Genomic DNA, 288,358 nt, shown 5'->3' with positions numbered 1-288,358 from the left:
ATGTATTCCTCTTGTGATTGGATGGCATCTTGGCCAACTGGCATCTGATAACTCAGAATAAAGGCAATTAATGTCTTAAATGATAAGTTCCCATAATCCAAGTCTCATATGGATTTAAAAATTGAGGATAATAAATGATTGTAAAAAATGTGAATACATCTTGACTCAGAACACAATATATAATTATGCAAAAATTTCAAATAATACCCCTTTTTTGTACTTAGTATACAATTACTTTTGTGAAAAATCAGAACATATTTAAATACAAGTTAAAGCACAACAGAATCTCAAAGAAAACTTTTTTTAAAAAAAGAAAACTTTTACAAATGTTCCCCTCTTTTTTTTTTTTTTTTGGAATATGCTTATCAAAAATAATACTTCTAGAATCAATTTACACTTGCCATGGCAACCAATTTGCCAGGGAAATGCTTTGAAGAGTTTGATCAAATAATCAGTTGAGAAAAAATAACAAAAACAAACAACTCAGAACATGGGAGCACAATACTCCTAGAATTAACATTGTATTATGAAATCAAAACCATCTTGCAATTTTTTAAAATTAGATAAATGTATAGAAGAAAATACACATGGAACAATAAAAGACAGTGAAATTCAAACTAAGGAAATCTAAATGAGCATGAACTTAATATTAATGAGTATATGAAATATAAACTTGATCACATGACTATAAAAAACTTTTACAAATATTCTCCTTGTTTTAGAAACTAAGTATAAGACACAATCTCAAAAGCATTAAAATCTCTATGAAAATAAACCTATACCATTAATTCCAAAATGTATATGTAATAGCATAGAAATCCTATGTAACCTCTGAACTGACATTAATAATCTGAGTGAATTCAGAACACTCTTGATTCCGATATCTAAAATCCCCAATACTCATATCAATACCTTGCTGCTTACTTCTACATTTCTGTAAAATATATACCCTTCCATGGCAAAAGAAGCAGAGTCTTGAACTATGTTGACTGTCATTCTTATTCAGCTTAAGTTTTTCTTCTTTAACCCCTCTATATTGTCTGTCGGGCTTTTCACCATACAAATGCTTTATAAGATTACTAATTAAAGACAAAAGCAGGTTAGCAAAATTATGAACAAAATGAGCATATCTGGAATTTAAAGAGTTTTCTAAGATTGTCTCAAAAGCACAGCCAGGCCGGGGAAGGGCTGAGCCTGAAGCTGCAAATGCAGGTAGAAAAAGTTGAGCATGAGCACCAGATCTCTGGACTTCCCAGGCAGGGGAAGCTATGGGCTTGGCCATAGGAGGAGTAGAGGGTGGGGTCTGGAGAGGAGGGGAGGGACCAGAGCAATTTGAATCAGACTTGATTTTGAACTCAGGCCTGGATTCCTCTTCCCCCACTTTGCCTCCAGGTGCTAGGGGATTAAAAGCTTCTAGAGGGTGGGTCATTGCCTCCAGGCATGCAAAATTAAAGCAACAATTAGTGTTAGAACTGGGAAAAGCTGCGGGAATCTCTTCAGGTTTCTCTGAAAAAGCATGGTTGGGAGAGGGAGAGATATTTCCTTGTGTGAGTAAGTTGCTGGCTCTTTTAACAAAAATAAAAAGAAAAAAAGAAAATCCACAAAAACAAAGCATTAACATGATCTTATCTCCCATTTGTCTGGTTAAACAGACTAAAATCAAAAATAGGATAATTAGGGTGTTTAAAAGGTCCATTTGAAAAAATTTAAAGGGAAAACACAGCCAGTACACCAGTACTTAGCAATTTAAAGGGTAGGGGAAATTTCTTACCCAACCAGAAGATCAGAAGAAGACTGAGGTTTAGCTTTCCTCTTCGTGGTCAGCCATCTGTTAAGGGTTAAAATTCTAGCTAAACTGTCTAAAATATCTAATGAGTGGTCGCCAATAAATTATAAGCTTTAGCAAGAGTTAGACTTTTAAGCATTTATTAAGGAGAATAAGAATTTGGTAAAGAGAGAGAGAAAGGCCTAGATTTCTATCTATTAAAGGGAGAGCACATTTTTAGCTCCCTTCTCCGCCAGCGGTCCTCAGGAAAGAGCCCGAGACTGAGCGCCAGTCTCTTCCTTCCTCCTCCCACTAGTCCGCGTCACTTCCTGACTCCTGGTCTTGCCCTCAAAGACCTTCCCTTCATGGGCAGAACTCTTCTACAGTAAGTATCCAGCAGGTGGCGTCATTCCAATCGTTACAGGTCCTTTTCTCTTTTAAACAAAACTCTTTAGTGTAATAAGCATGAACATTTAAATTTAAAAAGATCAGAGAGAGAAAGGATGATTTTATATATATAACTCTGGAATCCTATCATATACAAGTTTTAAAAATATATACTAAAATTAACATGATAGTAATAAAACTACCCTGCTTATCTGGGTTTCCTCTTAAACTTCTGCTCCTTTCTATGTATTTTTGTGATATTTCATTGATAATCTGTTCTTTTAATTTTTTGAAAGTGGGGGGACATAGTTTACTATCATTTCTTCCACCCTCCTCCAGATTTCTTGGAATCCTTCCCAATTTATTGATCTATCTTTTTCCTCACTTTTGCTGATTAAAGTGTTTATAACCAGAAAATTTCCCCTAACAAGTGTGTTGGCTGAATTCCCAAAATTTTGGTATGCTCTCTCACTATTATTTTTTCTTTGATGAAATTATCTTATGTTTCTACTGTTTGTTCATTGACACAAATTCTTTAGGATTAAATTATTTATTTTCTAAGTTTGACTCTTTAAAAAATATGTTCTTATTGTTTTCTTAGAGTATAACCACCAAATATTCAGCTTTGTAAAATGTATATAGTGCTTTTAAATGTTATATTAAAAATACTTAAACACAAGTTTATGATCCTATAAAATAGCAATTAATCTAAATGACATGAATTGATCCATTTCCTTTGACCCTGTTATTTTCCCAAAATCAATATTTGGAATCATCAGTTCTATTAGCTGAATAATGGATCAAAATAAATGAGTCCTTGTTTCTCAGAGCTTTTCTGGCTTCTTCTATAATTGTGACCTGGCCTGGATTAAAAAGAAAACAAGAATTTCTTGAATGTTAGTGCTCTAAAATGCTAAGTAGGGTGAAGTCTTTTACAGGATTTATTTTCAGTTTATTTTTTTAGTTAGGATATATTTAGATAAATTTCCTCAATATGGAGTGCCAAACAAGCACGAAGATCCCACCTGTGTTGGTAAGAATATTGAAACAGGCACCCTTGAAGAAACCTTTTTCATCTTTGTATTTAACGATGTTTCTCTAGGAGTCAAATGTCCCAGTATACATGATATCAGCCCTTATGCACCCAGATTGTAACATCATTCAACACTTTCATCTGTCAAAAGTATCTAAGTACTTAATGGAGAACAAGACCTGGAATCAAGAAGACTTGAGTTCACATACAGGCTCAGACACTTGCTACCTAAGTGACCTTGGATAAGTCATTTCACTTCCTGTCTTCTTGAGTGTCCTCAACTGGAAAATAGGGATAATAATCTGCCAGGGTTATTGTGAGAATTAAATGATATAAAAATTTTAAAGCACCTAGTACAGTGCCTGGCAAATAGTTCAGTTTTCAGTCATGTCCAACTCTTTGTGACCGACCCCATTTGGAGTTTTCTCGGCAAAGATACTGGAATGATTTGCCATTTCCTTTTCTAGCTCATTTTATAGATGAGAAAACTCGAGGCAAATGAGGTTAAATTAACTTGTCCAGGATCACACAGCTAGTAAATGTCTGAGGCCAGACTTGAACTCAGAAATATGAATCTTACTCACTCCAGGACCAGAGTTCTATCCACTGTGCCACATAGCTGTCCCTGGCAAAGCATAGGTTCTTAATAAATACTTGTTTCTTTCCCACTGCCCTTTCAAAAGGATAAGCTACTGGGTGGTGCAGTGGATAGAGCACTAGCCCTGGAGTTAGGAGGATGTGAGTTAAAATCCATTCTCGGACACTTGACACTTACTTGCTATGTGACCCTGGGTAAGTCATTTAACCCCGATGCCTCAAATATCTGGGGCCAACTCCAGTCATTTTGATTTATATCTTGCTACTAGACTCGGATGGTTCTGGAGAAAAGAGTAAGGCTTGTGACTTTGCACAGACTCCCTCACTTAAATCCAATTCACTGCAAGTCATGACATCACCTCCCAATGCCATGGTCCTTTTCTTCTTCTTTTTTTTTTTTTTTTTGGCGGGGCAATGAGGGTTAAGTGACTTGCCCAGGGTCACCCAGCTAATAAGTGTCAAGTGTCTAAGGCCAGATTTGAACTCAGGTACTCCTGAATCGAGGACTAGTGCTCTATCTACTGTGCCACCTAGCTGCCCCCTGCCATGGTCCTTTTCAAGAATGAAGGACAAAGAACAACAAACTGCATCTGCTAAAACAATCATTGATTGTGCAATCATCCAACTTAATAAATATGTGTTCTTAGAATATGGGTGAGTAGCTATTGTTGTATCATAGATTCCCAATTAGGCTGCTTTATAGATAATAATATCCTGATCTCAAATATTGACACCTTGATAGAACCCATGAATTCTACCACTCGGTGATATTTGCAAGGAAGCTTCTCAGGCCTTTGAAGTCTCTCTCAGTGCCATACAGCATCGGCTGCCAAGCAAGTTCTCTCAAAATCCATGGGGTAGACAAAGCTGTGTCACCAGAGGCCAGATGATCAGCAAAATACCTCCAGTACCGAGTGATGGTCCACTTTTCCACAAAATATCTGCTTTCACTTATCCTTAAAGGTTAAGGAAGGGCCGGAGTGGGGAAATATCTGATAACACCCCACCAGAAGGAAAGAACCTCTTGTTCCTTTGGAATTCAGACTATATAATCTATTATGGTTTTTTACTGCTTCTCAGTTATAATTTATTTATGCAACCTACACTTGCAGCAGTAATTTGTCTCAATGGAGTTCATTCTCATTTTGGAGATCCCAACAATGATGTCTCTATCTAGGCAGAAGCTAAGCAAAAGAGATGTTCCATACTATAATGGTTAGAGAGGTTGAGTTGAAGGTAGAGAGCTGGAGTAGAAGATAAAACCTGGGAACATACCATGGGCTATATAACCCTTTGTTGCAGCTCTGACCAAAAGGCAAATGCCCTTTACTGATTATAATTTTATTTTGCAGTGGTCAGCAAAGGATGTGTTAGATATTTATGCTTTCTGTATTTGTTTATTAGGTTTTTTTATGCCCTAGTACCTGGTCTATTTTTGTTATTGTTATTGTTTGTCTTTCATTCTCGAAGAGGATCATGACATTGGGGTGATGTCATGACTTGCAGTGAGTTGGATTTAACTGAGGGAGGGCTGTGCAAGGTGTGCAAGGTCACCAACCTCACTCTCTCCTGCAGAGCCATCTGGGTCCAGTGGCAAAATATATATCAAAATGACTGCAGATGACCCTGGATGTTTAAGGCAATTGATGTTAAGTGACTTGCCCAGGACCATACAGCTAGTAAGCTAGTCTGAGGTGAGATTTGAACTCAGGTCCTCCCAATTTTAGGACCAGTGCTCTATCCACCGTGCCACCTAGCTGTCCTTCTATTTCTGTAAAGGTGTCAGGAACAGCTGTTAAAAATAACTATCCATCTCTATTTTCATCCAGTAGTCAATGGAGACTTATCATATACAACTTTGTTAAGTTTGACTAAGTCTGAAAGGGGACACATTGGAGTCTCAAACTATCATAGCTATGTTATCTCCTTCTCCCTAGAATTCAAATAATATTTCATTTGGGAACTTAGATGTTATTCCATTTGTTGTATATATGTTAATTATTAACATCATTTTATTATCTATGTCTTTAAGAATGATAGTTTCCGTTTCAACCATGTAGTTGTTTGTTTGTTTGTTTGTTTGTTTTGCAGGGCAATGAGGGTTAAGTGACTTGCCATGGGTCACAAAGCTAGTAAGTGTCAAGTGTCTGAGGATGGATTTGAACTGAGGTCCTCCTGAATCCAAGGCTAGTGCTTTATCCACTGCGCCACCTAGCTGCCCCTCAACCATGTAGTTTTAATACTGCCTTGCCTGAGATCATGATCACTACCCTTGCTTTTTTGAATTTGCCTAAATAATAATTTCTGTTTGGCCTTCTTATTTTAATTATGTAGAAATCTTTAAGTTTTAAGTGTTTTTCTTGTAAGGAATGTATTATTGGATTCTGCTTTATACTATCTGCAGAGATGGACATTTTCCTTTCATAACTGTATGCCACATGCTTTGGTATATTTTCTCAGCATTATGATTATCTTTAACATACTTATTGCTGCCATGACTTTTTCTCTGATTTATTCATTATTCAGGATATCATTATTGGTTTCCATTTATTTCTTCATCTTTTTGTTTTGTTTTCTTTATTTGTTGCTATTTTATTAAATTTTGGTCTTTAAAGACCAAATAATATGTGCTTTAAAGTACATATTAATGTCTCTGACCTTTTATGTCTAAAAAGATTTTTTTTGGGAGGCAGCTAGAGTGCTGAGCCTGAAGTCAGCAAGACCTGAGTTCAAATCAGACCTCAGACATTCACAATCCGTGTGCCCCTTGGCAAGTCGTTTAACTTTCTACCTCTCTTCCCTCAACTATAAAATGGGCATAATTAACAGAATTTCCCTCACAGGATTGTTGTGAGGAACAAATGTACAGTGCCCTGTAACGATTGGAATGACGCCACCTGCTGGATACTTACTGTAGAAGAGTTCTGCCCATGAAGCAAAGGTCTTTGAGGGCAAGACCAGGCTTCAGGAAGTGACGCGGACTAGTGGGAGGAGGAAGGAAGAGACTGGCGCTCGGTCTCACTTTTTTTTCCTCTGGACTCTGGCGGAGAAGGGAGCTAGAAATGTGCTCTCCCTTTAATAGATAGGAATCTAGGCCTTTTTCTCTCTCTTTACCAAATTCTTATTCTCCTTAATAAATGCTTAAAAGTCTAACTCTTGCTAAAGCTTATAAATTATTGGCGACCACTCATTAGATATTTTAGACAGTTTAGCTAGAATTTTAGCCTTAACAGATGGCGACCACGAAGGGAAAAGCTAAACCTCAGTCTTCTTCTGATCTTCTGGTTGGGTAAGAAATTTCCCCTCCCTCTCCCTTTAACTGCTAAGTACTGGTGTACTGGCTGTGTTTTCCTTTAAATTTTTTCAAATGGACCTTTTAAACTCCCTAATTATCCTATTTTTGATTTTAGTCTGTTTAACCAGACAAATGGGAGATAAGATCATGTTAATGCTTTGTTTTTGTGGATTTTCTATTTTTCTTTTTATTTTGTTAAAAGAGCCAGCAACTTACTCACACAAGGAAATATCTCTCCCTCTCCCAACCATGCTTTTTCAGAGAAACCTGAAGAGATTCCCGCAACTTTTCCCAGTTCTAACAGTAATTGTTGCTTTAATTTTGCATGCCTGGAGGCAATGACCCACCCTCTAGAAGCTTTTAATCCCCTAGCACCTGGAGGCAAAGTGGGGGAAGAGGAATCCAGGCCTGAGTTCAAAATCAAGTCTGATTCAAATTGTGCTGGTCCCTCCCCTCCTCTCCAGACCCCACCCTCTACTCCTCCTATGGCCAAGCCCATAGCTTCCCCTGCCTGGGAAGTCCAGAGATCTGATGCGCATGCTCAACTTTCTCTAACTACATTTGCAGCTTCAGGCTCAGCCCTTCCCCAGCCTGGCTGTGCTTCTGAGACAACCTTAGAAAACCCTTTAAATTCCAGATATGCTCGTTTTGTTGATAATTTTGCTAACCTGCTTTTGTCTTTCATTAGTAATCTTATAAAGCATTTGTATGGTGAAAAGACTGACAGACAATATAGAGGGGTTAAAGAAGAAAAATTTAAGCTGTATAAGAATGACAATCATCAACATAGTTCAAGACTCTGCTTCTTTTGCCATGGAAGGGTATATATTTTACAGAAATGTAGAAGTAAGCAGCAAGGTATTGATATGAGTGTTGGGGATTTTAGATATCAGAATCAAAAGTGTTCTGAATTCACTCAGAGTAATAGTATCAGTTCAGAGGTTACATAGGATTTCTATGCTATTATATATACATTTTGAAATTAATGGTATGGGTTTATTTTCATAGAGATTTTCATGCTTTTGAGATTGTGACTTATACTTAGTTTCTAAAACAAGGAGAATATTTGTAAAGCTTTTTATAGTCATATGATCAAGTTTATATTTTATAATACTCTTATTAATATTAAGTTCATATTCATTTAGATTTCCCTAGTTTGAATTTCATTGTCTTTTATTGTTCCGTGTGTATTTTTTTCTATTTATTCATCTCTCTAATTTTGAAACATTGCAAGATGGTTTTGATTTCATAATACAATGTTAATTCTAGGAGTATTGTGCTCCCATATTCTGAGTTGTTTGTTTTTGTTATTTTTTTCTCAACTGATTATTTGATCAAACTCTTTAAAGCATTTCCCTAGCAAATTGTTTGCCATGGCAAGTGTAAATTGATTCTAGAAGTATTATTTTTGATAAGCATATTCCAAAAAAAAAAAAAAAAAGAGGGGAACATTTGTAAAAGTTGTCTTTGAGATTGTGTTGTGCTTTAACTTGTATTTAAATATGTTCAGATTTTTCAAAAAAGTAATTGTATGCTAAGTAAAAAAAAGGTATTATTTGAAATTGTTGCATAATTATATATTATATTCTGAGTCAAGATGTATTCACATTTTTTGCAATCATTTATTATCCTCAATTTTTAAATCCATATGAGACTTGGATTATGGGAACTTATCATTTAAGACATTAATTGCCTTTATTCTGAGTTATCAGATGCCAGTTGGCCAAGATGCCATCCAATCACAAGAGGAATACATGCAAGAGCAGACACTGAACTGTCACATGAGGGGAGACATGCATGAAGTCAAGGTATGGCCAAGGGCACGGCTTTTGACAAATGTTGAGGTTGGATTCTCTTGGTTTAATATTTTATTTTATTTTTCCCCACAATATCGTACAGATGGCTGGAAGTATTCATCCCACCCATCTCACTTCTACACCTGGCTTCTATGCTCCCTCCTATATGCCTGATGCCATGGACATCTTAATCCCATGGATCTGATTAAGTCTGACTCAGTTTCCTCCAATATGTTCGGTGGCATGGACGTATATTCCATCCACCTATTTTAAGCCTGGCATACTGTATGGGCAGTACATATTGCTCAAGTGTGGGAATGCTCATATCCCATCATTTCTCTGTTCTTTTATGGTAACCCCCATAATTATCTCAGGTGTCATGATAAATAACAGTGTTGAATTTGGCCTTGACACCTGTTACCAATTATATTAGATTTTCTAATTTCTCATAATGGCATGAGGATAATTAGGCAGATGATGCAAAAAGTGATGAAACAAAGATAAAAATTATTTTTAAAAAATTAATATCGCAGCAATTGTCTTCTCAATTACTCCCCATAAGGGGGGGACTATAGTAATATTATAATTTTAAAGAATGTTTCAATTTTTGTTTTATTATATGTTTCATGTGTAACAACTAAGATTCTGTATTCCCTTAGACATGTTTTTGAGAACTTTCATTGTTTGATTTTATTATTGACAAAGCTATTTTAAAGTTGTGTTAAGCTCAATTTTGTAGGAAATTTCCTGGCTGATTACCAGCATCCACACATCAACCCCTGAAAAGACTTCCATTCTACGACTACACCTAGAGGACATCTGAGAAAAGACTTTCAGAGACTTTAAATGAACAGTTTTGTTTTGTTGTTGTTTTTTTTTCTCTTTTCTCTTTCTGTTATAATATACACCATCTGTAACGTGTATTCTCTGCAGAGGCCCTCCCTTTGCAAGACTAATGTCAAAGCGTCGGTTCATGAGGACAAAAAAAAAAAAATCGCCCTTCTGGACAAAACTTTCCTCTCTTCCTTTTCTATATTGTTGTTCACATATTATTAGTTAGCAATAGTTATTATATTGTTTTTACTGTTCCGTCAAGGAAACATTTTGTTTCTTGAGGAACAACAGGGGGGACTGTAACGATTGGAATGACGCCACCTGCTGGATACTTACTGTAGAAGAGTTCTGCCCATGAAGCAAAGGTCTTTGAGGGCAAGACCAGGCTTCAGGAAGTGACGCGGACTAGTGGGAGGAGGAAGGAAGAGACTGGCGCTCGGTCTCACTTTTTTTTCCTCTGGACTCTGGCGGAGAAGGGAGCTAGAAATGTGCTCTCCCTTTAATAGATAGGAATCTAGGCCTTTTTCTCTCTCTTTACCAAATTCTTATTCTCCTTAATAAATGCTTAAAAGTCTAACTCTTGCTAAAGCTTATAATTTATTGGCGACCACTCATTAGATATTTTAGACAGTTTAGCTAGAATTTTAGCCTTAACAGCCCAGAACATAAATGCTTAATAGATGCTTGCTGCTTTCCCCCTCATATTATTTTTATAAAAGAGAAGCAGTTTTAGTCCTTCAAAGCTCTCTTTGTTTTTTCATTATCTCTTGAACAGTGGGTAAATTTTATTTTTACATAATTCAAATAATAAACAAAAAGTCACTCCCTTGTCCTATTCTTGGCATTTTCTGACCCTAGCCACATGTAAACAGACATTTTATTTCATAGGATTTTTCATGTTATATGAAAATATTGAACTTTTTTTCTGTTTGGTTAATTTGTGTATTAAATACCCTCTGGGTATTTTATCTCTGTGTAAATTCTGAAGGATTAAGTAGTTTTTATTTGTTTATTTACTGGAGTCCAATATTTTCTTTGACACACTCAACTTCAATTATTTTAGGGACCACCTGATCTTTGCTTTTCAAAATATCATAGTTTGTTTTTCCTTTTATTTCTTGTACACAGAATATTCATATATTATATTAATTGGTTATCTTTGGAATGTGAAGGTTTTCCCTCCCTCCTTATCTGGCTAATTTGATCTTTGATGGTGAAGTTCTGAAGATTACTTATAATTTTGTTTGTTTGTTTGTTTTGTTTTGATAAATTGACTTGGGACTTTCTTCTTTGTTTGTTTTCAAATCAAAATGTTCCATTAATTTGTTTTTGCTTTTGCATCTTAATATTTGGATTCTATTTTTGCCTTTTATAAAGACTATAATTATGGAGAGAGTATCTTTTGTTTTAAATTCGTTAGCTGCTTGTCAGACTAGCTAATTTCTTCTTTAGGAACTCTAATTTGTCATTTAAAAATATTTTATATTAATTCTCAGATTACTTTTTCTAACCATTCTGGAAGTTTTTGGAGTTGCTTCACTGTCATTTTATGGAGCCTTGTAGAATTGTTATAATGCCTTTACCTTTCTCAGAAGATTTTGACTTAGTTTCCTTTGTTGAGAAGTATTTCTCGTGAGGATGGCTCTTTCCTTTGAGATTTTTAAAAAGTTTCTCATCTTTAGCATATATAATGTATATATATATATATGTATGTGTCTATATGTATATACATGTATATATATATATTTCCCTTTCTATAGTTACCTGGGATTAAAGCATGGTACATTTGGATAATACTCTTTCTCAATATTCCCCAATATGTCTCTGATTTCCAGCTTGTCTCCCTAAAGTCTTTGAGGAATTTCCTCTTGGGTGAGTTGAAACTCTCAATTAAGCTTAATTTGTTCCCAGTGGGAGAGTTCATTAACTCTTTCTATTGTCAGGTATATTCTAATACAAAATTTCTGGCATGTGTGTATCTATTTCAATAAGTAGATTTATCTGCTATTCAGCTAAGTGGTACAGTGGACAAGAGGGCTGGATCACAGCAAGAATATATAAATTATATCTCCTAGACAAGTAATATATGGGGGCCAGATAGGTACAATTCTATTCCTATATCCTCTATTTTAGAATAGCAGAATGTCAATCTAGTGTCCAGCTCTCTGTTAGGAAGGAATCTAAGTCTCCCTTGGAGAGAGGTGAAGAAAATTTCAGATATCTGCTCTCATTTCCCTTTAAGCAGTACTTACACAAAACCATGTGAATTATAACCTAGTTGGATAACATAAACCTTATACTATTTTTATCAATCACTCTGCTGATTTTTTTGTATTGTTCATTTCCTTATGAGGGCCCGTGACCCTTGTGTGTTTTTTTTTCAGCTAACCTGTACCATTTATTCCATTTTCTCAGACTACCAAAATAGGATGTAATCTCTATTCTTCAAAGATTTAGGGTGACCAGTTAGGATACTGCCCACTGTAGGGAGATTGAGAGACCAGTGTAATTGGGTTTCTTCTCTCCTTTTCTAGACCTATTATTTTGGCCTCCACTTTCTTCTCTGATACAGACTTTTTCTCAGTCCCTAAACTGTTTCCTGAAAGTTAGACATGAAAAGATTGGGTAGGATCTCCCAGGACATTGATAAGGCGGGCACTTCAAGAAGCTTTTGTAGTTTTATCACTTTTGCATTAAAAAAAAACACACACCAAATTCCTCAGGGATGCCTGTTTCCTTTCTTGCTGCATTAAATAGTTGTAACCAGTCCTATACTTCAGGGCACTTCTCTCCTTCAAAATCTTGTTCACTGGATTATAGACTACCTTCTTCCTTTATTAAGCCTCTGGTTTGATTTATATGCCTCAGTCGTCTCTGAGAATGGTGTTTTTCCCTGCTATATTACAAGATATTAACCTCTACCTCCTCCAACCCATCCATCTCCCCCTCTTCCCCCAATAGTGACTAAAACTGTCAGTCACTAGTAATGCATGGCTTTCATAGGCTATGCTGTTTAGAAAGGGGATAGTTTGAGAGATGGAACACTAGGAGAGATGGGGTCTTACCCTACCCAGGAAGCAGGATCTTCCATGGGATACTGCCAAGGGAATTAACAATGAGTTGCTAATTATAACCTTGAGTGACACAAGTGCCTTTAGATGGACTCAACTCTGGATTATCAGTTGTGTTTTCTGTTACTTTAGTATCAGTTTAGTATTGCTATGACATGTTTCAATTCCCCTAGTATTAGTTTAGTATTACTATGACAGGTCCCCCCCACATTTCAATCTTCTGGTCCTTGATTCAATATGTAGCTCTTTGTTCTCTATTTGAAGTGAGGACAGTTGCTTCTTAATTACCTCTTACTCTTCTATCTTCCTAAGGTTTTAAAGAACCTTTAAAAACAACAACAACACACTATATTTTGAGACAATTTGTTATGATAGATTTGGCTATTACCAAATAATACCCACTCCCTCCCTCAACCTAGCATCATTAGTTCTTCTATACATGTAATTATGTCTAATGATGTTATTATAACTTACATGGCATGTCATTTTAAAAATTTATTGATTGTTAACAGAAAAAAAGGATGTTTGGAGAGATCGCAAGCCTGTGAAGATAACCTCTGCAGGTAGGGGAATGAGGAAATTTCTCTTTCATCTCCTGAACATTGTCCATATAGCTTTGAAAGGGAACTTCTCTACTGGTTGGAGATGTCATATTGAGTTGGGGCAGGGATGTGCACCTTAAACAGACATGTATACAGAAAGACATCTATTAGATAGAGTAAAGACTGGGACTCCGAGAAAGACAAAATAGATCATGAAAAGTCACTTGAACAATCTAACTATGAAAGATGCTGTAACCAAGAGAACTTCTATGAGGAATCTACATAGAAGAAAGACTACTGGACTTTGCAATAACAGGAATTGTAAATTGTATTTGCCATAATATAGCCTACATATGTACCTCATTACCATTATACTCTACGTTAGAGCCTATATTTTCCATGGATGCCATATGCATTTGTGTGAAAGCTTAACCAAGGGTTATGGAGAAATGTTTTGTAGCTACTGCTCTTATAATTTCATCTTAGAAAATGCATTTTCTAAGAGCTAGTTGAGTCTCCTGGCTGATGGTTAATGGGAAGTACACTGGTCGAGACTTGTGAACTATAGTATTAGGCATACAATCACATAGTATTATCTTTAGAATATGAAGTAGCAGTTGTCCTCTGGGTACCAAAAACACAGGTGTTGGGGGAGTAGCTCAGAGGAAGCACTATATTTATACACAATATTATACTACCATTGGGAGAATACAGAAGATGGGCTTTTGTAACAGGGAGCTATTCAGGTCATTGAAAGCTTTGTGTAGTCTTCTAAATGTATTCCAATGTTCCCTCCTATGGGGACAACTTCTCTATCTGCAGTATCTTTCCAGTGTACATATAGTTATGGATTTATTCTTCATCATTGTATTTTATTCAGCTTGGGTTGGTTGGCTAATTTCTTTTGAGTGGCCATGGATTTCATCCAGGAGGGCCAATACTGTTCTGAGGCTTGATGTAATCTGTAAGATACCTTCTGAAAATAGGAGCATCTGAAGAATCTAATCACCTATTGGGGATTTTTTCCATTTCTGCCTTGACCAGGGCACCTTGCAGGAAAATTGATATACCCCTTTGACCAATATATGCTTCAGATTTATGTCATGATTTGTATTGGTACAGTTAATTGGAAGACTAAAGAGTACTGCACTATAGTTTCAGAAGGAGTTAATAGCAAATCTTGTAGAAAGTTATTGAATAAAAATTGTTGCAGACATTTTTGGTATCGGGTTCTGCTGATACATGCATTCCTTTCTCAGGTTTGGCTAGAGCTAGGAGAGAGATAGCCTCATTCACAGTACATATTTTATCACAGGAGGATGGAAACAACTTGCTCTTGAGGATTTTATGCTATAATATGTTTTGAACAAAGAGAGTAATTCAAAGAATATTCATTTTACCCACAATTTTATTTTTACCAAGAGACCTTTTAAAAAATCAAGCAAATAACCAAATAACCTCTACAATATTGCGCAATTCTTGCAAAAGCTCCACTTTGTACACAATGGGCTTTTTTTGACTGGTTTCTTTAGCTGATAGTGTTGCTGAAGGAGCTGGAAAGCTAGAGGGGAAAACTTATTAAACACCTGCTGAAGTACAGCTTTGTACAATTAGAGCACCTGCTGAGCCAGCTGTCTCTCTCCCTGTGTGCAAAGCAACAAAAACCAGGTATTATCAAGTTCCCTCTTTTGCTTTGGGTAAAAAAAAAAAAAAGTTATTTACTTGGCCTTGGAAGAGAATATTGAAGGAAAATTGTATAGTCTATTGCCTTTCTTTTTTTTTTTTTTTTGTTTTGGCAGGGCAATGGGGCTTAAGTGACTTGCCCAAGGTCACACAGCTAGTAAGTGTCAAGTGTCTGAGGCCGGATTTGAACTCAGGAACTCCTGAATCCAGGGCTGGTGCTTTATCCCCTGCGCCACCTAGCCACCCCGTCTATTGCCTTTCTTATGAGAATATCCTAATGGAATTTTCAAGAATTTTGTTCTTAATGGATTATACATATCACATCTACTTTATGGCCTTGAAAGGTAAGTTGGTGTCACTGAATATTACCAGAGACAATTTTTGGTTTTCTGCTTCACAGAAATTTTGTCCCCTGTTAGGTAGTCAGCATTTGCCAAGCAGTATGATATTGTGAAAAAATGATCTTGTAGGAAGATCTGGGTTTGAGTTCTTGGCTGTATTGTTTACTAGCTGTGTGTCAGTAATTTGGTCATTCAGCTTTTCTGAATTTCATTCTCTTATTTGTCAAATAGGCACAATAATTTTTGACATTTATTGATCACATTAGTGTTTGCAAAATATTTTATGTATGTAAAATGAAGATTTAGCTTTTTCACTTGTAAGAGATAGTAGGGTGTTGTATACTTCATGTGTATAGAACAAGAATGTCCCAAGGGTTACCCTAGTCCTCATATTTGATTATGGGCATTGATTGGGGATAGGTTTTATGTAAATGGCTGTTGCAATAGCTCCAGCTAGTTTACAAACAAGTATTAGAATAAAGATATAATTTTTCTCATTCAAGTTCACAGAAATTCTGAAATCTATGTGTGGACTCCTCTAAAATCCCTTGGTTTGGCGCTTAAAATGGGAAAATATTATTATGTTATATTTTATATAGTCAACGCAGTTTTGACTCATTACTTTGTCCCCACCCAGAAAAAGGAAAATCTTGAAAAACAGAGCTCTCATTCGTTTTCCATTTAGAATTTCATTTCCTTACATACTTTACACAATCTAAAAGGAAATACATTCCTATTAAAGTTTAAAATATCTTCACTGTAGGAAATCTCAATTTAAAAAGACACAGTAGTAAGACTCCAAGTGGTAGCTGCTCAGGGAAAGATTGTGTTCTCAACTTTGCTTTTGCCAAAGTAATTCCCAAAGTAGTCTTCTTGACCCCAATCCATGTTGTCAACAGCTGTAATGAGGCAACTCCTAATACTTTTATTAGAGACATACTCCTGTGCCCTACATTCAAAGTCTTTGGTAGAAAGGAAAGGGGATGTCTTATCAATATCCACTTTAGTTCCTGTACTCAGGATATTAGAAATTCTCACATCAGACTTACTATCCTTGTGTCTCAGACAAAGTTGGAAAAATTCAAGGGTTAGTTGGAGAGAGATGGAAAGAAAATGGCAGCTGTATTGTGAGCCCCAGCATTCCATTAAGTTCCTATGCGAGAAAGCTACATTCTTAAGATCTTACTGGGGTTTTAGTGATTATCTGATTCCCATATAGAGAAGGCCAGAATTCACTAGATGTCTGGCGTATTTCCCATATCTTTCAATAAGAGAATGATTTTACTCCACTCCAGCTGTTTTAGGAAGGCAGAGTGGTTAATTGACATCAGCGGGCTCCCTAGGGGCCACATTTGGAGGTATTAATCATTTAAGAATGGATGTAAAGATTGCATTAATGCATGTTTTAATTCCATGTTTTCACTGAGTTATTCTCCTTCATTAAATACCTTTCCCTTGAATTCATGACTTTTTGGCTTGATCTGGGAAAAGAAAAATCATTGGAGGCTTATGAATTATGTATTTGAATATAAGATTACTATGAACATAGCTATGGCCAGGAATAGCTATGGCCTTCACTTAGTGCTTCCAGGTGATACCTATATTATTGCATTTAAACTTCACAACATTATAAGTTAGGTACAATAGTTATGTTTATTTTTTACAGATGAGGAAACTAAGAGTGCAAGATGGAATTCATCTTTCTTCCAATGTCTTTTAGGTTGAATTTTTCCAGTGCAGGGGTGAAGTTATATGTTACTGGTTATATGAAAACCATCACGGTAGTGAATAGCAAATAAACCCATTTAGCTAAACTAATAGAGAACAGAATCATTGAAGTTATACAGATTAAGATATGCCAGATAATAAACAGAGTGAATGAGCTCTCCCAAGAGGAGTAAAATATCTCAGTTTAACTCAACCCAGAGAGTCCCCAGTTGCATCCAAGAAGAAAATTCTCCAAAGTCTCTATTGCAGCAAGCTAGAAGTTAAGATCATGTCGAGGCACCAGGTCCTCTACGTGTGACTTTTTTCCAAAGTCTTTCTTTCCCTCCAGAAGTATCTCCCTAAAGAGACTCTGGAACAATATCTACTCTCAAAAGAATATTCCTTTCCCAAGTTATTCATTTCTCCTCTCATAATGACATAGGACATTGGGTAAACTTTCTTTCCATCAATGAGGAGATAATTATGCAAATACCCAGGGCTGAACCCTAAGTTACAATAATGAAAAAGAAAGTCTTTTTTTTTTTTTTTTTTTTTGGTGAGGCAATTGGGGTTAATTGACTTGCCCAGAGTCACACAGCTAGTAAGTGTTAAGTGTCTGAGGCTGGATTTAAACTCAGGTCCTCCTGAATCCAGGGCCGGTGCTCTATCCACTGAGCCACCTAGCTGCCCCCAAGGAAAATCTTTAAAAGATAAAAAGAGAAGACTAATTATTGAGGCTTCATAAACCCAATTTGGATATTACTGATTGCAAACTAGTGGTGCAGGTTAGAACCACACATTTAATAGAGTTGACATTTCATTAATTTCTCTTTTTATTTTTTTTTTAATTTTTAATTTTAATTTTTTTTAGTGAGGCAATTGGGGTTAAGTGACTTGCCCAGGGTCACACAGCTAGTAAGTGTTAAGTGTCTGAGGCTGGATTTGAAGTCAGGTACTCCTGACTCCAGGGCCAGTGCTCTATCCACTGCGCCACCTAGCTGCCCATTAAGACATTCTTTTTTTTTTTTTTTTTTTCCGATTGGGCAATGAGGGTTAAGTGACTTGCCCAAGGTCACACAACTAGTAAGTGTCAAGTGTCTGAGGCCGGATTTGAACTCTGGTCCTCCTGAATCCAGGGCCGGTGCTCTATCCACTGTGCCACCTAGATGCTCCCAAGGAAAATCTTTAAAAGATAAAAAGAGAAGACTATTTAATTATTGAGGCTTCATAAACTCAATTTGGATATTACTGATTGCAAACTAGTGGTGCGGGTTAGAACCACACATTTAATAGAGTTGACATTTCATTAATTTCTCTTAATGGTTGCCCAGAAATAGGGAAAACAGTCCTCAAGAGGGCACCCCAGTAGATTTGATTTGGCATAGCCCCAGTGGCATATCAGTGAGTTAAAATGGTCAGGCTTCACCTTCCCCCGTGCCCCCTCCACTTCCACCTCAAAGTAGCTCACATTGGATTGGAAAGGAAAGTCATGGGCTAATGCCTGGGAAGCTGCCCATAAGAAGGGAGGATAGTGCACTCTTCAGGTAAGAGCAGATAAGGTCCCAAGCTTATGTGATTAACAGTGAAGCTTGACAGAGCTATCTGCTGTTTCTCTCTCTCTCTCTCTCTCTCTCTCACATACATATATACATGCACTTTTTCTTTCTATAATTCTATATTGATAGAGATATATAACTATACATAAGTATACTTTAGATTAAAATATAAATTATATATGTGTGTGTGTGTGTGTGTGTGTCTAATAGTCATCTATGGAGGGGAAGGGGGAGGGAGGGAAGAAAAAAAGGAAAAAAAATCACATGATAATTTTGTCGTATATTTGAAAGGAATAGCAAGTTGTACATAGTAGATTTGCAGTTTCATGTACAATCATCTTTTTTATTGTAGTGTTATAGAAATGCTTGCTTTATTCCATAAATTACAAATAAAATAAATTTAGAAAAGAAAGAGATCTCTGTATATTATATTATTTCCATATATATACAGATGTAATTTTCTTTTTTCTCTTTAGATTCTTTAAAGAACTTTCCAAACAGCAACAAACACACATTTCAATATACAGAGAACAGTAAAAGAGAATTGCATATGAAATCAAAAGCCTCTATTATTTTTATGTAACTCATTGAAATATTTATTAAATTTAACATGATACTGCCAACACTGCCCTGCTTATCTTTGTCCCCTTCTAAACTTGTTTGTGTGTAACATGTCATATGTCATATATGATCTATAATAATCACCATTATTGTCATTGTTATTGTCATCATTATCATTGCTGTAGGCTGGGCCTGACTCAGACTGGTTCCATGGTTCTGATTTCAAACTGGAATGAAGTGAAACCCCTAAGAGACCATCTATGGTTAACAACAAGCTGCTTACTTAGCCAGGCAATGGAAAGAATAATCTACAAGGATATCAAATTGACTCAGGTTGACACAGTTCCATTCAGCTCTATAAGGAAATGCCTTAGCTCCTTTGAACAACTGATGATAGTTTCTCTTCCTTCTAGGGAAACACACATGCATGCAGGTATGTGCATGCACACACACACATACACATACATATGCACACATGCACACACCCCCTAAAATATTTAAAAAGCTAGCTTAGCTATATGCAAAATATTGCTCCTACCATAATCATTATTATTTACATGAGCTGACACCATATTATGATTTCAAAATGTTTTGTTTATTCCTTCCCTGTCCCCAATCACGACACCCTTTGCCCCAATCATAGAACCTTTTTTATAACTAAGAAAAAAAACAGTTAAACTGATACAGGATCTGTATCTATAAGCAGGTTTAACATTTGGTATCTGTTATCTTCTCTACCTCCCATCAACATCACCACTAAAAAGAGGGAGTCATGTTTTGTTTTCTGTCATTTGGCTTTTTAGTAAAATTTTCAGTGACATTATTATACTCATTGTATACCTTGTTATTCCATTTTTTCTTTCTTTGCTCTACATTGATATATACTGTCCTCAAGTGTTTTGAATTCCTTATATTTGTACTTTCTTATGGTCCAATAATATTTTATTACATTCATCTGCCATAATTAAAAAAAGAAAGCTGTTTCTCAATTGATGGGCTCATGGTGTGGGTGTGTGAGACATGTACCCTTCTCCCTTGTGAATATACAGGGAAACTACAAATTCCTTTCCATTTCATCTTCTATACACATACTCCTCATCCCCTCATCTTGGATTTGAATCTCAGAACGTCTATTTTTTCAATCCTAAAACAAAGTGCACAAACTTTAAAATTTGCTTTGATCAGTTGAGCATTTTCAGGGAAATATAACTGGTATTTCTTGGACACAGCGAGCTATTTATTATCTATCTAATGCTTGTACCTAATGCAAAGTCTCAGTTTTTTTATTAAGCCTTTAACAAGCTGTGACAGCCTGTCATGCTGCAGTCCACTATACATTGGTTTATATTGGCAACTAACAAGCAATGGCATGAAGTAATTAGGAATAATTTTTAGACTGTAGATTGGGTGTTTAAGTAAAGCTGGTCTCCATGCTATATGTGCAGAGGAAACAGTTGACAGCAGAGGGAAAGTGAAAAGGTTTTTACAAAATTCCTTTTGTAATGGGAATGCCCCACCTCACCCCATCTATTGATACAGGACACTTCTCACATAGCTAAGGAGTTAGCCAATGTTCTGTCTTATTGCTAAATTACATGCATAAACAATGGTTTCTATTTTTGTTCATGTCCCCCTAAATTGGTGGTTGTGATGGAGATAATGAAAGAGTAAACTGTGAAGAGCTACCCCATCCTCCTACTCCTGACACCTTGGTAGGCAAAAAAAGTTATAGAAAAGCCCTATCTCCCTTTCTTTTTGAGTTCTGCCTCATTTAAACTACAGGTCTCCCTTAGATTCCCAATGAAGATTTTACATGTATCCAACATTGAGAACATATGCTTGCCTAGGTCAGAGGTGTCAAACATGAGGTCTACGAGAAACAAAATGAAAATGTATTTGGGAAACATTTGACAAAATAAATGAAAAAAATACAATAGAACAAAAATAATGTTAATACGTGGTTTTCTAAGTCAATAAATATGTGGCCCACAAGGGATACTTCTATACCATTAAGTGGCTCCCATTTCTATTTGAATTTGATACCCCTGGCTTAGAGGATCCTGAGACCGGACCTTAAGTTCCTTGCTCTTTTTTTTCCTTTCTTTTTCAACAAACATTTATTTTATTTTCCATTTACATGTAAGGGTAGTTTTCAACATTCATTTTCATAAGATTTAGAGTTCTAAATTTTTCTCCCTCCCTCCCTTTCCTCCCCCCTCCAGAAGATCACAATCAGGTTATATATGTACAATCCACAAGTGTTCTTTTTATCAGTTCTTTCTATAAGGGTGCATAGTAAACTTCCTCATTAGTTCCTTGGGATTGTTTTGGATCATTGCACTGCTGAGAGTAGTTAAGTCATTCACAATTACTCATACAATGTCCTTTCAGCTCTGCTCACTTCACTATACATCGATGTTCATTAGTCTTTCAAGGTTTTTCGGGGATCATCCTATTTGTCATTTCCTGTAGCACAAGTCCATTCCACTAACACAGCTTTTTTCCATCATTCCTCAATTGATAGACATTCCCTTGATTCTCAATTCTTAGCCTCCACCAAGAGTTGCTATAAATATTTTTTGTACAATTTTCCCCTCTTTTCTCTTTTTCATGATTACTATTGTTAATTGTTTCCCTTCCATCCTATTCCCTTCCCCATGATATTTATTCTATTATCCATCTTCTTTCATCCTATCCTTCTTCAAAAGGGATTTGCTTCTGTCTGTCCCCTCCCCCACTCTGCCCTTCCTTCTTTTGCCCCTCTCTCTTTATGCCTTTCCCCTCCTATTTTCCTGCAGGGTTAGAGAGATTACTCCACCCAATTGAGTGTGTACATTATTCCCTCCTGGAGCCAATTCTAATGAGATTGAGGTCGAGCCAATTTTGATGAGTGTTAGGCTCATTTACTGCCCAGATTAAATAGATTACTCCACCCAGTTGGGTGTGTTTATTAGTCCCTCCTTGAGGCAGCTCTGATGAGTTTAAGATCTTTGAGCCTTTTCTGATGAGTATAAAATTTATTTACTGCCCTGCTCCTCTCCCATCTCTTCCCCTACTTCATAAGCCTTTTCCTGTTACTTTCATGTAGGATTTCACTTCTGCCCTTCCCCCCTCCCCCAATGAATTCCCTTCACCCCTCAATTTAACCCTAAAGATGTTATCATCTAGCTAAGTGACACAGTGGACAAATCATCGCCCCTGGACCCAGGGGGATCCCAGCCAAAACCTGGCCTCAGACACAAGACAGTCGCCCCCTGTACAACCCCAGGTATGTCCCCCAGCTCCAATTTTTTTTTTTTTATGGTTCTCTAGGGTCTTGTATTTGAAAGTCAAATTTGCCATTCAGTTCAGGTCTTTTCATCACAAATATCTGAAAGTCTTCTTTTTCATCAAAGTCCCATTTTTTTCCACTGAAAGATAATGCTGAGTTTTGCTGGGTAGGTGATTCTTGGTTGTAATCCCATTTCCTTTGCCCTTTGGAATATCATATTCCATGCCTTCCAGTCCTTTAATGTAGAAGCTGCTAGATCTTGTGCTATCCTGACTGGGGCTCCACAGTACTTGAATTCTTTCTTTTTGGCAGCTTGCAATATTTTCTCCTTGACCTGAGAGCTTTGGAATTTGGCTATAATATTCCTAGGAGTTTTCTTTTTGGGATCTCTTTCTGGAGGTGATCGGTAGATTCTTTCAATTTCTATTTTAGCTTCTTCTTCTAGAATTTCAGGGCAATTTTCCCTGAGAATATCTTGGAAGATGGTGTCTAAGGTCTTTCCTTGATCATGGTTTTCAGGTAGACCAATAATTTTCAAATTATCTCTCCTGGACCTATTTTCTAGGTCAGCAGTTTTTCCCAGAAGATATTTCACATTGCCCTCTATTTTTTTATTCATTTGGATTTGCTTTATTGTGTCTTGGTTTCTCATAAAGTCACTGGCTTCCATTTGTTCAATCCTAATTCTTAGGCAATTATTTTCATCAGAGAGCTTTTGTACCTCCTTTTCCATTTGACTTTTTAAGCTGTTGACTTTTTTCTCATGTCTTTCCTGCATCACCCTCATTTCTCTTTCCATTTTTTCCTCTACCTCTCTAACTTTATCTTCAAAGTCCTTTTTGAGCACCTCTATGGCCTGAGACCAATTTGCATTTTTCTTGGAAGCTTTAGATATATGGGCCCTGATGTTGACATCTTCCTCTGAGGGTACCCCTTGGTCTTCCTTGTTACTGAAGAAACTTCCTATGGTCCTCACCTTTCTCTGTCGGCTCATCTTGCATTTCTTTTCTTTTTTTTTTTTTAGTGAGGCAATTGGGGTTAAGTGACTTGCCCAGGGTCACACAACTAGTAAGTGTTAAGTGTCTGAGGCCGTATTTGAACTCGGGTACTACTGACTCCAGGGCCAGTGCTCTATACACTGCGCCACCTAGCTGCCCCTTGCCTTTCTTTTACTAGACTTTTAGCTCCTTAAAGTGGGGCACTGTTTCCAGGCTTCAGTATCCCAAGCTTAAGAAAGAAGTCCAAGGTGGTATGATTTAAGGAGAATCAGATTCTTCCCTCGCCTGGCCTGTTTCCTGGTCCTAGATGACCCCAGACCAACTTGCCAATCAACCAGCTTTGTGTGTTGTGGTTGTTAGCTCCAACGAGCCTGTGCCCCTCCCCCACCTGGGCCACTTCTACTCGAGCCTACCACCTGGTTCTCAGTAGAGGTGTGAAATCCAAGTTCTGCCTTAGCACCAGCATAGTCCCCTGTAGTCTCTCCCCTGCTCAGGGCTCAGCCCACTCACCAGACTGTGAGCTAGTTCCAGTGACACTGATGCTTCAGCTGATTCAGAAGCTCTAGGGGTCTCCTCCTCTGGTGAGGACTTCCTGAGACTGGATCTGTGTCAGGGTGACTGTGGGGTTGGGCCTAACTCCTGTATTAGCACAGCAGCTCCCTCCTTTTGACCTTCCAAGCTGTTCTTGGTTAGAAGATGATTTCAGCACATTCTTCTGTGAGTTTTGCTGCTCCAGGCATTTTCCTATGACCTTATTTGGATGTTTTTTGAAGCGATTGTGTCATGAGTTTTGTATTTCTTTACCTGAACCTGGATCATCAGAGATCCTGAGAGATAAATGTTTCCAGCCCTGTAAGCAACCTCATCAATTTGAAAAGTCAAGGGTTTCTGAGCTAGGTGCTGGTTGCCTAGCAGGCGATTTCTGCCCCAACTTCCTAGAGAAGGAGAAGACCAATACCAGGAGGATGCTATAGGTGAAAACATCAAACTACATCCTGGCCTGCCAGAAGATTTGTTTGTAAATTATTCATTCCATAGTGGATGTGAGAAAACTGTTGAGCTATCCTACAAAGTTGTGTTCATTTCTCATCTATCTCTCAGGAGTGCTCTTTGGTGACCTGAGCTCATAGAAAAAGACACAGAACAGAAGGGGTATCTAGGGACTTGTGGCATGGTCTCAAGCTCACCTATGCAAGCACATATTCTTGTAATCATGTGTATAGCCTCATGGTGGGAGGGAGAAGGAAGGGACAGGGCACATAGGAGAAACCCTTTCACTGGAAATCTAAGGGGGAATTATACTCCAAACTAGGCAGTATATGAAGAGAGGGAGGCAGAGCTTTATGTCCCTTAGTTTCCTAAGACTCAGGGAGAGCTCCCTTTGTTTACCGACCACCCTGACTCCCACTGTCTAAAGGATAGGACTGTTCCATTTCACTTCTCCCCCAGGATTCTCTGGTACCCTTAAGGGAGCTTGAAGTTTCTAGGTACTGTGCCAGTAGATCCAGGTCCCATTGATTGTATTCCTTTAAGTGTAGGAGGTGGTCTCCTACACCCTCTTTCATTTAACCACTAATAGATTAGCTTTTACAAATATATGTATACCTACATATGCCTATATAATATGTATATACATATACACATGTGTGTACACACATATACATACATGTATATATAAAATAATAAATGTACAAACAATCCCCCCAACATGGGGCTTTAATCCCCTTCCTCCCTTGTGTCACCTCAGTTTCTAGGGGAGGCAGGGATAAAGTTCAGAGCTTAGCTCATTTCCTATGGAGCACAGTCTCAAATTCTAAGTTGAAAACCCACCTTAGACTCAAGTCCTAGGCACCTTGGTTTCTTCAGGTTTTCATGCCAGGCCAGCTGGCTGCAAGATGCTCTGGCTTCAAGGTCACAATGGCTTGAATTCTTGGTTCCAGTCAGTATTATTCCAGCATGTGAAAGGGACAAACATAGTAGAACAGAAGCAGAACCATCCCAAGCCAGAGGGTCTGAAATGAGAGAGGGGACATTATCACTCTATCCCTGTCAATTCATAGTACCCATGATATGGTTGAACTATGTATGATCTTCACCCTCTGGATACTTCAGGAAAGAATTCAGAGAGAGAAATTGTCCCATCTAACCATCCTACTCACCTGATAGGGGGATGAAGGGAAATATGGCCCCTCTATGTCAGTCAATCTGGGTATGCATAGGCCAGCCTCTTTCGCCTCTATTATGTTCTATGTAGTGAGTCTGTTTCCTCACATGTAGCATGGGGATGTCATTATGTGGCTCTCAAGGAGGCAGAATAGACATCGCCAGCCTCTTCTCTCTCCATCCTTCTTCAAAGGAGGATTTAATTTCCTACCAGGAGGGGAAGCAGGAGGTTGGGGCTTTTCAAAATCTTGCCCACTAGGCCCTGTTAAAAGAGGTGTTACTAGGCTAGAATTATATCTATCTTCTTCTTAAATGTTATTAGTCTAGGGGATGTGTCTTTTAGGTGCTGGCTAAACCTCTGATTGCTATTCATTAATAGGGGAAGGAGGACTCCAAGCTTTGTATTCTAGGATTAATTCCCTTCCTACCAAATATCTGTTCCACTGTGAACACACACAGTAGGGAAAAACATACCCATTTATCCAATTTCAGAAAAGGTATACAAAGGAGAATATATACTATACCTTACAGAATGAAGGAACCCTCACATTGGGAGATTTGGAGTGAAGCAATTCAGCTCAACCAAAAGAGACAGAGAGAGAGAGAGACAGAGAGAGAGAGACAGAGAGAGAGAGACAGAGAGAGAGAGACAGAGAGAGAGAGACAGAGAGAGAGAGACACAGAGAGAGAGACAGAGAGAGAGAGACAGAGAGAGAGAGAGACAGACCCAGATCTCACTCAAAGCTAAATTCCCATAAGTCTCTAGTATAGCAAACTAGGGACAGGGGCATAATGGAGATTGCCAACTCCTCTCTTGTTGACTTCTTCCCAGAGTCTTATTTTCCCTTCAGCAACTTGAAGTGGGGTTGGCATTGTCCGTCTTCTTTCTTGAAGCTGGAAGCCAGAAGTTCCTGAAGCCCAAAGAGACTGAAGAAATTTGAAGAGCCAGGTGCTCTCTTCCTTGCTTTCACCAACTTTGCTGTGCCTCTTATGCAAATGTGGGCGTTGATCTCCACCAGTGAGGAGAGAGTATCATACACATGGACTCTAGGACTGATACTGCATCTACTTTTTCAGAGCAAAAGAAGGGAAAAGACCTGTTTTCAAAATATTTTAATCCTGAGATCTCTGAATGAATTGACAACTTATTTCTATGCCAAAGTGTTTGACTGAAAAGGGAAGAACCAAAAGGGGGAACCTATGAAATCATTCTCTTTACAGGTTACATTATTCTTTAGCACATATTTTATTTACTTATTTATTGTGTGTGTGGTTTCTTGTTTATTTGTTTGTTTTTTTGTGGGGCAATGGGGGTTAAGTGACTTGCCCAGGGTCACACAGCTAGTAAGTGTCAAGTGTTTGAGGCTGGGTTTGAACTCAAGTACTCCTGAATCCAGGGCAGGTGCTTTATCCACTGCACCACCTAGCTGCCCCCTTCTTTAGCACATATTTTAAAACATATTAGTCACTGTATTCAATTACTCCCTGAAAAGGCATGGAGAAACAGTTGTCATTTGAAAACTTCTGTGAAATTTCTCAGAACTCTCTCCTTGGAGCACCCTTGCTCCATCTAGGTTCATTGTTGTTTAGTTATTTTATTCATGCCCAACTCTGTGTGATCCCATTTGGAGTTTTCTTGGCAAAGATACTGGGGTGGTTTACTATTTCCTTCTCCTGCTCATTTTACATATGAGAAAACTGAGGCAAACAGGATTAAGTGACTTGTTCAGGGTCACACAGCTAATAAGTATCTGAGGCAAGATTTTAACTCAGGTCTTCCTGACTCCAGGTCTGACAGTCTACCTACCAGGCTACCTAGATGCCTTTCTAGGTTTACTATACCTAAAACATGTAAATCACACCTGGAGCTCCCATCCAGTGCAACATATGGTCTTACTAGACCATAAAATAGACACATAAATCCAATAACAAAATTATTTCATTAAGTGTAAGCCATGTAAATTACAACATTAAAGTCATTCCCAGATCCACATATAAACTTGTCCAATCTAAGTACTTCTTAGATGGTTGATAGGATAGAAAACACCTGCTAGACTCTCCATGGGCAGGGCCAATCCTTAGGGATTAAATGCATATCCTCTTGGGAAATGTAGTTTGTGGTCTCCAGGGAATAATCAGGCAGAGCAAAGTGGACAGGGAGGGTAGAGATAAGCCAGTGACTAGAGGTTACAGCCATTACGTTGGGATATGGTGGCATGGAGCTGAAGGAGTATGGCAAGGACCAATTTTAAATAGCAGCAGTGTGGAGGGCTGTGACTAAGAGGCAGTTTTCCTCTTCAAGGTGCAGGGAGAAGGAGAGAAGACAATGGACACTGCTAGAGAAGTATAAAGACAGGTGGTTGGTTGGAGCTCTGGTTGGTTCAGATGCATCATAGGGAATATGAAGCAACTGAACTGTTTCTATTCAGTTTTTCCTACCCTCTCCTGCACCGACCCCCTCACTTGACTGTTTATTAACAAGTGTGGATTTGCACCTTATTTTCATGGTGTAAGCTGAGCCATTTCCTTTATATGGGTTTTTTCTCTTCCCCTTTGTAAAAGCGGGGTTGACCCAGATATGTATTGTGCATGAAAGTGTAATGGTACAGCTCTAGCAATTCAAGAAACTGATTAGGAAATTCTTTCCAGGATAGAATTGGGATTCCATTACCTAGCCTATTAGAGAACTTCTCTGCTAACTAATTTATAACTAATTTATGAGCTAGTTAGTCTAGAAGGTTAAGTCTTGTTTACTATTTGGCTCCAAGAGGCAAAGCACTAAATCTGTTTTTGTATGTCTGAATCTTTCTGTCTTTGTGTTTCTATTCCTGTTTGTCTCTCCTTCCCCCTACCCCATGTTTGTCTTTTTTCTCTTCCCCCTTTTACCCACCCTTCATCTCTGTCGCTTTCTGCCTCTGTCTTTTTCTTTCTCTATCTCTCTCTATCTCTGTGTCTTTGTGTCTGTGTCTCTCTGTCTGTCCGAATCTGTCTGTCTTTCTGTGTCTGTGTCTGTATCTGTGTCTTTTTCTATCTCTATCTCTGTCTCTCTGTTTCCCCGTCTCTTTCTGTCTCTGTCTGTCTCTCTGTCTTTCTCTCTTGTTCCTTTCTTGATGGAGGTGGAAATTAGGTTATCATACTATCATAGACTTTCTTATGCTCTGTGACAATATCTGGTGTTACATTTGGAAAACTTTTGAGGTCATGAGAAAAGTTTCACTTAGTTTCTTATATCTTCTTAGTTACTCTTTCTTACTTAGAGATCTATGTAATCTCATATGGGCTCCTGGGTCTTCAAGATTCTGATGGTGGTCTTGGGTTTAGTGCATATCATGTCCACACATACTCCCTCTTTGTTTCTCCATTATGATCACAGATTGTAGCTTCCCTCCCCCTCCAACTCACAGCACCTCTATAATACCCTAGGAATCCCCGTACCCTAAGCATAGTTGTGTCTACATACTGCTCTACCTGTATTTTCTTCCTTTCTTCCTTGTTTATCTATTGATTCTAGCCCTCATTCTGGTTTGTTTTCTGGGACTCTGATGTCCTAGATTTTCTCCAATGAACATCATGTCCACTGACTTTTTAGCTATGGATCTGAAGTTTCTCTGGAGATCTTCCAATAACAGTAGGGTAATCTCTGCCTACATACCATAGATGCATCACAATTTAAGTAAAAGTTATATATTAAAATACATATTCATTAAGTGGATTATTTAGGGGGTGACTGTTTTACTAAAGAATCCAACACAGGATACTTTTAAATATAAAAGCTCCCTTGGTACATTTGAAAGAATCTATCTACAGAAATTTGGCTTACATGAAAATTGCCTAGATTAATTGATTTGCAAACTCTTCTAAGTCAAGAATCTATAGAATTTTATTCTGGGTTGAAGATACAGTAGCTACTTTAAAGAGACTTTTTGGATTAAATATATTTATTCTATAGAGAGTAAGATTACAACTTCTAGGTCTAGTCCTATTGCTTCCTGATTTGTGACTGTGAGCAAGTCATTTCCATCTCGACTGTCCTCAGCTTTCTCCTCTGTAAAATAAGCAGGTTTCAAGGTTCTTTCTGATTTTTTTGGCTATCATAACTCAATTTCTCTTTGGCAACATTGTCATTGAATCTTAGGACTCAGGAAGGTGCTTATTAGCATCAGAACAGACCTTTTCACCTAGAGTTCCCAAATGGTTATGTCATTGAACTTGGCATTGAAAGAGGATACTGGAAAAGAGACAGGACTATGGGATGTGGGTGAGGGGCATTGTGGTTAGGAAGAAGGTGCAGCAGCTATTTAAGTAGTTTGGTTGGTACGCTAGGTTCTTTGAGCAGAGAGTTGGAAATGTTGGTTGGGTTAGCATCTCACCTATTAACCTGAGGGGGTCACTGCACCTGAGAAACATTGTGAATGGAACTAGGGATGGTGTGGACCAGAGTTGATCAAATGCCATTGGAAGCAGCAGATAATGGAGTGGACAGGTGAACCATCTACATTAGGTTTACTTTCCCTCTTCCACTCATAACCCTCTTCATTAACTCTCCAAATATCTATTTCCTGGTTCCCTTCCCAACCGTGGAGAGGTGAGGAATTAGAGGTCAAAGAGAGAAAACTATTCTATTCTAGATTGCCAGGGCTTCTTAAACATTTTCTACTCATGACCCCTTTTTTTGCCTGAGAAATTTTTACACAACTCAGGGTATATATATATATATATATATATATATATATATATATATATATATATATATATATATATATATATATATATATATATATATATATATATATATATACATGCATACACACACACACACACACATATATAACCTTTTACCATTGCCAAATTTTTCACAACTGCTGCATTCAGCTACATGACCCCATTTGGGGTTGTGACCCACAGTCTAAGAAGCTTTGGTGTGTGGGGCAGCTAGGTGGTACAGTGGATAGAGCACAGTCCCTGGATTCAGGAGGACCTGAGTTCAAATCCAGCCTCAGACACTTGACACTTACTAGCTGTGTGACCCTGGGCAAGTCACTTAAAACTCATTGCCCCACAAAAAAAAAAAAGAAGAAGCAGCAGCAGCTTTGGTGTAGTCAATGAGCATTCTTTATTTTTAAATTTTTTTTGGCAATCAGCATTATTGATGATTTGTTCTTCAATTAATTTGATCCCTTGTACATAAACTGATTCCAGTGGACATAAAAAGCTAATATCCAGCAACCTTGACTGGCGTGGTTAATGATAGCATAGGTAAAGAAATTAGAAGAGGAACAAGATTGTTTTTCCCTTAAAAATCAGGAAGATTTTTTTCCCCCTCTGGATTTTCAGTAGAAGCCAGGGTTGAAGGGGAGATGCTGGAACTAATGGGATACAGAGAGAAAGTGTATGGAGCTTCTTTATCTTCTAGACCTCTTGACATAATTAGAGAGATCCATAAGGAAAAGCAAGCTAAGGAAAAGTCTAAAGAGTGAAGGAACTGGCACTGAGGTTACTTGGCTTTGAGGTTATGCTTATCATTGCCTGTTTTTTTGTTTGTTTTTTGGTGAGGCAATTGGGGTTAAGTGACTTGCCCAGGGCCACACAGCTAGTAAGTGTTAAGTGTCTGAGGCTGGATTTGAACTCAGGTCCTCCTGAATCCAGGGCCAGTGCTCTATCCACTGTGCCACCTAACTGTCCCATTGCCTGTTTTTTGAGGGGAATTTTAGAATCAAACCCAGACTTCATGAAACCCCACAAATGAGACTAACACATGGGGTGCAGATAGCACATTCCCTGTGTGCTGTGTGAGACATGTGGCACCCTCATTACACATTGGAGTTCTATTATATAATGATTTTTGTTAGGTCAGAAGATTGTCAGTTTATTTCAAGAAAGATTAAAATATGATTTTTTCTATAAACACTGTACACTTCTGCCACAAAACTATCTTGCTAGTCCAAACACTGATTCATTCACACATTCCACAAATAATAATTATGTGATGACTATATATATATTTTATCTATTCTGGATATACCTTACATGTGGCTATGTCTGGTTGACCATAAGTTTAACCAGTTATTATTTGGGTACTTTGTAGATAACTACTTGGCTGCTTCCAACTTTCCATGTTACTTCTTGGTCACTTTGGGTACAATGAAATAATCCTTTTATTGGTCAATAAGCATGAAGGACTAAAGACTCCCATGGACCTTTAAAAAGGGAGTGACTATGTCCCTTCTCTCTTGTATTTCAAGCCTCCAGATGGAATTTGGAAAAACTAGGACTTCCTGTGAGTGGGTGGGGAAAGTACAGTTCACCTTTTTCCCCACCCTGGCTATCAAATGCATTTAAACACATGGTACTTAAGGATGGGAGCTGACTAAGTGACACAGAGACTGAACCACAGAAGTCCAACAGCCCGGTGTTACAGTGGATAGAGCACTTTTCTGATAATCAGGAAGACCCTGTTCACATTTGGCTTAAGATACTACCTGTGTGATCCTGGAGTCACTTAACTTCTTCTTGCCTCAGTTTCCTCAACTGCAAAATGGTGATAATAATAGTACCTATCTCCCAGGGTTGTTATGAGGGCCAAATGATGTAATATTTAAAAAATGCTGAGCATAAAGCCTGGCACATAGTAAGTACATAAACATGCTTATTCTAGTCCTTTGTTTCCTTGTCTGTTTTGTGTTTTCTGAGTACAGGTGACCAAATGTTGACATTGAGATGGACATGTCTAAGCTTAGAGACAACCCCGTGAGTCCATGAGATCTGGATGTCCTGAGTCATTTTGTTAAGAACTGACTGTTGGGGCAGCTAGGTGGCGCAGTGGATAGAGCACTGGCCTTGGATTCAGGAGGACCTGAGTTCAAATCCAGCCTCAGACATTTAACACTTACTAGCCATGTGACCCTGGGCAAGTTACTTAACCCCCAATTGCCTCACCAAAAAAAAAAAAAAAAACAACTGACTGTTGATGGGACAGAAGGAGTTTTTGAATGGGACATGATGGTCATCAGCAAGAGGAGGAGTCCAACTCTTGGCTTGGCCAGCCAGAAGACAGGGACTCTGAGGGGACAGTGCAGAGCTAAGGCTAAATATAACTATGCTGGTTCAGCAGTCCTACAAAATGTTGCATTTTCTGGGGAGATTTAAGTCTCAGACTCCTAGAAACATATAACAGTCAATATAAACTAAGTAATCATATCCTGCTTTAAGCCTTTCTTGTCAATACCTTCTCGTTAGCATTCTGCATTTAGCATGTCTTGTGTGTATAGGAAAAGAATACTTGGCTGCACTCTTTGGACTTCTCCATCATGCCATTATCCTATAAGATCACATCAGTCATGCTTGGTACTCATACCTTATCAGTACCCTCTGGCCTAGGACCTTTTTGATTGGAAGGCAGAGTAGAGAGCTCTTCCTCAAAGCTCCATTTAAAGAGGGCCTCCAGGCCAGCCATCCCCTTATTTCTCACCCAGCTACACCCCCTTTAGACTTTTCCATTATGCCCCCTTTCCCATACCTGCCCTTACTCCCCTTTTTTCTTTTTCATATTTGCATCCACTGGGCTTAACACAGTGCCTGATAATAGGTGCTTAATAGATGTTTATTTTTTATTTTTTTTGTGAGGCAATTGGAGTTAAGTGATTTGCCCAAGGTCACACAGCTAGTAAGTGTCAAGTGTCTGAAGCCATATTTGAACTCAGGTACTCCTGACTCCAGGGCTGGTGCTCTATCCACTGCACCACCTAGCTGCCCCTTAATAGATATTTATTGAATGACTGATTAATTTTTTATATTGAATACCTTTCCATTTCTCCCTTTGGGAGGATTTTAGACATGAGCCAAAGCCTAAACTTAAGCATTTCCCCCCCAGGACACTAAGTTTAATGAACTTGAGAAAAGGGAGCACAACTACTCCTTGTGAAAGCTGGGTTCCCCCTAGGAATGAAACCATGGGCCTACTTCTGTGGGTCCAAAAGAGATTGTCCCTTAATGGAGATGCAAAGTATGCCGTACCAATAGCCCCTAGGCCCAGCAGTGATTTTATTTTATTTTATTTTTTGTTTGTTTGTTTTGTTCATTTTTGCGGGGCAATGAGGGTTAAGTGACTTGCCCAGGGTCACACAGCTAGTAAATGTCAAGTGTCAGAGGCTGTATTTGAACTCAGGTCCTTCTGAATCCAGGGCCGGTGCTTTATCCATTGCACTACGTAGCCGCCCTCCCCCCCCAGCAGTGATTTTAATTGCTAGAAGAGTATTATAAAATATCAATTATCTAGAAACTAGACTTTTGGAACATCTTTGGCTTTGTAAATAGCCAGAAAAAGCAAAAGAAGCAAACATTCTCTCTCTCTCTCTCTCTCTCTCTCTCTCTCTCTCTCTCTCTCTCTCTCTCTCTCTCTCTCTCTCTCTCTCCCCCCCTTTGTTTCTTTCTATTTCTGTTTCTGTGTCTCTGTGTCTGTGTCTCAGTCTGTCTCTGTCTCTGTCTCTGTCTCTGTCTCTGTCTCTCTCACACACACACACACACACACACACACACACACACACACACTCCATCAACCTTTGGAAGCAAAATTGTATAATCCCATAGTCTCCAAGAGGAGACATTAGCATGGGGAGAAGAGTTGTAAATAAGAGCAATTACCATAACATGATTGAGATTTTGGAAAGTTAAGTAGAGCCAGAAAAATAACTCCAAGCCAATGTGGTCTGATTTTTTAGTTTATACTTTCTTTCTTTCTTTTTTTTTTAAGTGAGGCAATTGGGGTTAAGTGACTTGCCCAGGGTCACACAGCTAGTAAGTGTTAACTGTCTGAGGCTGGATTTGAACTCAGGTACTCCTGACTCCAGGGCCGGTGCTCTATCCACTGCGCCATCTAGCTGCCCCTAGTTCAATCTTCCTGATCAAAAACTTGCACCCTTTACTCCTAGAGAGGGATTGCCCTTCCTTACTCAGACATTTGCCTAATCACCCTCACATGACATCCTAGCCTCTAGTAGTTTAATGGGAAAAAAAAGGCAACCTATAAGTATACACACATATAGGCATGTATACATTCATAGATACATATTTATATACATATTCAAAATGAGTCAGACACTTGAAGATTACATTCATTGAGAAGTAATTGCTCAATTTCCCTCACAGAAGGAAAGCAGCTCTCTGATTAACTGGAACCATCCACAAAATAACTTTTCCTCAAAAAGTTCCAAAGTCCTCAAATGACAGGAGAATCAAGAAAGAAGAAAGTAGAGAGAAGACAGAGGTGATGAGCAGAGGAGGTGGCAGCTGTGGAAATTAGGAGCACAAAGGATGCTGGGCAGCAGGCATTGACAGTAGAACAAAAAGCCAACTATGAGAAGGCAGGAACTAGAACGGAGGTGTCAAAGCAAAACTCCCAAGTGTACCACGTACCAGATGAAAATATAATTGAGAAATATTTAATAAAATAAATAAAAATACAAAACAACATAAATAATGTTAATTTGCAGTTTATACATCAATATGCAGCTGGAGGAGCCCAAGTTTATTTGAGATTTAGAACACTGATCTATAATAATTCTATAGTAGTGGGTAAAGATGAAGGACAAAAAAGATGGTTGGGACAGTTGGGACAGTAGGAGTATTTTCTCTGTGCAATAATATAGTGTAGGGGCAGCTAGGTGGTGCAGTGGATAGAGCACCCCTGGATTCAGGACGACCTGAGTTCAAATCCAGTCTCAGACACTTAACACTTGCTAGCTGTGTGACCCTGGGGAAGTCACTTAACCCCAATTGCCTCCCTAAAAAAAAATAAATAAATAATATAGTAGGGGGTGGAGGTGGAAACACCCTACCTGAAGTAAAAAGGGAAATTAAAAATATAGTACAGTAATAAGATAATCCATAATTTAATATTTTAATGGATATGGAATTTCATCATTGTAGGATATTGCATTCTCCTTAAAGCTGAGTATGGGCTTGAATACTGGAGTGTTGCCTGACTTTGAGGTAATGGGAGTATCAAAAGGTGCACTTGGGACTGCTGTGCTAGTCCTTCCATACCAACCCCCCACTTGTGTCCTTGTTAATATTTTCTCCATTTCCAAAGCATTTTAGATTACATTCAGTAATTGCCACCCTATCCCACTCTACCAAACACCAAACTTTCTTTCACTGCCTTGAATATCTATTTCCCTTGATGTACCCTGTTCTCAATGTCAAACCCATGAATTCATAGGACCTTCTGTCCTATCAATGGCCATGCAATTTATTAGTAGTATCAAGTAACATAGAAATGCAAATAAATATTAAAACAATGCACAGCATGCATAAGTAGGAATTGCAATTAATGACAAATATCCCTTTCTTCCCTCCTCCCCATCCCCCCTTTCAGGCAGTCTGGGTAGGTACAGAAGAAAAATGATAGGGATTTAAACAATGGATGGAAATTTCCCCATGGCTGTGTTTGGGTGAAGAAAGGCTGAGGGTGGGGGTGGGGGGTAGGGGGTGGAGGGGATAGGGGGTATCAAAGAGCAGTAGACTGTGTTTTGTTCACTTGCACCAATTGCAGCTGGCTTGTCCTTAAATAGAGTTAGACTTGAGCAGATTTACTCTGTCCCTCTTTGGTTGAGCTCATCTCTGCTTTCCACCGCTTGTACCTACTAGGGGGCAGTGCTGCTCTTCCTCCATGCATTACCACTGAGCTAGAGAAGCAGAGTCCTGACTAACCTCTTTCTTTCTCTTTTCTGTTTCACTTTTACATTGCTATATGAATCCTCAGATCTTAGTGGCAGCCCATCTCAAGTCCCTTAATTCTAGTGCCTTCCTTCTCTTAATTATTTCCTTTTAAAAAATACTGTATATGGCTTGTTTGTACATATTTGTGTGTTGTCTTCCCCCTTTAAATTGTGAGATCCTTGGGGGCAGAGACTGGCTTTTGCCTCTTTTTGTTGGCCTGGTGCTTGGCACAGTGCCTGACAAATAGTAAGCACTTAGTAAATGCTTATTGACTGACTGAATGACACTGGAAATAGAAACCTGGGCACTCACTGCTGTATAACTTGCACATCTTAATCCTCTATCCGCTGTGGTCTTCCACTTTCTCTATGATGATCTTTCTCTGTGATTTCTTTGTGATGTGGCAAACAATCAAGTTCCCTCTTCAAAATAAAATTAAAATTTCACATCTCTAGAATTTTCAAAAGTGCCACATATTTGCCACCCCTTGCTTCCATTACATATTAAAATGAGGGTAAAAATAATTTTTACTAGTTTTATAATTTTTATCAAAAGATAAGTTCAGAGCTATAAGCTTTACTGAACATATTAAAAATTTTAAACTAGACATTTATAGACCTGATTCTGAGGAAGAAGAGACTGTTTGGGAGTGTTATTTTTCTGTTCCCAATATTTCCTCAATGATTTAACCTATGGATACAGATTTAAAATACAAAGTGTTATTATAGAAGCAATTTAATGATAAAGTTAACTGATTATTTAGTCTTTCATAGCTTTTGAGTTTAAATCCAACCTCAGATCTTTACTTAGCTATGTGACTCTGGGCAAGTCACTTAATGTTTGTTTGCCTTAATTTCCTCATCTGTAAAATAAGAGTGCTACCTTCACTGGTTTGTTGTGAGGATGAAATGAAATACTATTTGTAAGTGCTGAGCATAGTGGCTGGCGCATAATGGGCACTATATAAATGTTAGTTATTATTGTTATCATTCAGTGAATCAATGCAGAATATCAAATGTCAAAGGCGCTTTGATTTTTAGTTGAACCCACTTGTGATGTTGTATTGTAAGTTTGTGTTAGCATTCTAGTATTTAATCCAACAAGCTTGTACTAAGCAATTAACATGCAAGACCACTTAGGCACTATTACTGGACAATTTGAATCATGGTCCTTATGACTAACCCTTGACTCCATAGTCTTAAGGTAGAAGCCTAGAAAAATTACTATTCAAATAGTGGTTATTGAGCAATTAGAGCAAGTAGTAACTATATATTGATGGTTTAAAACATAACTGAAATCTAAAAAAAAAAAAAAAAGGTTTTTAAGAAGAATGTTGGGGCAGCTAGGTGGCGGAGTAGATAAAGCACTGGCCCTGGATTCTGGAGGACCTAAGTTCAAATACCGCTTCAGACACTTGACATTTACTAGCTGTGTGACCCTGGGCAAGTCACTTAACCCTCATTGCCCAGCACGCGCGCGCGCACACACACAAAGAACAATGTTAAGATAATTTGGCAGAAGGGAGAGCTAGAAAAAGATGTGGTTGGCTCCCTCCAAATCCATATAAGTTTCACACTATATAGAGTTCAAACAAGAGTACAACCTGAGTGAACAGTGACCCTAGGCAAATCACTTAACCTCTGTTTGTCTAAGTTTCATAAATATATATATATTTTTGGCAACAATTCTCAATTTATTTGAGCTACATAATTCAGTTACTAAACTCAGAAAAGGAAGTAGGCAGTTTCCAAAAAGGTTGGTTTAGACAGATTACTTGAGATGTACATCAGTAGATAAGCACAAGCATTCAATAAAATTTGGGCAGAGCCAAAACACAAGCTATTGGGCAAATCTAAAATGTGAACTTTGGGTGGGGTCCCAACCATTTTTTAGCATGGCAATCCTTGGCTCCCCTGGAGGGTTTCTGGGGTCAGAATGACCTATGTGCAAGCTGTGGGTTAAACAATATTCCACATACAAAGCTAGGTTCAAACAATGTGATAATAAGGTTTTTCAAATAACATAATAAAATTTTCCCCACAATATAAAAATATTTATACGTCCATTCAAGAATACTAGACACAATATATTGCCAAAAATGTGCAGAAAAAAATTCAGTGACTTGCTCAAAATTACACAGCTAATAAGTATTTGAAATCTGATTTGAATTTAGAGTTCTTCTGACTCCAGGTTTAACACTTTATCTCTTGTGCCACCTGGCTACCTCTTCTCTCCTATATAAGATGGGGGATAATAAAAATTTTACCCTGATTTCAATGGGTTATTGAGCAGAAAAAAGCTTTGGAAAACTCAAAATTGCACATATACGGCCTGACATCTGTTCTTATAGGTGTTACAGTCACAGTTACAGAAGACCCAAAAAAGAAAGTTCTTGCTAGCAAAATATATGGCGCTTTCAAATGTTTCAGCATCAGAAACTGACATTTTATCAGTGAAAAAGACATTATGGAAGAGGCATTACCATCTTTTTTTCCTGTCACATCCTATGAACTTTCCATCTGACTTAATAGCTGAACCTTCTTTGTGTGTTGTCTTTCTCTCCCTTTAGGAAGTGAACTCTTTGAGAGCAGGGACTACTTCATGTTTCCATTCACATCCCTACAACTTAGCACAATACTTTGCACATAGTAAACATTTAATATATACTTCATTATAATCATTAATGTTATTGCTATTATTATTATTAATATTAATATTAGGGAGGCAACTTGGAGAAAGATAGGAGGTGGAACCACTGAATTTAAAATCCACAATAAAATTTTACGTTTTTTTCTGTACTTTTAAAAAACTTAGGGGGCAGCTAGGTGGCACAGTGGATAAAGCACTGGCCCTGGATTCAGGAGGACCTGAGTTCAAATCTGGCCTCAGACACAAGACACTTACTGGCTGTGTGACCCTGGGCAAGTCACTTAACCCTCATTGCCCTGCAAAAAGCCCAAAAACAAAAACAAAAACAAACCTTATCTATCCATAAGAAAAACAAAACAGTTCCTCCTCCCACTCCTAGTAAAACTTTGCTCTTTAGGTCTGTGAGTTATTTGAAATGTGCATTTTGAATTCTTGTTTTTAGTTCACAATAAGATCTTTCCAATGACTAAAAAACTCTGAAGTCCCAGAAAAACGCCAGTTGAAAAACTGATCTAAATATCCCAGGACAACTGAAAGGAAGGTGAGTGACTTGGGGAATCAGTCCCTGAGACAGTTCAGACAGCCTACACAACTCAAACAACTATTGATCCTATGATAGTTCCATATTGTTAAAGTCACTAACCCAATAACAAAGCCATAAACTTGCTGGGATAAGGATACAGGTCAGTGATTCAGGAAATTAATTGTTCACTTAGCTTGATGCTTGACATTAGCTCCTGCTGTGTGGTGCAGGCATAGAACTGACCCTTCTCTTCTCATTCACTCCGTATAAATATACTCTCTCCAAACCCATCTATTTACCTACTTGAACGTACAACCATGACCCGCTACCCTAAAACATTAAAGGATTCTTACCAAACACGGCTAAATTTATCCAGTTCTGGCTTAAAAACTGGGTAGTATGTAATAATGTTAAAAATAAAAGAAAAATAAAGGAAAAGAAAAATTTGGCTCTTGAATTAAGATGATCTAGGATCTAGCACAGAGCATTGGTGATTGAAATGAATTTACAATCACACAATTGAATGAAACATGTAGACTATAAGATTCTACAATGCTTACTGTTTATTGATACTAATGAGATATATTGGAAAGGGTTCTGGTTGATTTGGGGCAATTAGTTAACCTCCCTGGGCCCCAGTTTTTCATCTATAAAATGAAGAATAGATGATATCTAAGCTTTAAATCTACCATTCTATTACCTATTCTCTTGTTAGTGACTGTGGGGAAGACAAAACAACACAAATACAAAAAACAAAACAAAAGCAGAGACTGAAATTATAGACCCAGTTTCCATAGAACATGGTGATCATTTTTTTTTCTTATTCCAAAGTCGATTACTTCTCTTCTTGTTTTAAGTTTTGAAAAACAGATGTTGCTCCAAAATGACCTGTGACATTGTATTTCAACACCATCATGGTTTAACTGAAGAGACAGCAAGAGACATTATTACAGGTATAAAATTCTGAAATGTCCAATGAAATCAAACCAGGGGATTGAAGTAGTTGCCAGGTGGGAGGCTGTCTCAAAAGATTTAGAAAATTATAGTAAATTGGTTAAGCCAATAATTTTGAAACATGTGCCCTCAAACTTTAAGGAAGATAAATTCTTTTTTGTAATCACTTTTATTCCAAGGAATTGTTTAAGACATTCTCCATATAGCTCTCATTCATCCTAATTCCACCTGTGAACTACAGGCCAGTGGCCAATATTATCATCACCGTTTTCTCCTTGGGGAAAGGAGAAATAGTATCCTCATTCTCATTCTGGCAGGTTTGTTTGTATTTGCTTTTAAACTAGTTATCAGCATACTTGCCTTGCTGAAAATGGTACAAGGATTGAGCAGGGACTTCCATATTTTTGTCTTTGTATCTCTACCACTCAGCACAATGCTTTGCATATAATAGTCACAGCCTTTTATGATTTGTATTCATCACTGACAAAATTCCATCTTTTCCTATTATTGTGATCAGAGCAAATCCTCAGTGTCTCCCCAGAAACAGATTAAGTGGCCTGCCTGGGATTACAAAGCATGATGTAGTAGAAAGAATCCTGACTTTGTTATTTTTATTTTAAATGAAAGTCACTTAACCTTTCATGGTTTGTTTTTTGTTTTTTTGCAGGGCAATGGGGGTTAAGTGACTTGCCCAGGGTCACACAGCTAGTAAGTGTCAAGTGTCTGAGGCTGGATTTGAACTCAGGTCCTCCTGAATCCAGGGCCGGTGCTTTATCCACTGCGTCACCTAGCTGTCCCCGTTTTTTTTTTTTTTTTTAATTAGCAAAATAAAGGGGTTGTGTTAGAACAACAGTTCTCAAAGTGTGGTGTAAGAGTCCTGAGACTCTGGCCAAGGAATCCATAAGGTTAAAACTATTTTTATAATAATACTAAACTATTAAAAATTAATACAGCAAATATTAGTAGATATAACCCACATAAACAAAGGCTCTTTGGGGGGTTTAAAAATGATTGTCACGAATATAAAGAAGTCCGGAAACCAAAAAGTTTGAGAACCATTGGACTAGATAAGCTCTTAGGTCCCTTTTAGCTCTAAATCTATGATTCTTATTAGCAAAGCTGAGATTTGAGCCCAAGTCCTCCCATTCTAAATCTAAAGCTCTTTTCGCCAGACTCTTTACAATTGTAACCTGGCTATGCTGATTCTAAGCCTGTCATTCTTTTCATTAGTCCACACTCTTTCTTTCATCCCAGCTCTGTCATTAACTAGCTATATGACTTTGAACAAGACATTTCAACTCTTTGAGTTCAAGGTGAACCTCAAAATCAGGTGATTGGATTAGATTTTCTTTAACATCCATTCTTGTTCCAAAATTGCATATTGAGAAGTGCATTAGCTAACTGCGTTCAATATCACTTACTAAAATAAGGCTTATTCCAATAAAGCTCATCCTATCAGAGTTCATTTTTGACAAAGACTGATTTGGAGAAAATATCCAATACTGTTAGTCCACTTAGATCTTGTTAAATTTTGATCTAGATGTAAATTCCATCAAAATGAACTCTATGGAACATCTATATTTCTTTCTTATAGTGTCATTTTGCTATGATTCTTACATTACTAGGCATATATTTCAAGTCTGTAGGAGCTAGTGATGAATTGGATGCTTTATAAGCTGGAAAGTTAAAAAAATGATGGGGACTAAGTAGAAAATACTGTACAACTAGTTGGCAAAGTGGTTTCCATTGTCCTGTCTAGGGTTAACATTCTTTCTCATGAGATTTCTCTGTAGTTAATTTATGTTAGCAATAGTTAGTCTACCCACAGACCCTCTCAATGAGGTCAGTATCTCTAGAGGAACAATGAATTAGACAGGCCTAAAGTCCTACTTCCACATTCTCCACCCTGTGTGAGAAAACAAAAGAAACCATTCTTCATATTAAGATCTTCTTTGTAGTACAGAAGCATGAGACAGCTAATATTGTCTTTTGGTGCTTTGGATGTGAGCATTCAGCAGACACAAGTAGAAGGCCATGGTAAGGCAGATATATCTCCAGGAATATGACAAGATTTCAGTGTGATATGTAAATTCAAGGTCTTGGGACTTCATTGTGTAATTGATGATGAGATGAATGTGGTATAGCCCCTTACAACAGGATTCTCCTAAAGACTTATGTTGATAAGCTTTCACTTGGACCCAATCACTGGATTAGATAGGTTGGCAGGGTCCTCTGACTCTTTGTGCTTGATATTATGGTAACTTCTGTCAGGTCTAGGTCTGAAAGTCAAAGACTGACCTTTCTTAGGCATATAATGACAAGAATTCTTCAAATCTGTTTGATCCAGAGTAAAGGTCAGAAATATTTTTTGGAGAATATTTGCTATGAATTGGTTAAGGGATGTGCCATTTAGTATTTACTAGGATTTTTATCCTTGCATGGTGAATTGATGATTTGGCAACACTCACCCTTTTACCAAGGTTAAAAGATATGTCAAGTTTGTGATCCAAGAGATTAAACTTGATCCATTAAGTTCTAGTGCTTATAATTAAAGCAAGAGGAAATTATTTTTTATGGCATATATATATATATTTGGTGAGGCAATTGGGGTTAAGTGACTTGGCCAGGGTCACACAGCTAGTAAGTGTCAAGGGTCTGAGGCCGAATTTGAACTCAGGTCCTCCTAAATCCAGGGCCAGTGTTCTATCCACTGTGCCACCTAGCTGCCCCAGTTAATATTAACATCAAAAGATACTGTGACTTGTTTCCAATTATACCCTGTGGTCTTCCAGAATCACTGTTGGTATTGAATTGATCAGAGTTCTTAAATCTCTAAAAGTTGTCCCTTTGTACAATATTTTTTTTACTATATAAATTGTTCTCTTGGTTCTGCTGAAATTATACTGTCAGTTCATACTAGTTTTCCCAGGTTTCCCAGAAATTGTCCTTTTTGTCATTTCTTATGTCACAATGTTATTCTATAACATATGCCATAATTTGTTAAGTCATACTCCAATTGATGGGTACCACTTTTGTCTCTAATTCTTTGCCATCACAAAATGTGCTGCTATAAATATTTTTTGTCTGCAAATGGGTGCTTTTCACCTTTTTTTGTTTTCTTTTGGGGTTATAGGCTTAGTAATGGCATCACTAAATCAAAGGGCATGTACATTGCAGTAACTTTTGGGGCAAAGTTCCAAATTGATTTCTAAAATGAACCAATTTACAACTCCACCCACAGTGTATTAATGTGTCTATTTTCTCTTAATGCTTCTCTCTTATCTTTCTTTTTTGTCAACTTTCCTAAATTTATGGAGTGTGAGATAGAGTCTTAGAGTTGCTTATTTGCATTTCTCCATGGTGTCAATGTTTGGAACATTTTTGTTATATAAATATAATTATCATCACCATCATCATCATAGCCAGAAATCTTCAAGCCACTTTTAGTAATAAATAAAATTATTTCAGTCCTTGAAGAAAATGTTGTATCATAATTTCTGAGAGAGGGAAAGTGAGAGACAGGCAGAGACAGACAGAGAGACAGAGACAGAGAGAACAAAAAGGAATAAGGCTAGTTGCAAATATTTAAATCTTTATTTCTCATTAAATAATTTCTATTAAATCCAGAGATAAACTCAATTTCTTCCCCATTATGATTTGTGTGTTCTGTCCCTGTTTGGTTGGATCAGTTGAAAAGAAGATCTTTGCTCAAATTGTGAAAATTCCTATTATCTAAAAAAAAAAAAGGAAATTCCTATTTTCTTTTAAAACTCACTTCAATTTTTTTTATATGCTCTCACTTGAGGGTTTATTATATTGGCCTGAAAGAGAAAACAAATAATAACTCCTGTTACCATTTTACAATGGGTGGCCAAACTTTTCCAGGATCCATTATAATTTTAGCTTTGATAGGCTCTCACCATTAATTGATTGAGTTCAACTTTTTTTTTTAACGGATATTTAACTTTTCTCTTATCCCTCTCTCTTGCCCAAGTTTCCAATAGATGAAACCTCTCTCCCTTATTTTCTGTTCCAGTTTTTATAGCTACCTACCTAGAAAAGGGAGTTGAGAGTCACACAACTACAAGCCTCTTGTTACAAATATGTCTGCTTCCCTAAGAACAGGCAAGCTGAGAAAACATCCTTCTGGAACTTAGTTCTCACAAACGGCAAGATTTGGGATGTGCCTTATGCATTACAGTATATACACACACACATATACACCACACATACACACAAAAGACTCAGCTAATTTTTCGAAAACAAAGGCGAAACGGTATTATATGTGATAAATAAAGAAACAGACATTTAGACAAATACCCTGAGTACTATGACCAGAAAGGAAAGGGAAAAGCAGTTCTCAGAAGAAATTACTAGAAACGAGAACCCTCCTGAATAGCTAAGTGTTGTTAGTGAACACTGCCCCCCCTTGACTAAATTTTTCCTATGTGATGCCACAAATGAGCTCAAACACCTGTATCCTGAAGTGTAGTGTATGCCATATATATATATATATATATATATATATATATATATATATATATATATATATATGAATATATATATATATATATGCATATATATATACACACACACACACACACACACACACACACACACACACACACACACACACACATTTTTTTTCCGGGGCAATGAGGGTTAAGTGACTTGCCCAGGGTCACACAGCTAGTAAGTGTTAAGTGTCTGAGTCCAGATTTTTACTCAGGTCCTCCTGAATTAGCTGCCCCCTATGCCATATATTTTTGATCTTCAAAGCAACACATGAGGAGAAGAACGAGAATTAACTCCATTTTAAAAGAAGAGATTGAACCCGGGCTCTATTACAAGCTAATTGAGTTACCTTGGGAAGAATCAAGTAGTTGATGTCAGAGTTGGATTTCAACCCAGTTTTCTCTTGACCCAAAGTCCAGCACTCTTTCTACTATTTCACCCTGTCTCTTACAGAAATCAGTGTGTGTGGGACTAATATTACATAATTCAATAAAACATGGTCTCTTTCCTTACAGAGAACACTGAAGATAAAACACAGAAACACCTGACCATAATATGCATCTGGGACTATCATTTTTTTCCTCTTTCATTCAAAGCACCTGAAACAATACCAGTAGTCACACAATAGGTTCTTTTTTTTTTTTTTAGTGAGGCAATGGGGGTTAAGCAACTTGCCCAGGGTCACACAGCTAGTAAGTGTTAAGTGTCTGAGGTCGGATTTGAATTCAGGTACTCCTGAATCCAGTGCCAACACAATAGGTTCTTAATAAATGTTTATTAAATTGTTTATTGATGTGTTTTATTTGGGAATGGTAACGAGTACTACAGAAAGTAATTCAGCAGAGAGAGAACATAATTTCCCTGGAAAAGAAAGGGACTCAGAACAAGTTGGAAGCAGGAGCTTGTTTTCCTGAGGTAGATGTGGAAAGCCTTCAATTCCCTTTGGTTTTCACTTCAGATGAGTTGGGGAATCATTCTGTGAAGCCACTTCCTAAGCAGATTTTATTGTTGATTATCTTTACAGCTTTGAATGGTTCTAAAATTGATTAAATGCAAAGTGAATTGAGAAGGCAGGGATAGAAAATCCTCTCTGCAGTTTCTATATTTAGAAACTGAATGCATTTCTCTAGTGAGAACATTGCCTAAACACCCTATAATGTCTTGTAGTGCTTTCAAATATGTCTTACTCCATGGTAGATGGACTGCTTCATGCTTTGGAAGAGTCAGTAAAGACCATTTCTTGTGTGCATTTTCTTATATGTTCATTTTCCTCATACCAATTTGCAGATTAGAAAAAAAAAAGTGATATAACCATTCTGAGCCTTAGCAGGAGCAAGAGAATAGTTACTCCTGCTTAACAAGGGATTTATTCTATTCATTTAAGGATCTTACATTTGTGCAGCAATTAGCCATTATCAAGCAAATTGACTAGTGAACAACAGCAGATTAGTGGTTTTCAGATACAGCTATCACTGCAAAGCTGCTTGTACATTTATATTTCTTAGGCCAGAGATTCTCAAACTTTTTGATCTTAGGACTCCTTTAAACTCTTAAAAATCATCAAAGATTACCCAAAGAGCTTTTGTTTGTATTGATGTTTACCATATCAGAAATTAAAGCATCTTAATGTTGTTATGAAAATAGTTTTGACTTCTTGAACCCCTTGGGGTTCCTGGACCACACTATGAGAACTGTTGCTTTAGGCATTCTAAAGTGAATGTCTTTCAGTTATATAGTTGCATAGTTGTATGCATGATAAAACTATAGTGGACTGGATCCCAGGCAAAAAATTTCTGGAGACTCTGGGTTGGGGGTAACTTTTATGAAATAGAATCATATGAAGAAGATCATAGATTTAGAATTAGAATGGAACTGTAAGGTCAGCTAGGCCAAAATTCTTCATTTTACAAAGGCAGAGAATGAAGTTTAGAGAGGGAAGAGACTTACCAAATATGTCATGGGTGAAATAGGTGGTGGGGGCCCTTAGATCTCTAGAGAATTACAACTCTTGCACACAATTCAATTAGAATAAAATAGGCTTTTATTTGGGTGCTAGAGGAAGTGACCAAGAGGTAAGTGAAATACTTCTGCTCAAGGGGAAAAAAATGGCTAAGAGACAACATGATTCTCTGAGGCACATTTCTCCTTGACTGGAAGATAGGCCAAAGCCTTTATAGAGGATGGATGGTGGGGGGATGGATGGGGTGACCACCTGACTATGGAAAGTTCCCTTTGGGGATGGGGTAGGGAAAAGATTCCTGAGAGTCAGGGAGATTTTTGTTTTGGAATCATAATCCTGACCTCTGGTGTTACCTCTGTCTCCTAGCTCGGGTAGTAGCCATGCCCCACTAGCTTTCCTGCTGTAGAATTTAATCTCTTCTGACTTCTTAGGTGTATCCACCCTGATAGCTAGTTGGCCAATTTAAACTTTAATAGTCTCAACTCCCATGTCAAAATGTAATTTAGGTAATATGTAATAGAGGCAGGATTCAAACTCAGATCTTTTAACTCCAAATCCAGTGCTTTCCCATCCCTGGCCATACAATGCAAATGAATAGAAAAGTAGCCAAAGATGAAGTAGAAGCAAGGAGGAGGGGGAAGGAAAAACAACAACAAAACAAGGACATGGACAATTTTACAAACTAAGTGAACAGGGATTTAAAAAATGCTTTGTGGTTGAAGATATTCTAACTCTGAAATTCCCTCTTTTAGCTCAGCATTCCTCTTTTTTTTCTTTTTCTTTTTCTTTTTCTTTTTTTGCGGGGCAATGAGGGTTAAGTGACTTGCCCAGGGTCACACAGCTAGTAAGTGTCAAGTGTCTGAGGTCGGATTTGAACTCAGGTCCTCCTGAATTCAGGGCTGATGCTTGATTCCTCTTTTTTTTCCTCCCTTGTTCAGTCATATCTCTACTCCTCACTCATTTTAAGTTCCTTTTTTTCCCTAAGGAACTAGTATGCTTAGCAATAGAAACTGTTATTACTATTATTATAGAAAAATCATTCTATTTATCAGTTTGATGGAATTTATATAGGAATCATCATGGGGTAAGTCATAATCCTTGACATTATTCTTTTATATTTAATATTCTGCAGAAAACTGCACAAGTCGATAAAATAACTGGTTTTTGCAGTTGAAGAAAAGTAAAAGGATATAAGTCCATCTTTTGTTATGCTCACTAAAAGCACCCTTGGTAGATAGATCTCCAGTATTAGTACAATGGGGATGATAATGTACCTCATCCTATTCCCACATTATTTTGATTTTTTCTGCTAGTACTCTCTCTAAATAAATACACATGTATATATGTGTGTGTTTCTATATACGTACATATATATATATATATACATAATTTCTAGACTATATTTTGAAAGAGCTCATTCTATGTAACTTGAAGATGAATAGCTTTTGGTATGGAAACATCTATTACAATGCTGCTCTTAAGTTTATATGGATCAGTATTATGTCTGTGTAATTGTTTAGTTTCTGTTAGTAACTTAGTTCCAGTATAGTTTATTGGTGGAACTACAAACTGCATTTTGAAATCTGTATTTTTAATGCTGGGATTTGTCATCTGTTATTTGAATAAAGATAGTGAGCTACTGATGAAAAATTTTAGCCACAAGGACATATCTTGCTATATATTGAGTAGGTGCTAAATTTTTGCCACTTCTAGTTATGTATTATACAGTTTTTACTGTTTCTGTGCATAATTTGCATAGACCACCAACTATAGGTTCCTTTAGGAAAACTCTTCTGTAATTTCTGGTGGTTCTGAATTGCCATCATAAATCCTTCCAATTCCATAAGCAAATCTACATGACTCAGCTGTAAAGAACTGATTGTTATTTGAGGTTTTTATGGCCCCATCTTTCGGCTGGAGTTTAAGGAGACCTCAGCTACAACCAGTGGGTGGAGCACTGTGCCGTTGGCAGAGCCCCTAGGCCAGTGTGCTCACAGAGGTCTCCTCAAACTCCAGCCAAAAGATGGGGCCATAAAATCCTCAAATAATAATCATTCTTTACACAGCTTTTTGTTCAATGTTCCTTTGTTGACATATTGTTGTATGAGTGAATATGGATGTCACCTATAGAGGGCCTTTTGATTCTAGTCTTGAATTTGAGACATTTCATAGGCTCCTTTAAAAGATAAACTATATTTGGTTACATTCAGAGATAAAAGTTTAACAACTGGCTCTCAAAAAGGTAAGGAACACTTTTAAGTTTAATCCATATTATAAAAATTTTCTCTATTACTTTGTGAAGTTTAGACAATTAACAAAACAATAAATCCATTCCTTATTTATAGCATTTGCTGATTTACTGAGGTATAAATTTTCATACTGAGAATTTAACAATGGGTTCATAAGAACTGGTTCAAGTTTGTTTCAGCACACCCCTGGTTTACATTTGACAAATCTAATGGCATGTACTCATTATCAGCCTTTACACTTGGTGAAGTGATGTCTGCATATTCAAAAAAAGTATTTCTGTAGATTTTTTACATGCGTATCATGTGCTCTGAGAATATCTAGCTTTCTTTTCCTCTTATTGAGGAATTATTAATCTTTCTACAGCTGCTTTGATATGATGAGACCTATGGTTTATTAATATTGTACAAATTTTCTCAGGATACATTTCAAGTTTGTTAGGGTCTTTTTTACACTTCTAAAGTATACCTTAAAACTGATACTACTGAGGTGTTAATTGTGCAGAAGGTGTTATTCTCATTGATCTTTGACTTCAAGATATTAGACTGTCTTTTAATATATTCAAGCACAGTTTTATCCTTGATAGTTTTATGTTCAATGAATATATCTTTCCTGAAGGAGACCAAGATAGTATTAACCTCAACATTCAAGATAAAAGTTTTTAGTCTCTATCTTTTCTTGGTATACATTAAAAATTTTACACTAATTGAGTCCAAATGACATTTTGAAATAATCAGCGAATGATTCCATGGAGCCACATAGCTTGATCTCCTCCATGTATATCAAGTGATTAATAAAATAGTTGGGTTCAAATTTTCTTTAAGTTTGGAATCCATACTTAATTCAATTTCAGAGCAGAAGATTAGAGACTTAAGTCTAGGAAGACCATAATGGGCTAAAATTTTCTACCTGAAAAAAAATTCAATGTTTTATATAAATTCTTCTTGACATTATTTGATTGGTGGCATGTTTCTTTTTTTTTTAAACTGTTTCCCTGTGGACATCAAATATTCTCCTTTAATAACTATAGAAGAGCACATGCTCTGAATAGCTCTGCATGGTTTTAGCTGATTGTGTATGGTGTCTCATTGTATGGGCGCTTTGGAGATGATGAAGCCACTGCTTCCAAGTCAGCCATGAATGATTCAGTACTATAAAGCACAGTGATGATCATCCCCTTATTGACCACTGAGCAGAAAGACCTGCTGACTCAGTGGAACTTTTAAAGGGAGTGACTTGCCCTCTTTGCTTCTTCATTTCCAGACCATCTAAGTCTCTCCCATGAGAAGTGGGAAGGAGAGAGAGTTTGTCTTACCCCTTTCACCACCCTCCTCCATTCTGGTCACTTGATAATTGAGCAAGTGCTCATCTAGGTGAGGTAAGCCTGAGCCCTCTGGTCCTCTGGGTATCTTGTTTACTGTGTTTCCTTTCTAGATCATAGGTGACCAAACAGCAGTCCTGAGAGGGTTATGTTTATCTTGAAGGCAGTCTTGTAAGTTAAAAGGGTTGGAAACCTTAGGTTCCTTGACCAGAGTTGACTGGTGGCATTAGAGAGGTTCTCACTGTCAAGGGAAGTTGCTCAGCCCCTTAGTCTGACTTACCAAAAGACATGGACCTGGAGGGAATTGTTTCGGCAGCACAGAGCTGAGGTGAAATATCGTAATTCCTACTTGGCAGTCCCCAAAACTGCTTCATGGTTTAATGTTTAAGTCTCATCTTTCTGGGAGAAAATAACAGTTTTTATTGTGCTTATTTAGGTTTCTGTCATCAATGCATGATGGTAGGAGCCTTTTGGGTTTAGCATTTCTTTTGTGTGGAAAAAATAAATACTTCTCATACTTGATTCATATCTACATTGAGTACATTTCTACTCTCTCCTTTGGGAAGAAAATAGACATAAGTTAAACCTAAACTTTAAGAAAATTTTCCCCATGAGTTGGGATGTAATGAGCCAACAAATGCAAAAAAAAAAGTCCAATCCTTTGCCCAGGTGCTCAAGCTCCCTCAGAGCTGAACCCAGCTATACCTACCTGTGTCCAGAACAGAGGGACCTCTTAGGGGAGTGGAAGAAGTCACAATGCCCCAACCCTTTGAGCTCTTCTACCATAAAGTTTTCTCTCATCATCCTAGTAGTAACAACCTTTGCCCTTCAGACATCAAATAGCAGTTTTTTGTACCTTTCTAATGCACTTATTATAGGTAGGTGATGTATCAGAGCGCCAGGCCTGGACTCAGGAGGACTCATCTTCCTGAATTCAAATCTGGCCTCAGACACTAGTTGTGTGACCCTGGGCAAGTTATTTAATCCTGTTTGCTTCAGTTTTCTTATATATAAAATAAGCTGGAGAAGAAAATGGCAAACCATTCCTGTATCATTGCCAGGAAAACACCAATGGGGTCATGAAAAACAACTGAACAACAATGCACTTATTATATATTATTTTGTGTTATAGTTATCTGTTTATACATTTTAACCTCCTACTAAACTGTAAACTTCAAGATGTCAGGGATTTTTCCTTATCTGAAATGTGAATTTTTTCCTATCTCCTAGAATTCCTTCTCTATGACCACCCCCTCCACAATACTCTCACCACTCATCAACCACCTTGTTGCCTACACTGGAGACCAGGTGCTTGAGGAATTTCAGCTCTGGTGTCTGGCTTTCCTGATTGGTTGCTGCCTCTTCTGGAGCACTGTTATAGGAAAACCCTGGCCTTCACAGTGCTCCCTTCTCTTTGACCACCTTTTCTACAACTTCCTTGCCAACTGCTTTGCCATAGAATGTGTACCTTGTCACTTTACTCCCTCTAGTTGTGGAAACATGGACCACAATCACATCAACCCCTATAATTGTTCTTGAATGGGGTTCATCAATAGAGGTATACTTCCCTCTGGCCTCATTCATTATCCCTCTAAATTTCTAGAACAAAATTCCTCTCCCTAGCCACCACTCTTTTCCTAGAGGACAGTTATTTGCTTTTGTATATGCCCATGCTTACCATACAATAAGTGCTTAAAACATTATTTTCATTCATTTGTTTGCTCGTTCATTCATTCATTTGTTCAGTCATAGTACTCTGAATACAGTAGTCACTTAATCAATGTATAATGAGCTGGATAAGTGGTGGCAAAAGACATGGGTCTGAGTCCAAGGTATGACATATCCATGCTGCATGGCCTTGGATAAGACATTTTACATTTCTGATTCTTAGTTTCTTTATCTGTCAAATAAGGGCAAAACTATTTGCTCTACGTCACTTGGAAAGCTATCTGTAAGTTGCTATCTAAAAGTTAGTAATATTGTTATTTTACAGTTTTAAGCTTTGCATTTTTTTGGGGGGTGTAAGGCCATTGAGGTTAAGTGACTTGCCCAGGGTCACACAGCTTATAAGTGTTAAGTGTCTGAGGCCGGATTTGAACTCAGGTCCCCCTGACTCCAGGACTGGTGCTCTATCCACTGTCCCACCTAGCTGCCCCAAGCTTTGCCTTTTGATCAGCTTAGAAATTTAGAGCTATATTCCTACCTGAATGTATAGTAGTGTCCTCTCGGTTGGAGTAAGTTGGTGACTTGTATGTTGTGATGTGTTGGTTTCTAGTAACCAGTCTGAGGAAAACATTTATCTTAGTAATTCTCAAAGGAGGATATAGCATGTGTTGACCTCGTTGTATCATAGATTCAGGATCTCCAAAGTGAGGGCTGTGAGTCCTAGGACCTGTGATGGAAGGAAGATGGACCACAACTCACCCTCCCTATTATAGCCAGGTGTGGGCTTGCTTCCAACATCTAAGCCACTCCCTTGTTCCATTAACTCTCATCACTCTCTACTTCCTTCCATCAATGACTTTCTATGGCTTTGCCCCTCAGTGTGGATATAGCCTAACCAAGATGCAGATAACCACAGCTCCCAGACAGACAAAATCACCGCTCTTACTCCTCCCCCATCACATGTCAACATTTCACAACCCTAAGATTAATTTTTGGCTGTAGTAGGCATGCCTTTTCAGAGTAGTGGCTAGTGAATAAGGGTCCCACCTCACTCTTTTAATTTTTGTTGAAACAAAATAATCACTTGGATGAGAAGGTATGAAAGGGTTGCAATATGCATCTGAGTCCATTATATTATCTTTTCCTCAAAACCCACCCCTGCTTCTGCACTATTAAGAAGACCATTTCCCTTTCTGTTAAACAAGTTTGAAACTGTGATCTCACAACATATGTCCTTTAAGATGTCAGATCTTATCATTTCTACCTCCATACCTCTCATTTGCCTTTCTATCTACTCAAAGTGAAGCCACCTGGGGTCAGTCCCTCGTCACCTATCCTCTGGATTATTGCAATAGTGTCCAAATTGATCCCTCTATCTCAAGGCTCTTCCCTCTCCGATGCATCCTTTACACAAATGCCAAACTGATGGTTGACTGCTACTCAATAAACTTCGATGGTTCCTTAATGACTCTAGGATCAAATATCATTTCATCTTTATCTCAGCCTTTTAAAATGTTCATTTGTATCTATTTTATAATCTACACAATTATTAATATAGCAGTACATATATTATATATCACTTATAAATAAGAAAGCATACACGTGGATTTGTTTAAATTTTTTTGTTGTAGTGGTAGAGGATCAAAAAAGTTTGCAGCTCACTGCTCTAGCTAAACTATAACTCAGATGGATTAAATGAGTTGGCCTTCATTCAAGCCAATTCAATAAATATTTATTAAGTGCCTGTAAAAGATGTCAAGATCTAGCCTTGGGACTCAGGCTTCACTAATCCGTCATTAGATTTCACTGGACCAGCTCGTCCTCTTGGAACTGGTCAATGGGATTTTTGCCTTCCAATACAATGTTCTTTCACCTTGCCCTTCTTATACAGATTTCCTAATCCTTAATTCTGGATGCACCATGTCTCCCGGAACTTTCTGGTTCTTTGAATCCTAGTTAATCTGCCAGTTTTCATTCCTCTGATACTGCTAAAGTCTCCAGCTATTCTTCTCTAGAAACCACTCCTTGCTTTCCTTTTAACCTGTCTCCATATACTCCAACAGTGAGTTTTTGCAGGTTTATTTATAAAGGAAAAGAACATTTTATTAATTTCAAAATATTCTCAATAAGTGTATATGAGTCAGCCTTGTGTCAGTGTCCTAGTGGACAGTGACCTAGGCTTGGAGTTAGAAAGATCTCTCGAGAAGTCCTGCTTCTGACATATTCAAATTGTGATCAAGGACAAGTAACAGCCTTTCAGTTCCCCAGACAACTCTTAAGGAATATAAATGACAAATGATTTGATGATCTGTTTGTGTGGAAGAAGTTTCCGCATGGGGAGTTCGTTATATGGATGAGTCATCAATCCAGTTTATTTTTTTTAACAGTGAATATCAGATATCTATGTAAATTAGCTGTTCCCAAACTTCCTAAATTTCATATAATAAACTTTACTCTGGTTTATGTTAGCCATCTGAATTGTCTCACAGCCAGGAGTGGAATGCTATGTCATCTACTTCCCCTTTGTGGTCCCAGTATAAAGAATTAATTGTTATTTGAGGTTTTTATGCCTCAGAGAGCACTAGCCTGGGGCTCCGCAAACCGCATGGTGCTCCACCCACGGGTTGTAGCCGTTGTCATGGCGCTGGCACCTCACTGTCATCACCACTCGCCGACACCTACATAGTAATGATTGGAAGCCTAGCGAGGGCAGTCATGTGACTGTTAGAGCAGCCAGTCAATTGGCTGGGGGCTGTGTGGGGCTTCTGGGAATGGGGAGGAGAATTCGCCAATCTGGCTGGAAGCTGGAAGGTGACAGGACTGGTGGCTGTGTATTCTCAGCTGATTCCTGGGCGGTGGTATTTTTCAGGTTGTATAATTTCCCTTTCCCTATTTTATTTCCTTTTCCTTGATCCTACTGATCCGATTTGTGTGTGTGTGTGTGTGTGTGTGTGTGTGTGTGTGTGTGTTTTAAGTTCATTCTTGTTAAAATAAATCCTGTTCTGTTTTGAGGGAGGCTGCTGGTCTCCTTCCTTGCCCCAATATTGAGGTGAGCCGCTTAGCTAGCACTCCCCAATTAAAAATTGGTCCCCACACCAGATAATGATGACATATTTTGATAATACCTGAAAAAAAATCAGGGGTTCACTGCCCATTCTTCCAATCCTAGCCTCAGTAGGAAAGTCCCCTACTGGATTTGTAGTACTCTATTGAAGTACTAAGTAATCATCCAATTAACTAGTTAACTTCACCAAGGGACAAATAAAGACCTATGAAGAAGTACATTATAACAGTTTTCATCGACTCAAAATCAGATTTAAGCTGAAACTCAGGTAAATCTCAAAGTTTGTAACTGAGTACCTCGTTCTTTAAGGCACCCAATGGGGAAAGGGTGGGAAGAACACTGTTCCAGGTGTTGGGAGAGATACAAAGTTTCTACATGATATGAGCCCTGTACCAGTGGAGCTTATGAATTATTGGTGCAATAACACATATAATAGTAAGGGCAATACAAAATAATACATGAGAGAGGAAGAAAAACAGTATGTGAGGTTTGAGGGGAAAGGAAAACTGATTGGTAACAAGTGTAATGATTGGAATGGTGCCACCTGCTGGAGACTTACTGTAGAAAAGCTCTTCCATGAGGAGAAGGCCTCTGAGGGCAAGCCATGCGGTCAAGGTCCTTGGTGTCAGGAAGTGACGTTTGCTCGTGGGTACTGTTTATCAAGGCTACCAGCCAATCAACTTGAGGAGCCTCCCATTTTCTGGGAGGGGGACACAAAGTAGGAAGCGGACGCGGGCAGAGGGGTTTACTCTCTTTTTGGTTCCTGACCTCGCTGTGGTGGGTTGGATGATGGGGTCTCTTAGAAATAGTTAGATTTTTACCTTTCTCTCTGATCCTAATGCTCTTTAATAAATACTTAAACACTTAAATACTCTTGCTAAAGCTTATAATTTATTGGTGACCACTCATTAGATTTTAGATAGTATAGCTAGAATTTTAGCCCCTTACACAAGGGAATAAAGGCAGATTTCATCTATTGTCATTATTATTATCATTATAATCATCACCACCACCATTAAATGGTCTTTAAGTGCCCACTTGTACAAGGAAATATGGAGTAGTGTAAAGATTGTTTATGCAGAGTAAGTGGTAGTGGTAGCTTAAATTATATATAGTATGTATGTGTGTGCATATATATATATATATATGTAAAGCATATATATGATAACTATATTATTATTGCTTTTTTTTAAATGTTTTTTTTTTTTTAGTGAGGCAATTGGGGTTAAGTGACTTGCCCAGGGTCACATAGCTAGTAAGTGTTAAGGGTCTGAGGCCGGATTTGAACTCAGGTACTCCTGATTCCAGGGCCAGTGCTCTATCCACTGTGCCACCTAGCTGCCCCTTATTATTGCTTTTAATTATCATTACGTTTTTATGAGAGGGAGATTATTTGCTTTTTTAAAAACAGTTTTATTAATAGGTTTGTTTTAATATTATAAACATTTATAGATTACTCCCATTTTATGAAAGGACACATATAAATAAAATTAATAGTACTATGACTTCAACTGAAAGTTCATGAAACATTTTACACTGGTAGTACCTTGCCCCTGCTTCACTATTAAAAAATTAACAGTAGGGGGCAGCTAGATGGCGCAGTGGTTAAAGTACCGGCCCTGGATTCAGGAGTACCTGAGTTCAAATCTGGCCTCAGACACTTGACACTTAGTAGCTGTGTGACCGTGGGCAAGTCACTTAACCTCCATTGCCTAAAAAAAAAAAAAAATTAAAAAATTAACAGTTATCTTTTTTTTTTTTTTGTAAGGCAATCAGGGTTAAGTGACTTATACAGGACAACATAGCTAGTAAGCATTAAGTGTCTGACACTGGATTTGAATTCAGCTCTCACTGAGTCCAAGGTAGGTGCTCTATCCAATAAGCCACCTAGCTGCACCCAGATATCTATTTTTTCTCCCTTTTATATGCCATTCCATTGGGAGAAAATGTAAAAAAAAGCAAATTTCTTATAACAAATAAATATAGACAAGCAAAACAAATTTCTCTAATTATTATATGCAAAAATTTATATGTCTCAGGGCAGCTAGGTGGCACAGTGGATAAAGCACAGGCCCTGGATTTAGGAAGACCTGAGTTCAAATCTGGACTCAAACACACTTGACATTTACTAGCTGTGTGACCCTAGGCAAGTCATTTAATCCTCATTGCCCTGCAAAAAAAAAAAAAAAAGTCTCATTCTGAACTTTATATCCATCTCCTCTTTGTAATAGAAATGTTTCATTGTCACTCCTCTGGAATCATGAATGATTGTTGTATTGAGCATAGTTCTCATAGCTTTTAAAGTTGCTTGTTTTGACAGTGCTGTCATATAACTTATTCTCTTATTCTGATAATTTTATTCTTAATTTTATAGGTCTTCCAATTTTTTCTAATATTGATGTTATAGTAGAAATTGTTCTTCTTTTGTTTACTTCATTCTTGCTTTTACATTACCTAGCCAAAAAATCTTTATGAGAATAATCTACACATGTATTAAGGGTATCCTTGATGAAGACATGAGAAGTAACTAACAAAGCAGTTGCAAGTGAAATTCTACAACAGAAAAAAATCTTCCTAGACACATAATTGAAAGGCTCAAAGAATACAAGATTCCATTGAGACTACTGTTTACTGACTATAAGAAGCATTTAATTTGATAGATAAAAATGTAGCCTCAATGGCTCTCCCATGCATATGTTACAATCATAAATGATTCCTTGAAAGATAATAACAACAGGGACAACTTTGATGAGTCTCTTCTTCCTAATATCAAGAGAAACTCAAATAGAAAGAAGCATACCTATCAAGGATATTTGTCATTAACCAGGGCAGGGCATTCATCAGCACCAATTAGGAGAGAGATTCATGTCAATGGGCTTTGGAAGAGGGGTACATTATAAGGAAACTAAGAAAAAAACCTCTTTATAACTGGATCTGTTCAAAAGGGAAATTGGTTGCATTGGGAGGTAGTGGGTTCCTCCTCTCTGATGTTTTCAAGCAGATACCAGGTGAACTTATGTCAGGGATGTTGTAAAAGGCCTATTTGTTAAGATGTGTATTCTATTCAAAGGACCCCAAGGTTCCTTCCAATTTTTAGATTCTGCTATTTCCAGTAGCCCTAGAGAGAATCGAGTGAATCCAATTTTAGAAGCCTCAAAAACTGAAAATTTGTGAAAAGAAGATCTGGGCAGCCAAGTCCTGCTATGGAACCAGAACCAAGTTAATAGGAAGGAAGAACAAGAAGAATTTCATGGAAAGAGAAAGATAAGAAGAAAGGAATATGCTTCTGCTAGAGACACATTTCTCTCGCTGCATATGCAGTATATGTCATGGAAGTGTCTTTTGGAGTACCAACAATATTACTGATAAAAAGTTTATAATAGCTTATTTGGTAGACATTATGGAGTACAAAATGGCAGCCATAGCTTAGGGGATTGAACTGGATGATGGAGGCATTTAGTAAATGTCTGTTGAATTCTGTGAAACTCTGGAATTCTGTGATCCAATGTGGATTCAGCCTGCTCCAACTTATAACTTGAAATTTAGAATATATTCATAACTTGTCTCTCTGACCAACATATATCATGCTCCCCCTCCCCCCACCCTTATTCTTTCACTTATTACCAACAAAAGCCATTCTGACATTTACTAGAGGTAGGGTACATTTGTTGGAGTTTTCATTATTCCTATTGCTAAACAGAAATGACAAATGCCAGGTGTAATGGGATGATTAATTTCTGAAATGTTTAGTACCCATTAGTAGGGGTTTCTTTCAATCATCATCTCCCCCTAGATTATTTTAAAGAGCATTTGATCTGAGTGTCATTTAAAGAAAGACATTTGGTTTTTACAGAGGGTTTATACTTTTATTTAATTTATCATCCTAGGTGATGAACTGCATTGTGACCAGCTTTAATTACCTTTTGTAATTAAAGCTGTCCCCTGGCAATGTTTGTCTGATGAAATCAAAGTTAATCTATTTAACTTTGGGAGGGACTTTTGATTCTTCCCTGGTAACACTGATCCAACATGCCTGGTTTTTCAGCTTGTAAGGAAGTATGTTTTCTGGAGGTTGGTTATAGAAGAAGCTCATGTTTTATCCTTTTCAATCAATTAGTTAATCAAAACAAAACAAAACAAAACATTTATTTAGTTCTTACCATGTGCTAGGCACTGGGGATACAGAGAGAAACATAAAACAGTCCCTGACCTCAAGTCACATATATTCTAAAAAGAGAGATAACATTCATATATTTTGCATAGCTTAGAAGGCTGTGGCACTATACTTTGTCTCTTTCCATTTAGGGGTCCCTTTAAGGAAAGAAGCCAGGCATGGAAGAAACAAGTTCAGTCCTGAAAGAGCCTGATCAACTACAAAAACCTTTTGTTTTTATTCCCTTTCTTTCTTTTTTCTTTTAATTAAAAAAAAATTGTGGGGCAATGAGGGTTAAGTGACTTGCCCAGGGTCACACAGCTAGTATGTGTCAAGTGTCTGAGGCTGGATTTGAACTCAGGTCCTTCTGAATCCAGGGCCCATGCTTTATCCACTATGCCACCTAGCTGCCCCTACACAAACCCTTTGGACTTTTATCCAATCTTCCCCGCCCCACCAACAGTCATTATTTAGATCTTAGATTTTGGTTCATGTTTAGTATTTCCCCAAGGCAAGAGTAGAAAAGTCTTCAGTATACACTAGATTAGGAAAAAGAATAGCTATTTATTTCCACTACATAAAGCAAATGTTAAACACAAAAGTCTCATAGGCATATATTAATAAAAACCTAAAATATATAGTAACATAACTGGTGTTTACTCTCCTAAGAAGTTGATACTTAACTTTCAAAACATAAGCTAAGCTTTTAGGATTACTGAACAGGCATTTTCTATTTGAACTCCATGCTGCATTATCCAAATAATTTTCTCTAATTAATCAGCAAGCATTTATTAGGCACTTACTACATGTTAAGGGTATGGAAAAGCATACATAGAAAAGCAAAAAATCCCTGAACTCAAGGAACTTACAGTCTAGTGGGCAACACAACACGTTAAATTGGTAATAGAATTATGTAGAAGACAGCAATAGAGAGAAAGGCAGTAGTAGCTGGCTTGGGGCAGGAGGGAACACTGGGAAGGAGGTGGCCCTTGAGCTATCTTAAAGGAAGCCAGAGATTCTGAGAAGCAAAGGGGAGGGGGGGTTGAGGGGGAAAGGAGAAGAAGAGTCTTCCATTCTAGGCATAGAGAATACTAATGCAAAGACAAAGAGAGAACAGATGGATTATTGGGTGTGAGGGACAGCTAGTAGACCGTACGGCCAGACTGTAGAGTTTGTGGGAGGGAATACTTTTTTTTTTTTTTAGTAAGGCAATTGGGGTTAAGTGACTTGCCCAGGGTCACACAGCTAATAAGTGTCAAGTGTCTGAGGCCGGATTTGAATTCAGGTCCTCCTGATTCCAGGGCTGGTGGGGAATAATTTTTGTTTGTTTGTTTTTGGTGAGGCAATTGGGGTTAAGTGACTTGCCCAGGGTCACACAGCTAATAAGTGTTAAGTGAGTGTCTGAGGCCGGATTTGAACTCAGGTCCTCCTGAATCCAGGGCCGGTGCTCTATCCACTGCGCCACCTAGCTGCCCCTGGGAATAATTTTTAATAATATTGGAAAGATAGGAAACCAGTATGTGAGAGTTTTAAGTGCCAAAGTGGTTTATATTTAGTCTTAGAGGTAATTGGGAGCCACTGGAGTTTGCTAGGTAGGGGTGTGATATGTTTAAATTTGTATTTTAGGCAAATGGAGTTGGCAGCTATGTGTTTGATGGATTAGACAGAGGAGATATTTGAGGTAAGGAGTCCAATTAGACAGCTATCTAAATTGTCTACATAAGACATGTGAGAAATGTTGAGCAAGAAATTATGAGATTTGGCAACCAACTGGGTGAGCTAGAGTGATGGATGAGCCAAGCTTGACAGTGAAATTGTGAACATGGGTGACTGGGGGGATATTGGTGCTCTAGGGCCTAGACAGCCATAAAGAACTGTGTGTGTGAGTGTGTGAGTGCGTGCGTGCACGTGTGCAGTTAGGGTAGGTGGGAAATATAACAAGTTTGGATTTGTTGAACTTAAGATACCTAAAGAACATCTAATTAGAAAAGTCCAGTAGTCAGTTGTAGAGAGAGTTGAGACTCAGGAGGAAGATAAGGGATGGATACAAACAGGGAGTGCTTTAAGTGTTTAACAACTGGCTATCCAAGGGGCAAAAAAGTAAGTATGACAGGGGCAGCTAGGTGGCACAGTGGATAGAGCACCGGCCCTGGAGTCAGGAGTACCTGGGTTCAAATCTGGCCTCAGACACTTAACACTTACTAGCTATATGACCCTAGGCAAGTCACTTAACCCCAATTACCTCACTAAAAAAAAAAAAAAGTAAGTATGACATACTTTAAAGTTTAATCTGAAGGGGTAGCTAGATGGCACAGTGGATAGAGCACCAGCCCTGGAGTCAGGAGTACCTGAGTTTAAATCTGGATGCTTGATACTTACTAGCTGTGTGACCCTGGGCAAGTCACTTAACCCCAATTGCCTCACACACACACAAAAATGTTTAATCTGAATTATTAATACTTTTCTATTACAAATCTAAATAATCAACAAAACAATAAATCAAGTCCTGATTTGTAGTGTTTGCTAATTTCTGTAGTATGAATTCTCATACTGAGAATTTAATAATCAGCTCTCATGAGTCATGTTTGAGCTGACTGCAGCACATCCTAGATACAGAGATTTGAGTCTACTCCATAGAGATGATAATTGAATCCACAGGAACTGATGACATTACCAAGGGAAAGGATAAAAAGGAGAGAAGACCTTGAAGAACACACAAAGTTAGTGGGTATGATATGAATGAAGATACAGCCAATAAGACTGAGAAGGAGCTATCAGAGAGGGAGGGGGATCACCAAGCTAGGGAGATGTTAGGAGAAAGTGATTAAGAGTGTCAAATGCTTTGGAGATGTCAAAAATAATGAAGATTAAGAATAGGCAAGGATTGAGAGGTAAGAGAAGTGGCCATAGAATATGTATGACTTTTACAAAGAATTTTGCTAAGAAGGTGAGGAGAGATTTAGAAAAGAGATAATAAGGCATAGTAACATCTAGTGAGGTTTTAAAATTTTTAGTTTTTATTTAATTTTTTAGTATGGAAGAAACTCATGTTCATTTGTAGGCAGTAGAGAAGGAACTAGTAGTTAGGGAAAGATGAAAAATTAGAGTGAATGGAAGCAATCAATTGGAGAAGTAAAGACAAATCAAGACAAATGATCATTTATTAAGTGTTTGCTGTGTGCCAGACACTATATTAAGCAATGGGAATATAAAAACAAGCAGAAAGAAAACTTCTGTGGTCAAGCAGCTTATATTCTAATGAGGAAGAAAACACAGAAATGGAAGCTGAAAAGAGGTTGGGGTGGGGAAAGTACCTGATAGGGTGATGGTAGAGATGGTAGAGATGGTAGAGAAAGTCCAGACAGTCAGAAGTAGAACCTAGAGAATGATAAAGACATGGCTGGCCTGGGTATTTTCTTTAGAATGGAGGGCCTGGGAAAAACCAGCCAATGAGAGGAAGGGGCTGCTGAGGCTGAGTATATTTACAGTGTGAGAAATCCAGAGATGAAATGAATTTCTGGGGTGGGAAGACACATATGGGGATGGGATCAAGAGAAGAGGGGTTGGCTTTGGTAAGGAGAAAAGCTACCTTTTCATGACAGATTTGAATACAGGGGGAGATAATGGGGGTGGTAGGACAATGTGAGATTAAAATTGGATATTAGATCATAAATCTCCCCTACTTAACCTTTCCCTTAATTTATCTCCCAGACTAGTAAATGGAAGAAGCTTCTGGTTTTCTAGATAGAGCCTTTATTGTATGGTAGTCACAAGGTGATGTTGATTAGAAGGATAGGAAAGTAGAAATACAATACAAATCATCTTAAGTCTAGGCTTAGTCTATATTCTGTATAAAACTCACCAAAACCCAGGGCCACTTTTGGGGAGAGAGACCGAGTCAAGCTCGTGCTGTTAACCGAGAGCCTGGCCGAGTCAAACTCCAGTCTGCATCTGTCTGTGCAGCGCAGCCAGGAGACCAGTGGAGCAGGAAAAAGCTTCCGCTTCCGTTCTCTCCTTGCCTTTTAAGCTTGCACCCCGGAAGTCAGAAGTTGAGTGCTCAGCAGGCAATGCTGTTGGTCTCCTCCCCAAAAGGGTAGTCCTAAAAAACCCCCAAAACTGACGTCTCTCCATTATCTAACCGGCTGTTAAAACTTTTTACCACAACAATATATCATAAGGATATGCTGGTGCAGTTGTAAACTGATCCAACAATTCTGGAGAACAATTTGAAACTATGCCCAAAGGGGTATAAAACTGTGCATACCCTTAGACCCAGCAATACTACTACTAGATCTGGATCCTAAAGAGATTAACAAAAGAGGAGAAGGACCTATACTCGTAAAAATGTTTAAAGCAGCTCTTTTTGTGGTAATAAAGAATTGGAAAGTAAGGGGATACCCATCAATTATGGAATGGCTAAATGAGTTATAGGAAGAAAAAAGGGTAAGGTATAAATAAATGCCTCTTTGTATTAAATGGTCAATAAGGAGAATGTTTCATCATCTCAAAGTATGTGGCTCTTCATCACTGAGTAACATGTTTCCTTGGAGTTTCTAGAAATTTCCAGAGGAGCTATGATGCATACTTCCTGGGATGCTGTCTAAAGATCTGTTCCCATGCAAGATCCATGAATTGAAGCCTAATCTATTTAGACATATACAAATCACATACCAAAAATTATGGTGTAATTTGCAGGGGATGAGAGCAAGGGAAATAGGTTCTAGGGGTGGGGGTTGGGGGTGAGTGACCTGGAACGGAATTATGCAGGAAGTGGTACTTTAGCTAAGTCTTGAAAGAAACCAGGGAATATAATACTGGAAGAAAGGAGGAAGTATATTCCAGTTACGGGGGAAAGCTGGTGCAAAGGCAAAGAGACAGAAGATGGAGTCCTGTGTATGAGGAACAGCAAGGGGACCAGTTTGGCCTGTAGGGTACTTGAAAGGGGATAATGAATTATAAAGCTGGAATATTAGACATAAAATTCAATTTAATTTGACAAACATTTATTAAGTGCTACTGTGCGTGGGATATTTTCTCAAGTGTTAGGGGATACAAAAGGCATAGACTCTCAAGAATCTTTCACTCTAGTAATGGGGGCAGAGTCACAGCGCTCTAGAAAAATGTGTGGAGGCAGCAGTTCTTTTCAGCTGGATGGACTAGGAAAGGTTACATGAATGGAACCTGAGTTAGGCCTTAAAGTATGAGAATTTCATTAAGTGGAAGTAAGGGACTATATCCTGGGCGTGAGAGATGTTTTTTGTAAACACATGGAGGAGGGAAGATGAATTCATTGTACTTTATTTCCTTTTTGAGATAAATGATTCCAGTCACAATGTGAAAATGACAAAAGGTTTAAAAATATTTCCCCAGTAGTTCAAGTGACTTATATATCACAAGTTGTGTTTTACCAAGTACTTTCATTTCTCTAAGTCAGTACTTTTATTTGCATATTTTGTACATATTTCCCCTTTTCTCATCATGGTGCCATTTTTCCAAAAGTTCTTTGATGTTCCATATGCTGCAGGAAGCTTTTTTGAGAAAAAAAATGTAATTGGAAACAGTAAACTTTAGAAGAGTAAATCACATTTTCCCAAAGATCAAAACTTCATCAGCTTTGAAATAGAAAATCCCTAAACCATGGAATCGCACCACAGCTCTACTGGGTATGGGAAAACAGACTTCACACAAATTTGCTCACATATAGATTTGCTTGCTTTTACCTAGGGCTCTTTACTTTCAAATACTCACCTGGATAGAGAAACAAAATACATCATGCCCTAAGCAGCCTGAGAGAGAAAGAGAGATGGTGCTGAAGAGATATTGTAATTGGACACTTGGCTCTAGGGAGAATGAATTCCCCTGCTGCTTTAGCTGCTGTAGGACCTATTGCTATTTGAATTGGCACCAATGGGCAACACTTCCACTGTGATCTGTGATCTGTAATCTGTGACTGTGTTAGCTACTTAATGGAGCCATATTCACACTATCACTCTTTTGTCATTGTCTTATATCCTAAAGAAAACCCATGGTTCAATTTATTTTATATATATATATATGTGTGTGTGTGTATGTGTGTGTGTGTGTAAAGGGGCATGGGCCAATGAGAGTCCAATCCTTAGAGCATATACAGATTTGCTCTTCCTGGTGGGTTATACAGAGAATATACCAGATTTTCTGCCTGCTGCCACTCCAACATGTGGAATTTGGAGGAGCCAGTTTCCAGTCATGAGAAACTGAAGTTCTGTCAGTATCTATGTAATGATGAAAAGTCTTCTACTTGGTTGAGGAGTCATAAGGACTAAAGGAGAGCCTTGATCTGGAACTCTTGCAAATGGTTCCAGGAAAAGATTTCTCAATCTCTTTCCTATCAGCCTTTGAATGAGGGAGGATTGTTTTGAGCTTCCAGGTAGGCAAGGTCTCCCCCACACAGATGACACATGTCTGTGGACACAGGGTGCTCCTATTTCGGGGTTTTGTGTTTATTATTTCTTTATTATAAGTAAAGAAATATCCTGAAATGGGAGTGGCCCAGCTATCAGTAAGGGGAGATGCATGTGTGTGTGGGGAATCCATTTAAGCCATCTGGGATCCTGCCAACAATTGAAGTCCTAGAAGGCAGCAATAACTTAGGATGGTAAAAACATTGCCCTGAAGAAAGACCTTATTCTGTAGAGAGCTAGTTCAGCTGAGTAAGGGAATGATTTACACATTAATTATACCACACCCACAAGAAAACTTGGGTGGGAGGATTCCTTGAAGGAAAGAAAAAGGACTCCCAGGGTCAGGAAGGTTGTGTATCAGGGAATATTTTGTACTAACCACTCTGTCCAGGGACTCAGGTGGGTGATGCAGGAATAGTGTATGTTCCAGGTTGGGGAAGGGAAGATGTTTTTGTAATTCTTGTCATTTGCTATGCTTCCTCAGTAAATATCCTTTTGTGAAAGATAATTGATTTAGTCGCTGGATTGTTATTGAGATGCTATGAACTGGGTAATCAAAATTGGAGCTTATAAACTAGAGTAAAGAATTGTTAACCCTTTAGGGTTACTCCAACCGTAAGGGGGAGAAATAGTAAAGCTATCCCCTGATGATCCAACCTTCCAGAGTGATAGGGGATTGGGAGAGTGAGACCAGAGAGTGTCAGGATACACACATCTATCGTGCTCTATCCTTAGTTCCAACCTTGCCTGCCTTTGAATATCTGAGTGCATAGGCTACATAGTCTTACTGTCTAGCCACTAGTACTTTTCTGTAATGGGACATACATAAATTGACCTTCCCTCAGTCTATTGACTAAGCAATAATCAAATCTACAATCAAATCTCCATCTCCTATCCCCCTGACTCTAATTAAAGCTCCTAATAGGTAGTCAGATAGATAGATAGATGAATAGAGATTTGTACTGGATCTCCAATTTCATCACTATAGGGAACTTCCTGTGAGGAAGCATCTTCTACTAATATAGATAAGTAGGTGCTTTGCAATTTATAATCTTAGAGAAATGCCAGGAGGGATTGAGATATTGAATGACAAGATGGCACAGTCAGTATGTTTTGGTAGTGGTACTTGACCCCAGGCCTTCCTAACTCTCTATCCACTATGCCAAACTTCCTCTCTTCCTAAAGAACATACCTTTTAAAATGCTTCACCCTGTTTTTGGTATATTTAAAAGATGTCTGTTAAATTTTTTTTGTCTGTTTTTATCACTTCTAAAGCTCATTTTTTTTCTATCACTATTTTCTGTGTTAAGTTGAAAGCTACCCAGGGACAAGGATTAGGTTTCTGTAGGCAATAATAATAATAATAGCTTTCATTTTAGTGGCAAGTATTAATGTCCTATTAGTTGCTGCTATGTTAGTATTCAATGGGAATTATAGGAAAGTCATCCTGGAATCAGATAATTTAGATCTAGAAAGGAGTTTAGAGGTCATGTAGCTTAAGCCCTTCTATTTGTTAAAAATACATTTTGACTACATCACAGTCATTTCTGAAAACATTTTACTGCCTCCAATGCAATTTAAGACTCCCTTTTAACAATGAGAAGCAGTTAAGCAAAAATACCCCATAATAGTTACTGCATCTGACAGTGTATATAGCATTTCCCTCTACTAATCTTTAGCTTCTCTGCTCAGAGGAGGAAGTTATTTTTATTGTCTTTTCTGTTACTGGTTTTTCAATTTCCCAGAGTTCTTTTCACTTACATTTTTGTAGTAATTATCTATATTGTCTTGTTTCTGCTTATTTCACTCTATAGCCTTCTATACATGTTCTCCAGTGTTTTCTATATTCTTCACCTTTGTGATTTCTTACTACATAATACTATATTCCATTGCATGAATGTATCACATTTTATTTAGTCAAGTCTTTAATTGATGGTCACTGACTTTGCTTGCAGTTCTTCATCTTAAAAAGGTTATCCTTTTCTTTTCACAAATGGGAAACCTGAGGCCCAGAGTGGTTTTCTCAACATCACCCAGTTATTTATTGTTACAACCCATTAAATAAAATTCAGGTCACCTGAGTCTCAGTCTGTTCTCTCTTTCTTTTAAAATGCTTTATCTTCTTTCCTTTCTTTTGAAACATTAGGGTTACTTCCCAGTGACTCCCACGTCTTCACACATTACAGCATTCCTTTAACAAAGATAAGCAGAGTGAAGGGAAAACAAATCAAGGCGCTGGACATATATGGAACTATACATCTATAGTTAGCTAATTCTCTGCCAAGAAGAAGACACACTTTACCAATAAGCCCTTTGAAGTGAAAATTGTTGATCAGATATTTAAATTTTTTCAATGTGTTTTTTTATGTTAATATGATAGTTATATAAATTGGTCTTGGCTCACTTCTTTCTGGATTCATTCATATGACTATTCCCAAGATTCTCTGTATTCTTGTCATTTTTTCAGGCATAATAATGTTCCATTATATTTTTAACCACCAGATGGCACTGATAACCACACACTGAGGAGTCTCACACTTATTCTGGTTGTTTTTATATGAGTAATGTACTATATACTCTATGGTTACTAGAGAGTCCTCCACTGTCTGTCTCTTCTCATGGGAAGGTAACACTTATGTGTATGAATTTGTGGATCAACTAAATTATAATTTAGTTCTGGGCCCATACCCACTTCCCAATTTTTCTTTCTTTTGACCATGCTACTTACATAGCCTTGGCATAAAGAAGTTTGTTCCCCATGAATGGAGACACACATTCAGGAATACTGTATAACATATAGCTTTAGGAAGATCTCTTTGGCGTCTGGGTGGAAGATGGACCATCATGGGTAGAGACCTGAAGCAGGGAATCCAATCAGAATGCTATTGACGTAGTCCAGTCACGTAAATAGGGGCAACTGGGTGGCATAGTGGATAGAGTACCAGTCCTGGAGTCAGGAATATCTGAGTTCAAATCCAGCCTCAGACACTTACTAGTTCTGTCACCTTGGGCAAGTCACTTAACCCTGTTTGCCTTAGTTCCTTATCTGGAAAATGAGTTGGAGAAGGAGATGACAAACCACTCCAGTATGTTTGCCAAGAAAACCTCAAATGGGTTCACAAAGAGTCAGACATGACTAATTGACTAAATAACAATACTCATGTATATATAGTATACAAGGTGATTTTACTCAGCATTGAATTAAAAAGCAAATGATAGTACTCAATAATGAGATAGTGCATAATAAGAAACAATAAATGGCAGGAAACACAACTCAGTACCATGGAAATAACACTGGTTTTGGAGTCAGAGGACCTATGTTCATATACTGCCTATCAGTTACTGCCCTTGCATGTTACCTGGATCTCAGTTTTCTCATAGGTAAAATAAAAGGTGGTGTTGGACTAAGTTCCTACTACTTCTAAATATATGGATCCTCTGATCTTATTGCCAGTCTGCAAACCCACTGATGTCCTAAATCCCCTAAATCTCCTCAGACATAGACCTCACTTTGGACCCAAGAGTTCTGGACGATTTGCATCCTCTCTTGAAAAGGCAAAGGAGGGTAACAACTCACAAGCTGTTCAACTCATACTTTTCTTAGATCTGGTCATGAACTGGAGATGCAGAAACTCTGAGTTAGAATTTCAGATCATTTATAAGATGAAAGCCACAAAATAGACTCCACTGAGAACTAATACTCATAGATTGTCTCCACTTCTGGTTTGGTGCCAGGATCCTCTTACCTTGTCTCAATGCTGTTAGCACATCACAGAGTGGAGTGAACCAAACTGACTGCCAGCCCCAGTAAGAAGCATGCCATGCCCCTGGCTCCCTTTCCCTTGGACCTTGACTATCATTGTCTGATGCCACTGGGTCACATCACTTACTCTGTCACTCCTTCAGGCCAAAGCCCTTGGTGCCCTTTGCAGCAGAGCAGAGTGGGCAGCTTCAGAGCAGTGAGCATTACAAATTCATATGCCATAATTTAACTATATCCCAATCAATGATTAGTCACTTCTTTTCCAATTTTTTGATACTACAAAAATATTACTATGAATATTATGCACAAATATATGCCTTATATAGTATGTATATATAAAATATATTTGTACAAATATAGATCTAAATATATATTTCCATATACCTCTCTCTCTCTAACTTTTCCTTAAATGCTTTTACCCCCTTGTGGTATATGACTAGTACTGATATGACTAGGTAAAAGGTTATATATAGTTTTTTTTTGCGGGGCAAAGGGGGTTAAGTGACTTGCCCAGGGTCACACAGCTAGTAAGTGTCAAGTGTCTGAGGCTGGATTTTAACTCAGGTACTCCTAAATCCAGGGCCAGTGCTTTATCCACTGCGCCACCTAGCTGACCCTATATATAGTTTTAATATAATTTCAAACTGTTTTTCAAAATGATTCTGGAACAGTAAATTAGTGTGCTTTGGCTTCCTGAAGTACCTTCAATATTTATGAATGTAACCCCAGTCCCCAAACTCATAGGTATGGGACTCTCTCCTCATTAGTGGAATTGAATGCCCTATCCTGCATGGGGAGCAGGGTGGAATTTGCAAGAGTGGGAGAAAAGAGAGCACTTCATTTTCTTCAGATTCTCTTCAAGCTGGAGAGTCTCTTACAGATATCATAGAGATTGCCAGTTCCTCTCATGTTGACTTCTTTCTGGAGTCTTTTCCTTCAGCAACTTGAAGTGGGTTGGCATCTTCCATTTCCTCTTTCAAAGTGGGAAGTCAAGTGCCTGAAACTACTGCAGAGTGCTAGGAGAGTTTCACTCCAATAGGACCTAAAACCCTCCTCAAAACCTGAAGAAATCTCCCTCTTGTTCTATCCAGCTCTGCCCCATCCCTCATGCAGAGTAGGGCATTCAAATCCATCAATGAGGAGGGAGAGTCATAGCAATGGGCTTTGGGACTGGGGTTACATCATTTTAATCATTTGTCATCTATGCTCATCGGATGGATATAAATTGAAACAACAGAGTTGTTTTCATTTGAATTTCTTTTATTATCAGTAAAGAAAGAAACTAGCAGTCACTGGGAAGCTATCACAGGAGCAGCAAGGTTCCAATTAGGTTGGTATAGAATTGGGTACACACTGGCAGAAGCCCTTTAGTTAGAAAATACAAATATGAATGAGTATATTGGATACATTTAGCAGGACAAAAGAAATATAAAAGTATGAAGACAAAGAAGGTAAAGCAGTGCTATTCTAGAGAATGCAAGGGGCTTCACATTGTAATGATCACCTGAGGGGCTAATGGGGATGGCAGGTGGTAAATTGTGATAAGTTCTAAAGAATCATACAGGGGTGTTGGACATTCATGGTAACACTGGGGCCAGCAGACAGATATGAGCAGACTAGCATGTAACATTTCAATAGAGTGCAGGATCAGGAAGAATGCCCTGGCTTTCAGGAAAAACTGAAGGTGGCAGGGTATTTGGAGATATAGGATATTGTTGTACAGGGTAAGGGTGCTATGGAATAATGACAACTTTTTTCCCCTCCTTTTGAGTTCTTGTTCCATTTTCTAGTGATTCAAGTTTGAGATGAGTCTGGAGTAGGATTATTGTTGTTGTTGTTGTTTTTAACAGTGGGGATATATATATACATATATGTTTTTTTTTGGGGGGGGGGTGTGAGGCAATTGGGGTTAAGTGACTTGCCCAGGGTCACATAGCTAGTAAGTGTCAAGTGTCTGAGGCTGGATTTGAAATCAGGTCCTTCTGAATCCAGGGCCAGTGCTCCATCCACTGCGCCACCTAGCTGCCCCAACAGTGGGGATATCTAACAGTCTCTTGGATAACCACATCAAAGTTCCCAATATTTAAAGGCAATATAGCTCTAATACTTTAGTAAATAGTTGAATTCAACTGTCACTCTGAAGCCTGAGCAGACCTAAACTTAAAATGGTTAATTTGGAGCAGATTGAAGAGTTTAGTGTTAGGAAGTTAACAATTAAGGCTCTTGATAAATGACTTACCATTCATCTTGAAACAAAGATAAGACCCTGAACAGAATTATGCTGTGCTTCTGATAATCACAAAATCACCAGATTTGAGTAATGGAAAGGTATTTAGTGGCCACACAACCTTACCCATGGTAGTAGTAATAATAATGATAATTGTAGCTAACATTTATATAGCACTTACTATATGCCAGGTACTGTGCTACATGCTTTACAATTATTATCTTGATCCTCGGAACAGTTCTGGGAGGTAGGTGCTATTCATTCCTATTTTAAGGATGAGGAAACTGAGGCAAATAGAGGTTAACTGATTTACAAAGGGTCATACAACTAGTAGGTGTCTGAGGATGGATTTGAACTTGAGTTTTCCTGACTTCAGGTCCCATGCTCTACTTAGTGGCCTATCTAATCCACACTGTAACACATTTTTTGGGGAGGGAAGGGGGGGGGCAATGAGTGTTAAATGGCTTGCCCACGGTCACACAGCTAGTAAGTGTCAAATGTCTGAGGCCGGATTTGAACTCAGGTCCTCCTGAATCCAGGTCCAGTGCTTTATCCACTGAGCCACCTAGCTGCCCCTTGTAATACATTTTATAAGTGATCATGCAACCCCTGCTTGAAGACATTAAGGAAAGGGAACCCACTACCTCTTGAGGTAGGCCATTCTATTTATTACATCTCTAATATAAAAATTACCTTTATATCAACCTAAATTGATCTCTTTTCCACTTGCATTCATTGGTCTTGGTTCTGGCATCTGGGGCCAAGTAGAACCAATCTAATCACTCTTTTATATCATTATTTCTAAATATCCAAATTCTTGTCTTCCCCGCCTCCCACTCTGCACCTTGCACCTTTGCTTTTCTAGCCTGAACATATTCAGTTGGTTCAACTAATTCTCATATGACAAAACCCCAAGAACCTTCACCATCCCCCTGTGAGAAAATAATTATTAATTATTTCTTGGGGGACCCAGGGACCCAGTTTTAGTCAGCTTTCTCTTTTCCCCCAACTTGAGAAAGCAGAGTTGTTAGAAACTTTAGCTAATCCCTTTTGGGATCAGCCCAGGAGCCCAAAGGTGGATCCATAGAAATGGATATTAAAGTCCCACCTAGTTGAATGCCCTTTGCCCTTAGAGGGTTTCTCCCACTAGACCTTGATATTATCACACTTGAACTCATTTTAATATGGCCCCCCTCAGGTCAACTAATGGAATTGAGTGAGTGACACTGACCAATTGGCTTTGATCAGTGGGTAGGGAGCTGTCTCTGTTGAAGGAGGAAGGGGACTGGACTGCAAGAGGCAGAAACTCTCTGGAGCTCACCACCACCCTCTCCTCTCCCTCTTGGCCAAATGTTCTGGGTATGTAATTGTTTTAGGCCTGTAATTCTGTGACTAGTGAAGAAGTTAGGGAAATGCTGCACTGTCAATACTTTATTGATATGTGATATTAATGAATAATAAATGCTTGCTTTCTAAATGGGTACAATAGCCATGAATTTATAAGTGGTAGTATTTTAAAAATCCCAGCCTAGTTCCCCAATACTTTAGCCAGAAACAATAATTTAATAAATATACCTCCTTTGTACACTTTCCAATTTGTTAATGTCCTTAAACTGTAGTATCCAGAACTGAGCACAATATTCCAGCTGAGGTCTGATGAGGTCCAAGTATGCTGGCTGGCCTTATATAGTCTCCCTCCTCCTGAGCTAGGCCCTCTCAATACAGCCCCTGCTTCCATTACCTTTTCTGCTACCATATCCCATTGCTGAGTCATACTGAGCTTGCTGTCCCCTAAAACCTCCTAGGTCTTTGTCAGAATAAATGCTGCTGAAACATGGCTCCTTAATTTTGGATTTATAAATCTGAGATTTGAATCCAAATACAGGCCTTTTCATATGTATCTCTATTAAACTTCAGCCAGATTCTCTAGTTCAGGTGTCACAGACCTCTTTGGCAGTCTGGTGAAGCCTATGGATACATTCTCAGAAAATGTTTTTAAATGCATAACATAAAATATGTAGGATTAGAAATGAAACTAATTATATTTAAATATAGTTATAAAAAATTCAGCACGAGGTACTTAGTGTGGTAGTAATTGCCTTTAGGCCTTGCTGCAGGTAAGGACAAGGCAGGTGGATTTATTGAACTCTGGACAGAGGTTGGGGTTGGGGTAGGGGTGTGGAAGAGGGAGCAAGGATGCCTAAGGAAGAGCAAACAGGCCCAGATTATAAATTTGGTAGGTTAAACTTCTTTACTGAATAGAAATGGAGTTGGCTATGAGTGCAGCCTCAGGGAGACAAGGAGATGCAGTTTCAAAACAAAGAAACCAACAAAAAACACATGAATGTGTTTTTATAAGTTAATAACTCTTACCTATCTTGTTAGGCAGCTAGGTGGCACATTGGATAGAGTGCCAGGCCTGAAGTCAGGAAGATTCATCTTCTTGAGTTCAAATATGACCTAAGACACTATCTGTGTGACCCTGGGCAAGTCACTTAACCCTATTTCCTTCAGTTTCCTCTATTGAAAAATGAGCTGGAGAAGAAAATGGTAAACCACCTCAGTATCTTTGTCAAGAAAATCCTGAATGGCATCACAAAAAGTGGGACACAACTGAGCAGGAAAATGCTAAATGGGGTCAGGAAGATTCAAACACAAGTCAACAACAACAACAACAACAACACCTTGCTTGTCATCATCCTTTTGGATCCTAATTGTAATTCATTATGTTAACTATCCCATTCACCTTTGTATCATTTGCAATTTTGATAAATATGTCATTTCTGTCTTTATCCAAGTTGTTGATAAAAACATTAAACAGAACAAAGCCAAATATAGGTCCCTGGAGTACTCTACTGGAAACCTCGTGCCATGATGATGTCAGGGTGAAATTTAGTATGGGGAGTTAAATTGTGTGGCTTTCCACAATATTGAGGTTCAGAAAATAATGGGGGGCCTCTAGGTCCAGAGTTTCCTCTTCTCCAAACTGCCTCTTTTCCAGTTAGGGCTCCCAGACTAATAAGAAAGGAGATTAACAGCCTCTTTTCCACAAACAAATCAGGTTATATATTTATTTTTAATTTTTTTTGGTGAGGCAATTGGGGTTAAGTGACTTGCCAAGGGTCACACAGCTAGTAAGTTTTAAGTGTCTGAGGTCAGATTTGAACTCAGGTCCTCCTGAATCCAGGGCTGGTGCTCTATCCACTGCGCCACCTAGCTGCCCCCAAATCAGGTTCTATTAATGGGAACAATACAACACAAGTAGAGTTAATAAAGTTAGGGACAATGAGAAAGGGGATAGAGAAAAGGAAAAATATGACCCACTTCACAGATAGTTAGAGTCTAAATCTCTAGGGTAAAAAGGCCTCCAGGTACCTTGAATAAGCTCTGTTTCCTCAGCTACTCAGAACAGCCTGGGTCTGGAAAAAACTAATTCAAACCCTAAACTTGTTTCCAGCTCAGCCATCTTAATGAGCCACCTTCCTGGAAGGAACACAAACTCAGTACCACCTGGAATCTGCAGTTCTAAGGAGAGTCAGCTTTGCAGTGTCTCCTGGTTAGGTCCGAAGATCAAAAACCACCAGCGTCTCTCTCTATCTCTCTCTCTCAGCCTTCCTTCTCTGTCCCTCTCTGAGAGTTCTCTTTTCCCCTTCCTGCCTCTCTCACAGGAAGGGTGGTTCTATATCAATGCTGAGTTTCCAATTGGTTTTAACATAGCCCCTGGACGGTCCCCATTATAATTTGGCCAGGCCCATGTGGGCATAGGGGAACTCCTAGGTGGGGGTTAGGTATGTTAGTTTGATACTTTGACTCAATAAATGTTATTTGTGTTGTTTGTTCCATAATCTCTTAAAGTACACACCCATCTTCTCTTAGGCTTTTAAAGCTTTCATCTTTTCAGTCTGACCATGATGAAGCAAAGATGGGGTGACGGAAACCCCAAATCACAATTAATTCCTTACATTGACACTGAGCCATCACCAACAACCAGGTCTGGTCATCCAAGTCACTGTCCTGTCTGAACCCGCTTAATTGTGTTAACAACCACCCATGTCTCTCCATCTTTGCCACAAGAATGGTATGAGAATCTTTATCAACTGCTTCATCAAAATCTAGGTGAACTATATCCACACCATTTCCCTCACCCAACAATTTAATCATCCTATCAAAAAGAGAAATGAGGCTAGTCTGGCATGATCTGTTTTTGATTAAGCTTTCCTGGCTATTTTTAAGAGCAGCTTTTTTTCCCCCATGGTGATCAGTAAAATCTCTCTAGCGATCTGTTCTAGAATTTCCCCAGGAATCAAATTCAAGCTTGCTGACTTATAATCCAATGGGGTTTTATTATTTCTATAAGTGGGTCTTATTTCAACTCTGATTTTGATGTTATCATTTTTAATTTGACTCTAAATTGTCTGAAAGAAGAGACTGTATTAGTGTGTTTGAGTTTTTCTCAACCCACAAAACTGCCTATTATGATCCATAGAAATCTTGAATTGTATTGATTAAATGACAAACAGTAGCATATTGCTATAGGCAATGCCCCCTCCTTCCCCTGCTACCCTTTTCCTTCTTGTCTTGCCCGAATGGGATGGGTGGGCCTGGGCAAGGGGTATGCATGGCAGGGCAAGGAGACATGTTGAATCTATTTCACTGGAGTTTTCCTTTAACAGAATTACAAATGACCTTTTAATATCCTGGAGCTGTTTATTGTGAGGGAAAAAAAAAGTGAGAGGGCCATGTTGTTCAGCACAAGTTCATGCAAATTCTTCAGAGATATGTCAGGGCTGGGATCGTACCAGGAATTAACAAGTTGGACCTTTTCCATCTCCCCTTGGAGATAGCATGGCTGGTCTCCCAAGGTCACTGATGCACTTTTAAATACATGATGAGCTGTATGGCTGGAATGAATTATACATGCCTTCTGGGCATTGGACTCTCAGCTCAATCGCTTTTGCCTTCCTGAGCTTTTAAGCAGACCTGTGAGACAGCACAGACAGTGATATGTGATGTTTTGGGTTTCTGGTCCTGGAGAACATATCTTTGCTTGTGAATCATTTTATTTCATTGAATAGGAAGTTTGTAGAGATAGTCCTATCTATATCATAATATTCTTTAATGGTTTATTCAATAGGGAAACATTCTGAAAAGTGCAAGGTTCTTATGGTTTGGTAGGTTTTTTTGTAAAAGAGTATTTTGACCAGGGTTTACACTTTTTTCTATCTTAATCCCAGACTTGGGATATCTTGTTAAAGGTTCCCATATTTACCTAGAGAAGCTAGGTAGTGTAGTGGATAGAGCACTTCTAGAGTCAGGAAGACCTGAGTTCAAATCTGATCTTAGATACCTATTAGCTGTGCGACAGTGGACACATCCTTAACCTTGTTTGCTTCAGTTTCCTCATCTGTAAAATGAACTGGAGTACAAAACAGCAATCTTGGTCCAGAAAACCTTAAATGTGGTCATGAAGATTTGTACACAGTTGAAACTACTGGACAAAAATAACAAATATTTATTTAATTCATATGACATTTTCTATTATTTCTCTATTTAAGTCCTCTTTTGATGCTTTATTATCCATTATAAAACATTTAGGCACCCACTATGTGCCAGGTCATGTTGGATGCAGATTTGATCAAAAGAAATTTATAGAAAATCTGGTGACAACTGATGTTTCTTACATAGGCATGAACGATAGCTACTGCTTTCACCACTGCTTATTAACATACTCAGGTCTCCACTATCCAGGATTGTGTTAGTAAATATTTAACAATAAGCTCTCCAGTAAAAAAAAAAAATACTCATGACAATTTTAAATGTAATCTACATTAACATTCTTTCCATCACTTTCTTAAGTCTAGACAATTGACAAAACAATAAAACAAGCTCCAATTTGTAGTATTTGCTCATTTTCAAGAGGTTAATGCCACATTGAAGATTTAATAATTGGCTCTCGTGATCCAGTAATAGCTTTTCCAGCACACCACTGCCCCTAGTAAGTGCTAAATAAATGTTTATTCCCTTTTCCTTTCCCCCATATCCTTATAAAACCTTTATCTGAACTTGATACCTCTTCAAACTATTAGCTTATAGTAGACCTTCTTTTAACTGCTAAATTCTTTTTTTTTTTTGGTGAGTCAATTTGGGTTAAGTGACTTGTTCAGGGTCACACAGCTAGTAAGTGTTAAGTCTCTGAGGCCAGACCTGAATTCAGGTCCTCCTGACTCCAGGGCCGATGCTCCATCCACTGTGCCACCTAATTGCCCCTTAGCTGTTAAATTCTAAGAAATAGTAGTCTATATTTGTTTTCTCTACTTCTCCACTAAACACTTATGTCTCAACGTCTTATAGTATGATTTCTGGCTTCATTGCTTTACTGAACTATCTTGAAGATTAGCAATGGCTTCTTAAATGTCAAATCCAATGGCCTTTTTCCTAGTCCTTATTGTCCTTGACTTTTGACTCAATTAAATTTAACAAACGCAGAGTAAAATACAGCTTTTGAAATTATCCCTACCCTGGATCCTCTGCTTTCTTGGCTTGCTAATTCCTGGTTCTTCTCTTATTTGTCTGACTGATTCTTCTTATTTTTTCCTGTGTGAGTTTCCTTTTTCCTTTCCTAAGAGTGAGTATTCCCTAAGACTCTGTTTTGGGCCTTCTCCTTTCTCTATCTTTCTCGACCTTGGTGACCCATCCCTATAAGTTCCAATATAGTCTCCACATAGATGACTTTTAATCCTACTTCAACCCTGGCCATGGCCAGTCACCTTGATTTTTATCTTGCCATTGGACTTTGATGACTCTGGAAGAGAAGAGTGAAGCTGAAAACTTTGTGCAACTCTTCCTTATTTAAATCCAATTTTTTTACAAGTCAAGACATCATCCAATGATGTCATTGGTCCTCTATGAAAATGAAGGATGAACAACAACTGACCATAGTCAAGCTCCTTACTCTTATTTTGTAGTGAGTCATTCATATTATCACTCTTAGACAATCATTGTTTATTTGCTAAATTATTACAAACTTAATTTGGAACATGAACAAAACCAAATAAACATAAGTATTTACACTTAAATATATGAATTTCAACAGGCAAAATTTCCATAACAATGTGTCAGTTACTTCCTTTATCTCACCTTTAATTTTCTTTTTTGTCCATTCATTGTTATGTTTACATATATTTTCCTATTATAGAATAATAGCTAATTAATATTCTTCTAATTTTGTTCACTTCACTTTGTGTTGTTTCATATATTTCTAACAATTGTCACTGTTTTGTAATGTTCCATTCTAGTGATATACTCTAATTTATTCCACGATTCCCCAATTGCAGCATATTTTGGTTTTTAGTTTGTTTGTTTGGGCTTTTTTGCAATAATAAATAATGGTGCTATAAGTATCTTTGAATAGTTAGCCTCTCCCCCTCATTTTGATAATACTCTCTGGATATATTTTTAATAATGGGATTATTGGGTCAAAAGGTACAATTATTTTTGTAACTTTTGCTATTTTTGACAGATTACTCTCAAAAACTATTCTCCCAGTTTTCAATTCTGTAAGCTATATGTAATTGAACATTTTCTCCATAACTCTGCAAATATTGAACTCAGTTATTTGAAGCTTCGTTTACAACAGTGTCAGGAATCTGTTCAGCAAATCATACAGTTTGGAAAATTAAAAGTGCCCAGTCTGGTTTTAGAGACAAAATTTACCCAGGTTATCATGTTTAGTTTCTCCCTGATTCATTCCTAGTGGAACTGATCCACCTTTATGAGCCCAATTTGTAAGGAAAATAAAGGCATTTCAGACAGGGTTCTAGATACAACCACCAGGTTAAGGTCAAGATTGTTCTTCCTGAAACCACCTACCACCTACCACCTAACATCTAATTGATTGCCCACTTCTTGTTTCCATGCACAGAATCTCTTGAATTGGCCTCCTTTTCTGAGTGCCTATAAAATAGCCTTATTTCTTCAGTCTATATTTAGTTATTTTCAGACATCCTCCCAACTTATTATTTTTAGATACTATTTTCAATTACTCATAAGGCCTATCAGGAGGCCCACTAGAAATACGGTGGTTTTACTTCTATCGAAGATGAGGCCAGATCATTATGCCTATTTTTTCTTTATCTTAAAATAGTCTCTGATGTCAATTCAACAAAGATTTATCACTGTCCTAGATGGTGGAGATGTAAAGACACAAAGGAAACAATACTTTCCCTGAAGGAGCTTATATTCTCTGGATGTTCTGGTTCGTCTCATGCCATATTGACTACATGTTCTACTGTTTTATAATAGTTTGTAAAGTGATATGTCAGATAGATTTCTTAGCCTTTATAATATTTTCCTTCCTTCCTTCCTTTCTTTTTTTTTTTTTTTTTTGCCGGGCAATGAGGGTTAAGTGTGTAACGATTGGAATGATGCCACCTGCTGGAGACTTACTGTAGAAGAGTTCCGCCCATGAAACGAAGGTCTTTGAGGGCAAGACCAGGAGTCTTTTCTTTGGCATCAGGAAGTGACGTGGACTAGTGGGAGGAGGAAGGAAGAGACTGGCGCTCACTCTCGCTCTCTTTCCTCTGGACTCTGGCGGAGAAGGGAGCTAGAAATGTGCTCTCCCTTTAATAGATAGGAATCTAGGCCTTTCTCTCTCTTTACCAAATTCTTATTCTCCTTAATAAATGCTTAAAAGTCTAACTCTTGCTAAAGCTTATAATTTATTGGCGACCACTCATTAGATATTTTAGACAGTTTAGCTAGAATTTTAGCCCTTAACAAGTGACTTGCTCAGGGTCACACAGCTAGTAAGTGTGTTAAGAGTCTGAGGCCGGATTTGAACTCAGGTCTTCCTGAATTCAGGGCTGGTACTTTAACCACTGTGCCACCTAGCTGCTCCCCTTTATAATATTTTTCAAAGTGAATTTACAATTCTGTGATATTGTAACAAGGAATAAGCAATCAGTTCAGGGTACTTTAGGGGGAATAATTTTGACTTGAAATTGAGTGTGTATCTTGGATCTAGGCTGCCATGTCTCTGCTTGGTAAAAAGGGGTAAGTGGAAAGAAATAAGTATTCATCTAGCCCTACTATATACCAGGCACTATACTAAGGGCTTTACAAATATCATTTAATTTCATTTTAAGGTAGTTTACAAGCTTTAAAAATATTAACTGAATTTTATCTAGCACATTAAGGTTTGTGAATCAATTTCATACATGTTATCTTTTGATTTCCATAATAAATATGGAAGATAGACATTATAGATATTATCATCCTCATTTTAATGCTGGGAAGAATATGGTTTTATTTATTTTTATCTTTCTTTCTTTCTTTTTTTCTTTTTTCTTTTTGCAGGGCAATGAGGGTTAAGTGACTTGTCCAGGGTCACATAACTAGTAAATGCCAAGTGTCTCAGGCTAGATTTGAACTCAGGTCCTCCTGAATCTAGGGCTAGTGCTTTATCTACTACGCCACCTAGCTGCCCCCGAGACTGTAGTTTTAAAGGCTGAAATGTGCTTTCTCATGGAGTAAGAGAATTCAAGCCCAGTGTACCTTCCTCTGCCTTTCTGGCTTCCTAATTTGAATTATTGCTTTGCATTGGTCAAACCTCTCAAAATAGCAATATTTATCCTCAATGACTTTATTTTTGTCCATTTCCCATTTTTCAGGGTCAAGAACTGATTTATGCAGGCTGTATTTGCGATGTTGTTTTTAAATATTTTATAGAAGGATGATTTTTATTTCAACTTAATGCAGTTATCATGAAGTTAAAGATTCTTTTAGAAACCACTAGCAAAGAATACTTAAAGTCATTGTAAATAATTAAATCTCCCATCATTTTATTTATTGGGCTTTTCAACTTTGCTGTAGAACCAAAAAATCTTTCCCCTAAAGACATTTAAAAATCCACTTCAGGCACAAAAGAATATAAATCACAGTGTCCAAAGCTTTTGATTCTTTTTTTTTTCATACCACATTCTCTCTCCTAGGTATGACAGGCATATTCCCTAAATAATTCAGTACAACATTTTTAGATTTTAACTAGGTATATAGAATCGTAGGATCATAGTTTCAGAATTGTAAAAGGTCTTAGATTTCAATGAGTCCAAGGTCTCTTAATCTGGGATTCAGAGTGGCCCATGGATCCCCAAGGGGCCTGCAGATAGATTTTTGGCCAGGATACTGGAGTGGTTTGCCCTTTCCTTCACCTTATTTTATTTATTTATTTATTTATACAAATGAGGAGACCAAGGCAAATGGGGTTAAGTGACTTGCCCAGGGTCACAGAGCTATTAAGTGTCTGAAGCTGGATTTGAACTCAGGTCTTTCTGACTCCAGGCCCAGCACTATATCCACTGCGCCGCTAGCTTTCCCATTATACCTTTATATCAATACAACTGATTTCCTTTGCAATCTAAGGCATTTTATTTTATGCATTTAACAACATTATTCTGAGACAGTTTAATCAGACTACCCAAGGTGTCCATGACAAAAAAAGGGTTTAAGAATACCTGAGCTAGTCTAATCTTCTTATTTTATAGCTCAGGAAAGTTCAGTGGCTTACCCAAGGTCACAACTGCAGTAGGGTGCTGCATACTCATGTCCTCTAACACCAAGCCCACTTTCCTTTCTACTACACCATGTAGCATTACAAATATATCATAAATGCTCTGTGGTTGCTGGATTTAGACTCAATGATCCCGAAGATGCCTTTCAGTCTTAAATTCATAATGCTAAGAACTCAACCTGTTCTACCCTTTATGCTTAACAAGTGACAGTGTTCTAGGTTTATAACCATCCACACTAGTAAACCCCATCTATACATAATAACTCTGCTGTTGAACTCCACACTAGATCTAACACTCAGGTCTTGCCTACCCATCAGTCTCCTCCACATTCATTCCAAATTCTTGCACTTTGTAGGAAGTAAATTTTATTACCTAACCTTTAATATCATCCAGAACTCAATGTCACATCCGGGTCAAGTCTTGCTTGGTCTTTAGTCAAACCCTGAACAACATCCAGTAGGTTAGAAGCCAAAGTTCTACAAAGAATGACATAATAATTTATGTAAAATCTTCTAGATTGTAGGGAGCTAAAGCCTTTTACAAGCAAGTCTTGACTCCTTCATTCAGCCAACTCTCATATATAACTTCACTCACAGAAGAATTAGCCAATATTGAAGATAAGCCCCAGAGAACTGCTTCATATCCCAAGATTATGATAGGAAGTTGTCAGATGAGCTAAGACCATATTTATTTAGTTCTCTTTAAGGAAGTAAAATCATTTTATAGACATAATTTAATGATGACTATGGTAGGGACCAAATTCGTATACAACTGAAGCCCTGAATGTGTGTAGTGTAGGATATAGTGTGGTGGGTTCATAATTAGGAAGAAATGGGTTCAAATCCTTACTCCAACCTCGTCACTTACTTGCTGGCATAATCATGGGCAAATAACCTCTCTATGCCTCAGTTTCCTCATTTGGAAAAGTAAGGAGTCAGAATACCTTTGTGTAATACCTAATCCACAAAGTTGTTGTAAAGATCAAATAAAATGATGATGATGAATTTAAGTAGCATTCTAAGGTTTGCAAAAAGCTTTACAAATATGATCTCATTTTTTTCTTATCATAACCCTGGGAGGTAGGTGTTATTATTATCTCCATTTTAAATGAGGAATTGAGGCAGAGAGAAGTTAGATGACTTGCCCAGGATCACATGGCTAGTAAGTGTCAGAGGTCATATTTGAACTTAGGACTTATGACTTCAAGTCTATCACCCTATGTATTGTACTATAAATTTTTGCCAGTTATCAGTCTTTCTAATACAGGATTCCATTGCCTTCAGCAATGTTTCCCTTGCATCTTTCAACATATCAAAATGCTCAGGGTTATTGGGGTCCCGGTCAGGGTCTTGAATAGGCCACCCAATATCAACCTTTCCCGTGGCTTCCAGGCTGTTTGCTGCAGCTACTATATCTGCTCTTTCTCCTGGTGACAATATTATTTCCATAAGGTCAGTAACATCATTCCAAGTGGGCTGATATGCTCTAAAAATTGCTCTAAACTGCCTGATAACTGCTGTGGGATCTTCATCAAATTTAGGAGTGCTTTGTCCCCATAAAGCCAAATCCTTGGGTGTAAAAGGTGTGTATTGTCTGAGCTTACGTATAGTACCTTTTTGACCATGGGCGAGGATCTCTTGAAGGGGAAAAATTTTTACTTTCTCTGTCTCCTCTACAGGGGAATCATTTCTTTCTTTCTTTATTTGTTTGTTTGGCATGGAGGAAGTAGAGGGTGAGGGAATAAGAGTTGGGTCATTTGGAATTTCAGTCTGAATGGCCTTGGATTTAGTTGTACTATTGGGCGTTTCGGTTTGGCAGGCCATGTCTGTCTGCCAGTCTATCGTTTTGGTTTGGGTGGCAGACTCAGATGTAAACTGGGGCCTGGATTTTCCTCGTTTTATATTTTTAGTATGATAATTTTCACTTGCTCTGGCCCAGATTTTCCAATAACGTAAATGTTCAGGTGGACATCTACTTAGGGTTCTTTGCAAATGCCTCAATGTTTGGGGATCAAATGACCCATATTTGGGCCATTCTTCCTGTAATTCCTCATGCCACATAAAACACAGTCTGATAAGCTCTCCTCTGGTCATGGTTGTATTTAGTCTAAGTTTTCCCTCATTCCAATCCATAAGTAGCTTTCCTAATGGGGAATCCCAGGGAATCATCTTTATTCTAACATTATCTAGGGCATGCCAAATTCTCCATACCACACCACAAAGCCCCACAAAACCACAAAGAGTAATAAAAATATATTCAAATTCAAGCTGGCCAACATCTTTGATTAGTGAAGGTAAAGCTAGAAAAGGGGTACTTAGGATGCTTAAAAGATCCATTTGAAATTTAAAATAGCCTATACTTGGTAGTTCTTTCCAATTTAAGGGGACAAGGGAGGGGAAATCTTACCCAATCAGAAGATGAACGTTCGGTTTTCCTCTTCGTGGTCAGCCAAACTGTGTAATTTAAGATTCTAAATGTGGATTCTAATGTGTTCCCCCAGTTTGGGGGAAACTGACTAAAAATCACTGATAAAACGAGTTTAGGTTTTTAAGGGTTTATTGGAAAATAGAAAGAAAAAGATTGAGAACAGAATTCTAACAGCCTGGCATTCCTATCTTTCCTCAAATTTCCTGTGAAGTCCTCTGCCACCACCACCATCAAGTCCGGAAGCCAAAAAGGCCAGCGCTCTCTGCGCAGGCTCCCTTTCCTCCTTCCTGTCTCCTCCCAGACCATAGGAGGCTCCTCCAGTTGATTGGCTGGTAGACTTGATAGACAGCACCCATGAGCAAACATCATTTCCTGAAGCCAAGGAAAAGCCACAATGCCTCTGAGGCATTTTCCTCATGGTGGAGCTCTCCACAGCAAGTCTCCAGCAGGTGGCGTCATTCCAATCATTACATGGCTCTGGAGGAGAGAGTGAGGTTGGTGACCTTGCTTAACCTTGCCTCACTTAAATCCAATTCACTGTAAGTCATGACATCACCTCCTGGAGTCATGGTCCTCTTTGGGAATGAAGGACAAACGACAACTTTAAAAGTGGTCACTTCTGTTATGCTAAGCATTTATTGTTAACCTTAGCTCCTTTTAAACCTTAACAATCCTGATAACTATTCTTAGAGGACTGTCCTACTTAGTGGTAGTCAGCTTGCCAAGACAGCTAGGTGGTGGAATGGAGATAGCACTAGGAATACCTAAGTTCACATCTGACCTTAGATTTGTTACCTATGTTATTCTGGGCAAGTCACTTACTCTCTTTGCTTCAGTTTTCTGATCTGTAAAATGGGGAAAGTAATAATATCTACCTCACAGGCTTGTAAGGATCAAATGAGATGAATTTGTAAAGTGCTTAGCACAAAACCTGGGACATTTTCATTTGTTGTTGTTCAGTTGTTTTAGTCATGTCTGACTCTTCTGATCCAATCTGGGGTTTTCTTGGCCAAGATACTAGAGTGGTTTGCCATTTCCTTCTCACGCTCATTTTACAGATGAAGAAACTGAGGCAAATAGCGTTAAGTGACTTGCTCAGGATACTGTAGCTAGTAAATGTCTGAGGCCAGATTTGAACTCAGGTCTGCCTGACTCCAGGCCTGGCACTCTATTTAATATACCACTTAGCCACCAAGCAGAGGCTAAGTGACCTGCCCGGGGTTACACAGCGAATAAGTATCTGAGGTGTTAAGGGCTAAAATTCTAGCTAAACTGTCTAAAATATCTAATGAGTGGTCGCCAATAAATTATAAGCTTTAGCAAGAGTTAGAGTTTTAAGCATTTATTAAGGAGAATAAGAATTTTGGTAAAGAGAGAGAAAGGCCTAGATTCCTATCTATTAAAGGGAGAGCACATTTCTAGCTCCACTCTCCACCAGAGTCCAAAGGAAAAAGTGCAAGACTGAGCGCCAGTCTCTTCCTTCCTCCTCCCACTAGTCCGCGTCACTTCCTTTTCCCAAAGAAAAGACTCCTGGTCTTGCCCTCAAAGACCTTCGCTTCATGGGTGGAACTCTTCTACAGTAAGTCTCCAGCAGGTGGCGTTATTCCAATCGTTACAGAGGCCAGATCTGAACTAAGGTATTCCTGACTCCAGGTGCAGTGCTCAATTCACTGTGTCACATAGCTACATCTGACATATGGTAGGTGCTTAATAAATGCTGTTTCTTCCTCAGCTACTTGCCCCTGCTTCCATATTTCATTAGTCTTTTCAAAATCTAATTTGATTGATATAGTCTCTATACCCCTTGGTGTTGTTAAGTCAGTTCAGACTCTTCTTGACTTCATTTGGGGTTTTCTTGGCAAAAGACTGAAATGGCTTGTCATTTCCTTCTCCAGCTCATTTTACATATGAGGAAACTGAGGCAAACAGAAGTAAGTAATTTGCCAGGATCTCACAGCTAGTAGGTGTCTGAGAACAAATTTTGACTCGGGTGTTTCCTGACTCCAGACCTGGTACTCTATCAACTGTACCACCTAGCTGCCCCTCCTCTATATTCATTTGTCCCCTTATACTTTCTTTTGAGGTGACATTTGTATTCATTTTCTATTAATGTAGTCAGTATAAGATTATATGTTATAGTTATTCTAATGTGTAATTTTAAAAATAATGAACATTTTTAATTAAAGTTTTGAATTCCAAATTTGATGCCTCCTTCCCTCCCTTCCCACCCCGTTCCTGAGGTGGTAAGCAATCAGATATGGATTATACATGTACAATTATATAAAACATTATCATATTAGTCATTTTATATAAAAAAACTTGAATAAAAGTGAAAAATAGCATGCTTCAGTCTATGTTCAATAAATATCAATACTTTCTTTGGAGGTGGATAGTAGGGGGCAGCTAGGTGGCACAGTGGATAAACACCGGCCTTGGATTCAGGAGGACCTGAATTCAAATTCAGCCTCAGACACTTGACACTTACTAGCTGTGTGATCCTGGGCAAGTCACTTAACCCTCATTGCCTGGCCCCAAAAAACAAAAAAAACAAAACTGGAGGTGGATAGTATCCTTCATCATTAGTCCTTTTGGATTGTCTTCCATCATTGCATTGCTGAGAATAGTTAAGTGGTTCAGAATTCTTCATCAAAGAATGTTGCTGTCACTGTGCACAACGTTCTCTTGGTTCTGCCCACTTTACTATACATCAGTTCATACAAGTCTTTCCAGGTCTTTTTGAAATTATCCTGATTGTTACTTTTATAGCACAATATTCCATTTCAATCATATTCCGTAGCTTGTTTAGCCATTTCCCAATTGATGGGCATTTCTTTGATTTCTAATTCTTAGCTACTACAGAGCTGCTAGAAATTTTTTTGTACAAATTCTAATGTGTAATTTTTAATTCCAAAGGGAGGAAGTGTCACAAAGCAGAAGTTTACAAATCAGTTTTGAGTCAGAAGACTTGGGTTTGAATTTCAGCTCTGTCACTTATGTCTGTTACTTTTGTTGCCTTTGAAAAGTAATTTAATCTCTCTGGGCTTCAATTTCTTCATCTGGAAAAAGGGGGTTGGACTCTGACGTCCCTTCCAGCTTGAAATCTCCAATCCTAAAGTATTTATGTGTTCTCTTTTGTTGTTTTGTCCACTAGAGACTGGGCACTCCTTTTGTAGGTTTGTTGTATTACTTTGTAAATCCTGGCTGTCCAATATGGATATATATATGAAAAATTACATCCGTATACAGCATAAGGTTTTTTTCCCCCATTCTGTTTTTTTTCTTTTTTAGAGATTTCTATTTTGTTACCAACCAGGTGACTTAAGAGATAAGTACACTAGTTTAATACAGTTCATATGCTACAATGGAAAATAGCAGCAAAGTACTCTTGCCTAAGATTAAACATATCCATAGGGAGCCTGAGCTCATATAAAATGCATGAAGTAGCAATAATGTTGCAATAAATAGACCATCAACATCTATTTTCTAGAGCTTTGAAGGAAATGCCCCTTTTATCTCTTGGTCACTTGGTTTTTTATTTCCATATTTTATTTACTTGGTTTTCTGCTATTAGAAAATAGCTAAGAGCATGGACTACGAGCAAATTTCTTCTCTCCCCCTTATCCCCTTCCTGTTTCTTCCATGTATTTAACAGACTTCAGAATTTAAATGCATTCTCTTTCCAGAAAAAAAGGTTGCACATCTGTATGAGAAATCTACAGACCCTCAGGTTTCATGTCCCCAGACTGTTGGCTTTATTATTTCCTCTGTGATAACACTCTCCTATAAAAGTCTTGTGTCTCACGCTGAGTTGAGTCATACAGGGTGGATATTTTTTTCATGCACATGTCCCTTCTCTAAGACCACAGATCATGTTATCAGCTTACAAATATAGCCTATTAGCGAAGCCGTAGGGCAAGTCATGCTGCCAAGTTCAAGCCTTTGGAGCTCACAAGGGGCCAGGGCTTGCTCCTGCAATTGTAAACAACCTCAGTGGCTCTAATTAAGCTGCTGGTGGTGTGCAACCTGCAGTGCTGGACAGAGGTGTTCTTTAGGTACCGGTAAGTGGCAGTTTTTGATATCTTGTTGAGATTTCAAGTGACCATTACAGGGAGGAATGAGAAGCAGACAATTCATAGTCACTCCTACGAAAATGTAAGGGAATCAAGAGGCATCATAGTGGCCTGATGGTATCTCATGAGCAGGGGCGGTGACTGCTCAGAAGCTATTGTATTTATCTCTGAAGGGAGCCTCCTATCACCTGAGTTATTTGTACTTTCCTAGTTTTTTTTTTTCTTTTTTGTAGCAACCCTAGAACCAAGTCTGATTTTTAGGCTTTTTCTTGGTGCAAAGGAAAAATAAGAGAAGAGTTTCACAGTTACCTTTATATTGGTCATGAGCTTATAACTGAGCTGGAAAGAATGATAGAATAAATACAGGATTCTGGAGACTGCATCTGACCTGCTGGTGCATCTTGTAAGAAATTAGGTGAATCTTTCTGCCTAATTGAATAGATAATGTAGAAACTTTATGCTTTGGGAAGCGAGAGTGATTTAAAAAAATCTGAGACTAAAGCTCTGCCCATTTGGAGATAAATCAACCCAGTTTGTGTCCCATATGATGCCCTGAAAATGACTGATGATTGTCAGTTGAGCCCTTTCATCCCAGAGAGTATTTTAGATCCACTAGCTTGGGTGAGAATTATATCCCCTAAAGTGAATTGGCAGTCCTACATAAAATATAGCTTTGTGAATTAATAATACTGCTGTGTGACACCCTCTTCTGTTCAACAAAAGACACATTGTAACTTAACATCTAAATGCATTTACTTGATCCCTCATACTGGTCCTTTGAATCGCTGCATCTGTTGTGTGGTGGGAGAAAAAAATCCCAAACTGATTTCCTCCAAGTTTCTTTTTAGTCTAACCACTTATTTCTGGCATTAGATCTGATTTTCTAGTTTCTAAATTAATAGTTATTCATGAAAATGACTTAGATGCACAGAACATATTGCTGGTAATATGGAAAGAGCAGATTGTATCTTTTTCACCTTATTGAGGTGACCGTTGTGCTTAAAGAGTACCAAAATCATGATTTCATTACATTGGGGGTCAAGGTACAGTGTGTCTGTTGCTGATCAGACCAATATGAGCTCAAAAGGCTCTACCTCAAGTTGGACACAAGTAGTCTATATCAATATTTGGAGTGGAGAGGTCTCTAAATCTGTGCATCTCAGATTTCTTTTGAGCTACTGCAAATATTGAGGTAATCTATAATTATGGAAGGGATAGAGGAGGAAAGCAATATGAATTTTAAATAAAGCAGCATAGTGTGGTGCAAGACAGAGCCAGGAAAAACTGGATTCAAATGCATTTTCTGTCACTTGCTAGCTGTATGTACACTGCTAGATTATTCGATCCCTCTAGATCTTATTTTCCTATTCTAAAAATTATGATAAAATGGCTGTAGCACTCATCACTGGGTGGTTGTGAGACTAAAAAGAGATAATCTATGTAAAGGGCTCTTTGTATTTTAAAAGGCTTTGCAAATGCTGGCCATTATCATTACTGACTAATGTTTCCTTTCTAAACTATAGTGAAACAATCTTCAACTTTTTTTTGTTTTGTTTTGTTTTTTGTGGGGCAATGGGTGTTAAGTGACTTGCCCATGGTCACACAGCTAGTAAGTGTCAAGTGTCTGAGGCCGGATTTGAACTCAGGTACTCCTGAATCCAGGGCGGGTGCTTTATCCACTGCGCCACCTAGCTGCCCCCATCTTCAACTTTTTGATGGGCTTTGTCATTAAAAAAAAATGCTTGCAAATTATTTGTTCAGAACTTGAGACTGCATTCTTTCTCTCTTCTTTTCCTCTTCTCTTCCCCTCCTTTCTTTTTTCCTCCCCTACTCTCTTCTCCTTTTTCCTTTTCCTTCTCTGTTTCTTCCTCTTCCTGCTCCCCTTCCTCCTCTCTTTTTCTGTCTAGTCCTCTCTTTTCCTTTCCCTCTTCTCTCTCCCTCCTGTTCACTTCTCTCTTCACTTTGCTCTCTCCCTTCTCCCTGTCCTTGCCTTACCTTCTCTTCCTTCCACTTCATCACTCATTCCCTTTTCTTCTCCACCTCTTTACTTTCCCTTCCATCTACTCCTCTCCCCTCCATTGCCCTCAATCAGTCAGTCATGTTTGTTAAGCACCTACTATGTGACAGGTACTGTGCTAAGATCTGGGCATAGAAGGATAGGCAAAAGACCCTGCTCTGAAGGAGCTTGCAGTCTAATGGGGGATGAAGCATGGAAACAACATTATACAAACAAGACCTATAGATGATAAATTGGAGATAATCAATGAAGGGAAGGTGATGTAGCATTAGGGAGGATCAGGAAAGTCTTCTCATAGAATATGAGATTTTATCTGGCACTTGAAGGAATCCAGGGAAGTCAGGAAATGGAGATGAGGAAAGAGCATTCTGGGCATGGGAGAGAGCCAGTGAAAATGCCCAGAGTCTGGAGGTACAGTGTCTGGTTTGAATAATAAAAAGGAAGCCACTGTCACTGGATCTCAGGGTATATTGGAAGGGGAAGGGACAAAAGAAAGTGTAAGAAGACAGAAAACATAGGAAAGGTCCATGTCGTGAAGATAACTGAATGCCAAAGACAGGATTTTATATTTGATTTTGGAATTGAATTTATATTTGATCCCGGAAGCCACTGGAGTTTATTGAATGGGGCTGGTGACATAGTCATATCTGCAATTTAGGAAAACTAATTTGTTAGTTGAGAGGAGGGTGGACTAGATTAGGGAGAGACTTGGGTCAGGGAGACCAACCAGAAAATTATTTTATAGTATAGACCTGACCAATACTGAAAACCTGCACTAGGGTAGTGGCAGTGTTGGAGGGGAGGTATCTGTGAGAAATATTATAAAGGTAAAAATAAATGACAGGACTTGGCAACAGATTGAGTATGAGGAGTCAGGAACAGTGAGGAGTCAAAGATGACAACTAGTTTGGGAGTCTGGATGACTGAGAAGATGGTGCTGCCCTTGACAGTAATGAGGAAATTCAGAAGAGGGGAGGTTTTTGGGGAAAGATAATGAGTCAGTTTTTGACATGTTTGGACATGTTGGATTTAAGTTATTTATTGAACATCCAGTTTGAGATGTCTAATAGGTAGATGGAGATCAAAGTCTGGAGCCTAGGGCTAGATAAATAGAACTGAGGATCATCAAAATAGAGATGATAATGGAGATGATGGGAACTCATGAGATCATCAAATAAAATAGAAGAGAGGGAGAAGACGGCCTAGGACAGAGCCTGGGGTGGGGGTGGGGGACACTCATCTTTAGCAGGTGTGATGTAGATGATGATCTGGCAAAGGAGACTAAGAAGGAACAGTTAAGATAAGTGGTAGGAAAGCAAGGACAGAATCCTATAGAGAAATGGGGTTCAAGGAGAAGAAGGTGATTGATAGTGTTGAAGCTCTGAGCAAGGTCAGGAAAGATGAGGATTGAAAAAAGTCAGGGCAGCTAGGTGGCACAGTGGATAAAGCCCTGGCCCTGTACTCAGGAGGACCTGAGTTCAATTCTGGCTTCAGACACTTGACACTAACTAGCTGTGTGACCCTGGGCAAGTCACTTAACCCTCATTGCCCCGAAAAAATAAAAGATTAGATAATTAAAAGATTGGTAGTCTTTGGTGATCTGGTAACTTTGGAGAAAGCCTTCCTTTTTCTCCTCCTCTCCCCTCCCCCCTTCCTCCTTCCCTCCCCTCTCCTTTCTCCTTTTCTCTCTTCTCTTCTCCTCTCCCCACTCCTCCTTTCCCCTCCCCAACTCTTCCCTCTTCTCCCCTCCCCTCCTTTCCCTTCTCTTCCTCTGCTCTTCTCTCTCCCTCTCCCTCTCCCTCTCCTCCCTCTCCCATCCCCTCTCCTCCTCTCCTCTCCTCTTGACTCATAACCTTGAATTATACATTTATTGATGTAAATTTTTTCATACTTCCTTTATCAGGTCTCAATAAGAGTGCGATTAAATGTTTCCCCACTCCCCACACCCCGAGTCCTTTACTTCTTTTTTTAATGACATTTTTCATTTTCTGCAACTTATCTGAAGAAATAATAAATCACTACCCCTCTCCATCCACTTGTTCCATTTTCTTCCTCCAGCTACCTACTTCTGACTGTTTCCTAGCTGTGGGATTGGTATCTCAAATTAAGCAACTGCTTATTTATTTCTATATGGGCTTGCTTACTTGGTTAGTCCCCCCCCCCTTTTTAATATTTTGCATCGCAATGGCTTTGCCTAGTTCTTTCTTTTTTAAAAAATATTTATTTTCAGGAGAAATTAAAATCTCTGATTATATTGAAGATCTAGCTTTACTAATAAAGTGGTATCATCTGCTTTGTAGGATATGCTATTTTGGGAGGCAAGATGATTTAATTTCCTTTTCAGTATACAACATCCCAGCATTTTCTTTTATTTCTCTTTGTCAATAAGTCATATTGTGGGATTCAAATTAACATCTTTTGATATGTAAATTTCTTTCTCTTACTGTTTATCTCTTTAATAATGAAGTTCTGGACTGTGGAGATTAAATTTCTGTATGAGTTTAACTTGTTGTTCCTTCCCGATGGTGTCATATGGATTAAATCAATTTATAGTCATTCCCCTCTCTTAACAATACTTTTGGAATTTTATTTATTTGTTGAAATGCATTATTCAGATTTCTTTTTATATTCATCATGTTTTTCTGACATGCCAATGATTCTTTCTTATTTTTTTGTATTTTTAATCAGGTGCTATCTTTAGGTTATGTGCTTTGGTTTGTAGAGACCTTGCTTGTTATAATTTTTCTGCCTTTTGTTTTGAATTATCTTATATTTATTCTTTAAATTTAGCATTTCTGTTGCCTTTCTGTTATTCTTTTTTTTCAGAGCCCACCAATTTAAGATTTTCCACTATCTCTTCTAAGCTATCAATTTAATATTTGTTGTTTTATTCTTCTTTGACAGATTTAATTTTTGCCCAATATATGTGTATATATGTGTGTTTATATATGTATATGTGTATATACATATACATACATACACACACACGCACACACACACACACACACACACACACACACTTTAATTCTTTTTATTGAGCTCCTAAGCCCCCTGGAGGTTTTTGTGGTTGTTCCATTTTTGCTTTTAGGGATCTGGTTGTAGTAGTAGAAGTATTATTTCCATATAGAGATTTCTATTATCTTTCTTTTATTTTGTAATATAGCATTATGTAATAGACATCTAGGTGGCACAATGTTTAGAGTTTTGGACTTGGAGTCAGGAAGATCTGGGTTCAAATCTTGCTACACTTATTAGCTATGTGACCCTAGACAAGTCACTTAATCTCTCAGTTTCCTCATCTGCAAAATGGGTAAAATAACACCTACCTCCCAGTGTTGTTTTAAGGATCAAATGTGATAATATATGTATAATGCTTTCAAACCTTAGAGAATTATTTAAGTGGTAACTATTAGTTATATGTTGACAATGCATTGAGATCTCTGTTTGAACTGCTAATTTCTTTTGTCTTTCTATAAGACAATTTTCTATATTTTTTTCTATAAAGTTTTCCTTGCTAGGATTTCTTTACTATTCCCTCTAGTTGTTATGGGCAGTTAGGTGATACAGTGGATAGAGTGGTGGGCTGGAGTCAGAGAGACTCATCTTCATGAGTTCAAACCTGGCCTTAGATACTTACTAGCTGTGTGACCCTGGGCAAGTTACTCAAACCTATTTGACTCAGTTTCCTCATCTGTCAAATGAGCTGGAGAAGGAAATAGAAAATCACTCCATTATCTTTACCAAGAAAATTCTAAATACTGTCACAAATAGTCTGAGATGACTGAACAACACCAATTTGTTATTCTTTTGCCTTATTTTGTGCATTTACTACTATTTTGAAATTATGAAGGAGACTTTGTCAGAAGTATTCTTCATTTAACCATAGCAATGTACTATGGTTACTGTATAATGCTGAAGTTCTCAGGTCAATTTATAAAAAATATATATATTTTTTAAAATGTAGCTTAATAATGCTTTATACAAAATGTAGCTTAACTGTCATATGTTATAATTTTTCTATGAAAAATAACCCAACCTCATTCTTAGTTTCAAATCTGGATTCTAAGCTGTGAGGGCTAGAGTATCACATTCTGAACCTAGTTTTTTCCCCACAAAAATTTAGGCAGGACAAACCATAGATCTCAGATGATGGGAAGAAATGTAAAGAGATCCTGGTGGCTGTGAAGAATTGAGTCATTGCTAATGGGCAATGGGAGGATGTTTGGGTCCCATCCCTAGGACTTGGGGCCTAGAGATGAGTCAGGTTTGATCCAGAAGGCCTGACACAGGATCACAGGACCACAGAAGTATGACTTATAGTAAGAAAAGAACTTAAGGGTCAGCTAGTAAAATATTGTCATCTAATAGCTGAGGAAAGTGATGATCAAGGCAAGAAAGATAATAAGTGATGCAGGCATATTTGTACTCAGGTCCTTTGCCTTTAAACTAGTTTAGCATAAGATAAGAAAGGATCATATGGCAAACAATGACAATGATAATGGAAAAGAAGGAACAAATCCAGGATCATTTCAAAGTTGCATGACAGTGGCAGACACGTTATTCTTAGTTTGGTATTATTGCTAGGCTGAGAAAAAAACACTTGCTAAGTCCACTTAACCTGTCTGGACCTCATTTTCTTCATCTATAAAGTGAAAGTGTTGAACTAGCTGATTTGGTCTACACAATCAAAGTGAAGTGGAAGGCTGAATACATAGCTTGTGAATTCTGGGTAATGTAGCTATCCAATCTAGATATTCCATACCCTGGGGAGGAATCTTTCTTTCACTTAGTCAGATTGCCTTTCTACATTGCCCCAACATACTTTTGGCCCCTTTTCATTTCTTTAGGTACAGTATATGAGTGCATAAACAAGTTGAAGGTATGAGGCAGTCTGACTTTTTTCCACTGGGATTATGTGTTCTGCTTTCCTTTGCTAGCTCTCCCTCCCTGCTGCATATTTAAAAGCTTTTATGCAGTTTTTAACATCAAAACAGAATTGGGAGACTTTTTGCAGCTTAGCTCTTCTTAAACTAAAGATAATAGTGTTAAGAATGTTTTACAAGTATTGCTAAATGAAGAAGTGAGGGAGGGAATGGGGCCCAGGGGAGTGCTAAATTGGTTGCAGTTAGTACTGAGAGAATATCATTAGATTTCTTATGTTAGGAAAGAGAAGATGACTTGACATTCCTCTTATTGAATCACTGCAATCCCCTTGATAACCCAGCAGAAGCCATGGAGTAGTGGACTGGCTATTGATAGATTGCCTTTCTAAATTGGGCTTCATATTGGACAGATTATTGCTTGACAGGGATGTTGTGAAAATTAAGTAACGGCTGCGAAAGTGTTTTAGGTATTTATAGAAAGATTCTTCATAAATGCAATTCCTTTTTTTTCTTAGCATTTACCAAAACATACCTTCACTGAGGTGGGTTGCCATATATCTGATCCAGCAATAGGCATGCCAAAGAACAAACCCTAGAAACAAGGGAACCTAAGAAAAATGAAATATATCCGTAGGATTTTATACTGAATACAGTTAATAAAATAACCAATAGTGTTTAATATCATTTGTAAAGTACATCATATATGCTACCTCATTTGTCTCGTTTACCCTTGAAGGTAGGGTTTTTATTTTTGTTAAAAATTTTTTTGGGGGGAGAACTGGAATTATAGTTTCACTTAAAACGTTTTTATAGGCATTTATTTTCTTTTCCTCTCACTCTTTCCCTCCTTAAACAGTAAAAAAAGAAGGAAGAAAAGGATAGAGAAAGAAAAAAGGAAGAAAGGAAGGAAAAAGACAGTAAATAAGGAAAGAAAAAATTAAAAATAGAAGGATAAAAAAGGAAGAAGAAATGAATGAACAATGCAGGAAGCATGGAAGGAAAGAAAGAAGAAAGGAAATAAGTTAGAAATAAAGAAAAGAAATAAGGATGGAAGGAAAGAAAAAAGGAGGGAAAACAAGAAGGAAGAAAGGAAGGAAGAGGGAGAAAAAGGAAGGGAGGGGAAGTAAGGGAGGAAGAAAGAAAAGGAGGAAAAGAGGAAGAGAGGAAGGGAAGGAGGTAGGGAGGAAGGAAGGAAGGAAGGAAGGGACAGAGGGGAAAGGAAGAGAGAGGAAGGAAAATATGAAGGAAGGAAGAAAACTCTCATAACAAATATGTATAGTACTGCAGAGCAAATCCTCACTGGCCATATAAAAGACATTGTATTCTCTCTCTGCATTGTAAGTCTGTCACCTCTCTGCCAGGAGGTGAAAAGCTTGCTTAATCTTTGTTGACCTAAATTTAAATGGTTTAGAGAATTCTAAGCATAGCAACTTCCTCCACAAGTGCAGATTGACAACCCCCTTGTGATTTTAAATCTCAGTGTTGTCTTGTGTTCTAAGAAATTAAATGACTTGAGCACAGTCAGTCAGTTAATTTGGAGAGGCAATGTGCTGCAGCACCAAGGGCACTGGGTTTGAAATCAGAAAACTTGGGTTTAAATCTTATCTGCCATTTACTACCTGTGTGACCTTGGACACGTCACTGAAACTTTCTGCATCTTATTTTCCTTATCTGTAAAATGAAGGAGTTGAGCTAAATGGCTTCTAAAGTACAGTTCAGGTCTAAATCTGTTAACTTTTGTGTCGGAGGTGGGTCTCTACCCCAGAATTTTCTGATTTCAACTCTAACATTGTATCAACAACACCATTTTGCCTTCCCCTAAGATAAAAGAAACTAATACTAATGGTATAAATAATATTTTCCTAACCTAGACATACCTGAAAGCATTGGTACTACCCAGTGTTTTTTCCAATAACAGTAAAAAGCAACTGATTTCCTAAAAGAGAGAACTCTAGTCAATCCTACCTTTGACTTAGACACTTTAAGCTGTTCTTAAAATGGATGGACTTATGAGAGGTAAAAGCAAAACAAGAAAAGTTAGAAGTCAATAGAGTTGAAGGCGTAAATTGGGATGAGTACTTTAAGCAATTCATGCTGAAGTGATGGAGATAAAATATTTAGCAACGTAAACACCAGCAAGTTTACCTATCCATATTGGCAAGCCATTTATGGCCAGCATATACAGGAGGAGGAAAATTTAGTATTTGATTTTCATCTCCCTACTATTTTTAGGTGTCAATTTATTGTTTGAAATGGAGAAAACACACACACACAATATTTATTGATCAATTATTCTTTCTGTTTAAATAGTAAAAGCTGAAGTTTTGTTTTGGCCAGATTTCCATACTGCAAATTGGAAAAAAATTAAAATGTTTATATTCCATGATATCCTGTTGATATGCTTAAAATTCTAATCTTCTTATAATAATAACAAGCATTTATATGATACATTAAAGTTTATAAAGAATTTTACAAATATTATCTCATTTTATTATGACTAAATCCTGGTGTATTATTATTTTCATTTTACAGATGGGAAAACTAAGTCAAGCAGAAATGACTTGGCTGAGGTCACACAGCTATTAAGTGTCTGAGGCCAGATTTAAACTCAGGTTTTCCTGACTCCAGGTCTAGAGCTCTATGCATTGCATCATCTGGCTGTCTCCTTCATTTCCTTTCTTTTTTACATGTCATGGAATTGACTCACAAAAATCTTGTGAACTTCAGTTCTCTATGGTGGGTTTATATATGCAATATGGATTTGGTGTGGCCTATTAGTGATATATTCTCAATGTGACAGGTGATGTGTTTTTTAATTGTAGTTACTATGCTAATTTCAGAGACAAGAACTGGTGACCACATAGGCAATCAACAGAAGCATTTGTGAGAGATCCAGGCCTTATCCTGACTTGAATCTAGATTAGCTTGAGGATTGTACAAAGGGAATATAGGATCATAGCTTTAGAGCTAGAGAAGACCTTAGAGACTCTTTCTTTTAAACCCCTAATTTCACAGAAGAGGAAACAAGTCCAGATCAGTGAAGTGTCTTTTCTGAGATTACACAGGTATCAAAAAGTAGGATCAGAATTTGAACCCAGGTCCTCTTACTTCAAAACCAGTGTTACTTTCACTATATCATGCTTTTTCCTTTTGGGACTGGCCATGGATTGTATTCCTATTGTCTATAGTCAAATCTAGCTAAATTTAGAGCTGGCTACCAGGTGATAAAGTTTTTGGCAGCATCAAGTCACAGATATATTAAGTATGCTATTGACTCTGGAACCCTTTGCTACCCGGGATTCAGTGTAGGGGCATTTTGGGTAATTATAATTATGCAAATGCAGATTTATCCCCAATCCATTTTTCCCCCTATTAACCAACAAAGCAGGAACCATAAATCAAACAGGAAGTTAGAATAGCAAAATACATAACAAAGGAAAATAAAGTAATAGATTAATTTTCAATTCTCCTTTCACAAAGGGGTACAATCTCTCACAGACTGACTAGTTGGTAAAGGATTGAAACATTTCCTGGAAAACTCATGATAGTAGGGGAGGAAGAGCGTTGATAGAACTGGAATGCCCTTCACATCTCCACCTTCTCACAACCAGCTAAGTCTCACTGCTTCTCAGTTATGCCTCTCATAGCTACTGTGATATGAACTGAGACTTTTCCTTGTCCTTGACACCTCTCTCCTCACCAAGTCCCCTCTACCAGTCTTATAAAACACATAGATTTGCTGTCCAAAGTCTACTGTTTTCCTTTTGAGTGACTACTTCCATCTACTGGAGCTCACAGTTCATATTGTGGCTTCCTCTTGGTGATGGTGGGAGTGGTGGTGATATTGGTACCACTCTTTTGTAATACTGTCCCAACACAATATACTTTAGGAACTCATCAAAACACTTTTTGGCTCTTTCGTGCATCAGATCCATAGCCTTATCTAGATGACCCCCTTCAAAAGAGTGCCTAATGGATAGCTGTTAAGAAGGTTTTTGTTTTAGGGGCAGCTAGGTGGTACAGTGGATAAAAGCATCAACCCTGGGTTCAGGAGGACCTGAGTTCAAATCCGGCATAAGACACTTGACGCTTACTAGCTGTGTGACCCTGGACAAGTCACTTAACCCTCATTGCCCTGCAAAAGAAAAGAAAAAGAAGTTTTCTGTTTAATTCCACAGGCACCCTCCATACCCAATTGAAAGTTCTCTTGCTCTCACTCTTTTTTAATTAATTAATTTTTTTTTGGTGAGGCAATTGGGGTTAAGCGACTTGCCCAGGGTCACACAGCTAGTAAGTGTTAAGTGTCTGAGGCCAGATTTGAACTCAGGTACTCCTGACTCCAGGGCCAGTGCTCTATCCACTGTGCAACCTAGCTGCCCCTTGCTCTCACTCTTAAATAGATTAGGGTGAGTAAATAAATTCCTTTAAATTTATGCCATCATACTCAATGTTCTCAAAGCTTCTGGCCTACACACTCGGTCTTATGTCTATATATGACACAAATGAGATGCTACCATCCCTAGTCCTTAATGAGTCAATCTCTGTAGGTAGTTTCCATTCCTTTGGGACATCCATAGATGAAGTATTAAGAAAGGTTGTGATTTAAATTGGTGGAGTTATTAACCCTACTGATGGATTCTTGAGGCATGAAAATAAATTATATTTTAGAAGGTGAGAGCCCATGGTATAGTAAATCTCAATAATGATCTAAAACCCAGCTTCCTAGAATCTTCAACCAAGCAGAATTTTAGACTTGTAGTTGGCTTTTAGAAGAAGGAACAAACAACGGAAAAAACTTAACAGGTATTTATTATTATTATTATTATTATTATTGTTACTAATATTTTTTGGCTGGGCAATGAAGGTTAAGTGACTTGCCCAAGGTCACACAGCTAGTAAGTGTCAAGTGTCTGAATCAGGATTTGAATTCAGGTCCTCCTGAATCCAGCGCTGGTGCTTTATCCACTGCACCACCTAGCTGCCCCCTACAGGTATTTATTTTAATGAATAACAAAAACTCCTATAAAATAATAATAATCATATTCTAAGACATATACTGTGTTCGTATAGTTCCATCCTAATTTCATAGAACTAATCGATAGCTCTTCAACATCTAAAGTCATTACTGTGGCATGATAATTGATGCTGAGAATAATGATATTGAGTGAGGGAGTCATAGCATGATCCTAGCCATTCGATCCCCACTTTTGGGCTTTCAGGTGTGCACTCAAGATGATGGGGTGTAGATTCAGAACATGTAAAATAGCAGAAACATTCAGAGATGTTTCTGTAAGGCTGAATCGTTGAAGTTCAAACACTGCCAGAAGACTTACCTCTGTCATTCAGGGATGGCATCAAGAAATGCTGAAAGGCACCAGACATCCAGGGCATAATAACAACTGCTATCCAAATGCACCATTCCCTCTGGGCTACTGCAATTAGAATTCACAATTGTGCCTTGGGTCCCTGGAGGGTGACCACTCTAAGGTTCTCTGGGTAACCTTTCACTGGGCTACTACTCCTACCATAGTTCATGACCTTCCATAGTTGTGCTTCTCATGAGCTTTTAGTCAGTAGACATAATTAACTCTATGTTGTTATTGTTGTTTAGTCATGTCCAACTCTTTTTGACCCTGTAGATCATAGGATGCCAATGCAGTCCATGAGGTTTTCTTGGCAAAGATTCTGGGATGGTTTGTCATGTCTTTCTCCAATGGATTAAGACAAACAAAGGTTAAGTGACTTACCCAGGGTCACACAGCTAGTGTGTGTCTGAGAATGGATTTGAATTCAGGTTTTCCTGACTCCAGGCCCAGCACTCTATCCACTGAACCATCTAGCTTCCTCCAATTAGCTCTTAGCCAAGGACAACATAGTAAGAAGAGTAGGTATAAAGTTTTTCCTGGACCCATAAATCTAGGGTGCATTCTCCCACACATACATACTGAACCCATGGCACAAGTGGACTCAAACTTAGACTATAATGGTAGAGACAGTTTAGGATCCATGTGTTAGAAAGGCAAGTCACAGTTCCTAATACTGCAGAGTTCTTGTGAAGTAAACCCTTGGGTGCAATATCTTTTCTGAGAAGGCAGCTAAGCTGGGCTTCCAGGGACTGCTCTTATAGAGTGACCCTCTGTAAACTGTGCTGCACCTTTGTTGTCTGCCTTTGATTACAAGGGGCTATATTCCTTAAAGCTGCTGCTTCCTTCAGGTGGCCATCTCTTTGTAATTGTACTTGTCTTGAGTATTTGTCTCTGCTCTTTTAATTGTACCTCAGACTCTTTCAAGCTAATGAACTCTAGAAGAACTGATTATATTGTTCACCTCTGGGCAAATTGCTGCTAGACTCCATTGCCAATGAAAGGTAGGTAAGGGGAGAGGAATTCCCCCTCACCCATTATATTTAAAGATTTAAATCAAAATGATGGGTTGAACTAAATGAATTTTTGTAGCTGCTGAACCTGTTCAAAAAAGAATGGTGTTTGGAAGCTAGCAGGCAATGCTCAGGAAGAGTGAAGAATTCTGAAGAGAACATGGATTCAGGATTTCCAATTCCTGTGAGTCTGAGCAATTACAGACAGAACAAAACAAACCAAACAAAAAGTACCCCCCCCCAAAAACAATCCCTTCCAAACCCAAAACCAAAGCACTGTGAAACAACTACAGTGGAAATAACTCTTACTTTCCCAAACTAATAGATACGAATCTCTGCCATTTTCTTTAAACACTGAGAATCATTCCAAAACTCTAGGATATCTCTGTGACTATCTTTGATTTGGTTTTGCCATTCAGTATAGCTTATAAAAAGCACATTTTACCTTTCTCTCATTTTTAATACACCACCACAATTGCTCCAAACTATGGAGGTTCTCAGGGCTTAGCTATTTAAAGACCCCAGAGACATGGCCAATTTATTTTCTCAGTTGTGCCCTTCTTGGCTCAACCAGAGAGGAGTTGGCACCTCATAAAGGAAGGTGGCAAGGCACATCTTTACAATTAGTTTAATACCTCATCATTCCATTCAATGACTGCGTTCAATGACTACTTCAACTAAGTTTAGTGTCAGGAATTATATCCCCCCTCCCCAAATACATAGGACTTTTACATCTGTAAAATGCTTTAAAGTTGAAGCCTCAGACCAACCCTATATGGTCTGTTCTACTGCTTTTTTTACCCTGCTTTACATCTGGAAAAATTGAGACTCAGAGAAGACTGTCACATAGCTCATAAGCCTTTAGAGGTGAGATTTTAACTTGTTTTTTTTGACTCCAGGTCTAGTAATCCATCTACCCTGTCATTCTACTTTATCTTGTACCTTGTATCCTTTAAGGACCTGGGGGAGGAGACTCAGAGACACACCCATGTTGGAGAAGTTCTTTTTTTGGGAACCCCAGACTGCAGAAACACCATTACCAAATTTCAGAAATTCAACTGAATCTCATCTAAATCACCCAGGTTTACAACCTTTGCAGAATCCTTGATTTTTTCTCTCACTCGTTCCACATTTCCAGTCACTTGCCAAATCTTGTCTTTCTATATCCACAACGTCTCTCACATATGTTTCCTTTTCTCTATTCATACAGACACTTCCATCAAGGCTCTTACCTGAATTATTATACGAGTTTTGTAACTTATCATTCTAAACTCATCTCAACTACTCCAATCCATTCGATATTGTCACCAAAGTGATTTTCCTAAAGTTAAGGGCCAATCATGTCATTCCTATTAATTCAAGGATCAAATATAAACTCTTCTGTTGGGCATGTAAAGCCTTTTCCAATCTGGGCATTATCTAGCTTTCCAGCATTATCATATACTATTGTCCGTATATGCTATGGTCCAGCCAAACTAGATGTCTTGATGTTTCTCACACATAAAGCTCCAACTCCTAATTTCATACAGTTTCACAGCATATCTTTCTATTCCTAAAATGCCATCCCCCACCCTCCATCCTGACCTCTTAATATCCCTAGTTTCCTTTAAGGCTGAGTTTGTGTTATCTTCTACATGAAACTTTTCCTCATCCCCTCAACTGCTAGTGTTCCCCAGTTAATATAACTGTGATCTGTATGTATGTGTGTGTGATAAACATATATACACATATGTCACACACAAATACATACACATATACATATATATACTTATGTAAGATCCAGTGGCATGAATGTGTGAAGATACTATCTCCCACTAAAAGAATCCAGCTCTGGAGTCATGTGGATGGGGTTCAGTCCTGGGGTACCCTGTCCCCAAAGAGGAGGGGGAAATCATGCTAATTTCACCCATCTCAGATAAAGTCTCCTAAAGCTTAATATGTCTCATTTCTGGAATCGCCTCAAAAATGTTTAACTGGGTCTGTTCTAGAGGGATATTCCATGTTCAAAGTAGATCAAATATGGGACAACTATTTATTATCTCCACCAGGCCTATGTTTAAACACAAAACACTCAAAAGTCCACAATGATAAGGATATAAAGCATGATTCAGTAATGTATAATTCCTATTATTCTATCCCAGCATGAAATATTTTTTGGGACTATTGAATGGGCATTTCACTTAACCTTAGTTGTGTATCAACTGAGCAGGTGTGCTGTCCTGGAGATGACCATCTTCTTCTCTGAGAAGTTGCTTCAGGGCTCATCATTACTCAGATCCAGGAGCTCTCAAGCCTTCATGAGATTACAGCGGGAGTAGGATTATCCATTTTAAAATTGTTGTTTGACCACCTGTACTCACTGAAAGAAGCACAAGTCCAGAGAATTGAATTGAAGTATGGTCTTCTGCTTACCTAGACAAGCACAAGTACTTGTTGCCAAGTACTCATAGCTGCCATAAATTCCAGGATGAAAGAAGACATCACTTGCTATTTAGTCTAGGAGAGAGCTATTGTAGTCCTAAGTCACATGTTCAGAAAAGGGGGATAAGAATGAGAGCAGAAGTTGTCTTCTCCTTTACATTTTACTAAGTGAACAGCTCTTTTTGCTCAGTGGCAAATCTGTTTTAATAGCCCCACCCAACCCCACCGAAGAGCAGAAGCTTCGGGTTATACGTATTCTTTATTTTATTTTATTTTTTTGCCGGGCAATGAAGGTTAAGTGACTTGCCCACTTAACCCCCAGGGTCACATAGCTAGCAAGTGTCAAGTGTCTGAATCTGGATTTGAACTCAGGTCCTCCGGAATCCAGGGTCAGTGCTTTATTCACTGCACCACCTAGCTGCCCCTCCATGTGTTTTTTAGCAAAGGACCTCACTCATTGAAAAAGATAAGAGCTGGGGCGACTAGGTGGCACAGTGGATAAAGCACCGGCCCTGGATTCAGGAGTTCCTGAGTTCAAATCCGGCCTCAGACACTTGACACTTACTGGCTGTGTGACCCTGGGCAAGTCACTTAACCCCATTGCCCCGTAAAAAAAAAAAGAAAAAGAAAAAGATAAGAGCTCATGCTTAGCTCTACATATGATCAGCAGGGCAGGTTCTAGTCCAAATCTTCTGCCAAACCTATACATTTATACCTCATTTCCTCTCTCTCTCTCTCTCTCTCTATATATATTTTTTTTGCGGGGCAATGAGGATTAAGTGACTTGCCCAGGGTCACATATCTAGTAAATGTCAAGTGTCTGAGGTAGGGTTTGAGCTCAGGTCCTCCTGAATCCAGGGCTGGTGCTTTATCCACTGTGCTACCTAGCTGTCCCCCTCTGGATAAATTTTACTTTTTTTTTTTAAAGATCAGGAATTGTTTAATTTTTGTCTTTGTATCTTCAGTGACTAATAAAGTGCTTAGAACATCTGCCTAGTGGCAAGTAACTGGCAAAATAAATAGAACACTGGGCTTAGAGTCAGGGAGATCAGAGTTCAAATCTGGGCTCATATATTTACTAGCTATGTTACCCTGGATGATTCACTTTAACTTCTGTCTGCCTCAGTGTCCTTAACTGTAAAATGGGGATCATAATAGAACCTGACACTCAAGGTTGTTGTGAAGATCAAATGAGATACCTATATTTAACATAGTGTGTGGCACATAGTAGGCACTTAATAAATGCTTGTTCCTGTCCTCCTTTCTTCTTTTCAATTTCCCCGGCCTAGAACAAAGATGCTAGTTGATTTATTGACTGTCAAATAATACAAATAGTATACAGGCACAAAGTCAGACCATCTCGTTAAATCTACCATCTCTTGAATAAAATATGGTATATTAATGTAATGGAATATTAGAATTCCATAAAAATGATAAATATGTACCACACATGGAAATATCTATGTGAGGTGATGCAGAATGAAATCAGGAGAATACATACTGTGCACATTTACAACTATATAAAAAAGAAAAAGGAAAAAAAAAGAAAGAAGGAAAGAAAACCACTGAAAGTGGTAGAATTTGAGGGTAGCTCTGGAAAGGAACATGGAACAAAAGCATTTTCTTCATTTGTTGACTGGTTCTTAATTCATTTAGTTCTACCTTGGTGAAGATAAGATTTTGCTTCTTTTTCTGTATACATTTATGTGATCATCTTTGTTGTTGTCTTTTAAGTTTATGCATTTAAATAAAAGTGACCAGCATTTTCTTTTCCATAATATCCCAGCCATGTCTACATGTTCCTTCCCTGGGGATCTGAGGTATTATGCTAGTGCTTGACACTGCTGAGAGTGTTCCAAAGCCAGTTTTTGGATAAAGACTGAAAAAATACTTCAGTAACAGATCTGACTTCATTTCTAATACACTGTACATTCCTTATCTACTTGAGCATACATTTGAGGTCCCGGATGTAGTGTGATAAACATGTATCGAGCACTTTCTGTCTGCAAGTATTGTAGATAATGTGATGATTAAAAAGACATAGTATGTTCCCAAGAAAGTTACTATTAGGTGAGATAAAAAGTTGTTGATACGTTGAGAAATTTCTGATTGTATAAATATGGGTATTCATTCCTCCATTGCAAATTGCAAGCCATTTATGCTTTCTCAACTTTAATGATTTTTTTCCACATCATTCTATAAATCTACCCATGGAGGACTAACTCAATGAACTGATGAGATTTTGAAAAATACTTTTAATATTTCATAGATAGCAGTCAAGAACTTCAGTGGTCCATCTCTTTTCCCTATACTCTGACTGTAACTATTCAGATCAATTATTCTTTGCTCTCACCACACAGTTGGCCCACCTCTTTTTCTGGTCATACAAGTACTTGATCTTCTATAACGCTTTTCATTCTCAAGTTGTTGTTAGCTCCTATTTACATATTTCCATCAAACGTTTTTACTTTGCCCTTTGCATCACCTGCAGTCTTTATTCTTTGAGAGTATGGGGCTCAATACAACCAAATAATATAAATTTGAGGATAATGTTAAAGGGATTTCTTTTTTGGGGGGGGCAGGGGGTTGTTGTTTAATCATGTCTGACTCTTTGTGATCCTATTTGGTATTTTCTTGGCAAAGATACTGGAATGGTTTGCCATTTCTCTTTCCAGCTCATTTTACAGATGAAAAAACTGAGGCAAAGAGGGTTAAGTGACTTGCCTGGGATCACATAGCTAGTTGGTATCTGAGGTCAGATTTGAACTCCATATTCAGCACTTTATCCATTCTGCCACCATTGGGAGAAGGGAGTATAATTTGCTAAATGTTTAATCTCTTCCTGTTCAACTCTGGGTGCAGATCATTGTTCATTTATTTTCCTTGTCTGTGACTTATGTTTTGATGGACTAACTCACTGTGTTGCCCACTCAACTTCATGTAAAAATCTGTGCAACTCCCGGCTTTTTCTGTGTAGACTGACTGAGGCAGCTAGGAAGCACATTGGACAGAACACTGGACTTAAGTCTGGAAAATATGAGTTGGAATCCTAGGGAAATCACTTAACCTCACTCAGTCTCAGTTTTCTCCTCTGTAAATGGGGATAAAAATAGCACACATACCATAGGTTTGTTGTGAGGATCAGATGAGATAACATGTAAAGAGCTTTGCAAACCTTAAAGCACTATAGAAATGCTTGCTATTATGATCGTATTGCTAGGAAGTCTTTCTAAGTGGCAGTGGATTTTATGGGGAGTCCTTATAAAGTTGATTATAGGGATTGGTAGAAATGGTAAAATACCAGCTAAAACCTGAAACATCTAGAAATTTTCATCATTAATAAGGAGTATTTCTTGTATCTAGACAGTGCAGGACATCTTCTGTGACTGTGCTAAATACTCTTAGTGAGTTTGTGTCTATTTTATGCCTCAATCAATGTGTGTGTGTGTGTGTGTGTGTGTGTGTGTGTTTTGTGGGGCAATTAGGGTTAAGTGACTTGCTCAGGGTCACACAGCTGGTATGTGTCAATTGTCTGAGGCCAGATTTGAACTCAGGTCCTCCTGAATCCAGGGCTGGTGCTTTATCCACTGCGCCACCTAGCTGCCCCCATGCCTTGATCAATGTTAAGCCTCCAAGGATCTTCTGCAGCTGAATATTCTTCTTTGTCTATGAATCCTTTTGTTTATCTGCCTGTGAACTATATTTTTCCCTGGACTTCCCCCGCCCCCTGGGCTTTTGACCTTGACCATTTGATCTTTCAGCCTTTCTTATATCCCTAGTCACTTAACTCTGGTTTCGCTAATCACATTTTGGCTTCTCTTCCTTTCTACTGCTGCACAGATTCCTGAGGTGTGGCATCATATCCAGAGAACACTGTGGGGAGAGGATTGCACTCAGCTAGTTTTTCATTTCCCTTTTTCCTTTGTCAGAAGCTCCTTTCCTTTTGGCTTCCAGTTCTTTCCTTCATTTTCTCTTTTCTCACCTCCTTTGATTGTTCCCCTTTTCCTTCTGTTACCTATTAGGGATAAGTGGTATGGGGTGGTGAGAGAGATTCAGGCTGAGTCATTGAAATAGTGAGGGAATAATCAGATTCCCACAGCCAGACACATTTGCACTCACTACTCCCCCAGAGCAAAGTATGGTGGTGGACTGAGAATTCTGAGAAGCACAAAGTATTAATGAAGTTAAAATTTTTTTTTTACCTAATATCATGTTTCTGTCACCTCATATTGTGGATTCAGCTTTAGTTACTTTATTTTTAGGACATTTATAAAAAGTTTTAGGTTTGGAAAAGTTTTCACCAAATAAATAATTCATAATCTTGCCAATCATGTGATCTTCTGTCTCTAGACCTTTCAGTCAATTTTGTGATTGCAAAGATCTAGTCTCTTGGAGAACATGGTTTTGAAAAGCCTGACTTGTCTTTTCTCATACTTAAAAAAATAGTATGTGAATTGTTCAGTCTCATGAAGATTTTATAGAGGTGAAAAAATAAGCAGGTGTTGTTGATATCTCCTCAGTTGCTTTTATTGATAATATGTGTGTTTGTCCATATTTTTATAACTTTATCTTCTTTGAGAGAGATAAACTGAAAATTGATCTCTGAGCACCTTTAAAATTGTCATCTCCAGCACAGAAGTCTTCTGTTCGGATTTGGTCAGGACTTGCTGCTCTTTTTTATTTCTTGAGAGGCAGCAGGACACAGTAGATAGAAGATTGGACATGGACTTAGGTAAACCTGGGTTCAAACATTTTCTCAGGTACTTACTAACTGTGCAGCAAGTTGTTTTACCAGCTGTAAGAAGCACATAATGTCTCATAGACTCATTTCCTAATCTTAAAAATGGAGAGCTGATAGTCCTCTCTACTACCTACTTCAGAGGGTTGTTATAAGGAATGTACCTTGAAAACTTGACAATATTTTATAGATATGAGAGTTAGGCTTATCCTCTTATTTGTCATTACCATTTCTTTACATAGCAAATAAGATACTAGTGTGGTGGTTTTACTCTCATTGATAAAACTGGATTGCTCTAGTAATGCATTTCACACCATTTTATTGTCCTTCATCTAATTTCATCCTAATGTTTCTCATACCAAGCACTCTGAAGAAATTTTGTCACCTGCTCTTTTCACTATTTGGGAGAAGTGCTCCTAGTCTGTCTCCCTTCTCAATAATGTTTTTCAGATGATCTTGGATCCTGAACTCGTGTTGACCTTTGTTGTCATCTCTCTCTACTTTTATTAGGAGATCAAATATTTGCTGTCTGAGGTGTTTCCCTGTGCTCTTTGGGTGTTCTCTTTTTGTAGACCACTTTAAATTGTATAAATTCTCTGAAAAAATAGTAATCAGAGCCAATGTCTTAACTTTTATTCATTTACCATTTTTCAGAGTTAATATTTTATGTAAATAGTTTGGTTTGAAACTATTGTAATTTCAAGTGGTGTCCTCTTATTTTTAATTGTTTTTATAATTTGATGTTGATTTGACCTTTGATTTAACCAGTGGATGATTTGAGTATAGAGACTGATCCTTCTGAAATGACTTCCAGTTCAGTAAGCAGTCATCCATAACTAATTTTATTTTTTATGTTCAGTGCTCACCTATTTTTGACTCTTTTTTTTGGTGGTGTGACTTTTTAAGTGACTTGCCCAAGGTCACACAGCTAGTAAGTGTCAAGTGTCTGAGCCTGGATGTGAACTCAGGTCCTCCTGAATCCAGTGCCAGTGCTTTATCCGTTGTGCCACCTAGCTGCCCCAGGCTCTCTTCTTCTTGAAGAAGGTATTCATGATATAGAGGTTTAAGCCTTCTGAGTAACCTTTTGCTTACAATTCCTCTTGTTCTCTTTCATTCTTAACCATGAATGACATTTTCCAATATTTTTCTCCAACCTTCCTAGTGCCCTCTTTCACAATTATGATGTCACCAAGTATCAGTGTATATGTTGACTTGGTTTTGAGGTTCCATTAAGTTTGTAGAATTTCTATAAGTCTTCAATAGCTTCAACAATTGTTCATGTATAAGTTATAATTATCTTTATGGTGTGCTATTTGCTTATACTTATTGTTATGAATCCAAAGGGAGATGACTAAAAATCTAATAAAATTATGTTTTTTTTTTATCTTGGACAAATGATGAAACCAATGTTATGCTTCCCCCCTTTTCCTTTCCTGCCATGTGATTTCTGAGAAACTTTGAGCTGTTTCTCCTTTGTGTCTGCTGAGATCATTTATAAGCAAGAATGTCCATATATATATATATATTATATATATATATATATATGGTTCATTTATTTCAAAGATATACCAACGTTTTGGTGGATCTGGATCTTTTATTAAGAGCAACAGGCAAATTAATGCTTGTAGATGCCTTTGGTCTTTCACTTTGAATTGTGAATAACATTCCAACATGTTTGGATACCCTCTGCCCCATATCCTCATGCTGTGAATGCTACCATAGAAGCAAAAAAGATCTACACAGAAAAAAATGGTACTTTTTTTAACCTGTGTAACCAGAAGGAAGAGTAGGGGCCTAGTACTGGGAGCATACCAAAGGGGCTCTAGAGGTCTACTATTGACCTAAGTTCTGGAAGTTCATAATGATGTAGAATGGAGGCATCCAGCTCTCTACTTTATATCATTCATAGGTAGTCTTTGACTGTTTCTTGTCTACTTAGTGACTGATGAAGAAAAGCCTATTAACTGGAAGCTGAGTCAGGACCCAAGTGGGGAGGGGCCTCAGACCTTGGATTCATTGGAAATCTACATTATTTCTTGCCTTGTTCACCTTCAGGAAAGATGGCCTGATTTGGATGGTTGGAGTCTCTTGTATACACATTCCTGGAATTGGAGAGCCAAGCTCCTCCATTCCACCATCAAGTGCTTCTAGAAATAGGAACACTAAGCATCTATGGGATTCCTTTTTCCTTCTCTCAGGACTATGCTCACAATGGCCAGTGTCTCATTACACTTATTTGATAGATTCCCATGTCCAAAGAATTAATTACCTAATAGTCAACTCTCTAGTAATGAGATTCTCCATTAATATTTAGCCCATATTTTAGAGGTTCTCACATGACAAGAAGGACCCAACTTAATCTTTGTGGATTTACCACTTCTTTGGTTCACTGACAATCCAGGGGACCCTCCCATTTTTTTTATTTTTGCAGGGCAATGGGGGTTAAGTGACTTGCCCAGGGTCACACAGCTGGTGTCAAGTGTCTAAGGCCAGATTTGAACTCTGGTCCTCCTGACTCCAGGGCCAGTGCTTTATCCACTGTGCCACCTAGCTGCCCCAGACCCTCCCATTTTTTATCAACTCCCCATATACATATATGCTTCACAAATTTAAATAAACTAAAATATTTGTTTTAGATCAAAGAAAACAAGTGAGGCTTACCACAGAGTTTATAGAACATAGAGAATATAGAAAGTAGTGAAATTTACCTATGAACAACCCTAGAGTTGCTAGAGGCTTGAGTTACTTATAGTCATTTCTTGGGAAGAGTAACCTTTAATGTGACTTCTCACCTCAGGGCAGTTCTAGCAGGCATTCCTGTGATCTCCATGGGCAATCCCCTTCATTTTTTTCATTAAATTTTTTTTTTCAAATGAATAAGCATTTATTTTTCTCCCTCTCACCTCTGTGTGACCATTTGAAAAACAAAAACAAAGCTCTTGTAACAAATACACATAAGGCAAGTAAAACAAATGGCCACATTGGGTATCTCTAAAACATAAGGCTCAATATGCACTCTGTGTTAACCTCTTCTGTGTTAGTAGGTGGGTAACATTCTTTATCATGAGTCCTTTGGAATTATGGTTGGTTATTGTATTGATTAGGGTTTTTAAGTCTTTGCCTTCACAATACTGCTGTTATTGAATAAACTATTTTCCTGATTCTGCTCAGTGTACTCTATCAGTTCATATAAGTCTTCCTAGGTTTCTCTGAAACCATCCCTTTCATCATTTATTAACATGTTATGAGTTAGGGGCAGCTAGATGGCACAGTGGATAGAGCACCGGCCCTGGAGTCAGGAGTACCTGAGTTCAAATCCGGCCTCAGACACTTAACACTTACTAGCTGTGTGACCCTGGGCAAGTCACTTAACCCCAATTGCCTTACTAAAAAAAAAAAAAAAAAAAACCAAAAAAAAAAAAAAAAAAAAAAAAAAACATGTTATGAGTCAAATTCCATGATTTGTTCAGATATCCTTCAACTGATATTACACAAAGAATACTACCAATATTTTTATACATGTGGGTGTTTTGATCTCTTTGGGGTGTAGGCTGAATCCTAATAGACCTGGATCAAAGGACATGGGAAGTTTGCTGAGTTTGAGGGCATAGTTCCAAGTTGCTTTCCAGAATTGTTAGACCACTTCACAGTTCCACAAAATAGGCATTTAAGGTCCTGTTTTCCCACAACCCCTCTGGTACTTGTTATTCTCTTTTTTTGCTCAACTTTGCCAATCTGATGGGGGTGAGTTATTTTGATTTGCATTTCTTTAATTACTAGTGATATGGAACATTAAAATATGGTTATTGATAATTTGGATTTCCTCCCTTCTGTTCCCTTTCCTCTCTCTATATAGGGAATTATACTCATACCTGTGGGTGTTCTGCCCAAAGGAATATAAGTTAAGGATCACTCCTTGAATCCAAGTAAAATTTAAAAAAAAGAAAAAGTATAGAGGGGGAAGAGAAGAGGGCCTAGGACAGAGCCCTGGGGTATACCCACTTTTAGTAGGAATGACCTAACTGGGCTGGAAATGTAGATTATGGAAGTTTTTGAGGATAAACTAAGGAGTAAAGATTATTTGTTGGGTATTAAGGGGACATGGTAAGCTTTTGAACAGAGGAAGGACTACCAAAATTATGCTTTAGAAAGATCAATATGATAGTGCTGTGTCAATCACTATAGGAGAGTTATATGTTGGCTATATATAGGCCACAGCATACTATTAAATAGTTTGTGCACAGAATGTGACTCAAAACATCATCCAAGAGAAGGATGATCAGAATAGATATGACAGTCATATAGCGGGAGGAAGGGATTGCTCTTTGTATAGAGGAATGCTCTTTGTATGGAGTGGACCCCACTTTAAAGAACTTGTGAGGAACTTGTGAGGAAATGGGCAAAATTCAAGTTGTTTTTTTTAAAAAGAGACATGCACATTGATGAAATATGAGTAAATTTAAATCTGTATCATATGAGAAAGTAACTCTATGGTAGGAGAACAATCTTAATGCTTTGCCCCATTGCTAGGTAGGCTAATTTTTCTTTGAAAGATGTTGAGAACATCTTCAAGGCTTGATTGGCTCAGGGGACTTGCCCAGGGTCACACAGCTAGTTAAGTGTCAGATTTGAACTCAGGAAGAGGAGTCTTCCTGATTCTAGGCCCGACACTTTTTCCACTTCACCATATAGCTGCTCAGTATCTATAAATAGAACAGAGATAAGAATGTTAGGAGATAAAGCAAATTTTAGGAGAGAGAAGATAATGAATAATTAATGAAGGATTCCTTTATGTTTACAATATTATTTTACTAAGGACAAAAAGTAGATGTGTTTTAGAAAGATTTTAAACAAGGGTTACCTCCTCCTCCCTATTTTAGCTTTAGTTAATCAACAATTTAAAATAATCAGAAAGCCTCATTTTCTTAATATTTTTGGTTATTTGAGATTTTGATAGGTCTCTGAAACTATGTAAGAACCTATACATTCATAATTCTTACCTTTAGAATTCTTTTTTGTTTGTTTGTTTTGGATAACTACTTTTGTGCTAGAAGACATTATATTAGTAAACTTTAGTATTTTAAGCAGGGGCATCTTGGACTAAAGATAGTCAGGAAAATGTGAGAACTTAGGCCCAAGAACTATTTCTAATTATCACACATTAGCTATATGATTCTGGAGAAGTAACAATCTCTATGTGTCTTGTGCAACTTCATAAAACTGACTTAAGTCATAGATGAAGTGCATCTGTGTTGGTAGTGGATGGTTCTACTGCAGGTCCTGTACATATTATTGTAAGCAGTTAACATTCAATTATTTTTATAGATCCTTGAATCATTAACTTTCTGTTTCCATTTAAAATCTCATATTAAAAATTGACCCTTTATTGTGAAAGTTAACTTTTATTTATTTATTCTTACAGAGAAGCTTCATGCTACCAATATGGGGCATAAAGTGATTGTATTTGACATTTCTGTCATAAGAGGATTGTGGGAAACACGTGTCAGGAAGCATCAAGAACGGCAGAAGAAGGAAGCCGAAAGATTAGAGCAAAGTGCTTTGGAAAAGTAAGCTCAGTTTCTATAATTATATTCCTTGCAATAAGGTACAAAGTAGGACAAAGGTAGGGCTCACAGGTTACTGCTTTTTAGCTGAGAATGCTCTATTTTTTCTGAACTATCATACTGTCTTCTATAGTGCCTACTGGAAGCTTTAGGATAATCCGATTACCATGTTGCTCATTATGCTCTGATAAGTGTGAATAAGCAGGTTGTATGTTAAAGTCAATTCCAATTTAGTGGAAGCACAAAAAACTGATTGTGACTCCAGATAGTTGAATGGCTTTCAGTTTGCTAAAGAACAAACAAACAAAAACCAAAACATACCTTTCTAGGTCTCAGTTTCCTTATCTGTAAAATGATGGCTTTGAACAAGACTGGGTGATCTCAGAAGTCCCTTCCACTCCTAATATTTTGCACTTCTCTGATTATATGGCATCTGAGATTGTTCCAGGATGAATTGATTTTGATTTTTAACCTTTCTGACTGGGAAGTTTTAGGGAGATTTACTCCCATTGACAATGGCTATGGCTACTATCCATTCATATAAATATTCATATAAATAATATCTATTCAGCCTTGGTGTACTAACAATATCCCTTCTGACTATGCCTATTTATAACCACTTAAAATATATTCATTCATTCATTTATTCATTCTTTTTTTTTTGCATGGGGCAATGAGGGTTAAGTGACTTGCCCAGGGTCACACAGCTAGTGACAAGTGTCGGTGGCCGGAATCGAACTCAGGTCCTCCTGAATCCAGGGCCGGTGCTTTATCCACTGAGCCACCCAGCTGCCCCCATTTATTCATTCTTATGATCAGTAGATGGAAGGGACCTTAGAAATCCAGGAGTCCAACTCCCTATCTTACAGATGAAGAGAATGAGGCCAAAGATAGTTAAATGAACTATCTAAAATCACACAGGGAGTACATAGCAGATTTGAGACTAAGTCAAGTATTCTAATACCAAGTGAAATGCTCGTCACATCAGTCTTCCACACAACTACCAAAATGATTGTCTCAAAGCCTGGTTCTGATCATGCTACTCTTCTACTCAGTAGACTAGTGGTTACCTCTTGACTCTAGGATTCAATATGGCTTCAACTTTAGGTCATATTCCTAAATGTTTATTTTAATGTTTTTAACATATGATTATTATTAATGAAATATACATATATACTATATGTAATTTTACGTAAGTCAATATACATTTATGTTGGGGTGTTCATTTTTTTTAAACTTATAGGCATGTGTAATAAAAAAAATTGAAGTCATTTGCTTCAAAAGGAAGGACCAGGATTAGTGGGTGGAAATTACAGAAAAATCAATAATAGACAGCATCGGGAAACAATTCACAACAATTAGAGTGATTCAACGTTGAATGGACTGCCTTGTGAGGAGACTGGTTCTCCTTCCCGCTTTTCCCCTCCCTTGCCCTCCCATTCCCTAACTGAAATCCTGGGCAAGTTCACCCTTGCTTAGGTAGCCCACTGCTCCCACTCTGGGAGGTTCAGCATATTGATGCCAAATTGAATTCAGAATCCCACTCAGCTTTAGCCCTCCTTCAGCTTTGAACTAGGAGTTGAAGCAATTCATTAACCTCAGCCTCCCCAAGAAGCCGGGTTACGCGCAACCATATCTGGTTCTCTGGAGGCTTTCAATTAAAGGCTCTATACCAGGTGTGTGTGTGTGTATGTGTTTGTATACACACACAACACATATATGTATACACAATATAATACATATATACACATACATCTATATGTACACACATACACACACACATATATATATAAACAAACCCACATATAAACATATATGTAAGATCATATTATTCATATTTCTTTCTCTGGAGGAGGATAGCATCTTCTTTCAGAGGTCTAGGTATTTTCATGTTTTTCTAAATCAACCAGCTCATCATGTCTTATATCACAGCAGTATTTCAATACAATCATATCCTATCTGAGATATTGTTTATGAAAGTATCCCCCTAATTTTCTGCTTTCCTTCTATTCTTGGCTATATTGGTTTTATTTATATAAGAAAATTTTAATTTAATATAATCAAAATTATCTATTTTATACTTCAACAATGCTCTCACCTTATAATATAGTTTAAAGTCTGGCACTGCTGAATCTCCATCCTTTACATTTTTTTCCTTAGTCTCTGAAATTCTTGATTTTTTGTTCTTCCAAACAATTTTGTTATTATTTTTTCTAACTCAGTAAAATGATTTTTAGTAGTCCATACAACCAGTTGTGCATTTGATTCAGGGGGTATTCTTTTTTTTTTTTTTAAGGGACTATTTTTTTTGGGTGGGGCAATGAGGGTTAAGTGACTTGCCCAGGGTCACACAGCTAGTTAAGGGTCAAGTGTCTGAAGCCAGATTTGAACTCGGGTGCTCCTGAATCCAGGGCTGGTACTTTATCCACTGTGCCACCTAGCTGCCCTGCAGTGGGTATTCTTTTTATGGTATAGTTTAGAATAAAGAGTCCCAGACAGGTCTGAAAATCTGGAATTTTCTGATACTCTTGTTGACGTGCCAGGTGATTTCTGCTGAAGATGAAGCACATCTACGGAAAGGGCTGGGCCCTTCTCTGCCCCCCCCGCCCCAACACTTCACACACAGGCTGACCTTGGTTGGCCCCTCTGTGCCTCCATAAGATCAGCATATTAACTTTTTCCTTCTTCCCCAAGGTATTTTGAGACTCCATAATTAATGTTTATAAATCATTAATGAGATTCCTGAATAAACTCACAGTTACTAGTATTATTTGAAGGCTAGCCCCCAGGTTGACAGCATCTGTTTGCATTGTTGAGATTCATGTATTAAAAGAAGAAAAAACCCATGAATGAACTCACGAATAGATGAACACAAGAAGAAATACAACTCATTGACTTGGATTTGTTAAAACAAATCAAAACCTTCAGCTTGTGCTGTTAGCCTTGATTATGAAAGAAACATAATATTTCAGATTTTACCTTATGTATTATGAATGCATTTACTTATCATATTTGTTGCCTGAGATATATATCAGTATTCAAAAGCTGTAACTAGATATAAAAGAAAAAATATCCTTTTGTCAGCATTAAAAAAAGTATTTATGGGAGAACTTTTAAGTTAGAGAAATTGAAACATCATTATGCCTTGGCTAAAAATGAATTTCTTACCTTAATAAAAAGTGGGGGTTATTTATTTTCATTGGGAACTATAAGTTGCTTACCTAAATGGACTTTTTCTTTTCATATTGAAGAGTTTTAGTTATAAAATAAGTGCTTATCTTGATAATTATGATTCTATTATTACAGGTTGGGGAAGAAATTCATATTTAATTACCATACTGATGATGAAGTGTAAATTGAAGGGAAGTTAATTTGGCCTAAATCTTTCCAAAGGTAGTGAATGAATATTATTATTGTTGTTGTTATTATTAATTCTGAGTTTCCTAAAGTTTCATTTTCCTAAATTAAATCTAAAGATTATGACTTTAGATGAAAATACCTAAGACCTAGTTGGATTCTATGTCATGATTTATTTTCATTTCATGAGATTTCCCTTTTTCTTCCTTCATTTTTTTAAAAGGGGGAGCACTCCAAATCATTTTGATGTTTACTGGATAAAACAGACATATGATACACAGTGATGGGAAACATTTTTCTAATGGTACAATAATTTTTCATTACATTCATATACCACAATTTATTTTAACTCTGAGAAACTACATTATTCCTGATTTTTTATTACAAAAAATACTGCTAAAATATTTTAATATACGTGAGAATTTTCTACTTATCAATGACCTCCTAAGAATATATATCTAATAGTGAAATCTCTTGGGTCAAAAGGGATTAATATTTTAGTGATTTTGCCTAATTCTAAGTTACTTTCCAAAATGATTATTTTAAATCACAATTCTACCAACAATGCACTAGAGTGCCTATTTTCTCACAACCCCTCCAACACTGAGTATTCTCATTTTTTGTATGTTTGCCAATTTGCTGGATGTGAGGCACAACTTCAGTGATGTTTTGATTTACATTTCTTTTATTAGCTTGTTTATATCCCTTGACCTCTTTTCTATTAGGGAATGGCTTTTGCTCTCCTCCCCTCTTTCCCTCTTCCTCCTCTCCCTCTCTTTATGTCTCATCTCTGTTGAGTCCTTTTCAGCCATGTGTGACTCTTTGTGACCCCATTTGGGGTTTTCTTGGTAAAGATACTGGAGTGGTTTGCCATTTCTTTGTCCAGCTCATTTTATAGATGAGGAGACTAAGGTAAACAGTGTCTAGTGACTTGAACAGGTTCACATACCAAGGAAGTATCTAGGGCCAAATTTGAAGTCAGGATGATGAATCTTCTTGACTCCAGGCCTGGAGCTCTATCCACTGTGCCATCTAGTTGCCCATCTTATCTCTCACACAGTTGTGCTTGTGTGTGTATAATTACAGATAACAGACACTTATTTAGGAAATTTTATATAATGATTTTCCCCATTTGAGCACTTTATTGTTCTAGATGAATTGATTTTATGTGTGCAGAAGTTTGTTGGTTTCATGGAATCAAAATGATAGATCTTATCTTTTGAAATAACTTCTATCCCTGGTTTGGTTAAGTGTATATTTCCTACCCATAGTCACAAAAGGGATATGATCTGCTTTTCACTTTTTATATGCTATTTAATATTCAAGTCACATGTCAATTTTAATTGATTACAGAAAAGAATTATGGGCCTATTACATTGGATAAGATGGTTGTCTAAGCTTAAATTCTACTAGTCAGCTTTTCAACTTTCTCAGCAGTACTAATAAAATAAGAAATTCTTTTTTTTCCTGATAATTTCCTTTATTTCCTTTTAGATTGTTGTGAATTCTCATTTTTGATATCTATAAATTGTTTTTCCTTTTTCTGTCTTTTTTTTTTTAACATTTGGGTTTTTTTTTTGTGGGGCAATGAGGGTTAAGTGACTCATACAGCTAGTAAGTGTCAAGTGTCTGAGATCGGATTTGAACTCAGGTCCTCCTGAATCCAGGGCCAGTGCTTTATCTACTGTGCCACCTGGCTGCTTCCTAACATTTAATTAAAAAAAATTTTTTTTTGAGCTCCAAATTATTTCTTTCCTCTCTCCCTTCCCTCCCACCTCCCTGGCACTTAACCAAAAAGGTATTTTAAGGGCCTAAAATTCTAGTTATGATGTCTAAAATATAATGAGTGGTCACCTTAAATTAGAAGCTTTTGAAAGAGTTTAGACTTTTAAGTATTTATTAAAGTGCATCAGAAGTTGGTGAGGAGAGAGAGAAATGTAAAAATCAAACTTCATCTAACTATCTAAGTGACCCCAGCATCCACCCTGCTAAGCCGAGGTCAGGAACTGAAAAGGCCTCGCCTCAGTAGCTTCTCCCAGAATGTCTTGTGAAACAGGAAACAGGGCTGTCCACACACATACACACACACAGCTCCAAGCTAATTGGCTGGTAACTTTGATTGACACAACTAACAGGTGGTAACTTCTGGATGGTAAAGTCACATGGTTTCCAAGTCACATGCTTTCTCCTCATGATGGAGCTTCCCTGCAATATCTTTCTCAACAGGTTGGTAGCTCTCTAATTACCACAGTATAGAGGTCATTTCACACACAAGCACAACTATATGAGAGATAAGATAGGCATGTGCAATCATATAAAACATTTCCATGTTAGTCATTTTGTGCATGAAGATTCAAACAAAAATAAAATAAAGAAAAGAAGAAAGAAAAAGGAAGGAAGGGGAAAATTATGTTTTATTCTGTATTCAGACAATATCAGTACTTTCTCTGGAGGCAGACAGCATTTTTCATCATGAGTCTTTTGGGATTGCCCTGGATCATTGTATTGCTGAGAATAACTAAGTTGTTCACAGTTCTTCATCATACAGTATTGCTGTAACCGTGGACAATGTTCTTCTGGTTCTGTTCACTTCACTATACATCAGTTCATATAAGTCTTTCCAGGTTTTTCTAAAATCATCCAGCTTATCATTTCTTATAGCACAATAATATTCCATTACAATCATATCCTACAACTTGCTCAGCCATTCCCCAATTGATGGACATCCCTTCCATTTCTAATTCTTTGCCACCTCAGAAAGAGCTGCTATAAATATTACTTTTGCAAATGGGTCCCTCCCCCTCCATCCTTTTACCTCTTTGAGATACAGACTTGGCAGTAGTATTGCTGGGTAAAATGGTATATACTGTCTTATAACCCTTTGGGCATTAATTCCAAATTCCTTTCAAGAATGGTTGGATCAAGTTCACAACTCTACCAACAGTGCATTAGTGTCCCAGTTTTCCTACATCCCCTCTAGCAGTTAACATTTTCCTTTTTTGCCATATTAGCCAATAAGATAGGTGTGAGGTGGTATCTCAGAGTTATTTTAATGTGTATTTCTCTAATCAATAGCAATTTAGAACATTTTTACATGACTATAGATAGCTTTGACTTCTGAAAACTGCCTGTTCCTATTCTTTTCCCATTTATCAATTGGGGAATGACATGTATTCTTATAAATTTGACTCAAATCTCTCTATATTTGAGAAATGAAGACCAGAGATACTTGCTGTGAACATTTTTAGGGAATTCTTTTCTAAGTAATTTATGTTTTCAAGTTTATTGAAGACTATATTACTGGCTTCCATTATTTCTGAATCTCCCTTATGTTTTGTTGATCTCTTTTCTTTTAACTAATACTAAATAGTTTTGAGTGCAGTTGCTTTATAATATAATTGGACGTCTGGAAGTGCTACTACCTTTTCATGTAAACAATATATTGTAGGATTCTGTTTTTCAATCCACTTTGCTATCCACTTCCATTTTATGGGAGAGTTCATCCCATTCATATTTACAGTTAAGATTACTAACTGTGTATTCCCTGTATTCTATTTTCCCCCTTGTTTATACTTTTTACTTTCCCCATGTCCCTTCTCACCAGTGTTTTGCTTCTGATCACCACCTCCCTCAATCTACCCTCCCTTCTATGATGCCCACATCCCTTTTGCCATTTCCCCTTCTGTCTCCTAGTTTTGCCTTTCTATCAGCACCACCTATCTTTTTCTTTTCCCTTTTGCCTCCTAGTTTTTCTCCTCCCTTATATCAGCACCCCACCATTTTCTTTCTCCTTTCCCTTCTTACTTTCCTATAGGGCAAGATAAAATTCTATACCCAGGTGGGTGTGTATGTTATTCCTTCTTTGAGCCAAATCAGATGAGAGTTAAGGTTGAAATAATGCTCACCCCTCCCTTCTTTCCCTCTATTGTAATAGGTCTTTTGTGCCTCTTGTGATGTGATTAACCCCATTCTACCTTCCCTTTCCTCTTTTTTCAGTATAATCCTTTTTGTCACCCCTTAAGTTTATTTCTTTTTTAATATTGGCACATCAGAATCAACTTATATCCCACATCCTCTGTCTATGTGTACTCCTCTTATCTGTCCCAATAAAGATACAGTTCTCAAGGGTTACAGGTATCTTCTTCTCATGTAGGGGTGTAAACATTTAAACCTTATTAAATAACATGTTCCTCCCCGCCCCCCCCCCACTGCCCATTTTACCTTTTTATACTTCTCTTGTGTCTTATATTTGTAGATTGAATTTTCTGTTCAGTTCTGGGCTTTTCATTAGGAAAATTTTAAAGTCTCCTATTTCATTGGATGCCCATCTTTTTCCTGAAAGATTATGATACTGGGTAGTACATTCTTGGTTGTAATCCAAGTTCCTTTGCCCTCCAGAATATCATATTCCTAGCTCGCCTATCCTTTATTGTTGAAGCTGCCAGGTCCTGTGTAATACTGATTATTGCTCCTTGATATTTAAATAGTTTCTTTCTGGCTGCTTGCAGTATTTTCTTCTTTATGTGATAATTCCTTGGAGTTTTTGCTACTACCTTTTCAGCCCTACTTTTTGGAAATTATTTCCTTAGTTCTTCTATATATTGTATTTCTACAAATAAACTTTGTTATTTTATAAAGTTCTATGGAAGCATTTTTGATAGTTTAATTGCTATAATATTAAAACTGCAAATTAAATTTGGTACTATTGTAATTCTTATTATATTGGCCTTTGTAAATGAATTTATACAAGCATTTCATATGCTTTGGTAGCAACCCCCAAATATTATACTTGCATTTTTTCTTATTTCCCTTTCTATGATTATCTTTTGAAATTTGTTATTATTATACAGAAATGTTGTTGATTTTTGCCAGTTTATTTTTAGTCCACAATTCTGTTGGAGCCATTGTTTCAATTAATATTCTTGCTTACTCCTTTGGAATTTCTAAGTAAAAAATCAATACGTAAACAAATAAAGATGATTTTATCTCTTTTTCTTTATACCTTTAATTTCTGTATTTTCCCTTCTTGCATATTATTAGCATTTCTTGAATGAGAACTAAATCAAATAATAGTGGGAAGAGTAAGCATCATTGTTTTACTTCTATATTTACTGTGAAAGCTTCTAGGGTTCCCAATTGCTTATGAGACTTGCTTTTGGCTTTTAGACAAATAATGTTAAAAAAATATTAAATTTTGTTTTTGTTTAATTGTGTATTATGATTTATGAAAGACTTTTTTGGGCATCTATTAAAATTGTGATTGGGGATGTTTTTGTTTTTAATGATTGATTATGTTAATTTTTCCCCTAATGTTCCATCCTCCCATCCCCAACATGACTCCAATTTTGTCATAATGAGTAATTTCTTGGATCAATTACTATAGTCTATTTTCTGAGATTTTATTTAAAAAATTTGGATCTATATTCTTCCCACTTCTTTTTAAATCAGGTTGTCTAATGATTATCAATTTTATTGGTCTTTTCAAAGGACCAGATTTTAGTTTTCTCTGTTATTTCTATGGTCTTTTACATTTCCAATTTGTCATTTTTCTTCTCTAATTTTCAGTATCTTCTCTTTGGGCTTATTCTGGGTTTGTTTGTTGGATTTCTAGTTTTTAAAAATATACATTCAGTTTATTAATCCTCTCCCTTTCTACTTTCTTAATATATGCTTTAATGGATATAATTTTCCCTCTAAAGATTATTTTAATGCCATTTCAGAAATTTTTGAATATTGTTTTGTCATTATCATTTTTTTCATATAATTATTTTTTCTATGATTTATTCTTTGAACAACTCACTATTTAGGATGTCATTCCTACATCGTCATTTCAATATTGTTTTTTTCCTTAATGTTTCCTGAATTGATTATTGTTATTATTATTGCGTTATTGTCCATAAAGGATGTATTTACCATTTCTGTACTTTAAAAATTTATTTAAAACTTCTATTTGATTTACTGTATTAAAGAAATTTCCTCATGGTACAGAAAATACTTAAATTCTTTAGAAATTTCATTTAGAAGATACAATAATTCTCTTAGTTCTAGTTTCTCCAGCAATTTATTCAATTCCATATTTTTCTTCTTTATGAATTTAGATGCAATGGCATTTGGAGGATATACATTTAATATTTCTTTTGACTTATTGCCTATGGTTCCATTCCTTACAATGTAATTTCCTTATCACTATTTATATTGTGACTTTTCTATGTCTGAGAGCATAAATGAAGTATCTACTTTTTTGGATTCACCTGATATACATTAAATTTTTTTCCATCCTCTATTGTCTTTTCCTGTGTATGTCTTTGCTTTTGTTTCTGGTAAGCAAAAGATTATGGGATTTTGTTTTCTTACCAGATTTGTCACTTGCTCTCATTTTATTAGATTGTTTAATCCATTAAATTTTTTTTTTTAAGTGAGGCAATTGGTTTTAAGTGACTTGCCCAGGGTCACACAGCTAGTAAGTGTCAAGTGTCTGAGGCCGGATTTGAACTCAGGTATTCCTGAATCCAGGGCCAGTGCTCTATCTACTGCGCCACCTAGCTGCCCTGATTAATCCATTTAAATTTAAGTTGAAAGTATTAGCTTTACATTTTCTTTTGTTTGTGTCTCTAACATTGATTTTTTTCTTGAAGTAGAACTTTTTTGTTCCTTTCCACATTTAAAGATAATACTTTGTCTTCAGTTATTTTTGCTTAATCTATTTTTAAGGCAGTCCATTTTCTCAAGCTCTCTCCTCACATTCAAGCCTCTCCCCTTCCCATTTATAACCCATTTTCCTAGTTTTGAAGTTTTACTTAACATATTGATTCCTTTTTCATTAATTTATTTAGTTATCTTATTCTTTCCCTTTTTTCTTAGTTAAATTAAAATACCTACTCCCCTTCATCTTTCATCATTAAATTTTTTTCTCTGCCATTTCTAAAGAAGTATATCATTACCTGGTTCTAGTCATTATTTCTCCTTTCTTTCTACTTTAAGCATTTACTTTTTGATTCATTATATTTGTACTTATTTATTCTTTAGCTTCTATGTTCCTTATGGAATTAAGGCTTCTAAAGCAGTAATTTTGAATTCCCTTTTCTAAACAATTTCTTTGTTATTGACTTGTAGATCACTCCCCACCACCCCCTTTTTCCCTGTTGTGCCTCACTCTTTAAAGTATCAATTCCTATAGAAGGTAGGGGGGATAAAAGTATTGCCCCATGGTAAAAATTTCCTTGTGTTCCTGATAGTGTATTCCAATTTTACCCTCTGCCCTTCTCATGATAATTTTCTTTCCCATTTACATGGGATTGCTTCTCTGGGTCCATTATCTTTCAAGCTCCCTGATGCCAGTTGATTCCAGGACTTTTAATTTTTCCTTTTCTGAGGCAAAATGTTGTTCATGGAGATATAACATTCTTGAGCAACATACCCCTGAAGATTATACTGACTGTAACATCCTCATCTGTTTTGTAGAATATATCTCTCCCCATAAGGGAGTGTTCTTCAGTGGACCTCCTTCCACAACAGAATCAAGATTTTTTCCTTTATTTCTTCCTGTTTCATTCCTTCCCTTCACCATGTCACCCATAATACTGCAGCCCTTCTTCTTCTACCACTTACCATTGACTCGATTAGAGTACATCATACAATTCCTCTCTTCTACTTCCCTTCCCCCTTTTAATTCACACTCTAATTTAGCAGTTTAATTCCACAAAATATACTGATTCATTTATGAGGTGGGTGGTTGTGTCAAGGAGATTTAGGTATTTCCAACCTATTTCTCTACCATCAATTCTTCTTTATCTTTAAGTTCTACATTCCCCCCTCCTCTCTTCTCTCTTCTCTCTCTCTCTCTTTCTCTCCCTGTCCCTGTCCCTCTCCTTCTCCCTGTCCCTCTCCTCCCTCTCCCTCTCCTCTCTCTCTCTCCTCCTCCTTCTCTCTCTTCTCCTCTCTCTCCTTCTCTGTCTCTGTCTGTCTTTGTTTCTCTTTGTCTCTTTCCCTTGCATCCTCTCTCCCTCCCTCTTTCTCTCCCCCTTCCTTTTGTGTACTTTTAGAAAAAAAAATCTTTGCATGGTCTCTTTGTTGTTATTCTTTTTGTTTTAATGCCATAGGTGTCTTTCTCTTTCTTTTTCCTTTTAATGATTTCTAGAATTGAGGTAATTCATTTTGTTATTGTTCATATTTCGTTTTTTTTGTTCTTTGCAGGTCAAATAATTTGCTCACATCCTTGTGTCTTACTTTTCTTTCCTTTCCCTTCCCTGGAGAAAGGGGTTCATCTTCAGTGAGCTTTCTCCTCCCTCCTCTCTATTTAAGGAATATATTATTCCATTCCCTTTTGTGGTTTCTATCATGTGTCAAATAAAGCTGTTATTCAAATTTCCCTTTTTTATATTTTCCTGCTCACTGGCAGAATTTTTTGTTTGTCATTGGAACTATTACATTTGACCACAATATATTTTGGAGTTTGCAGTATAGGTTACACTCCACCCCCCACCCCATCTCCAGTTCATTGGTGTTTTGTTTTCTGTATTCAGTTCTGGTAATTTTCTCATATTATCTTGCATTATGGTGTTCAGTTTTTTTGACTTGTCATGTTTTTTTCAGGAGGTCTTTGATCCTTAAGTTGTCTCTATTAACCAATCTTTGTTTGTGTAGAGATCAAGTGTTCTTTCAGTGTTATTGCTTTTATCCTTACTCTTCTTGCTAGTTGTCCTTCACTTCAGGACATTTGTATTTCCAGTCAGCTGGTCTCATATGTTCCCTTTTCATTTCTGTCAAGATTATGTTTTTTCTCTTGAAACATTTGGGAACATCATCCTTGCAGTTTCATGCTGTCTTGGGAATCCACAGTGCTCTCTGTTTCCTCAGGTGTTGGTTCAATTATTTTTTAACCTTCCAATATTTATTTAGAGATATTTTCAGCCATTTAGATGTCTTAGTAGCCTTCTTCCCTTCTATTATAATGTCTTTCCTTTTTATTTATCTATTTTTCTTTTGGGATTTAAAGTTAATTTTCTTCCCTCTGAGATCTTTGGTGGTTTTATTATTTTATTTTTCTTGTATTCCCTTATCATTTATTTTCTTCCTCTTTCTCCTTAAATAGAAGGTCCCCTGTGGGCTGGACCTCAAAGGTGCCTCAGCCTCCTCCCTTGCTGAGAAATTCACTTTTTACCAGCCTCAGTATGTTTCGTAAGAAACGTCTTCAAGCCTCCTCTAGCCTTATCCAGATACACACTGCTGCCCTCCCCAGTTCTTTTTAATTTTTGGTTTTGTGTCTGAGTGCTGTTGTGTGCCAACTCCTGTCTTCCTATATTTCCCCATCTTCTAAGAGTATATGGTCAGAGTTGGAGTCTGCTGTTGTTGCCACAGAACAATGGGGTGAGGGCAGAGCAGAGTTTGTCAGCATACTGAACCAGAAGCAAGGGAATCTCCAAGTGTTTCCTAGAGAACAAACTGGTAGGTTAGTTCGTATGCCATGTTAAAGCGTGGGGATTAGCTGAGGGAGGGGAGGTGGAGAAGAGAGAGAGCTGAGTGAAGGAATTAAGAATGAGCATTTTCTACTGTTAATCCATAAGGCTATTATATTGTTTGGCTTCTTAGTGTCTTGGCATCAGAGACAAGGTGTGATTGCTTTTCTTCTGGCACATAACTCTTTTTTGGGAGGTGGGGAGGTGACAGTGAGAGTTTGAGAAAATGTCTAGTCCCTTTTCTTTATGGTCAATGATCACTTAATTGCTAAATCTAATGACCTTTTTTTCCCCAGTCTTCATTCTTTTTGACTTCTCTGCTGTTTTTGACACTGGCGATCACCTTCTTCTTGATACTCTCTCTTCTCTGGATTGACATGACACTACTTAGTCTTGGTTCTCCTCTTACCCATATGAATTCTTCAGTGTCCTTTGAAGCTAGCTCTTCATGTCTTGCCAACTAATTGTGTGTATACCCCAAGACTCAATGATGGGTGCTCCTTTTTTTATACTATATTATGTCTTTGGTGATCTCATTGACTCGTGAGTTCAATTATCATATTATGCAGATGATTATCAGATCTATATGTCCCAACCTACTCTTTCTCTCTTGATCTCTAGTCCCACATCACCAACTACCTTTTGAACATCCAGAATGCATGTAAAACTCAAGATGTCCCAAACAGAACTCATTATCTTTCTTCCCAAACCCTCCCTTTTTGCACTTTCCTCTTACTATCCAAAGCATCAATGTCCTTAAGCTCACAATGGTTTTCAACATTGAGGTCATCCTAATCTCCTGACTTTCATTGACCCTATGTATCCAAGCCAATTAACAAATATTGCCATTTCTACCTTCATTTCTTAGATATCCCTTTCTCTCCACTTACAAAGTCACCCAATTTTAGGACATTATCACCTCTCCCCTAGGTTATTTCAGTGGCTTTCCAATTAGTTTCCCTAACTCAAATCTTGCCCATTCTTGTCTATATTCTTCTCAGTTGTCAAAGTCATCTCCCTAGAGTACAATGCTGATCATGTTATTCCCCTACCCAATAAACTCCAGTGCTTCTCTATTATCTTCAGGATCAAATATGTAATCCTCTTTTTGGCATTTAAAGCTTTTCACAATCTGGATCCTTCCTACTTTTCCAGTCTTCTTACACTTCCAGTTTTTCCAAGCATTCTACAATCCAGCTGCAGTGGCCCAAGTTTCCTTCACATAATACTCCATCTTTCATAGCTATCTCTCCATGACTGGAAAGCTCTCCCTTCTCACATACACTTTTTTTTTTTGGTGAGGCAATTGGGGTTAAGTGACTTGCCTAGGGTCACACAGCTAGTAAGTGTTAAGTGTCTGAGGCTGGATTTGAACTCAGGTCCTTCTGAATCCAGGGCCAATGCTCTATCCACTGCACCACCTAGGTGCTCCCTCACATACACTTTTAATTTCTCTTACTTCCTTTAAGTCTCAGCTAAAACCCCACCAATTCATTTTTCTGGAATGCCAACTGAGAATGCTCTAAGGTGGAAGGTTCTATGCATATACACATTATGTATATATCTCCATAATATATAAATTATGGAGACATACATATACATATGTGGATTTTGCTTATAGTTTTTCCTGTTTGTTAGAAATCTGTTCTTTCCTGGAGAAATTTTATTGTGGGACTTTAGATGGTTGATATTCATCAAATGGCTGCATTCTGGGATAGCCCCTATTTGGGTTTCTTGTCTGTATAATAGCACTATGCAGGTGGTGAGTCTAGGTTCCCAGGGTTACACTTGTCTCATTGTAATTGTGAAGTGTTTCATCTTCTGTGGCACCCGCTGTGCCCCTACTACTACTCCTTCTTTCAATGAGTCTTCCCCCCAACTAATATCAGATGCAGAGTGTTGTTTTTCTTGCCCATTGAGGCCCCTCTTTTCTAATTGCTGAAATCCAACTGGAATAGATATGCTGATTACCTCAAAGTTTCCACAGTATGACAACAAATGGTTTCTCTATAAGCTTTGTAAAATATTAGGAACATTAAATCTCATTTTTAGGTGTAACATTTCTCTAAATTATAAAACTTTACTGAATTTCCTATTCATTCCTTTTGCCCCTAATATTATTTGTGACGTCTTAAAGTTTTAGCTTAAGTTATTGCAGAAGGGATTTTTGATTCCATTGTTTTTGACATACTTTTTGTTTTTTTGACATTCCCTCTGACAAATGATTCATGCTTTCTAAACTTGAAGATCCTAATGTATTTCGAAGAATTGATCATGTCATCCCTTTAGCACTCCTAAAATGTTTTTTTTAACCCCCTGAAGAATATCACTTTGTCACTTTCCATTTCAAAAAGCAGACTATGAATGAAATATTTGGAAGGTAACATGGCTGGAAGGCATTGTCCAACTCTTATCAAATGAGAAAGAGCTGATTTTCTTGCTATCATGCAGTCACTACCCTGTGTCAACACATAATTCAGAAATAGCCTGGCAGGCAGATATTTTTAGCTTCTTCCCTTTTCACCTGTGGCAAAGACCCTAGTGAAGAACATTACTATGAGTCATGTTTTCCTCATGAAAAAAAGATATATAACCCTGTCCTAGCAATTGTCCTCTATACTTACATTTATGTCTAGAGCTTTCCAGTGAATTAAAGGATCTAAATGGAATCTTGACTCAGTTTACCATTGCTACCTTAACAGGTAACAGGTAATCTAACACTAGTGATAGATATTTAGGCTGGTTTTATGATGAAGAGATCTAGGACAGAGAAAAAGGATGCTTTGTACTAATATGACATTCTAAAAAGAAATACACTTTCTTAATTTCTAAAATAATTGCTTCAATGGCACAGAGTGATAAATTTCAGAGATTATTTTTAGGTCTACACTTGAAAAGGTCCCAGAGAAAATGGCAACTGATTCTCTCATTGGCACATGGGGAACATATCTCAAAATCCCAGGATTCTTTGAAGACAGCTCATCTGCTATCTTCTGCATAAAGTTTTTGCTGAGGCTCCCAGATGCTAATATCTTCCCCTCAAAATTACCTTGGATTTATTTTGAATATAGTTACATATGTACATGTTGTGTTCCCTGTAGAGTGTAAGCTTCTTGAGGATAGAAACTATTTTCATTTTTGTCTTTTTAGTCCCCCAAACTAGCCCTATGTTTGGTACATAGTAGGAACATAATAAAATCTTGTTGATTGATTGGTATCAGTATATTGACAAGCATCTAGCATTTTGGTAATTATGATCAAATTACCCGATATTCATATAAGGGATTCATGCCTGTCTTAGACTTTTTGGATTATATCCACTCAAGGTTTTGGGGTACAGAACTCTATTCATCAAAAGAAAGTTCTGAATGGCACTTGTTAAGAGGACTATTCATGAGTTATGTCATATTGGGATAATTCTCTGATCATAGTGGGGAAGGGAATGTGTTGAAATGAGAGCAGAGGAGAAACCAGAAAAAAAATGAAGATGAGACCACTGAGTTTAAACTTTGTTGAAATTATGATACTTAAAAAATAGATTGGTACTATAGTAATTTGCTAAATATATTGGCATAGGAACTGTCATCTAACAGGCTATGCCATAAGGGTAGGGGCAGCACATCTATCATGTATTAAAAAAAGATATATCTATCTATCCATCCATCCATCCATCCATCCATCCATCCATCCATCCATCCATCCATCCATCCATCCATCCATCCATCCATCCATCCATCCATCTATCTATCTATCTATCTATCTATCTATCTATCTATCTATCTATCTATCTATCTATCTATCTATCTATCTATCTATCCTGAGATTTAGCCCACTTTAATCTCCTTAGAGACTGAAATTTCCATCTTTGTGGAGAATAGATGGATAGATGTTCCTTTCTTTGCTCCCCTATCTTCAAGAGGGTTACTGGATGCTTTTTTCAAGTTACAGAATAAAAGCCATTTTCCCTGGTCACTCTAAAGTAGATAGTATCAGATAGCTAACTTTTGCCCAACTTAATTTTCCCACCCCCAAATTCTTATTACACAAAAGACAATCACAGACAGCTAACAAATATGTTTATCCAAGCAAGCTATAAAACAAATATTGGGGAATTTACATAGATTAGAGCAAGAGTAAACAGACTTTGACTCAAGTAATATGTCAACCAAGGAAAGAATGATCTCACTGGAGAAGCTTAGTGTCTAGGAACACTGGTGCTGGAAATTAGTACACATGTTATGGGACCATGTTGTCCTACATACCTGGGGTTCCTGAGAGATCTCCTGACCATCATTAACATTTTATACCTTGTCTCTCATCTCCATTTCTTCTACAATATTGGCACTCCTGATTCTCTCTCCCTCATATATATCATATACTATATCACAGGCTTAGGGTATCTTGGCCAGATAGGAGTAGGGTCTCCTGGTTCATATGTAGCATCACAGGGCTGTCCATCTAGGAATAGCTAGACTTGCCTGGAATGTAGATAGTTATGAATATAAGCCTGTATGACTGTTAAACACACACATACATACATACATATACATAATATATATGTATATGTGGAATTATGTTATAGAATAATATTACTCCATAATGCAATAATATATTTATATAATATACATATAATTTGTATTATATACAATATCAAAATTATATAGATTACAACACAATGGTATAAGATTATATTATAAATTATAATATAATGCATATACTATAATATATGTTACTCTACAAAACAACCAAACAGGGTCTATCTATATATCTATATCTATGAGAGAAAAAATAACACTTTAAGATTTTATTAGTACAGCCTCACAAAAACCCAGAGAAATTGGTGTTATTGATAATGAAAAATGGCCAATAGACAGTAAAAATTACATTGATGGTAATTTTAACTTTATGCAGAAATTGAGTGCATGTAAATTAGTAGCTATAACAAGGAGACAAAAAGCAGGTGACTATAAAGTACTATAAAGCAAATCCTTGACTTACTTGCCAAATGAAGAGAGACGGTAGCTAGAGACATCATCATTTTAGAACAAACTTGTTTGCAGTCTTATGGATGGTAGAAGACTATGCGCAGAATTGCTTTGTAAAGTAGAGAAAAAAGAAAGAATAAAACTAGTGACCCAAGGAAGCAGTCAACCCAAATGGAGGGAGAATATTATACAGAATATTAATGGAAAAGAACTGCAAAGATTTTAAGTACAAACTATTTTCATCAACAAGAGCACTAGAGCCGCCATACTTGAAATCAAGTCAGTTATCCAAGAAGAATTTATAAAGTATTTATACACTGTGCTAAGTTCTGGGAATACAAAGAAAGGTGAAAACATGGTCCCTTTTCTCAAGGAATTCATATTCTAATAGACAAGATAAATTCTAAACAATTATGTGCATATAAAATAACATAGTCCTCAATGTGCTTGAAGAAATGTTGCCAAAGACAAAAAAGACTGGATTTTTAAGAAAAAAAGAGCTAAATTAGACCAGATGTACATAGAGGATAACCATGTATGAGGAACCCTAACTGTGAGAATGTGGAAGGTCAAATTCACAAAGTATATAAAGGAGGAGGGGAAGAGACTAAAGACAAAACAAAATACAAAACAAAAACCTTGGACCAAATTGATACCAAAAGAGATGACTAAAAGACTTCAACAAATACTAGTCTATATGCCTATTTTCCCATCTATTCTTTTTCTCTCCCTTTCTGTCCTTAACTTTGCTCTGTCTTCTCCCAGCCTCTCTTTCTCTACGTAGATATAGATATCTATACTATGTATGTCTATACACAGACATATATAACATCTACACCTTCAGAGAAGGCATCTTTTCTGAAGGTACTGAGAAGGATTCAGTAGATATTCAAAAGTGATATTTCTTTTTTTGGTAAATTTTTAATTCATTTTTAACTTAAATACAAAACAAGAAAAGAAAAAAAAAGAATATTTCCATGTACACAGCAGACCATGAAAGGATTCAATATAAATAATACTTTTTTTTTTTTTGGTGAGGCATTTGTGGTTAAGTGACTTGCCTAGGGTCATACAGCTAGTAAGTGTTAAGTGTCTGAGGGCAGATTTGAACTCAGGTCCTCCTGACTCCAGGGCCGGTGCTCTATCTACTGCGCTACCTAGCTGCCCCCAATAATACATTTCTATGTCAAGAAAACCTATATAATAAATACTACACATTGTTTTCAAAGGTATCCAGCTTTACTTTTTAGGTTTTCTTTTGTTCTCTTCTGGATATTTTTTACTTTATTTTCCCTCCTCCCTTCACCTCCCCACCCTAAAGAAGGCTACTATTAAACACAGATATATACATATATATGTACACATATATATACTCATATACATACATGTAAGACCATACTATGCACATTTTCACTGGTCATCTTTTTCTTTGGAGGTGGATAGTATCTTCTTTCATAGAAAAGTTGATCTTTCATAGTAGGTCAACTATGTCTTGACTATATAATATTACTGTGCATTTTGTCAGTTACGAGAAACCACTTGATTTAGGAGAACAAAATAGAGGCCGAAAACCCCCTTTCTCACATAGTTACAGCAAAATTATTTGAGATTCCTTAAAAGATATATCAACAAAGAATACCATGTTCTATGACTCTGCCTATAAATAAATGAGACATAAAAGAGAAAGGCATGGGGGCAGCTAGGTGGCACAGTGGATAGAGCACCAGCCCTGGATTCAGGAGTACCTGAGTTCAAATCCGGCCTCAGACACTCAACACTTACTAGCTGTGTGACCCTTCGCAAGTCATTTAACCCCAATTGCCCCGCAAAAAAAAAAAAAAAATAGAGAGAGAAAGGCACATGCTTACCACAGCCTTTTTTTTTTTTTTTTTTTTTTTTTTTTGCGACTGTGATGTAAAAGATTCCATATGGAGTCTAACTTGAAGACAGATTTCCTGTAGATAGCGAGGTTCTCCACATGTTTGCCAATGACATTATCTTGGTTATGTCTAGTCTTGGAACATAATAGAGTCTCCAGGAAGAGAGACCATTTAAAATATGTTGTTCTGATAATCCATACAAGAAAAAGAAAATAGTAGATGAGAATGTCTGTTGGCCAGATAATGACATGCAGTTGAATGGATAAGCTACAGACCTTACCTATCAGTATGCTTTTTAAGATAGACAGTACAAATGGACAACAGATTGGGCACAGAATTACTCAGGAGTAGAGTAGGCTAAATTGCCTTCAGAAAATTGCAGTGCTCCTGTAATGATTTTAAATTTCTCTCCTAAATAAAGGGCTATATTTTAATAGCACTATGTGTCACCATATGACTGTGAGACATGGAACATAACAATGTTTGAGGAAATGAAAATGTGTATACCCAGAAGGCAATGGAAAGAGTTCAGTTAGGTGTGATCAGGCTGCATATAATCCAGTGTTCTTTCAAAGAAGACCAGGTGCAAAAGATATCATTTGGGAAATTGTTAGAAAAAGAAAGGGTGGATGGTGAGGGATTGACAGGTAGATAATTTCAGAGTTTCACTGGTATCCTAGATATAAAAAAAGTGAGGAAAGCCAGTGGCAATAAGACCCCAATATGAATCTATATTTATATAGATAGGATGACATGGACATGTATTAATTTCAAAGAATGGGAAGCCATGAATGTCTTGTTTTATGAAATACGTGAGGCAAACTCCAAATCAATAGGATTATAGACCAATTTGAATATTTTAGAATAATTAAAAAGTCAGTGAAAAGTAAACTATTGTCTCCACATATATGGTTTTAATTTTTCCAGGTCCACACAGTAGCTAAATATTCTTTTAGCGCTGTGGCCAAAGCATCTCTTTTTTGTGGGATTATCTTTAGTTTTAGTAAAACTATAGGTTTCTTTCCAAACCCTACCTCCACCCCCCATTAATAAAACTCCTGTTCCTGATTTACAGAAATCACTGATCAGTGCTACAAAGTTTTTTTTTTTTAACTCCACTTTTCCTGATAATTCAATTTAATCTAACAGGAATTAATAAAATGACTACTATATGCAAGGCACGGTGGTAGGCATGGGGGATGCCTAAAACAAAGTAATCCTTGATCTTAAAGAATTTATATTATACTATGGAATTATGCTCACATATACAGGTATTGTACAAGTAAAGTTTGTGACATTTAAAAATATGAGACATGGTATCTGGATAATTTAATCATTTTATTAATATGCCCAGTAGGTTATTAATAAAATGAAGTCTATGACCATTTCTCTCAAAGACCCCTTCCTCGAGGTTGGGTCTGGTTCATATACTTTTCCCCCTGTAGAAGGTTCATCACACAGCAATCAAATCTAATTGGTTAGCATTATTCAAATATAATTGGTTGGCATGATTTGGAGGTAGGTTATATTAAAATGATGTCCAGGGATGACATCAGAGAAAGGAATCCAAGACCCCCACTCAAGCTGGTCAGGGCAAAATCCTTTCATTTAGGTGAAGTTTAATCTCATCAGTAAAGTCCTTGGGCTATCTAGACAACAGGATCTGTCTCCACCAGACTCCTTTTTTGTGCTTAGGGTCTGAGTGGGTTTGACCTAGATAAGATTTGATAGAATCTCTCCAGGAGAACTTGCCTTTGAGTAGAGGGGGAGGAAGAACTAAGAAAACAAGATTTCTGGGTCCCCTAAGATATTGATTATTAATAATTATTTCTCACAAGTTGAAGAAAGAAAGATCACTAACAACTGAAAGAATATCTATTGTGAGACATGGGAGATGCTGGCATAGAATGGCCCAGCATGGCATGCCTACATCAAAGAAGGCACTGTGCTCTGAGCAAAGAAGAATCAAAGAAGCAGAAAGAAAATGTGAGATGAACAAATCCAGAGACTTCTTCATCCCCAATTTTCAAACAGACTATTTGTGCTGGACTTGTTGTAGAGCCTTCTGAGCTTATATTGGACTGAGTGGCCATGGTCAATTGGTCCTCTTCAAGTACAAAGGACAAACCACAACAGCAACAACCTATAATAAATCTTAAAGAAACACAGATTCTGAGAGGCTCAGATGAAGTAGGAGTACATTCTGGGCATGGGCAATGGTATGTGCAAATGAATTGAGGCTGGAAATAAAATGCTAAATTTGGGAAACAGCTGGTAGTCTACTTTATCTGGAATGCAGAGTTTAGGAACAGATGTGCCATGAAGTCAGGCTACAAAGGTAGGTAAGGACCAATTTATTGGTATCTTAAGTATTATGATGAAGAGAATTTGATTTTTATCTTATAGGAAGTGGGGAGCTATGGATAGTTTAGAAACATAGGAATGGCATAGTAAGACTTGTCCATAATTTTGGTAGCTTTGTTCCTGATGAATTATATTAGAGCGTGCCAAAAAGGAAAGAGGAGATTACAAAATAGTCCAAGCAAAAGGTGATGAGAGTTTGATCTAAGATATGAATGGAGAGATGACAGATTCAAGATTATATGGAAACAGCTGATTAGATTTGAAATGTAAAGGAGAAGAGTCAAGGAAGATGCCAAGGTTTTCAAAGTAAGTAATTAGAAGAATGGTAGAGCTCTCTATAGAAACAGAAAAGTTTGAAGAAGGAGAAAGTTTATGGGGTAATAGTCTAATTTTGGACATAGTGAGCTTGAGGTACCTATTGACCATTCATGGGAAAATGGGGGAGTTGGCAAGGTGGGAATGGAGTTCATAAAAAATAGGAAGGCCTGATATGGTGATTGAGGAGACATCATCATGGGCATAATAATGAAGCAGATGACAGAACCAAAGGGGACATCCAACTTATGGGAGAAGAACAATGATGATCTGGAAAAGTTGATTAAGAAAGACTGATTAAGGGGGCAGCTAGGTGGGCAGTGGATAAAACACTGGCCCTGGATTCAGGAGGACCTGAGTTCAAATCTGGCCTTAGACACTTGACACTTACTAGCTATGTGACCCCGGGCAAGTCACTTAACCCTCATTGCCCTGCACCAAAAAAAAAAAAGAAAAAGAAAAAAAAAGACTGATCAAATAGGAGAACTAGGAAAAGACAAGAGTCCCTAAAGACAAGGCAGGAAGATGAGGGTGTTTTAGGAGTACTTTCCCAAAGCTGTAGAGGGTCATAGAAGATGAACACCAAAAAAACCCTCTATAATTTGGTTACCTTTTCTTGGTATTTTAATTGGCTCCTCCCCTTCCCCATAAAGCTCAGGTTGCTGAGTCATGGCTAAAGCTTCTGGGGTGTGATTTATAGGAATGGGATTGTTTTTTAAACTCTAGGTTTTGCAAGGAAAAAGCAAAACCTAGCAAATACAAAATATAATAGCAACTAAATTTTTCCCACCATATTTACATTTTATCAGGGTAGAATTATATACCATATTCCCACTTACTCCTTTCTCATCCAATAAGTCAAATCTTGTTTCATTCTTCATAGTGTTTCTTCTGTGTGCCCCTTCCTCTCCATTTTTATTGATGCAATTCTTTTTAAGGCCTTTATCACTTCATGTCTGTGCTACTACAATAACTTTTTAAATATCCTCATAAAATGAGCTTTATTGAAAGCAAAACCATTTACATCTATCATCTATTTTTGATACTTCCTTCTTAGGGGTCACACTGAAATGTCATTAACCAAAAGATATTGTGGGAAAACTTTTCTGAGGAGAATAATTTCTTCATCTGGCCTCACCAGTGAATTATGCTTTGAAAGAGACTTTTTTCTTTCTAATAAAAGATGATTTATTATCCATTGAAGGGAAAGCAATAGGAATATTAGAAGTGGTCAATTAAAAATCCTTTTGTTTTGATTCAAGTACTGGTTTCTTTCTCTCTAAATGTGTTACAAACCTATTAACTAAAAATATATTTTATTATTATTATTTTTTTACTAATCTGTGGTTTGTTCTTGTCCATCTTTCTCACCACCACCAGATTTATCTTCTTAATGTGATGGTTAAAAAATCTAACTGCGATGTCTAAAAATGTAAATTAGAAGCTCATAGCACCAGTCTTTGGGCGTTAAGTGTTTATTAAAGTATATTAGGGGTTAGTAAAGAGAACATGTGGAGAAAGAAAATCTGTCTACTCTGCCTACTCTGCCTGCCCCTGCCGCCAACAGCGGGTTCCCGAACGAAAAGACTGATCCTCCCTCTGTTCCAATGGAAGTTTCCTGCAGGACTGGAAGAGGGGCGGTCCCGACACACAGTTCCAAGCTAATTGGCTGGTCCATTGATTGACATGACTTACAGGTGGTCCATGAATAGACATAGCAGGGGACACCAGGCAATCACATGCTTTCTCCTCAGGGTGGAGCTGCCCTGGTTCTCACACTGTCTTTCTCAGCAGGGTGGTGGCACTCTGATTCTCACATTAGAGAAGATCAGTCATTTAATTACATCATTCTCATGCCCCAAAATACTTCAGTAGCTTCTTTCTTCACTATAAGGTACAGTTAAAATTCCTTAGTTTGGCATTCAGAGCCCTCCACAATCTAACCCCACTCATATTCTCAACTTTATCTCTCATTACCAATTAGCTTTCCCCCTCCTCAAATGAATCCTGCACTTCAGGCAGGCGTCTATTCACTGTTTCTAAAACATATATTGAATGTTCTTACCTTTGTGCTTTTGCACACATTGTTTCTCTTCTTTCCCATCTGAATTCTTCCCATGTTTCAAATCCCATCCAAGGTGTCAGCTCCTCTATAAAGTCTATCTTCACAGCTAGGTGGCCCAGTGGATAAAGCACTGGCCCTGGATTCAGGAGTACCTGAGTTCAAATCCAGCCTCAGACACTTAACACTTACTAGCTATGTGACCCTAGGCAAGTCACTTAACCCTCATCACCCCACCAATAAACAAACAAACAAAACCAAACAATGTCTATCTTTGCTCTAGGTCTCAGGTATCTACTTCTCCAGAAAGGTAGGAATTTAGATCACTTATAACCTATGATGCTCAGATAACCACTTTTCAATGTACTGCCTTGTTATTGTTTGATTCAATTCACCAAATATTTATTATACATTTACTGTGTGCAGAACTCTGTGTAAACAACATGCTCTCTAGAAAAGGGATATGACACACACAGAGAACTTATATTTTCATATTTTAGTGAATCCATCTGTGTGTATACTCCTTCAAGCAGTGCAGAATGCATTAACATCATCATCATCACTAGCTCTAATATAGCACTTTAAGATTTTCAAAGTGTTTTCTTTTTTCTTCTTTTTTTTTTTTTTTTGCAGGGCAATGGGGGTTAAGTGACTTGCCCAGGGTCACACAGCTAGTAAGTGTCAAGTGTCTGAGGCCGGATTTGAACTCAGGTACTCCTGAATCCAGGGCCGGTGCTTTATCCACTGTGCCACCTAGCCGCCCCCCAAAGTGTTTTTCAAACAGTATCTAATTTGATCTTCATAATAACCCTGGTAGGTAGATGCGATTATTACCCTCAATTTACAGATCAGGAAATTGAGGCAGATGGCAATTGTGTGTTTCCCAAGGTCACATCTCTAGTAAGTATCTGAGACCAGATTTTAACTTTGGGCTTCTTGACTCTGGGTCCAAGGTTCCATCCAATATACTACCTAGCTGCCTCATGTCAACATGACCTGTAACTTCTTTTGTGCACCACTTGTCCATGTGATCCACAATGGATCTACGCAGTTTCCCGGGCTTTTACTTTTGCTTTCTTGAAATTATTTGGCTACCTGTGGAGCATGAGGACCGAACACCTATTATTCCTCACATGATTAACTTGCCTGCCTCCTTCTTTCTTTTCTGTTATTTTCCATGTCATTTTTCTGTTATTTCCCTTACCTCCTTTTCTAGTCACACATTTCTTTGCTAAATTTTATGCCCCTTTTGTGTCAATTCATCTTTCCTAATATGCGGCAATATATTTGTGCCAAACATATGTCTCTCCATTGCCCTCTCAGTGACTTGCAATTTTTATTCCTAGTTGAACATATTCAACCATATCGTATCAGTAGAAGAACATTGATGTTAAAAAATGGGATTTCTCTTTAGGAAGGAGGTGAGGTCATTGAAAGTGCTACACAATTTCCCAAATGCAATTTAAACCATATTTATTTTATTCTAAAGTTATTCATTAATTTCAGGACCAATTTTTTCCCTTAACTTTAATGTCTTTCCAAGAAACATATATCGATGAACCAGCTTTATAGGGTGTTCATCCAATTGCATATCACGGCCTGTACAATTTTTCATTAGTTTATTTTTTCCCCTATTCAAATAAACATGGATCAGAAAGAACATTAGGGTAGGACCTTGTAGAACTTTAAAATAATTTAAATATAAAAAGTCTTATGATTTAAATAAATCATAACATTGACAAGGATATTTGCAGAAATGAAGTGTTCTATATATTCTTCCCCAACTACATTTAAACAGCTGAGTTACATGTAGCAGTGCAATTGTGAGAAGGATTATTCAGTTATTCATTTGCTCCTACCTTACTGTTGAGTCATTGCTTATAAGGGTTTCTCTCTCAACTCTGGCTATCTGAAACAAAATAATCTATAATTCACTCTATTTTTTTTTTTTTTTGCTCTAAGCCCCAGCCAGAGAGCTCTCTGCCAAAACACCTCAATTTTAAATCTCTCTGTGTCTCTTCTGTCTCTGTCTTTTCTATCTCTCTGGGTCTCTCTTCTCCTCCTTGTCCTTATCCTCCTGATCTTCCTTTGCTCCTTGTCCCCCCCCCCCACCTTCTCCTCTTTTCTGGAATATTTCCCACTCAACACTACCCTCCCAACTTCAATTCCTATGAGTACATTCAGACTAGCAAATGCCTGTGATTAATAGCATATAGAGACAAAGGAATGTTTAAAACAAAGGTAAACAGATTTTCTTTGTGCTCAGAGGAAAAAAAGGCTTTCAAATTGGAGCTCAAGAATAGAAAGAAAATGCAGAATTACTGCCTTAGGATCTATAGTCCATCGAGAATTATTTCATCAATACAACATTTATCCTGACACTACTCATGCCTCATAGTCCCACACAACCTTGTTTCCAGAATTTGGTTCTTTTTGACTTTGCTTCTCTTCTTCCAGCTCCATGTAACCTTTTAACCTTCCCTTTCTTTGGGAACTAGGTTCTTCTTTTCATTCAACTACTTCAGGGTCTCACTTAAATTGCTCTCTTCTTGAATTGTTCCACCATCTTTTTTTTTTTTTTTTTTTGGTGAGGCAGTTGGGGTTAAGTGACTTGCCCAGGGTCACACAGCTAGTAAGTGTCAAGAGTCTGAGGCCGGATTTGAACTCAGGTCCTCCTGAATCCAGGGCCAGTGCTTTATCCACTGAGCCACCTTGCTGCCCCTCCACTATCTTTTTAAAGGGCCTACTGTATTCATGGTCAGCATCATGGACCTTCCTTTTTAATTCAATAATGGAACTTGTTTGCTCTTCATAAAGGCATCATTAGATGTAATCATATATATATATATATATATGTAATTACAATGAAACATCTTTTTATTGACTACTTATTTTATGTGATTACATCCTAGGCTTTCAGAGACTAACTCCACAAAATCTCAGATCTGGAAGGGGCATTAGGGGTTATCTAATCCAACCAATGCTTCCATAGGATTACCTTTATTAGAGAATTCTGCTTAGTGAAGGAGGACCCACTACCTCCTGAAGCAACCACTTTGAAATATTTCTCAGTGTTACCCTTGACTTCAAGGGTCACTTGTATGGGACTTCCTACTCATCCACAGAGACAGGTTACTCAGTCCCTCTCATCTGTGTGAGGGATGGACAGAATTGGTGAGAACTGGAGAGAAGAGAGGTCAGGTCTCTTCCAGCTCTCTTAGATTCCAGTGGTGAAAGAGAAGATGCAGCATTTTAATCCCTCACTGAAAGGAGAGAGAAAGCCTTTGAGAAAAAGCCCAGATGTAGAACTTTAATCATGTCCTTATGCCCAGCTTGTTACACTAGAGATTTTGGAGAATTTCCTATTGAGATCTGGGACTCTTTCTTTTGGTTGAACTGGGTTATCTTGCTCCCAAGGGGGGAGCTCATCCAATCTGTATACTCTGGTATACATTCACATATGTATATATTTTTTCTAATTTCTATTTTACTATAAATGTGTATAAATGGGTCCTTTGGTATTTGCTATATATGTTCATTGTGGAACTAGCATTTTGTGAGAAGGGAGGCTTAGATATAGAAATTAAAACTTTCCTTTCTCTGGTAATGAACAGTGGACTGCAATTTAACTTATACCTAAAATTATGTCCCCTTGATTAATAATATTTAAAAGAGTAGATAGATATTATTCGAGCCCAGTACATTCTCTGAGCATAGTGGCCAGCCTTTGACCCCAACCCCCGACTTTTCTTCCTGGCAGGAATACTTGAAGATAGCCGTCTTGGTTTCTTTTATAGGCTAAATATTACTAAATACTTCACTATTTCAGGTATGGTCTGACTAGTTAAGAAAATAACACCAACCCTTTTATCCTGGATACTGGATACCAGTTAGTCTTCCTAAGGCACATATCTGTATTGCTCTCATGCTCAGAAAGATTGCCTACAGGATAAAATACAAATTCCTTATTTAATGCCTCCCACAACATATCTCTAATATATTTTGCCATAATTATTTTATATCATTCTTTTTCACAGATTCTGTGAATTCTCTTCTTCTAGCTCCATGTATCTTTTCAGTCTTCCCTTTCTCCATCTCTATATATCTTCTATCCATCTTGATGGGAACTAGGTTCTATCTTGAGTCCAACTACTACATAGACTCACTTGAACTGCCCCCTCTTGAATTATTCCACTCTATTTTTTTTTTTTTTAGTGAGGCAATTGGGGTTAAGTGACTTGCCCAGGGTCACACAGCTAGTTAAGTGTTAAGTGTCTGAGGCCGGATTTGAACTCAGGTACTCCTGATTCCAGGGCCAGTGCTCTATCCACTGCGCCATCTAGCTGCCCTTCCACTCTATTTTTAAAAGACTACCTGGATTCATGGTTATTATCATTGCTTCCTTTTTAATTCAATAATGGGACTTGTTGGGGCAGCTAGGTGGCTCAGTGGATAGAGCACCGGCCCTGGAGTCAGGAGTACCTGAGTTCAAATCTGGCCTCAGACACTTAACACTTACTAGCTGTGTGACCCTGGGCAAGTCACTTAACCCCAATTGCCTCACTAAAAAATAAAAAAAAATAATGGGACTTGTTTGTACTTCATAAATGCATCACTTCGTGCAGCAATGCTTTTTATAATGGCCTATATTTTATATATCTATAGTGCAGTTAACCTGGACTACTGGATTCCCCCTGAAGTTGACGTTCTATCTCTTCCCTTTCTGCCTTTATAGTCTTCCCCCAGTGCCTAAAACACTTCTACCCTTGTCTTTTCTATAGCTTCTTTGAAGACTGAGTACAGATGCCATGTGTATGCAAAACCTTAATTGGTGACCCATATCCTGTCACTTTGCATTTATTTATGTGTATACATGTTCTTGTTGAATTATTTTTCAGTTGTATCTGACTCTTCAAGACTCCATTTAGGGTTTTCTTGCAGAGATACTGTAGTGGCTTGCCATTACTTTCTCCAGTTCATTTTACACATGAGGAACTGAGCTAAACAGGATTAAGTGACTCATCTAAGGTTACACAATTCATAAGTGTGTGCAGCTAGATTGGAACTCACTAAGAGTTCAGGCATGGAACTCTATTCGCTAGCCACTGCACCAGCCCATGAGTGTACATGTGTTATTCCCCAAAAAGAATGTAAACTCCTCAAATGCAGAGACTATTTTATTTTTGTCTTAGTACCTCTCATACCTATAGTGTTTTGCAAGTAGTGGTTTCATTGTATGGGTTGAATTGGAGTGGAATTGAATTGAATTGGAAGCAGGCTAAGATCATGGTGGACCTTTTGGTTTCTATTCCATACCATTAATTCATATTGAATTCTTAAGTTCAGTAAATCCCCCATATCTGTTTCATATGAGCTTTTGCCTAGGCACATTTCCCCTGGATTGAAAGGACTACAACTAGCATAAGCAAATGAATAAGTAGGTATGAGCTCCTTGGGAGCAAGGACCATTTTTCCCCCTTTAATTCGTAAATTTCTACCATAGTTCCTAACACAGAACCATCTACATTGTATGTGTGTATGTATGCATACATACATATATAACATATGTATACACATAGGGAGTACCAAAAATCTCAGTGTCTTTGGAGTTTTAACAGATCAAATCAGCACTAAGACTTTTAGAACATCCTGCATATATAATATAGTCTTGGCTCTCCAAAGAAATAAATGTACTTAGGAAACAGTTCATCTGAAGCAGATATAGAGACTTTAGCGAGTCAACAGTATGAAATAGTCAAAACAGCTAACACAATCTTAGGCTGCATCCAATTGGACCTATTCCATTCAAACAAATTCAACATGTATGCACATATGCACGGGCTTTATTCCCTGCTCTTCAGAAAAAACAAAAGTGTGGTTAGTCATCAGTTCATATGAACTACAAACTCAGTATACACCAGCAATGTCACCTAGAAAACCAAAAAAGCCACCATGATTTTAGGCTGTAATAGTCCATATATTTTAAAAAATAACTTTTATTAGCAACTTTAGTTTTTTAAAATTTTATTTTATTCGGAACCTAAGAAATAAAGCAAGCATTTTCATCATAAAGTAGAATAGGGAAAAAAAGATGATTATTCATGAAACTGCAAATCTGTCATGTACAACTTGCTATCTTTTAAAATATATAATAAAGTTCTCATGTAACTTTCTTTTTTCCCCCCTTTTTTTCTCTCCTTTATAAAATGTTTATATCGTAATATATGGTCAATCTTTGTAAAGGCACTATGAACTGCTGAGAAAAAGGTGGATTCCTTTCTATTCCCATTCAGTTCTCTCCAGAGATCTATCATATCCAGCTTATTTAAAATTTTATTAACTTATTTGATTTCTTATTTATTTTGGGGGTAGATTTATTTTTTTTCTGAGAGGGAAAGATTATAGCCCCTATTATTATAGTACTACTATCTATTTGTACCTGTAATTCATAAAACGTTTGTTCAAAAACTTTAGATGCTATGGTATTTGGTACATATAGGTTCAGTATTGAAATTATTTCACTGTCTATGGTACCTTTTATCAAAATATAGTTACCCTTGTCTCTTTTCATTTAATCTATTTTAGCCTTAACTTTGTCTGAGATCATGATTGCTACCCCTGCCTTTTTTGTATCGACAGAAGCATAATAAATTCTACTCTAACCCTCTATTTTAACTGTGTATCTCTAATTTTTAAATGTGTTTCTGGTAAACAGCATTGTTGGATTCTGATTTTTAATCCATCCTGCTGTTTCCATTTTATAGTTGAGTTCATCCTATTCACATTCAAAGTTATAATTACTATTCGTGAATTTCCCTCCATCTCTTTTTACCCTATCTCAATTATCTTATCTTTTTCCCTTGTCCTCCTATTCCTTATTCTACCACCCTTTTAAAACTCCCTCCCTTAACTTTTTCCCCACCTTCCTAAATTATAACCCATACCCCCTTCTACAAATCCCTCCCTTATCTTGTTTCTTAGTCCTCTTATTTCTTTTATACCCTTTTATATGTATATACCATTTCCTCTTTAACCCAGATCTGAGTAGAATAAGGTTCCAGCACTACTAGTCCCCTACCCCCACCTATTTCTTTTATCTTAGTTCTTCCTTTCATACTCCATTTTTATGAGATAATTGATCTCATTTATCTTTTTGTAGCCAATTTTGTGTTTTAGAACCACACCATCATACACAACACCTTTAGTTTTTATATTAAGGTTGTTTCTGGAAATCATCTCCACCTATCTTGAGGAGGGATAAGATAAAGTGTTAAGCAAAACAACTTGAGACAATGACCTTGTCTGACAATGTATGTGACATCTTTCCCAGTAGTATATTTCATGATCATATGGGTATTTTTGTATACCTCATTGTGCTTTACACACAAGAGAGACTCAATAAATATTTTCAATTGATTAACTTTAACAGGTGTGTATACGTTATAAAAAGCATACTACAACTAGTGAATTGCTTTAACTAATTTGCTGCTGTGCTAGATCGGTATAGCGAACCTGGGAATAATGTTTTCTTTCTTAGAACAAATAATAGCAATCCTGTTCTGCAATACCAAACTGTGATTAAATGAAAGTAATGATCTCCAAAACCCAACACACTCTCTTTCCTTAGGTAGAGATATATTGATTTGATCTTGCCTACAGCTCAGAATTTACAATTTAACTGAACGGGCTTTAGATTTAAAGGCACAAGGCAATTTGACTGCTGAAAGTGCCCCACTTTCCCCACCTCCCCACTACTTGCTGGGAGTAGGAGCAGATGCACGGATTGAATACAAGAGCCACTTTCTGATTTATACTTCTTTTCTGGGCTAGGGAATCTGTATTGATTCACTGGGTGAGTGAATCAGTCCCCTCGGTGCAAGAAATGGTTGCAAATGATTAGAGTGCCTGCCCTTGGAATATATCATGACTTTACTCTGACTTAGAGGATAAAATCCAGTATTTTGGGGGGGAGTTTTCACCCTAATATTAATGTGTTCTCCATCCTTATGAAATATACTTGTCAATGGAACTTAACCTCATGACTTTAAGATATGGCTCCCTAAAAGCTCTGAGGAATGTGTTTCCTTGCTCGGATATCAAAATGCTTGTCAGATTTGTTCTTCATACTTTTACATTAGAACATGATGCATTCGCACTGAATTTGTCACCAAGGTTGTAGCTGTCATACTTTGATTCGTTTGATTCCAATTTCTTCTTCATTAATCTTTTCTATTATTCCATATTTGATAATTGTTTAAATGAATGACTTTGGGGGTAAGTTCGCTTTTATAAATTTTAATGTGTCCATTGAGAACCACACTGTGATTTCTAGACATGAATACAATATTTATTCTTAATGTGTTTTCATTAAAGTGCTCAAGAAAAAGATATTTAGGATTCTGTTGTATCACCCCCCCCACACACATGTTTTTTATGCCTCTATTTTAAAACAAAATACACTTGCAAAATTCTCTTAATCTGGTGTCCACTGGCAAGGCAAAGTAATGTCAGTCGGTAAGCATTTGTTCAGGACTTAGTATGTTCCAGGAACTGTGCTAAGCACCGAGGATAAACATATATTCCAAAAGAAATATTGTCCCGCTTCTCAAGGAGTTTACATTGCAATGAGGGAAGATAATATTCAAGAATGGAGGAGAGTTAGCTGGAGAAGTCACCCATGTGAGGCCATAGTGTTAAATTTTTGAGAGTCAGAAGTACAGCTGGAATGAGAATTAAGATTAGTCAGAGGGGGGCAGCTAGGTGGCACAGTAGATAAAGCACTGGCCCTAGATTCAAGAGGACCTGAGTTCAAATCTGGCCTCAGACCCTTGACACTTACTAGCTGTGTGACCCTGGGCAAGTCATTTAACCCTCATTGCCCTGGGGGGGGGGAAGATTGTCCAGAGTAGGACTCCCCAAAATGGAGGCACTAGGAAGAATTCACCAATGATGGATGGGGACTGGCATGGCAGAGGTATGCTCCCGGGTAAAGAGGCCTCTGGTTCTGAGGGAGGTTCCAGAGTGAAACAAGATTTGGGCAAAGTTTGGAAATTAAGAAAGTCAGAATGTTGGACAACCTTGACCCTTCCCCAAAATGGAAGCATAGAAAGAAACTCACTAATGGGTGAAGAGGAACTCATGCATGGGGCCCTGAATCATCTCTTGGTAGATTTCAGAGGGGTCTATGGACTTAGGCATGGGAAAAAAACTTCATCTTTATTTCTATAAAGGGTTCACCAGATTGCCAAAGGGGTATACCCTTTATGTTAACCTTTTAACACAAAAAGGTTAAAATCCCCTGTTGTAAAGTTTCAAATGTGCTTTCATATTCACAATCTCATTTCCTCCTAACAAGCCTGTGAAGGATGTAGGTTAGATATGATTACTCCTACTTTATAGATTTGGGAACAAATTGCTTGCTTAAAGTGAGTAAATAAAGGAAAAAAAAATATTTGAAACCTAGCCTTCTGGCTCTCTGTTCACCAACATGCTTTTTAGAAAATATTAACTTTTGGTTGGAGAAAATGAGGCTTCTAATTCAATTTGACCAGTTGTATTTATTTTTTGTCTGTTTTCCAAGGACTTGATTAAAATTGATAAAATTTGGTTAACTGCTAAATACATATAATCTAGACACCATAAATTCTGTTTACTATCTAGTCAACTATTTTGAAATAAAAGAACAACTGATAGAATTTTTAAATGAGTGCATCTTCTTTAACATGAGTGCATTTGAATTAAATTTCTCATGTCTGTAGTCTAGCTAAATTCATAGAGGCTAAACAATAGGAGATTGGCCAACAGATGATGATTTGGTGAGGACCATGGCAACCCATGAAATAGACATAATTAATTATGAAGTATATCAGTTCTCAAACTTTATAGTTTTGGGATCTCTTTCCATCTTTTTAAAACCTTAAAGCACTCTATAACTGTAAGCTGTTATAGTTATGATATTATAAAATGGCCTTCTGTCCTGGGTGCCGTCTTAAGAATTTCACATTTATTGGACTACCCATATAGAGTTTAACTGTTGGTATTACCGATGTGTAATTCTAGTCCAGTGACTAAAAAGGTAAAGAAAAGTAGAAGAACTGAACTATGCCAACTATATTGTGATAAATGAATATAGAAGATGTAATGAAGTTTCAGTTAAATGAAAGAATGGGCCTCAGATTCTCCTGAGAGAGGTAGAAAGAGGAGTTTTTAGAATTTAGTTTCATTCATGTGTCCAAAGGCAGCTATAAACTTCATTGTTATGTCATGCTTAGTCATTTCAGACTAACAAATATATTTGTTGTTTTGGGGTAAATTGGTATTGGGGTCCTTAGGCATTCCTCTAAAGAATTACACCCTCTCACACACAAATCCAATTAGAATAAAATAATCTTTTATTTGGGCTCTAGAGAAAGGAACTGAGAGAGAAGTCAAACTTCTCTCAAGGGGAGATAGCACAGAGACATGATTCTCTGAGATACCTATCTCCTTGAACAGGAGATAGGCAAAAGCTTTTATAGAGGACAGATGGTGGAGGGACAGATGAGGTGATGATCTGACTGTGGGAAGTTCCCTTTGGGGGTGGGGGAAGCTGTAAGGAGGGGAGGTGGTCCTGACTTCTGGAGTTATCTGTCCCTTGGTGCCACTTAGGCAGCAGCCACACCTAAATGATCTTATCTCTCTTGCTTCTCAAGGTGTGTCTGTCCTTCAGTTTAACTGGCCAGTTTAAACTTTAATCCTAACCCCATAACATTTATTAAGTGCTTACTTTGTGAAAAGTTTTATGCTAGACTCTAGAAATACTACTTTATGTTCATTAAATTGACATGGCTAATTAAAAATGATAAAATTCTATATTGCATGAACTATGAAGAAAGAAGTATAATATCACCTTGTGTAATGGTACATTGATGGATTATTTTTGAAAAGCAATATGGTAATCAATCAAATGTTCTTTGCAAAACTTAATGTGCTATTTAAATGTTACTAGCTCTGTTTTCTTGGTTGCAACAGCTGTTCTCCCCAGAACTCCTTTTTCTGCATTCTCCAATGAACACTAGCTCTAGGAATGTGACTTCTGTGCAATATCCTTAAATCTAGGAAGTCTTACCTGTAATTTATAGTCTGCTTACATCAGTCCATGGGAGAGTTAACCTCTTGCAGGTTAAGGAGAGAAACACCATGAGAATTTTCATTCTGACCCATTTAGATCTCCTTGGTAGCCAAAAGGGTTCTACATTCACTTGTGGAGGTAATTTACATGGAAATGATAATGGAACCCATTGGAAGTTGAGGGAATCCTTAACAAAGAGAGCTTAAATAGAGAATATGACCCATGACAGAGGCTTAGAGCAATGGTGGTAAACTCAAATAGAAATGGGGACCACTAAACCATATATAAGGATCCCAGAGGGAGGCATATTTACTTTGAAAACCACATATTAACAGTATCTATTTTCTATTATATGTTTATTTATTTTGTTAAATATTTTCCAATATATTTTAATCTTGTTCCCCAGTGTGGCCTACAGACAGATACATTGGATGGCAGAACCAAGATTCAAAACAATCCCACCACACTATAATTCTGAGTTCAAACCAAAAGAGAAGATTTAATTGGGATAAATATAAAGGCCATGTCTATACCTTCTTTATTTTTTTCCTTACATATTTGAAGGGAACCATCCTGGTCTGTTGATCTTCTCTTCTACTTAAACAAACACAATTCTTTCATTGAAATTCATATGAAATGATTATCAGATATCTCAAAAATTATGGTTCTGCTTTTGAAGATGAACTCTAATTTGTCAATATTCTCTGTATATGTATGTGTGTATCTATTTATCTCTATCATCTCTCTCTACATACATATATATATGATATCTCTTTTTCTCTCTGTCTGTCTCTTTCTCTGTCTCTGTCTCTGTCTCTGTCTCTGCCTCTGTCTCTCTCTCTGAGTCGAAACCAGTACTTTAGATGTGGTCATTTCTAGTTTTGATCCCTTGGTTAATATTTTCATACATTGTTATTTACAACAAAGGCATAGAATTAGAGTTAAGGTTAGCTCTTCCAAGTGTAGCAGTGATGGTTACTATATGCTAGACTTGTTAGTAGGTAGATAGAGCTATCAATAATTTTTACTCTCCCACCTACCCTTTTTGGGGTTGGTCTACTCTCTTAGGGTTTGAATTTCTCTTTAGCCACTTCTTTGTTCTCTCTCCTCTATGGAAGTGGTTTCTTTTCGAGACAGATTATATCAAAGGATTAATGACTAGTTCTTACCTCACCATCTAGTTAGTATCCCAACCTGTTTCTGACTTGTAATGCACAGAAAAACTCCACTGAATGTATGACTTGAGAAGTTGTAAAAATGAATAAATAATTCACTTCTTAGATTCTTACCCCCTAGCAAGAAATCTTACTCTGGCATATGCAGAAGTTTTTAAATATGGTTGATTTGTTGCTGTTTGATTGTCGTATTTTATTTTATTTTATTTTAGCTTTAGTTTAGTTTTTGTTTCTGAAACTGGGCTTTCTATCTCATCCAAGATAGCAAATCAGCAGTCACTCATAGGCCCAATCTGACTGCTGATTAGAATAGGGTGTTTTGGCCTGCTCTGTCTCCAAATCAGACCGGTTCATTTCTTGTTGGTTCTCCCCTTTTTCCTTCCTGGTGGCTCACCATACTGATTGCTAGGTTTAGTGTGGACACCTGATTTGTTTTAGCTGTACTGCCTCTCAGCTTTCAAAAGCGAGTGATGCACTAGTCTCAGCCTCCCCAGTAGCTGGGATTATCGGTAAATGTCACCAATCCTGGCCCTGGCTGTATCACTGCCCTCATCACTTCATTTAAGCAGTAGGACGCACTGTTTAGATATGTGGTTGAACAGCAGCTTTCCATATCTGTTGGCTTTCTAAACCTAAGTAAACTTTTAGACACACAAGAGTAAACACATTTTAAAAATGAAGCCCCAACTTGTTCCATCATTGAGAGAGTTTAATATGGGCTATTATTATATTATTAATATGGGCCAATATGTTTAAGGCAATCATTCTCAAGTTCCCTTTTGACCTCTCCATTTTATATGAAACACTCAGACTGCAACAAAAATCTAGTCTAGGTATAAAATAATTGTAACCTCCCCCAGGTAAAGATCCAGTCTATGAAATTTTTGTTGCAATTTAAAAGTTGTATTTAATATATATATATATATATATATGTATATGTATAAATATGCACTATAACTGTGCATAAATCTATTTCTTTAAACACTTCAAAAACATCTACCTATCTACATGGGCTAGAAAAAAAAAGATGGGTCTTATGCTCCTAGAGCTCTATTTTCTTCCTTGGGAACCTTATTTTCCTACTTTCCTTACTCACTCTCCTTCCTGTACTATAAGCATCACATTTAGTTAGTAGTTGGCAGTTGTGATGAATATGAAGCAAGCACAAATCCAGAGGACTCAGCAGGTAAAAAAGAAAGAAAGAAAGCATGATGCCAGTGAGGCATCATGCAGTGAACAGGTGTAGATGTCTCCCTTTTCAGTGAAAATTAGCAGATTGGGAATGAATGAGATAAAAACCAGCTGACGACTACCATATTTGTTCCCATGCCAATCACATCAACACCCACAGTTGGTTCGCCTGTCATAGTCTCAGGATTTGGGACAAGCTTTCCCACTTGCTTCACAGCCTCAAAGAATGTTCCTCTTCTAGTTGTTCTGGTGCTAACTCCCAAATTATCTTTATCGCCCTAAAACATATCCATGATTATCCCATAACATCCAAACTTATTTCTTCCTACTATAAACACTACACTAGTATCCTGACAATAAACCTTGCCCAACACTGGCTCTCTCACTCTGCTTCCACTCTAACCAAATATCCCTACAGATTGTCCTAGCTGACCCCCCCCAAACTTCCCATCCCAAGCCTATCAGGGCAAGTGCTATTGCTACTTCTATGTATTTAGCCACTCCTGGACTGCCGATCCGCACCTGAATTATGGGAGAATATTGACTTCCTAATTCATAGCAGGTGACCTAGACAAGAGTTTGTTTAATTGCCTTTTAAAGACTGCAATGACCCATCCTAAGGGAGGAGTGGAGTTTGTGATTTGGTACCCTAAAGTGTATGTACCTTTGTTATAGTATATTGAAAGCATTGAGGAAATAACTGAGGAGGTTAGACTTTATCATGTAAAACTTGAATTGGTCAGAGTATTCAGAATGAGATCAAATCAAGTAAAATCAATAAACATTTATTGAGTGCCTACTCTTTGTAGAACTATGCTAAGCATTGGAGAAACAAATATACAGACACAGTTTTTATCCTTAGTTCTCAGAGATTTACCTAGGATGACAGTTCCCCTCTAAATAGAGATTCTTTATCTGGCTCTTTAGAACACAAAGAAGACCAAAAATAATTAGTGCCCAAGGTTTAGTTCTTTTATTTTTAAATAATAATCATAAATCTACTCATTAAGGACAGGGTATCTGTAAGAGACCTCACTGACTTAGGGTTAGATAGTCCTCATAACTCCCTGATTGCTATCATCTTGGGAATCTTATGTCCCCAAACCATAGGGGACAGGGGAGTCTGACAAAGAGTTGAATGGGAATGATCCATTATAAGTATTTTTTTTTTGGAGTCCCCAAAAACTTGGAGTTTGCCAAAGAAATGCATTTGAGCAAACATAAGAACTAAGTCCAGAAGACAAGATCATTGTTTTTCTCCTGCCTAATCATTTTCCTTCATATTCCTGCCTTTAATATGTCTATCTATCTGGTCAGCAATAAGTTACCTTATATCTTTCTCCCAGGGAAGAATTTGAAATCCCTGCAAATCATGCAGGCTTATAAAGATAGCTATGAGCATAAACAATAAAATTCTGAACCAGGAACTCCCACTGCTCCCTCAGGATGGGGCGCAGACTCATTCCAGCACACTGAGTATAGCATATTGAATACTTACAGAAATTACCATATGATATGCTCACTTACATGACCCAACTAATACAGTTAATATAGATTTCTTACAGGTAACCATAATAAAAATACATGTGGGTATCTTTGCTTTAAAATTGGATGAAGTTTTTTATAGTACCTGTAACATATGCAGTACATTGCCCATAATTGTTGTTTGTATTTTTTTTTTCAAAGAGACATTGGGGTGATGTTATGACTTGCAGTGAGGGAGGCCTATACAAGGTAACCAACCTCATTCTCCAGAGCCATCTAGGTCCAGTGGCAAGATATGCATCAGGATAACTGGAGATGACCCTGGATGTTTAAGGCAATAGGGCTTAAGTGACTTGCCCAGGGTCACACAGCTAGTAAGTGTCTGAGGTGACATTTGAACTCAGGTCCTCCTAACTTCAGAGTCAGTGCTGTAACCACTATACCACCTTGCTGCCCTACATAGCCCATAATGGCAGCACAAAAAGTAGTATTATATAGTTGATAGAGAACTAGTCTCAGAATTAGAAAACTATCTGTTCAGATACTGCCTCTGTTGCATACTGGCTGGATGACCTTGGGTATGTCATTTAACTTTTCAGCGCCCCATGTCAATTCTCCAAGCTGATAAGAAACAGAATAGTTGTCAAATTGTGTCTCTTCAAGAAGTTCCCTATACTAATGGATTTAAAACTCCGTGCTGACCACCCCCCTCAACAAACAAATAAAGAAACAAACAAACCAGAATCTGTGACAACCTTTTTTACAAAATGTAAAGAACACGATTCAAGCAACAAATGACATTTAGCACAGATAAGTGTTGCATAAACAACTTTATAGTAATAGTGCATACCTAATACTATAGACTAGAACACAAAATAAAGTATAGAGAAAAAAAGAACAAGCTATAATATAATAGCAGTGGCACACAGGTAACAAAATAATCATCATATATAATAACATAACAACATGCGTTGCAATTAAACTCAGAACTCACAGTTTATGCATTCAATCAGTGGGTTTCATTTGGGTATACGAGGACCCACTTTTCCTGTTTTTCTTGAAACATAATGAGCCAGCTCAGCCATTTCCTGAAGAAGCCTGGTAATTATTTTGTGATGCCCATGTCTCTCTGGATATACGAGTGATCTAGATCATCAACATCACAGACTCAAGAACCTTCACTGTCAAAACTGAGGTTGTGGTTGACATCCTGATAATCACAGTCTCTGCTATTCCCTTGAAGCCTCCACGTTTGGAATGTTAGGCTGGAAAGTAGTTGTTTTTAGGGTTAGTTGTTCTCCTCTTCTGAGTATAGGTTTCCTTGTGGATAGCAAAAAATTGGGGTGAGTTCTTTTAATCTCAGGAATGTACCAATATTTAGTTTCTTTGTCATCTGAATTATTATTTTCAGAGCCATTATCTACTTCTGGCAAACTCTCAGAAATGGCAACAGTCTCTTTTATTCTTATTTAGTATCTTAGCTGATTGTCTATTGCACTTTCTTCCTGTTCAGCAAGGAGCTTGACTAAATACCTGTTAAGCTAGTACCATCATTGTATGGCAGGGCCATGCTCTGGTTTTTTTTTTCCCACTAAGTTGTACTATCTTTCCAATTTTCAGTATGAAATAGATTCCCACCAGCCCCCCATCTTCAGTATTTCTTGCACATCAAAATTTCTTATTGGAAGCCTCTCAGTTTGGTAAAAATTTGAGAAAGAACTAATGCAACAGGAATTTTCCTTGCTTTGGAGTTTTTTGAGCTGAGCCCATAGATGGGCCATGGTCTTCTTTTAACTGATCTCTCAGGCAAAAAATATATTGGCGGGGGGGGGGGGGGCAGCTCGGTGGTGCAGTAGATAAAGCACCCACCCTGGGGTCAGGAATACCTGAGTTCAAATCTGGCCTCAGACACTTGATACTTACTAGCTGTGTGACCCTGGGTAAGTCACTTAACCCTAATTGTCCCACAAAAAAAGAATAAAAATTAAAAAAATATATTTAGGTAAGTCAGTTTCATTCAACAAACATTTATTTAAGCCTCCATTAAGAGTGACAGTAACAACCTTAATAACAGTAGCAACAACAATCACTATACCAGTTTCTGTCTCCAAGGTGCTTACATGTTAGTAGGGAGAAAAAACATGCACACAGAAGAATAAAAAAAAATACACACAAAACAAATACAAAGCAATTGGGGCAATTGTGTGTGCTAATACATGGGGAGGGGATTAATTCTAGTCCTACCTCCTTCAACAAGATTCTTGATTTCCTGATTCTCCACTTAAGTGTCTCCATTCTCCCTCGAAACCTCTTAACTTTTATTTTGTATATAATTTTATTGATTTATCTCTGATCATATTGACTACCTCCGCACTTCTTACAGAAGAATATAAGCTTATTGAGTTCTGGGACTGACTTACTTTTGTATCTGTTGTCCTTAATGCTTAGCACAGAATCCGACACATAGTAAGTGCTTAATTAATGTGTGTTGGTTGATCAAGAAAGGCATGTTATAGGATGTGGCTTGTGAGCTGAGTCTTGAAGAGATTTCAGGAGGTGATAAGGGAGAACATTCTATCAATGATGGAAAGAATTTTGGAAATGGAGTATAGTCTCTGCAAAGCCAATGAGGCAGGAGATGGAACACTGTGTATGAGGAACAGCAGGTAAGCCAGGTTAGCTGGCAAGAAGAGCATTTAAAGTAGAGTAATGGGAAATACCAATTCAAACCAGATTGGGAACACTTGTGAATGCTAAACAGAGCAGTCTTATGTTGTCCTGGAGGCAACGGAGAACTCTTGAAGCTCCTTAAGAAGGGGAACTTCATGATCATACCTGTGCTTTAGGAATATTGATTTATCAAATATGTTCAAGATAAATTGAACTTTGGGGAAACTGGACTGGGGAAGACAACTAGGAGGTTACTGAACAGTTCAGGTGTGTCCTAAATAAAGACCTGAACCAGAGTGGTAACCTTGTGAATGTAAGGAAGGAAAGGGAACAAAAAGAGCCTTTGGTGACTCAATCAGTAAACAAACATTTATTAAGTAATAATTATGTGGCAGTCACTGTGCTAACCATTGTTGATATACAAAAAAGCAAGACTATATATATATTTATATGCATGTGTGTAAATATACATATTAAATTGACCTAAATCAGTATGTATCTTGGTTGAGATATCAGTTATATCAGATATGTAATATATATATCACTTTATCAGATATATAATAAAATTTAAGTAAAACACATTGTATTGTGTATTTATATATGAGTGATAAACTGTATTCTATATTCTATATTTATATATAATAAATAAAATATATTATGTATTATATATATTAGCTCTTTTAATTGATCTCTCAATCAAAAAACAGATGGACTTAAGTCAATTTAATTCAAGAAGCTTTTCTTAAACCCCCATGATATACCATGAATTGTAAGAGGCTCTTGAGATAAAATTATTACATATATTCCAGTATATGTGTTTACACGCATACATGCCCTCACACACATGAAGATAGGGAAACTAAGTGGCAGAGGTGGGGAAGGAGATCATTCCAGGAATGAGTGCAGTGCAGGACAGTCAGTATAAAGGAATAGTGGCAGGAGAAGTATTGTTATATGTCAGGAACAAGCAAATAGGTTGCTTTGGTAAGCATTTGGAGGGAGGTAAAGTATAAGACTAGAAAAATATCAATAGACTGGGCTGTGAAGAGTTTTAAAATCCAAAGAGAAAACTTTATGTTTGATCTTATAGGTAAAATGAAGTCGTTGGAATTTGATGCATAGGGTGCAGGACATATTCATACCTATACTTCAAGAAAATCATTTTGGCTGAATGGAGGATGGATTGGAATGGGGAGAGACTTGAGACATAGAAGCCACTTGGAATGACTTTGCCATAGTTCAGGAGAAATAAGATGAGTGCCTCATGAAGGTGAGATGGGGATGAAGGGAGGGAGAAGTGGAAGAAGTGTCTGTAACTGCATGAGTAGAGAGAATCTGCAATGATTTGAATATGTGGGTAAAGGAGGGTGAGAAGACAAAGATTAAAATGAGATTGTGAGCCTAAAGTGATGACTGGGAGGATTATAGTGTCCTTAGCAGTAAAAGAAAAGGTCAGAAGACAGAAGGGTTTGGAGGAAAGATATTGAGTTCTGTTTTGGACAAGTTAAGTTTGAGATGCCTATGATAAGACAGTTTTCTCATTTTCAGAGAGTTAGGTCAAAATTACTCTTGTCCAAATATCAACAATATTATAATTGTTGGTTTTCAAAGCACTCACTAGAAATGCTACATGTCTTCACTGGGCCTTCTGTTCAGGCCTCTGAATGATTAGCAGTGGTTATAAAGCTCAGGCTCTTGCTCTTCTTGAGGGTTGCAAGGTATGTTTCTAGATTTTCTTATTGCTACCAAAACTAACTTTCAAAGACTCTATATCCTCAGAAAGGATCCTTTCAGGAAAACCACATATAGAGAAATATTATTCTGAATACTTTAGCAACTGTAGAAGCTAAAAGGTGAACCCAGATGGCAAGGTCTTTATCCTCCTCTTGTCCATCCATCTTCCTACCTTGAGTATATAGGTGTGGTCAGCTAAAAGCTGCCATATATCTAATAGGGGAGATTAAATACACATAGTACTGTGTCTGTCAGGGTAGCTTGTACAAGGTAAAAAAAGATTGTGCTAGACTAGCATAGGAGGTAAAGGCTTATGACCTTTACTCTGGCTCCCACCCTTGGAATGCTAGCATCACCAATCCTACTATCATTAGAATATTAACATCACAAGTCTTGTCCAAACATTCCCCATACCTCATCAGGTATGACAGATTCTTTAGTTACTGTCCTTGGAGCCACCTTTTTCGAGTCTTTTCTCTGTGTCCATAGGAGGAGAATAAAACCTTAGAGGGTTACTTAACTTCCATAGCTACCTAGACATCCAAAATGCTATTTTAAGATCTTTTTATAGCCTCAGAGAAAAAGGACCAGACACATGTAGTCTTTACTCTGCTTTGTGAAGGGTATAAAATATGAAAATCATTAAAATTCTCTTACATAGCTCAGGGGCTCCCAGGCAGGGAAAGCTAACTCTCTCCATCTCTCCCCACACCATATAATTCAGAGAATTTGTGCTCTCTGTTTCTTTGTCTCACATTAGTATACCTTGCCCAGCCACTACCCCCTTTCTCTCTGGATTTTCTTTCTCAGTAACAAAGCACACAAATCAAAAGCAACTACAGTTGATCATACTTTAAGCTGGCACTAGTGCCAATTAAATGGCAGAGTAAGCAAACTAAAACAACAACAGTGACAAAAAGATAAGCTGTGGACTTTACATGAACTTTCCAAAATGGGGCTAGGGAGGGAAGAAGAAACAGGCAAAATCACTATCCATTATCAGTTCTATCAAAGAAACAGTCATACGAGGATCAGTCAACTTCAGGTTTGCCTCTACTAAGCTTCAAGCTGCATCATTGTTGATGATGCTGCTACCTCAGTTGCTTCGCTTCAGATCTTCTCCATCTATTTATTGCTTTAATACCTGACCAAAAGCTAGATGGAATGCCCATTCATCTTCAGAGGCATTCAGATTAAATCTATGTACCCTTCCTCACTTCTTAAAGTCCTTGAGTTTTCTCCATCTAAAAGAAAAAAAAAACCCAACCTATCTTACAGCACCTCTCTGTAAAGACTTATGTGAACTGATGCAGAACACAGTGAGCAGAACCAGGAGAACAATGTATGCAATTATAAAAGCTTTGTAAAGAGAAATGACTAAAAAAGACTTCAGAACTCTTACCAATGCAATGGTAAATCATGATTACAGAGGATGAAGATGAACTGTTATCCACCTTCTGAAAGAAAGCATTCTTGCATGTGGACCATGTGGAAATTTGTTTTGCTTGACCATATGTATTTGTTACCAGGGTTCCTTTTCCCTTTCCCCTTCCCCTTCCCCTTCCCCTTCCCCTTCCCCTTCCCTTTCTCTTCTTCTTCCCTTTCCCCTTCCTTTTCCTCTCTCTCCTCCCCATCACTTCCATATTTCCCCCTACCCTTCCCTCTCTTCCCTACCCTCTTGTGTCCTTTCCTCTCTTCTCTTCTTTTCTCTTTACTTTTAAATTGGTGGGGGGGGGATGGAGGGTAAAGGGTGAAAATTAAATTAAAATTTTTTACAAAAGACAGCCCCTCTGCCATCTGTGGATTGTGACAAACCAAGCAACTCCATTTTAGCACAGCAAAACTTAATCCACAATATGCATTTCTCTTTGGTAGAAAGTGGTACCAAGAGTAACATATCAGAACATGAAAAGTATCAGAAAGAATAGCAAGAAAAATATATTGAATAGTGATATGTCAGGTGTAATGCGATGCATCTCAGAGTTTGATTTAACTTCAAATCAGTTTGTTCACAGAAGTAAAACTTCACAATAGACGAGTTGAATGACAGGATTTTGTTGATGTTTTTACAATTGCCAACTTTCTCAGTATACTTTTATGAATGGGTGTGTTAGGAGCACATTTCCTTTAGCTACAACGTTATTTATTAGGTTCTTGCTAATATACAGAAATCTATTTAACCCACAGTATGCCTTAAGTGTACTAAATAAAACTGAATTTTCTGTTGTTTTTATGGCAATCTCATCTCATCACAGTCCTAAGACATTGGTATCTAGAGGAGTATCTATAAAATATCTAGAAGAGTTTTCTCTTTCCTCATCCATTTGTCATGAAGAGATTGTTTCCTCTTCCTTCCCATTTTATTTACTCTGTTTAAATAGAGAGATGGGTTTTCTTATTCCTTTTTTTTTTAGCAATAAGAATGTTTCTTCTTTGCCTTTCTATCCATTTCCATAGAAATGCAAAAATGTATCCAGGCAAGGGATATGTGGGGAAGTTGAGGCTTGGTGGGAGACTCTCAATAAGGATTGGTTGGAGGAGAGGGCATAGAATAGGATAGGATGGGACACTCAGAATAAGTTCTGCTTATAGGCTTGAGAATTTTAATTAGGATGAGGTCAGTTCTAATGCCAGAATTTGTTGTTGTTTTTGTTGGTCCTTCATTTTCTTTTTGTTTTTCTTTCTTTTTTGGGGGGGGGCAGGGCAATGAGGGTTAAGTGACTTGCCCAGGGTCACACAGCTAGTAAGTGTCAAGTGTCTTATGCCAGATTTGAACTCAGGTCCTCCTGAATCCAGGGCTGGTGCTTTATCCACTGCTCCACCTAGCTGCCCCTGGTCCTTCATTTTCAAAGAGGACCAGTGCCAGTGGGGAAAAGGTGAAGAGAAACAAACAAACAAAAATAAATAAACAAACAAAACCCAGACCTAGCAAGGGAGGATTGTAGGAGGGAAATGAAGGAGAATTATTGTAACTGTGACTACTAGGGAAGGCTTACATAATGGTTTGGTTTTTTTGTTTTTTGCTTTTTTGTTTTTTTGTGTGTGACAGGGTTTCTAAGTCAGGAGTACTCTATCCTAATTTATTTATTTTTCCTCCTACACCCTGTTACAGTGGAAAGAATGTTGGGCTGGATGTCAGCCTGCCTACATCCTAGTTGTGCTCTGCCACTAAACTGCTATACAACCTTGAGAATATTATGTCAACTCTCTGTGCCCTTTCCCATAACAGCTGTGTAACCTTGAGTCTGTATTCGATGTCTCAGCCTCAATTTCCACATTTGTAAACGAAGATAGTAATAGCACCTAACTTACAGGGTTATTTTGAGGACTGAATGAGCTAATAGATGTAAAGGGCTTTGAAAATCTTGAAGTGCTTTTATAAATATTAGTTATTATTATAGCCACTTTTTTCTGTTATATTATTCTAGGATAAAAGAAGAATGGAATTTTGTTCAAGAGTGCAGGAACAAAGGCATTCCCCAATCTGTATACTGCAAGAATGGTTTTGTGGACACCAATGCGAGGCTTTTGGAGAGGATAGAAAAGAACTCATCACTGACAAAGGCATCACTTTCCAAGGACAGAGGAAAAAGAAAAAATAAATTCATTTTTGAACTTTCAGGGACAGAGTGGAAGGTAAATTGGATTTCGTCCTCTGCTTGTAGCATCTGAGTGGTTCATGTGGGGCTTTTACTAATATCCACCACTAACACTGAAATAAGCTTCTAGGAGAGACAATAGCTTTTGCTTCTCTTTTCACTCTCCTGCATTCCAAAGAGTTTGAGGAGTATGAAAGACTTAATTTTCATTTCTCTAATTGTCTATGAACTATTGGTTTATAAAATGCTATTATCCACTACCACATTGCATTAGAAGCCTTCTGTGAAAATATCTGAGGGGGAAAAGAAAATAGCCACCAGCTTCTATTAGTTGATCACTGTTTTCTAATATTCACAATTCAATTGTTCTGTCTTGATATTTAAGATTCTTCTATATCTATCAGCATTATAAAGTAAGGCTTTCTTCTAAAGATGCACAGAATGGTAGAAATTGAGTTTTACTAGATGATATCTTAATCCCTTCTAATTTTTGTCTATGACCATAAACCAGGGAACAATTGATGTGGTTTTATTGAATTATTATATAATTACCACTTTGGAAGACAGCTTAAGGGGTCATTCAGTCTATCTTCCTACTTGAGGAATGCATTGAACTTAATCTATGCAAGAGATAAATGATCCTTATGTTTTTTTTTTCCTTAAGTCCAGAGAAGGAAACTCAAGAACTTTGCTTGGGTGTCTTACCAAAGCCCGTTATAAATGCTATGTTTGAGTACTTCCAGACAAAATATATAAACAATTACGGGAAGAAAATAGTGATTTCTTCAGTCAGATTTAGGAAAGTCAGAGTTTCTAAAAAGAGAAAAAAGCTTTTTTTAAAAAATCTGTTGACTACTGAAAGAGGGCAAAAGACCTTGTGGCCTAATTTTTCCTCTTGTCACTGTAACAGTATACTTTCACATCATATTTCCTTGTACTACCAAAATTTATGAGAACAGCAAAGATTTTGTTGAGATAATATTTTAAAAATTCAACAACATATATCAGTTTTACATTGATGCTCTTATAGCTATTGATATTGTGTCCTTTGAATTAGATGGAGGTACCTCTCTCTGTTCTAGGCTTTAGGGAAACTTAGCTAGGGTTTATAATATATTGCTACTTATAAATTAGAGACTATTGCACCAGTTTTGGGCATTAAGCATTTATTAAAGTATATTAAATGTTAGTAAAGAGAGACCATATGGCTCCGAAAGTTCAGAAGTCCTACATACCTAGCATAGAGAGCGAGAGCCAAAGGGCATAATGGGAGAGAGAAGAAAGTGCTGAGAGAGAGACCCCCCCTCTCCAAGGGTTTTTATCCTCTTGCAGGTAGAGGTGGTCACTGCACATTGATCCAAGCTAATTGGCCAGTAACATTCAAGTCCATTGATTAGCATGAGTTGAGGGTGGTCTAGGTGAATTAACTTCCTTTAGATAGTCAGGAAGATCAATCTATATTTCTTTTGCAATTCTATTGACTCTGGGCTGGCCCTGCAAAACCAGCCAGAGTTCCTGTGTGTGTGTGTGTGTGTGTGTGTGTGTGTGTGTGTGTTTGTGTGTGTGTGTGTGTGTTGGGGTGGGTCTCTGAGTCCCCAAAATATCCCATTGTTAATAATTTTCTCACAATATATAATAGTTCTCTTCTTTTGAAATCTATGCTTTGATTTTCATTACCATTAGCTGGTGCAGGTCAGTCACTCTTCTGTGATTAATAGTTTTAGAGAGTTGCCTTGGGTACAGAGATATCAAGTGACTTGCCTTTGGTCATGCATCATGAATATATTAGAGGCTGGATTTGAACCCATGTCTTTCTGAATCCAAAGCCATCCTTCTGGCCATTGTCTCAATAACTTACTCAATTCAACAAGTATTTAGGTGTTTACTATTTGTGAGACAGGCACTATACAAGGTACCCAGGATGAAATAAAAATTAATGAGACTGACCTCAAAGAGATTACATTCTATTGGGGGGAAGTGATGAGGGGACAAAAACCCATAGAAAATTAAATACCAAATCATAGAAAGAAGAGGACACTAGCAACCAGGGCTATCAGAATAAGTTCCCTACAGGTGGTGTCATGGGAGCTGAGCTTTGAAGGAAGTTAGCTGTTATTATTTATAACAATAATAGCTAACATGTATATGGCACTTTAAAATTTGTGAAATCCTCACACTAACTCTGGAAGGTAGGGTCTGTTATTATTTCTATTTTACAGATGATAAAACTGAGGCATACAGAGGTTAAGGCATTTGTCCAGGGTCATGTAGCCAGTAAGTTTCAGAGGCTAGATTTGAACTCACCCCTTCCTCACTCCAGAGTCAGTAGTCTATCCACTGAGGCACTTAGTTGCTTCTATGAAGAAGACGTGTGGAAGTAGAACTTTTCATGGACAATAATAAACAGGTGTGTTTGGTTAGAACACAGAGTGATTAAAGGAGGGTCATTCATAATAAGTCTGGAAGGGGCAAGGGTTTTAAAGTGAGTATATCAGATCTTAGAGGCGGGATCTGGACCCCCTGCAATTTCTTGAGCAGGAGAGCGACATGATCAGACTTACATTTTAGAAATTTTGCTATCAATTGGAAATCAGAAAATTAGCCTCACTTCCTTCCCTAATAGTCCACAGGCTAGTTTATGAGAACCACACATTCATTCAACACATTTTCTGAGTGCAAACTATGTGCTAGACTCTACCCAAGATGCAGTAAATACAGTGATGTATAAAGATGGTATAAGACTGGCCTGAAGCTAGGTAAGAAATACGTGTCTTTGGCCTTCTCATTCCCTTTCTGTTATCCCAACAGCACGGTGTAAACTAACTCAACCCAGTAAATCTGGAACAGTAATTCGGTAGCTGGATATCTCACAAAAACTGAACTGAGAACCATTGCTGGAAGTAGCAGAAAAACAGATTTCAGTACACTTAAGGGAAAAAAAATAACCTGGCAATTAGAGCTTTTGGAAAGGGAAATGATTTACCCCATTAGAAAGTAAGTTCTCCATCACTGGATGACTTCAAGAAGAAGCTAAAGGAATTTTTGTTTAAGAATGAGTGGCATTAGAAGATCTCTCATGGGGTCAGCTAGGTGGTGCAGTGGATAAATTACCAGCCCTGGATTCAGGAAGACCAGAGTTCAAATCTGGACACTTACTAGTTGTGTGACACTGGGCAAGTCACTTAACTCTCATCGTCCTGCAAAAACAAAACAAAAAACAAAACAAAACAACAACAACAAAAAGATCTCATGCTCCTTACAACTTGGGATTTTGCTGTAGGAATCCTCTTACCTTGAAGATAATTGGGGATCATTCTAACCAGTACATATGTAAGCCCCAACTCTGATGTGGGGGGAGTACCCCCCCCCATATGAATAGCAGATTCAATCCCTCCTCCTATTCACTTTTTTTTCTGGGGGGTGGGATGGGACAATGAGGCTTGAGTGACTTACCCAGGGTCACACAGCTAATAAGTGTCAAGTGTCTGAAGTTGGATTCGAACTCAGGTCCTCCTGAATCCAGGGCTGGTGCTTTATCCGCTGCACCACCTAATTGCTCCCCTCCTATTCCCTTTAATATGCTATTATAAACCAACTAGTCACAATCTCTTTTGACATCTCTGTCACTTTATAATTATGTAATGTAACAATTCAATGACATTTATCCAGGACCAATTGTCTGCAATAAGTGTTCTATGTCCTTAGGGAGATATAAAAGTAACAAAATATAGACAGAATAATGGATTAGGAATTAAGAGATCTAGGTTCAAGTCTCAGCTTCCCTACTTCTTAAATGTGTGAACTTGGACAAGTAAATTGGTTTGGCCATATTCCTACTGTTATCTAATTGGGTCATTAAGTTAACATTAAATATTTGTTAAGCAAATAAGAGTAAAATCTCTAGGAGGTTACAGTGCAGTGGAGAAGAAAGGAGGTAAACACACACACACACACAGAGGAAACTATGGTTCTCTCAGGTTCATTTATCTCTATACAGACAATATCCTGAGCTTTATATTTATCCCACAACTCGCTTGATCTCCATGTCCACATCAACAATTGCTTTTTGGACATTTCAAACTGGATGTCACTGTTCCAGAAGATCTAGCGGCTCCCTCTTTGTGATTCAATACAAACTCCTCTGGCATTTTTAGCCCTACTCAATATTGAGTCCAGTCTTTCTTTCTGCGTTTCTTGCACCTCATTCCCCTTCAAGCACCCTATGTTCTTGCTGCTCCTAAATCATGGCAATCTGTCTTCCATACCTCTCTCTATGTTTGCACAGGCTGCCTGTCTAGAAAATACTTCCATCTTCATCTCTACCTTTGGGAATTCCCTTCCTACAAAGATCAGTTCCAGAGCTACATAAAGCCTTTCTTCATCCTTCCATCTGCTGGTCTCTCCAACTCCACTCTAATTACCTTGAATTAACTCTGTGTATACTTTATACTTATATGTATATACACGTACATATGTACATGTATGTATGAGACAGAGACACAGAGACAGAGACATTCAGAAACACAGAGACTGAGAGAAAGAAAGATAAGAAACAGAGAGAATGAGGAAAAGGCAAGCCAGAAAAAACTACAGTGGAAATCCCTGCACAAAGTGCAGTTAAGAAGTTGACATTAAGCTTCATTTGTGGATAAAAGACATTTTGAAAGAGTCTACTACTTTTTGGACTATCACCTAAGATATCATTCCCACACATGGATTACATGAATGGTATCAAAATGCTGCCTTAAAGAAAGGTGAGGGGGAATATAATGAAGAGAATAGGATTAAGTATTGATGTTTTTTCTTTTAGGAGTGCCTTTTTGAACTGGTAGAGAAAAAAAAAGGTATTTAGGGAAGTGGCAATGGGGATGGGGTTGTTCCTTTTTAACTGGAAGGTTGGTAGGTAGGATGGAACATTAACTATATTTATTCCCAGGGAAAGATAATGGGGTAATCTGAAGGTGACATAAATTTAGGTGGGAGTAGCTACTATATTGGAAGATGGTGTAATAATTGCCAAAGATCTGGCAGGCTAGAGTATTGCGTTGAATAGAATAAAATTCCCAGTGGATAGAACATTGAAATTGGAGTTAGGGGGCAGCTAGGTGGTTCAGTGGATAGAGCACCAGCCCTGGATTCAGGAGGTCCTGAATTCAAATCTGGCTTCAGACACTTCACACTTACTAGCTGTGTGACTCTAGGCAAGTCACTTAACCCCAATTGCCTCACCAAAAAAAAAAAAAGAATGGAATTGGAGTTAGAAAGAGCCTAATTCTAGTTCTCTCTCAGCCCCTGAGCTGTATGACATTGGGCAAGTCTCATGCAGTGAACTATCTCAAAATCAGTTTCCTTATCTGTAAAATAAAGATAAAATTGTACCTAATTCATAGGGTTGGAGCAAATGTCAAATGAGAAAACATGTAAAAAGCCCTTCTTAAAGTTCTATATAAATTCTAGCTATTAATAAGGATATATGCAAAGTTTCATTGGAGTTTTTAAAAAAAATCAACTTCATGAGTACAAGATGAAGGTACCATGGTTAGCCATGGGTTGTCTGAAAGAGGATATGGGGATTTAAGTGGATTCCAAACTCACTATGTGTCATCACATGTGTTATGTGTCAGCCAAAAAAAAATCTAATTTGATCTTGGGCATCATTAAGAGAAATATAGCTTCCTGGAATAAGAAGGTGATAATCTACTTGTACTCTTCACTGATCAGACAACTTCTGGAGTACTGTGCTGAGTTCTGGCTCTGACATTTGAATAACACTGATAAGCAAGAGAATGTTCTGTGTAGAGCAACTAATTGAGTTTCCATCATGTGAGGGCAGGTTGAAAGAGGTAGGATTATTTTCCCTGTTGCTTTTTTCCTAATTTTTTTTCCATTCCATTCCAAATTCTTTCCCTCTTCCTCCCTCTTCCCCATATTTATAGCTGCTCTTTACGTGGTGGCAAGGAATTGGAAGTTGAGGGGGTGCCAGTCAATTGGGGAATGGCTGGACAAGTTGTGGTATATGAATACAATGGAATACTATTGTGCTGTAAGAAATGATGAGCAGGAGGAGTTCAGAGAAACCTGGAGGGTCTTGCGTGAGCTGATGATGAGTGAGATGAGCAGAACCAGAAGAACATTGTACACAGTATCATCAACATTGAGTGTTGATTTGCTGTGATGGACTATATTCTTCTCACCAATGCAATGGTACAGAAGAGTTCCAGGGAACTCATGATGGAAGAGGATCTCCAAATCCAAGAAAAAAAAAAAGAACTGTGGAGTATAGATGCTGAATGAACCATACTATTTCTTTTGTTTTTGGTGCTGTTGTTTTTTTCTATTTTGAGGTTTTTCATCAGTGCTCTGATTTTTTCTCTTATAACATGACTAATGCAGAAATAGGATTAATGGTATTATGTGTATATGTATATACACGTATATATACATACACACACATTATGTGTATATGTATACACATACACACACACACATATATAACCTATATCAGATTACCTGCTGTCTGGGGAGGGGGAAGGGAGGGGAGGGAGGGAGAAAAATCTGAAATTGTAAAGCTTGTATAAACAAAAGATGAGAACTATCTTTACATGTAACGGAAAAAATACTTTATTAATTAAAACAAAAAAACAACAAACAAACAAACAAACAAAAAACCCAAACCTATTGCAAATAAGTATAGACTTTTGAAACAAATTTTCACATTAGCCATGTTAAAACAAAACAAAACAAAAACAAGAAAAAGAAAAAGAAAAAAAAATGTGCTTCGATCCATACTCAGTCCATCCGTTCTGTCTGGAGGTAGATAGCATGTTTCATCATGAGTTCTCTTGAACTTTGGTGGGTCATTGTGTTGATCAGAGTTACTATGTCTTTCACAGTTGATTATCTTTATGATACTGCTGATACTGTGTACAATGTTCTCCTGGTTCTTCTGCTTACTTCACTTTGCCTCAGTTCATATGTCTTTCCAGATTTCTCTGAAACCATCCTTGTCATTTCTTATAGCACAATAGTATTCCATCACAATCATATACCACAACTTGTTCAGCCATTCCCTAATAGATGGGGCATCTCCTCAGTATCTAATTCTTTGTCACTAAAAAAAGAAGTGCTATAAATATTTTTGCACATTTGAATCTTTCCCTTTTTAATTTAATCTCTTTGAGGTATAGACCCAATAGTGATATCCCTGGGTCAAAGAGTATATATAGTTTAATAGTTTTTTGGTCATAGTTCCAAATTGCTTTCCAGAATGGGTGGATTAGTTCATAGTTCCACCAATAGTGCCTTAGTGTACTGGGTTCTCCAATTCCTCTCCAACATTTTAAATTTTCCTTTTTTTTTTTTTTGTCATCTTATCCAATCTAATAAGTTTGAGGTGGTATATCAGAGTTGTTTCAGTTTGCATTTCTCTAATTGTTAGTGATTTAGAGTGATTTCTTTCCCTGAAAACTTCCTACTCATATCCTTTGACCATATATCATTTGGGGAATAGGAATAGGATACTTAGAGAACAAATTAAAAATCCCCAATTAAATACTAAATTATAAATTCTGAAAATCAAAGGAGAAATTAATAAAATTGAAAGCAAGAAAAATATATAATGAATAAAACAAAGAGCTCGTTTTATGAAAAAAAATAGATAAACCTTTGGTTAATTTGATTAAAAAGAAGAAAGAAGAAAACCAAATTACCAATATAAAAAATGAAAGGGGTGAATTATTCACTACCAATGAAGTGGAAATAAAAGCAATAATTAGTAACTATTTTGCCTAACTTTATGCAAATAAATTTGACAATCTAAATGAAATGGATAAATATTTACAAAAATGTAAATTGCCTAGTTTAACTGAAGACAAAATAAAATCCTTAAATAAGCCCATATTAGAAAAAGAAATTGAACAAGCCATTAATGAACTCCCTAAGAAAAAATCTCCAGGGCCAGATGGGTTTACAAGTGAATTCTACCAAATATTTAAAGAACAATTCATTCCAATACTATACAAATTATTTGGGAAAATAGGTGAAGGAGGAGTTCTACCAGATTCCTTTTATGACACAAATATGGTGTTGATGCCAAAACTAGGCAGAGCCAAAACAGAGAAAGAAAATTATAGACCAATTTCCCTAATGAATATTGATGCAAAAATCTTAAATAAAATACTAGCAAGGAGATTATAGCAAGTGATCACCAGGATAATACACTATGAACAGGTAGGATTTATACCAGGAATGCAGGGCTGGTTCAACATTAGGAAAACCATCAAAAAGTCAACCACAGCAATAGGAAAACTAATCAAAATCATATGATTATCTTAATAGATGCAGAGAAAGCTTTTGACAAAATACAGCACTCATTCCTAGTAAAAACACTAGAAAGATTAGGAATAGTTGGAGTTTTCCTTAAAATAATAAACAATATCTACCTAAAACCATTAGCAAACATTATATGTAATGGGGATAAGTTAAAGGCATTCACAAGAAGATCAGAGGTGAAGGGGGCAGCTAGATGGCGCAGTTGGTAAGGCACTGACCCTGGATTCAGAAGGACCTGAGTTCAAATGTGGCGTCAGATACTTGACACTTACTAGCTATGTGACCCTGGGCAAGTCACTTAACCCTCATTCCTCCTCCCCCCCCTCAAAAAAAAGATCAGACTTGAAACAGGGATGTCCGTTATCACCTCTATTATTTAATATTGTACTAGAAATGCTAGCTTTAGCAATAAGAGAAGATAAAGGAATTAAAGGAATTAGAATAGGCAAGGAGGAAACAAAACTATTACTCTTTGCAGATGATTTAACAGTATACTTAGAGACTCTTAGAGAATCAACTGAAAAACTACTTGGAACAATTAACAACTTTAGCAAAGTTTCAGATTATAAAATAAATCCACATAAATCATCAGCATTTCTATACATGACCAACAAAGTTCAGCAGCAAGAGATAGAAAGAGAAATTCCATTTAAAGTAATGGTAGACAATATAAAATACTTGGGAGTCTACCTGCCAAGGCAAATCTGGGAACTGTATGAACACAATTACAAAACACTTTTCACACAAAGTCAGATCTAAATAATTGTAAAAATATCAATTGCTCATGGATAGGCTGAGCTAATATAATAAAAATGACAATTCTACCTAAACTAATTTACTTATTCAGTGCCATACCAATCAGACTACCTAAAAATTATTTTATAGAGCTAGAAAAAAATAACAAAATTCATCTGGAAGAACAAAAGGTCAAGAATATCAAGGGAACTAGTGAAAAAAAAATGCACAGGAAGATGGGCTAGCTGTACCAGATCTGAAGCTTTACTATAAAGTGGCAGTCATTAAAAGTATTTGGTACTGGCTACAAAATAGAGTGGTAGATCAATGGAATTGGTTAGGCACAGGAGACACAATAGTAAATGACTTTAGTAATGTACTGTTTGATAAACCCAAAGACTTCAGCTTCTGGAATAGGAACTAGTATTTGACAAAAACTGCTGGGAAAACTGGAAGATAAGTAAGTATGTCAAAAACTAGGCATAGACAAACATCTTACACCTTATACTAAAATAAAGTCAAAATGGGTACATGATCGAATATCCACTGCTCCATCTAGCTGCCTCCTAGGTTTATTATTATTATTATTATTATTATTTTTGGGGGTGAAGCAATTGGGGTTAAATGACTTGCCTAGGGTCACACAGCTAGTAAGTATAAAGTGCCTGAGGCCAGATTTGAACTCAGGTTCTCCTGACTCCAGGGCTGGTGCTCTATCCACTGCACCATCTAGCTGCCCCTCCTAGGTTTATTCTTAACCAAAGAAAATAATTTCTAGCTGTCTGGGATGAGTTTTCGAAAGACCTAAGTCAAATCAACAAACTAGAGACTGTGTTAATAAGCATTAGGCATAGAAAAGCAAAGAGACAGTCCATGACCTCCAGGAATTCAGTCTAATGGGGAAGACAACATTCAAACAACTATATAGAAACAAAATTTATGCAGATTGGAGATAACCTCAGAGGGAAGTTTACTGGAAAAGGCAGGATCAGGAAAGGCTTTTTGCAGAATGTAAGACATTATTTAGCTGAGAATTAAAGAAAGTCAGGGAAGCTACCTGGTGAAGAAGAGGAAGTAGAGGTATTGTGGATAGTGAGTGAAAATTTCTAGTCAAATGATGCATTGTTTTTTGAGAGCAAGGAGGCCAGTGTCATTGGATCTAGATGAATAAAGTGAGTTGAAGAGGATGGTAAAAGAGGGAGCTCTTTGAGAATGGCCTTATTTTTTTCCAGGCAAGTATAAGGAAAGTTTTTTAGCTGAGAGGGGGAAAGGGAGAGGGAGCAAAGGGAAGTTTAAGGAAGGATGATGAAAAGATTTGTAAAAACCATTATAGTGAGTAGGATAGAGAATGTATTAGGGAGGTGTAAAAGGATTACTTTGCAGCAAATCTGTATTAGACTCAGTCTTCAGGGTTTTATAATTTGCTCCTCCATTGTTCCATAGCACTGTGAACAGTCAGTCAGTCCACAAGCATTTACTTAACACCTACTATGTGTCAGGCATGATGGTAAGTATTGGAGATAAAAAAGAAAGGCAAAAGACAATTCCTACTCTCAAGGAATTCACAATATAATGGGGGAGACAACAAGCAAATAGATACAAACAAACTATATGTGGGATAAATGAGTAGATAGACACAAGACAGAGACAGACATACAGTTCTTCAGAACACACAGACACATAGCAAGTACTTCACAAACAAATACAACAAGACAAACATTTGTTCTACAAAATGCACAAACCCAGCAGTGAAGGCAGCAGTTCACGGGAGTAGTCTAAAGCTGAGATTTGACAGGGCTGGATCATCCCTCTGTTAAGGGAGCAAGAGCACAAGAGCTCTAGAGAAGAAGACAGTGTAGAATTTAACTGGTTCACCAAGGAGTCAAGACAGTGAAGTGAGGAGAGGGTAGCTAGGGTAGAGGTGATAGCCTGAGAAAGAACTGATGGGCAGAAGGATTGGAGATCATAATAAGGATGAAGAATAGGGTTAGGTGATACAAAGCAGAGGTAGAGAATGACAAGAAATTATGATGAGATACAGGAATTTCAGAGTTAATAAGTGGTCCATGCATAGTTTTATTAATCATAATTAAAATACAGATAAAACTGGAATCTAAGCAAAGTAGGATTACAAGCATACAATAATTAGTTTTGAACGGGAAAGGACTTGAAAGGTCATTCAGCCTGATCTCCTTATTCTATAGAAACTGAGACCCAAAGAGGTAGAGCAACTTGTCTAACATCACAAAGGTAGCAATATAGTTTCAGTTTTGAACCCATATCCTCTCTATCCAGTCTTTTTTAGGATTATAAATTATCATCATTGAGAATTGTTTTAACATTACTCATAACATGTTAAAGAAGGTGTCTTAAATATTATATTTATATACACACACACACAAACACACACACACACACACACACACACATATATATATATATATATATATATATATATGCACACTCAAGGAATGTAGACTAATGTGCACAGTAGAGAAAAACAATTAGCTCCTTACTAGAGTATGTTTCAGTTTAACCCTTATTCCCAAGGTAATTCTTGAGCATGAAAGATTGTGCCTTCATTATAGATCAATAGCAAATGAAATTTACAAAATTTACATTTCTCAATGGGAAACTCATCAAATATCTTCATTTTACTAATGCCTTTGATTAAGACAAAAGACCTTACCTGAACAAACAATAAGTGTTTAGGAATATAATTTATTAAGAAACTTAATAAATCAATGTTCTGATTTTTCTTCTCTTTTATGGACAAAGTCATTGAAAAATGAGGATGAATTAAGATAATTTTTGAGATGGTGGCTTGCTGGGAAACTAGCCTCTTCTCCTTCCTAAAATGGCTTCTATTTTTCCTCAAGTTCTTCTATTGGCTCTAAAGGACTTCTGATTCAATAAAAAGAAAAATACCACTTCAAGAAGTACTTATTCCCTTGTTGAGTATAGAGCTGCAAGAGTTGTTGATAATTTAAATCTTCAATCTTTTCTCTGTTGTCATCTATTATTCTGGTAGTCTCTGGTTAATCATGGATGAAAGAACAAGTTGAATGATAAAAGGAACAAAACTTTTGAAGTATTTTCTTTCTCTTCCTTTATTCTATTACCTTACTGAACTCCCCATTTTCTTTCCTTAATTCCATTTTGGGTCAATATCATTGTTCAGTTAGAATTAAGTATTCCTTGATGTCCTATCATATGGTCAATTCTGATTTGGTTTAACATTCAAACCTTCCTTTTCAGAAATTCCTCTTTTTAATTATTTCCTTCCTTCCTCCCTTCCCCCCTCTCTCCCTTCCTTCTCTCCTTCCTCTTCTTTCCCTCTTTCCTCTTCCTTCCTTCTTTTCTTTCTTCCTTCCTCTTCTTTCCCTCTTTCCTCTTCCTTCCTTCCTTCCTTCCTTCCTTCCTTCCTTCCTTCCTTCCTTCCTTCCTTCCTTCCTTCCTTCCTTCCTTCCTTCTTTCCTTTTCCTCTCCCTCCCTCCCTTTTTTCCTTCTTCCATTTACCTTTTTCAACCTGCTTTTTTCCAATTCTAAAGCTTTTTCTATGTAGCACATAGTAAAATGGACATTTAGCAAATGTCATTAATTTAATTACAAAAAATTACACTGAGTAATCCATAACCCAAGCAATTTCTTTCTGGGATCTAATAATTTGGTATGAAAATTTATAATGATTAGATTATAAATCCACTTCCAAAATAACATCAACGGGGTATCACCCTTGTAGTACTCAAACTCACCTTACATTTAGGAATGGGCAAATTACCAATAAAATATGGTTTAGATATGCTAAAAATATGTTTCTTTTCATCACATTGTTCTTTATTTTTCATGGGAAATAGCCATAAATCTTTATTCGTGCTCTTGTTTTAAGACTTTTTAATCTTGAAAAGTCCTCTATTAAAACTAAAATTCCCTTTGGAGGAAAATAGTGAGCTCCCACATAAAAGTCCAAACTCATCAGCCTTGTTTCTGGATGATGTCAAGTGAAAATATTCCCCATATTCCCACCCCTTGTGAAATTACTTGCCTTAATCCTGTGATACCATTTACTCTGTGACATGACATGGGGACTTTCCTAGGCTTTCATACTCCCTTGCAACATTTTATGGTAAACTGTCCCATTCTCTCCCTACTCCCTACCTCCCTTTTGATATCAAGTGGGAATTTTCCCCACATTGACCCCTCTGACATCAGAATGTGTTCTTGTCCACTGATTCAATCGTCCTATTTGGTCCCATGATTCTACTGAGTATATAAATCTGTCCCAACAGCTGGGCTACCCCATTCACTCCTGTTTTGGGAACATTTCCTCTTCTCTCAAATTTTTAAAAGTCAATAGTGGCTCCTCTCTGTTCTTCTGGATTTTACAGAGGTGATCTGCCTGGATTTTTAACAATTTGATTTCCTTTTAGCAGGATATTATAGAGTTGGCCTCCTTTCCCTGTGATTTTCACACAGCCCTCCATTCTTATCCACAAACCCCAAGATAGCCATTTTCAGTAGCTCACCCAGGCATAGATCCTCCTGATTATAGACTGGGATGCCTCTTGGGAGGTTCAGCTTTTTCTTTCCCACACATTTCATATAAGACTTGGAGTTGGAGGTAAATGAAGCATTGATTTGGCCTAGATGAACACTGTGTGGACCACCTGGACTCTCTTGACAGTGAGATGCTTAAAGGATGCGTGCTTCGACTTAGATTCCTTCTGCAGTCATCACACAGAAAGCATCCTTACGTTTCCCCAGCTTGATTTTGACATCTACACTGTTGAGCAACAGTTTTTCTTGGGGGAAAAAAGGAAAAAAAAACAAATCTCTGTACAGATGGTGCAGAAGTACCAATTTTCTGCTTCTGGCTGTCAATTGCATTCAGTTCACAAAGCCATCATTATCTCCCTCTGGGTCCACATCTTCATTGTGACCTGCTGTGTCTTTATAACCCCCCCCCCCAAACCAAAAACCGTGTCACCAGCATGTTGCTACTGTAATTGACCACTGACTCAATGAAAGCCCTGTAGGGGGTGAAGTTGTTGCTCTGTCTGACAAGCCCGTCAACCCCCCCCCCCATTCACATAGAGTTGGGTAAAAATAAAGGTGATGGGGGTAATTATTCAAAGATATTCTTACCTTCCTTTATGATTTCGCTAGCCACAAAGAGCAGGTTATTATTTAGATATGAACAATACTTATCATAGCTATCTATGTAAAATTCCAAAGGGATAAATTGTGACAAAGTGGCCTTTGGGGGCATTTCAACATAAATACTTCTTTCGAAGCATATCTGTGTGGGTGAAAGTTGAAATATGTCCAACTAGAAATTGGTGAATTCTTCTTATCCCCAGTGTACAAACACCATCATTGATGTGCTTTTTCTTTAAAAGATGTTCCTTTTAGTAGATTTGGGGCTATGCTTTCTAACCTATTGTGTCTTGTTTTGATGAGTGACCCTTCTCTTCTGAATCTTCTTTTTAAAAGGCTTAGATTGCCTGGAGTGCCTGACCTGGCCTGCTTTGTACTTTTCTGCTTTTGGGAGATACTGTATCTCTTGTATTTTCTCTGTCTTCTCTTAATATACATGGATCCTGCTCTTCTCTGCTCTGATTACTTATTGAAAATGGTGTTGACCATATGACCTAGCATGTCTCAGTAATGTTTTTTAATGGCTGTTTTCATGTGAAGCTTTGCCATTACCAAACTGCTTCTGAAAAGTGGCACAACCTTTCTTAAGAGACTTCAAAATAGCCCTTCTGTATCCTCCATATACATCCTTAGGGTGCCATAAAAACCTATTAAACTGCTTCCTGCCTCTTCCCTGTAGTAATCCTAGCACACATGAAGGCCTTCAAAGTTGTAGGAATATCTATTATTTTCTTCTAATAATTTCTACTTTTCTAAGGGCACAGAGAAACCTTCACCAAAGTAGAAAGGAAGAGGTTCATCTAGGGCTGTCTTTTTTTCCCCACAGATGCTAGTGCTGAGATCTTATTTACTCAGAGACATAGAGTAAGACTTGCCGCAAGTGACACCAGCTGGTGGCAACTTCTATGGCTGGAGATATACTTCTGGAAAGGAATGTTAATGGTCCCCCAACATGTTGTGTATATACAATGTCCATTTACATACAGAAAGAATTTAATCCACTCATTAAATCAGCAGGGTATGGAGCGTTGCTCTTTGTTACATCTACTGGCATTTCCAGAAATAGCAAAAGCACCTTAACTTATAGTGAAATGGAAAGGCTTCCTCAGAGGCTTGGCATGTATTTCTCAGAGCATGACTTGGTTTGGAGTTTCTTGCTCAGAGTAATGCAGTTGTTCAGAGCCTACATCATCTTGCTCATGGAGTTTTTTTCCCCTCTTCTCCAGGGTAAAGAAATTAGAATTGGTATAATTTCCTGTTTCAAAAGTAGCATTACTGGGGAGGGTATACTATATTCTGGGAGGCATTGTATCTTTAAGAGACCTTTGTCCCCCAAGAACCAGAGGTCCCAGCAACATAATAATTGTACAATGAAGCTGGATGTCAATGATCTCTTGGTAAACTTCTCCTACCTTCCAATCCTAGAGATTCTTTAGATGTCTTCCTGAACCAACTGTTAAACTATATAGGCCATCCTTCTCATTTGACCAGAACAATCTTTGTGCCTCTGCTCGTGATTTTGAAAGATGTTTTTCTATTCTGTAAACAGGATCCTGACTGAGCTTTATCTTTTATAGCTCTTTTGGGTAAAAAGTCTCTGTAAACTCTGCTCTGTCAGAATCTTTCAGTTTATGAGCAATCTACTGAATACCAGTCATAACCTGTCACAATAAATATTCTATCTGTCAAAAAGTCTGTTCATGTCCCTTTTAAAGTTTTCTTTTGATCTTAGCTGCACATGGTCACCTCCAGCATAGACATTACTAACATTTTTTGGTTTATTTTCTTTAAAGACTGTTGTCATAAATATTTTCATTACCACTAAAGAATTTATAGGAGTGACACCCATCTGTTGATTATGGATGATACATATAGTAATAGCAATTACTGTAGCTATCTAAAATGTCCCAAAGCACATTGGTGTAGCAAAACATGTTTTGACCCATAAATGCCACATCTTTGATTTTATGAGTTAATATGACCATTTAATAATACTTGCCTTCCCCTGAATATTGATAGCAAAATGGTAGACACTGTTTTGGCTTAAAAGCTTATTGTTGGGGCAGCTAGGTGGCGCAGTGGATAAAACACCTGCCCTGGATACAGGAAGACCTGAGTTAAAATCCGGCCTCAGACACTTGACACTTACTAGCTGTGTGACCTTGGGCAAGTCACTTAACCCTCATTGCCCTGCAAAAAAGCTTATTGTTGGGATTCTTTTAAAATTCTTTCCCTTGGTGGTGCCTCTGGATTTTTTCAGGCACCCTACCTATGTCAAACACTGATTTGAGAGCACAGGTCAGGACTGAACTGTTTAGTTTTCAGATTGCCTAGAATGCATTGAAAAAATTTAAGATAAATTCAAAATAAATTTGTCCTCATATAACTGGCTAATATCAAGGTTGGCCTGACGCTGGACTTCCACATCTAGAAGCACATCTGGTGTGCTGTTCTTTGGAAAGTTTTCCTTTGCAAATTTATGCAATATGCAAACATCTCCATTTAAGAATATGACTTATACTCTTCATCTATCTATGTCTCTCTTTTTTTTTTTTTGCAGGGCAATGAGGGTTAAGCAACTTGCCCAGGGTCACACAGCTAGTAAGTGTCAAGTGTCTGAGGCTGGATTTGAACTCAGGTCCTCCTGAATCCAGGGCCAGTGCTTTATCCATTGCACCACCTAGCTGCCTCTCTACGCCTCTTTAAGACCTCTTGAAAAATAAGTAACCTAGGGGCGGCCAGGTGGTGCAGTGGATAGAGCACCGGCCCTGGAGTCAGGAGTACCTGAGTTCAAATCCGGCCTCAGACACTTAACACTTACTAGCTGTGTGACCTTGGGAAAGTCACTTAACCCCATTTGCCTCACTAAAAAAAAAAAAAAGAAAAAAAAAGAAAAATAAGTAACCTGCTTTTACAGACTATAATGTATTTGTTTTTGTCTTTCATTCTTGAAGAGGACCATGATGTCTGGGTGATGTCATGGCTTGCACTGAACTGGATTTAAATGAGGGAGGGTTCTGCAAAGTCACTAACCTCATTCTCTCCTCTAGAGCCATCTAAATCCTAACTGGAAGATACATATCAAAACAACTAGAGATGGCCTCAGATGTTTAAGACAATCAGGGTTAAGTGATTTGCCCAGGATCAAACAGCTAGCAAGTGTTCGAGGTGAGATTTGAACTCAGGTCCTCTTGACTCCAGACCTAGTGCTTTATTCACTGCACCACCTAGCTGCCCCTACAGACCATAATAGATTACCTTTAATGAAGTCTACATCCTTTACATATTGGAACCCCCAATGGTTTAGAGAACCACACAAAATATAATGAGGTGTAGAGAGTCATATGTCTCATATTTTATGGTATGGAGCGAGACATGCATCTTTGATTGGTTTTGTATGTTTATAGCTTGCTGCTGATCATTCACAACATCCCTGTGGTCTATTGAAAGTATAGCTTTCTTTAGAACCTCCCTCAGTTTAGGGTTTGAAATGATTAATTGATTGTGGGTAACCATCTGGCATGTTTCAGAATTATTAATCTTATTCAGGGTGGTTATTAAAATACATGTCTGTCATATCCATCATTTCCATTTTATAAGCCACATATGTTATAAGGTTCAGCACTTAGGGGATTTTTATTTCTGCATGGATATCACAGACTTAAACTTCCACAGCCTTGTTGTATTATTTATTACAAGACAGCACCACCTGCCCAGGTGCATTTACCATACAACTCTCACAACAATCTTTATGGACCCATTTAACATTTCAAAAACCACCCAGCAAGAACACACCTTTCCTCAGTGGTGGTGCTATAGATAAAGCATTGGACTTAAAATGGGGAAGTCTTGAGTTCAAATCAAGTCTCACCTACTACCTGTATGCCCCTGGGCAATCTATTTAACCTTTGCCTCAATTTCCTCATATATAAAATGGGAATAACGGCATCTACTTCACAGGGTTGCTGTGAATCTCAAATGAGATAATATTTGCAAAAACAGAACCAAAAGCTTGTAGTATAGCTTTTAGTATAGAGTTGGTGTTATATAAATATTTGCTCTTCCTTTCCACAAGACATCACAGCTCTAATGGAAGAGTTTCTTCCCCTTTTCTAGCACCTGAATGGACTAATTTCTAGTTGCAGCCATTTCCCACCTTCAGATCCACCAGAATGTCATATTTCTAATCTAATCTAACCTAATTTGAAGAACCTCATTGAATTATTTGTAAAATTTTTCTACCCATGCGTCCTTAGCAATAGATGTTGATACATAAGCTGCAATGATTTTCATGAGAGATTTTTTGGAAAATACTTATCATTAATGAAAAGTTTCCTCTTGCCTTTGACCACAGGATAAAAGCAACTCCTTTCTTTGCCTCTCTAAGGGGAACCTATAATTAATTTCTGTGAAGTTGATAACAAGAATAGCAAGTCTTATTCATTCCTTCTACTTATAGGTATGCTTGGTCACTGAAAAAGAGGCTCACATGTAGAGTGCCAACAACTAAAGTTCAGAGATGATCTAAAAATCTGTGTGATTCTTAATACCCGCTTCTTTCCTTTCTTGCTACTCTGTCAGCATCACTGGAGGACCTTCATTTTGTATTTGCCTTTTTTCCATTGATTGCCAAAGGCAGAGATTTCATCAGGAATTGGCCAGCCTCCTATTGATGATATTTTTTTGATTCAGTGCAGAAAGAATTCAGACTCTTTCCCTGATTGTACTCAGGACCATGGGAGAAACCATCAGAGCCTTTGCTCTATTCGAATAACCCTTGAGAATGCAGGGTCATTTCAGGCTATATGAAGAATCAGAAAAAGGTTTGGTGGAAGATTATTATCATGATGACTATTGTGATTGTTGTTATTGTTGAGGTTAAAGACAGCCACATTCTGTAAAATCACACCACATCTAATTTTGGCAAATTCTAAAGCTATTTGTCATGACAAATAACTTAATAGTTGGTTTTCTTGAGTTGCAAAATGTTGACTTTCTTTTTTCCAGAAGAAGCAGCAGTCAGTCAGTCAACAAATATTTATTAAGTATTTACTATGTAACAGACACAGTGTTACGTGCTGAGGATACAAAGAAAATAAAACTCTAATCCCTGCCCTCACATAGCTCCCATTCTAATGGTGGAGACAATATGCAAACAGTTTAAGACACATGAATACAAACATATACATGCACATGTGTGCATCATATACACACATATGGTATAAATTGGTGATATTATCAGATTCAGCTTGCTAGCAGTGGGATAGTCCAGGAAAGACTTCTTGAAGGTTAGATTTGAATTCACTTCTTAAAGAAAGCCAGAGAATAGAAGAGACAGAAGCGAGGAAGAAGAACATTGCAAGCATGAGGAAGAGCTGCTACAAATGGACTAAGCTGGGAGATGGAATGTTATTATGTGAGGAACAGCAAGGAGACCAATGTCTCTAGATTATAGAATACATAGAGGGGAGTCAAGTGTGAGAACATTGGAAAGGTAGTGTGAGAACCAGGTGCCACCTCCTGCTGAGAAAGACATTGTGAGAACCAGGGTGCAGACCCCTGATGGGAAGCATGTGACTAGCATCCCGGGAGTTGCCTGGCATTGGGAAGTTGCCTCTATTTATAGAACTGCCTGTAAGTCATGTCAGTCAATGCTGCCAGTCTATTAGCTTGGAGCTGTGTGTGTGGACCACCCCTCTTCTGTCCCGCCGGAAGCTTCCACTCAAAGGGACTGAGAAACTGTCTCTTTGGTTGCTGGGGCAAGCTCATGGTGGCAAAAGAAGCAGGCCAGGGGAGATAGGCTTTTTCTTAAACTTTCTGAACTCCATGTGTTCTCTTTACTAACCCCTGATGTACTTTAATAAATACTTAATGCCCAAAGACTGGTGCTAAAAGCTTTTAATTTAAGACAACTCCACATTAGATTTTAAACATCATAGTAGGAAGGAGTCAGATTGTGAATTGGTTTAAAAGCCAAACAGAAAATGTTCTACTTGATCTTGAGATAATAAAGAAGAAAGAAACATTAAATGTGGGAATATGTGACCTGATAAGACTTGCACTTTAGGAAGATCACTTTGGAAGTGAAGTTTAGGACAGAACAGAATAGGGAGAGAATCAAGGCAGGAAAACACACTAGAAACCTGCTGCAATAGTCCATGCTTGAGATGATAAGCACCTGTACCAGGGTAATAGCTCTGTCAGTGGAAAAAGGGGGAATCGTATGAAAGAGGCTGGAAAATTAGAAATGACAACACTTGGTAAAAGATGTGTGGGGTAAGTGTGAGTGGGTAGTTGAGAATGACACCAGTGTTGTGATACTGTGTGACTTTGAGGGTAGTGGTGCCCTTGAAACCAATATAGGAGTTTGGAACAATTAATATAGGAGTTTGGGATAAAGATAATGGGTTCTTTTTCAAACATATTAAATTTGAGATGTTTTATGGGCTATCCAGATCAATTTGTCCAATAGGCAGCTGAATAGATGGGACTGGAGATGAAGACAGAAGTTAAGGCTGAATGGATAGATTTGAGAATCATCTGCATAGAGAGGATTATTGGACTCAGTGCAACTGACAAGATCAACTAATATAGAGCACGAGTTTTAAATATGTGATCTGTTAACTTTTTTTGTTTGTTTGTTTTTGTTTGTTTGTGGGGAAATGAGGGCTAAGTGACTTGCACAGGGTCACACAGCTAGTAAGTGTCAAGTGTCTGAGGCCAAATTTGAACTCAGGTCCTCCTGAATTCAGGGCCAGTGCTTTATCCACTGCACCACCTAGCTGTGACCAGGTCTTTTAACTTAAAAAAAATATTTGATAATCATATCTCAGTGTGATTGGTTTCCTTTATAATCCTAAGAATTATATTTTATGCATTGAAAAACATTATTATTAAGGATCCATAGGTATTAGTAGACAGGCCAGACATGACCCATCAAAAGGTTAAGAACCTTTTGTATAGATGAAGAAGAGAAAAGAACCCAAAACAAATTTTGGGGGGAACATTCATGATTAGTGGGCATGACCTGGAGAAAGATCCTGCAAAGGAGACTGAAAAAGAACAAGAAGAGAACTAGGAGACAAGAGTGTCACAATCCATCCCCCCAAAAAACTTATAAAGAAGAGATTCAGAAGGTGATTGACAGTATCAGTGGCTGAAGAGAGGACTAGGAGGATAGTGTTCAAGAAGAGGCCATTTGATCTGTCAATAAGCAATCATTGGTAATTTTGGAGTGAAGCATTTTAGTTGCATGATCAAATTGGAAGCCAGACAATGCATATGGTTCAAAATCTAGGGAGAGAAGAGGAAGTGGCTGCGTTGATTGTAGAGAGCTTTTCCAAGGAGTTTATTCACAAGAGGGAGAAGAGATATAGAATGATAACTAGTGGGGATAGGAGGATCAGATAAGAGGTTTGTAAAAATGAGGGAGACATGAATGTGTTTGTAGGCATTGGGGAAGGAGTTATTATGGAGGGGGATGCAAATCAGTAAAATAATGAGGATGAAAGTGGGATGTGCCATAGCACAGGGATTAAAATAATCAAGGTAAATGTAGAGGGTTTGACTTGACAAGGACAATAGTTAGTTCCTTGTATGAAAGAGAGGTGTACGAGGAGATAGTAGGGAAGTTATCCGAGTGATGTGATTCGTCTTGTATTTTGATACTAAAAATTGCCACATAGTGTTTTCATTGTCCATTATTTAACCATCTGATTGGGGTGTTCATGAGAAGTAACACCTCTGGTGTGAAGACTTATGGAACCTTTTTCAGGGCTTCTCATATACCTTTAGTTTCTACCTGATTCACCCAACTATTACCTGTGGCTCCAAAAAGCTGTACATGGGCAGCAGACCCATCCTGGTAAAACTGTCCATCTACCCCAAGCATGTGAAGACTTCTTCTGGTAGAATGGATGGATGAGAATAATGTGTTTCAATGGCCAGGGAGTCAGCTAAAGCAGGTTCAGTGGAGCACTTAGAGCTTGGTCAGACATTGAAGATTCAAAGGTCATCCACTACCTCCCAGGCCATCACCGGTTGTCTTGACTTTTGTCCTGCCACTGGACTGCAGTGACTCAGGAAGAGAGTGAGACTGATGATGTTGTGCAACTTGACTCAAATAAATCCAATTTACTCTAGAGTCAGGACCTCACCCCATGATGTCATGGGCCATATTTGAAAACAAAGGACAAACGACAGTCACAACATTGTAATCTGACAATGAATGAATTATGAGGATTTTTTAAAGTCCAGTTTCCCTTATCAGGATTCCAGCCACGTGGATGAACTGAATTAATTATATAATCACATTATATATAATATTCATTATTTCAATTAAAGGCATAAACATATAATTTTTATATGTAAAACTTTCTCCAAAGTAACTAGCTCTCTTTATTAATCATCATGCAAAAGAAAATAGTCACATTTTTGGAGAAAAGTGAGGGAGAAAGTAAATAGAAACAAGAAGAACGTCAAGGAGATTTGCCACAAATATTCAGCTATTTCTGTGAACCGTTCTCAGCTTTTCTGGTTACTTAATGTTGCTGGTTTGCTATTGTTTTCTTTACCTCTTTAAGATCTGGCAAAATGGCTTGAGAAGGTAGCATGATTTATGCGGAAGGCCACTAACTGTGGAGTTAAAGGATGTATCTTCAAATCTTCCTTTCTGTATATATGTGACTTGGGAAAAGCAATTATACTTCTTCAGGCTTCAGTTTCCTCTTTATTTTATTTTTTATTTTTTTCAGTTTCCTCTTTATAAAGGGAGGGGCTCTGAAGCCCTCAGGTAAGCTCTGAAGCCTAGTCTGAAATTTGATCCTTTGATTTTTTCCATAACCAGGGATCTCATAGAGGAATATTTTTGTTTTTTTGCTAATGAGATTCATAGTAATTTGTCCAGAAGTCCCCAAATGGGATAGTGCTAATTACTATTTTTCTCTTTCAATTTTCCTTATATTCTGCTTTTAACTATATATGTTGTATCTATCACCTCCCACTTCACATAATCCTCTTAGGGGCAGATCCTATGTTGTTCTTGTCTTTGTATAGTACCTTGAATATAATGGGTGCTTTAAAAAGTTTTATGGAATTAAATTGATCGAACAAATTAAGAGTTTTCGAGGGGCAGCTAGGTGGAGCAGTGGAAAGAACACTGGCCCTGGATTCAGGAGGACCTGAGTTCAAATCCGGCCTCAGACACTTAACACTTACTAGCTGTGTGACCCTGGGCAAGTCACTTAACTTCAATTGCCTTGCCCCCCCAAAAGAGTTTTTGAAAGAAAGTTAAGAATGCGATTTATTCAAAAAACAGCTGTCATAAAATAATTTATTACTGTGGCAAAAAAGGTTTTTCAAATATCAACCACCACTTCCAAATTGTGCTTTGAGTGTGGAAATAATACATATTAGTATATCGCCTAAGCAAAGGTCATGGCATACTCTGGGGAGAAGAAAATAAGGGTAGGCTTGGTGAAGGGGAACATCAGGATTATCTGGGTCATTAGAAATGAGTTCTTAATAATAGCATAAATAAGATGGGCAAACACGTTGTCATGGCCAGATGATATCAATGAGATGAAGTAACCACCAGCCCCACAATACTAAAAGTTTAAACTTTGATCTTATGACCAGGTAGTATCTCCTCTTTCTTCTTTTCCCTTCTTGCACCACCATTTTTTTTAAAAGCTGAAATGTCATTCTTTAATGGTTATTTTTCTCCTGAGACAAGGTTTTACAGCATTTCATGATACTAACACAATCGCCATAGGGATCACAGGCAGGCAAATCATACTCTCTCTCTGAGCTTGAGATTCCTCATCAGTAAAATGGATTTAATAATGTCATTAGTATTTTCCTCAGAGGGTTTTTTTGAGACTCAGATGAAATGATGTATATAAAATAAAATCATATTAATTTCCTTTTTATATTTATATGTATATATACACACACAGATACACACTATACTATATCTGGGAATCATTCTAAATACCTGCTAGTATCCTGGTATCTTGAATTAATGGATGGCATAGATAAGCCTTTCCCATTTATGGGTAAGATATTGATTTTTATGTCTTGTCAATCATGGATCAAGGATATTGTAATAAACATGATAAAGCAAAAGTGCGATAAATGTAATAAATATAAGTGAAAGAGGAGGGAAGGGGCCAAAAAAAGGACAGCTTTGAACAGCAAAGGATTTTTTTTTTTTGGGTGCAGAAAACTGTGAAGCCCATAAAAAAATTCTATGGGAAGTTGGAGAGATTTCTCATTACCAGCCTTGAGGCAATCCAAGCATTTTATTTTTTTAAGCTGTCATAAACTGACAAAGATATGAGATGGATTACATTGTAATGTACACCTAGTGGGAAAATGAAGCAAAGAATGAAATGGTCCATATCAGAAGGGGAAAAAAGCCCTGCAGAGTTATACATGGGCTAAATGTCTGTAGGATTTCGGTAAAGCTTTAGACCTGATGTGAAATTAGTGCCAACTTTACAGTGGTTTTCCTTTTAAGGACTATATAATCTTTCAGTATTCTATCATTTGCATTAACTAATTCATTCACCCAACAAATATTAAATAAATAAATTGGGGCACTTAGGTGGCAGAGTGATTAGAGCTCTGGGCCTGGAATCAGGAAGGTATTATTCTTGTTGAGTCATTCCAGTTGTGTCTGACTCTTTATGACCCTATTTGGGGTTTTCTTGGCAAAGATGCTGGAGTAGTTTGCCATTTCGTTCTCCAGCTCATTTTACAGATGAAGAAATTGAAACAAATGGGGTTAAGCTACTTGCCTAGTGTCACAGAGCTGGCAAGTGTCAAGACTGGATTTGACCTCAAGGACTGACTCCAAGCCTGGTGCTCTATCCACTGTGCCACCTAGTTGCCCTAGGAGTCCAGAAGACCTGAATTCCAATCTTACCTTAAATATTTACTAGATATGTGACCCTGTGCAAGTCACTTAAACTCTGCCTCAGTTTCCTCATGTAAAATGGAAATAGTAGCACCCACCTTGCAAGGTTTTTATGAGGATAAATTGAAATAATAATTGTAAAGTGCTTAGCACAATGCCTGGCAAATAATAAACACTATGTAAATGTTAGCTGATATTGTTATTATTGTTGCTATTGTTATTATTACTATTAAATATATAGTATATGTCAAGCATTGTGCTATATACCAGGAATGCAAAGATAAAAAAGAATAAGTAGCCACCCCCAAGAACCTTACATTTTTTTGAGGAAGGTGGTTCACAGAAAAGTTAATACAAATGTTATATCTCTCGAAAACTTGCATATCAGGTTGGGTCCTCTGGTGGGGTGACTAATCCAAGTTCAAGGTACTTAGCGGGTTTGTTTGTATTCTTACAACCATAAATCTCAAACCTCTACCAGTGCATCCATTACCTTTACTCTAGTTATTCAGAGAACATAATTAGCTCAAAGAAAAGGTATTTAGTGAAATAACTTAGCATGGACAGGAGTAACAAAACATCCTCCCCATAAGCCTGTGGTACACTATCCCTAACTGTGCACAGCACCACTGGAAAGAATACACATATTGAAAGTCATGAGTGTCAATGACAACTTGCACCTCTAGCGCTGCAGGGCTCTAACTCTCTTCCTAATCTCCTGGGGGTTCTCTCCCCCGAGGCTCTGAATCTCCTTTTGGCAGACTGCTCAGCCATGCTCCCTGGGTTCATTTTTCTAGAGTTCAGTTTGTCTGCACAGCTAGAGTCTCTGGGTATGTGCCCCATCTCCTTCTGGGCAAGATACTCTGTGCAAGATGACTTTGGCAATGAAGAGGGAGGAGTTTCTTCAGAAGCACCATTTTTTCCATACCTGGCTTTCTTTTCAACTACAAAGGATTAATATCTCTCACATTATGATGCTCCTTCTGTCTTGAGAGTATTTCTTATCTGTAGACCTGGCTGCCTTTTAAATGTCCCCAGGGGTGTGGCTGATCCTTCAGCCATTTGGGACAAGGTGTTTCATAATTCCGTCAAATTGAGGGAGCAACTTTTTACATATAACCTAAAATAGCAACTAAATAGAAACATCTTTATAGAAAAATAGAAACATCCTTCCTTTATAAGCACTGAATGGGTCCTTTCAGCTTTCTCATCTTTACAATCTACAAATAAACCCCTCAGGGTGTGGGTTATTCAAGATCTCACCCACTGTATAAGAGGGAAAGTGTTCATTCAAAATTTAAAGGTGTTATATCCTTTTATAAGGTACAAATGCAACTACATTAACAGCTCACACATGATGTTACTTGCTGATTACATCCTGTGATTTCATCAAGCGGCCTGATGAAACTCAGTTGGTTAGAGGACCCTTATCAACTCTTTTCCCTCTGCACAAAATATATACAAAGTAATTTGGAGGCAAAGGTACCAACAATGAGGAGCAGGATCAGAATAGATTTCCAGTAGGAGTTAGATTTTGATATGAGAACTACATAGTCAAAATGAAAGATAGTGACCCTCTCTTTGTTACTTACTCAACAATAATAAAATGAATGCCCAATGAAATTAATGTTTATAGATTAAAATTATTGATCCAAATTTTTCCTGTGCACAAACTATTTCTTGGAGTCTGCATTAACCCTTTCAATCCATTAGAGTTGATACTGGGGGTGATATAAAGTATTCATAATTTATTAAGTAATAGAGTAACAGGGTCAGACTTACACTTTAGGAAGAGTACTTTGGCAGGTATCTGCAGAATGTAGAGATTTAATTTAGAGAAAATAATTAGAAGCCTATTTCAGTAGCCCAGGCAGGAGTTGATGAGGGCCTGAACTAGGAGTGTGGTCATAGGAGTAGAGAAATGATGTCAGATGCAAAAGATATTGTGGAAGTATAAAATAGAAGATTTGGCAACTGGTGAGATATATGGAATGAATGAGAGGGTAATATCAGACCTTCGCACTTGGGTGACTAGGAAGATGGTGGTGTCTTCAACAGAAATAGAGAAGTTTGAAAGAGGAATGTGTTTGGAGGAGTAAAAAACTGGAGTGTACCTGAGTCAGTTCAAATCAGCTAAAAGGAGCCCATTATTAAATTTTTATGTGAACATTTACACTTCAGAAATTGATAGATACTACAAATCAGTGCTTAGTCTTGTGGGGAATGAAAGGAGATGGTGTGTTATTCTCAGAAACCCACTTCTCAGGAGTCCCTTTCATATCAGAAATTCTATGAGTCTACCACCTGATGATCCCTAATGTAGAGAATGGAAGAAGACCGTGTATTATTCTCAGAAACTCACTTCTTAGAATAACCATATATTACATTCTGTTATTGGGCTTACATAGCCCTGCTATGTCCTCACTCTTCTTGGGTGTGTTTGTGATCAGGTCATGCTATGTATTGTGCTCTATGTCCTCACTCTTCCTGGGTGTGCTCAAGATCAGCTCATGCTGCCTTTTGATTGGGTTAGACTTTTGTGCATAGATTGTAAGTCCTGACAACCAGCCAATGGGGGTCAGACAGGGGTGGGAGAGGTTATTGCATTAGGAACATATATATGTTGCTTACTTTTGAACTTCCGTGCACACTTACGGTAACCAGGTATGGGCCCTTTCTTGAGAAAGAAAATAATTTTTTCTTTTGTGCTTTTGCTCTCTGACTCCAAGTGTTTATTTTGAGTGGGTAGTCATTTTTGTCCCACACGGTGTGTTTTGTTGATTTTCTAGATCAAAGAGAGTTATGGTCAAAATATTATTTATGTAGATTAAATTTAAGAGTATATCACAGGACAGCTAGGTGGTACAGTGGATAGAGCACTGGCCTTGGAGTCAGAAGGACCCAAGTTCAAATCTAGCCTCAGACACTTAACACTTACTAGCTGTGTGGACTGCGTATGAGTCACTTAACTCTGACCACCTTGCCAAAAAATAAAAACAAAAAACATATCACATGTAAATATTTTTTCTTTTTGGAGATCTAGTTGCTAATCATTTGCCAGTATAGACATTTATGTCAATTTTGAGTATGTTGAGTTTAAGATGCCAGTGGGATTTCCAATGTGAAATGTGTAAAAAGCAATTATAAATGTATGGTTAGAGATCAATAAAGAGATATGTGGGCCAGAAATATAGATATTGGAGTCATTTGTCTAGAGAAGATAATTAAGCTTATGGAACTGATTTGTTTTACCATAAGAAAAAATGTATACACACACACACACACACAAACACACACACACACACGTGTGTGTGTGAAAGACATGGAGGGAGACAGACAGATAAAGAGACAGACATCCAGAGAGTCAGAGAGCCAGAAAACCAAAGAGCCAGAAAGACAGAAGAGAGAAAGACAGAGACAGACAGACAGAGATGGAGAGAATAAAAGAAGGCACAGGAGAGTCTTAAAGTACACTAACAGTTAGGGTGAATGCAATGGAAGATGAATCAGCAGAGGAGAATGAGGAGCAGATAGACAAGTAGGAGGAAAAACAAGAGCAATCATTATGTCAAAAATATCTGAGAGGAGAGAATATCCAGGAGGAGAGTATCATCAAAAATGTTAAAGGCTGCAGAGAGTTTGAGAAGGATCAAGGACTGAGTAAAAACCCATTATATTTGTCATTTAAGGGATCATTTGTAACGTTGGAGAAAGCAGTTTCAGTTTTGGGGTAAGGTCAGAAGCCATATTATAAATGGAGGAATGAGAAAAGAGTAAGTGAAGATTAGGATGGAAGAGAAAGAATAGGTTTCAGGAAAGAAAGCTATAGAGAGAGATGAGAAGATAGAAGGTCACAGTCAGATGGAAGAATATCAGAGTTTTGGAACATTGAATGGGATGAGAGCAAGTAGAGACACTAAGTATGGAAACATTTTTCAAGGAATTTGGGTGAAAAGGGGGAAGAGATACAGGACATACAACTTCATATGGGGTCTAGTGAGCCTCTTTTTTTCAGGATAGATGAGTTTCTAGACAAAATAGAGTTAGTAGATAGGAAGAGATTGAAAATTGGTGAGAAGGAATGATTGGGGAGGAAATGAGGTCCTTGGCTAACAAAGAAAGGGAAGAGGATGGCATGAGAGAATTTAGAAGGGAAAAGAAGGTTTGAAAGAGACTTCATGGGAAGTGGGGAAAATTAGAGAAGAGGAAAAGAATGATCTTTTGTTAATTTTTCCTTTTTATTATTATGAACTTGAGAAAGATCAACAATGATGAACATTTTCCAGTATGAGGGAGAATAAAAGGGAATGAATATGAAATATGAATCTTCATTTGCATAGATTTTTGTTTAATATATTTCAGATTTAACATGGCAGTTCCAATGCTGTCCCACTTGGTTTTGTTCCCTTTTGAATTCTGTCTTCCTTTTACTTGCATTTGTTTATTTTTAATGTTTCAGTGACACTCAATTTTCCTTTCTTCATTTTTTACATATCATTATCTCAAACTCAATTTCTTCTTCCCTAAATAAAAACCCTGCCTTATAAAAATATAGCCATACAAAACAAATGTATACATTAGCTGTGTCTCAAAATTGATGTCTGAACTATACTACTTTGCTAAGAAATGGGAAACATCATCAGTTTTCTATGTGTATGATTGATCTTTGCATTGATGGTAGTTCTTAAATATTTGATAATTGTTTTTCCTTGTTGTTCAGTGATTTTCAGATGTGTCTGACTTTTCATGACCCCATTTGGGGTTTTCTTGGCAGAGATATTGGAGTGGCTTTCCATTTCCTTCTCCAGCTCATTTTACAGATGAGGAAATTGAGGCAAACAAAGTTAAATGAATTGCCCAGGGTCACACAACAACAGACTTCAAGCCTGGTGCTCTATCCACTGCACCACAAAACCGTTATCCTTTATAATGTTATAAACACTGCATAAATTGTTCCTCTGGCTCTGCTTGCTTTACTCTGCCACAGTCCATAAAAGTCCTCCTAGATTTTTATCATTTCTTATTGAAGATATTCCATTTCATTTATACCATAATTTGTTTAACCATTCCCTAGTTGATAGGCACTTGCTTTGCTTCCAGTTCTTTATTACAACAAAAAATGATGCTATCATGCATGAGTCCTTTCCCTCCAAAAGGATTATGTAATTTAGGTGAGGGCTCATTTGAGATTAGATACTATAAATTTGTAATGGATTCAGTTTGGTTTTGTGATTTCTTCCATTTAGCAACACATGTGTAGGAACAGAGGGAGAGGACAGTTGAAATAATCCAAGGTTGGAGTATGACAAAGTATCAGCTTAGAGGAGTTGAGGGTTTAGAGGGAACAAGAGATTCCAGAGTATAGAGCGGTGCACAGTTGAACTGGTTAACTATGGAGTTTAGATTCTGAAGGAAGAGAAATGAGGTTAGAACAGGGATGATAGATTGAGAGAGTACTGAGGGGAATAGAGATTGCAGGTTCTTTTGAGAACACATAATAGTTTTAAGGGGAATAAAACTTAGGGAGAGATAAAATGATTGGAGATTATGGTTTGATAAAAGTACTTAAAAATTTTTGCCCATCAAAGCAGTTATACTTTGCAAATGATGATGGGAGCAATCCTTGTCTGTAACTGAGGTGGAGTAGAGGGCTTAGAATGTTAGAATGTTTGAGGAGGTATCAACATGGCATCCCTAGTAAAAGGACAGGGGTTAAAGCACAGAAGAAGACTATAAGTGAGGTAGTAAATTCCTTGTGAAAGCTGGGAAAATGCCCTAGGGGCCAATAAAAAATTGCTACTAGGATCTTGATTGGGTAGGAAGTTTGAATGGAATGAAATATAGAAGATGTGAAGTCATAGCAGTAAAGAGGTATTCTGGGAATGGCACTGGGGAGAAACAAGTATAATAACTCACCCTCCAGGATCTGTATGTTGGGGAGCATGATTCAAAGGACAGTCAGTGGTAGAGAGGCAGCTAGGGCTGTAGTTACAACTGGGTGGAGACAAGTCTCTATAAGCATAGTAAATGGAAGAAATCTTACAGGAAGAGGACTAAAATGAAGGTTAATTATGGAGCAGAATTCCAGTGGGCACAGTAGAAGAGGCTGAAGTGAGAGATGGAATGGGTACAATTGAGCTGAATCAGGAAAAGAGAATGGGAAGTAGGGGCTGGGGAAGGAAGGATGTGGCTTATATTTAGTCAGTTGGTGTGATTCATCAACATAGGAAGTAGGAGAAGGGGTAGTATTAGTTATTTTGGTTGATTCCCAGGAGCTAACACTAGTGACCCTACTAGCGACTCAGTGGTCTCCACAATAAAATGACTTATTCTAGGTTACCTAGTTAATTAGCCATCTAGGATTAGAACAGATCACTTAATTCTCTATAGTTCTTTCTCTTATAAGTACCTTATAAAGTCAACCTCCTGCCGTTTGGAGCTGTTTTTGTAGAGACCAATAGGAACATTTATCAAGTGAATAGCATTGAGAAAAATGTAGGGAAATTACAGAAACTTCATTAGTAATTTATGAATATAATTAAGGGGAAAAGTATAAAAATCATTAAAAGTATTAAATTGCTATACTGTAAGTTCAGGATTTTAAAATGTCTCCCTCTCCTTCCCCCTCCCCAAATTATTTCTTAGTTTTACCAAGCATCTGATTTTTAAAAAAAAATTGTCTCTTCAGTGCATTTTTTTTTTTTTACGGGGCAATGGGGGTTAAGTGACTTGCCCAGGGTCACACAGCTAGTAAGTGTCAAGTGTTTGAGGCCAGATTTGAACTCAGGTACTCTTGAATCCAGGGCCGGTGCTTTATCCACTGTGCCACCTAGCTGTCCCCTCTTCAGTGCATTTTTAAAGTGGACACATCTTCAAAACTTTAATCAATGGCACCTATTATTTTCTCATGCTATATTTGGCAAATGGCAATGTAGATAAAACAATAGCTAACTTTTTTGGCCCTTGTATATATGTATGTATGTATGCATATGTATCATTACCAATGAGCACCAAATTATCCACTGGATAGTTCTGATTTATATAATTTTGTTCCATTTTAGGAACTCCCAGATTTCCTCCGGGAACAGACCCATCTGAAAGAATGGCACATCGAAAATACCCTGATTCAGACTATTCCTACTTATATTCAGCTCTTTCAGGCGATGAGAATTCTGGATTTGCCAAAAAACCAGATCACACATCTTCCCGCTGAAATTGGTATGTGGGTGAACTACTGCAATTTGATCTTTCTGTAGGGCTGAAGAGGCAATTATACCATTATATATTATTTTGGTGGAGGCTATGCGACTTCTTTCTTTAGATTACTGTTTTCAAAAAGTAACCAGGCTACTTTTATAGAATTATGTAAACCACTTACTTATATCATTATCCCTTATTCTGTTATCCTTAGTTTATAAGAAATGGATACATAGGGGGCAGCTAGGTGGTGCAGTGAATAAAGCACTGGCCCTAGATTCAGGAGCACCTGAGTTCAAATCCAGCCTCAGACACTTGATGCTTACTAGCTGTGTGACCCTGGGCAAGTCACTTAACCCTCATTGCCCAACCAAAAGAAAAAAAGAAATGGATACATACCTGTGGTTCAGAGATTTGGTGGTCACACAAATCCTTTCCTTAAGCATATCTTTTCTCTGTGTTATAAGCAGATTTCTGGACTTGGAATCAGGTAGACCTGGAAACAAATCCTATCTTCAACATTTACTAGCCATGTGGCAAGTGGTTTAACCTCTCTGACCCTCAGTTGCCTCATCTGTAAAATAGGGTTAATAATACTGGTAGCATGTAACTCACTGGGTTGTTGTGAAGCTCAAATAATAGAATGCACATAGTCAATAGTAAAAAAAAAATTGGTGAGCACTGTGCCAAGTGATGGGAATACAAATTTAAAAACAGAAGTTCCTGTTCTTGAGGAGTTTACAATCTAATGGGGGAAGACCACATAAAAGGAAGCTGAAAAGTGAGGGGGACTCAGGAAGCAGATTCCCATTATGAGGAATGGTAGAGAAGTTAAAGAAGTCCAAAATGAGTGCTGCTAGAGAATTCAAAGGTCCAAAGTGAATGGAAAAGGGGAGGAAATGAGATGTCTGAATCAGAAATCACATTGTACATTTTTAAATGACATTAAATGTCAGCTACTACCGTTATCTCCATACAAATTTTTAGACTATAAAGCTTCCCCCCACTACAATCTTGTGCAGTAGATTGTATAAACATGAGGTGTTTTAAAAAATTTATAAATTAGGAAACAGGCTAAGATAAGTTTATCCAAGTGCAAGTTCTGACAGTTAGTAAGTAAAAGAACTGGGAATAGATCCTGGGCTTTCTAACTCCATTGCTGATTCAATTATAATAAAGTAACAGTATTACCTATTGTTGTCATAGTAATAATATCCATTATAGGGTGTAAGTTGTAATCAATAAAAGTCACATCTGAGTGTACCTATTTTATTTATCAAGACATAGACAGTTTATCAGACTGGATTCTTGGTGAGGCCAGTGTTGCATTGCTCATCCTCATTGTCCCTATTAACCAAGGACTCTCTTATGGTCTTATACAAAGATCTCTCTTAGTCTACAGTATAAGATGCAACAAAAAGGAAGAGTCAGAACCTCATCCACCCTGGTGTGATTTTTAGAGACTGCAATTTTTAACAAGCAAAGGGAATGAAAAGTCTTACTGCAGGAGAATTTGGTCAACATGATAAAGTTTAAAGAATACAACTTTTGTTTATGGCTTTGATTTTGTTTGAGGAACTATCATTCTGCCTCTTAAATGGGCACAAACATGCCCAGAGGATAATTGTTTCTTATATCCCTGTGCATTGATTTTTTTCAGTAACAGGGACTTTAATACCAAGGGACTCCCTGGCAGGTACAAACAACCCCCTGGAGTGGGTCTTACTATTAGGGATGATTTGATTAGCTTATGCTTGCATGAACAAAAACTATCCTTTGGCGGGGTGTATAAAAGAGCACAAATATATCTATTATAGTCATTGTGTGTGATGTGAATTCCTGAACTTTGCTCTTCTGTAGGAACAGAAAGAGTTCCTAGACTAAGGATTAAGTGCATGATTCTGGAGCTGGAGAGTGAAAGTACCAAACCATGATGCAAAGGTGGAAAACTTGGACTTTGCCCTCTGATCCTAATATGTTATTTGGATTGTACTTGTCCAGTGCAGAAGGCCTTGTCTTTATAGTTTCCTTTCTGGGGCATGACAAAGCCGCAGCATAGTATTATCATTTTAAAAATGAAAAAAATTTTATTTGTTTTAATCAGCCAGAATCTTCTTTCATATTTTCCCATCTCATGCTTCCCCCAATTGAAAAAGAAAACCAAAAGCCATCATAAAGATACATAGGCTATCAAAATAGATTTCCAAGAAAACTTTGTCTCATTTTACTTTCTTGGTCTTTCACTTTCTATCATGAGGTAAGAAATGTTTTATTATTAGTCATCTGGAATCATGGTTGGTCATTATGCTGATAAGAGATCAGTAGAACAGTATTCCATCACATTTATATACAATAACTTCTTTATCCATTCCCGGGTTGGTGGCTACCCCCTTAGATTTCCATTCTTTCTTAGGAAAATTTTATAAAGCTAGAGGCTTTAAAGGTCTGTGGGTAGAAGGTAGAAAGGAGAAGAGAAATATACAGGCCTACTTGTAGACTATCTCCTTTTTAAGTATAGAAACACTAAACATCTGAAGGTTTGCATGTGGTGACAAATTATTTGGCTATGACCAAAAATCAGATAAATTCAATTTAATTCAATTCAACATTTCTTTTAAGTGCCTACCACATACAAGGCAGTGTACTAGGTTCATTCTACAGAAAGGGGGGGAAAGTCCTTATTCTCAAGAAATTTATATTCTACATAAAATCAACACACATTGCCTACCATTTCTATAGTGGCAATGGCAGAAAGTAGAGAGTTAGAAAGTACCCAGAACAACCTAGTTCTTAAAATGTTTACAAAGATTAATTTGATTGTCAATATTTATAATATTATTTTTTTTTCTGGAATGGCCAATGAATTCATAGCTTGTTGGAGGAATCACATATACATTGCTATTCTCCCTATAAGTGAAAATGGAAGACCTAAAGAAAGTGATGCTAAATATAAGGATGTCTCATTTGAAAGGCAGGAAGATTTGGTTTCATTATGAAAATTAGAAAAATGCAATTTTGTGGTATCTCATCTTGAAGATCTTTTGATGAGTCTGGCTAAAGAGGCTACCATAAATATAGTTGGAGTTATAAAGTATGTCATAGCAGATAGAGTGCTGGTTTTAGAATTAGGAAGACTTGTATTCAAATCTTGCCCCAGACACTCATAAGCTGTGTGACTCTGGACAAGTTGCTTCACTACCCTCTCAAACTCAATTTCTTCATCTCCAAAATGAGGATAATAATAGTACCAAATTCACAGGCTATTGATGAGGATCAAATGAGATGACATATATAAAGCTCTTTGCAAACCATAAAGTTCTATATAAATGATAGATATATTAAAATAATTGCACCTCATTCAACACGACTATTGTAGATGATGAAGTAAAGAAATTTGATGGAAAGCTTAAGATCCTGCAAATTAAGCTATGCATTCCTTAATATTTGATGACTTCATTGAGAAGGTGAGCATAAGGAAGATGAGGAAAACTACATTGAAAAACATCATATGGGGGGCAGCTAGGTGGTGCAGTGGATAAGGCACCGGCCGTGGATTCAGGAGGACCTGAGTTCAAATGTGGCCTCAGACACTTGACACTTAACTAGCTGTGTGACCCTGGGCAAGTCACTTAACCCTTATTGCCCTGCAAAACCAAAACAAACCAAAACCAAAACCAACAAAACATCATATGGGATCAATAAATGAAAGATGTCAAAACCTACCCAGAAGTTTCACATCTGTATATCATGAATGCCTTCTTCTATAAGAGAATTGGCATCTTTTGTATGTAGCAAGTCTTGAGCAACATCCATTATAATAAAATGAGTTGCTTCTTAACAGAAAGGAAAATCATGAGTTATAGAAATCAGGGTTAGTCAGAAAATCTTGATGTATTACCACCAAGTGAGAAATGAGGAGATGTCTGAGCTGAACTCTCTCCTTAAATAGACATTTGGAGTTCATGGCCCTACCCTCTAATCAGAGACACAGAGAATATTGATGAAGTGGAATTGCAGTATCAATAAAACCTTACAGGATGGTGAGGTTATCTCAAACAACAAAATTGTACATGGCTAACAGATAGCTATAGCTGTTATACATTCAAGACACTAGCAATAATTAGCATGTAATTTATGGCATATACCATCATAGGTAATTCCATGCAAGGCATACATACATACAATGCTTGTGCAAACAATATCATTTTCTTGCTACATGTGGGTATACATCCCTCTTCTACTATGTCATAAGTTAGTCTTGTTACTAGTTGTTCAATTCTAGCTCTTTGAGGCTATAACACTAGGTATAGATCCAACCTTTTTAAAAAAAAAATCAGAACTGATTGATAAGTAGATCATCATTTTCATCAGAGCTATAGTGTTCAATTCCTAAATCGGAATTTATTGAGGAACCAAATTGGTTTTCAGCATTTCTAAGGGTCTCTAGAGCTGAGGCTCTGGTTAGAGATTTGCTTCCTTGGGATTCAACTTCCTGATCTCCCAACTGGGATCCCATTCAGTCCTAGGAAAGATTTAAAAATTATTTTCACTTGACAAACACCTTCTTCTGAGCTATTATCTGGCTCTGACAGACCTTTTACAATTGGTAGGTAGTCTCTTTTCTTTAGAGTTTGCTAGATAATTGGCCATTCTTTCTTTCCTTCTGTTTATCAAGGAATCTGAAGTCTACAGGTAATAGATAGTTCCAGTCAATGGTCTTCATAGGTCCTCAGCACTTTCTGGGACCATTTTATAAACTGGCAAGTTGAATAGTCTCTTAAGAACTTGATATAAAGAAAATTTCACTAGATCTATTAATTCCTGTGTCATCTTAAAGTAGCAGCAAAACTCTGCTACTTTGTTTTTTAAAAACTCTGCTACTTTGAAACAGTTCTTGACTATGTTTCAGACTCCTATAATGCAAAATTGATGACCGATGCAACATCTTCTAGGGACCTGAGCTGTACTTAAGGGGGTCTGTGAATTTATTAATATATTTTTATTTAGTAGTGTCTGATTCTTCATGATCTCATTTGGGGCTTTCTTGGCAATGATACTGGAGTGGTTTGGCATTTCCTTCTCCAATTCATTTTTTTTTTTGTGGGGCAATGAGGGTTAAGTGACTTGCCCAGGGTCACACAGCTAGTAAGTGTCAAGTGTCTGAGGTTGGATTTGAACTCAGGTCCTCCTGAATCCGGGGCCAGTGCTTTATCCACTGTACCACCTAGCTGCCCCTCCAATTCATTTTACAGATGAGGAAATTAAGGCAAACAGGGTTAAGTGACCTGCCCAGGGTCAAATAGCTAGTAAGTGTTTGAGGACATATTTGAACTCAGGAAGATGAGTCTTCTTGACTCCAGGCCAAAAGTGGATATATTGTACAATCTAGTTGTGCTCTGTGTGTGTGTGTGTACACATTTATATATTTATACTTATATATATGCATATATATATACACATATCATATGTACATCATGAGATAAGTCTTATAATTTTATGTATTTATTTTATCCATTTAAAAACATTATTCTGAAAAGGACTTCACCCAGACTGCTAAGAAATGTAGGATGCAAAAAAGGTCAAGAAATCCTGGTTTAGGCTTATGTTGGGGTACGTCTTTGAATGTACTGACAGATAGGAATTTACCTCTTTGGATTCCCTACAATTCTTTCCCTGATCATTTTGGAAAGGAAATGAAAATAACTATTTTGAGGAATCAAAGCTTCAAATGAAATTTGACTTTTACAGAGAAATCATTCTTCTATTGAACTCATGTACCCAGTGGTTTCCTCTCCCCCACCCTGATAATACAGAACAAAGCAAACAAATGAGCAGCCACAGCAGTGGGATACATTATTTCCCCTACAATCCTTCAGGCACATGTATTACAAGTAAGGCATTCTTTAATGAGCTAACCCCTCTTGCTGTCCAAACTAATGTTCAAATTGAGGTTTGGAAAATAAACTCCATTTCCTACAGGAAATCAACCTGAAGGGAATGTTTACCAGATCATCTTATCTGTGTGTCTGTATACCCTCATATGTGTACAGTATATTCCTCTTTAATAGCTTTGGATCAAGCAAAGATGACCAGTGGGGCCCAACGCCCCTGGTTTCAAAAAGCTGCATTAATTTTCAAATAGTTGCAGAGATAATAGGGTCCCATTGTGCCTGTTGTTCAATGTGAGTCTGTGGCTTATAAAAAAGGCCTAAAGCCTGGAATGTGTTACAACTGGCAGTCTGCTGGAGTGCCTCTAGACTGGCTGGGAAGTGGGTATGCACTGTCCAAATTGAGAGATGGGCAGACAGAGCTGAAAGTGGGGAACCTGACTTTATTGTGCTTGGTCCCCAGCAGGAGTATTAGTCCTTTCCATTTTAAAGTTCTGAAACCAAATGCTTTTTCTTCTGTTTCCTTGCAAAAGATATTTAAATTTGAGTATTTCTTACTCTCTTGCCATCTGACTCTCTTCTCACTTTGCATAAAGGGGAATGTGGGGGGCAGCTAGGTGGTGCAGTAGATAAAGTACTGGCCCCAGAGTCAGAAGGACCTGAGTTCACATGTTACCTCAGACACTTGCTAGCCATGTGACCTTGGGCAAGTCACTTAACCCCAATTGCCTTAAACCATCCAGGGCCATCTCCAGGCATCATGATCTATATCTTGCCACTGGATCCAGATGGCTCTGGAGTACAGCCCTCCCTCACTTAAATCCAATTCACTGCAAGTCATGAGATTACCCTGATGTCATGGTCCCCTTTGAGAATGAAGGACAAACAACAAGAGGAGAATGTATTTCTATAGCTATATAGTTAGTAGAATTTAATAAAAAAATAATTAGTGAAATGGATTTTTTCAGCATTGAAAAATATCCCAGTTCTGTTATTCACTATTTCTGTGACCTTAGACAATTTACTTAAGCTCTTTTGGTTTCATTTTCCTGTCTATCAAATGAGTGGGTTAGATCATGTCCAAGGACTCTAGCCAGCTTCAGATACTACAATCCTACATGTGCCTTACATTATTTATACAAAAGCAACTTTGACAGTGTGGCTGTATCACTGAAGGACTTGATTCATAAGAAATTTGATGAGTCAAGCATCTTCAACCTATAAGATATGAGCAGAGTTTAATAAAATAAACAGCCTGACCAAAAAAAAAAATTATTGACATCTTCAGAATGATTATTTGTATTTTTTCTAATTGTCAACTTCCCCTTTTGCTTTTTTTTTACATTGAAAATAATATATGGAGCTGTTAAGGATTGGAGTAGTGATAGTGGTACAATTCACATTATCTACACTTTGCTCATCTTGTGCATTGATTCTTTCCTCTAGGGGTATTTCATTCAGCAAAAATAAACTACTCTTTGATATTCCTCTTTGTCTGAAAACATATCTTCCCTGATTGGGTAGACACTGGGCTATTCTGACATAATCAACATTGTAGCATGGCAGCCATATTCGTCTGATAAAACTTTAATTTAAGGTCATGGGTTTAAGCCAAGGAAGAATTCTATACCTACTTATCAGTTGATTAAGACTACTTATTGACAGTGTTTTTAGCAGGACCTGGTTTTCTTTGTCTATAGATACACCTGGCCCTTAAATATCCAGTGATGTTGTAAGGCTCAAATGAGATAATGAATGTAAAGCGTTTTGCAAACCTAAAATTAATTCGTAAATGTCATTTTTATCATTGTTGTTGTTATTGTTGTTAACCTCTACTTACTAGGCCTACAGTCAAGTGATGATTTCATTACCTTGGTTCCTACTACACTCTTGCTGAACTCAAACAATGTTTATAGAGCAAAACAGAATTCTGCTGGTAAATGTTTAACAACTGGGCTCCCAAAAAGAAAGAAAAAAAAAGGACACACACACACACACACACACTTTTAAGTTTAATCTTCATTATTAATCCTTTCAGTTTAGATAATCAATAAAACAATAAATCAATCTCTGATTTATAGAAATTTCTGATTTTTGAGGTGTAAATGTTCACATTGAAAATTAGCTCCTGCAAGTTAGGGCTGTTTCTGGCACACCCTTGGCTATATATCACAGCTAAAAATTTGCTTTAGACCAAAAGTGGCAGAGCATTTAGTTAGGTGACAGGAGAACATATTGTTTAGTATTATAGTTTACTTTAAAATCTGGATTATCAAGGATCATTATAAGGTCTTGTTAAATTAGTTTAGAAACACGCTATCTAAGGCAAAGTAACAGAGTAAGAAGCTACCCGAATGTACAGGGTTTTATACAGTTTTTGTTAGCATGAGTCAGTCAGTGTTATGACCCTAGAATAATCAGTCTTTGTCATCATAGAGAAAAGCTGTGTAGTTTCACAAAGTAAAAGCACTATGGGATATTCCAATCATATTACTTTAATGGGAGATCTCTCAAATAAACTCACATCTTGAATTTATTTATCTTTTTAAAAGCCAGAGTATAAAGTTATATATCAATCAGATTATAGGTATAAAGATTGTAGGTAATCTTACCTAACCACCATTTGTCTTGGAATGGGAATCTTAACTGGACCAGAGTGAGGTTGCAAGCACCCAAAGGTAGCAGTTTCAAAGAAGGAAAAGGGTAGATGTCCATGAATGATGGTATCTTAAGTCATGAAACAAAGATAGTGTGACAAAAGAATACTTCTGATTACAGAAGCTTGTAATGGTCAGATCCTCAAGACTACTACAAAGCAGCAAGACAAAAACTCTAGATCTTTTGCTAACCAAGAATGTAGTAGTAGCCAGGACTTTTTTGAAGGTGCTTCTTGGATAGAATCCCGTTTTCACTTTTTTTCCCTGGGGCAATGAGGTTTAAGTGACTTGCCCGGGGTCACATAGCTAGTCCCTGTCAAGTGTCTGAGGCCAGATTTGAACTCAGGTCCTCCTGAATCCAGGACCAGTGATCTATCCATTGTGCCACCTAGCTGCTCCCCCTCCTTTTCACTTTTTTAAAAAATAGTCTTTATTGTCATCTTCTGTTTTACATCATCATAATTTTACCCAGAATTTCTACCCTGCTTCTCCTGGAAAGTCATCTCATATAACAAATAGAATTTTTTTTAAAGACAAAGAGAGAAAAGGAAAAAAAATTAGTACCACTAATAAATACATTGAAAAAGCTAAAAACAGACTTGAGGCTATCCCTGAAAAGGACGGAGCTTGATGCTCTGAGGAGGAAGCAGCTTCTTGACCTCGAGGGAATGACATAATAGAGTCACAGGAACTGTCAGTGGAGGGAAAGATCATTTAATAAGAGTCAGAGGAAGGTCAAAGTGTCTTAGGATTTGGGGATTTGCTGCTTATGGTTACTGAAGCAATTATCTGTCAACATCTTGTCAACAGTAGAGAGATCTCTTGTACAGATGCCCTTTTCCTTTCCTTCTTTGTAGATCACTCTCCCACTCTCTACCTCCTGGTAAGGACTGTTTTCCTTCTTCATATCATAAATTTTTGTTTGTGTTGTGTTTTTTTTCTCATTGAAACTTTGCTTCCATTTCCTTATGGAACACATGGTTGTCCTTAATAGCTGGAGTATAGAGAAGTATTCCTTGGATCCAATAGTATTGTACAATGACTTGCATGCGATTATCAAAGAGTTCCAATTGCTTCACCCCCATTATCCAGGCAACTTAAATGCAAAGATGAAAAACAAATAAAATGTAAACACAGTTAATAATCAAAGGCCAATATATGTTGCTGCAGCATCAATCTGTTTTTTTTAGGTCTACCTGATGTCTGTGTTATGTCATTTTAGATTTTAATTTATGAAATGGTTACTGGCTGGAGTTATAGGATTTAGAGTTGAAAAGGACTTAAAGATCATCAAACTGAGACCCAAAGTTGTGAAGTGACACGTGTTCACAAAATCCGTATAAAAACCTACATTCTCTGACTCCAAATCCAGAGTTCTTTACACTATACTATACTTCCTAAATAGAGAATAAAACTTGCTTAGTACACTCAGTAAACATTTCCAGGTTTCTTCTTTCTTTTATGGAGATGCATTTAAAATCATTTTACAAAGTTTGAGTGAAAAAAAAAATTAAAAACATTTTCTATAGTCAAGGAGATGAAAACATGGTAACATTTTCCTCTTCTAAAGTGTAAAAGAGGCAGTTAAGTGGTATGTAGATGGAGCCGTGGACCTGGAACCAGGAAACCCTGAATTTAAATCCTGCCTCAAAAATTTCCTGGCCAAGTCACTTACACCTCAGTTTCCTCATCTGTGAAATAGGAATAACAATACAATCTATTTTCCAGGGATGTTGTATCAAATGAGATACTATTTTTAAAGTGTTTCACAACTTTTAGCATTATACAAATAGTAATTGTTTCATCATCAGTATTATTATTATTTATTATGTGATAGATGCTAAAAGTATCTGAGACAATGCCATAGAAAACAAGAAACCTTTGGTTTCCTTCTGAAGATTCCAGCAATGGGAGGCCTATTAGCTTAGCAAGGCAAAGTTTTGGAATAAATCAGAAACAATATTAGGTTGTTTTTTATGACATGCAAAGTAAATTTCATCAGTGAACAAGAGGTGACTGCTCACATTAAGGGACTAACATTTCCAGAACACTATAATTTAAACATTACTCCAACAACCAGGTAAAATAAGCAGCATTACCATCCTATTTAGGAGTGATGATATTTGCTCAGTGATATCCATAATAATTATTACTATAATGATGTGACCCTAGACATGTCACTCAACCTCCCTCGTCTTCAGTTTCTTCAACTGTAAAATGAAGGGGATCAACTGGATGGCTTCTAAATTCCCAAAGCATAGTGGAGTTATGCTTTGAACCCAGGTTCTTTGACTTCCGGTCTAGTAGTCATTCTACTACACAACACTATCCCTCATATAGGATCATAGATTTAGATTTGAATGGGACTAGGAACCTCACTGAAATTGTGTCTGTCTTATTTTCTTCATTTGCAAAATAAGGATAATAGTAGCACCTACCTTCCAGGGTGATAATAAAATGAGGTCATATTTATGAAGTGCTTTGTAAACCATAAAGTGCTAAATAAATGCTACCTACTGTTATTACCACTACTAACAATAATCTAATTAAGCCAATTTCATTTTTGAAGATAGGCTAAGGTCCAAATAGGAAAGCGATTTACCCAAGGTCATGTTTATATAGCAGAACTGAAACCGTCATTTAAGTTCTCTGACTGTAGATTCAATTCCCTTTCATATATCCCTTTCCCTTAGTCTCCTGAGTTCAGCTTGATTCATCATCTACTTCAAAAGATTATTCTTAAGTATTAATTTGTTCTAAACAATTCTTATTAGCTTAAAATAACACTTAAGATTTACCTTTTATATTAGCTTCATTGAAGTAGGTTAGAAATAATATCCTCACTTTGGAAGAAATGGAACAGAGAGAAAATTTATTCAGGAAAATTTAGTCATAGTCATATGACAAGTGAGTTATAAAAATATTTCACATTTATATAATAGTCTCTTAATTTTTAATGAACTTTTACATCTACTATTTTATTTTGTGTCCTGGAATAAGTAGGGTGAATATAATTATCCTCATTTTTTGACTAAGGAAATTGAGGCATCAAGAGAATAATTCACTTTACCAAAATCAGATAGTTACTTAACAGTTGAGCCAATACCAGACTTCAGGTCCCATAATTCTCAGTCCAATGATCTTTCTGCCAGGTCATACTACCAGGTCTCAGAATGGCAGACCTTTTCTTCTGTGTGTGACTTGGTCATTACTTAGTCACTCAAGTCACACTACATATAATTCAAAGTACTTGAAAGGAAAGTGTTTTAGGATAATCATTCCAAGGAGTTTGTTGGTTACAAAGGAGCTGCTCATGATAGTTTTTGAGCACTCACCCCAAAGATGAATTCCATCTTCTTGCCATCCTCTTTGCTGGCCCCTCATGTGCATTTTCTTATCACCAATCCTTCTTGGCTGTCCTGCTGCTGAATCCTCCTGCAAGGTCTTGACCCTCTCAGCTTTGGAGTCTATGCTATTCTGTTGGGAGAGTGTGTCGAATACGCCTCTATATCTGGCCATCCTAATTCATGCTCCACCCAATTCCATCCAGGTAAGCTTTGTGCTACCCACCTAGGTGCTAAACAAACACCATTGTCACATCTGTCCACACAATGTATTTAATGGGGAAACATCCTTTGAATTTAGATATTAAGAGAATGTGGAACTGGAGAGAAAAATTTCAGTTTAGTGTGGACAGAAGTATGACATTAAGGAGTTGCAACATGCAGAAGAGATAAGGAAGTGAAATTAGCAATCATAGACTTTCCTAGGAATTTGCTTATAAAGGGTGAAGAGATATGAGCCTCTAAGTTGAGGGATAGAAGGATCAGGAGATGACTTTTTTTTAGGATGATGGATATCCAAACATATTTCTATATAACAAGTCAAGTTAAAACAACAAGCATTTGTTAAGCACATTGTGTGCAGTTACCGTGCTAAACACTGGGCATAGAAAGAAAGGTAAAGAAAGAGTCCCTGCTCTCAGGGAAGAAACAAGCATTTGTTAAGCATATACTATGCTCCAGACACTGTGCTAATAGGGGGAGATAACATACAGACAAATATGTGTAGACAGGATAAACTGAGGGTGGTCTCAGAGACACTACTAGAGTTAAGGGGGATCAGAAAAGATTTGTATACAGTGGGTTTTTAGCTGGGTCCTAAAGAAAGCCAGGGAGGCCAAGGATGGATATGAGAAGGGAGAGAATTCCAGGAATAGGGGACAATGAAAATTCCAAATTTAGGAGATGGAATGTCTTGTATAAGAAACAGAAAGGTGGCCGGTGTCACTAAGTCAAAAAATGTGGGTAAAGGAATAAGGTATAAGAAAACCAGAAAAGTAGAAAAGGGTCAGATTATGTGAAGGCTTTTAAAGGCCAGACAGACAATTCTACATTTAATCCTCAGAGATAATAGGTAGTATTTGGAGTTTATAGAATGGAGTGGGGAGTGGAATGATATGGCCAGATGTGTACTTCAGGAAGATCAGGAAAAGGCTGATAAACCAGAAAATAAAAATCAGAGGAGAGGGGCAGCTAGGTGGTACAGTGGATGAAGTGCTGGCCCTGGATTCAGTATGACCTGAGTTCAAATCCAGTCTTGGACACTTGACACTTACTAGCTGTGTGACCCTGGGCAAGTCACTTAACCCTCATTGCCCTGAAAAAAAAAATCAAAATCAGAGGAGAAACTTGTAATTGAAATAGCAAGCTACCTGAATAGATAGGAAGTAATGGGTTCAAAGGCCTAAGTCAAGCTTTTGACATTGAGATATTCGATATTCAAAAGATATTGGGATATTGATACAACTTGATGGTACAGTACATCAATATTAAACCTGGAGTCAGGAAGACCTTTAGTTAATCCTGCCTCAAACAGTTAGTTAATAGCTATGTGACTTTGGAGAGGTCTTACAACTTCTAATTGCCTCAATTTTCTCATCTGTAAAATTGGGGTAATGATAGCACTTATTACAATGAGTTGTGAGGATCACCTGAAATAACATACTTAAACACTTTGCAAAGTTCTACATTTGCATTTGCTGGGTTTGGGTCAACTATTTCAGAAAATGGAAGCAGAGATGGGGATTGTCAGAGTTCTGAATCCTGAAGTTCCTCATGGAATTTGAGGAGTTTGTGATGATTGAGGGAATATAAATGTGACTATTGATGCTTCCAAGTATTAGAGCAGAGATTGGGTTGGGGAGATAGACTGTGTGTCAGATATTGAGCCACTTGAAAAAGGAAGGGGAATGCTTTCGGGCCTGGAAGATTATATTAAGAAAGATTTGGAGAAGAGTTGAGTAGCCCTCCAAGGAAAAGAATTCCAAGGTCATAATTAAAGAAAAAACATTAAGTTCCCTCCAAATAATAAAACTCATCTCCTATAAAGATTGTGAGAAAGGGAAAAAAATCGTGCCTGTATAATGATATTTAATTGCAACAGTTGTGGAAAGAGCAGGAATGAGTAAAAAAAAAAAAAAACGTTCCTGAGAAGAGCGCATAAAATGGCTCGTGTGTAAACAATTCAAAAGGGAATTGGTTTTGTAGGATTCCTAGAATAAATACTTTCTATTCCCATCACTGAGTGGGTAGAAGTTAAAAAATACTTTATCTTCAGCCCATCCTATTATAACATGTATTTATACCAAAGCATAAATGTGACATAAGCTCCTGATTAGAGCAAATGCCTCTCTAGATTGTGCCACATTACTCTTGTAATAGATACAATTATCTTGATGTTTTGGAAAACCTGAAAATAGAAAGAAATATTCACACAATCTGAGCTAAACCTTTACTTCTCTTGTATAAGCTAAATAAAACGTTCCATAGAACATAGATTTACAGCATTTGGGCCTGGAGAACTCAGTTAATCTTATCCTAACCAATGACATTCACAATCCAGCATTGCCAAGTTCCATTGCCTTCTGTCAAAAGGCCAGCATATTTCCCTCATTTTACACAAACCTCTTTCTATCCATTTCTACTAAATACCTAACAGATGACAGAAGGGAGTCAGTATGGGTCAGCTGAATATAGCTGGGGATTAAAAAGGGAGAGAGATGGATTTGATTTATAGCCTTCTCACTAATGGTCCACATGTCATTAATAATCTTTTAATAGTGGGAACCAATAAAAGGTTCTTTTTAGAAGCTGCCTGGGGGGCGGCTAGGTGGCGCAGTGGATAAAGCACTGGCCCTGGATTCAGGAGTACCTGAGTTCAAATCTGGCCTCAGACACTTGACACTTACTAGCTGTGTGACCCTGGGCAAGTCACTTAACCCCCATTGCCCCCCCCAAAAAAGCAAAACAAAAAAACAAACAAAAAAAACAAAGAAGCTGCCTGGTTTCCTACATATACACATTTAGAATAATAGTTCACATTTCCCATATTGTTCTGAATGTTAGCCACCCTTGCCCCCAAATCTAGTTATTGTGGTCTAAAATCCTGTTTTTGTTGTGTTTTGTTTTTGAAATGGTGCTGAAGAACAAATACACACACACACACACACACACACACATATATATATACATACATACATACATACATACATACATACATACATACACATGTTGACACTAGGTGGTGAAGACGATAGAGCCCTGGTCTTTGAATCAAGAAGACTCATCATCATGATTTAAAATTCCCCCTCAGACACTTACTAGCTTTGTGACCCTGGACAAGTCATTTAGCCCTGTTTGCCTCAATTTCCTCATCTATAAAATGAGCTGGAGAAGGAAAAGGCAAACCACTCTAGGATCTTTGACAAGAAACCCTCAAATGGTAGGGCAGCTAGGTGGCACAGTGGATAGAGCACTGGCCCTGGAGTCAGGAGAACCTGAGTTCAAATCCAGCCTCAGCCACTTGACACTTACTAGCTGTATGACCCAAGATAAGTCACTTTATCCTGAATGACTCACCAAAACAAACAAACAAACAAAAAATTAGAACAAGAAAACCCCAAATGGAGACATGACTGAACAATAATATATATTCATAAAATGCTGTGTATTTTAGGTACAAGTTTGCCAGACACGATTTTTATTTAACATTATTCAATATCTAAGTCATGTGTAGATTAGAGAGATGTCCAAACTGGCATACTTTCCCTATGTCCTGAGAGATTTCCCTCTAACTTTAAATGATTTGAGGTAATATCATAATATGTTAAAATGCATTTTTGGCTTAACTTTACAAAATAATAGTTAATCTACTAAAATTAAGTACTGGATTCTTTTCTTGAACAGATGAAATTTTTGTTGTGTTTTTATTCAGTTCATTTGTCATGCTTTTATTTCTGTGGTTTTTAAGAATGAATAATATTCCAATGAGAGCTAGGTGGTGTAGTGGATAGAGTGCCAGGCATGGAGTCAGGAAGATGTTTCTTCCTGAGTTCAAATCTGGTTTCATATACTTACTAGCTGTGTGACCTTGGGCAAGTCACTCAACCCTTTTTTCCTCAGTTTACTAATCTGTCAAATGAGCTGGAGGAGGAAATGGCAAACCATTCCAGTACCTTTGCCAAGAAAACTCCAAATGGGGTCATGAAGAGTAGGGCATCACTAAAAAACAACTGAACAACAAAATTATTGCAAGGAATTGGGCAAAAGTTGTAGTATTTAAAGAGTACACTTCAATTACTGTTAGGGATATTATAGTAGATAAAGGTGTGATGGAGTCAAACATTTCAAAGATCATTCAGACTCAAGGAGTAAGGAAATGGCATCCCTTGCCCTACCTTAATTTGATGGGCTGAATTGTAAAGCCTGGATAACACAGGACCAACAAGTAACAGGAAACTGAAAAAAAGAGTTGAACAGTGTCAGAGGAGGGAGAGAATGAAGTGGGTCTTTGGGTCCGTGCAGGCATCTCACAACTGAGAATTTGGACTTCAAGGACGGAAAGGAAGTTCCTAAGGGTCTACTCTCTTGTCAATTCCACTTTCTCATGCCTATTTAATAACAAACACTGAGGTATACCCTGTTTGCTTCTTTCCCCTAAACCCTTCTTGCATCCTGCCTTCCCCATTACTGGAGAAGGCAACAAAATCCTTCCAGTCTCTCAGGCTCACAAGCTGGGCATCATTCTGGATTCCTCACTATCCTTCACTGCCCATGTTCACACAGTTGTCAAGGGCTGTTGAGTTCAGTTCTGCAGCATCACTCATATACTCTCCCTTCTCTCCTTTTGACATTGCCACTATCTTCACACTGCAAGTCCTCATCACCTCATGCCTGGATTATTTCAGTAGCCTGTGGATGGGTCTGCCTGCCCTAAGTCTGTCCCCACTCCATTATTCAGGTACCAAAGTGATTTTCCTAAAGCTCAGGTCCGACTATACCACTCTCTTATTTAACAAACTCCAGTGGTTTACTATTGCCCCTGGGATCAAATACAAAATGCTCTGGCATTCAAAGCACTTTATAACCTAACTCCCTCCTACCTTTCCAGTCTTTTTATGTATTACTCCTCCTTAAGTACTCTAAGATCCAAGGACACTAGCTTCTTGGATGTTCCATTAATAAGGCATTCCATCTTTCTGCTCCAGGAATTTTTTAAAACTATCCCCTATGGCTGGAATGATCTCTCTCCTCAACTCCACCTGCTGTCTTCCTTGACATCCTTTTGTTTGTTTTTAGTGCCTTCCATTTATTATTTCCTATTTATCCTGCATATCTATATCTATCTTGCTTTGAATATATTTGTTTGTTTGTTGTCTCAAGCTCCTTAAGGGTAGAGATGGTCTTTTCCCTTTTTTGTATCCCTAGCACACAGTACAGGAGGCTGCTAGGTGGCTCAGCAGCTAGAGCACTGGGCCTAGAGTCAGGAAGACCTGAGTTCAAATCCAGAACCAGACCCTTATTAGCTATATGACTCTGGGCAAGTCACTTCACCCTGTTTGCCTTTGCTCCCCATCTATAAAATGATCTAGAGAAGGACAGGGCAAGCCACTCCACGATCTTTGCCCAAAATAGGGTCATGGAGAGTAAGACATGATTGAAATGATTCAAGAAAAACAAAAATTTATACAGATGAACCTTAGTTTTTTATTCAAGGTTAGATTGTCTCTCAAAAGTTTATAACAAAAATGTGTTAACAATGTGGTTTCATGATGAAGAATAAAAGAATATATCAAAATATTATGACTCCCTTTTCATTACCAAATCATATTAAAAATTGACAATACTAAAAGGAAGATATATAGGAAGAACAGAAGGGAGCAAGAATTTATTAAGTGTTGACTATGTACCATTCAATGTGCAAAAGTGCTTTACAAATATTTTCTCATTTAATCTACACAACAATCCTGTGAGGCAGGTGGTATTATAATTCTCATATTACAGGTGAAGAAATTTAAACATTCAGCCATCAAATGACTTAGCCAGGCTTTGTTTGAACTCAGGTTATGTTGCTGTGGATAGAGTACCAGGCCTGGAGTCAGGAAGACTCTTCTTCCTGAATTCAAATCCAGCCCCACTTATTAGCTGTGTCACCCTGGGCAAGTCACTTAACCCTCATTGTCCGAATTTACCCATTTGTACAATGAGCTGGAAAAGAAATGGCAAACTATTCCTGTATCTTTGCCAAGAAGACCCCAAAAGGGGTCACAAAGTGTACTAGTCATAAACGAAAAATGCCTAAACAATAAGTTTTTTTTTTTTTTTTTTTTTTTTTTTTTTTTTTTTTTTTTTTTTTTAGTGAGGCAATTGGGGTTAAGTGACTTGCCCAGGGTCACACAGCTAGTAAGTGTTAAGTGTCTGAGGCCAGTTTTGAACTCAGGTACTCCTGACTCCAGGGCCGGTGCTCTATCCACTGCGCCACCTAGCTGCCCCTAACAATAAGTTCTTAACTTCAGCCTCAGCACTCTATCTGCTGTGCCACCTATCTATAATATTGCACATTAAATGTTCTTTTAAAATATAAAAATTTGTAAGCCTCATTGTATAAGAATTTAATTATTATACATTGTCCCAGTTACTTTATACACTACTGTAGTTTTTGTAGAGCTAGGTACCTCTGCTGCTTACAGATGTATTTTGAACTAGGGATATGAATCTGAAAATAGACCCATGAATATTTATCTAAAATGTTGAATTAGAATACATATTTCCTTATAAAATTTCTTTATAAATTCTTCTAAATATATATAATTACTTGATAAGGGAGGGTTTTCTTTGTTTTTTCTTTCATAGTAACACTAACATTTGTAAAGTTCTAAAAGTTCAACTGAAGTAGAAATTAAATTCCACATGTCCCTGGAAAATCCATAAATATTTCAGGAAGATGAAATTAACTCACTATAAATTATAACTTCCATCATCTTCCATGGAGTTCTGAAAAGTGAATTAGACAAAGAAGTTAGATTTCTTCTTATTACCTCTTGTGATTGTGGTTTTTATCCCCTCAGTCACTGCATAGACCTTAAAAAAGACCCTCCTAAATATATTTATAATGCATTACAGTGTAATTTTAGTTAATAATATATGTGATATCTCTCTACTATAAGCTCCATGAGGGTAGGGACACTTTGAATTTTCCTCAGCACCTACATCATAAAGCTTCTGATTATTTCTAAATAATAATTGCTGAATTTTGAAGTATATATTACTCTTTTATAGAGAATGATTTGATCCCTAGCCAGGTTGTTCCAAAAGCTTATAACTGCACTAATACTTTTGGGACACAGTATGTCTAGAGATATTCTCTCTGTCTCTATCTCTGTCTCTGTCTCACCGTCTCTCTCTATGTCTCTGTTTGGTTTTGTCTCTCAGAAATACATAGTAATTTAAAAAAATAAGTCTCAACCAATGGTGATAGGAACCTACTTTGTGGTTGGATTGTCTCAGATTCTTGTATGACGGGTTGAGAGATCAAGTGACTTGCCTAGTGTCCTATAGGCAATCTGTGCCTGAGATAGGATTTGAAAATGGGAATTCCTGAATCTGAAGCCAATACATCAAGCTGCTTCTCATTAAATTTTGCAAAGTAAGCACTTACTGTTTACGGAATGTAAACAAAATTAATTGAATGAATTGAGTGCAGTTGCTTATTGTTCTTTATAAATTCAGCTTAATTCAAAAGACATTTTCTGAATGTTTACCACTTCTGGTAGCTGGAACAAATAGCATCCCTCAAAGAAGTAACATAAGACATTCTCTCAAATCAATTTTGCAATATATGAGGTGAAAATAATTCAAGAAGTAATTAAGGCAAATTCATGTGTTCTGGAGAGGGAATTAGTTATGATGGGCCTATACATGGATCTTATTAACAATATGACTGGTTGCTTCATATTTTACCTAATTTTTCTTACTAACTAGGTTCTAAATTCAGCTGTTTCTGTGCTTTTAAAAAGAGATACGTGTGCTGTCAATTTTTAAATGTAGCACATTGTAAAATTACTGAATCTTTTCAAATACTTATTTATGATTTTTATCCTCTCTAAATTTTGGTGCTTTGAAGCAATGACTCAGCTGGCCCAATGTAGTTACAACTTCAGGGCTTATTGTGTGGCTAGCACTGTGCTTGATGCTGAGGTAGGGTTATAGAATAATAAGACAGTATGTCCCCTACTTTTAAGGTTCATATAATCTCATTGGGAAGATAAAACAAGGAATAGAACATGAAACAATGACAAATTATTTGACAATTTATGATCAAGAGGCAAAATATATGGGAAGTCACGTATTTATCTGCTCACAGACTATTCAATTTTTAACTCTTTCTACAATGGTTATTTATGCAAATGTTTTACAAATGACTTTGTTTCTTTCAAATGACACCTGTTCAACTGATGGAAACATTCTATGGTAACAGGTTATTTGAAGAGCCTGAAAGAACTCAATGTGAGATTCAACCATCTGAAGAGTGTTCCTCCAGAATTAGGAGACTGTGAAAATTTGGAGAAACTGGATTTGTCTGGAAATCTAGAATTAACAGAGCTCCCATTTGAAGTAAGATATATCCTTTTCTATGTGGAGGTTTATTTTTATCTGACTTATGGGACTAGTTTATTTTATTTGACATAAAGTACAGGGAGGGATTTTTATAAAGTAAACTCCATTTTATTACATCAAATCATTCATATATTTTAACCAGGTGTAGCAAAGTGTCACAGCTTGCTTCTAGCCAGACTGATAGGCTGAAAAATAAGAATAAATCCAAGTTTGGTCAATCATAGGGGGGTAACTGCAGAGAGCAGAGACATAAAGGTTGAGATATCTGGGAAGAGCACATGTCAGGGAGAGATTCAGCACCATGGAGATTTTGTTGTTTAGTTGTTTTTCAGTTGTCTGACCCTTTGTGACCCCATATGAAGTTTTCTTGGCAAAAATACTAGGATAGTTTTCCATTTCCTTCTCCAGCTCATTTTACAGATGAAGAAACTGAAGCAAACAGGGTTAAAGTGACTTGTCCAGGCAAACAAGGTTAAGTGACTTACCCATGGTCACACAGCTAGGAGTTGTCTAAGGCCAGATGTGAACTCAGAAAGATGAGTTTTCCTGATACCAGGCCCAGCATTCTATCCACTGTGCCACCTAGATGCCCTATCAGGGAAATTAGGAAGACAGAATGGGAGGGGGGGGATTGCCAGGGACTTGGCAATTTGTCAGACATGATTCGCAAAGTTTCTGTAATATGTGTGTTTTTGTATGTATGTGTATGTGCGTGTGTGCGTGTGTGCGTGTGTGCGTGTGTGTGTGTGTGTGTGTGTGTTTGGATGTGGTTGAGTGTATGTGAATATTGTTTCTAGGGTCAGAAAATGGGTTCGAATTATATCACTGACATTTGTTTACTATGTGATCTTGGGCAAGTCCCTTAAGATCCCTGGAAGTCAGTTTCCTCATCTGTATAATGAAGAACTTAGACTGGATGGCTTTTGCTTTATGATGAGATGGTTGCCTTCTTTTGCCTTTAATAAAAGAACTACTTAGCAGGAAATTGACCCTCAATCTGCTAGTTTGATGCCATTGTAATTTTTTCCTTAACCTGTCTTATATAAAAATCCTAAATGATTTCCTTTACATGTCCTCAATAAATTGTTTTATAGTCTCAAAAACATGCATTTTCTACATGTGATAAAAACAGAAATGGAGAAAGAAGAGAGACTGATTACTGAAGATATAATTCCATTCTAAGAGTTCTGATGATCTCATAAACCTTTGTAATACAGTTAGAAACTTTAGACTGAATTATAGTCACCCAATTAATCTCTCTGAACCTATTATCTACTACCTTATCACTGTCTCTACATCCATTTTTCTAAGTACAAAACCACAGTAAAATTAGAACATAACCCTTTCAAGCAGGGTGAAATTCGCCTGCATCTTAATAAAGCAGGTTTGACAAGGGAATTGGACCTTAATGCAGAACTAAATAGAATGATAAGTCTTACAGTTCCTTATTATTTAACACTTCCATAGCACTTTATGCTTGTCATATATAACATATTTTTCATCACTATTTACTCACTAATTCTTATAATGGTCTGGCTCTCCTGGGGAGGAGGAGGAGAAAAGCATTGCTCCTATGTGCCAAGCACTGTTCTAAGTGCTTTGCAAAAACTATTTCATTTCAGCTTCACAAAAACTTTCAATTTTCCCCAATTTGGTGAAAATGAAGAGAAATAGGTTTTGTGTTTTTGTTGGCTTGTTTGTTTGTTATTGAAGGAAGTTGTCCAGGGTCACACAGCTAGTAAATGTCTGAGAGCATATTTAAATTTTGGTCTTCCTGACTGCTTCCCAATGCTTTTCAGTGTATTGTATTTGTTTGTTTTAAATAAATTTTTATTGCTATTTTCTATTTCTTACATAACCATAGAATCCTATATATCCCTCCCCTAATCCCATATGATAAAGAGATAAAGAAGAGTCAGCACAACTGATCAATACTTTGAGTAAGTCCAATAAAGTATTCAGTGTGTAATACTTGTGGATCTTCCATCCTCACAATGGGGATAGGTTAGAGGTGTCTTCTCATATCTCTTCATTTGAATTCCCTTTTGAGCTTTATCATTCTTACATTTACTTTTGTGTTTTTTAATGTTGTTTCCATTATCATTATTGTATTTACTGTTTATTTTCTTTTCTTGGCTTTGCATACTTTACTCTGCAACAATTCATATAGAGCTTTCTGTGCTTTTATGTATTCATCACACACATTATTTCTTATAGCACAACAATATCCCATTATTTGTTTAGCCATTACCCAACTTGATTGATATCTATTTTGTTTCCAATTTTTAGCCATCACAAAAAGTGCTCCTATAAATAATTTGTATTTTGTGGGTACTTTTTTTCTTATTAATAGCTTCCTTGGGGTACAAACTTAGTAATGGAATCTCTGGTCAAAAGAGCATAAACATTTTAGTCACTTTATTTGTATATTCCAAATTACTTTCTGAAATGTTCTTTACGATTTCATAGTTCCACCAACAATGTATTAGTGTGCCTATCTTTTCACCACCTCTCCAACACTGACTATTACCATTTTGGGGTCATTTATGCCAGTTTTCCAGTTGAGAAGGTATAAGGTAAAACCACTGGCTTTTCTTGATTTGTATGTCTTATTATTTGTGATTTGGAGCATTTTTTCAGGTTGTTGGGAATACTTTGCAATTCTTTTGAAAACTGTTTGTTTATATCCTTTAAGCATTTATCTATTGTGGAATGGATATTAGTTTTTTTAATATAGAGAGATATGTATATATTTGTATATATATCTATATCTAACATATATACATAATTGTTTACATATCTTGGAAACCAAAACCTTATCAGAGAAATTTGATACAAAGATTCCCCCTCCCCCCATTTTATCAGTTCCCTTATTATCCTAGGTACATTAATATTGTCTCTGAAGAAGTTTTTCAGATTCAAGTTCCCTCTTCTGCTATAAACATAGCATTATATTCTTTCAATTACTTTACTTTAATCGTTTTAAAAAGTGTCTCTGTTCCTACTGGCTTTCTTCCCCTCACCTCTGATGTCCTTTTCTTATTTGATATTCTACCTTTTACTCCTCCCCTTCAGCTAATCCTATTCCTTAGGGTTTTTGTTTGTTTGTTTGTTTTTAGTGAGGCAATTGGGGTTAAGTGACTTGCCCATGGTCACACAGCTAGTAAGTGTTAAGTGTCTGAGTGAGGCCGGATTTGAACTCAGATATTCCTAAATCCAGGGCTGGCGCTCTATCCACTGCGCTACCTAGCTGCCCCATGTTCCTTAGTTTTTAAATTTAATTTTTGTACCCATTTCCAAAAAGCATTTCTTTCTCTCTTCATTATCCCAAACTTCTTTATGTTTATACCCTCATTTTCTGAATCATGACACCTATAATTATCTGGTCTCTTTCTTTTCTCTGTGTTCTTCATGCTAGCAAACCTTCCAAGGCATTCATTCCAGGCTCTCCCCTCCAGGAACTTTCTAGCACTGACTAGTAAGGCTTGCTCCAAGGATTGCCCTTTTCCATTGTGCCAGATTTAGAAAATACTAACAAATATTTCAAGTGTCAGAGAGGATACTGCATCTGATAGGGTCCTGCCCACCCCCCCCCCGACTTGATTATATGCAGCCCATCACTGAGCTATATCTTTTCATGTTGCTTTTTTATTTTACATTTGACTAGAAATTTCCTCTAGGTTCCAGTTGTCCTCTGAGGTTTCAACTCCCTGTCTCCCACCTCCCAGGACAAGTAGACTTTTCAAGCACTATATCTCCTAAGCCTCATCCAATGTAAGGTCCTTATTTTCTTTCACAGATCATCTCTTTCTTCAAAGGAGCAATCTATAGTGGAATCCTCTTCTACCTTGAAAGTAAGGCCTCCTCCCTTTTCCCCTCCTTTAAAATTTTCCCCCTTTTCTTCACCCATTTCTCTGTAGGCTCTTCTCTTTCTAAGACTAGGTTACCTTCCCCTCATTGCTAGCCTTTGACTAACCCCAGTGCATCACTCATTCTTCTCCTTCCCCCTCTTACCTCCCCCCTTTTATGTACCCTCTCATGTTGTAATGTTGTCTCATAATAGAAGCATTCACCTATAGGTAAGGTGTTGTCCAGTTTCGTCCATAATACGACATGTGCCTAGCTGCCTGTCTTCTTGTGTACATTTAGAAAAAAAATCCCCTGACCAGTCTCCCTATTGTCAATTTGTTGCTGTTACTGTCCTTGTCTGCTGCATTTATTCACTCCTCCCGCATTGCTGTTGTTTGGGAGTAAAATAATCTCATCAGTTCTGGTTTTCTTTCTAAAAATGTGTCAGACTTTATTATTGAATGTCCATCTTTTGTCCTACATGGTTAAACTCAGATTTCAGGGTAGGTCACCCTGGTCTGTATCCTGAGCTCCACTGATCTTTGGAACATATTATTCCATTTCTTCCTCTTTTTTCTAGTCGGTGCGGAATAGTCTTGTATTTGAATGTCCTTTCTTTTGTATTTGAAGGTCTTTCTCCTGATGGTTTGCAGAACTTGTTTCTGAATTGAATTGATAAATTTAACTACTTGAAGTTTGCAGAATTTTCTTTTTCTGGAGATGATCTATGAATTTTTTCAATCTGAATTAGTAGAAAGGAATTAATAAAAATGGTGATTAGGAAAGGGCAATGGAATTTTTTTCCTTTTTTAAAGATTCTTTTCCTGATTTTGCCTCAGTCAAGATAATTAAAATCTAATCATTCAATACCCAGTTTCTTAAAAGTATAAAAAATTTAGTTTTTAAAGAAGAATTAGGAAACGTGACTTTAAAAATTATTTGAAATGAACAAAAAATTAAAAATGAACCATTCAAAAAGGGATATTTGAAATATTAATTTTATTTCATTTCTCTAACATTAAAATCTCAGAATTTTTAGATCCGAAAGAAAACTCTGTGGTTATCTAATACAATCCCCTATCAAAAAACTATAATAATGTTCAGTAAGGGGTCATCTGGTTCCTACTTGAAGATACTTGATTAAGGATAACCTAATATTGATCAAAGCAGTTCATTCTAGTCTTAGATAGCTCTATTTGTTAAAAGGATTTTCCTGCAGTCAATCCAAAATTTGTTTCTGCTATTTTGCTCCTGGTTTACTATTTTGGTATCAAACAGAACAAATGTAATTATTTCACATGACTGCCTTTCAATTGTATTCATACAGAAACATGCCATTTCCCCATCCTCAACCTTCTCTTCTCTGGGTTAACCAACTCCACTTGCTTCAATTGATTTTTAAATGGCATGAACTCAAATCCCATCTCTTCATAAAATGGTGAGAAACCTTGTTGCTCAATAGTTTTTCTATGACACATAACTTAGGGTAAAAGAGAAAAGTCTAAAAACCAGGGGGATAGAGTTGGTGGTAGTGCCATGAAAAGGAAGAATGGTGTCAGAATGAGGAGAAAAGAAAGTTTGGAACTGATTGCTAATGTGGAAGTTATGAGACCATTGTAGGAAATTGATCACTTCCATTAGAACCATTAGATTTTGTGATAGAGGAAAGGAAAGCTATACATAGTCTTATATGCACTCTAGATTTAGGGAAACAGATTTCAAAGGTTCAAAGAAAGGATAAGATTGATATTAAGGATTAAAAGTCTTTAAAGAAGATTAGGAGAGGACATAAGGAAAACCTGTTGAGAATGTAATTTTGAAGATAGAGGAGCAATTTTGATGAGAAGGAAAAGAAGTAGTTCGAAGAACCTGATTTGGTGCTACAAGGAAGGTACAAACCAAGTTAGATTTTAAAATATATGTAGAGAAGATGGAATCAAGAAAGAAAACGAGGTTGAATACATCTTCACTATCTTGTAGGAATATTATTGGTAACACCAAATTTCAAAACAAGCTGAGGTTATTGAGGAAAGTCAAGAACAATAAAAAAGGTCCTTTCATTATGTTTCATCGAACAGGAAAAACAAAGAACAGGAATGCTGCTAGGGATAGAAAGGACAATGGTAATATACAACAAAAACAAGGCAAAACTACTCAGCTCTTAATTTCTTTCTGTTTTCTCTGTCAAGAAGAATGATCTTTAGGAAGGAAAGGAGAGAATAGAAATAGCTAATAGATAATTAATGACCAAGGTAAACAAGAAGACAGTAAAAGTACAACAGGCTGTCTTTAAATCAAGTCAGTATATTCAGAGGACCTATACCCAGGAGGATTAAAATAATTGATAGGTGTTATTGATGAGTCATTGTCAATGATCTCAGAAAGATTTGGGAGGATAGGAAAAGTATTGGAAATGGGCAAACAACTCAATATTCTAAATAGGAAAATGAATCGGAGACATACTACAGAGCTATATCAGGGAAAATGTCCTGATTTTTTCCCCCAAAAGGGATGAGAATGGGTTCTGTGAACTATATACTATGTATATGTGTGTATATGCTATACTATATTCTGGCATCTTCATCTGAACTCCTCTGACACTAATGTATTGTGTGCCTAGAACAAGGCTAGATAATTTACCCCTCAAAAATTTAGAAGAATATAGGGGTAATCATGAAGTTTAGGAGTATCCCTGTAATACTCATGAGGGGCTCATGAAATCCCAATAGTGTGCTTCCTCCCCCTTTATGAGTTGATATAAATTCATCAGACTTAATTAGCTTTTCAAAAGGGGTATTTACTAAAGTGTTATAAAGAAAATTTGTGGCATGAAACATCACCCCTCCCCCAAGTCTAAGTCACATCCTTTCATGAATTTATACAGAGTCTGGGGAAAGTGGTCTCCAGCTTAGAAGGCACATTTGTCCACAGGGTCAATCAAAGATCCTGGAAGTCCTTTTGTTGGAGTTCTCAACATGTTTCCCTTAGTTATAGTGTAGCTTTTTTCCTTCTAGATTTTTGTAGAATCTTGACTCAATCTGTACTTATCTCCTGATAGAGATTGTGCCTTTGGCTATTCCAGAGATGCTACTAGGATACCAATGGGAAGATGGGAAATTAAAAATCCAAGGCACATATCTCCCAACTCTCTGCCAAGCAGTTCCTCCTTGAGTATTTTCTTAGAACACTTTCTTAGTTAACTACTTACTTGGATTTTTAATTCCAACTACCCCAGTGATTTTATATAAGCCCCAGAAAGTATGATCAAGTCCCTCAGCTAAACCAAAGACATTTCTTGTAGCACTTAAGAAAGGTATCCAGGACTTGTTTACTCCAAGGAATCATCAAGATGTGTTCTTATGTGACAAATGTATCAAGATTAAGTGGAGTAGAGGTAAATTTAACCCCAAACTGACAAACTATAGGCCAATGAGCTTGAATTCAATTCCTGGCAAAATTCAAGCTTAATATTAAAGTGATTATTAGTGAACATATAGAAAACATGGTGTTCACATGTCTTCATCAAGAACATTTTCATTTGGGGGCAGTTAGATGGCACAGTGGATAAAGAAAGCACCAGCCCTATATTCAGGAGGACCTAAGTTCAAATCAGTCCTCAGACACTTGACAGTTGCTAACTGTGTGACCCTGGGCAAGTCACTTAACCCTCATTGCCCCGCCCTGACCCCAAAATAGATTCAGTTGCACAAACCTTATCCATTGTAGCCAGAATGATTAGACAAGTAGATTTAGATAAAGTAAAATATATAATTTACTTAGATTTTAACAAAGCATTTGACAAAGTTTTTCATACTATTATTTTGGAATCATTGGAAAGCTCTGGGATAGATATTAGTGCAACTACCTTGAAATTTGTCATTAAAAGTTCCACTTACTCTTTTCTTTTTTATATTTTCTTTTTCTTTTTAATTTTTCTCAATTACATGTAAAGATCTTTTTTGAGTTCCAGATTTTTCTCCCACCCTCTCTGCTTCCCCCCATCCCAAGGCAAGCAAGCAATTTGATATAGATTATACATTACAATCATGCTAAACATATTTCCACATTAATCAGAACAAAAGGAAAAACAAAACTCAAGAAAGAATAAAAAAGAACAATAACAAAAAAGAACAATAACAAAAAAGCAACAACAAAAGTGAAAAGAGTATGTTTCAGTCTGCATTCAGACTCCATAGTTCTTTTTCGGAATGTGGAGAGCATTTTCCACCATAAGTCTTGTGGCGTTGTCTTAGATCATTGTATTGCTGAGAAGAGTTATGTCTATCATAGTTGATCATCACAAAATGTTTATACTGTGTATAATATTCTCTAGGTTCTACTCATTTCACTCACCACCAATTCATGTAGGTCTTTCCAGGTTTTTCTGAAATCCATCTGCTTATCATTTTTTACACAACAATAGTATTCCATTACATTCATTTACCACAACTTGTTTAGCCACTCCCTAATTAATGGGCATCCCGTCACTTTCCAATTCTTTGCCACCATAAAGAGAACTGCTATAAATACTTTTGTACATGTGGGTCCTTTTCCTTTTTTTATGACCTCTTTGGGATATAAACCTAGTAGTGGTATTTCTCGGGCGAAAGGTATGCACAGTTTTAAAGTCTTTTTGGAATGGTTCCAAAATGCTCTCCAGAATGGTTGAATCAGTTCACAGCTCCACCAGCACTACATTAGTGTTCCAGTTTTCCCACATCTTCTCCAACATTTATCATTTTCCTTTTTGTCATATTAGCCAATTGGATATGTGTGAGGTACTTTTAATTTGCATTTCTCTAATAAGTAGTGACTGAGAACATTTTTTCATATGGCTGTAGATAGCTTTAATGCCATCATCTGAAAATGGCCTATTCATATCCTTTGTCCATTTTTCAATTGGGGAATAACTTGTATTCTTGTATATTTGATTCAGCTTTCTATATATTTTGAATATGAAGCCTTTATCAGAAACACTGTCTGTTAAAATTGTTTTGCAGCTTGCTGCTTTCCTTCTAATCTTGTTTGAATTGGTTTTGTTTGTGCAGAACCTTTTTAATTTAATGTGGTTAAAATGCTCAACTCTGCATTTCATAATATTCTCTATCTCATCTTTGGTCATAAATTCTTTCCCTCTCCCCCTTACTCTTTAAAAAAACTTTTTATAATTTCCATTGATATTCTGGTTTTTCTTTAATATATATTTTATTATCAACATATTTATCATGTTTTTCTGTGGCTCTACAAAGTTACCCACTGTTTTTAATTAATATTTAATTAAATCGGGGGCAGCTAGGTGGTACAGTGGATAGAGCACCAGCCCTGGATTCAGGAGGACCTGAGTTCAAATCCGGCCTCAGACACTTAACAATTACTAGGTGTGTGACCCTTGGCAAGTCACTTAACCCCAATTGCCTCACCAAAAAAATAATTTGATTAAATAATAAATTAATCTGGGTAGTAGTGCCATGTTTAGTATATTGACTTGACCTAGTCATTTTTTATTGGATAGTTTTCCAATGATTTATTTCTTCCTTTTTTCCCCTTCTGTTAAAATTTTTTCAGAGTTTGTTGAAACTAATTGAAAGACTGTTCCAAAAGAGCAAACTAGGAAGAAATAACTAATGGACTGTCCCACAGCTTGAGTCTGTGGTGTTCAAAATTTTCATATGGCATGCTTATCAAATTCGAATATAACACAAAACTGCCAAGGATACTGAACATGTTAAGTGATAGATTCAGAGTTCAAAAGGATGTTGCTAGGAGAAAGCACTGGGTTAAATTTGATAAGGTTACTAATGAACTCAAATGCTTAAATCCCACGGTATTTATTCAGTTCTCATCTTGCCTGACCTCTCTGTAGCTTTCAATGGTATTTTCTACCCCCTCCTTTTGGATACTTTCTCCTTTCTTTTCATTTCTTGACTGTCTTCTTGAGTCTTTGATTCAATTTCACTTGTTAGATAATCATCTATCACTTGCTTTTAAAATATTTGGTATTGTGCAATGCTCTGACCTAGACCGTCTTCTTGATCCCTTTACATTTTTTCCTTTAGTAATTCTGTCAATTCCCATTAACTCATTTATCATATCTAATGGGATGGTCCCCAAATTTATATTAACCTTATTTGTACCTATATGTATACAAGAACATATACCTATGTACAAACATATACATATACACATACATACACACACATACATCTACCCACACAAACATTACTAATGCCTTTTATGAACTCCAGTTTCTCATTGCCAGATGACTGTAAAACTCTAGCTGGATGTTTCTGTCATTTTAAATTTATCCAAAACAGAATTCACTATATTTCTCTTTAAACCTCTTTTTAATAATTTTCTTCCTCTCCACAATTGTGATAGGCATGTCATTTCATTTTCTCCTAATTTCTTATGTTACGTTTTATAATTAGGTCATTGATCCACTAGAAATTTATTGCAGTCTATGGTTTGATACGGGGATCTAATCCCATTTTTTTGCTATATTGCAACCCAATTTTCCTAAGAGTTTCTAATGAATAATGATTCCCTTCCTTAGTGTTATGTGATTTTGGATTTATCAAACTGTCTGTTGCATACCTTTAGCTCTCAGTCTGGACTATTTATTCTTTTCAAATGATTTCTTTTTCAAATATTAAGCCAGGGGACAGCTAGGTAGCACAGTGGATAGAGCACTGGCCCTGAAGTCAGGAGGACCTGAATTTAAATCTGGCCTCAGACAGTTGACACTTACTAGCTGTGTGACCCTAGGCAAGTCACTTAACTCCAATTGCCAAAACAAACAAACAAAAAATATTAAGCCAGTACAGTTGTATATGATAATGCTAATCATGATCTTGAGATTTGTCATTAAAAGTCCCCCCTTGTTTTTTTTAAATCTTTTTAAAATTCCCTTTGATATTCTGGTTATTCTTTCATATACATTATATTATCAACATATTTATCACGATATTTATATGACTTTACAAAGCCACCCACTGTTTATAAATTAACATTGAATTCTATTATAATTAATTTGGGTTGTATTGCTATCTTTAGTATATTGGCTTGACCTAGTCATTTTCACTGCAAATTTTTCCAATCATGTATTTCTTCCTTTTTCCACTCCTCTGTTAAAATTATTTCAGAGTTTGTTTTAATCTACCTCTCGTATACATCTTGGTAGGTTATTGCCCAAATATCTGAAACTTTTATTCATTACCATAACTATTTTTCTTTCTAGCAATTTCTTCCGATTGTTGTTATAGACATAGATAAATGCTGATTGCTGAAGATTTTCCTTATATCCCATTATCTTGCTGAAACCATGTATTTTTTCATTATTTTCTTGTCTCATGTTTTCTTATATAACATTTATCATTTGTCAATAAATCTTTTAAGCTCATTTTTTGCTTGTGCTATTTCCTTAATTTTTTTTTCTTTCCAGAGTGTTTTACCTAGTATTAAAAAATGTCAAATATTAACATTAAAAGTGGAAAGTTTTTCTTTACTAACCCCCATTGTTACTAGGAAAGCCTAATGCTTCTCTATTAAAATAACAGTAACTTGGTTTCAAAGAAACCCTTTTTTCATCATATACAGAAAAAATAATCCTTCCATATCTGTGGTTTTTATGCCTTTAGAAATCATAAATGGGTGTTGCATTTTATCAATGACCTTTTCTGAATCTATTGAAATAATTGTATTTTTATGGGGTTTCTGATCTGCTTAATTTAAACGAAAATAGCATGAACAAAAATGAACATGACTCTTCATTTAATAATGGGAATGAAGTCTAGGTCTGTTCCTGACCTTGCCACTTCTTCAGGAAGTCACTTAATTTCTCTGAAAGTCTGTTTTTTATGGATGTAAAATGAGAGAAAACACTGCTTTCTGTGCCTTAGCTCATACAGCTCTTCTGATGATTAACAAGAATGCTGCAGCAAAGCTTAAAATGTTTCCTCCTTAGAGGAAATGTAACCTATGTTGTTCCTAACTTCCCGTATTTTAAAACCTTGAATTACCCTTCAAATGTTTTAGCTTGTCTTCGACAGAATGATTTAGAAAACATTTCTAGCAAAAGGCACAGACTGACATTTAAATGTGGAAGAAAAGGAATCTAAAACTTTAAATCATACGCTATTCTTCAATTTTTTATATATACCTTGGACAATACAGTAAATGGATATGATGTTTAAGATAATTTCTTTTCAAAAACCTAAACTTCCTGCTTGCATATTTCTAGTGTTTTGTATGGATATTTAGAAAATTCTGGCTATATTTAACATCAAATATTTCTTTGGATCAGTGTGTATGGCTTGTTCTTTTCTGTTTGTTACATTAGAGAAGAAGAGGTGGTAATCGTTCTAATTAAAATGGCATAGTAGAGTTTAAGAAAATTGGATGAGATTAGACACACAGTTACGAATGTGTAAAGGCCCAGTTTTTGAGTCATAAAATATAAGTTTAGATCTAAAAGGAAAGAGCTTAATGTATAATGACAAGCAGTTAGCCATTAGAGAGAGCAGATTTTGAGGAGCACAAAGGAAAAAATGGGTGGGCTGAAATTCTATAGGAAAAGATAACCCAGGATGAATTGGAAGATGACAGTGAAATTCTGAACAAAGGAAGAGAAAGAAATCTCTCGAACAAAGGTTAGGTGCAGCTCATGTGTAGATTCTCCCCAAATTTGAGGAACAAAATCCCCTCTAGAAATGATACTCGTAAAATACAGTATCAGTTCTAGACAGTGATTTATTTCCTCCAACACAAAAACTGCATAAAATGCAAAGGGCTCAGTGCTAAACAGTTACAGAAAGCATAAAGCATATCAAATGGCCTATTGTATACCCCTGAAAGGTAAAGACAACTTTGTAAGACTGCTGAATAAATAAATATTTCATATTCACCTTGGATATGCTTTCTCTGAGCACCTCAGAAGGTCCTGATTTAGCTACCTAGGGCAGGGCTTCAGCTACAGGATGATGTTGCTTGGTAGTGGAGTCACCTTTTCTTTGAAAAATGAGATGATTAGGACAACAGATCTGGTCAGGTGGAGCTTGATCCTAGAATTCAGGAATTTTCTATTCATGACCTCAGAGCCAAGGCTAGACATTTGCTAATTTTTTTTTGGGGGGGGGGAGGCAATGAGGGTTAAGTGACTTGCCCAGGGTCATACAGCTAGTAAGTGTCAAATGCCTGAGGCCAGATTTGAACTCAGGTTCTCCTGAATCCAGGGCCTGTACTTTATGCCACCTAGCTGCCCCAACATTTGCTAATCTTTGACCTTTGTTTAAGGAAGGAAAGAAAAAGGCAGAAAAAAAATAGATGGGGCTCAAGATGGAGCCTTAGGCCTATCTAGGCAAGCATATATCTCTTCTCCCATGTGCTTATGCTATAAACCACCATTGTCAGTGAGGCTTGAGGAGGAAAAAATGCCTTTCTCATTCTGCTGGTAAAGAATCTCCAAAGATAAGGGGTAGGAATTTCAAAGAGATCATTCTTTTTGCTCAACAAAGAGATATTTTCCCATTTAACACATAGCACAATGTCTTTTTGTACAGAATAACTGCTTAAAATATATTTGTTGAATTGAATTGGATTAGGAATATCCAAAAGTGTGATAGGATACTCCTGAAGGTAGTAGATTTGCCTTTAGCACTGGTCTTTTGACTATATCATGGAAATGGGTTAGAGATAATTCTTGGTCTGGTAAGAGTTAGGCTATATGTCCTCTGAATACCCTTCCTATTCTAACATTCTGTGTTTTTCTGAGGGAGAATAAGGACTTTTAACAAAAATTTAAAAATATGATGAGAGCCAATAGTCCTTCTGTATTATGTCCTATATTATATATACAGAATATTGTTTCTGGGTACCAAAATTTAGGAAGAACTTAATTTTTCTCTGCTTTCTCACTTGGTGATCTTTTCACTCCCATAGGATTAAATACAGCCAATACTTAACATTTGTACATTTAAGTTTTGCAACTTCAAGCATTTATATAATTTTATTAGTAATCTCATTTTCAATTTTCCATTATCAACAGTGTACATTTGCAGCTATGCGCAGGAGAGAAAAAAAAATTATCGTACCACTCAGTTTCCAAGCCTTAAGGGTGGTTTGGAATAATTGACCAGTTTGCTAGAGACATAGAGGCTGTGAGCTTATCATTGATTACAGTTTCAAGGTTAAACATCAAAATGCCTGTGCTGTGCTACTCCAAGACCCTTAAGGATCTCAAATGGGCCAGGAAGCAGATGTCCCTGATGGATTATTTCAAGCTGGTGTGACTTTCAGGATCTCCAACACCATCTACCAGCCATGAAGGACAGAGTGTTAGAGGCGATGTTGAGGCCTCACTTGTCTTGGCATTTTCTGACAGTAGCCACTGAAGTCCCAGTGACATCTTTGGGGTTTGTGGAATATTCAGGGAGTACTAGTACCTTTGGTATAAGGGTTGTTGAGCCCTTTTCAGGGCTGCTCATCCATCTTTGGTATCCACTTTCATCCAACTCTCAACTGTGTCTCCAAGAAGTGGTAGCATGGGCAGTGGCCACACATCAGTGCAACTGTCTCAGCAGACAGGCTAAACCAGGTTGAGAATAACTGATAGACCTCAGAGCCATTGGTGAGTTAGGGGGATATCTGTCCCCAGCATGTGAAGACTTCCCTTGGCATAGTGGGTGGATGAAAATAAATTGTTCCAATGGGTGTGAAGGCAGCTGAAACAGGCACTCTGGAGCACTTAGACATTGGCCAGACATCAAAGGTGCCAAGGTCATCTACTGCATCCTGAGCCATCACCAGTATTCCTGACTTTTGCCTTGCCACTGAACTTTGATGACTCTGGAAGAGTAAGACTGACTACTTTGTGCAACTCTGCCTCACTGAAATCCATCACCCCATGATGTCATTGGTCCTCTTCCAAATGAAGGACAAACAATAACAGAGTGCAATGCCCTCACACCACCATCTGACACAGTGGAAAATTCAGGTTAAAATGTTTTAGTTTTAAGAATTCTATATGCTATACAGTATTTATGATACTGTAAATTTCATGTGTTATAAAAAGTGAATGTCTGAAAGTTTTTTTTAATTGAGATGTTAGCACAAAAGATCACATAATTCTAGGAAATTGCTAGTGTGTACTGCATTTGATGGGTTATTTTGTAGTTACTGTGTTAAAAGTACATTTTATCAGAATTAATGTTTTATTATGAAGAATTATATGTAGAAAAGTTGTATTTTCATCAGTCTCTGGTGAAAGATGACTGTTTTTGGTGGTTTCAGGAACCTAACCCCCTATTTCCCATAGGTTCAACGTATCAACTGTGATGTTTAAAATCTAAATTGTGTGGTTGCCTTAAATTAGAAGCTTTAGCACCAGTCTTTGGGCATTAAACATTTATTAAAGCATTCACATGGAGTTCAGAAAATTAAGAAAAGGCCTATCTAGCCTAGAGTTCCAGCTTGGCCGGGTTCTTCCTCAAGTCCTCCACCAAGCAAGCCTGCTTCAACCATGAACTCCCCAGCAAACTAAGTGTGGAAGCTCGTGCTTACAATCTAGTTAACTTAAAGTAGGCTAATCAGCAGTCAATCACTCTCACTTAATTCAGTCAGTTTTCATTAATCTCCAGGTGAGCCTTTGACAACATACATTGTTTCTGACTCTTGTGCCATTTTCTAGGAATGTTATCACATGAAAGTTGAGGATTCACTGTATTAGCTCTATGTAGATGATTCCCAGAACTCACTGACTCTGTGTTTCTGGGTCTATCTGTCTCTGTCTCCAGCTGTCTCTGTCTTTCTGTCTATCTCTGTTTCTCTGTCTCTCTTTGTGTATCTCTCTCACATATCGTTTTCCAGAGCTCCAGTACCTCATTACTAGCTGTTTATTATGATTTTTGAACAGCATATATCACAGGCACCTCAAATTCATGGAATCCACAGAGCTTATGATTTTTTTTTTTGGCCAAACTGACTCCACTATTGAGTATATTGTATGCTTTTCAGGTAACTGGGACCACAATCTTGGTGTAATTCATGATTCTTCACTCTTATTCATACCAAATATCTAAGCAGTTACCATATCTAGTCATTTGTATTTCCACAACATTTTGTGCATTCATCCTTTTCTCTCTACCCACACAGCCTTAAGTCTAGTTCAAGACTTGATCACCTCTCCCTTGAATGACTGTAGGAGTGCCCCAATTGTTCTCCTTGCCTCAGATCCCACTCCACTCTGATCTACCTTCCACATAGTTGCTAAAATTTAAGTATGATCTAATCACTACTCCCCTAATAAATTCCAATGGCTCTCTCTAGAATCAGATAGAAATTCCTGTTTGACATTTAAACTTCTTTTCAACCTGGCCATAACCTACCTTTCTAACCTTATTATACACTCTACTTCCCAGACAAACGCTATCCTTTTTGTTTCTTGTACACAGTACTCCATTTCTCATCTTGGTGTCTTGGTGTCAGTTATTCCTCATGCCTAGAATATACACCCTCTTCACCTCTTAATCCTTACTATCCTTGAAGACCCAACTCATGTACCACCTTAGGCTTTTCCTAATCTATCCTCCCCCTAATTTTCTTTTCTTTTTTTTTTTTAAGTTTTTTTTTTTTTTTTTTTTAGTGAGGCAATTGGGGTTAAGTGACTTGCCCAGGGTCACACAGCTAGTAAGTGTTAAGTGTCTGAGGCCGGATTTGAACTCAGGTACTCCTGACTCCAGGGCTGGTGCTCTATCCACTGCGCCACCTAGCTGCCCCCCGCCAATTTTCTTATATCTATATGTACATATCATTTCCTCTGCCAGTAAGCTCCTTGAGGACAGAATCAGTTTCACTTTTGTTTTTGTATCCCCAACATCTAGCATAATGACTGGCACATAATATATCTTCTTAAGTGCAGGTCGACTGATTAATTCAACCTTGATAGTCTGGAGAGCATTGAAAAGAGGGCAACTAAGATGGTGAAGGGCCTGGAGTCTATTCAATTTGAAAATTAATTGAAGACACTGGGAGTTTTTGGCCTAGAGAAACAGATACTCATAGACTTCATTGTAGCTGTCTTAAAGTATTTCAAGTGCTATCCTTAGGAGGAGGGATTAGACTTGTTCCTTTGGGTTTCAGAAAGAAGAATGAGAAGAAGTGTTGTAAAAAAAAAAAAAAAGCAAATTTAAGCTTCATAGACAAATTTTCTAAAATTTAGAGCTATTCAAAAGCGGAATGGGGTTCCCCCAGGAAGGAATAATAAACTTCCCTGGAAATTTTCATGTAAAGCCTATTTGAAGGTATATTGTAGAAAGGACTCTTGTTTATGCAGAGATTGGTCTAGATGTCCTTTGATCTGGTTTAGGGACTTAGATTATACTTTCCCATCAGCTGTTCCTAACTGGAACAATGTTCAGTTGGTTGAGGCAACAGAGAATCCAGGATCACTTTTCTCTGTTTACCTTTTTGCCTTTGCCCTTTAACTTCTCACTCTTCCCTCTATCAATTTCTGTTGTGACTAGATTATCTACTAGGTTGCATACAGGGATATGTTGGAGCCTGCTCCAATAGACCCTCGAGAGCGGATTATTAATGGAAATCAACAAATTCTATAAACCAGGGCTTGTTTTATTGGTTATCTAGACTTAAGAAAATTTTAGAGAAAAAATGTTAATAAAATATATTAAATTTAAAAGTATGTCCTACATTGTGGGAAGCTGATCGTTAAACATTTACCAATACAACCCTGCTGGTATAGGACCCTGATTGCTTCCTGAAACTTGTTCATCATTAGTGGAGTAGAGTTACAGAGTAGCATCAAAGGCAAGTCCAGGAAGGGAGAAAGATGTCTCCCAGACCTGAAATTACCCCCTAGAGCCCTCTTTTCAGCTGCTCTCCTCTATCACCTTTGCTTTTCTGGTACTCATCAGCCACCAAAGCTTAGTCTTCTTTTCCTCCTTTTTCTGCCTTCTCATCCTTTTTGCTCCTTCAATCTTCATCTCCTTCCAACCTCATTATTTATTGTAAAAGGGGATGGTTTTGGAATAATGGTATGGTCTTCAAGTTACAGCCCCTAACTTGTAGTTATACCCTGCTGAGGATGGCATGTGATTGGGGGCCTTTAACCTCTTTTGATGTGAAAAACTCTTCAGTCACTGTCTTCATCAATCAGTAGCTTCTTTCCATCATGCTTACAAATGGTGCATTTGTCCTACTTAACTTATTAGAATTAACAAGAAGGATGGCCTTATTTGGATTTTAATCAGCTAGCCTGTTCTTTCCACAATACCCTGACATTTCCTTGCATCTTCCTTCACTTTTGGTCAAAGAGAAAGTAAGAGGGGAAAAAAGCCCCAATTATATAAGTGCTGTGATTACACCATTATGTGAGGACCTTATTGATGACTTTTCTCCAATGATTCATTTCCCTGACAGCTAAATTTAAAGTCTTTTGAAGATAGAGCTTCTAGTACAGTTCATTTAACAGCAATGAAAAGATTTGTGCATTAAACTCTTTTCTTTTTGGTTCCTTTAGGGATGATTACCACATACCAAGGATAAGATACAGAAATGTTTTCTGCTAGTTCTTGGAAACAGATGCAAAGTGGAGTAAGCATTAATAAATGCTCATTGTATGACTACTAGTCCTTTAATTTTACTGATAAGGAAACTGAGGCCAAGAAAGATTAAGAGTGACTTGCCTATGTTCACACATCTTTGAATGGAGTAATTGGGAGTGGGTGGATGAAAACACAAAAGTGAACTATTCTTTGATTTACTTAAGCATAGCTCATAAGGGGGAGAGGAGAATATATTCATGATGCTAGGGTTATATGGGGGCTATACGAATCTATATAGACACTTATAATTTTATTATTGGACAAAGAGGGAGAGACTGTCTTGAAGGTCTGAACAAACATTTGAAAACGGTATTATGAGGGTTGGGGGTGGAAAGGAGAGATTAATTTTGTGCATGATTTAGAATATAAGGCCACTGAGGTTTCTTCCAGATTTTATGTTCTGTGATTCTGACTTGGTTTTAGGGATAAAATAAGAAAGCAAGGAGATAATTAATACTTCCAGAACATATGAAAAATTATATGTATATGAATCTTCCCAGTGAGTTCAGGAGGACCATCAAGAGACTGGCATTGAGTTATTCTCTCAAGTGAAAATCAAAATTCTTAGAGAGGTGCTCTATCCTCCCCTCCTTCCCCTAGGATTCTGCATATGAAGTGCTAAATCAGATTCCAGAATGGATGTTGGAATAAACTTCTTATACAAAGTCCCTAACATTACTTCACTTATTAATATACCCAAGTATGAATGGGCATATGTTCTTTATAAAGTAATGTCAATTCATTTATATTTCCTTGGTAGAGTAAGGATAGCCATTACAAAATTCTAAGAAATAAGACCATATCCTTACCCATGTAGCATTACAAGACTCTGAGAATCTCTATCCCACCTCCCACTCAAACTCCTCATATTTCTAGGGGGACTTCTGAGGGTTTGAGTTGTCTTTATAATGTAATCTTCTTAAGTTCATATTCTAGTGTGTTCTTCCTGAATATCATTGATCCAGTGATTAGGGCCCCAAATCACCAGTGGGTTGTTATCTTTTTGAAAAAAAAGGGCACACCCTCACTAACCCTCTGGAATTCAGAAATTCATCCTTATACCTCAAGGTCAACAGAAATGTATAAATCCTTTACTGAGTTCTTTTGGATGAATTTACTTCCAGATTAGCAGCCAACCTAAAAGACCATTTCTTTACCCCACAGTAAGTGGATAGGAAACAAATCAACAGATGCCTGAGTGTAGTCTGAAGGGGAGAGGCAGGTCATCCTATTGCATGTCATCATGAAAGTCTAGAAACAAGATTAGCAAATATTATGTGAGTACCTCATAACGCTCCAGGACTAGACTCATTGGCCAGACCCTCTTTTATATACACATAATTGAGAAGGATATAGAATTTCTGTATTAAGAAGTATTTATTAAGCCCGTACTATGGGCCAGTACCAAACTGTGGGGATACAAAGGAAGATAAAAATATGGTCTCTGCTCACACTCCAATAGGGAAGATAAAATGTAAATAATGAAGTGCATATATTATATATACAGCAGAAATATAAAATAATTTGGGGATAGTAAAGGGAGAGAGTTCTAGGAAAGATCTCTAGCAGAAGGTAGGATCTGAACTGTGTCCTGAAGGAATTCAGGGAACCAAGAAGGCAGAAGCAAGTAGGGTGAACATACCAGGTATGGGAGATAGTATGAAGCCTCAGAGGAGGGGAGATGGAGAGTCCTATGTGAGCAATGGCAAGTAGACCAGTGCTGCTGGATTGTCGAGACCATGAAGGGGAATAAAGCACAAGAAGTGTGAAAAGTGGGAAGGGGTCCATATATAAACAGATTTAAATACCCAATGTAGGACCTTATTCTAGGTGTCCTACACTAAGTTTTTTGTGATACCCTGCATATAATTCTGTAGATAATAGTGAGCCACTGGAGTTTATTGAATGGGGGAGAAAAGACAAGGTAGTCAAATCTCTGCCTTAGGAAAATGATTTTGGTAGGGGATAAAGATGCATCAGAGTAGGGAGAGATGGGGCAGGAAGACCAACTACTGTAGGCAAGAGCTGTGGGGCCAGTGTAACTGGAAAGGCAGGGACAGATACAGAGGACTTTTGAAAGTAGAAATGGCATGATTTGTCAATGTTTTATATATATTGGGAAATGAGATTGAAGAGTTGAAGATAGCATGGGTGATTGGGAGGATGATAATGCCTACAGTAATAATAGGGAAGGTACTCTACAGGGGAAATCACTGATGTAGTTTTGTTGGCCCTGCCATGTAATTGTAGTACCTAATTCATGGGACTGCTATGAAGGACATGCTTTGTTTCTCTTAAAGTCCTACATTGTAAGGTGCACCATTATTAATGATGCAATGACAATTATACAAAGAGAAAATATGTAGGTGAGCCCATCACCTTAAACCAAGGCTATAGAATTCCATTCTTTTTTATGTAGTTAGAAAGCTAGATGCCCTCTCAGTTTTCTTCTAATGCTAAGATTCTACAATTCTATAATATGTAATACCAGCCCTCAAAAGCTAATGCATCACTTTCAAAGAAGGAAAATGATAGAAAATACACAAATAATGGAATTCAGCCAAAAGTCTGTCTTTCCAACTGACATTTTAAGAAATCAATAGGTGTATAATTTTATTTTCTTAAGGTGGTTGTTCTGTTTTTATTTCAAAACTTTGTTTACCCAATAATTGCATTCTCTAACCAAGATTAAAAGTGCCCTGCAAGTAAACCAATGAATGGTGGTGCCACATTGCTGCTCCCAGCTACTTCTGTCAAAGTACTGCCAACCCAAGGGCTAAGAACAGCTGTTTGCCAAGATGGCTATAAGTCACAGTGCCAGCTGTTTGTCAGAAGGTGTGGAAACACTATGCACGTTTTTAAAAAAGACAAGAAAACAAAAGGCACGATAATGTAATCAAGACAGGATTGCAGTCAGAGGAAAATGAGCAATTAATTCTTTCTCCTGGACCTTATGCCATTAATATTTTAATATGGTTAATGGTTTAAGAAAAAAAGGACATTATCTTAAGATAATACCAGTACCATTAGTATCTAATATCAGTAACATTCTTCTAGAACATATTCTAATTTCTGCAAATTGTTTTTTAAAAAGTATGAATAAATGAATGGAGGAATGAAGAAGCATTTTCTTATAACATGCCAAGCACTATGCTAAGTGATATGACTACAGATAGGAAATCAAGAAAATTTCTGTTCTCAAGGAACTCACATTCTAAATGAGGTAGGCTGGATATAAAGGATAGTTCAGCGACTGTTCATATGACAAGGTCCAGCTATTGGTCCTTAGGGACTTAGCAATCATTGGACCAACTACCTTATGAAACCCAGGAGAAAATACATTGAAGTAGAAATGCAAGGTAAGTTCAAGAAAAAAAATCCAGACAATCATACATCCCAACAAATATGGCAATATTTTGCAAGTTTTATTCTACCTAAACTGATTCTGACATTTATTTGTCATATGGGTCATTTAATCTCTCTGAGTCTCAGTTTCTTTATTTGTAAAAGGGGGATAATAATGCAGGTACTACAGGACAATGCTGTTGTACAGTTCAAATAAAATAATGTATGTAAGGTACTCTGCAAATTTTAAAATCCTCTATATACATGTTAGTTATTAATAACTTGGCAAGTATGGTATACCAAGGGACATGTTGTAGAAGGTCTCAGTGACTCTCCCCCTCCAGCGTCTCATGGAATTATACCTTTCCTGAGCCTTGAAGGCTTACATAAATTTGAATCACTCTCTGTAAACAATGAATCTGCATTAAGATTCTTTAAAGGCAACCAAACTATTGACTACCAATAGTAGGCTCCTCTCTTTTACAAATTTAAGACTTTACAGTGTGCACTGCTGCTCAGTAGGGAGCTCCACCTAAGGGAAATTCACAAAGACCCCAGTAAGGCAGTAAAGGACTTCAATGCCTAGGATTTGGGAGACACTCCTTTGTCACATGTTCTCTACCCATGTCTCACTGCCTTTATCCTTTAAGTTTGAGCCAGCTCTTCATAAAGATTTTGTGTATTCAAGGGAAGAGTACATGCTGGTGTACAAGGAAGGGGAGTAGTTATATAATTATCCATTCTTACTGTGCCACTTTGGTAAATCCTTTTCTAAACAAAACAAAACAAAACAAAACAAAACAACAAAAGGTGTGTTTTATCGGTTGATTGATGATGGGGAGGATAACTAATGGGGGCTTAGACGCCAAAGTGTTAAAAACCATAGTGACCCTCAGGGTTACTTCTAGAACCCCGAGAGATAGTCATAGTTGGTTGTCATCTGGGGATCCAACTTGTCAATGTGAGGGGGAGTTAGAAGAGTGATCCTAGAGAGGACACTAATGATGTTAATTTGTATTTATGAGGGTTATGTATTTGAGTGGGTAAATTATTTCTTTTATTGTGAAATAAATAAATGACAGCCCTAAGCCTTATATCTAGCTTTGCACAGTGAATAAATTTCTATTAGATCCATTAATCCTTTTGGTAGAGGCCTTAGATATAATACATATCTAAAATTTGTTTAAATGATCTCCTTTTTCTCCCACCTCCCTCCTCTGAACTTTTAGATTTGAGCAAAACAAGTGTGTGAATAATGTCTAATTTCTTCTCTTTAGCATCAGGCTCTGCCAAGAGTTCTGCAAGCAGCACGAATGAGAGGTTCCTAGAAGAAATAATAATAAGAATAAGAACAACAACAATAATAATAATAAAAATTAAGATAGCTTCACTGGACAGGGAGGTTGAGGAACTAAGTGTTGTGCTGGATATTTTTTCAGTTTAAAGCAGTGGCCTTTTTAAGTCTTTGTTATTTACTCTCCTGGGGTACCTAGGTGGTGCAGTGGATAGAACACTGGCCGTAGAGTCAGGAGGACCTGAGTTCAAATTTCACCTCAGACACTTACTAGCTGTGTGACCCAGGCCAAGTCACTTAACCCTAATTGCCTTAAAAGCATCCAGGGCCATCTCCAGTCATCCTGAAGTATATCTTGTCACTGGACCCAGATGGCTCTGGAGGAGAGAGTGAGATTGGTGACATTGCACAGCCCTCCCTCACTTAAATCAAATTCAGTGCATGACATTGGGGTGATGTCAAGGTCCTTTTCAAGAATTAAGGACAAACAACAATTTCCTTTCCTTGTCTGGGGCTTATCCTATTTTCCGTAGGGATTTTATTGTTTAGGATATTAAAGTTTAGAGTTTATGTTGCTATATCAGGGGACTGGCTAATGAAAGAATAGTTCTTATGAACACATAAAGCATGATGCCTGATGCAATCCCCCATATGTAATTCAGAGAATGTGCAGATTATAATCATTTCCTGTTCACTTACTGTGTGGTGAAGAGGAAAATGTAGCCCATTATATACTCTGAAAGTGCTTATCTCAACTTCCACTAGTGCTCTTATCAGGTTCCCAGAGAACAGCTATATTTTCCCCTTAGGGTTCCTGGGTAACCCTAAGGACTTATGGGATTTTCTTTAATTCTACCTATTTGAGCACCTTTAGCATAATCAATAGAGCCAGTGATTAGCACATCAATATCATTTAACCAACTAATATGATTGTTTTTGTTTTTGTTTTGGCAGGGCAATGAGGGTTAAGTGACTTGCCCAGGCAAGTAAGTGTCAAGTGTCTGAGGCCAGATTTGAACTCAGGTCCTCCTGAATCCAGGACTGGTGTTTTATCCACTGTGCCACCTAGCTGCCCCTCAATTATTTTTTTTACAAAGGGATATTTATTAAGAAGATACAGCAAGAAGAGAAGTACCCCTAAAACAGGGACACATTCCCTCCTTAGTTATTGGAGAGATTTAGCCAAGACACTACCAAGAATTTGCTCCACTAAGTTGCTTTCTAAATGTGGTACTTCCAGTAGATGAGTTGCTCTCTTTCTTATAGCCAATGGACAAGTGACTCTCCTGCTTTCAGGTGTGTCTTGCTGCTCTGTCCATTCAGTTCTGAGCCAGATACCACAGATCATTCCTTCTGCCTACACTGATCTTGGACTTGTCTGTTAATATATTACTTCCTCTTTATTTAAATGTAGCTAGGAAACAGAAATATGGTAATTTGGCCTATTGGTGTCTTTTACGTATATGTTCATTACTAGCTAAGTAACTATGAACAAGGATCCCCCCCCCCCCATACAGTAAATGGACCAATGGACCAAAAAAGAAAAATAGTTTGAGACTACCTGCATATACTTTGAAGCCCACAGAAGAGATTGCATTTGGCTGAGCATGCTTCATATGCTCATAAGGATAGTTCTCCATTACTCTCCTCCACATGGATTAATCTTCCCATGTCATCCTTCACACAAGAAGCTCCATTTCTAGACTCTGGGCATTTTCACTAGGTGTTGCCCATTCCTTGAGTTCTCTCTCTCCTTATCTTCATCTACTGGGTTCTCTAACTAAAAGCCTCAGCAAAAATACCACTTTATGCAAACTTTTTCTGATTCCCCCTTAATACTAGTATCTTTCCTCTGAAATGATTTCCAATTTATCCTGGATATTTGTTGTCTGTACCTAGCCCCCACTGCACCTCTCTTCTGAAGAAACTCAAATGAGGCTTCTTCCTTCTCTCTCCTCCACAAGTCAATTCTCCCTGAGAAGAAATATTATCTTTGTCTCTTAAAGGATAAAAGAAAAAACATTCCCTCTCCCAATATTTGTACCTCTGCTGTAATTATACAAATAAGGATTTCTTGTTGGGCACCTGCTCCCCCCCCCATTTTATGTAAAGGAGATTAGACTCTTATCTTAAGCAATTGAGAAAAAAAATGTTTGTAAGGAAACAGCTTCATGAGCTGCTTACCTTGTGAATAGAATTGTGACTTCTTTTTATTTCCAGTGTCTTCAAGATGATGTTGATAGTTTAGACAGTTAATGTAGTGCTGCTTCCTCCTTCTCCCCATTTTCCTCCCCATATAGGGAAAGAAATGGATGAAAGTTGTCAGACTGGAATTATTCTCTTATTTGGGAGGCTTACCAGTTCATTGCACAATTTGTTGCTTCCACTGGCACCACCTGTACCTCATACTCTATAATTTCCATGATGGCAAACTGTCATGGTACCATCACAGTGGCCACAAGATTGATAGGAATGGTGCCCCATGCCAAGGTATACCCGTCTAACACCTGAACCTAGCCTTGATGTATCTCAAAATGAAATCTGTCCATCCTCTTTCTTTCTTTTTCTTTTCTCTTTTCTTTCTTTTTTTTTTGGGGGGGGCGGCAGAGCAATGAGGGTTAAGTGACTTGCCCAGGGTCACACAGCTGGTTAGTGTCAAGTGTCTGAGATCAGATTTGAACTCAGGTCCTCCTGAATTCAAGGCTAGTGCTTTATCCACTGCACCACCTAGCTGCCCCATGTCCATTCTCTTTCACAAAACTCCACATACTAAGTTTAAGATGTTACTTGTTTGTGACTTCTGGCTAATAAATATTTATCACCTGCATTTCCCTGGCAATGTTCATAGGCCAATGATCTAGAAGTGAAGGGTTATATTATGCAGCATTCTGTCTTAAATTTTTGCTGTAGGGCCTATCTGACTGTGTGGCTTGCCAACTGTCAGAAATAATTTTTTGAAAATGATGTTCTAAAATGAATGATACACCAATCCTTTAAGAAAAATCAAACATTAAAACAGAAACATAGGAAACATTATGCTAATATATGTGTGTATCTATATCTGGATCATCTCTATCATCTATCTACTTATCATCCATCTATCTATCTATCTACCATCTATCTGTCTATCTATCTATCTACCTATCTATCTATCTGATCTATAGTTTGAGGAAGCTGGGGCACAGTAGATAGAGTGCTGGGCCTGAAGCCAAAAATACCTGAATTCAAATGTGACCTCACACCCAAATGTGTTGGTAATTCACTTAAATGCTGGGCAAATTGCTTAGCCTTTCTTTGCCCAGTTTCTTCATGTGTAAAATGGGGGTAATAATAGCATATACCCCTTAATGTAGTTGTGAGGATAAAATGAGAAAACTGTAAAGCACTTAGCACAGTGCCTGGTACATAGTAAGTGCTATATAGATATTAGTTATTATTAGCTATTATTCTTTAGGAAGCAACAAGGCAGCCTTCTCTCTTGAGTACCAGAATTGTAGTCTAGAAGAACTGAGTTCTAATCCTACTTTAGATATTAAATAAGTGTGTAACTCAGGACAAGTCACTTAACCTCTTTGGGTCTAAATTTCTTCATCTGTCAAATGAGGATATCTACCTTTCTGAGATGTAAAGATCAAAGAAAATAAATTATAAAAGTGCTTTGCAAACCTCAATCAAATGCTACTTAAGTGTTTAAAATTGTTACTTTATTTAATAAAACTTATGTTTTCCTAACCATTTTAATTATTTCCCAAGGATAGAAAATAGTTCTTATAGTATTAATGTGTGGTGGAAAGAGTTCTGGGGTAGGATTCAGAAGATTTAGACTCTAGTTCTGACTCTTCTTTTAACTAGGGGTAAAACTAGATTATCTATAATTTTTTCAGCTCTGGAAGTCTATCATTCTAATTCTGAAGGATATGGTGTCTAGGTTATATTTTGCACCCAAAGTGGAGTAAAGAATTGAAGAAATTATCTTGATGACATAAACCAAGTATCACCTTAGGACACATTATGCATAGGATGGTTTAGAGAGAAGTAAAACTAGTGCCACAAAGAGTTAGTGCTAAGCTATTCCAATATTCCAGGTAATGAGCAAGTTCTAAAGACACCTTTTACCTTTAAAAGCTTTTTGATTCCCTACTTTTCAGAACTTTTCTCTACTTTGATGTTGCATTGAAGTGGCACCCAAGATAGAGACAGCCGATTTTAAAGTGACATGTCCAAAATGACTTCTGTATTTTTAAAGGGAATTGTTATCTTGGAAGCTGAATTTAATGGTATTGTAGTCTGTAATCGAGTTTCTTTCACTAAATATCTCTAAATAGAGTCTACCAACTCTCAAAACCTACATGATCTCAGGAACACTGGCAGCTGCTTGAGCTTGCATATTAGGGTCTTTGAAGATCTTATAAGAAGAACATTGTGAATGGTGTAAAACATGGGACATGGTCAGGTAATCAGTATTCTAACAGTGTCACTTGGGTACTCAAAGTTACTCATATTTCAGTTCCAATCAATTCATTAGCTTCATTGAGGACTTACTATGTTCAAGCCATTGTTAGGTGCTTTTAAAATTAGCCAGTTAGAATGATAATTCACAAGTGATCCTATTTTAAATTTATTAGATGCCTCTATATGCCCTAAAAACAAACTTATTCCTATCAGCTAAGCCAGAGATGAGGGAACTATTTTATTTTTATCTGACCCAATTTTTAGAATGTTTATCTATCTATCTGTCTATCTATCTATCTATCTATCTATCTATCTATCTATCTATCTATCTATCTATCTATCTGTCTGTGTCTGTCCATCTGTCTGTCCACCCATCCATCTATCTGTCAACAAAACATGTCCAAAAGAGTCAAATTTGAAATAGAGACAATGATGGTTATTTCCCATATATATGCATGTATGTATGTATACATATTATATATATATATGTATATGTATACTCACACACACACTTACTTTCCTTAGTGCTGTTTCTACTTCCTCCAACAGTATATCAGGTATTACAATGCTAGGAGACCAAATACAGTGGATTTACTCACAGGCTTGAAGAACAAAGTTTGTCATTGAAATGTAACATTTGTTCCACGCATATGGTATAAATGTAACAGGGTTACTGTGACAAGTAAACCTATGTGTAGTAAAGATTAAGAGAAAGAAATTGAGGAACCCAAGAGAGCCTATGAGTTGAACCCTTTATTTTTTTCTCCCCCTTTACCAAGGGTTTTCGGCTTGAAATAATAAAAGTGTAGGGGAAATTTATATCTTTAGATTATATTTCTCTCTCTTGGCTTTTTATTGCTTTTACTTATCATCTTAGGCTAGCTTACAAAGCTTTTGCAGTTAATACCTTCAGGTCTGGGATTCTAGAAGAAAAGTACATTGTTCAGCAGCTTCCCTACCAGGGTGACTGTCTCCACAGTCAAATCAAATAAAAATTATTTATTAAGGTCCTACTAAGTGCCAGATGCTATACTAAGTATCAGGATACAAGAAAAGGGGAAAAACAGTTCTTACCTTCATATACCTAATAATCAAATGGAAGAGAGAATATGCAAACAACCATATACAAACAAGATAGATACAGAATAAATTGGAGATAATCTCAATTAGCATTAAAGGGGATGAGGAAAGGCTTCTTGCAGAAGGTGGCATTTTAGCTGAGACTTGGAAGAGTCAGGGAAGCCAGAAGAGTCAAAGAAGGACAGAATTCCTGGCGTGGGGGATAGTCAGTGAAACAACCAGAGTTTAGAGATGGAATGTCTTATGTAAAGAACAACTTCAGAGCTAAATCAGTGTGGAGGGTCTAAGTTGTAAAAGGATTAGAAAAGGCTAGATTATGGAGGACTTTAAAAACCAGACAGAAGATTTTATATTTGATGCTGGATGAATTTACCACATTATTCCAGATAGCATTGCCACTCACTTTCTATTGCTCAAATAACAACACATTAAAGTTATTGACCACTAATAAATTTTATACAACACTAGAATAAACAGTGGCAAAGGAATGCACAGCTATCACAAGGGGGAAGGGTAACTGCTGTGGATGTATGCTGACTGGGCTCAACCAGCTGCCTCTGAGACCCAGGCTTTTCTTTTAACTCCTTCTTCTCACTGATAAGTGAAACAAAAACTACAGGGAAATGTTGGAATCAGTTTCAGCTATTTTCTCCCTGGTTCAGAACCATGAGAGGAAGAATTTGTCTTTAAGGCCATCAGGGGTCATCTCACCCAATCTGGTCCACTAGATTTAGTCCTTACCAGTCACATTCTTTTGCTTTGTTAACTGGAGGTAACCACAATTGTGCTAGTGCTATTTATATCTTTCAGTCTTTCAGTGAGAAAGCAGAGAAACACAAATATGGTGGGAAGTCTTTTACTATGCAAAATCTGGACAGTCTTAAAAACAGAGGTAGCCTGAGCTTCCAGCCCCTTAGTGACAGTTTCTTTCTTCTCTCCAGAAATTTTTGTATTCTAAGTATCCCATTCCCCTCACTCCCAAACTCCTGGCCTCAGTAACCAAAGGACTCCTGGGATACATTTCTATTTCTTTGGTTATTCTAATACAGAGTCGAATTCTGATGCAGGGTTGTTGTGTTGTTCCTTGTTCTCCTAGTTTCATTCTTCAATGACTTCAGAAAGAATAGACTTTTAGGTCCCTTGCCAAGCTTTCTTTAAACCTGTTTTAGTCTCCATTGCTTTTGGTTCTTTTGAGTTGTTACTGTTCCCAATCTCCTATCATTCTCATTCATGAGATTGTACAAACAGTTTTATATTATCATCTCATACTGTTCTTGATTGTGATTTGTCTTCATCTGGAAAGAAAGAAAGTTTTTTGGTATAGGTGGGTGGTATGGGTTGGTATAGGCTTTTCTGTTCTTCTCATACTGGCAGTTCTTATGTAGAGGTCAAGCTTCCTTAAGACAGTGATAGTTCTGTGTCAAACTGTTCTTTTGAAATATTCCATTTAAAAAAAAACTATGCAGAGCTTCTTTATGTGAGTCAGGTTGGAATTGCCTCAATTGTGTAACACTTTTCATTCTTGAATCTTTTCTTCTAATTTTTTTTCAGGGCAATGAGGGTTAAGTGACTTGCCCAGGGTCACTCAGCTAGTAAGTAACAAATGACTGAGGCCATATTTGAACTCAGGTCTTCCTGAATCCAGGGCCGGTGCTTTATCCACTGTGCCACCTGGCTGGCCCCCTCTAATTTGGTATTTACTTGATCTTTGTCTTAAAAAATTAATCATCTACACACAGATAGATGATTCAGATGACTCTACTTTGGTAACCAATTTTTTTCTATTTATTAAAAAGATGATCAATTTCCTTTTTTTTTGTGTGGGGGGGTGATATTTGGTGCTTGTCATGTCCAATACAACCCAACTTTCTTCTCAAATAAAGTATTCATGTTATGTAGGCAGCAGTCTTCTCGATAGCCTACAAACCTTTATCCTTTCTTATATCTCACAGAAATATTCTCTATAATCTATAAACTTTTAACCTCTCTCATATCACTTCTGAGCCTTGTTTTCCAACATATTTTGTTCCATCTTCTTTTATGCTTGACTTTGCTTTGAAATTGTACCAAATTACATCAATTTAATTTTAAAGGTCTTGTCAAGGCATTTATAGATTTCCTCTACCTCTTCATTCACTACAAACTCAAATAGAAACAAATACTTATAGGCTGCATACTAACTTAGAAAAACACATATTAACTTTATCTATGTTATATTGTACTTTTGTTTATTCTGTTAAACATTTATCAGTTACACATTAATCTAGTTGGGGCAACACTCTGAAGTTTTATGGCTGTTTCTGTTGAGTGGGCCTTAAGTTTGACACCTCTGAATTATAACATATGTCAATACACAAGCTTTAATTGTCTTCATAGTATTCTTTTTTGAAAATGCTTATTATGATCATTGAAATTTGAAGTGATCAGGTATCCCATGAAATGATGCCATTTGTTGTCTGGAGATATGTGATAAAATCAACTTCCATCAATTTCATTATTTTCATTTCTAAAGAGAAGCCTGTGAGCCATCCTTACATTTATGTGCAATTTCCTTTTGTCTATTGATTTCATCTGTAGCAAGGGTATCAAGATTGATATGTTTCAATTTATCCTCCATTATGGCCATTCATTAGTCACTGGAGCAGGACCTCACATTTAGAATACTAATAGTTAAATGAATGTTTATAAATGTTATAAAAAACAAACCTGTATGATTCTGAGCATCCTTAATCTCCACCCATATTCTTCTACTATAACTGTAGAAATCAAGGGGAGAGGTCACATAGGATCATACCCTATGGTTTTTGTTGTTATTGTTGTTGTTGTTGTTGTTTTCATTTCATGGGTTACCATGATCAAAGAATCAACCATGGTTGGAGGCAACTTATTGATCAGGAACTTCTCCACATTTAGGTAGGCAGGTCCTTAGCAAGTAGCTGGGGCCATACCAGGCAAGTAACTTAACCTATTCTAGCCTTCATTTCCTTATCAGGAAATTGTACCTAATAATGGCACTTACTTCTCAAGGGTGTTGTGAAAATAAAATGAGATACCTTGGAAAGCCCTTTGTAAACCTTAAAGTACTACAGAAGGAAGGAAGGAAGGAAGGAAGGAAGGAAGAAAGGAAACATTTATTAAATGCTTACTCTATGCCAGGTACTATGCTATGTGGCTTGTTTGTTGATGGGATTATACTCATTGCATCAAGCAAGTCTATAAAATTGCAAAAGCCTTCTGGGTGAAATCTATAATCACTTGAAGGAGTCCAACCTATCTACGTAACAAAAAACAAATTGATAAAGAATGTCTATTGTCAGGATATGAAATGCAATTGAATGGACAACTTATAGAACTCATCCATTGTATCTTGGACAGTTACTGCACATGAAAAATGAACTGTATCCCTCAAAATAGGAGGCAGGAGCTGGACTTGATTTCTTTTTGGTAATAGTTCAGTGATTTGAATAATCCTAAACTTCAGAAACATGAAGGAAGTTGAGGAAGCCAGAAGATAGAGACAAAGAAGGAGAGAGTTCCAGGTATGGGACACAGCTGGTGAAAACACCCTGAGTCAGAAGATGGAATGCTATGTATAAAGGAAAAGCAAGGAGGTCAGTATCCCTGGATTACAGAGTACGTGGAAGAGAGTGAGGAACAAGAAGACTGAAAAGGAAGGGCCCAGGTTATGGATTTTAAAAGTCAAACAGGTGTAAGGGCCAAATTTAGTATGGGAAAAATTAATTTGGCAGCTCGCCATAATATTGGGGTAAGAATGGAGATTAACAGCCTCTTTAAAAAAAAAAGCAAAACAGGTTTTATTAATGGGAATATATTTAACACACAAGTGAGGTTAATAGAGCTAGGGACAATGAGAAAGGGAATAGGGGAAGGAAAAAATATGACCTGTTTCCCTTATGATTAGAAACTAAATCTCTGGGGCAAAAGGCCCCAGGTACCTCGAACATGCCTCCAGCCCAGCTAGCTCCAAAAAGCTAGCCTCAACTCAACAACACAAAGTCACCACCACCCAGAATCCGCAGGTCCAGTTGCATAGTGTTCCCTGGCCAGGTCCGAAGGTCCGCCACACCAGTGTCTCTCTACCACTCTCGTACATGCAAGAATGAGCTCTCTCCTCCCCTGGCTTCCTCCTGAAAACCTCTGCAAAACTGGAAAACAGGGCTGACCACACACACAGCCCCAAGCTAATTGGCTGGCAACTTTGATTGACAAAACTAACAGACGACTCTACAGCTCCAAGCTGACCAGCTTCCAGATGCCGAAGACCATCTGACTCGCCCCCATTATAATTTGGCCAGGCCCATGTAGGTGTGTGGGTGTCCAGCATGCACCGGGGTTTCTATTTTTAGCCAAAGATGGAGTCATAGAAAGACCAAATCACAATTAATTTCTTACACAGGATTCAATATTTCATCTAGGAAGCCACTGGGGTTTATTTTGTGAATGTGTGTGTGTGTGTGTGTGTGTGTGTGTGTGTGTGTGAGAGAGAGAGAGAGAGAGAGAGAGAGAGAGAGAGAGAGAGAGAGAGAGAGAGAGAGACAGAGAGAGAAAGAAAGAAAGAAATGGAGGGAGGGAGGGAGGGGTGGTCAGGTCTGAACATCAGGAAGATGACTTTGACAGCTGTGTGGAGGATGTATCGCAGAGTGGAGAGCTTTGAGGTAGAGAGACCAACTGATGGCTATTGCAATAATCCAGACATGAGGGTGGTTTCAGAGGAAGGGGAGAGTATAAAAGAGATGTTAAGAATGTTGAAACAATTGAACTTGACCGTTGGGGGAATATGGAGAGGGTGAGAGTTCAAGGGATTGAGGATGACACCTAGTTTGTGATTCAGAGGAACAGAGAAGATGATGGGTCCCACAACGGTAATAGGTATATTTGGAAGTAGTAACAGTTTTAGGGAAAGAAAATGAGTTCAGTGTGGAACATGCTGAATTTAATATGTCTATAAACCATCCAGTTTGAAATGAAAAAAGTCAGTTGAAAATGTAAAACTGGAGACTAGAAGAGAGGCAAGGGTGAGACAACTGTATCTGAGTGTCATTTGCATAGAACTAATCATTTAAACCACAGCAGCTGATGAGAATTCCCAGTGAAATAGTATAAAGAGAGAGAAGAGGAGCAGAGAGGAGAGGAGAAGAGGGGAGAAGATGAGGGGAGAGAGAGGACTAGGCCCAGGAAAGAGCCTAGTTGTATTGTGATATTCACTAATTGAGACAGTACTCATAGTGATGAGATCAGGAAATCATTTTAATATAGAAATGCTGTATGGAGTTAACATTTCTACCATTAGAATGTATATTCCTTGAGGGTAGGGACTATTCTTGACTTAGTATCCATGGTACTTAGTACAGTGCTTGGGTCAGTGCTTAACAAAATGTCTATTGATCGCCTATTATATATGCCATTATTTTCTCTCATGGTAAACACTGATCAAAATCTAGTTTTAAAATTAAACAATATTTTAGAGTGTCATTAGTGTCATTATTTCCTAGGAATGTTTTATGTTTCCTTCTAAGCCTAAGTGTATACATATAGCTCATTCATATGTACCCTCATGGTTTCTTGGCCTTGTAGAGTTGTCAAGGATACCTGGATGCTAGAAATGGATGCCTGCTGGTGTAAGAAGCACTGCACTCAAAAGAGAAATCAAGAAATGTAATTAAAGCGTCAGTTATTTTGAAAACAATTTAGAAAAAAACAACTAACAGAAACAGTTAATAGGGACTTTTTAATAGAGATTTTTTTTGCACTGAATTCAAACACAGTTCCTTTCCAAATGATTGATGTTTGAAGGGACTATTAGTGAGAAAGAACAGTTTATAATAATCATACCCTTCATCCTAGGGACTTCAATTTCCCCTTTGGAAAGTAATTACTGGCTGATAGAGATTTTGCTACTCAATGAAAAAGCCCTTTCAACACTTAACTTTGTTTTTATTTTATGAACATTGCATTTAATATCTACTTTTTACTCTGAGATGTTATTTTTTAATATCTTTTTTGACTTGGTATTGTGACTTTCTATAAAATAGATAGCTTTAAAATATATTTAATGCATTTAAAATGTATTCAGATGAAAGGTATTACTCTACATTAATATTATATTTATGTGTTTGGGTCAAACCATTCTATTAGTTATTCATGTAATGCCTATGCCATAGGCATTTATAAAAAATGGTGAAGGCTTGAAGGTTTAAATGGCTCTTTAAAGAGATTTCGTAAAGATTTATCCTCAGAAACAGCACAGATTTTATTCATAAATTTCCCATCCAAGTCAATAACTGTGAGCCATTAAAATCTGGAGTTCAAAAATAACTATCAAATTTGCACACTCCATCAAAATGTGGAGCCATTTTTTCATGATACTGTTACTTTGTCTTTCACAAACAAAGCTATATGTGAGGTCAAAAGGTATTTTCCTTCACTAATGTTTCATTGTTTCTTCACTCAGAAAAGTAGGAACAGAAATCCTAAAATAATGCCTATCATAAATACCTATAGCTCTTACCTAGTAGAGCTGCTGAACAAATAAAATTGAGATGGAACATGTAAAGGGCTTTGTAAGCTGTAAAAATCCTATACAAATGTCAGTTATTACTATCAAGCTTAAGAACCTCTGAGAGTCATTTTAAAATGCAATCTTCATACAATTCAACTGGCCCAAAATAGATAATCTTTTTACATCATGACTCCTTACTCTCACCCCCTCCATGTTCAATGTTGCCAAATCTTACTGATTTTTATTTTGATCACATTTCTCATATGCCCCCTCCCTTCTTCTTTTTTTTCCTTTTTTTTTTTTTTAGTGAGGCAATTGGGGTTAAGTGACTTGCCCAGGGTCACACAGCTAGTAAGTGTTAAGTGTCTGAGGCTGGATTTGAACTCAGGTCTTCCTGACTCCAGGGCCAGTGCTCTATCCACTACGCCACCTAGCCGCCCCCCCCTTCTTCTGATGTGCCACCAGCCTAGTATAAGCATTCATCACCTTACGCTTAGACTATTGCAAAAGCCATTTGGTTGATCTTCCTGTCTCATCTGTCTCCACTTCAGTCCAGTATCTATTCAGCTATCAAGTTGATTTTCTTAAAGCAAAGATCTAACCATGTCACCCACCCTCCTCCATTCAATAAACTCCAGTGGCTCCCTACCACTTCCAAGATCAAATATACAATTCTCTCTTTGCATTCAAAACCCTTTACAACCTAGTCCCTTCTTACTTTTCTAGTCTTAATTCTTCCCTTCAGTGACAATGGTTTCATTGCTGTCCTATCTCCTGACTTCCAGGCATCTTTACTCTCTTTTGCCTGTCTAGAATATTCTTCCTCCTCATCTCCATCTCTTGGCTTCTCTGACTTCCTAAGTCCCAGCTAAATTCCTGTCTTCTACAAGAAGTATTTGCTGAGGAGCAGCTAGGTGGCACAGTGGATAGAGAACCGGCCCTGGAGTCAGGAGTACCTGAGTTCAAATCCGACCTCAGACACTTAACACTTACTAGCCGGATGACCCTGGGCAAGTCACTTAGCCCCAATTGCCTCACTAAAAAAAAAAAAAAAGAAGTATTTGCTAATCTCAACTCTAGTATTTCCCCCTTTTTTTGGTCATCTTCATTTTATCATTCATATATGTATGTAAGTATATATGTATGTATAAATATGTATATATATATATACACAAAATGGAACAGTGAATAGAGCACTGGACCTAGAGTCAGAAAGACCTGAGTTAAAATCTGGCTGCAGACACTAGCTATGTGACCCTGGGCAAGTCATTTAACCCAGTTTGCCTCAGTTTCCTCATCTATAAAATCTTATCTTTGCCAAGAAAACCCCAAATGGGGTCATGAAGAGTTGGACTCAACTGAACAACAACTATATATACTTATACATAAATATGTTGTAATATATGGTAATATATACACATGTATATATATATATATATTACTATCACCAACATATACATATATGCAAATAAGTACACATACTGTATACATTTAATTTCTATATAATTTTAAATATATACATGTGCCAACTATACATATATGCTTTAATATCTATATAACTATAATTCTAACATCTATGTATATATGTATATGTAGTTTATACATAATTGTTTGCATATTTTTTTCATTGGACCGTGACCTGCCTTTTGCCTTTCTTTGTATCCCCATTGCTAAGTGCCTGGTACACAATAGGCATTTAACTAAGTTCTTGGTTGGTTGGTTGTTTTTCTTTATTCTTGAAGACGATGAAATGATATTACAATGTTTGAGTCAAGGTACAAAGTGTCTGAAAGCAACTGATCAGACCAATACAATGTCTGAACGCTCTACCACAGGTTGGGCACAAATAGTCCATATGAACATTTAGAGTGGAGATGGCTCTAAATTTGAATATCTCACATTTCTTTTGAGCTAGTGCAATTCTTCACTCACATAGCATGGTGACTTCTTTGATGTGGGTACACTATGCTTTGTAGTCCTTTGCCAGCTTCTCCCATATCACACAATCAATTCCAGAGTTCTTCAGAGAGACTTTGAGAGTGTCCTTGTATCACTTCATATCACCTCAATGTGAGTACCTGCCTTGTGTGAGTTCTCCATTAAATAGTTTAGCATCTGAAGAACAATGTGGCCAGCCCATCTGAATTGCTCTCTTTGAAGTAGAGTTTGACAGTTTAACTAGAGAAAGGATCCCAGTGTCTGGTACCTTATCTTGCCAGGTGATCTTCAGACTCTTCCTAGGACAATTCAAATGGAAGTGATTCAGTTTCCTGCCATGGCGCTGACACACTGTCCAGGTTTCATAGGCATACAACTTATTGACTGACTGACATTATTTCCCTTCACATATCCTATCTTTCAAACAGGGCCACTGACCATTCCCTGAACAGACTGAATTCTGTGCTATTCTTTTTTTTTTCTTGGCATGCCCTACCCCACAATCTTTGCTTGTTGAAATTTTTTTTTCTGTTTTCCAAATCCAGACTCTAAAATGAGCTCTCCCCACCTTTTCTTTTTCCAAAGCCCCACAAAGAAAATGTGCTGTCTCTACCTTTTACTATCATCCTTTATACCTTTCTTTTGAACTTTTCATGTTCTTTTGTATTACAATTTTTGGGTCTAGACCCAAATAAGATACTAGTATCTTCTTCTTTTGTTTGTTTGTTTTTGTTTTGTTTTGTGGGGCAATGAGGGTTAAGTGACTTGCCCAGGGTCACACAGCTAGTGTCAAGTGTCTGAGGACATATTTGAACTCAGGCCCTCCTGAATCCAGGGCCAGTGCTTTATCCACTGTGCCACCTAGCTGCCCAAGGTCTAGTATCTTCTTTACAAAAGTATAAGCTCCTCCAGGATAAGGACCATTTATCCAATCAGTAAGCGTTTATTAAGTGCTAAATGATAGGCATTGTGCTAAGTTCTAGAGATGTAAAAAACAGGCAAAAAATAGTCCCTACCCTTAAAGAGCTCACAGTTTAATTGGGGAGACAACATGTAAATGAGTAGGTGCAGAGAAGCTAGAATAGATGGAAAGTCTCTTGAGACAGGAAGGCATTAGCATTTTAGGAGGTGAGATTTCAACTGAGTCATGAAGGCAGCCATGGATATTAAGGGGCAGAAGTGGGGAGAAAAAGTATTTCAGGCATGGGGAATAGCCAATGCAAAGACATGGGCCAGGTTGGGGTGTGGGGTGAGGAGTGCTGTATGTGACAAACAGTAGGTAGACCACTGTGGCTCTTTGCCACATACAACACTCCTCCCTCTCTCCATATCAGTGCTGTTTTTCATTTTCCCAGGGTGGAAAAGAATTCCCCAAACTCCCAAAACAAAAAACCTCAAACAAAAACATATTTGTAGACATTTTTACTTCCATAAAATGTAATTGTGTTATTCTTTCTTTCTAGCTAAGTAATTTGAAACAAGTTACATTTATAGATGTGTCAGCAAATAAATTGTCCAGTATTCCCATATGTGTTCTCCGGATGTCAAATTTACAGTGGTTGGACATTAGCAGCAATCACCTAAATGATCTTCCACAAGATATAGACAGGTAGCTATATATAATAAGGTAACATATTTGATTTATTAAAAGTTTAACCAACTATGACCTTGAAGAAAACATGTAATAAATTATTTTTGAAAGAACAATTAATTTTAGGGATTCTTTTGGTTTCAGAAAAGAGTTTTGCTCCATGAGGTATTGGAAATAATTTCTGTTGTTCAGTTGTGTCTTCCTCTTTATGACCCTATTTGGGGTTTTCTTGGCAAAGGTACTAGAGTTATTTGGACCTTTCCTTCTCTAGCTTATTTTACAGATTAAAAAAAAAAAACGGGGGCAGCTAGGTGGTGCCATGGATAGAGCACTGGCCCTGGAGTCAGGAGGACCTGAGTTCAAATCTGGCCTCAGACACTTAACATTTACTAGCTGTGTGACCCTGGGCAAGTCACTTAACCCCAACTGCCTCACTAAAAACAAAAAACAAAAAACAAAAACCCAAAAAACCCCAAAACCCAACAAACCTGATGCTGAGGGTTAAAGTGAGTTGTCTAGGGTCACATAGCTAGTAAGTGTCTTAGGCCAATTTTGAACTCAAGAAGATGAGTCTTCCTGACTTCAGGCCTGGCTCTTTATCCACTGTGCTATCTAGCAGACCAGTGGTAATAATGTTATCTTTGAATCCGAGAGACATGGGTTGGAGTATCATCTGACTCTGACACTCATTAAGCATGTGTCACTGAGAAAATGATTTCACTTTCTGAACTGCTTTTTCCAATTGTAAATATTTGTATAATATTTGTACTGCTTACCTCATGAAATTCTTTTAAGAAAGGGCTTTGTATAATTCAAAGCCTATGCTGTGAAATATCATTTAATGTTAGTGATTAACTATCATTTTATGGATTCTTTGCTTTGGGTACTCTTTAACTCACTTAAGTCTTTAATTGGCACCTCATTGTACTATTACTTTTCTGTATTCAATTCCATTTAACAAGCACTTATCAAATAGCTACTATGTCCAAGGAATTACATTAAGTAAACATGAGATCAAGTGATGCTATATCAACCTATCTGCAATGAAATACCCATATCATTTATTTCCCCTTCCCTGTGCAAGTCTCTCCCTAATTTCAAAGTCATTCTTCAGATATGGATGGGAATATTAGAGAGAAATTAGAAATTTGATTTCAGCACTTCATAGGATCAAATATGGTTTGTTTAATCTGTTAATTCTTATTACTCACATCTTCTGTTGCTAAAGTATAAATAATTTCCACAATATCTATCAATCTAAAAGTGATCAGAGGCCACCTAGTTTAATCATCTGGTTTTAACAGATGAAGAAATAGAAGTGGTCCACCCAAGGTCTTGCAAGATTTGAACTGGAATCCTTTGATTTAAGAGCCATTCTTTCCCAGCTAACAAAGATGTGGTTATTTAGGGAAAAAACTGTTGGACTCAGAGATTAGAGACTGGTCTCATACTTAAGTTAAATGACGATGGATAACTAAGCTAAATTTTCTGAGCCTCACTTTTCTTATAGGAAAAATGGAATAAGGATTGGGCTTGTTATTGCACTCTGTTAAACAAACAAACTAACTAACAAACAACCTCCTCCTCCCAGGGCCAGGGTAACACCTTGTCTGCTACTTATTGGAACATTGAGAAGTTAAGCAACAAGCCCAAGGTCATGTAGCCAGTTTGTGTCTTGAAGCCAAGTCATGCTCACTCCAATGCTGGTTCTCTATCTACAGTCATGCTATCTTTCTCACTCCAAAGTGAAGCTTCTCAATAGGGTAGTTGTGAAAAAAGTACTATATCAATATTAAGTACTATATCAATGTGCTGCTGATGAAGAAATAAGATTATCAATATAATAGTTATCTATTAGTTACATCCCTCAATGGAGTGTAAGATCCTTGAAAGCAAGCAATGTTTCATATTTTTTTTGTTTATCTCCAATGCCTAGCACATAGTACATGCTTAATAAATGCATGTTGACTGACCTCAGACACTTAACACTTACTAGCTGTGTGACCCTGGGCAAGTCACTTAATCCCAATTGCCTCAAAAAAAAAAACAAAAAAAAATAAATGCATGTTGATTGATTGATTGAATTAAAAGAGAATTGGTTGGGGGCAGCTAGGTGGCACAGTGGATAAAACAAGCACTGGCCCTGGATTCAAGAGGACCTGAGTTCAAATCCAGCCTCAGACACTTGACACTTACTAGCTGTGTGTGACCCTGGGCAAGTCACTTAACCCTCATTGCCCCGAGAGAGAGAGAGAGAGAGAGAGAGAGAGAGAGAGAGAGAGAGAGAGAGAGAGAGAGAGAGAGAATTGGTTTTATCTGAGCTAACAGATTGTTAGATTCAGATGATTATCCAATAGCCATACATGTCTATACAAAATCCCAGTCCCCATTGGATTTTTCTACCAACAGTAGTTGATATAAAGTACTAACACAGGCTTATACTCAAGTGTCTTGTTTGCTGAAGTACTGTCTTTTCCTTCTTAGGCTGGAAGAACTTCAGACCTTCCTCTTACATAAAAACAAACTGACCTACCTTCCTAAGGCTTTGCTCAACTTAACAAAGCTCACCTTGTTAGTAGTCAGTGGGGAAGATTTGGTGGAGATTCCAACAGCTATTTGTGAATCAAGCACTTTAAAGTAAGTAGAAAAAAGAAAAAAAATTAACCTACAAATGAATTTAGACTGAAGATAAAATAAATGATAATCATGAAAAGAATATGGGAGGAAAAAAAACCCAGTCTTTTTTTGCTTTACTTAAGTGTACTCCCTTATAGAAACATTTGTACCTTTGGTTGGTCATTTCATATAACAATGTGATGAGAATAAGATTTTGTTTTGTGCAGGTTTTTTTGATAGTATTTTATAGCACTTAAAGTTGTATGAAAGTTAGGAATACATTAAAATATAAAGCACAATGAAATCTAAATTACTCAAACTGCACTTGGGGAACTGGAGTCTTCTGGATAACTGCATATTTTGATTGCCTGTTACCCAGAAGGCCCTTTTATTAATACCTTGGTTTTTATTTAAATCTATTATATTGCCTAATAAGTTTATCATATGGAACATAATTTATACTTTTTGTATATATGTATTAAAGATTTTGAAAGTCCTTAAGAGTCCTAATCCTTAAGTTCAATTCCTTTGGTATACGATTGTAAAGGAGATAAGGACAAGTGGTTCTGTCACATTTTAAAAAACATAAAATTGTTAGAAAGCTTTTTCCTTGTTTATCTAAAAAACTAAGTCAAATGAAATTAACAATTATCCAAAAGTTCTGATTGAATGTTTTCCTGTATCATATATTTGACTATTTAAATCTTTCCATATAATGATGACATTAGACAAACTGTTGGGTATCTGTCTGTGTCGTGTACTCACCCACCTATCATTCATTTCAATATAAGCCTTACTTTGTACCCATCCTCTTAGCCTTCCTTTAATTTTAACAAATGAAGTGTAATACTTTATATTTATGGGGAAATTAGAATGCTTGAATGTTGGAATCCACCAAGGACTTAAGAGCTATCTTCTAGTCTTCTTAATTTTTCTCTCTTCCTTTCTACTTCCTTCACTTTTTCCTCTTCCTCTATTTCAGAGGAAATTTCAGATTCAAATTTTCCATCACTGGGATATGGGCATTAGAGTGAGAAGCATGATGATGGAATAGAATGGAGTTTGGGGCTTTGCAGACTAGTGCAGTACTGGAAATGAGAGAACAGCAATAGGGGAAGGAGAGAAGGGCTGAAAGGTATTTACTTTCCCCCTTTTTCTTTCCTTTTCCTCTCTACCAACAAGCTCTGTCACTAGGCTCTTGCTGTCTACCAGTGCTGGGATGTGATGAAAACAAAGACAAGAGATTGGGGTAGGGAGGGAAGATAGGGACCTTTTGAGTATGCCATTCAGCTGTGAGGGAGGAGGGAAAGGGAAAAAATGGAGAAAGCGAAGGAACTCCCAAAGTGAAGCAACAAAAAAGAAAGGGGATTCCGTTTAATCACCAGTCCCCAAATTGTAGGATACTGTGCTCAAGTGGGTTAATAGTCACTACTAAGGTAGGAACAGGCCATATACGTGACTTTAAAGAAAAAAATGAAGTTATATATTAAAAAGTTGAAAGAAAATACTATTTTTTATATCTTTTGTAAAAGATTTGTAAGCCTCATGGATAACCCAATTGGCAAAACCAACTATCAAGACAGTGAAGAAATGACAGGAAGTGAGCAAGATCGTCAGCATTTTGAAAAGGAGTTTATGAAAGCATACATCGAAGATCTAAAAGAAAGAGGTACACATATTTAACTTTGGACATGCTTTGTTGTCTTTTATTTATTAAGTAGCCAGCCATAAGCTTAACACAAGGTATACAATTGTTTAAGAATACCTCATATAAGAAAATTAACATATACATAAATTATAGTGAGTTGTGTGTGATGAGATTCAATTTTTAAAAGGTATTTTTTTGAACAAATTGACAAACAAGTGCCTACTCTAAGGATATAAAGGATGTAGCATTGAGTCTTGACATAGTGGTCACTTAAGAAGTAGATAGAATGGTTTAACAAGTAAAGCACTTAAAAAGTTATCTTACAAAAGGAATCATAGACCTAGAGCTGAAAGGGACCTCAGATGCCTTCAGTTCCAAATTCCATATTTTATATATAAAGAAATTGAGGACCATGTTGGTAAACTGAGATGCTTAAGGTCACTAAGTAAGAATCAGAAGCAACATCAGGTCCTCTATCATTTTCAGTCAGTCCCCTTAGGATTATCTCCCTTTGTTCTCACCTTCCTTTAAAAATCAAATTTCTCTAATGAATTTAAGTGGTCATTAATTATTTGGCAGAGGGATTGGTACAGCTGAGAAACATAAAGGTAATTGAAAATGAATTATTAATGATTATAATGTGCATTTATGTAGTTTTTAAAGGTTTAAACAGTATTTTCCTCACAAGAATTCTCTCAAATAAGTAATGGAAGTAGTTTTATCTACTTTTGCAGTTAAAAAAACACACCTAAGACTTACAGAAAAGAGGTGACTTATCAAAAAAAAGTCACATAATGAATTGATATTAGAGAGGTTGATATTAATAGAGATTCACAGTTAAGTTCTGACTGGGGTACAATGAACCCTTACTAAACACTTTTTGATTGATTAATTTTACTTCCCAAAGTGTACTGTTTAAGGTTCCATGAGTTCTTTTATCATAATCCCTCCCATCTATATGACCCTTTTCAGACCCAAACTATACCAATCACTCACATACTGCATTCCTCTATTAAAGTTCTTAGGGAACTGGGAATGTATCTTGGATCACAAGGGCCTGGAACATAGTAAGCACTTAATAAATGCTTTTTTTGATTGATTGAGTTGTAAGGGATTTCAGAGAGGCTTAATCCAACATGTGCCTGAGTAGAAGTCTTTGCAAGATCTCCTGAATACACCCACTTATCTTTAACACATTTACCACTCCAATTCAGACCCTCATCACTTAGAGCCTTGATTATTATAAGAGTCTGCTGGTGGATCTACCTACCTTAAGTCCTTCCTTACTCCAATATATTTTCCATTCACTCACTAAAATGATTTTCCTAAAATACAAATATGACCATGCTACTTCCCTTCTCAATAAATTTCAGTGGCTTCCTATTGTCACTAGGAGCAAATACAAAATACTCTGTTTGGCATTCAAAGCCTTTTACAACCTATCCCCTTCCTACATTCGCAGAGCTTGTACACATACTCTTTTAACCCAATGGTACTGGTTTCCTGGCTCTTCCATAAATAAGACACTCCATCTCTTGGCTCTGAGCATTTTCTCTGGCTTTCCCCTATGCCAGGAATACTCTCTCTTCCCCACTCTGACTACTGACCTCCCTAGCTTTCTTTAAGTCCCAACTAAAATCCTATGCCTTACAGGAAGCCTTCCACCATACCTCTTAATTCCAGTACCTTCCCTCTCCTAATTACTTCCTATTTATCTTGTATATAGCTTGTTTTGTATGTATCTGTTTATGTGTTGTCTTCCCCATTAGATTGTAAACTCCTTGAGGGAATTGTCTTTTGCCTCTTTTTTATCCCCAGAGCTTAGCACAGTATCTGGCACAGAGTAGACATGGTATAATTTTTTTAAAAAATATTTTAAATTAATTTTATTATTTATTTTTAATATTCTTTACAATTTTTTCAAGTCTCAAATTCTCTCCCTCCCTCCTATTAAGAAGCCAAGAAGTGAGATATCAATTACAAAAATATCTGTATTATGTTGCAAGAAAGCAAGAAAAATGAAATTTAAAAATATGCTTCATTCTGCACTCAGATTCCATCCATTCTTTCTCTAGAGGTATAAAGCATTTTTTATTTTAAGTCCTTTGGAATTGTCTTGGATCATTGTATTGATCAGGATAGCTAAGTCATTCACAGTTGATTATCATATAATATTGCTGTTACTATGTATATATGTATATATATACATATATGTATATATACATATATGTATATATGTATATATGCTCATTTCACTTTCAATTAGCTCATATATGTATTTCCACATTTTTCTGAGAGGATCCTCCTCATCACTTCTTACAGAACAAAAATATTTCATCATGATCACATACCACAATTTGTTTAGCTATTCCCCAAGTGATGGACATCTCCTTAATTTCTAATTCTTTGTCCCCCAAAAAGAGCTAGTATAAATATTTTTGCACATATAGGGCCTTTTCCTTTTTCTTTGATTTTTTTTTTGGGTACAAACCCCTCTCTAACCCCCATACACATATACATACATCTGTAGGTCAGGATAGAAATCCCCAGTGCATTTTGACTCAAGGGCTAAAGGGGCTGTGACTGGTATCTCAAAGGACAATCTCCTTCTCCATCACCCGAATAGAGAGGGAGGAAGTGAAATCTTTGTTTTGTTTTGTTTTGTTTTTTTTTTGTTTTGTGGGGCAATGGGGGTTAAGTGACTTGCCCAGGGTCACACAGCTAGTGTCAAGTGTCTGAGGCTGGATTTGAACTCAGGTCCTCCTGAATCCAAGGCCAGTGCTTTATCCACTGCGCCACCTAGCTGCCCCTGTGAAATCTTAATAGAGGTGAGAATTGAGCAAGTTTCCTAATGGGAGGACACCAGAATCACTAGGACCTTCTGGGGACAAGCTTCAGGAACCCCAGCTGAGGGGAAGAGTGCTTCCATACTTGTGTAAAGGGGGCCAGAAGAGGACACCCACCCCTTCCAAAGCCCAGTTTTTCAAGTGATGTTAGCTGCATGAGTGAGGGAGAGTAGAAGTCCCTGGAACTCTGATGTCAGCACTGTGTGATTAAGGCTGAATGCAAGCCAGATGGAGAAGCCATGATTATGTAATTCTGATTGTTGGGGATTATACTAAAGCAGGAGGGAGAGAAAGAGAAATGATTTCAGTAGACTACAGGATTGTCCTGAACTTTCAACATGTTTAAAGTAGTGGAATATTATAATTCACAAAGTGCTTCACTCACTAAAACCCTGTGTTGAAAAGTGTGCAAATATTGCTATCCACATTTTGCAGATGAAGAAATTTAGTTAAATAACTTGTTCATAGTCACATAGTTGGTAAATAGCAAAACAGGGATAAGAACCGAGATCCAGTGCTCTTCCCTAGTCTATAATTGTCCCTCATTCATGTCCATAGGGATGTATGATCCCTTGTAAGGCAATAAAGAAAGAAAGAAACAAAGAAAGAAAGAAACAAACAAACAAATAAATAAATGAATAAATAAATAAGTAAATAAACAAACCAACCAACCCACTGGACAATGTCACTTCTCACAAAGAATGTTTCTATATGATTTATAACCTTTTGAAGTTACAAATGATAAAAATGTTATAGATACCTAGCCTGAGGTTATTAGTCATATTCAGCAATTTCTATAAAGTTGAGTTTTTTAAAAAAGGTCATTTATTAGAATCTTTCAAAGCTTTTAGAATTAAGAGAAAGAAAAATTCTCTTTTGTTCATATGAATCTTTAAGCTTAAAAAAATTAGGTTAGACTCCATGACCTCTAAATTCTCTTCTAACTCTCAATCTATTTTCCTATGATGGATTGGAAATCATCTATTTATTTCTGTAGTCCATAAAAGTGAATGGCTTGCTCTTTCTTGGACTCCTTTACCTGCAGAATTCAAACCAGAACACAGTATTATTAACCTGTATCTGGGGCTAGGCATACTGAGGAGTGTCCATGTGAAACTTCCTCACACACAGGGAGAGTTAATGTTGAATTGTAGCAGAAGAACACAACAAACTACATATGGTTGGCCATGTGGTCTGAGAGGGGAGTTCCTGGATCTCCAATCTCTGTCTATCTTCTGCCTTTCTGTTTTCAGAGAGACTAGAGACTAGAGTGAATTATCCTAGATCAACAGCTGTTAGTTAGCAGGTCACTGAGGAATTTCCTGAAGAAGCACATGACAGAAATAGACACGTACCAGCTCACTTTATCCAAGGAGGGAATCACAGCTTTGGGAGTTGTCTCATAGGTGATAATGTGCCAGAGTTTGACACTTTGGACACTTGACCTTCTAGAGAAAGGAGGGAATTTCTTGATACAGTATACTCTAAGGAGAAGAAAGATTAGCTAAAGAGCAGAGCCAGTAAAAGGAAATATAATGCAGTTCCAATGGGAAGGAGATTAGTGAATAAGGGAACAACATATGGGACTACATAGGGATGAGGGATTCCCTAGAATATCAGAGGGTTGTCCTCTTAGGAACAAAACTTGTAATTCCCTTCTGGGTATTTTGGTATCTAGTTATGGGCACATGAGAGTCCTTTGCATTTTATTTATTTCCTATGGAATAGGCTGTCCTGTAATACATGCTTTGTTACCTTTACTATTTGTATGGGAGAAACTATTTTATTACCAATATTTGGGAAGATCTACACATGATCTATACTAGGAAAAAACAGGAGTTTGCTTGTGAATATTTAATAATCAGCTCTCTGGGAAAAAACAAAAATATTATGCATGACATTTTAAAGTTTAATCTGCCTTAACATTTTCTCTATCACTTTCTTAAGTCTAGACAATCAACAAAACTATAAATGAAGCCCAGATTTTTCTCTTCCTGATTTCTGAAATGTAAATGCTCACACTTAAAAAACAATTAACAATTGGCTCTCATAAACTAGTACAAGTTGGCTTCAGCATTCCATTGGATTGCACACATAAGCATGCAACTGAAATAATAGAACTGATAATTTAAAAAAAAAATTTTTTTTTTTGGCGAGGCAATGAGGGTTAAGTGACTTGCCCAGGGTCACACAGCTAGTAAGTGTCAAGTGTCTGAGGCTGGATTTGAACTCAGGTTCTCCTGAATCCAAGGCCAGTGCTTTATCCACTGTGCCACCTAGCTGCCCCAGAACCAATAATTTTTAAAACATTCTCTACATTTTCTGTCATTTTCTTCATGTGAAGATTTGAATCCTTTTTTTTCTCTCTCTTGCCTCAATACAATATTCTAGACTTACAAAAAGAGATCAGGGGAAAATGTAATAATAATAACTCACATGTATAGAGCATTATATGGGTTACAGACTGTTTGCCTCATAATCCAGTGAGAATTCTCTTGGGGAAACAGATAACAGTCAGTAGAGTTGATTTTATCATGACTTTAAAGGTAAAAGAAACCTCATTTCATGGGACATTTGGCCATCTCATATTTCGGTGCTACTGAGAACACATGACTCAGTCCATTGACAGGCTAAGTTGCAGGGGCAAAATGCTATTTAAAAGAGATAATTCCTTATAAATAAGGAGACAGAAATATTACAAGAGAGCTAATTTTAATTTATTCAAAAATTCAATGAAAGTTTAATTCAAAGAAGACACTGCTCTTACTGTTCCTAGTGATGCAGCAGGATAGCAAAGACCTCACAGAAAAGTCACAGTCTTTTAGCATTTGAAGGGTTGTCGGATGGAAGATGAATTAACGTTCTTCCCCTTGGCTTAAGGGAGTGCAGAATGAGGAGCAACAGATGGAAGTTGTGAAGTAGGAAATTTAGGCTTGATGTTAGGAAAAAGCTTCTTAACAATTAGAGCTGTCTAAAAGTGTAATGGATTGCTGTAGGAGGTTGTAGGTTTCCTCTCAGTGTATGTATTCAAGAAGTCTAGAAGACCACTGGGTGAGAATGATATAATGGGAATTCCATTTGGGTAGGCATTGGACTAGATGACTGCTGAGATCCCATCCAAGTCTTAAATTCTCTTATTCTGTGATACAGTACAACTCAGATTGCAGCCTCTAAGCAAAATTTATCATCAACAACAAATAGGAGATTGGGGGCAGCTAGGTGGCACAGTGTATAAAACACTGGCCCTGGATTCAGGAGGACCTGAGTTCAAATCTGGCCTCAGACACTTGCCACTTACTAGCTGTGTGACCCTGGGCAAGTCACTTAACCCCAATTGCCTCACCAAAAAACCCCCAAAAAACAAAAAACAAATAGGAGAACTCTCTAGGTAACAAACGTATTTATAAACAACGTTGTGGCATACATAGGATCATAGCAGACTCTGTAAAAAAGTAATAGGAAAGGATCTTTTCCCACAAAAGGATGAAGAAGAGGCATGCAAATGAGATAATATAAGCTAGCTGCAGTTGACCAAATATTGGTGTTCACTAAATGCTATGGAGTATCAACAGAGGAATGATTAATATGGAACAAATTTAGTGAGGGAAAACTTCTTACAAGAGGTAAGTAGATTAAGTGATAGGCATTGATGGCACAGAGGAAGAATAGGGACATTCTGACTAGAGGGAAAATATAGGCAAAATCATGAAAGCATGAGTGAGTAATAAACCTCTAAGGGATCATAAGAAACTTGACCTTGTTGAAGCAGAGGGACCGTTATGATATCGGACTCTTGTTGGAGGGCCTTGAAGGCTAGGATGAGGAGTTTGGGTTTAACTTAGTAGTTGATAAAATGCTGAAATAGAGTCATGAGCAAAGAAAAAAAAATTCAAAAAGATTGTACTGTCGCTTATATAGAAGATAGATTAGAATAATAGACCATGTTCCACTGTAACAATACAGGAGTCTAGGCTAGGGAATAGTGAAAAATATCAGATTTGAGAACTGATAGGACCTGGTAGATTATTGACATGGGTGAAGGGCAAGGAAAATGCAAGTAGCTGTTAGGTGATACAGAGAACTGAGGGTTGTACTTGGAATGAATGAAGAGGAACTGAATCTGAATCTTGCCTCAGTTGCATGCTAGCAGTATGATTCTGGGCAAGTCATTTAATGCTCTCAGTATCAATTTGGTCATTTATAAATGAGGATAATAACAACAACTATCTCATAGGATTGTTTTAAGGATCAAATGAGATAATATATGTAAAGAGCTTATGTCACCACATAAATGCTAGCCATTATTGTTGAGTGGCAATTGTCCATGTAAACATGCCAATAATGTAAATAGTTTGGATAATTCTGTCATTAAAATAATCTTTGTAGGGGCAGCTAGGTGGTGCAGTGGATAGAGCACCGGCCCCGGATTCAGGAGGACCTGAGTTCAAATCTGGCCTCAGATACTTAACAATTACTAGCTGTGTGACCCTGGGCAAGTCACTTAACCCAATTGCCTCACCAAAAAAAAAATCTTTGTAAGTCATGTAAGTTTTTGTTTTTAGTTCTAATTGACTGGATCAACATTAGTTCTCTTTAGGGGTGTACTGTTTAATAAGTGTTGAATAATCGACTCTGGTTTTAAAAAAATGCAGGGCACACTTTTAAGTTGAATCTGCAATATTAACATTTTCTCCATCATTTTAGGTCTAGAAAAAATAAATCAAGCCTTGATTTATAGGATTTGTTGATTTGCAAGGTATAAATAATCACATGGAAAATTTAACAATCAGTTCTCAGCCAATTTTAGTTGACTCCAGCATACTCCCTGGCTCTAGTTCAATCTTTTCAGTAAAGAAAGACCTAATCTCCATTTTGCTCAAAACCTAAACACAAAGGAAGAGCTTGTTAGTCTACTATAGAATTTAAAAGCCCAAAGAGTCATCAGACATCATCCTAGAAAGTCTGTATGGGGTGAGTGGATAGAACATGTCTTAGTAGGCCTCCCTTTCTCCCTCCACCCATTTTTCATATGCTGGGGAAACTGTAGATATTCTTTATCACCTCCCTCTTTTCTACTTGATAATGTCAAAATCTCCCTCTCTGATAATGAGGTAGTCCATCTCCTTGCCAAGGTGAACTGCTCTACATTTGCCCTTGATCCAATTTCCTCTCACCATATCTATGAGATTGCCCCCTTAATCATTCTATTTCTCACTCTCTAATATTCAGCCAATACAGCTGCCTCAACATGGACAAACTACCCAGTTCTCTCACCTCTATTCCAGGAAGAATCCAGAAATTCACACTGTACTTATTATTGATGAAGAAATTGAAGGGAAAACTACAGTGACTTCTTTTACCTCAAAACTACCAATAGTCCCTGGGGAATAGAAAAGATGCTAGCATAGGAAAATAAACCAGTGAAACCCAGTGGAACCCAGTGTAATCAATGAAGAGCCAGAAGCATGTCTTGCTTGTAAAGCTCTCTGTCTAGAGGCATCAAGGGTAAAAAAGAATTCTCCTGAGGAAACCCCAGTGTGGTTGTGAACTCACATTTGGCCCTCCTTGAAAAATCTTGGTAGCAGCAGTGGCTAGGGCAGGCTTGAATTAGACTAGGATACCCCAGACCTCTGAGTTTCCTGACATCCTGTTATGCTGAAGATCTATCACTCTGAACCTCAAAAATTCAGGGAGACCTGACCCCAGGTGGAGGAGGTCAGTACAAGTGACCCAAGGCAAAGCAAAGCAGGGCCAAGCACCCTACCCACCCAAAAACACTTCAGAGTATGGATCCTATTGCTAACACAGAGGCCCAATTGAGGAACCAAAACTGAAGAGAGGAGCAAAGCAATGAAAGACAGCCAATATCCAATTGGTGAACATTCCCCTTTTTCAGTTTTTTTTCCAACATACACACACACACAGACACACACACACATACACACATGCTGCTATGAATATAGTATGTGCATATAGTACCTTTTCTTCTTTTGTTAATATCTTTTGTATGTAGGTCTTACAGTAATATAGCTAGGTCAAGGGAAATATGTTCTTTAGTAACATTTTATAAATAATTCCAAATTGCTTTCCAGAATAGTTATATGTGTCCACAGTATCAACAATACACCAGTGTGCCTATTTTCCTGACTTTTGTAATTTTCATTAGTTAGTCATCTTTACCAATTTGATGTATGTGTAGTGGAAACTCAGAATTGTTTAATTTGTAATTCTCTAATTATTAGTGATTTATGGCATTTTCCCCCATCTAGCTATAGATATCTGGGTTTTTTATCTTGAGAACTGCCTGGTCATGTCCTTAAACTATTATCATTGAAGACTGTTCTTTATTATTATAAATTATCTTGGAAAGGATCAGAGAAACTAGCTTCAAATTTTTTCTGAGTTAATTATTTACTTTTTAATCTTAGCTTTATTATATTTGTGCAAATGCTTTTTAAATTTTATATAATTAAAATAATCCAATTTATCTTCTGTGGTCTTTCCTTTTTTTGGTAATGGACGTATTTTCTTTATCAAAACATCTGATAGATATGTTTTCTCTGTGTTTCTCTAATTTTCTTATGTTGTAATCTCCAGCAGATATTATCAGAGTGAGTCCTTTTCCAAGTAGATGGGCTCTTTGTGTTTATGAAAATGAAGAAATAGATTATTTTGAAGAAATATAGAAAGACTTGTAAAAACTGGTACGGAATAAAGAAAGGAAAGGAAGAAAAACAATATATATCATAACATAAATACTACCAAAATGAATAATTCTGAAGAGTTTTATAAACTGGTGAAGAATGAAATAAGCAGAACCAGGAGAACAAATTATATATTAAAAATAACATTGTAAAGAGAAACAACTTTGAAATCTCTAAGAATTCTCATCAACACAATGACCAGCTATGAATCCAGAAGACCAATAATAAAATATCCCATCTACCTCTTGGCAGAGAGGCAATGGATCTAGGTCACAGAATGAGATATACTTTTTGAACACAGCCAAGGTTAGCAATGCAGCTAGGCTCCACATTTATTTGTTGCAATGAATTCGTTTTTTATTTTTCTATGGAGCGTGCTGGAAGAAATAGAAAATAGATTTCTCTTAATTAAAAAAAAACCCTTAAAAAAGGACATTCACCCAGTATTGAAAATTACAGCAAATATAGAAATCCCCCCAAAGAAGAGAGTAATTGTAACAACTACATTTTACAACTGAAAGGGGGGAAATGGATTTTCTCCAAGGTCTAATCTTCAATCTCTTCCTATATACTGGCTTTTTCCTATAGCTTTCACAAATATCCAAGTCTTCCCCAAACAAAAAAAACACAGACAAAAAAAAAAACAAGACAAATTTTCACTAGACCCTACCTCAAAGTATTATTCTTTCTCTCCTCATTTTATCAGCTATATTTCTAGGAGGAAAAAAAAAAAGAATCTTTCTATACTCATAGCTTTCACTTCCCTTCATTTTATTTACCCCACAACTCTGCTATCTGGGCTGTGATTTCATCATTCGAATGATTTTTTTTCTCTCAAAGTTAACAGTAGTTTCTTAACGGTCATAGGTGATGTCATTTTCTTTGCTTTCTATTGCTCATCTTTTTCAACCTGTTACATTGTTGACTACCGTCTCTTCCTGTATACTCTTTCTTCTCTTTTGATCGTTTGTAGTGTGTGTGTGTGTGTGTGTGTGTGTGAGAGAGAGAGAGAGAGAGAGAGACAGAGAGACAGAGATAGAGATACATACAGAGAGATTCTTCATTTTCCTCCTATCATACCAGTCCTTATCACTCTTCTCAACCTTAGCTGATATTCATAGAATGCTCCCTAACTGAGCATTCCTTAAGTCTCTGACTTTGACTCTCTCCTCTCCTCTCCTCTCCTCTCTTCCCCCTTTCTCTCTCTCTCTCTCTCTCTCTCTCTCTCTCTCTCTCTCTCTCTCTCTCTCTCTCTCTCTCTCCGTATTCTCTGTTAGTGTCCCCCTCAATTCCCAAGGACTTAATCATCATTTCTACATAAATGACTCACAAATCTGTATATCTAGACCTCCTATCTGTTTCCTGAGATTTAATCTTACTTTACCAACCATCTAAAAGACATTTCAAATTCATTGTCCTAGAGATATCTCAACCTCAACAGGTTCAAAATAGAATTCTTTATTTTTCCCCCCTAAATACATCCCCTTTGCTGAATTTCCCTGTTTTAGGTGAAGGTTGTACTGTTCATCCAATCTCTCAGGTTTATAACCTTGGGTTTTTCTTCTACTTCACAACACATATCCAATCAGTTGCCACATCTTGCCATTTCTATTTCTAAAGCATTTATCATAGCTGACATGACCTCTCTACTTATACACCCACTGGCTTACTTCAGGTCCTTATCACTTCTTATCTGTACTACATGAAATGTTTATCTATTCTCGCCCCAACTGCTAGTGCCCTGTCTTCCTGATTACCTTGTTTTTTTTTTAAACTACCTTGTATATTTTAATGCATAGTAAGAGCTAGTACTAGGGTTTGCAAAGTTCCTTACAAATGATCTCATTTTGTCCTCACAACAGCTCTAGGAAGTAGGTGTTAATATCCTCATTTGACAGATAAGAAAACTGAGACTGAGAGAAGGCTAGATGACTCATTTATGGTCACACAGTACATGTCTGAGGATGGATTTAAACTTAGGTCTTCCTGATTACAATCCCAGACCATTGTGCTTTGAGTCAGACTGTCTTCCTCAAGAAAATAAAAGCTCCATAAGAATATGAATTGTTTCATGTTTTGTATTCTTCTGTCCAGTGCCTAGCATAATACCTGGCATGTAATAACTCCTTTTTTATTGATTAGACCTGAAATTAGGAAGATCCTGCCTCATTAGCACTGTGACCTTGGGTCATAGCTAATAGGTACTAACAATAGATGTTGTTAGTTATTAGTGAGGTAGGTGTTATTATTATCCTCATTTTGCAGATGAGAAAACTAAGGCCAAGAGAGGGTGACTGACTTGTTCAAGGACACTTAGTAAGTGTCTGAGGGAGGATTTGAATTCATGTCTTCCTGATTCTATCCATTTTCCCACCTAAGTAAGTGACTTAACTTTTTTGAGGGATAACATTAGCATCTACTTCTCAGGGTTGTTGTATGAATAATGTATCTAAAGAGCATTAAAAATATTAAAGAACTTTTAAAATGTCAGCTGTTATTATTATTATCTAGTCCAATGTTTCATCTTCCAATAAGGAAACTAAAATCACAGAAATGAGAGGCTTGTCCACAATTATACAACTTGTTAGTGGCAAATCTAGGATTATAACCCAAGTTTCTTTATTCCTACTTTAATGAACTTTGCATTATGTGCCACACACCACTATTCCCTTAAACAATTAAACTTATGTGTTTCTGACATGATATTTTGCCATTGAGAAAAAAACTGAGATTAGAACTATTCAAGAGTCCTATGTGACTTCCCTATCTTAGAAAAAATGTTTTAAAAATACATCCTATTTTCTGAATGTGTTTTAATTTTTAAGAGTTTTATTATGTAACTAATATTGAACTTGCTCCATGATTTAGGGAGAAAAACTGGGAAAGGGTAGGGAGGCCATTGGGCCTGGAAATGTCAGGTTAAGTTAAACATGGATTGCATGCACTGTTGAATTAATGAAGATGTAACCTTAGTTAATTCATTCTCAGTTCAGTATGTTTTTCAACTTCTTCTATAAAATTCATTTTTGTTCCATCAAATCTTTATGCTGTGAGGTTATCTGGATGGTCTCTTGGGTTCTTTCCATCTCTAACATTCTGTGTGATTCAGTAAAATTTAAGGATGCAATTGGAATAAGGCAAAGCCACCCTTGAAGATAAAGACTGTAGCTTGCCTTTGAGGTCTATGTTATCCTACTCTATCATTGGGGGAGGTAAAAGAGCAGTGTTTTCTTTTAATGAATTTTTCATTAGATTTTTGAGTAAAACTAAGATGAACTCATCTTTTTTTTGGTCCTGTTAGTTATGCCATTCACTTTTTTTATATAAAAATCTAGAGTTCAGGATCTATCAAAGCTACCATTTTATTATTGTTGTAAAAGGTAGATATCTTTTAAAAATTGCTACTATATCTAATTCTGTCAATTGATATGTCATGTGCATGTTAATGATTTCACTAACCCTTTAGTAAAAAGAATACATTCTTTAAAGACATTTACCTTTTTACTGACCTAAATGTATCTTCAAAAAAACCAATTCTTTTTGGATGATCAAATTAAGAGACTTCTCTTATATGCTTAGAGAGGTTACAGGATCATTGGATTTGGAATTGAAGAAAATCTTACAGGTTAATCCCTTTCATTTTAGAAATGAGGAAACAAAGTTCAAAGAAATAGAGGGACTTATCCAGCATGGCACACATTGTAATCAAGAAAACCAGGATTTAAGCATAGGTCTTTGAATCTAGGGTCTATTCCATTTATATTTCAGTGCCTGTCTTATTGACCAGTCAACCCATTCAGGACTAAGGAAGGTGACAAAAGTAGGATTCAACTTATCACTAAACATTAATGTAATACATTAGTATTAATATATTATATAACCTTATTAACATACTTAAAATGCAACACAAAGATACAATATACATAGTCCATAAAGGTAGAAAAATAGAAATTAATTAATTGTAACTCATTAAATTATTAATAGTTATTTAAATGGATTCTCTACTTTCATCAATCCTTTCTAAAACTTACTTCTATTTATTTATTTATTTTTTTAGTGAAGCAATTGGTGACTTGCCCAGGGTCACACAGCTAGTAAGTGTTAAGTGTCTGAGGCCAGGTTTGAACTCAGGTACTCCTGAGTCCAGGGCTGGTGCTCTGTCCACTGCGCCACCTTGCTGCCCCAACTTACTTCTATTTTAAGGATCTAGGATTTCATCATTAATGGTTCTCCTTCCACAAATATAGATTTAAATTCCTCTCTTAGTTCATATGTTGTTCATGAGTTACTATAGGACACATACACATATAACAATACACATACTTATGTATGTGTGGTAAATAGGATATACTGAGTTGGATTATTTAGCCTCTTATTATTGTTTTTTCCTATCCTCCTATTGACTCAATGCCCAAGTGTGATTTTCAATACAAACATTTCCACTCTCTTTTTGCTCTAGAAAACAGTAGCAAAAGACTCTATAAGTCTCCATTTTTTTTAGTTCCAACTCTCCAGCCAGACATCACTCTGTCCAAACACTTCAGCAATCTGACAGAAATTAGGTTAGAACAATAGCACCACTGTATACCACAACAAGCTCCAAATATATAAAAGACCTAGATAGAAGAAAAGTCATATAATAAATAAATTAGGAGAGAAGGGATGGAGATACCTTTTACAACTATGGATAAGGAAAGAATTATTGACTAGTTAAATGATGAAGAAAAACACAGGAGGTAAAATAGGCAACATTTATTACATAAAATTGAAAAGTTTAGTCAAAAGTAAAATCAACATATTTAAAATTGAAACAACTAGGGAAAATCTTTGTGGCAGATTTTTTTGATAAAGGTCAGATATCCAAGATACATATGAAATTAATACAAGTGGAGAAGAATAAATGTTATTCTTTAATCTATAAATGGTGAAAGGATGTGAGCAGGCAGTCCTCAAAGGAAGTTAGACAAGCTATTAACAAATATATGTCAAAAATGCTCCAAATCATTAATGAGGAAAATGTAAATAAAAACAACTCTTAGGTTGTTCCTCACAGCCATCAGATTGGCAAAGATGTCAGAAAGAGATAATGACAATTGTGCAGCTGTGAAGTGATCTAATCATTCTGAGGAGCAATATAATTATACTCTAAAAGTCATTAAACTGTCCATATGCTTTGACTTAGCAATATCACTACTAGGTTTGTATTCCAAAGAGGTAAAAGACTCATGTATACAAAATATTTATGATAATACTTTCTGTTATAGAAAAATGGGTGCCCATTATTTTAGAACATCTTACATAGTTATAAAACAAATTATATAGCACATGAATATACTGGTATAATACTGCACTACAATAATTGATTAAAGGGAGGAATCCAGAAAAAAACTTGGGAGGACTTGTATAAACCGATGTAATGTGAAGTAAGTGAACCCTAGAAAACAATTTATATATTGAGTACAACAATGTGAGGACAAACAATTGTGGAAGATTTAAGAACTATGATCAATACATTGACCGATCCAAACTCCAAAAGATTGATGATGATACATGTTTCCTATCCCTTGACACAGAGGTGATAGACTAGAGGAGAAGAAAGAGACTTTTAGATACAGTTAATATGTGATTTTCTTCCGCTCTAGGGAGAACTTTTTTTTCTTGGTGTAGATGTATAGATAATTATGGTAATACAAAAAAGGGAAGAAAAAATAGAAAAGAGTAAGGATGAATTATAAAAAATATTGAGGGAAGCTGAAGGAAGTTTAGAAAGACATGAGCAATGGAGTATTTGAACTACCTTGTTAAATATGAATTATTTTTAACAGTCTTCATAGTTGAAAGAAATAAACCAAATTATATGTAACATGTTCATAGTTTCATGTAAAAAAATGAAATAGTAGAAATTTACCCATGAGATATTAAGTGACAGATAGGTTTTTGTTGTTATTATTGTTTTTACTTCTTCTATCACTTTTTTTTGAGAACCATTAATCATTAATGGTTCCTTTTTTGATTTTACTACCAATCCAATGTCATTAGCTCCTGTACCTTTTATTCTAGTAAGCTTATATGTTCAGAGCTGGCAACTTTTGATACTAGACAATTGAATATTATTTTGAATTTTAAAATTCCTACAATTTGCTTAGCATACAGTCACTTCTTCCATGTGGGCAAATTCCCATCTAACTCACTGCAGTAGTTATGAACATTTTCTTTTTTTTTTTTAAGTGGTAATAACATGCTTAGAAAGGAGTTAAGCTGTTGTAGATTTAGGTCTTCTCAGCAATACAATGATCCAAGACATTTCCAAAAGACTTATGATGGAAAATGCTCTCCACATCCAGCAAAAGAAGTATGAAGTCCGAATTCAGATTGAAGCACACTAGTTTCACTTTTCTTCTTCTTGTTTTTATTTGTTTCTTCTAATGTATAACATATCAGATTGCTTGCTGGCTTCAGGATGGGGAGGGAAGAGAAGGAGGGGGAAATTGGAACTCAAAATCTTAGAAAAATGAATATTTAAAACTATCTTCACATGTAATTGGAAAGAAGTAAAACAAAATACTATTTTAAAAGAGAAAATGAGGTAAGGAATATATTTTCATTTGTTTATAAAAGGTTAACATTGAATAGAATATTTATTTATTTGTTTGTTTGTTTTACAGAATCTGTTCCTAGCTATACCACAAAGTTATCATTTAATCTTCAACTTTGATATCATCCTGCTGGAAGACAGAAAAATCCCTTGGTGGTTATGAGTGGAAAGCTTTGGTGTTCTGAACTAACTCAACTGTCTTTTAAGTACAACAGACTCATTTCTTTTTTCATGCATAAGAGCAATGGCATGTGCTTTAGAACGAAACTTAAGAAACTAATAGTTTAAAAGTCATTATTTAATGTTTTAGAAAATATGTGATTTTTAAAGTTGCATTTTTACAGACCAAATTCATAAGCTGACAGTATTGTTTTAAAAAATATAGGAGTAAGTTATATTGTATAAAGTGTTCATATTAGACCATTTTGCTCTTTTAAACATGATTTGTAAAGTTTTATTTTTTTAGAATTATTTTCCTTGGTTTATACAAACTGTTCTTTCCGTGGATTTTAAATGATACTGTAGGAAATGGAGGCTTCCACATCTGTATCACATAGCCAATTCAATAAATATTTATTACATGCTGACTATGTTCTAAGCATTGTGCTATGTGCTGGGTATCTAATTAATAAAAAGAAAGACAATCTTGGTCTTCAAGAAGATTATAACCTAATGCAGGAGGGCAGATAACAAAAAAGGAATCAGAAATGAGGGTGAGATGAAGTAGGGACTAGGGGTTACCTAGGTATGGGAAAATATTGTTCTATGGAGTTAAAACCAGGTAGAGCAGCAGATGCAGAGTGCAGTGTGGCAATTCAAAATTTGAGAGACATGTTATCTGGGTAATTTAATCATTTTACTAATATGGCCAGCAGGTTATTAATAAAATGAGGTCTATGGGCATCTCTCTCAGACCTAAGACCTCTTCCTCATGGTCATGTCTGATTCATATACTTTTTCCCCTGTAGGAGATACATCACCCAGCTATCAAATCTAATTGGTTAGCATAATTTGGAGGTAGGTTATATTAAAATGAAGTTGGGAGGAGCAGTTAGGTGGTGCAGTGGATAAAGCACCAGCCCTGGATTCAGGAGTACCTGAGTTCAAATCCGGCCTCAGATACTTGATACTCACTAGCTGTGTGACCCTGGGCAAGTCACTTAACCCCAATTGCCTCACCAAAAAAAAAAAATGAAGTTGGGGGATATGTGACTCAAGTAAAGAATACATAAGGAAGAAATGTAGAGACACCCACCCAAGCTGACACAATAGTTCCCAATTGGAACTGGTTCATACAGGCCAAATCTCATCTGTAAAGTCCTTCAGTTTATCTAGACAAAAGAATCTTTTTGTGAGCTTCAGGTTGGGGTGGATTTGACCTAGATGAGATTTGATAGAGTCTCTCAAAGAGAGTTTGTCTTTGGGCAGAGGGAAGAGAGAACTAAAAAGGGGAGATCTCTGGGTCCCCCAAGATAATTGATTATTAATAATTATTTCTCAGAGGAGTGAACTTCTGCCCTCTATAAAGAAAGGCATTGGGAGGATAAGTGTATTATATAAACTACACATGGGACTGCTTAGAGTATTGAAAAAGGGTATTTGAAAGAGTTTTCAAAGGGCTAGGGTTGGAGGAGGTTGGTTAATGCCTATGAGAATCAGCTGCTTTTCAGGCTTATTCCTCTTTTTCCTTTCTTATTCTAATTTCATAAACTCATGAAGCAGTCCTTCAGTTCTGCAGTTTAAATTCTTGTGACCAAACACTGAATTATGGAGAAGTGATAGTATTGTTGAAACTTCTTCTGACAATAACAACAGCAACAACTGACCTTTATATAGAACATTAGATACGTTATTTCATTTTTGCCATTTAATTACATTGTGCAGTAGGTATTCCAGATATTTGCACTTTACGGAAGAGGAAATCAAGCCTCAAGGAAGTGAACTGACTTGGCAGTGTTCACACAACTAGTAAGAGTCAGAGGTAGAATTTGAACTCTAATGTCTTTGCACAGTAGTATTAACTCTTTTCTTATTATGCCCCACTGTCTGAAGTAAATCTATTTCTGTTCACTGTAAGCCAATTTCTTCTCATTACAACAAATAGAAGAAGATTTTACATGGTCAAAGGTGGAATATAAATAGATACAATCATGGAAACCATTCTAATATAGGGTGTTTAATAGTTTACTGTTACAATTAAAGAAATTTCTTGCAAATAGATTAAAATATTAAGGAAAAGTGAAATAATATTACTATAACATTAAATGAATATTTTAAAAATTATTTTTGAACCAAATTTAATGTCTTTAATTGTGTAATATTAATGATTTTAGAAGTTGTTTATTGACCCTGTAAGGTAAATTTTATAAAGAACAATATAAAAATGCTTCTTTACTCAGTAGAAAATGTGAATTTGCATATGAATCAAATCTGCATAATTTACTTGTAATTTTGTTTCAATAAAGTTAGTGTTTTATGCAAAAAAAGTATGCCTCATACATGAATGAATGTCAAAAAAGTTTTAATAAACTATAAGTATTTTGATGTTAATCTATGCCAAAGATTAAAAATATAATTTGAATATATGTTTATAGATACTATTTAATTGATATGTTAATATAAATATAAACAAAATTGTTCAAAAAGGGATGTAAACATCAATGAAAGTAACTAGTAGATTTTAATACAGTGCGATAATACTGTTTGTTCTGAGGAAGTTAAAAATGTAAATGATGCATTGCAAGCTAGTAAATGATTTGGAAAAGAAATTTACATAGAAGAATGTAAATGGGACCATTAATGCAACTTAACTCAATGAGGAAAAAAAGAATTCTTTGTAAGAAAAGTTCCTATCTTTAGGAAGGTTATTATTACCATGTCTCAAATGAAGAAAATTAAGGCATTGGGAATGTATATAAATTCCTTAGAGAAAGAAAATAATTAGTAGTAAATAAAAATTTGAAGTCTAATTTTATTATTATTTTTTCTTTCCATTAGAATTGTTTTCCTTTGTGGGGGGAAAAGTTTTATTTTGAAAGAAGAATCTTTTGTATGATTTCAAGGAGGTTATTATAGTGAAGATCTACTGAGGATATAATGAAATTGTTTCATGTCTAAAGATTGGATTTTTGTTGTTGAGGAAAAGGAAGATTTGTGGCTGAGGTGGGTGGTATAAAGGTTTCAGCAAAGGCTACTTTTTTAAGACTGGAAAGTACCAGGGATGAGATGGAACACAGATTATAGCCACATTTGTTAAATATCCTTCCATTCCATTTTGTTCACCTTTGGGATCACTTACTGGCTTTTTCTAAGAGTTTTTCCCTCCAAGAGCATTTCCTGAAGAGAACCTCAATGGCTTGTATTCTCTCTCAAAGTCAGAAGTCCAGAGTACCAGGAGATATTCCTCCTCTTCCAAGATCTTGCAAACTTCTGCAGGCAGGGACCATTCAGGTTACTATTTTCCACTGATATAGATGGTCTCATGCAAATAGTCTTGAGGCACAGATTAAAAACAGGAGAAAGATCCTGTATCTTTAGGAGGAAGGAAGAATTTCCTCACAGTTCAGAAGGATGGGTAAGGTTCCTTTTATCTTTGTGTCCTTGGTGTTGAGACCAAGTCAATAAACCCTAATTGTATGCATATTATGGGGGAAGACAGAAAATGTACATGCTAATAAAATGATAACACATTTATATAATCCTTTTAGATTTTCAAAAACACTTCAATCATAATAGTACCAAAAATATTATATTTGTCACATAGTCCCTACTCCTATGTAGTTTAGTCTACTAGACAGTGTATGTTTCTTAAACATTTTCAACTTCAAACCTTGTTCCTTGTGCTCCAAGGATTTACTTCATTATTGCAAAAGTGCTTTGGTGATATATCTCATGTGAAGCTATAATTGTCTGTTTTTTAAATTAAAAAAAAATTTCCCACTTCTTTTAGCACACTCCTTTTCAAAATGAGCATCTGGCTGGAATTTATTTGGTAACTAGAATTGATAGGAATCAATTATCTGTTGCCATGAGATAGTTATTACTGTAAGAATCTTTATGTTTTTGTAGTGCCTAGTGGCACCCCCCCAAAAGAAAGAAAGAAAGAAAGAAAGAAAGAAAGAAAGAAAGAAAGAAAGAAAGAAAGAAAGAAAGAAAGAAAGAAAGAAAGAAAGAAACAAACCTCATAGGAGAAGTATCCCAGAGACTGGTTAGATGAGTTCAACCTCTTTTGGAGTTCTACATCCCTGAAAATATAGCTCACAAGCCTCTAGGGATGTGTTTACTTTTTTTTTTTTTTAGTGAGGCAATTGGGGTTAAGTGACTTGCCCAGGGTCACACAGCTAGTAAGTGTTAAGTGTCTGAGGCCGGATTTGAACCCAGGCACTCCTGACTCCAGGGCTGGTGCTCTATCCACTGCGCCACCTAGCCGCCCCTGTGTTTACTTTTAATAGTAATTCAGAGGGCAAAAGAAAGATATTTTGAAAAGAAATGGTCAAAACAAAGATATTTAATAAAATGGCAAAAAATACTGGAACAACCTCTGGTAAGGGATTGATTGGTTGACTAGAAAACCTCTTTAGTATTTATAGTTTTTCACAGTGTGGGAAGCACATAAATTAATGTGAGATCAGCCTTCTTACAGGAGGGTGAGGTTTTCAAGTAAATCAGGAGTTTTGAGACCAAAGGAAAATGAGGCAAGAAGGGAGGATGTCAGGAGTCCATGTCAACAGCAGCAGAATGGTGGCAGCAGCTGGTGGGGGGCACATCTGTAATGCCCTAGACCATGAGGGATGACTTCTAAATGGACTAGATGTGTGTTTGTGTGACTGTTTAAAAGGGGTGTGTGTGTGTGTGTGTGTGTGTGAGGTATGGGATTTGTCACTAGAGCACCCAAACTAACCAGCCAAAATGAATTGGTGGCCTCTACTTAGCCACCGATTTACTTCCACTTAATTGTAATTTTTTAAAGAAATTATTCTGTTAAAGAATATGTTTACTGAATTTAATATTATTTCCCATAAGCACTTGTGATTGACCCTGTACTCCTGTTGCCTGGGCTCTCTTTTCTTCAAGAATGAAGGAACAACAGTAGCAGAGAGTCAAGCACAGAGAGGGACTTTTCTTAGCAAAGAGCTGGGAACTCCAGACCCCTCCCTAGCCCATTTTTAAAGAGTTGGTGGCATCAGAACAAGCTTTTAACTATGCTTCTAAGTGAAAAAGATCACTATAAATTCAATCCATATTTTATAAAAGGGCATTATAGATCCAAACTAATGTAACAATAGCAAGAAAATATTTCCCAACAAACCTAGGGCACACTCTCCCACAAATACACTCTTTAGTAGGAAGAATAAACATATATGGAGAGTACAGATGGATGGATAAAAGTACACACAAAGAATATAGGTTGGGGAAATTTCTCAGCCTGGGTTCCTCCAGAGTTTAGGAAGAATCTTGTTGACATGATAGTCCATAAGACTGGAGGTCAAATAAAGTAATCAAATTGAAAGGAAAATAAATTTATAAGCATGCTAAAGGAGACTACCTGCTGGAAGCAGTCCCTTTTACCTTGTCCCCTCTTTCCTAGTATGAAGATTTGGATTATGTAGCTTTTTAGGCCCACTTAAAACACACAGTCAATCAGTCAGTCAAGAAACACATTTATTAAAATACTAATAAACATTTTTATTTAAAGTTTTGAATTCTAAATTCAATCCCTTCTTCCCTCCCTCCCCTCCTCCCTCCCTGAAGTGGTAAGCAATCAGGTTATAGGTATACAAAGACATAATACATGTATACATATGTGTATAATATTTCCACACATAGACATGTGTATGTATATGCACATATGCACATATATATGCACACCTAAATATATAGATATATACATATATGTGTGTGTATAATATATAATGGTTTGGAGAAACATTGAAACATTTAAATAGAGAAATATTAGAAGACCTATTTACTGAAACAGAATTGGTATCATCTATCCTTGGGGTTAATTTAATTGAAACATCTAAAATTATTTTTATTCACCTTTACAAAATGATTCTATAATATACTCCAAATATAGTAATATTTTGGCTCCTTAAAATGTTGCACTAAAGCATTTGAGGCAGTGTTGTAGCTGCTTTTTATTTAAAGTACAATTATAGTTAATGGAACATTTGAAAGACAAGAAAGTTGCCACATTTGTAAATAATTGGTTTTTTATTAAAAAGGCAATCCTTGTTATTTTCTAGAATTCCTGAAACGTTAGTTATGTACTATCCTCCCCTGACACACAAGTTATAAAAATGTACTAGAAAAAATTCCTGGTAACTTTTAGAATAGTCAGAGACAACTCGGAGCACTCACTCTCAATTCAATTTAGAGCATTTTAACAGATATTTATGAAAGACCTTCTATGTACAAATCACTGTGCTACCAACGAGGTTACAAAAATGAAAAACAACATAGTCTTCAATTTCTAAGAAATAATTTAATGGGAGATCTGATACTCATTAGCTAGCCTTAGGCAAGTATCTTTCTGTCTCTTGGCCTGTTTTCTCAGTTGTAAAATGAGGGGATCATTTTACATTAGACTCCAATGGTTTTCAAAGTTTGTTTCACAGACTGCTAGGGATCCACAAGACCATTTCAAAGACTCTTCAAGGTCAAAATTATTTTCATAATAATACATATTAACTTATAATATGGTAAATATCAAAACATATACTTCCCATAAGGAAAAGTTCTTTGGAGTCTTCAATAACTTTTTTTTTTTTTTTGGCGGGGTAATGAGAGTTAAGTGACTTGCCCAGGGTCACACAAGTAGTAAGTGTCAAGTGTCTGAGGACAGATTTGAACTTAGTTCCTCCTGAATCCAGAACCGGTGCTTTATCCACTGCCCTACCTAGCTGCCCCCAATAACTTTTAAGTGTATATAAATGGGCTTTGGAATAATAAAACTAAAATGTCCAAACAAATACCTAGGCTATCAGGTAGGAAAGACAGCATATTGAATTGTATAGAGAGTGGGCCTCAGAAGCAAAAAGACTTCAGTTCAAACTCTGTCTCTGATACATACTGGCTGTGTGAGTGACCTTTAATCTCTCAGTGGTTTAGGCAACTCTCTAATATTATAAATTTCAGAGAAGTAGGTTAGAAGGTAGAAGAAGGTTTCTCTTCCACGAGTTTCCTATACTAGTATAGCCACAGGTCTAGTTCCCTATTTTGTAGTTAATTACATTTGAAGATGGTATATCCCTGCAAATACTCTTTATACTTTTGTGTTCATTCTGTGTTTTAAAGGATATACTATAGAAAAGGAATTAATCTTCTTTTTGCTTCTAAAATGCAGAACCATAGCAGTGAGATAAACATAGGCTCAAGGCAGTAGGTGGTGCAGTGTAGAGAGTGCCAGGCCTGGAGCCAGGAACACTCATCTTCCTCCATGCAAATCTAGCCTCAGACACTGCCTGTGTGACCCTGGGTAAGTCACTTAACCCTGTTTGCCTCAGTTTCCTCATCTGTCAAATGAGCTGGAGAAGGAAATGGCAAACCACTCCAGTGTCTTTGCTAAGAAAATTCCAAATGGGGTTATAAAGGGTTGGATGTGACTGAAAACAACCAAACAAGAAAGGGAAAAAAAAACCTTTCTAATATTTAGAATTGTTCAAAAGTAGAAATGAGCTGCGTTTAAAAGTAGCAGTATCACACTCTTTTTAATTGTTCAAGTGGTCACTTGTTGGGTATTTTAAAACAGAGATTTGGAAAGGCATATGGGTTAGACTGAATGATCCTTAGGGCTTCTTTCAACTCTAAAAGTTCATCACATGCTTTCCAGATACAGGAAATAACATAGAACAGGGAAAGGAAAAGTGTTATTTTGGTTCAGTGTGACTGAGAACCTTCCTCTTAGATCTGGAAAGTTGGAAAAGATTGAGCAGAAGAAAAATCAAATTGACAGTAATAGATTGGCTTGAGGTCAAGGCTTCATCATTACACGTATGGACTGTGACTTTGGTCTTGGAGGAAAGAATTGACTTTCTACTTCCAGCCTCTCAGTCTCTTCCTTTGCATTCAAGATAACACAGTCTCTGTTTCTGTGTCCACCACCAGTCACATACCAGCCTTCCTTTCTCCTTTCCTCTATGTATTTGCATGAACATTCAGGGGTGTGTTTATGTGTATGTGTATGTGTATGTGTATCTGTGATTCCATCAAGGTTGGTAATTCATCTGTTCAATTTCTGGCTCCCATTCTTGACTTTCCAAATTTCTTTCTCCACCATTTCCAAGAAGACTTCTTACTCTGGAAGCTGTTTTACCCATCATGTTCTAGCAGTCTTCTGTCCCTGTAAGATCCCTCTGCTTTTTGGTCCCTTCCTATCATTGTCTATTTCCTCCTCGAACCTCTATATTAACTAAGGGACAGCCATGTTCACACCTTCATCATTCTTAGGCTCTATTGCAGCCTCCCCATACCTTTTCTCCAACATAGTCCAATGTGAGTACCTCTTCCCTCCCCTTAGGACAGGGGCTGTCTTTATTTTTGTATCCCTGGTGCTTTGCATAGTGCCTGGCACTTAGTAAGCCATTAAAACTGCTTCTTGCCTTGACTGTAGATTTTGGTCTTGGAGACTTGCTTTGTAGAATAGGGAGAATTAGTCACTTGCCCAAAGTCACATAGTCAATATATGTCAGACAAAGGACTTGAATCCAGATCTTTCCAACTCCAAGTTCGCTATTTTCCATGCTATGCTATTTCTTGTCTTTTTTCTAGCATCCTTATCCTTGTTTTTTTGTTTGTTTGTTTGTTCTTTGTTTTTGTTTTTTTTTTGCAGGGCAATGAGGGTTAAGTGACTTGCCCAGGGTCACACAGTAGCATCCTTATCTTACTCAACATTAATACAAATTGGGGCAGCTAGGTGGCACACTGGATAAAGCACTGGCCCTGGATTCAGGAGGACCTGAGTTCAAATTTGGCCTCAGACAATTGACACTTACTAGCTGTGTGACCCTGGGCAAGTCACTTAACCCTCACTGCCCTACAAAACCAAACAAAAAAACCAAAACCAAACATCAATACAAATGGCTGAAAGTCTATTGCATTATTCCTGGTGGTCTTTTGCAAATGTTTAGAAGGTCAGAAATTGACTCCACTGAGTCTTTTGCTCAGGCTGCAGTGTCCCCAATATGTTTAGTAAGGTTCTATTAAAATGCTATGGCTTTAAGTCTCATTAAAGATGGTGTGAAGTATTTCTTGACTTTCTAATTCCTTCTTTCTTATATACTTCTTTGCACAGCTTGCTCTTAAAATCCTTACTCTAATCAGAATGAATCCTCTATGGAAATGTTGATTGCCATTTGATTGCTGGTTCAGTAGTCCTGTGTATATAAGATGTATTGGTATATCACTACCAGGGTGTTGCTTATGTTTTTTTTCTGGTCTCTTTGCATAGATAAAAAGTCTTTATGTATAAACACCAAAGTTTTGCTGTTATTTAGACTTTCCAGGTAAGTAGTTTAAGTCAGTATCACTTTTCAATGTATCATGAACAATTTCTTTCTTCTTGTATTTAAATATGATCCTATTTGGAGCCAGTAAAACATATTCTTCAGCAGATCTGGAGTTTACTCTTAATCCAGGTATCCAAAATCATCATGGTAGCCTTTTGTGCTTTCATAGTCAGAAATTTGAATGAAGTTGAAGCCACTAATTGAATTCTCATAATTCATAGATTCATAAATTTAGAGTTGGGAGGAATCTGAGGGGTCTTCAAGTTTAATCTTCTCATTTAACAGATGAGAAAACTGAGGAACAGAGAGGGTAAGTCTTTCCCAAGGTCACACAATAAGTATTTCTCTGATATTAGAAACCAGATCTCCCTAACTTCAAATCTTTAATTAAAGTTTACATCTACTATGCTATACTCATTTTATAGTTTGTTTCAATATTTTGTGGCAAATTCTTCTATTCCTACAACAGTAGTCCACTTAAAAGAGAATCTAAGTCTGATTTTCTCTCAGTCATGACTCTGTTGGTGAAGATCACTGCTTGCAGACCCTAATGCTATGGCTGAAATCCATCAACATTTTTCTATGTTCATTCTTAATAACTTATATGGAATTGCTTGAGTTCTTAAAGGGTGGCTGGGAGGGAGGGAGGAAGAGAATTTGGAACACAAAGTTCTAAAAATCGATGTGAAAATTTGTTTTCACATGCAACTTGGGGAAAATTCTAAATTAAATAAATGAATGAATGAATGAATGAATGAATAAATGAATAAATAAATAAATAAATAGAATATGTTCATTCTTAGTAATAGGGATTGATTGAAAGATCCACAATTTTCTTCCGCCCAATGGAACTCTTTACAAGCAGTCATTGACTCTTTTATTATTTTTTTTATTTTTTATTTTTAAAATTTTTTTAATTTTTAGTGAGGCAATTGGGGTTAAGTGACTTGCCCAGGGTCACACAGCTAATAAGTGTTGTGTCTGAGGCTGGTTTTGAACTCAGGTACTCCTGAATCCAGGGCCAGTGCTCTATCCACTGCGCCACCTAGCTGCCCCCTCAGTCATTGACTCTTAACTGTGTTTTCATATATTAGGGACCTAACATCTTTCTTCAAAGATTACCTTTATCATTTGCATGAAGATTATAGCATTTTATGATGTGTAGGGTCTGGGGGACAGAGGATCTGAACCCTAGTCTTGTTGAATACAGCAAGCACCTCAGGTTGAATGAAATGCTGTGTGATTTAGTCAAATCTGCCCAGTAGCTTATCTGGGCAGCTCCTGCCCACTTTTACTCATCAGGAAAATAGCAACATGGAATGAAAAGGCCAATACTTTTTATGAATGAAATCAATACACCTAATTTCTAATCCCAGTTTAGATCTTGGGCCTCAGTTTCCTTCAGAAAAATGAGGGGGATTGGTCTAAATTATCAATAACATAACTACCAGAGGTAATCTTTTTATGATTGGAATCAATCCTTGGAAGGGGCTGCTCATGTAATGGGGGCAGAAGAGTTTAGATGCTCCTTCTTGCTGGAAGATAAAGGAATTTTGGATTAAGGCCATCTAAGATGAGTGAGAGATGCTAATGACAGTTTGCCTGGTGGTAGTAGGAGATACCCTGTTCTTGGTGCCTTCACCAGTGAAGAAATTTAGGCAATTCAGATAATTCATCTCCTTCAGAGCTGTTCAAGTTTTGACACTATGCTAGTTTCAAAGGGAAGTCTTTGTTTCTTAAAGAGCAGGGTAAACAGTTATTTAGCAGCTGTACACTTGCTTCACATTTGCTGGGGTTTATACAAGTGTCTAGTATTCAACAAAGCCCCATTTGGATCTTTTCTCTCTTTCATCCTGCATTACTTCCTGAATTTTGAATGACACAGATGTAGTCCCTAAATTACATATTATTAGTTATTTCATAAAGGTCACTTAGAAATGTTTTATGGCTTGGCTCAGATTATATTTTCATCTTTATTTTCTCCTATAAACCTAAAATCATTTAGATTAGCCAAATTCTATATTATTTCATCTCTTGCTGTTGCCAAAAAAATGTGTCCTTCTGTGGGCAACCTATTGCTGTAGCATTCTGAATGTATCCTGGCTGGTTCTCAAATGACAGATATACAGTCTCCTAGTAGGCCTGAACTTGGGACTTTTCTATCTAGATAAGACCTGCTAAATATTATATTGCACCTTCTAGATCATAGCCTTCTGGAAAGCCTTCTAGATCTTAGGGCCACTTCTACCTCATAGACATACATCAAGGTGAATCTTTAGTAATTTTCATCAAGGGGCATCTTTAGTCATTTTACATTCATTAGTTCTCCATCTCTGAGGTTACACTAATGGATAAGATCTTAAGATTGGGTTCCGGAGGTCCATGGATTGATTTTAAGGGCATTGTGAACTTGAGTGGGGAAAAACTATATCTTTACTTTCACCAACGTTTAACTGAAACTTAACATTTTTTTTTCAATTATAAATTTTAAAGAAAACATTATTTTGAGAAGGGGTCCATAGGTTTCACCAATTTGTCAAAGGATTCCATAAGATATAGCAAAAAAATTTAGTGCCCTTATACTAATGGATAGTAAAAGTAATTGGGGGATTCAATTAAGCTCTGGTATGTAATATCATAGGGGAGCTAAGCTTTCTCATATATGTTACAGTAATAAACTAAAAAAAAGAGATAACATTAAAAATGATCAAAAAATTCAGAGAGAAACATCCATGATCTCCTTCATTCAGTGTAAGATTGTACAAACATATGGCCAGAAATTATAACACTGGAAGGAAGGTCTGATCAGGGAAGTCAACATATACTCATGTAAATAGCCAAGAAATCTAGAACTGTGCCCTCACAAAAGATGGTTCTGAGATGAGAGACTACACCCTTGCTAAGCCTAGAAAAACACCAGGAACGAAACATGGCAGCGACAATGCTCCAACCAGGGATGCCCTAAGGGTACCAGAAGACTGCAGAACTTTGGTCAGGGACATGGAAGCCTGCTAGCATTAAGAGCACAGAAATATCAGGAGCAGTTGGAAGTCAGGAACACAAGCCCAGGAAACTGAGGTCATGAATAATCAGGTTCTGATCATCCATTCTAGATATATTCAGGAATAGATCCTAGCCCTGGCACAAAGTTGAATAACAGGAACTTAGGTTGAAGGTATAAGTAAATAGCAAAAGACTCCAAACAAAATATTATGGAGCAAGAGACACCCAAGAGATAAACCAAAAAGAGAATAAATTTTACAACTATAAACAGAGCCAAAAAGAATACTTAGAAGAAATGAAATAGAAACTGGTAGTGGCAAGGGTCTTCTATTGAAAATATTCATATTTAGCTGTATTTGTCAACTTCAGAATAAAAAGAATCTTTTTAAATTAAAAAAGTCAGTAATGGGGTAGCTAGTTGGTGCAGTGGATAAAGCACCAGCCCTGGATTCAGGAGGACCTGAGTTCAAATCTGGCCTCAGACACTTGACATTAGCTGTGTGACCCTGGGCAAGTCACTTAACCCTCACTGCCTGCAAAAAAAAAGTAATAATCATCTCCACAAAACAAAACACCTCTTTATTCTTTATCCTCATCCTTGAAATTTATTTTTTCAGTAAACACTTATTAAATACCTACTATATCCAACACCAAATTCTTGGCCTCAAGAAACTTAAATTCTACTATAAGAAAAAATATGTGTCCCTCAGGAAAGACCAAATATTGCTGGGAGAAGTGACTCATGAAAACTTATCTGTCATCCAGGGCTTTTGCCTTCTATTCCCCAACCTCCTGCTTGTTTTGTTATCCTGTTCTTTCAGTGTATAATAGGCTGAAGGGAGCAAAGTTGCATTATTTTCCAAATTTTAGATTCTTTCTCATAATTAGAACATTTCAGGTATGGATGATCACATGATAGTGGCTTAAAAAATGTTGAACACAGTCAGAATTTATTATTCTAGACTAAGATTAGACTTGTAATTTAGCAGTTTGTGATGTTTAAAATTTAATGTGTGATCACCTTATGTGCCCCACAGTGTGGGAGGGAGAACTAGCTAAGTTTACTGATAAATTTGGCAACAGTTTAGGCTTTTAAGTATGTTTTAAAGTGTATTAGAAGTTAGTGAAGAGAGAGAGAGAGTGAACACAGGACTCTGAAAGAATGGAAAAATCTAGCTCGTATCTATGTGGGATAGACAGAGAGAACACCCACCTTTACCTAGCAGCTCACACTTCCAAAGAGGGAGAGTCCTTCCTGCTTCTCTGGGAAGCCTCCCCCACTCTGTCTGGAACAGGAAGCAGGGTAGTCCCCACACACAGTTCCAAGTTAATTGGCTAGTCCATTGATTGACATGACTTACAGGACTAGTGGTCTATGAATAGAGGTAACTTCCAGAAGCCAGGCAACTTCCAGATGCTAGTCACATGCTTCTAGTCAGGGGGCATCACCCGGGTTCTCAGCAGGGGTGGCACCCTGATTCTCACAAGTTTCTTTATGTAGAGTTAAATCAGCTTCTAGTAGACTTTTACTTTTTCTTCTCTTCAAACCCTTCTCCTTAAATCTTCCCCCAAATCAAGGCAGTTATGATTAATAAACACATTAAGTTTTCTTTTCTACCCATATCCATCTCTTCCCACCACCTATGATATGGAAAAGAAATAGATAAATGTTT

The 288,358-nt window shown here is 37.1% G+C and overlaps 1 protein-coding gene across 1 annotated transcript; it reads left to right on the top strand.

The window, feature by feature from the left end:
• Window positions 1-88,721: 88,721 nt before the first annotated feature.
• LRRC2 (leucine rich repeat containing 2) lies at window positions 88,722-277,072 on the top strand. Its single transcript, XM_043979266.1, has 9 exons — window positions 88,722-88,850; window positions 114,720-114,864; window positions 162,073-162,280; window positions 194,446-194,602; window positions 214,944-215,080; window positions 253,640-253,785; window positions 256,252-256,404; window positions 257,916-258,052; window positions 274,247-277,072. The coding sequence occupies exons 2-9, from the start codon at window positions 114,740-114,742 to the stop codon at window positions 274,294-274,296; spliced, it is 1,113 nt and encodes a 370-aa protein (XP_043835201.1). The 5' UTR covers window positions 88,722-88,850; window positions 114,720-114,739; the 3' UTR covers window positions 274,297-277,072.
• The last annotated feature ends 11,286 nt before the right edge of the window (window positions 277,073-288,358 follow it).

The sequence above is a fragment of the Dromiciops gliroides genome, chromosome 1 (assembly GCF_019393635.1).
Source record: "Dromiciops gliroides isolate mDroGli1 chromosome 1, mDroGli1.pri, whole genome shotgun sequence".
Taxonomy (NCBI): domain Eukaryota; kingdom Metazoa; phylum Chordata; class Mammalia; order Microbiotheria; family Microbiotheriidae; genus Dromiciops; species Dromiciops gliroides.
This window is presented reverse-complemented; position numbering and strand designations above follow the sequence as displayed.

Bases quoted from the DNA above. Each gene is read 5' to 3' on its own strand.
- LRRC2 (XM_043979266.1), top strand. From the start codon at position 114,740: ATGGGGCATAAAGTGATTGTATTTGACATTTCTGTCATAAGAGGATTG. The intron at 114,865-162,072 runs GTAAGCTCAGTT...ATATTATTCTAG, and splicing joins GAGCAAAGTGCTTTGGAAAA to GATAAAAGAAGAATGGAATT. The intron at 215,081-253,639 runs GTAAGATATATC...CTTTCTTTCTAG, and splicing joins TAACAGAGCTCCCATTTGAA to CTAAGTAATTTGAAACAAGT.